This window comes from Lithobates pipiens, unplaced genomic scaffold, assembly GCF_037356315.1.
Source record: "Lithobates pipiens isolate NorthernLeopardFrog02 unplaced genomic scaffold, aLitPip1_a1.2 Scaffold_28, whole genome shotgun sequence".
NCBI classification, from domain to species: Eukaryota; Metazoa; Chordata; class Amphibia; order Anura; family Ranidae; genus Lithobates; species Lithobates pipiens.
In genome coordinates this window covers 138,033,150-138,321,507 of record NW_027507789.1, presented here as the reverse complement: position 1 = coordinate 138,321,507, position 288,358 = coordinate 138,033,150, and the positions used below count along the sequence as shown (strand labels likewise).

Genomic DNA, 288,358 nt, shown 5'->3' with positions numbered 1-288,358 from the left:
TATCACATTGTGTGCCCAATTCCTTTTCCCATTTCTGTAAATAGGGCGGGCTCTCCAGATCTCCTTTCTCAGTCAGTAGCCTATACAGCTTGGATATTATCCCCTTAGGGTTGTCTGCTAAGCATAACCTCTCAAAGGGCGACCACTCTTCTTCCGTTTTTAATGGCTGTGGTAAGCTTCTCACAAAGTGGGCCAACTGAAGATACCGCCACTCGTCTATTCTTCCTAGTTCCCCTTTGTGTTTTAACTCGTGTAATGGCAAGATCCTCCCCCCTTTTGTGAAGTCCCTAACCTGTGCCTTTTCTTTTTTCAGCCAGTTCCCACTATTAATTTTTAACCCCGGAGGGAAGTATTCGTTTTTTTAACTCTGTAAGTGGAGAATTATACTGGCCGTTCAATTGCTTGTAAACCTTATCCCATACCCTAAGTGTATTACGTGTCAAAATATTTGTGTCTACATCAAGTGTCCTGTGTTTTGGCGGATTCCATACTATCTTTTTCAACTGTGTCTTACTAAAAGCATTTTCTATATTTACCCATCTTTTCTCCTTATTATTTTCCCTTACCCACTCTACTACTCTCGACAACACGATTGCGTTGTAGTATTTTTGTATATCAGGTACAGCTAACCCCCCTTGACTTTTGCTTCGTTTCAGAGTGGTAAAGGAAACTCTCGGTTTTTTATTATTCCATATGAACCCCCTTAGCAGTGTCTTAATCTTCGTGAAGTAATACTTCGGTATCACTATGGGGATCATCTGGAATTTATATAAAATTTTTGGTACAATGAACATCTTAAGTGTGCTAATACGTCCCATCCAGGTCAGTGGTCTATTTACCAATCTATTGCTTTCTTTCTTGATTTCATCTAGTAATGGGATGAAATTTAGTTTAAACAATTTCTCCACTGAGGTAGTAAGTTTTATTCCAAAATAATTCAATTCCTTCCGCCAAGGGAACCCGAACTCTTTTAAAAGCCTACACTTTTCCAGTTTACCCGTATTAATGTTGAGTACCTCTGATTTAGCTTGGTTGATTTTAAAATTCGAGAGTTGGCCATACTGTGCTATTGCTTCTATCAGCTTAGGCATAGTATTACTTGCTTTACTAATATAGAACAGAACATCATCAGCAAAAGCGGCCAATTTATGCTCTTCCTTTCCTATTTCGATTCCCTTAATCTGTGGATCATTACGAATCGTGTCAAGCAGTGGCTCTAGGGACAGCACAAACAGTAGGGGTGATAGGGGACACCCCTGTCTCGTCCCATTTTTCATCTCAAAAGGTAGGGATAACATACCATTGATCTTAATCCTAGCAGTTGGGTGATAATAGAGTGTCCTAATCCTCTGGACCATTTTGGGTCCCACTCCCATTGCCTCCAGGGTCCGGAACATAAAGCCCCAGTCTACCCTGTCGAAGGCTTTCTGGGCATCAATCGACAGGAGTAGACTCGGGCTCTCCCTCTTACTCTCCTGGGATAGAAGGAGCAATGTTCTCACTCCGTTGTCCCTTCCCTCCCTTCCAGATATGAAACCCACCTGGTCGGGATGAACTAGTGTGTTCATCAGGCCCTTCATTCTACTTGCCAGGACTTTGGCAAACAGCTTTGTATCAGCATTAAGTAGAGATATGGGCCTATAATTAGAACACATCGTCTCGTCCTTTCCCTCCTTCCGGATAACCGTTATAGATGCAGACATTGCCTCCTTACTCATTTCATACTCTATCCCCAGTCCATTCAAATAATTACATAAATGCGGTATTAATATTTTCCTAAATTTCTTAAAATAATATATAGTAAACCCATCTGGGCCCGGGCTTTTTCCTGAGGCTGAGTCCATGAGTGCCTTTTTTAATTCCTCCTCTGAAATGGGTCTCTCTAGTAGTTCCATTTCCAATTCAGTAATTTTCGTTAGCTGAGCTTTTTCCAGGTACTCCCTCATTTTTAATTCCTTTTCCTCTGCTTTTAATCCTATGGGCTGGTCCACTGCATACACTTTCTCGTAATAGTTTTTGAATATTTCCGCTATCTCTCTTGTTCTATAGGCCACCTCCCCTTTACCTGTCTGGATTCTTTCTATGTAGTTTCTAGATTTTTTCTTTTGTAGTCTTCTTGCTAGATATTTAGTAGGTTTGTTTTCTCCATAGTACCTGTCTCTAGCTATTTGATTAAACGTTTTTTGAGTTTCCTGTTCCATCAGGGTTTTTAATTCGTCCCGTTTGATTATTAATTTTTGAAGGATTGTTTTATCTTGATTCAGGTATTTTTTATGTTGCTGTTCTGTCCTAAATATTTCCTCTAATAGGGTTTTAATTTTTTCCGATCTCTCTTTTTTTTTTTTTTCTAGATCCCAATGATATCAGGATCCCCCTAATATAGGCTTTATGGGCCTCCCATAAATTTTGGCTTGATATATTCTCGGTATCGATCGCAAAATATTGTTCTAATTCTTTGTTAATCCTTTCTTCCCCGTCTGCATCCTGAATTAATCCTTCATTTAGACGCCAAGTAAAAGATTTACATTCCCCTCCCCTTAAAAGCAACTTCATCCTGACCGGGGAATGATCAGAAAGTGTAGCTGCCTCTATCATAGTCTCTTCAACCATTTCCAAGATTCTATGATCTACAAAGATGTAGTCGATCCGGGAGTACATCCCGTGTACAGAGGAATAGAACGTGAAATCTTTCTCGTTTGGGTGCTGGACTCTCCAAGCATCTACTAATTGACATGTATGCAGTTTTTGTTTTATTCTTTTTAGTTTCACCTTACTAGTCCCCTGTACCCCAGACGTACTATCCAGCCCCGGATCGACACAAAAATTCAAGTCCCCCATCAAGATCACTGGTCCTCTCCCAAAATCTGTCAACTTCCCCAAAAGATCCACCAAGTATTTTTTGTAGAGTCGCGATTAGGGGCATATATATTAATCAGGGTACATTCCACTTCTCTCAACTTGCCTCTTAAGGCCAGATACCTTCCCTCTGGATCTACTAGTCTATCTTCTAAATTAAACTGTATCTTCTTTGCGAACCCTATAGCTACTCCCCTTCCTCTGCTTGTTATCGCATCTCCATAGTACCAAACTGGGAACTCCTTCGAATATAACTTAATATTTGCCTCATGGGAAAAATGGGTTTCCTGTAAAAAAATCACCTCGGCTTTGTAGTGTCTAAGTTCCTTCAGGATCTTATGCCTCTTACTAGGTGTGTTTAGCCCTTTGACATTATACGTCATAAAATTTATGGCTTGCATCTTAGATCTCTTGAGTAGCTACATAGGATCTTCTTCTTACTTCTACACTGAGCTATAACTTCTCCCGCATAGATTTTCCCTCCCTCCATCCCCCTGGAAAAACTTGCAGATCTGCCCCTGCGTATTTCAATGCATCTCTCCCCTTTTAATTTTGACCATATCTCATCTTTATCTTCACAGAATCTGAATCTAACAATAATATCTCGTGGCTTATTGGTTCCCTCATTCCTTATTCTGCCTATACGGTGGGCCCGTTCAATCTTTGGGAATCCATCCTCCCCTCTATCCAGGAGTGGATTAAATATATTTTTGATAATTTCCTTTAGGTCTTCTTGTTTTTTTTCAGGTACTGAGCGTATTCTTAGATTTTGTCTGCGATTTCTGTTTTCTTGATCCTCCAGTTGGTACAAAATTTTTCTCTGGTTCTGGTATGCTGTTTTAATTTGGTCCTTCACGAGCCCTAATTCCTGGGCTTGCCTTTCCATATCTGACTCCACTTCTTCCACTCTATTTAACAGGTGTCCCAAATCCAGTCTCAGCAAACCAATTTCTGATTTTATAGCGACTTCGAGATTTGAGAGCATTTCTCTCAATACTTGCTGTGTTATAGGTTGATCTACTCCCCGACACTCTCCATCTCTGCTCAGCTCCATTTCGCTTTCGGTTGTAAGATCATCCCGGGAATGGTCCCTGGTTTTTTCATGTTTTTTATCTTGTCCCTTCTTCTTCTCGGGTTTCGGAAGTATCCCTTCCGCCCCCTCTCCTCTTGGGCTACCCCCTTGGGTCAGATATTGTTGGATTGTGCAGTCTGTTGTATTTTTTAGGGTTTTAGGACCCCCCCCGAGCATTTTGTTTAGCGGGTTTACTCATTTTGTTTTTTCCTCCACCCCACTAGGCTGGTTCGCCCGTCGTTATCTTAGCGTTTTCCCTGGCACGGAGGAGCGAAGTATGTAAGGTCCTGTTAGAATTCCCCTTATTTATCTTTTCTATAGGCAATTGGGAATTGTACCTTTGTTTTTTCACCAGACCGCTTATTATTTCTGTAATAGCCCTGTTCCTTCTTTTATTTGTTCGACTTGTAACTTTCCCTTGGGAGCGTTAAGGAAGGGTAGGTCGCTCACTCTGGGACGTTATGCCGCGTAGGTATTATGATATTAATCACCTACCAATATGTTTATAATCAATTTAGTGTGTTAGTCTTTAGATTATAGGACGTCAGGGATATTCTCAAAACCCTGGAGTTAGTTTGGGTTGTCTCACAGTTAATGGGCCCCTGGGTGTGATCCTATTTATTTTACCTGGACTATATAGTTCACCGACCCAAATTAGGCCTTCTTCCCTGTTTTTGGGCCTTTACACGTAGAGCATATTTCCAGTCTTAAGGAAGTCCAGGAATGGGAGCAAAGGGAGGGAGATGGCCTCTCTGATACAATTTATATATATGTACTTAGTACTTTAGCACCTTGAAAACACCCAGTAAGATAAGAGAAAAAAGGAAGGAAAAAAAAAAAAAAAAAACACGTAGTACCACATAACCCAGCATACTTCTGAGCCACACATCCTAGCCCAAAATTTAACAGCCAGATAGAGTAAGATTTATATAAAGCCCACACTCTTATCTATACGGCATTGCTCTTTCTGGTTCCGGAGAGCTAGTTGCACCACATAGCCCAGTATAACCCAGTACTGCATAACCTGGCCCAAGTTAAAACATCCAATTTGAGAGCCAGGTAGAGTAAATTTTACATAGAGCCCAAGCTCTTATCTGTACGGCGTTGCTCTTCCTGGTTCCGGAAAACTAGTTGCACCACATAGCCCAGCATAACCCAGCACTGCACGTCCTGGCCCAAGTTAAAACAACTAAATTGCAATATTACAGACAGCTCAGTTTCTTATCTGTTCAACGTTGCTTCTTGGATCTGATCCTTAGTCTGTCTTCCTGCATGTGTCCTCGTCTCTTCTCACTCATGTACAGGAGTTTAGGTCATGGCTTAGAATCTGTGAAGCGCTGGACGCTAAGGAGATCTGACCAGAGGGGGGGGGGGGAAGCATACAGCGGTCCCGCTGTTATAATCGTTTCCCGTGTGGCATCCGACAGGCGGGCGGACTCCGGAGCGGTGGCGGGTAGAAGGTCTGCTGCATACTGCCGGAGCCTCTCACTCTCCAGCTATATTCCGCATGGCACGCCGTCCTCCTGCTCCGGCCGGCTTCGCACTGGTCCCTCCCTCAGACTCTGCGTCCTACGCCGCTGTCAGGCTGTTCTAAACACAGGGGCTTTTTTTATTTGTTTAGCAAAAAATAAAAACCGCAGAGGTGATCAAATACCACCAAAAGAAAGCTCTATTTGTGGGAAAAAAATGATAAAAATTTCTTTTGGGTACAGTGTAGCATGACCGCGCAATTGTCATTCAAAGTGCGACAGCGCTGAAAGCTCAAAATTGGTCTGGGCAGGAAGGTGTTTAAGTGCCTGGTATTGAAGTGGTTAATGTCCTGATGCGAATATAGACATTTGGATAATGTCCTTAAATTATATCAAACTATACACTGCATCGGGATTTAATATTTATTTATTAAGGTTTCTGTTTTTTTTTTTTTTTTGTTTTTTGCTTAAAAAATCAAAATTATTTTATCTATAATTGATTTTGATTTAAGTTTGAATAATGTTGATGTGATGCTCTTTGTGTTTTAAATGCTCTATTTCTGTTTATGGGAAGGATGTTTTCTTCCCTCCCCCCCCTCTTTTTTTTTTGTGTTGAATTTTTCATTGATGAGATTGCAATATGCGACCACGTAAGCGCCGCCCACAATGGCCCCGTTGTTCTCTACTCGGGATCTGTGGATTGGCGCTATGTCTTGGGGGACTGTGGTTATTCCCAGTCTCCCGTGATGTTTCCCCTTGAGGTACCCGAGTCAGCCTCCCCGCCGACCGGGGAGTGTTTTGCATGGTGCTCCTCTCTTATCCGGCGTGTGTGTTTGGATACTGGGCGGAACGATCGATCCGCCCACATCCACTACATGCGCTGAATGCGAGGACATCGCACTTCCGGTCCGCAATGTTTTGGTTGACCGGGGTTACCAGAGGAGGCGTGGTCGGGTGGATGAACGTCATTTCCGCCTAGTGCGGAATGACGTCACTACTGGGATGGCTATGCATAAATGGACACACGGGGCCGGCGTCCATGCACAGCGGTCCCATGTCTGCATGAAACGAACTACCATAGGGGCGAATAGGGTTTTCTCCCCCCCTTCTTTACTTTGGACAACTGTGGGAAGCCTGTCTTTATATTTACCTGTACTAGGAAATTGCTGGAAGTGACCACTTCATTTAAAGGTGACAGAATACTACATCTATTTATTTCTTTACTTAATTTGCAATTATATGTTTTCTTTTTCACTACACTGCCATCAATATATTCTGTGCACTCTATATGCACCATCGCCCTCGTTTGCAACCATTACTATATACGCTCTATAACTCTCTCAGAGTTACTCACTATATCTTGCCTGATATTTATTAATAAATATTGTTTTCTAAATAATGGATTGCCTGCTGAATAAACTAGGTTATATCTCTGTGTATATATATATATATATATATCTCCCCTATATATCTATCTATAAATATTCTAAAAATATCCTTATTTAATTTTTTTATACAGTGCACGGGGCACCAGAACTTCTACCGTTATGTGATCTCTTGGCCACAGCACACCATAAAAAATATCTGAAACCCTCATGCGAAATTATAGGTTCCAACATAGATTGAAGTGGTTTCACTAAATGAACCTTTGCTGTTCTAACTCTTTTGGGAAAATACTCCTTTTTTTTTTTTTTTTACTCTTCCTTTTCCTTTTTGGTCCATTTTTCTTTGGGGCATATCCACGAAGAAATGTAAGTAAATTCACTATAACATTAATACTAAATGCACGAAATGCAAATGTCATATCCGTTCCCATATTGCTTTTCTACTCATGAGAATCCTCACAAATTCCTTTCTTCCCTCCCCCCCCCCCTTTTTTTTTTTCTTCCCCCTTTAGAACATTTTAGCATTTTTATAGACTGTATAAATAAACATATATGTAATGTATAAATGAATATATATGCAATGTTTTATGTTTTGGATTCTATTGATATACTGTATACATTTTTTTCTTTTTATATTGTAGAATATTGCTAAAGCTCCTGAAGATGCGTTATTCAAAAAAAATGCGAAACATGTAGAGCACCAGAACATACTTAAGTTTCAGTTATATATTTGATATCCTCTACATCCTGTATTATTGTACAAACTGCTAATCTTTGGATATATATAGAAATTAATATGAATTGTGTAGACTGTACCAATCTTGACAGGATATCAAATGGGACTTGATGTATATTTATAATTCCTTTCTTTTTTAACTTCGATTAATCAATTAATTATTATTAATTACAGTAATATTTTTTTCTAAATAAATAATATTTTTGAATATATTGGTTGTTTTTACAACTTTTTCTCTTGCCTAAAAAGTCCAATTGAACCTACACTTCTCTTTGAGGTCTTTTGTGTGAAGGTTGCTCCATTTTTTTCCCCTTTCCCCAATTCCCTATAAAAAATTTCTCTTTTAAAGTTATAACTAGGACGTGGCAATCGGTTGTTTTGACCTTTTAGTGTATCCACAGACACCACCCTGTGATAGATACACACCCTCATTTAAAGACCTTTTATTTTTTGCGGACTCCAGGGAGCAGGTCCTAGTTAATTTCCAGACATCCCAGTCTCACCTCGAAGATCTGGGGTGGCTTCTTAATCTGGAGAAGTCAAATCTGGTCCCCTCACAGGAGATGAAGTTTTTGGGCTATACGATAGACTCGGTTCTCCAGAAGGTGTTCCTGCCACTAGAGAAGCAGGAGAAGATGCAGCTAGCTGTAAAGCAGATACAGGGCAACCAGGCAGTCTTGGTCAGAGCAGCTATGGCAGTTCTGGGTCTGCTTACGGCAGCAATCCCGGCTATTCAGTGGGCCAGGTTCCATTCCAGACCCCTTCAGAGGGAGATTCTGTCAAACTGGAGAAGCAGTTAAGGATCTCTACAAGGACGAAAAGGGCTCTCTGGTGGTGGAGAGACCAAGCAAATCTTTCAAGGGGTCTGGCATGGACCTTTCCCATGGACAAGCGACTGACAACAGATGCAAGTGCCTGGGGTTGGGGGGCCCACCTGGATGGTCAAATGTCTCAGGGGGTCTGGTCCAAGTGGGAAGCCCAAAGATCGTCCAACTGGAGGGAGCTGAAGGCGATCTTTCTGGGTATCTTTCTGGGTTTGTTGGCCTTTAAGCAGATTTTGAGAGGTCACCATGTCCAGGTGTTATCAGACAACACAACTGCGGTAACCTACATAATGAAGCGGGGGGAACCTGGAGCAGGGGCTTGATGGAGTTAGCCAATTTTTTGTTAGCCTGGGGAGAGCAGAATATGGCCTCACTATCGGCAGTTCATCTGAAGGGTTCTCAGAACTTGTTGGCGGATCTCTTAAGCGGACGGAAATTGATAGAGGCAGAGTGGAGCCTGAATCAGGCGATGTTCCTGATGATTTCCGAGGCTTGGGGGGTTCCCCAGATAGACCTTTTTGCCAGCCAGCAAAACTCAAAGGTGGACAGATTCTTTTCTCTTCACCGAGGGGACGCAGCAGTAGGGCTGGATGCGTTCGCCCACCCTTGGCACTACTTGGAACTACCAGCTGTGCTACGCTTTTCCTACCTTTTCCCTAATTCCACTAGTTCTGAGGAAATTCAGAGAGGAAAGGACAGACTTAATACTAGTCGCTCCTTTTTGGCCAAAAAGACCTTGGTTTGCGGGGCTTTGAAATCTAGCCTCAAAACCTCCATGGAGGTTACCACACAGGAAAGATCTGTTATCCCAGGGGACAGTAAATCATCCAGAGGTGGAACTTCTACAGCTAACCACCTGGTTTCTGAGGAGGATCTCTTAAAAGCAAAAGGGCTCTCGGATAAGGTGGTAAAGACCCTGCTATCCAGCAGGAAAGCAGTCACACAGGCAATTTACATGAAGGTCTGGAAGAAGTTCAACTCCTGGTGTAGGTCCAGAGAGCTCAAGGTAAAGAGCACAGTGTGCATTCTGGAGTTTCTCCATGAAGAAATGGAGAAGGGGCTAGGAGCCAGCACCCTGAAGACTCAGGTGGCGGCCTTATCAGTTTTCTTTGAAAAGACTTTATCAAAAGAGACTTTAATTTCTAGATTTTTTAGGGCTCTTGCTCGAAGTAGACCGGTAGCCCTTAAAGACTTTCCCAGTTTGGATTTGTCGACAGTTTTGCAGCATCTCCCAGGAGCACCATTTGAACCCTTACAAGAAGCTTCATTACAAAAGGTGGTTCTTAAAACGATCTTTTTAGTGGCCATCACCTCGGCTAGGAGGATCAGCGAGCTGCAAGCTTTAGCAATTACGGAACCCTTCCTTAGTCTTTCCGGACAGTAGTAGTTCTTAGGATGGATCCAGCATTCCTACCTAAAGTAGCCTTTCATCGGACTCGGGAGATAGTGTTGCCTACCTTTTCTGCAACCCCAGCTAATGCAGGAGAGGACTTTTTTCACACGTTTGGATGTAAGAAGATGCTTACTGCAATTTCTAAGAATGACTTCAGAAGATCAAATGCCCTTTTTGTGGTATTCTCGGGATCACGAAAGGGGGAGAAAGCTTCAAGAATACGCTGGATAGGTGGCTTAAGCTGGCTATAGCAGAAGCCTATAAAGCGAAAGGAGAAATACCTCCCTCAGGTATTGCCGCTCATTCTACTAGATCCACAGTTTCCTGGGCTGAAAGGCCCTGTGCGATGCCTGAACAGATTTGCAAGGCTGCCACTTGGTCCAGTTATTCGACGTTTCTCCGGCACTACCGGTTAGATCTACTGTCTGCGGTAGATCAGGCCTTCGGCAGGAAGGTACTGCAGGCAGTAGTCCCACCCTAGGGTAAGTTTCTCGGTTATCCTCTCCGGGGTTGTCCTGAAAGGCGATTTGAGAAAAACTGAGTTAGACTTACCGTGACGGTATTTCTAAGAGCCTTTCAGGACAACCGTTACTTCCCTCCCTAGGTTATTCTTAGTAAGTGTATTAACCACTTTCAGACCGGACCAATTTGCTGGTCAAAGACCAGACCACTTTTTGCGATTCGGCACTGCGTCGCTTTAACTGACAATTGCGCAGTCGTGCGACGTGGCTCCCAAACAAAATTAACGTCCTTTTTTTCCCACAAATAGAGCTTTCTTTTGGTGGTATTTGATCACCCCTGCGGTTTTTATTTTTTGCGCTATAAACAAAAATAGAGCGATAATTTTGAAAAAAACGCATTATTTTTTACTTTTTGTAATAATAAATATCCCCCAAAAATATATAAAAAAACATTTTTTTCCCTCAGATTAGGCCGATACGTATTCTTCTACATATTTTTGGTAAAAAAAATCGCAATAAGCGATTATTGATTGGTTTGCGCAAAAGTTATAGCGTTTACAAAATAGGGATAGTTTTATAGCATTTTTATTAATAATTTTTTTTTTTTTTTTTACTAGTAATGGCGGCGATCTGCGATTTTTGATTGTGACTGCGACATTGTTGGGGACCCATCGGACATTTTTGACACATTTTTGGGACCATTGTCATTTATACAGTAATCACTATATAAATGCAGTGATTCCTGTGTAAATGACACTGGCAGTGAAAGGGTTAACCAGTGGGTGGCAGTGTAGGGGTTAAGTGTTCCTAGGGGTGTGTTACTAACTGTGGGGGGGTTGGGCTTTCATTTAGTGTACACTGATCTCTGCTCCAATCACATGGAGCAGAGATCAGCGTCACTAGTTGCTAGGCAGAATGGAAAAATGTTGTTTATACAGCATTTCCTCCATTCGGCCGCTCCGTGAGACGATCGCGGGGATGCCCGCGGCGATAGAGTCCGCGGGTCCCGCGACCGGACTCACGGTGGTCCCGACCAGCGTGGGAGCGCGCCGCCGGCGGCGCGCTCCCGATGGCACGGCGGCAACGAATATTGGACGTACATGTACGCCAATATGCCTGCCCGTGCCATTCTGTCGACGTACATCGTCGTGCGCTGGTCGGGAAGTGGTTAAGTTCTACCATGGTGGTTTGGTTTCTGTGCTTTGTTTTCCAGTGTCGGAAGGCCACAATAACTGAAGCCATGGGGAAGAGGAGGTGTTTTTAAAGTGGGCGTGTGTTTCCTGAAAAGAAGGTGGAGCTACACTCTCTCCGGGGGTTGTCCTGATAGGCTCTTAGAAATACCGTCACCGGTAAGTCTAACTCTGTTTTTCTTTTTGTGATGATGCCACCATGCAGTACACACTGCAGCTACAAGCACACTCCACAGGCACTGGCAGTCTGGCAGAGCATAATAAACCAATGCTTGCGAGTAATGCTTATTTTTACAATAAGAATCAATTTACTGTCAGTTTGTCATATCAACCATTCTAATGCTCCGATACAGTCAAAGAAAAAGTGCACAGTCTACAATATTGCTGTTAGTGTGTAGATTATAACAGTCACCACTTATCGACTCCTCTCTCAGCATTTTCAATAACAATAAAGGTAAATATCACACTAAAAAGACTACTAGGGGAAATACCTTGGCTTAACGCTGGACTTTTTGACAGCTACGGATCTATTTTTTTTTTTTTTTTGTGGTGTGATATTTACCTCTACTGTCAAATTTGTCAATGCTAAGAGAGAGGAGTTGATAAAAGGTGGTAGTTATAGTTCCACATACTAATGGCATTTGTAGTATGCACTTTTGTCCCATTAATTTAATTGATTAAAACTGTTCTTGAATTATTGATTCTTCCTATCGCAATGAGCACAACCCACAAGTATTAGGTATGCTTCATATGTTAGAAATACCTGTGGAATAAACTATTTCTATTTGTTTCAATATATTTTAAGGAAAGTACTTCCTGCCAACATGACCCTTGTTCTATTCCTCCAGCCTCTAGAGAGGTCATCTGTGACGCTGAATATCCTTTGCCAGCATGAAAAACTGGCATAGCCAGCAGGCCTAATGCAAAAGGTTTTAGCTGGTGATAAAGTGTCACTCTTGACAGCCAAAAATCTGTTCCAGTGTCCTCAGTAATGGTGGCAACCTGGTGCAAAGATTGGGGAGAGCCCCAGCCTGGGTCTTCTCTGGCATTTAGAAAGAAAATGAAAGACTGGCTGCTTAGATATGGATTGTGCATCTTCCACGTTCTGCGATTTTTCAATATTCTCCTGTTCCACATAATTTTCAGACAATGCCTTATCTTTTGTGTGGGGCAATGTGGGTTTTCCTACGGCATACAGGTGATACTCGAAAAATTTGAATATTGTGCAAAAGTTCATTTATTTCACTAATGCAACTTAAAAGGTGACACTAATATATGAGATAGACTCATTACATGCAAAGCCAGATAATTCAAGCCTTGATTTGTCATAATTGTGATGATTATGGCTGGCTGCTCATGAAAACCCCAAATTCACACTCTCTGAAAATTAGAACATTACATGCAACCAATAAAACAAGGATTGTACATAGAACAATAATGGATCTCTGAAAAGTATAAGCATGCATACCATGTACTCAGTACTTGGTTTGGGCCCCTTTTTGCAGCAATTACTGCCTCGATGCAGCATGGCATGAAAGCTATCAGGCTGTGGTACTGCTGAGGTGTTATAGAAGACCAGGATGCTTCAATAATGGCCTTCAGCTCTTCTGCGTTGTTCTCTATGGGGTTCAAGTCAGGTGAGTTTGCTGTCCAATCAAACACCGTAATCCTATGGTCATTAAACCCGGTTTTGGTGCTTTTGGCAGTGTGGGCAGGTGCTTGAAAATGAAGTCCCAATCCCCATAGAGCTTGTCTGCGGAAGGAAGCATGAAGTGCTCCAAAATCTCCTGGTAGACTGTTGCATTGACCCTGGACTTAATGAAGCACAGTGGACCAACACCAGCAGATGACATGGCTTCCCAAATCAACACAGACTCTGGAAACTTCACATCGGACTTGAAGCATCTTGCAGTGTGTGCCTCTCCATTCTTCCTCCATACTCTGGGTCCTTAGTTTGCAAATGAGATGCAAAATTTGCTCTCATCAGAAAAGAGGACTTTGGACCAGTGAGCAACAGACCAGGTCTGTTTTTCTTTAACCCAAGTAGGACGCTTCTGAGGCTGTTTGTTCAGGAGTGGCTTGACAAGAGGAATATGACATTTGAAGCCCATGTCCAGGATCCATCTGTGTGTGGTGGCTCTTGATGCACTGACTGCAGCCTCAGTCCACTCCTTGTAAAAGTTCCCAACACTTTTGAATGGCGTTTTCCTGACAATCCTCTCCAGGCCGTGGTCACCCCTGCTGCTTGTGCACCTTTTTCTTCCACGCTTTTCCATTCCACATAACTTTCCATTAATGTGCTTTGATGCAGCACTTTGGGAACATCCGACTTTTGAAATGACCTTTTGAGGCTTTACCTCCTTATGGAGGGTGTCAATGATGGTTTTCTGCACAACTGTCAGGTTAGCAGTCTTTCCCATTATTGTGATTCCTACTGAACCAGAGACTGAGAGACCATTTAAAGGCTCAGGAACCCTTTGCAGGTGTTATGGCTTAATTAGCTGATTAGAGTGTGACACTTTGAGCCTAGAATATTGCACCTTTTCACAATATTCAAATTTTCTGAGATTATGGATTTGGGGTTTTCGTCAGCTGTAAGCCATAATCATCACAATTATGACAAATCACTGCTTGAACTATCTTGCTTTGCATGTAATGTGTCTATCTCGTATATGAGTTTCACCTTTTACAGTAAGTTGCATTAGGGAAATTAACTTTTGCACGATATTCTAATTTTTAGAGTATCACCTTTTCTCCTCTGCCTTCTTAAGCAGTTCCTAAATATTCTCATCTGCCACATCAACAAGGGTTTTGCGGACAGTAGGGTTTACAAAACAAGCAGTTGCTGCAAGTGGCAAGAACTTTTCATCAGTTGGATCTAAGACTGAGGCAAAACACTGGTTCACAATCCCTTTCATTTTCTATGCAAGTGTGGAAAGGTCTTGGTAGCTAATGTTCTGTTTAAAGTTCTCAAGGTGGGTGAGTAGATCAAAGAGGTCAGGGACATGGACATGTCACACTGGAGGGTTTTAGTATGTTCTGTAAAAGGCAGCAGTAGGTCATGTGATCTTTTGCCATTCACTAGGGAGCAAGCTATCCCATCCCATGTTTGCGATTTGGCAGACCGACCCTTTCAGTTTGGGGAGTCTTGCGATTATGTTAAATGTACTTGACCAGCGTGTGGGGCAGTCATTTAAAATAGTTAAATCAGAAGAGGGTTCAGCAGAAGCTGTCATACTAATGAAGAAACGGGTCAAGCCTAGGCGATCGGTGCGAGTCAGCTGATCCAGGAGGACTATTTGTTGGTTCCAAAGCCTTTTATATTTTTTTTTATTGCATTGAAAAACTTTTTGCAACTGTCTTGCAGCCTTTTGGCTAATGTAAACCAATTTTTATTGATGTCAGTTTTTAAATAAAGCATTTTTACACTGAGTTTTCTTTTTTTCCCAATGGTTCATTGTGTCACATGTGTGGCATTACAATTTTGTCTTGAAAATTCAATTCGGTTCTCTGAAGGTGAAGCGGGATCCGGTCACAGTGACCCCACAAGCCAGATCTAGCTTGGTCATCTGCTGTGCTGGAGGGAGGAGAAGCGTTGGTGAAAGCCCATCATTGAACCATCTGGTGTGCAGGAAGGACGAGAGATCCTGGCTGAAGATCTGCAGTTGCTCATGGTGACCATACAAGCCCAATTTGACTACTCCTGTCGAAAAGGCAGAGAGGATCAATAGGATCTGGTGAATAAGGACCCAGATCCCAAGCTTTTGCCTATCTTTTTTTTGGAAGTCATGCACAAAAAAATGTATGAATAGTCAGGGTGTGTGTGGTCAGGACGTCTGTTACACCTGTTGGAATTGTCTACACTGGAACAAAGACAGCTTGATCAACCCCCATCCTACATTGTTTTTCATTGTTACTTTATTAGAGCCCATCAGTGTTGGTTACAATATCTCTATACAGAGTTTGTTTTGATGCATGGACTAGAACACTTATTGTTGTATTATTTATTAGTCACAGGATTACATATATCACATTGATTTATCTAAATGTAGCACTGACCCCCGAAGGAGCTGCTGGTTTGAATTGGGCCTGCACTCTACCAAGAAACCCCACTAACTTGACTCAATCCCCTTGGCACAGCTGTGGTGCAATGTAATACAGTACAATATACAACAATGTAAAGTACCTGTATAATACCCTCAGGATCCTCTAGCTCCACCTGGTGGAGAAAAACAGCACGCCACACAACTGGGCACTTAACCAGAAATATTTTTACTGCATATATATTAAAGCAGGTGGTTACAGAGATAGCACTGCCATCCCAACGTAGGATGTTGGTTAATTATAAATTAACCGACAAATACAATATGAAAGATATATATTTCTATGTATCTAAACCTGGGAGCTCCCGCTACTTTAAAGTTATACGTGAGGCCTCACTTAAAGTACACTCTCCGGTATATTCTTTCTTCGCTAGCTAGAGATGACTCCTCTGATATTTGTAATCCAAAAGGTAGGTAAGAGTTAGCTTAAGGTACTCCAGGTATAACTCCAAGAACTTATACACAACGCTTGGGCACTAAAGTGAAGTAGGCCTCAAGCCTGCTCAATGTCAGTTGCTCTGTTACGCCTCCGTGGAACAACAGGTTCCAGTGAGGCCTGTAAGTGAGTCTAATGCCGCGTACACACGATCAAACAATCCGTTGGAAAACAATCCGCCCGTGTGTAGGCTCCGGCGGACTTTTTTTTACCCAAAAGTCCGGTGGACTAAGAAAGTAGTTTTGCACACCAATCTGTCCGCTGGACTCGCGTTTTGGCGGACAGTATGGCCGTGTGTGTGCCAGTCCCCCGTTCTTTTGAAATGAACGGACTTTTCCTGCCCAGAGAAAAGTCCGCTCATTTTGAGCGCGGTTCCAGGTAGCCGGGACCTGCGAAGTAAGCGTCGCTGGCTCCGTCACCTGGTATGGACTTAAAGGGGAATACCTATGCCGAAAAATCGGCGTGGGGGTCCCCCCTAGGTCCATATCAGACTCTTATCTGAGCACGCTACCCGGCCGGCCAGGAAAGGGGGTGGGGACGAGCGAGCGCCCCCCCTCCTGAGCCGTACCAGGCCACGTGCTCTCAAAATGGGGGTGCCTTGGGGGAAGGGTGGCTGTACGGCCCCCCACCCCAAAGCACATTGTCCCCATGTTGATGACGACAAGGGCCTCTTCCCGACAACCCTGGCAATTGGTTGTCGGGGTCTGCAGGCAGGGGGCTTATTGGAATCCGTGAGCCGTAAGGGTTAAAATAGTTTATTGCACAGCTCCGGGGGTCTTTTTCCGTCTTCAGGGGTCTTCTAGCCGGACTCCTCCGCTATCTTCTGCTCTTTTGCTAGCTCTTTCACTAGCGGAGGAGCCCAGCTTTCTTCGCCGCCGCCCTCTTCTTCTGACTTCGGGGGTCTTGTCCCCCTCTTCCTTTGTTCTTGCTGGGCCACCGCGCCGCCTCTAGCTCTTTTACAAGCGGTGGCCTGGTCTTCTGTCGCTGTTGCCATCTTCTGTTCTTCTCTTCTGGAGATGTTGCCTTGTCGCTGTCTCCGGTCACTATGACAGGACACGTGGCGTGCGCCGACTTATATAGGGACATCACCGGATGATGTCCTCTCCCATTATGATGTCACAGTCCCAGCATCCTCTGGGACTGACATCATAATGGACGGGGACATCAGACCGGGCCACCGCTTGTAAAAGAGCTAGAAGAAGGCGCGTTGCCCGGCAAGAAGAACCGAAGAGGACGACAAGACCCCCGAAGTCGGAAGAAGAGGGCGGCGGCGAAGAAGAAAGCTGGGCTCCTCCTCTAGTGAAAGAGCTAGCAAAAAAGCAGAAGATAGTGGAGGAGTCCGGTGAGAAGACCCCCAAAGATGGAAGAAGACCCCCGGAGCTGTGCAATAAACGATTTGAACCCTTGTGTGTTGTGTTTTTTTTTTTTTTTTTTTACTTTTTTTTTTTTTACTTTTATTTTTTTTTTTTTACAGGAGAATGGGTAGGGATACATTGTACCCCATACTCATTCACATAGGGTGGGGGGGCCGTGATCCGGGGCCCCCTTATTAAAGGGGGCTCATGGATTCTGATAAGCCCCCCCGCAGACCCCGACAACCAATGGCCAGGGTTGTCGGGAAGAGGCCCTTGTCCTCATCAACATGGGGACAATGTGCTTTGGGGTGGGGGGGCCGCATGGCCCCCCTTCCCCAAGGCACCCCCCCATGTTGAGGGCACGCAGCCTGGTACGGCTCAGGGGGGGGGGGCGCTCGCTCGTCCCCACCCCCTTTTCTGGCTGTCCGGGTAGCGTGCTCGGATAAGGGTCTGATATGGACCTGGGGGGGACCCCCACGCCGATTTTTCGGCGAAGGTATTCCCCTTTAAGTCCATACCAGGTGACTGGGCCAGCGACGCTTACTTCGCTGGTCCCGGCTACCTGGAGCCGCGCTCAAAATGAGCATACTTTCCTCCGTGTGTGTGGGCGAGTCCGTTCATTTCAAAAGTACGGCGGACTTAGTGCGTCGTACTTAGTCCGCTGCAAAAGTACCGTGTGTGGGCAGGCAGCTCGTTCGGAAAGTCCGACGGACAGTCCGCCAGACAGTCTGCTACATGTGTACGAGGCATAACTGTGTGCAGCAAATTAACAAATGATGGGCTGTAACCCGCTCACCAACTGGATCGGAGTTCTGGGTGTTGACTTTGATCCTGCAACTGTAGCTTGCTTCTGTATCATCTGGGCAGATGCTCTGTGTCACTCCGCTGACTGGATCTGGTCCTCCACTACTGCGATAAGCATCTCTGGGCCTCGTCAATCTGATCACCAGCTCTCAGGCTCCGTCATATCACCTTGCAAACAAGCAGGTTTGCAATCCGCGGTGACTGTCTGCAGCTGTCTCCCGGGAAAACTCCTCACAGATCCGCACAGGCAGGCAGCGTGGTCCCAAGAGAGCTAAAATGGCCACTGCTGTCCCTTATATCCTCTACCCAGCATGCACTGCGTAAGAGTGTTCATGGGTAGGACACACACGGACTCCTGGGTAACAAGGTCAACCTTCAGAATCCAAAACAGTCACTTCCTGTACAAGTCTTTAGGTTGTTCTGAGGTAAATGATAAACGGGTGCGTTACTCATATTTGGCCACTAGATTGCTCTAGTGCAAAACCGCAGTAATGTCCATATACCTCACATTTAAGCATGTATAATCACATCAATAAACCATGTCAGCACTACATAAATTTCACAAATTGACACCTTTTCAACAATATATGGTTTATAAAATTATAACGGTATATATAGGATTGCATTTGAACTAGCAATTGTTGTTTAGGCATGGAATTTATTCAGTGCGAATGTGTGTATGTGTGTGTGTATGTGTGTGTGTGTATGTGTATATATATATATATATATATATATATATTTGTAAAAAAATAATTCATCAGTGCTGCATATTAGTGCCACTGTCTCATGACATTAAAAAAAAGTATCGTAATCGGTATCGACGAGTACTTAAAAAAACGTCCGGTACTTGTACTTGGGCTTATAAAAGTGGTATATGTGCAACCCTACTGATAGATAAAGAATGGGATATGGTAAAAACACCATTTAGATAAACAGACTTGGCATATTTAACCATTTCCGTCTGGTAGATTCAGACAGGGCTGCTGTTAGAAACCATGGGGATCCAAACAGCCAGTTTACTATGCTCCAGTTATCAATAAACACAGTGAGTGATGGGTACTCATAACTCATTGTGTTTATTCAGGAAATTAAGGGGCTGGTAAATGTAACATATTTACTGGACCCTTCCCCCCCCCCCCCCCTCTATCCTGAAGGATCCTATTGTGTGCTTGCAACTGCCGGTAGTAGGTACAAGAGGAGGAAAGTGGGCACCACTATGGGGGTGGGGGCATATAGGTGGACATGGGCAGCAAAGGGAATGATATGGTGCACAGGGAGGAATTTACTGTAACCGATCCCCAGTATTGCGCTCTCTGCAGCAGCTGAAAGCCAGTGGGGGGGGGGGAGAGGAGAAGAAGCCAGCTTTCAGGTGTTGCAGAGAGAGTCATACAGGGGATTGATTCCAGTAATTGCCCCCTCCCCCACACCAGTCCCGCTCCTTGCACCTATCCGATTCACCCAGCTGTCTGGGGCCCATGCAGGGCTGGTGGTACCCCCTTATTCATGGCCCTGAATTTAGAGGCCCCCTGAAGTGAACATGACTCTGCAGCAGTTGGGCAGGCATGAAATGATCCCACTGGATGATTGTAACATTTAAAAATCCTATTGAAAGGAGGCGTGATTCAGACCTGAAGAGACTTTACACCTTGGCAGGCGCAGTCCTTAAAGTAGCCCTTAAAAGCATCTACCAAGCATTGCAAGACTCCAAACATCGAGATCGCTCTGTCCTCAGATCTGCCTGGAGATTATATTATCCGGGGTATTGGAAAAGACCCAGATAGCTTTGCAGGGGCCATCATTTTTCTTACTCATTAGTCAGCACGAATAATTACATATTCAGTGACAGGTTGCAGAGGTTTTGGATAAATCACTGGGCAGCTGAAGCAGGATCTAAGCAGGGTTTGTGCCGAGTCTCATTTACTGAGAAAGTAGTATTTGGAAAGATCCTCAAAGAAAAAAACAAAATAAAAAATAAAATGTATATATATTTTTATAAAAATAAAAGAACCCAAGAACCATTTCAGGAGGCCAAATCTTATCACCTTGGCAGAGAGTTTTTGCATCATACACCATGAAAGGGAATGCTGAACACCTCCCTTTCAGAAACATTTCCCAGCAGTCCAAACCTACCAATAAGTCCTTCTGAGTTCTAGCCAGTGGGAAGAAGACTGGTTCTCTTTGCCCAGGTTTGGGAGGGCAAGGTACTGAACCAGTGGAAGGTGGACATCATCCGTAGGAGACACAGGCTTGAGTTTTTGTCCCCTAATCCAATTTACAATTGTCCGACACCATGGAGAGCTAGTGGAACATCTAGAACTAAAAACAGACTTTTCAGTTTTTATTTATTTTTTATTAATTTGTTTAATAAATACATGCAATGAAAAAATAATATCCACCCTTTTCATCTGTACAATCCATTGATATAAAATAATGAGCTGCAGTTTGTCTTATTGTTCAAAAGGCTCATCTGCATGAGCCTGATTGGAATTTCTAAGCTGTTTCTAGATTTGTCCTTTTTATACAGTATATCGAATTCCATTCTCTTGTGGTTATTTTCATAAATTCTGACTCACTTTATTATTACTACAGTCACTGTGAAAGCAGGCAAAATCAAGTTCTCACAAATGCGGAGTGAGGGGCTCCAGAATGCCTGTACTGAGCGAAGAAAACTGAATATTCAGTTTTCCCCAGGTTTATTTAATAAAATCAGACTGACAAGCCCTAAACCCACAGCTTAGACTGGTATGACTCGCCGAAAGTGCTGAACGCCTTTTGAGCTGAATTTCCCAATATCAAAAGCGGTGCTTGGATGCCGGCAAGCAGAATCATCCAGATCCTCACGAAGAAAGCACCTCTCAGGGACTATTTGGTGTTTTGTGTGAAAGAGCCAGAAAAGGGAAAATAAAGCCCAGTGTGGTGAATGAATTTACCTGTGATGGCCAAGCTAGAGAGTCCAATATTGTACAAGACCGTGGAGAACTGGTTCAAATAGAACCAAGACAAAGCATGGAGTACAGTGTGAGAAGTTGAGATGGTGGCATCCAACTTCATGCAGCCCATGCTATCTACTGTGAGGAGGCTGAGGACTTCCTGAGGGAACTTTAAAGAGTTTCTACATTTAGGGTGTGATGGACTCCTGACACCCGACTGGGTATCTCCGTCAGGGAGCTGCTTCCTCGCCGCTGAAACACAGGAACAAGGTATTATGGCTGAGAATTGCACCTAAAAACTAGACACTAACTTGGGTACAAACAGGAATTACTTTTATTGTAAATTCAAATTGATTTTATACAACCCTATATCATTATATTCAATTATACCACTCAGACAAGAGCTTGATCACATTATCCTAAACAATGCAAATTTTAAACAGTAATATCATCAGAATATCTAATGAACAGCTAGCAGCTAACTAACCTAATTAAACAGTGATCTAATTAACAGTAAGCTAATCAATAGCCAGGCACCCAGACAAGCTTTGATTAGTCAGGGAGCCCACCCCAGACAGTCTTGAAACAAGTCCACAGCCCTGGATACACAAAGTACATTACACATGCTGTCTTTGTGTTTGACTTTAACTGCTTCAGCCCCGGAAGATTTTACCCCCTTCCTGACCAGAGCACTTTTTGCGATTCGGCACTACGTCACTTTAACTGACAATTGCGCGGTCGCGTGACGTTGCACTCAAATCATTTTTTCCCCCACAAATGGAGCTTTCTTTTGGTGGTATTTGATCACCTGCGGTTTTTATTTTTTGCGCTATAAATAAAAAAATACTTAAATTTATAAAAAAAACTCTATTTTTTACTTTCTGCTATAATAAATATTCCCCAGAAATATATATAAAAAACTTTTTTTTCCTCAGTTTAGGCCAATATGTATTCTTCTACATATTTTTGTTAAAAAAAACCTGCAAAAATCATATATTGATTGGTTTGCGCAAAAGTTATAGCGTCTACAAAATAGGGGATAGTTTTATGGCATTTTTATTCATTCATTTTTTTTTTTTTACTAGTAATGGCCACGATCTGTGATTTTTATTGGGACTGCAACATTATGGCGGACACATCGGACAATTTTGACAAATTTTTGGGACCATTGGCATTTATACAGCAATCAGTGCTATAAAAATGCATTGATTACTGTAAAAATGTCACTGGCAGGGAAGGGGTTAATACTAGGGGACGATCAAGGGGTTAATTGTGTTCCCTGGGAAGTGATTCTAACTGAAGGGGGAGGGGACTGTGTAGGGGAGATGACAGATCGCTGTTCATACTTTCTTTTCTCTCCTCAGAGAACCGGAAACTGTTTACACACACAGATCCTGGTTCTCTGTGTGTCAGCCAGGGGTCCGGAGGTGATCGTGACCACCGGGCATTCGCATCGGCTCAGGGGGCATGCACGCTCTTTCCCTTTCCCTTCCCCATTCCTCCTTCCCATTTCCTTTCCCCTCCCCCTTCCCTTTACCAACATCAGAGAACCATTTTCAGTATACAATGTTTTTGTTAACTCCACCGTGGCCGGTCTCAAGTCTGTGCTGAGAAAGGAGGAGGGTCAGTTCCCTTTCCCCTTCCCTTTCCTTTCCTTTCCCTTACCTCTTCCCTTTCCCCTTCCTTTCCCCTTTCTCTTCCCCTTCCCCTTTCCCTTCCTTATGCCTTCCCTTTCCCTTTCCACTTCCATTTTCCTTTCCCCTTCCCCTTCCCTTCCCCCTTCCAGCCTTGTAGCAAAATCAGCCAGCTGAACGCGTGTCGGCTTAGCCACTACAGTCCAGAGGCTTTAAGCTGCGAACTAGTGGTCCCATCTGATGGTGCATGCTCAAGCATAAAAGAAAATGGACAAAGATGGCAAGGAAGGAGAGGGAACCATTTTCAGTATACGTTTTTCTTCACTCCACCGTGGCCAGTCCCAAGTCTGTGCTGAGAAAGGAGGAGGGTCCCTTTCCCCTTTCCGCTTTCTCTTCCCCCTTCCCTTTCACCCTTCCCTCTTTCTCTTCCTTTCCCCTTTCCCTTCCCTGTTTCCCTTCCCTGTTTCCCTTCCCTGTTTCCCTTCCCTGTTTCCCTTCCCTGTTTCCCTTCCCTGTTTCCCTTCCTTGTTTCCCTTCCCTGTTCCCCTTCCCCAATGTTTTTGTTTACTCCACCGTGGCCGGTCCCAAGTCCATGTTGAGAAAGGAGGCGGGTCCCTTCCTTTTCCCTTTCCCTTCCCTTTCCCACCCCTTTCCCATCCCTTTCCCTTCCCCTTTCCCTTCCCCTTCCCTTTCCCAACATCAGGGAACCATTTTCGGTATACAATGTTTTTGTTAACTCCACCGTGGCTGGTCCCAACTCCGTGCTGAGAAAGAGGGTCCCTTTCCCCTTTTCCCACCCTTTTCCCCTTCCCCTTCCCCTTCCCTCTTTCCCTTCATGTTCCCTTTTCCCTTCTCTTTCCCCCTTCCCCAATGTTTTAGTTTAGTCCACTGTGGCCGGTCCCAAGTCTGTGTTGAGAAAGTAGGAGGGTCTCTTCCTTTTCCCTTCCCCCTTCCCTTCCTTTTCCCATCCCTTTCCCATCCATTTTCCTTTCCCTTCCCCTTCCCAACATCAGGGAACCATTTTCAGTATACAATGTTTTTATTAACTCCACCGTGGCTGGTCCCAACTTCGTGCTGAGAAAGAGGGTCCCTTCCCATTCCCTTACACCTTTCCCTTCCCTCTTTCCCTTCACTTCCCCCTTCCCTTTCCTTTTTCCTTCCTTTCCCCTTCCCCTTCCCTTTCTCTTACCCCTTTCCTTTCCCTTCCCCCTTCCCTTTCCCAAAATCAGGGAACCATTTTCAGTATACAATGTGTTTGTTAACTCCACCATGGCTGGTCGCAAGTCTGAGCTGAGAAAGGGGGAGGGTCATTTCCCTTTTACCTTTCCTCTTTCCCCTTCCCTTTCGCTTGTCCCTTCCCTTTCGCTTGTCCCTTCCCTTTCGCTTGTCCCTTCCCTTTCGCTTGTCCCTTCCCTTTCGCTTTTCCCTTCCCTTTCACTTCCCTTCACTTTCCCAACATCAGGGAACCATTTTCAGTATACAATGTTTTTGTTAACTTCACCATGGCCGGTCCCAAGTCCATGCTAAGAAAGGAGGAGGGTCCCTTCCCTTTCCTTTCCCCTTTCTCTTACCCTTCCTTCCCCTTTCCTTTTCCCCTTCCCGCTCCCTTTCCTCTTCCCTTTAACTTTCCCCTTCTCTTCCCTCTTCCAGCCTTGTAGCAAAATCAGCCAGCTGAGCCACCAAAGTCAGAGGCTTTAAGCTTCGAACTAGTGGTCCTGTCTGATGGTGCATGCTCGAGCATAAATTAAATGGACAAAGATAGCAAGGAAGGAGAGGGAACCATTTCCAGTATACATTGTTTCCGGTCCCAAGTTCGTGTTGAGAAAGGAGGAGGGTCCCTTCCTTTTCCCTTCTCTTTCCCATCCCTTTCCCATCTCTTTCCCATCCCTTTTCCTTTCCCTTCCCTTTCCCAACATCGGGGAACCATTTTCAGTATACAAGGTTTTTGTTAACTCCACCATTGCTGGTCCCAAGTCCGTGCTAAGAAAGAGGGTCCCTTCCCTTTCCCCGTTCCCCCTTTCCCCCATTCCCCCTTTCCCCCATTCCCCCTTTCCCCCTTTTCCCCTTCCCCTTTCCAACAAAAGGGAACCATTTTCATTATACAATGTTTTTGTTTACTCCACCATGGCCGGTTCCAAGGAGGAGGGTCCCTTCCCCTTTTCCCTTTCCCTTCCCCTTTTCCCTTTCCCCTTTCCCTTCCCCTTTTCCCTTTCCCCTTTCCCTTCCCCTTTCCCCTTCCCTTTCCCTTTCCCCTTCCCTTTCCCTTTCCCTTTCCCCTTCCCTTTTCCTTTCCTTTCCTCTCCCCCTTTCCTTTCCTATTCCCCTTTCCTTTCCTCTTCCCCTTCCCTTCCCTTTCCCAACATCAGGGAGCCATTTTCATTATACAATGTTTTTGTTAACTCCACAGTGGCTGGTCTCAAGTCTGTGTTGAGAAAGGAGGAGGGTCCCTTCCCTTTCCCCTTCCTTTCCTCCTCCCTTTCCCTCTCCCTTTTCCTTTGCCTCCTCCCTCCCCCTTTCCCCTCCCTCTTTGCCCTCCCCTCCCCTTCCCAACATCAGGGAACCATTTTCAGTATACAATGTTTTTGTTAACTCTACCGTGGCCAGTCCCAAGTCTGTGCTGAGAAAGGAGGAGGGTCCCTTCCCTTTCCCCTTCCCTTTCCCCTTCCCTTTCCCCTTCCCTTTCCCCTTCCCTTTCCCCTTCCCTTTCCCCTTCCCTTTCCCCTTCCCTTTCCCCTTCCCTTTCCCCTTCCCTTTCCCCTTCCCTTTCCCCTTCCCTTTCCCTCCTCCCTTTCCCCTTCCCTTTCCCTCCTCCCTTTCCCCTTCCCTTTCCCTCCTCCCTTTCCCCTTTCCTTTCCCCTTTCCTTTCCCCTTTCCTTTCCCCTTTCCTTTCCCCTTTCCTTTCCCCTTTCCTTTCCCCTTTCCTTTCCCCTTTCCTTTCCCCTTCCCTTTCCCTCCTCCCCTCTCCCCTTCCCTTTCCCTCCTCCCCTCTCCCTTTCCCTTTCCCTCCTCCCTCTCCCTTTCCCTTTCCCTCCTCCCTCTCCCTCCTCCCGCCTCCCTCTCCCTCCTCCCTTTCCCGCCTCCCTCCTCCCTTTCCCTCCTCCCTTTCCCTCCTCCCTCCTCCCTTTCCCTCCTCCCTCCTCCCTCCTCCCTTTCCCTCCTCCCTCCTCCCTTTCCCTCCTCCCTCCTCCCTTTCCCTCCTCCCTCCTCCCTTTCCCTCCTCCCTCCTCCCTTTCCCTCCTCCCTCTCCCTTTCCTTTCCCCTTCCCTTTCCCTACATCAGGGAACCATTTTCAATATACAATGTTTTTGTTAATTCCACCATGGCTGGTCCCAAGTCTGTGCTGAGAAAGGAGGATGGTCCCCTCCCCTTTCCCTCCCCTTTACGCTTCCCTTTCCCTCCCCTTTCCCTCCTGCCTTCCCTTTCCACTTTCCCTTTTCCGCCTTGTGTCGACCGAGCCACCAAAGTCAGATGCTTTAAGCTGCAAACTAGTGGTCCCGTCTGGTGCATGCTCGAGCATAAAAGAAAATGGACAAAGATGGCAAGGAAGGAGAGGGAACCATTTTCAGTATACAATGTTTTTGTTAACTCCACCGTGGCCCCGGGCCCAAGTCCATGCTGATAAAGGAGGAGGATGGTCCCTCCCTCCTTCCCTTTCCCCTCCCCTTCCCCTTCTCTTTCCTCCCCCTTTCTCTTTCCTCCCCCTTTCTCTTTCCTCCCCCTTTCTCTTTCCTCCCCCTTTCTCTTTCCTCCCCCTTTCTCTTTCCTCCCCCTTTCTCTTTCCTCCCCCTTTCTCTTTCCTCCCCCTTTCTCTTTCCTCCCCCTTTCTCTTTCCTCCCCCTTTCTCTTTCCTCCCCCTTTCTCTTTCCTCCCCCTTTCTCTTTCCTCCCCCTTTCTCTTTCCTCCCCCTTTCTCTTTCCTCCCCCTTTCTCTTTCCTCCCCCTTTCTCTTTCCTCCCCCTTTCTCTTTCCTCCCCCTTTCTCTTTCCTCCCCCTTTCTCTTTCCTTCCCCTTTCTCTTTCCTTCCCCCTTTCAGCCTTGTAGCAAAATCAGCCAGCTGAGCATGCCAGCTGAGCCACCAAAGTCAGAGGCTTTAAGCTGTGAACTAGTGGTCCCGTCTGATGATGCATGCTTGAGCATAAAAGAAAATGGACAAAGATGGCAAGGAAGGAGAGGGAACCATTTTCAGTATACAATGTTTTTTTTAACTCCACCATGGCCAGTCCCAAGTCTGTGCTGAGAAAAGAGGACCCTTCCCTTTACTTCCCCTTCCTCTTCCCCTTCCTCTTCCCCTTCCTCTTCCCCTTCCTCTTCCCCTTCCTCTTCCCCTTCCTCTTCCCCTTCCTCTTCCCCTTCCTCTTCCCCTTCCTCTTCCCCTTCCCTTTCTCTTCCCCTTCCTTTCCCCCGCCCCTGGGCCACAGAGTCCCTGTGGGTGATTGAGCCGATATTAATGATCAAGCTAGAGAAAGAAACACCACTGCTTCAGGCAGGTCAACCGAGTCTTAAACCTCTCCTCCAGTATTAGAAGCTACAGGTGATTGCAATGCATGCAGCAATGAAGATAGGAAGAAAATTCTGGACAGCTGCACTCCAAAATAAATGTTGCCTTTTATTAAAAAAAAGGATCACAAAATACAGAGCTCTTCTGTCTGCCTTAATGTGGCTTGTATTTTGCGATCCAGTTTTTTGTCTAAAAGGCAAAATTTCTTTTGGAGTGTGGCTGTCCAGAATTTTCTCCCTATCTTAATGATCAAGCATAGGCAAATTAGGCAGCTGCAAGGCCCTTGTGGGTGCGAGGCCTTAGTTGACCACCTATTTTGCCTAATTAAAGAGCTGCCTTTTTTTTTATATACATTCCCCTAAATAATCCATCATTACCCATGATTATTATTATCATCATGTCATAAATATAATCCACTTCCATAATCAAACCCCTTCCTATCCGATAATATAGATTATTTTCATAGGCTGCCTGATTAATAATATATTATCATATAATACAAATACGTCTCCTAATTGTTTCATTTTTTAATGTGTAGCACCCTCTAGTGTGTGCTACTAGTGTATGAGTAGGGAAAAGCATATTTTGGCCAGGAATACCTTTCATACCAGTCATTGAATTGGGTCAGGATTAGTAGAGGCCAGGGACGGGTGACTCATCCTGGCAGCTCTGTTTCCTCCCCCTGGTGTCTGGAATGTTGGAGAACCTTCTAGAACTAGAGGGCGGGGGTTAGGAGGAGCTGCTATGAATATTTATAGGACCTTAGCCAATCCCCAGAGGTGGGCTGGCAGGGGGCCGAGATAACCCCAGAAATAGACGTGGGCCATTCCAGCAAAGGGAGTCAGATGGAATATGAAGATGGAGTGCTGAGGAGAGACCGTCAGTGGCCCTTGAGGGAACCCCCTGCAGGGGAGGGGTAATACCTCAGGCTGGAGGCTCAGGATAGCTGGCCTATAAGGATCCCACCATGGGAGGCTGTTGGAGAACAACTTTTAGGAGAGGCAGTGGAACAGAGCAAAGACATATAGTAGAGATCAGCATTGTGCAGGGGCTACACAAGGGGAGAGACTGTCAGCTGCAACAGTGCTCTCCGAATACAGCAGTGGGCTTAGTCTTCATCCTTGCCCTGGGGAATCTCCATGGAAGTGTGCCAGTTGGGGCAGGACTGGGGCAGAAGGTCAGTTAAGAGGACTGGGAGGAAGATCAGCCAGGGGGCTAGCATTTTCTGCAATCAAGAAGGAGTAATGTCATGCTGTAATGTCATGCTGTTTGCTCACTGCACTACGTTGTCAAGGGACTGAGCGTTCCTGCCTGTAATGGGCCTTTGCTGAGCTAACACAAAAACTGTTAGTTCTCCCAAGAGTGAGCAGCAGGTGCTTTGCTAAGAAAACCAAAATTGTGCAGGAGGAAGGAAAAGTGTACTTTTTATAATTGGGTAGGAATCCTTCACATTTGTGCATAGTTCTGGACATTTTTCAAATTGGGCATGCCATGACTCCCTACTCCATCCAAATTATAAACCCCTAATAAAACATCAAAACAGGCCAAGGACTGTTTTCTGTGTTGAAATGCATGAAGAAAAATGTCTGCCCGGCTGTGCAGAAGCTCCTAAGTGGGGTGTGCTACATATGGTTGTATATTATTCATTCTTTATGGCAGTGCATCATTATTTACTTTTATATTTAGAACACTTGATGGATTATCATTGTATTTTAGCCTCCAAATTCATTAATTTATTCCTTATTCATTAATTTGTCTCCGAGCATCTCTGAGTGTTTCCGAGTGTCACCAGCACCCCACACGTCTGGACCATTTTTTTTCTTTTGTTTATATCGCAGTGGTGATCAAATACCTCCAAAAGAAAGCTCTATTTGTGTGAAAAGCATTGCATATCCCGGCAATTACCAGTTAAAGTAGCACAGTGCTAGATAGCAAAAAATGGCCTGGTCATAAAGGGGGTAAAACCTTCCAGAAGAACTGAAGTGGTTAATAGGGGAACTTTGGCCAATAAAATTTATTCCAGTGATGCTGTCATTGTTTCCAGGCAGATCGAGCAGAGACACAGACTGCACATCACATTTCTGAAGGTAGAATGGATTTTTATAGAGATTTCAAAGCTGCCATGCAAGAGATTTTTCTCATGTAGCTGTAAAACCTGTAGGACTGTGAGAAATCAATCCAGAAAGACTACAACATTTAAATCCTTTGTTACCCAAAAGGTATACCAAATAGAAAAGTTGATTACTTGCTAAAGTACACACGTGACATATTTGCTGGCTTGTCCATGTGGCCAATATGTCGGCCGCACAACATGAAAATTGAGTGTTAGACTGGGGGAACACTTAAATAATATCAAATAGGGGTACAAAAAGACTGTCTTCTGACTATATGATATTAGGGACCCCAGCCTATTGGGTTTTTGTGGTATAAATAAGGGCGACATTGGAGGGGTATTGACATGTTTAGGGCCATATCACAGAACGAGACACTTTGGATAGATGAACTGTGTACTCTCAGCTCAGAAGGTTGAATGATTTAGACATTATCTGCTTTATATCAAATTTTTAAAGAGAAACAAATTATTGTAAACACTGGGAGTAGTAATAAGTAGATAGTTGATTTATTCATGATAACTCTTTATGAGGAACAATCAGTAAATCTGTTAGTATTGAGATGGGAAGACATTAAAATATAAAGAAGAGACAATCATGGAGCTATTTTTTTATCAAATATTTTGTTATAACAATATTCTAGTTAATTGTTTATATATTTTTTTAAATATATGAAATTAGCAAAATGTTTTTTTTATAATTAGTACTTTTTAAGTAGTATTTTTAGTTTGTGGGGAGATAAAGATAAAATCCCACACATACAGTATATGTAATAATTAGATTACTTAAAGTGGAAGGCCACCCCCCCAAAAAAAAGCATTAATAAAATAAAAATAAATATATTTTTTTCACTTACCTGAAATTCTGTTGCTAGGCAGTCTTCCTAATCTGCCTCTTCCTATTCAGCGGCACTTCCTCCTCTGCAGTGAGCGGCCCCGTTGCCTTCTAGGACATGTGTGTGTCCCAGAAAACAATATGGCCATTCACAAAGTGCCGCACGACAGGAAACGGGCAGTGAAGCCGAAAGGCTCCACTGCCTGTTTCCCTTCATTAGGATGGAGGCGCCTGCAGCCGATCCGATGGATGGATCGGCCTTGGGGAAGCCGACATCGCGGGATTGTTGGACAGGTAAGTGTCCTTATTAAAAGTCAGCATCTACAGTGTTTGTAGCTGCTGACTTAAAAAAAAAATGTATTGGCCAGAACGCCTCTTTAACCGGTTCCCGACCAGCGCACGGCGATGTACGTCGACAGAATGGCATGGGCAGGTATATTGGCGTACAGGTACGTCCAATCTTCAATGCCGCCCTGCCATCGGGAGCGCTCCGCCGGCGGCGCACTCCCGCGCTGGTTGGGACCCCCGTGAGTCTGGTCGCGGGACCCGCGGACTCGATCACCGCGGGCATCCCCGCGATCGTCTCACGGGACGGCTGAATGGAGGAAATGCCGTGTAAACAGCATTTCTCCATTCTGCCTAGCAACTAGTGACGCTGATCTCTGCTCCATGTGATTGGAGCAGAGATCAGTGTTCACTAAATGAAAGCCCAACCCCCCCACAGTTAGTAACACACCCCTAGGAACACTTAACCCCTACACTGCCACCCACTGGTTAACCCCTTCACTGCCAGTGTCATTTACACAAGAATCACTGCATTTATATAGCAGTGATTACTGTATAAATGACAATGGTCCCAAAAATGTGTCAAAAATGTCCGATGGGTCCCCCACAATGTCACAGTCACAATAAAAATCGCTGATCGCTGCCATTACTAGTAAAAAAAAAAATAATAAAAAATTATTAATAAAAATGCTATAAAACTATCCCTATTTTGTAAACGCTATAACTTTTGCGCAAACCAATCAATAATCGCTTATTGCGATTTTTTTTTTACCAAAAATATGTAGAAGAATATGTATCGGCCTAAACTGAGGGAAAAAAATGTTTTTTTATATATTTTTGGGGGATATTTATTATAACAAAAAGTAAAAAATAATGTGTTTTTTTCAAAATTGTCACTCTATTTTTGTTTATAGCGCAAAAAATAAAAACCGCAGGGGCGATCAATTACCACCAAAAGAAAGCTCTATTTGTGGGAAAAAAAGGACGTCAATTTTGTTTGGGAGCCACGTCGCACGACCGCGCAATTGTCAGTTAAAGCGATGCAGTGCCGAATCGCAAAAAGTGGTCTGGTCTTTGACCAGCAAAATGGTCCGGTCTGTAAGTGGTTAAGTGAGCAATTTTTGTTACCTCATTCATTTGATGAATGGTTTGAATTGGGAATTGCAATAATATAAATGCCCACAAGATGTCCCTATTGGTGAGCATCTCTTGGGATATTTGACTTTCTATAGAGTTAGCTTTGCAGGCATTTTGCATTCCCAGCAATTATTCCTTGATCCCTCTTGTGCTAGAGAGTCAGTTATGTGTGTCTCTTCAAAGGGGACATTGGCTGGTGTCCTGAGAAGCTTAGTCTATCTAGTTCTCTGTAAAGAGACTCTGCTGTTAGTGCTCTAAAGAAAGAAGTCTGCTATTAACTGTTTCTATTGCATGCCAAGTCTACAGTTTGCTATATGCAAGGACTTCTGCTTCAGCTACTCAGAAAGGAGTTTATTATCCTCAATCTGTTTTTGGAGTATCCCACTCAATTCCCACTCAATTCACTCAACCCTCTTTGAAAATAAAAACAACAAAAACAACACCCCTAGACTGGTAATTGAGAAGAAGTGTGGCAGAGATTGTGCGCCTGACTGTGGGGCTATCCACTGGGAAAGAACCTGGGCAAAATTCCAGTGGCTTATATGAGAGTAAGTGCTACACAAGTATGCATCGGGATCTTTCTGGACCCCGATGGTCACAGCATAGAAAAGTGTTTACATAGGACCACATACCGGTACATGTGGCCTCTCAACGTTAAAGTTCACCTGCCAAGTGGCCGCATATATGCATCATATTGGCGGGAAGAGGTTAACCAGCTTAAGGACCAGCTGTCGTCATACTGCGACAGGTTCGCTCTCCTGAACGACAGGGGGCATGTGCACGTGGCGCCAGAGCAGATTGCCGTTGCCACCCAGTCGCGAAGTTCACCGGCCACCCATGATCACTCCACAGAGAGCCAGAACGGGGATCTGTTAATGTAAACAGACACATCCCCATTCTGACAGGGGAGGAGAGACAGATCTGCTGTTCCTGGTGATTAGGAACAGCGATCTCTCTCCTCCTCCAGTCAGTCCCATCCCCTCACAGTTAGAAACACCTCCCAGGGAACACATTTAACCCCTTGATCGCCCCCTGGTGTTAACACCTTCCCTGTCAGTGACATTTACACAGTAAACCGTGCATATTTATAGCACTGATTGCTGTATAAATGTCAGTGGTCCCAAAAATGTATCAAAAGTGTCTGATCTGTCCCCTGCAATGTCGCAGTCCTGCTAAAAATCACAGATCACTGCCATTACTAATAAAAAAGATAAAAATGCCATAAATCTATCCCCTATTTTGTAGACGCTATAACTTTTGTGCAAACCAATTAATATTGCAATTTTTTTTTTTTTTTTTTTACCAAAAATATGTAGAAGAATACATGTTGGCCTAAACTGATGAAGAATTTTTTTGTTTATAGCACAAAAAATAAAAAACACAGAAGTTATCAAATACCACCAAAAGATATCTCTATTTGTGGAAAAACAAATTAACGCGCAATTATCAGTTAAAGCGACACAGTGTGGTATCACAAAAAATGGCCTGGTCATTAAGGGCAAATCCTTCCGGTCCTTAAGTTTTTAATGTATAGTTTTTTTTCCCTGAAAATGTATGTTTTAAAAATGGCTGCGCAAATATCGTGCAACGTAAAAAAATTGCAACAACCATTTATTCTCCGGGGCCTCTGCTTTGAAAAAAGTCAGAATTTGCCTGGTTTTGAAGTAAAGACATACCGTGTTTCCCCGAAAGTAAGACAGTGTCTTACTTTCTTTTTATCCCCAAAAGCCCCACTATGTCTTACTTTCGGGGTATGTCTTATATTGGAAAAAAATTGTCGAATTTTTTGTTTTAACCATAAAATTAACATTTATTAACAACCTGAACAGTATTGTATTCACCACAAAACAGTTTTATAAAAGGAAGTGCCAAGAATGTCTTGTTACAACATTGCATAACATGTAAAACAATGAAAAATGGTAAGAACGAACAGTGGAATACTGGAAGATAAAACAGATTTATTCCATGACAACCATGTCATCATCCTCAGGAATATCATCATAAACATCCACACTCTTAGGTTCCTGTGGATTTTCTTGGGACTCTCGGGACGACATTTCTTGCCGAATCATTGGCCCATATTTCTCATGGGTAGCAACGGCACTGTCCTGAAATGAGCAGGCTTTGTCCAGGTAGCCAGCTCGCAGTGCATTTGCAACGCAGGTGTTAGTGATCTTATTCCAAGAATTCTTCACCCAGTTAACAATCTCTGGCAGTCTGGGCTTCACAAAGTTCCCACGTACATTTCTCTCCATTCGGTTTTCAATGTAGTCATTGATTTCCATACGCAGATAGTCCTTGAACGGCTTGTTAATGGCGATATCGAGAGTCTGAAGATAAGCCGTCATCCCTGCAGGAATCATGATTTGGTCGATTCTCCGCTCATGAAGGAAGTTTTTCATGGTTTTGGCGCGGTGTGTGCTGGCTGCATCCCAGATCAGCATCCCTCTTTTGTTCCCGCGCATTACAAGCGGCAGCATTAAATCAAGCCACTTTCTTATAACATCTTGTGTGGCCCAGGCTTTTTCAGTTTCCAGCACATAAATGCCAGAAACCCGCTCAATCTTCTCCTTCTTGCCCTTTGCAATGAGTAGCGGTGTTGCTTTAGTGCCATCCAGACGAATCGTCAAAATGCAGGTGACACGTGCACTTTCATAAGCGGTGGAGGGAACGTACACTGAGGAGGTACCTCGTTGATCAATGGTGGTTTGAGCTGCTTGGCCCATGAACACGGCAGTTTCATCCATGGCGATCATGTTGCAAAGACTGTATTTAGAGAAGTCAATGTCATCCACAAACTTCTTGTAGGCTAATGCACGTTTAAAAATCTCAGCATCTTCCAATCTAAAGAGGGTTGTGGATCTTCTCAAAGACAGGTCATTGCGTTCAAGAAAGTTATCCACCCAGTGCTGTGATGCCTTGAATTGTTCAGGGGAAATGTCAAACTGTGGCGACACTGCAAGGGCATATTCCTGAATCTGAGCCCTGGTCACCACCAATGTCTTTGCTCTCCTGTCTGCAACCCACTCAGAGACCAGGCTTTCCAGCTCTGTATACATTGGTTGCCGACCACATCCAATCTTGCACTTTTTAGCCATTCCGCTCTCCACTTTTTCACTCAGGTTAGTGTATTCTGCACGCCATTTTTGGACCAGTCGGTGATCCAACATTTTCTCCTTGCAGAACTGCACTACATTTTTGCCCCAAGATTCTTCAACAATCGCTTTTTTATACTCCACGGTGTAACTCTTCCTTTTACCACTGGAACCGGAAGCGCTCATGTCTAGGGGCTAAAATATAGCATACGGTATAAGCACTGCTTGTGGTTCCGTATCACAGTCTCCCATAGGGTTACAGCCCCATACAGTATCCCACACAGCGTGTTTTTGTATGTTGTCCATGGTCCTGATGGACCACGGAAAACATTACTGCTGCTCCCGCGGCCTCCACATCCCTCCGCTCATCCCGCTCTAACCGTCCGCATCCCGCAGTTAAAGGGGCACTGACAGCTAAAAAAACTGTGTAAAATGTGTTTTTTAGTGTATATACATTTTATGCGCTACAGAAGAGGACTACAGGTCCCAGCAAGCAAGGCTGCACTGCATTACAGAGGACTACAAGTCCCAGCATGCAAGGCTGCACTGTACTACAGAGGAGGCCTACAAGTCCCAGCATGCAAGGCTGCACTATGGAGGACTACAAGACCAAGCATACAAAGCTGCTATGCTCAGCAGAGGAGAACTGTAAGCCCACACAGCCCGGTATGTTGGGACTTGTAGTCCTCCTCAGCTGCATCTTGCGGTTACATAATAAGAGCTGCAGAGAATCTCTTCACACCCCCCCCCCCCCTCCCCCTCCCCCTCCCCCTCCTTGGTCTCTCTCTGTATGACCAGCACTGACCTTTTCCCGGGAGGACACAGAGCCAGTGACACCTGTCGGCAGTGATCCGGGACCTGGCACAATAATCCCCTTCTCTGTGGTTGCGTCGCGCCGTTCTGATCAGTCTCGGGCAGCGGCTGTCACTCACAGCCGAGCAGAGTGAAGCCGCCTCCCCCTCCTCTTGTATGGCTACACAGTGCTGTCCATGAAGGAGAAGGAGGGGGAGGCGGCTTCACTGAAGCCGCCTCCCCCTCCTCCTCCTCCATACACAGCACTGTGTAGCCATACAAGAGGAGGGGGAGGCGGCTTCACTCTGCTCGGCCGAGACTAATCAAAACGGCGCTGTCTTCATTCGGAGGGGGAGGGCGCTGGCCTGGCACCCCCCCCCCAGGGTGCGGCCCGCACCCCCCGCCCCACTCTTAGTACCGTACGTCACTGGAGGCGGCAATACCCCCGTGTTTCCCCCGAAAGTAAGACATATGTCTTACTTTCGGGGTACGGCTTATATTAGCCGACCCCTCTGAAACTCCCGATACGTCTTACAATCGGGGGTGTCTTACTATCGGGGAAACACGGTATATATGTAGTGATGGACGAACTTCCGACGGGACGTTTCGCGAACGCGAAACGCGAACGGACACAAACGTTCGCGAAAACGACCGTTCGCCGCGGGCTCCATTGACTTCAATGGGAGGCGAATTTCGCAAACCTTTAGGTCGAATTTGCGGCCACGGGGTAATTATTAGGGGGTAGCACGTAGTCCCACCACCTGGACAATAGCATAATACATGTATGAGGTGAATTTGGGATCGATAACTACAAGCATTTTTTTTTTATTTGGGAAATTGTTCTGACAATTCAGGACTATGGAGCTAATGAAGGCAATGGAGGAGAGGGAAGGTCAGGGACCAGGGTAGGCAAACAAGAGGGTGCAGGAGATACAGAGCACTGACAGCAGCACCGTAATACAGAGCACTGACATCAGCACCGTGACATACAGCGCTGACAGCAGCTCCGTGACATACAGCGCTGACAGCAGCTCCGTGACATACAGCGCTGACAGCAGCTCCGTGACATACAGCGCTGACAGCAGCTCCGTGACATACAGCGCTGACAGCAGCTCCGTGACATACAGCGCTGACAGCAGCACCGTGACATACAGCGCTGACAGCAGCTCCGTGACATACAGCGCTGACAGCAGCTCCGTGACATACAGCGCTGACAGCAGCTCCGTGACATACAGCACTGACAGCAGCTCCGTGACATACAGCGCTGACAGCAGCTCCGTGACATACAGCGCTGACAGCAGCACCGTGACATACAGCGCTGACAGCAGCTCCGTGACATACAGCGCTGACAGCAGCTCCGTGACATACAGCGCTGACAGCAGCTCCGTGACATACAGCGCTGACAGCAGCTCCGTGACATACAGCGCTGACAGCAGCTCCGTGACATACAGCGCTGACAGCAGCACCGTGACATACAGCGCTGACAGCAGCTCCGTGACATACAGCGCTGACAGCAGCTCCGTGACATACAGCGCTGACAGCAGCTCCGTGACATACAGCACTGACAGCAGCTCCGTGACATACAGCGCTGACAGCAGCTCCGTGACATACAGCGCTGACAGCAGCACCGTGACATACAGCGCTGACAGCAGCTCCGTGACATACAGCGCTGACAGCAGCTCCGTGACATACAGCGCTGACAGCAGCTCCGTGACATACAGCGCTGACAGCAGCTCCGTGACATACAGCGCTGACAGCAGCTCCGTGACATACAGCGCTGACAGCAGCTCCGTGACATACAGCGCTGACAGCAGCTCCGTGACATACAGCGCTGACAGCAGCTCCGTGACATACAGCGCTGACAGCAGCTCCGTGACATACAGCGCTGACAGCAGCTCCGTGACATACAGCGCTGACAGCAGCTCCGTGACATACAGCGCTGACAGCAGCTCCGTGACATACAGCGCTGACAGCAGCACCGTAAGCAGCCCCAGGAGGAAGTCAGCACAGCACAGGGATGGTGTGATCCCCTCATAATAAGAACCCCCAGGAGGAAGTCAGCACAGCACAGGGATGGTGGGAGCCCCTCATAATAAGAACACCCAGGAGGAAGTCAGCACAGCACAGGGATGGTGGGAACCCCTCATAATAAGCAGCCCCAGTAGAAATATGACACCGCTCAACCTCTTCAAAGAGGAGGGTAGGGGCATATAGTACGGTGTGCTTTTTTGGGTCAGGGAAGTGAGCCAAATGAATTAAGAAGGTCTGTGTGCTTGATTCCAAAAATTGTTTATAGACATATACATGGTCTACTGATCACATGTGTTGAATTCCTCCGAGATCCATGCCTCATTCATTTTTAGAAATGTGAGGTAGTTAACACTGTGGTGAGCTAGGCGAGTACGCTTATCGGTCACAATCCCCCCTGCTGCGCTGAACGTCCTTTCGGACAGGACACTGGATGAGGGGCAAGCCAACAGTTCGATTGCAAATTGGGCAAGCTCTGGCCAGAGGTCAAGCCTGCCCACCCAGTAGTCTAGGGGTTCATCACTCCTCAGAGCGTCCACATCGGCCGTTAACCCAATGTAGTCGGACACCTGACGGTCTAGGCGTTCCCTGATGCTGGATCCGGATGACACCTGTCGATGGGTCGGCTGAAAGAATGACCTCATATCCGAAGTCACCAACACATCTTCAAACCGGCCTCTTCTTGCAGGCGCTGTTGGATTGGTACCCGCAAATCCTTCTCTGGGAGTGGGAATTGCTCCTCTGCCAGCGCACGCAAAAGCAGAATGCAGCATTTCTCGAAGCAAGGCCTGGAAGTGCTGCATTCTGACAGCCCTCTGCGACGGCGGTAACATTTCCGCCATTTTGTGTTTGTACCGGGGGTCTAAGTACGTTGCCACCCAGTACTGGTCCTTGACCCTCATGCTTTTTATACGGGGGTCCCTATTAAAACACTGGAGCATGAAGGCCCCCATTTGCACTAAAGTGGAAGCGGTGTGGTGGCCTGGCTCCTGCTCATCATCCAGGATAATGTCGTCCTCTTCATTCTCCTCTCCCCATCCTCGCACAACAGGGATCCCAGAAAGGTTTAAAGCATGCTCTTCTTGCTCCTGCTCATCCGCCCCGGCACCATCCTCCTCTGACTCCTCATCAGACTCCTGTTGTTGACTTGTCTCAGATAGAGTAGCCCCCCCTGGGAATTCATCCAGCATTGCGACTTCCTCATCTTCCCGCTCCTGCTCCTCCACAGCCTGATCAATGACACGACGCAATGCACGCTCCAGAAAGAAGGCATAAGGTACCATGTCACTGATGGCGCCATGGCTGCGACTGACCAGTTTGGTGATCTCCTCAAATGGCCGCAGAAGTCTGCATGTGTCGCGCATGAGCAGCCACTGGCGCGGTGAAAAAAAACCCAGCTCCCCAGAACCGTTTCTTTCGCAGAGTTCATACAGGTAGACGTTAACTGCACGTTTCTGCTGGAGCAGCCTATCAAGCATATAGAAGGTTGAGTTCCATCGCGTCGGGCAATCGCAAATAAGACGTCTGACCGGCAGATGGTGTCGCCGCTGAATGTCAGCAAGGCGAGCCATGGCCGTGTAAGATCTTCTGAAATGGGCCGAGATTTTCCTTGCCTGCCGCAAGATGTCCTGGACCCCAGGGTATTTGACAAGGAATCGCTGCACGACCAAGTTTAAGACGTGTGCCATGCACGGCACGTGCGTGATTTTGCCCTGTTTCAATGCGCTAAGCAGATTGGCACCGTTGTCACACACCACTTTACCAACTGTCAAATTGAGCGGTGTTAGCCACTCATCTGCCTGTGAACGCAAAGCTGAAAGGAGTGCCGGGCCAGTGTGGCTCTTTGCTTCCAGGCACAACAGACGCAGCACGGCATGGCAACGTCTCACCTGGCATGTGGAATAGGTTCTGGGGAGCTTGGGCGGTGCAGTGGAAGAGACGCTAGCAGCGGAAAAGGAGGAGGCAGCTGAGGAGGAGAGGGAGGAGGATGGAGTAGGAGGAGGAGAAGAAGAGTCAGGCCTGCATGCAATCCGTGGCGGTAAAACCAAATCTACACGGGTGCCACGGGTTACATGCTTGACGGCCGTCAGAAGGTTCACCCAGTGGGCAGTAAAACTGATATACCTTCCCTGCCCGTGTTTGCTAGACCACGTGTCTGTGGTCAGATGTATCTTGGCACCGACACTGTGTGCCAGAGATACATTCACTTGCCGCTGAACATGGCCATATAGCTCTGGGATGCCCTTCTCTGAGAAATACTTCCTTCCTGGGACCTTCCATTGTGGTGTTCCAATGGCCACAAATTTGCGAAAGGCCTCCGAGTCCACCAGTTTATATGGCAGTAGTTGGCGGGCTATGAGTTCTGACAAGCCAGCCGCCAACCGTTGGGCAAGAGGGTTATCCGGCGTCATCATTTTTTTACGCTCAAACATTAGGCCCACGGAAGCCTGCCTTTTTGCAGAAAAATGTGAGCTTGGCGTGATGGAAGGTGGAGTGGAGGACAATTGTGAGGAGAGAGGAGAAGGAGAAGTAGAAGACGAGGCTGGACGGTGAGAGCCTGCAGTGTGGCTTTGTGTGTTCCGTTGCTCCCACTGGGCTCGGTGATGGCTGCTCATGTGCCTTCTTAAGGCGGTCGTCCCTAGGTGAGTATTGGGCTTACCGCGACTAACGCGTTGACTGCAAAGATTGCAGATGGCAACGCTATTGTCAGCAGCGGACACGTTAAAAAAAGCCCACACTGCGGAGCCATGTGCCGGTGTCCTGGGAGCGCCAGATGTGACCGTACATGGTCGATGACTCGCTCCTGATACATTTGCAGTCTGCTTTGTCCCTGCTGTGCAATGTAAGTCATTGCTGCTTCTCCTCCCTATCTGCTGGTCCATATCTCCCTCTGAACTCCCCTCCTCTTCCTCTCTTGTGGGCACCCACGTGACATCACTAGACACGTCATCATCAACGTCACCTTCCCCACCGCTATAAGTAGAGTAGGCAGCAACACCGGGGACCAACCTCCTCCTTGGGCTGATCTGGGTACTGGCGTCAGACTGCTGAGTAGCGCTTGTTGCTACCTCCTCTTCCTGATCCAATACCAAGAGTGGCTGCGCATCAGAAATGTCCTCTTGATATGGATCGGAAAATAATTCCAGTGACTCAAGCGGAAGGTATGTGGTGGTGGTGGTGGTGGTCGTGTTGTTGGTGGTAGTGTCTTTGGGGGTGCACATAGCAGAGAGTGAAGAAGAGGGTGCAGATCGAGAGGATGAGGAGGGTGCAGAAGAGTAAGGCTGAGCGAGCCACTCAACCAAGTCTGGTGCATCCTTTAAAGTAATTGAACGCACCTTCTGCAACTTCCCACTTTGGCTCAAGCCTGTTGCTCCTGCCCTACCCCTACCACCCCTGCGGAAGGGCCTGCCTCTTCCTCTGCATGTCATTTTTTAAATGACCCTGTGACAAAACTCTTAGTCCCTATACCGCTGAAGGACTGCTGCAGTATAGGTGAGCGGTCAGCAGTGGTGCACGTCAACCCTATCTATTGTGGACCTATAGCGGTCCTTACAGAACAGCAGACTGTACCGCACTCAAGCCTATGTACCGTAGCACCCTATACCAAGTTACCAGTCCTTATAAGAACTTTTGTGGACCAAGCAGGTTGTGTATTAGTGTTTAGCAGACTGTACGTCAGTCCCTATACCGCTGAAGGACTGCTGCAGTATAGGGCAGCGGTCAGCAGTGGTGCACGTCAACCCTATCTATTGTGGACCGATAGCGGTCCTTACAGAACAGCAGACTGTACCGCACTCAAGCCTATGTACCGTAGCACCCTATACCAAGTTACCAGTCCTTATAAGAACTTTTGTGGACCAAGCAGGTTGTGTATTAGTGTTTAGCAGACTGTACGTCAGTCCCTATACCGCTGAAGGACTGCTGCAGTATAGGGCAGCGGTCAGCAGTGGTGCACGTCAACCCTATCTATTGTGGACCGATAGCGGTCCTTACAGAACAGCAGACTGTACCGCACTCAAGCCTATGTACCGTAGCACCCTATACCAAGTTACCAGTCCTTATAAGAACTTTTGTGGAACAAGCAGGTTGTGTGTTAGTGATTAGCAGACTGTACGTCAGTCCCTATACCAATGAAGGACTGCTGCAGTATAGGGCAGCGGTCAGCAGTAGTGCACGGCAACCCTATGTATTGTGGACCGATAGCGGTCCTTACAGAACAGCAGACTGTACCGCACTCAAGCCTATGTACCGTAGCACCCTATACCAAGTTACCAGTCCTTATAAGAACTTTTGTGGACCAAGCAGGTTGTGTATTAGTGTTTAGCAGACTGTACGTCAGTCCCTATACCGCTGAAGGACTGCTGCAGTATAGGGCAGCGGTCAGCAGTGGTGCACGTCAACCCTATCTATTGTGGACCGATAGCGGTCCTTACAGAACAGCAGACTGTACCGCACTCAAGCCTATGTACCGTAGCACCCTATACCAAGTTACCAGTCCTTATAAGAACTTTTGTGGACCAAGCAGGTTGTGTATTAGTGTTTAGCAGACTGTACGTCAGTCCCTATACCGCTGAAGGACTGCTGCAGTATAGGGCAGCGGTCAGCAGTGGTGCACGTCAACCCTATCTATTGTGGACCGATAGCGGTCCTTACAGAACAGCAGACTGTACCGCACTCAAGCCTATGTACCGTAGCACCCTATACCAAGTTACCAGTCCTTATAAGAACTTTTGTGGAACAAGCAGGTTGTGTGTTAGTGATTAGCAGACTGTACGTCAGTCCCTATACCAATGAAGGACTGCTGCAGTATAGGGCAGCGGTCAGCAGTAGTGCACGGCAACCCTATGTATTGTGGACCGATAGCGGTCCTTACAGAACAGCAGACTGTACCGCACTCAAGCCTATGTACCGTAGCACCCTATACCAAGTTACCAGTCCTTATAAGAACTTTTGTGGACCAAGCAGGTTGTGTATTAGTGTTTAGCAGACTGTACGTCAGTCCCTATACCGCTGAAGGACTGCTGCAGTATAGGGCAGCGGTCAGCAGTGGTGCACGTCAACCCTATGTATTGTGGACCGATAGCGGTCCTTACAGAACAGCAGACTGTAACGCACTCAGGCCTATGTACCGTAGCACCCTATACCAAGTTACCAGTCCTTATAAGAACTTTTGTGGACCAAGCAGGTTGTGTGTTAGTGATTAGCAGACTGTACGTCAGTCCCTATACCAATGAAGGACTGCTGCAGTATAGGGCAGCGGTCAGCAGTAGTGCACGGCAACCCTATGTATTGTGGACCGATAGCGGTCCTTACAGAACAGCAGACTGTAACGCACTCAGGCCTATGTACCGTAGCACCCTATACCAAGTTACCAGTCCTTATAAAAACTTTTGTGGACCAAGCAGGTTGTGTGTTAGTGTTTAGCAGACTGTGCGTCAGTCCCTATACCGCTGAAGGACTGCTGCAGTATAGGGCAGCGGTCAGCAGTGGTGCACGTCAACCCTATCTATTGTGGACCGATAGCGGTCCTTACAGAACAGCAGACTGTACCGCACTCAAGCCTATGTACCGTAGCACCCTATACCAAGTTACCAGTCCTTATAAGAACTTTTGTGGACCAAGCAGGTTGTGTATTAGTGTTTAGCAGACTGTACGTCAGTCCCTATACCGCTGAAGGACTGCTGCAGTATAGGGCAGCGGTCAGCAGTGGTGCACGTCAACCCTATGTATTGTGGACCGATAGCGGTCCTTACAGAACAGCAGACTGTAACGCACTCAGGCCTATGTACCGTAGCACCCTATACCAAGTTACCAGTCCTTATAAGAACTTTTGTGGACCAAGCAGGTTGTGTGTTAGTGATTAGCAGACTGTACGTCAGTCCCTATACCAATGAAGGACTGCTGCAGTATAGGGCAGCGGTCAGCAGTAGTGCACGGCAACCCTATGTATTGTGGACCGATAGCGGTCCTTACAGAACAGCAGACTGTACTGCACTCAGGCCTATGTACCGTAGCACCCTATACCAAGTTACCAGTCCTTATAAAAACTTTTGTGGACCAAGCAGGTTGTGTGTTAGTGTTTAGCAGACTGTGCGTCAGTCCCTATACCGCTGAAGGACTGCTGCAGTATAGGGCAGCGGTCAGCAGTAGTGCACGGCAACCCTATGTATTGTGGACCGATAGCGGTCCTTACAGAACAGCAGACTGTAACGCACTCAGGCCTATGTACCGTAGCACCCTATACCAAGTTACCAGTCCTTATAAGAACTTTTGTGGACCAAGCAGGTTGTGTGTTAGTGATTAGCAGACTGTACGTCAGTCCCTATACCAATGAAGGACTGCTGCAGTATAGGGCAGCGGTCAGCAGTAGTGCACGGCAACCCTATGTATTGTGGACCGATAGCGGTCCTTACAGAACAGCAGACTGTACCGCACCCAAGCCTATGTACCGTAGCACCCTAGACAGACCAAGTTACCAGTCCTGATAAAGAGCTTTGTGGAACAAGTGAGTTGTGAATGATTAGCAGACTGCAGCAGAAGGGCAGCAGTCAAGTATAATATTCTTTCTATATTTGGAAGAAAGAATATTATACGTGTACAAGCCTATTACCGTACCACTGATACCAGTCCTGAAAAGAACCTTTGTGGAACTAATAGTAACAGCAAGTCTTTAAAATTATCCTCACTGCCTGACACACTGCTTCCTGCCTGTCCCTATACAAATTGGCAAAAAAGAGTAGGCTGGAACGATTAGCTGGAACAGCTCTTTTGTGGACCTGATAGTAACAGCTAATGATGATGATGATGATGATGATGAAGAAAGACTAATCTGGCTGAGCTGTCCCTAAAATAGCAGCATACAGCGCTCTGTCCCTTTATCTAAACTGACAAAAGAAACTCAGGCTGCTGACCTAACACCTATACCAGTCCTGAAAAGAACTTTTGTGTACCAAATAGCTAGCGTTTTCTCTGTCCCTACTCCACACAGGATCCTTTCCCTACAGTGACAGAAGAAAGAATGTAAAATGGCCACCGGATCGGGTGTATTTATAGGTTAGGGGGAATGTCCAAGTGTCCATGAGCTGTCATGTCTCAATTGGTTGTCCTGTAACACATGATAAACGTGTCACGAAAGGTTAAAGTTCTTGTATACATTAAACACGTAAGTCCGCCGGGGCGAACGACGGAAAAAGGCGTTCGAACCCGCGGACGGCGAAAGTCGGAAATTCGCCGCGAAACGACCGCCGGGCGAACCGTTCGGCCATCACTATATATATGTATATAATTTACACCGCTGAAACTGATATTTGACCATAAACATTGCATTAATAGAAATAGCTAGAGAAAGATAGCTGATCAAGATATATAGAAGCAAGTGCACTTTACTCCAAGCTTGTTGGAGGTTCTGAATAAATTAAATACTGTATTTGCTGATGTGTGGCAGTTCTCTAGTACCCAAAGGAACTCTTATAGAGACCCTGTAAGAGTCACTGTATCTGAAGTGAAGGAATGAGAGCACCAAGTTTTAGGAATCAGGTGATAGGAATATTAAATTTGCATAATGCAATATCCACAATACAAGGAGTAACTTAAATAAAAAGTCTAATATGCACATATTGTCATTGCCATTTTAAAAATGTGTGTGGATTTATTAGGATGAAGAGGAATTATCCATTCAAATCTTGAGAGGGGGGATACGTGTGTAGCACTGACCCCCGAATGAGCGGTTGGTTTTGCTGGACTTACCATTTCCTTCTCCACCTCGTGCTCCTCTAGGGGTTTCCCGAGGTTGATGGCCCAATAAACTGTAGAGACTGACACTTGAATCTCTTTAGGAATTTTTATTTGCAAAACTCTGAACAGAACACAGTCTCTTAGTATGGAATAGAGGAGATGGGTAGTAAAGCTCAGGTACTCTTGGAACTGCTGACACTTGAAATGTCTCTCTCTATACAATCCAGGGAATAGCCATTCACAACTGGATATTTCAAATATTGGATAAATCCCTTTTTGGTGAATTTAGCAACCGACAGGTGATTTAAGTATAGCAAAGTTTCTGTCACAGATTTGACTGTAGAACTTTAAAATAAAACAGAAAGTCTCTCACAGAAACGGTTGTAATTGAAGGATGAAATTAAGAACTCTCTTACGGTACTAGTATCTTGCAGCCGGTCTGGCAATACCGTGAGAATGCGGATTCACTTGGTGTCCTTTCAGCTTATCTTCCAGGCTCTTACCGAGCAGCCAGCCTTGTGTATGGCCCTCTTCTGAAGAGTCCTTCATTGGTTGAATTTTCAGTTGCTGGGCCTCTCAAAAACCCGAGACGGCACCGGACCACCTTGGAACCCTCCTTCCAGTTACTGTGCCTCGTGCTAGCCAGCCCCGAGACTCGGAAATGGATGGATCTGCACCCCATGAGGGCCTCTGGGGGCTGGTCAGGAGGACCAGGACCAGGGAGTCAGAACATACTTGTCAGGTCACCTTGAGGCGAGGTGACAGGTGCACTCCGTAGGGTTAGGGGTGCACCGCAAGGTTGCGGATCCTACGACTGACTGCTGCAGATGGGGACAAATCCCACTGGGGTTAGAGCGTAAGATTCCCTGGGGCGCGGAGTCTAAGAGCCAGCAGGTGTTCACCAGAGCCTCGAGTGGTGAGGATGGACTTGGCTGCAACTGGCTCCAGGTCGCGACCCCCAGGGTCCCCCAGGTCACACCCACAGTAGGCAACAGGAGGATAGGGATGGTGAGGGACAAAGCCAAGGTCGGGGCCACGAGCAGACAAGAATAGTTGGGTACACGCCAAAAGGTCAGGATCACAGGCAAACAAGGATAGTCAAGACACGCCAAAGTCGGTAACGGAAACCAGTAGCAGAGCACACGGCAGGAAACAGGAAGCTAACACACAAAGAATACACAATGGTTGATCAGCACTGAGGCCTGCAGTGCACAGGTTAATATAGGGCTCCCTGATAGGGCCTGGGGTGGAGCCATGCTTAGAGGAGAGGTTATAAAAACCACCAGGTGGAAGTGGCTAGCTTCTTAGTCTGAAGACATGGGGGAAGGTAAGCAAACACAGGAAGATCACTGCATAACCATGACAGTACCCTCCCTCTTACGAGGCCTCCCCCTCCCCCGCCTGGGTCCAGGCTTAAAGGGAAACTCCAGATGGAACCTCCTAAACAGACAGGGAGCAAATACCTCAGATGCAGTGATCCAAGACCTCTCCTCAGGACCCAACCCTTTCCAAAGTACGAGGTATTGAAGAATGCCTTTACGGAGCCGGGAATCCAAAACTTGACTAACCTCGTATTTTAGATAATCCTCAGAGACCAAAGCAGAGGTAGGGAGAGGACGAGAGGACTTGAGGACTAAAGGCTTTTTAGGAATGGGTAAGGGCATGAGAAGATCAGGAGTCTGAGCAGGGAGCCCCACACCCTTAAAGTTGAGTTGGGCATCCATAACAGGACCACCAGACTGGGCAGAGGTCAGTGGATCCCTGAGGTCTGGTTGGTTAGAGGGTGACATGTTGCAAGAGTCAAGCTGGATAGCTGAAACACAAACAGAACCCTGAGAAAAAGATTGAAAACCCCCTCCTGGCCGAATGAGGTATTCTATCCAAAGGATGGATTGAGCCTCTTAAATGGGTTTGAACGGACATAGTAGTAGTAGGTTGAGGCTGGGTCACAGAAGGTCCTGAACAAGAAGCAGGAAGCTCATTGGGCATGAGCTGGACTGGCATAAGTGATGCGGAGGCCGACTGAATAGTATTGTCAGATGTAGCGACCATCTCAATCGCATCACAAGGCATAGCGACTCTGGAACTTGCAGACAAGTTAGCCTGGCTGTGCGTCCAAGGGAGATTAGGGACAGGCAAAGGTAAATGGTTATGCGAACTGGAGTGAATGATCAACTCAGGTTCATAGGTGGGCTCCTCATCCAGAGTACCACATGACCCAGAGAGTGCACCAGTCCGACTATTGCAGGACGTGTCCCAGAGATCGCCATATACAGCAGGAAAAGCAGAAGATACTGGGATGGTGGTAACAGGAAGTCTCTCCTTTGGGGTACCCTTGAGTAGGCAGGAAGAGGAACAGGAGGAACCCCAAGCCAGGATCTGTCCAGCAGACCAGTCAACGTGTGGAGAATGGAGCCGAAACCAAGGAAGACCTAATATGATAGGAGATGAAGCCTTAGGTAAGACAAGGAAGGATATCCACTCCTGGTGGAGTGTCCCTACTGACATCTTAACAGGAATAGTCTGGAAGCGGATAGGGCCCCCTGGGAGAACCGTGCCATCAATCGCCGAGACCACCAATGGTGTTGTAAGGGGCAAAAGGGTAAGTCTCATGGAGGATGCAGTTTCCCAATCCATGAAATTGGCAGCGGCTCCGGAATCCAGATGTGCTGAGACCGAACGAGAGGAAGCACCGACATGAAGCAACACAGAAAGGAGAAGACGAGAAGGTGAAGGTGATATTTCAGGGTCTAATACTCCACCTTCCAGATGTATTAGCCCTGAGCGTTTTTCCGGACGAAGAGAACAAGTGTCACGGAAATGACCTTTGGTCCCACAATAGAGGCATAGGCCCAGAGTTCTGTGCCTAGCGCGTTCTTCGGGAGATAACTTAGTCCAGCCCAACTGCTTAGGTTCCTCGGTAGGCAGGGGGTGCTCCTCGGATCGAGGAGAAGGGACTGGGGACTCAGGCTGCCTAAAGAACGGGGAGTGCTGGCGTCTTTTTTCCAGGGCCCTCTCCTGAAAGCGAATATCGATCTGGTTACACAAGGTGATGACACTGTCCAGATCAGCAGGAAGGGATCTTCCTGCTAATTCATCCTTCACTCTATCAGAGAGGCCATGTAAAAAGGTTGCAACTAGGGCCTCATTATTCCAGCTCAATTCAGCTGAGAGGATACGGAACTGAAGAGCATACTGTCCCACAGAAGCGGACTCTTGACGGAGACGTAAAAGAGCGCTAGCCGCTGAGGAGACACGACCCGGTTCCTCGAAGATATTCCGAAAAAGTTTCAAGAAATCAGACAGGCTAGAAACCACTGGATCATTCAGTTCCCACAGAGGGGCGGCCCAGGCTAATGCCTCGCCGGACAGGAGGGATATGATATATGCGACTTTTGCCCGATCGGACAGGAAGTTTTGGGGCAGAAGTTCAAAGTGAATTGTGCACTGGCTAAGGAACCCCCTGCAAGCCTTGGAGTCCCCAGAGAAACGGACCGGAGCTGGTAGTTGTAATGAATGTGTGGCTGCGACTGATGCGATAGCTGCAGCGGCAGATAGCGGTTGAGGTTGTTGAACCGGGGGTCCTAATGAAGCCTGAACCTGTTCAAAACGGGATGCCAAATCCTGAAGGAATTGCATCACCTGGGTCTGATGCGATTCTTGGGTCTCAAGTCGCCAAACTAAGCTCTGCAATGGATCATCTGCAGGAAGCGGCACATCAGCCGGGTCCATGGCTGATCAAACTGTCAGGTCACCTTGAGGTGAGGTGACAGGTGCACACCGTAGGGTTAGGGGTGCACCGCAAGGTTGTGGACCCTACAACTGACTGCTGCAGATGGGGGACAAATCCCACTGGGGTTAGAGAGTAAGATTCCCTGGGGCGCGGAGTCTAAGAGCCAGCAGGTGTTCACCAGAGCCTCGAGTGGTGAGGATGGACTTGGCTGCAACTGGCTCCAGGTCGCGACCCCCAGGGTCCCCCAGCTCACACCCACAGTAGGCAACAGGAGGATAGGGATGGTGAGGGACAAAGCCAAGGTCGGGGCCACGAGCAGACAAGAATAGTCGGGTACACGCCAAAAGGTCAGGATCACAGGCAAACAAGGATAGTCAAGACACGCCAAAGTCGGTAACGGAAACCAGTAGCAGAGCACACGGCAGGAAACAGGAAGCTAACACACAAAGAATACACAATGGTTGATCAGCACTGAGGCCTGCAGTGCACAGGTTAATATAGGGCTCCCTGATAGGGCCTGGGGTGGAGCCATGCTTAGAGGAGAGGTTATAAAATAAAACACCAGGTGGAAGTGGCTAGCTTCTTAGTCTGAAGACATGGGGGAAGGTAAGCAAACACAGGAAGATCACTGCATAACCATGACAATACTTCTGGCCAGGAATCTCGACTCACGTGATCTCAGCACCTTAAGTACCCTCTCTCGGAATACACAGCAAGACAACGCACCCACTGATTGGCTCTGAGAGAGAGATTGGTACCCAATGTGTCCAACCAGACTGCATTCCAATGCCTGACAAAGGTGACACCCACACCTATGTCCAGGCAGAACATAACACCGTTCAGCCAAACTGATACTGAGACCATAATTTACTGACATTAACCCTAAAACCCAACTATGGTCTTAGGAAAACTAAATTGACAAAAAACATACTTTTCAGGACCCCGGCGCTACACATGAGAGGGAGAAAAACAGGAAGGGTGGGTGGAAAGGGCTAGCTGTTGTCAAAGTTTAAAAATTCCCATGCAATAGGTCAGGCAAGATCAGTCTAAGGGGCTTGAATAGTGAGAAAAGATCATAAACTCAATTAGTGTTCATGAATTGTTCATATTCGGATAATTGGAAGATTAGCCAGGTGTACCTAATAGATCTAAATTTGTCGCCTTGATCATGGAGAGACATAGTAAGGTCCTCCATGCTACAGATTTAATTCAGTTCTTTACAGTAGAAGCGCAGGCATGTTTTCAGGATTTTGGAATGATCATTCTTACAGCATTTGTTAGATGTCTTAGTAGAAATGATCTATATTTGTTGGGATCAATGTTCTTCAGATGCATAAGTAAAAAGATGGACCATCACCTGTAACCAAGTTAGTTTAGGTAGTGTAGTTGGATTAAGAGCATCACCAGCATAATGGAATTGACACTGGGAAAATTTTATGAAACTTCACTGGAGTGTAGGACCAGTGAGAAAAAAGTTTATAACCTGCTTCCTGTAGATGGGTTGAGATTAAGACTTTAAGAGTAAAGACATTGTTCCATTGTAGTAACCACTTCAGCCCCGGAAGATTTTACCCCCTTCCTGACCAGAGCACTTTTTGCGATTTGGCACTGCGTCGCCTTGACTGACAATTGCACGGTTGTGCGACGTGGCTCCCAAACCAAATTGACGTCTTTTTATCCCTCCCCACAAATAGAGCTTTCTTTTGGTGGTATTTGATCACCCCTGTGGTTTTTATTTTTTGCGCTATAAACAAAAAAGAGCGACAATTTTGAAAAAAACACATTATTTTTTACTTTTTGCTATAATAAATATCCCCCAAAAATATATATAAAAAAACAATTTTTTCCCTCAGTTTAGGCCGATGCGTATTCTTCTACATATGTTTGGTAAAAAAATCGCAATAAGTGATTATTGATTGGTTTGCGCAAAAGTTATAGCGTTTACAAAATAGGGGATAATTTTATGGTATTTTTATTTAATATATATTTTTTTAAATGGCAGCAATCAGCAATTTTTATTGTGACTGTGATATTATGGTGGACACATCGGACATTTTTGACACATTTTTGGGACCATTGTCATTTATACAGCAATAAGTGCTATACAAATACACTAATTCCTGTGCAAATTACACTGGCAGTGAAGGGGTTAACCACTAGCTGGCAGTGTAGGGGTTAAGTGTGTCCTAGGGGCATGTTGCTAACTGTGGGGGGTGTGGCTGTGTTTTACAAATCACTGATCTTTGCTCCAATCACAGGGAGCAGAGATCAGTGTCACCGTTGCTAGGCAGAACAGATGCTTGTTTACTTTAGCATCTCCCCGTTCTTCCTCTCCGTGACCCGCGACCCTACTCATGGAGCTTCCCTTGCGCACCCCTGCCGCCTCTTAAAGGGCAACATACAGGTATGTGATTCCTGCCGACGTATATCGGCATGAGGCGGTTGGGAAACGGTTAAAGTAAAGAAGTTGTAACCTTTCTTTCATAGAACTCACAGCGCTGTCCAAAGTAAGCCATTGGTAGATTTATTAGAGCAAGCCTCTAGATGGAGTTTGGCTCTAGCATAATTGCTATAGCATGGCCAGAGGTCTCAGGAATTTTAAAAACCTGAGGAATTGCAAAGTTTTTGGAGAGAAAGGCAACTTTGTGGGAACAAGCACTGAGGAATTTCAGGTACCTTTTTTTGTTTCTTTTTATTTGGCAAAGCTTTTCTGATTAAGTTTTTTTGTGTAAAGGAGTTTTTTTTTTTTTTTTTTTAAAGATTAGCTGTAGAGTGGGCAGTGAGGATGAGATGAATTTTTTCACATATTTTTTTTCTAATGAGATACCAATTAGTTGGTGGAAGAAAGGAAAAAGAACACTGAGAATAAGAGATCCATAGGAGGTTTGGGGGTATCATTCGTGTTACATTGTGATCAAGTGTTTTGAGCCAACATGGCAGATCGAATCAACTATTCTAGTCAACACTGCTGCAAACCAGTAGAGGAGGAAATTTGCTTCTCCTTGCCATGACTTAGTAGTTTGTATTGGATCCTGGGTGGTTTGTGGCTCCAGAAGAATGTGAAGGTCGATGGACTCGGATTCTGACACATAAAAATTATATACAATATGGACTGAACTTTACGACTTGACACACCTATTCTTTCTCTTCACACAAAGGGGCTGTAATATAACATTTAGGATAAAATAAAACATTTTAAAATCTCTTCTCTCTGGTGTATAATGTCCTATTATCATGACTCAAGCCAGAACACGGGGTTCCTCAGAAGTTGTGATCTTAGAGTAAAGTACTTTATACAAAATACAAGCAGTCCAAATCTAAAAGTGCTTTTCAGATTGTTCTTTTAATTCTGTAGTATGTTGGTCCATTTGTTAAATGTCAGTTATTCTAGCATACCATTGTTCTATACTAGGTTTGAGAAGGGAATTCTTATAACGTTAAAATGTTAACGGAGTATTATGGAGTAAGTATACTGGAGGTTTATCTGCAAGATACACATCTGTCAAAGTTTTAGGTGAAGGCTTTAACCACAGACTTTCAGAACTTTTATGAAAAAAAAATCTATATTTATATTTTATAATTTTTTTAAAATTTTGGACTATATGAGAAAGATTCCAAATAATCAGAGACAAAGGTCTACAGTTAGGCTGCTTTCACACTGGGGCGGGAGCGGCGTCGGCGGTAAAGTGCCGCTATTTTTAGCGGCGCTTTACCGTTGTTTTAGCAGCGGTCTGTGGGCGCTAGCGGGGTAGTTTTAACCCCCGCTAGCAGCCGAAAAAGGGTTAAACCCACCCGCAAAGCGCCGCAAAGCGGCGCTTTGCCGGCGGTATTGCCGCGGTGTCCCATTGATTTCAATGGGTAGGAGCGGTTTAGGAGCGGTGAATACACCGCTCCTTCACCGCTCCAAAGATGCAGCTAGCAGGACTTTTTTCACCGTCCTGCCAGCGCATCGCTCCAGTGTGAAAGCCCTCCGGCTTTCACACTGGAGTGAAAGGGGCCGGTTTTTTTCAGGCGCTACACAGGCGCTATTTTTAGCGCTGTAACGCCTGAATACCGCCCCAGTGTGAAAGCAGCCTTAAGTTTAACTTTCCTAAGAGACCATTTGCTTTTCAAAACAAGTTGTGGATGAACTAAGTTAAGGTTCCTTGTAGTATCTGAACAATGGAGTTTCTGGTATGCATACACAACTGGAACTTTAAGAAAGGGTCTTTTATTACTTTGGAGCTGGGCTGTATTGAACCAACAAATGTTATTTGACCAGATAGACGAGAAAGGAATCCTTGTACGTGTATATCATGTCATTTGTGAACAGAACAATTAACAAGCCTGTTTTCCAGTGGCTCACTATTGTCTTAATGCTGGAAAAATAAACAGGAGACAAACATCACTCATTAACTACTTTAGCCCCGGAAGGATTTACCCCCTTCCTGACCAGAGCACTTTTTGCGATTCAGCACTGTGTCACTTTAACTGACAATTGTGCAGTTGTGCGACGTTGCACCCAAACAAAATTGACGTCCTTTTTTCCCCATAAATATTGATTTCTTTTGGAGGTATTTGATCACCTCTGTAGTTTTTATTTTTTGCACTATAAACAAAAATAGAGCGACAATTTTGAAAAAAAAGCTATATTTTTTACTTTTTGCTATAATAAATATCCCCAAAAATATATATAAAAAAATGTTTTCCTCAGTTTAGGATGATATGTATTCTTCTACATATTGTTGGTAAAAAAAAATGCAACTGTGACATTATGGCAGATAGATTGGACACTTTTGACACTATTTTGGAACCATTGTCATTTATACAGCGATCAGTGCTATAAAAAACGCACTGATTACTGTGTAAATGACACTGGCAGGGAAGGGGTTAAACACTAGAGGGTGATCAAGGGGTTAAGTGTGTCCTAGGGAGTTATTCTAACTGCGGGGGGAATGGGCTACTAATCACATGACAGCGATCACTGCTCCCGATGACAGGGAGCAGTGATCTGTCATCTCACTAGGCAGAGCGGGGAAATGCCTTGTTTACAAAGGCATCTCCCCATTTTTCTGCTCCGTGACACGATCGCGGGCACCTGGCGGACATCGAGTCCATGGGACCCATGGTCATGGAGCATGCCCACGCCCGCAATGCCACATCTTAAATTCGAACGTACTTGTACGCCCTTTTGCCCACCTGTGCCATTCTTCCGACATATATCGCTGTGCGGTGGTCGAGAAGGGATTAAAGTGATGGACATGGGCATATTTTAGATGGTAACACAATGTTGCAATGTATCTATGTTGATCGGATACAAAAATATTTTGTCCTTACAAAATAGCCGACTGCCATAAAAAGGTTTCCTAATATCATCATGTTTTTTTTAATTGTAATCAATCTTGTTAATGAATATATGCGTGTGTTATAACGTTACCATATTTAAATAGTAGTTTAAAATATGCAAATAATTTTTCTGTATTTTAATTTCTATGTCTGAAATGACCCCTAAAAAATCAATTTAATTACTGTAACTGTTAATTACTACCATAAAACAGGAAATCACCAGAAACTCCAAGGCATTTTACATATGTAGCATGTACCTCTCCAGGCTGGTTGAATTCATGAGGGGAGAGCTGTCAGCTAGCAGCTGCGTGGGCTTTCTCACATCCCCTTCCTTTTCTCTTATACATAGACATACAGAACTGCTTGCTCTGTAGCTTCCCCATTGGAAGAGGCTGACCAATCCCTAGGAAAATGCAGAAAAGCATTGTGGGTGATGTAGTCTGGAGGAGGGAGTGACTCTGTTAGCTGGATCAGCCCTGAACTACAGGATAGACAATGCAAAACGTGCAGAACTGCCTGCTGGGAGGAGTGATAAAAGGACAGCCACGGCCTGTTTTCAGCCTCTCTGGACGCCATTAAAATCCTGTCGGTACAAGGTCTCTGTATGACCAGGAATGAGAGACTGCGGCCTACACAACAGAGAGCCGGATTGCCTGCCTCTGAAGGATCTATGGAAGATAGCCCTGCTACTCTAGCAAGCAGACCGGCCTGCACTTCAGAGCAACTGGAAGCCACCTGCACTTCAGTCGATTGGGAGTGGCAGCACGGCGTGGTGGCGCTAGACAGAGCTTGACAGCTATTAGAGTCTATTGTGGCGAGAGGGCATCTGCCCATCCAGATAGAGATTACAGTATGGCTAACTGAGTTCTTTCCTACAGACTGCCAGTGAGACTTGTAGTTCCACAGATGTGAATCTACTTCTTCACAGGTATCATACAGCTGGGCATTGGGGCCTTGTCTTTCACTCCTGCGCTGTAAGGTCAGTACTGTATTGCACTCACATTGAAGGAGGAATCTACAAGTGGTGATATTTCTTCAGTCAAGCCGTCACCAGCCTATCTTCTGTTCTACAATTATTTATTTTACTCTATATGCAGGGTTGATTACGGTACTACAGCCTAGGGGGACCCATTTTATTTGGACATTCTAAAAATGTTGCACTGTGTTACTGTGTGCATATGTTATGTTCATTTATGCTGGTCTGTCTACTGAGGCCTCAGGGGACGCATATCCAATACATGCATTGAGGGTGTTGGATAATCACCTCTCTGTGTACCTGTTCACATACACCTTTTTAGGTTACGAAGCTACACATTCTGTATACTGGAAATTAAGTGATATTTTCCTGTCAGTGATAACATGTGTGTTCATGCTAATTTATTATATCTATTCTTTATCTCAAGTAGGGATGAGCCGAACAACCCCCTGTTCGGTTCGCACCAGAACCTGCGAACAGACCTAAACTTCGTGTGAACTTTAGAACCCTATTAAAGTCTATGGGACTCGAACGTTCACAATCTAAAGTGCTCATTTTAAAGGGTAATATGCAGGTTACTGTCCTAAAAAGTGTTTGGGGACCTGGGTCCTGCCCCAGGGGACATGGATCAATGCAAAAAGAAGTTTTAAAAACGGCCGTTTTTTCAGGAGCAGTGATTTTAATAATGATTAAAGTGAAACAATAAAAGTGTAATATTCCTTTAAATTTCGTAGCTGGGGGGTATCTATAGTATGCCTGTAAAGGGGCGCATGTATCTGGGGCTTAGAACTGTCCCTGCACAAAGTGTCATTTGTGCAGGAAAAAAAGTCTTTTAAAATCACTTGCGGCTAAATTGTCGGCTCCCCGTAATACAGAGAACACTCAATGAGTGTTCTCTGTATTAGCCGACAATTCATTCATTCATTGATAAAAAAAAAAAAAGCGTGGGGGTTCCCCTAAATTCAATTACCAGGCCCTTCAGGTCTGACATGGATATTAAGGGGAACCCCGTGTCAAATTAAAAAAAATAAATTGACGTGGGGGTCCCCCTAAATATCCATAACAGACCCTTCAGGTCTGATATGGATATTAAGGGGAACCCCGCATCAAATTAAAAAAAAAATTGACGTGGGGGTCCCCCTAAAAATCCATATCAGACCCTTTATCCGAGCACGCAACCTGGCAGGCCGCAGGAAAAGAGGGGGGGCGAGAAAGCGCCCCCCCTCCCTCCTGAACCGTACCAGGCCACACACCCTCAACATTGGGAGGATGCTTTGGGGGTCTGTGACCCCTCAAAGCACCTTGTCCCCATGTTGATAAGGACAAGGGCCTCATCCTCACAACCCTGGCCGTTGGTTGTGAGGGTCTGCGGACGGGGGGCTTATCAGAATCTGGAAGCCCCCTTTAACAAGGGGACCCCCAGATCCCGGCCCCCCCCCTGTTTGAAATGGTAAGGGGGTACAAAAGTACCCCTACCATTTCACAAAGAAAGTGTCAAAATGGTTAAATAAGACAAACACACTTTTGAAAAATTCCTTTATTAAAAATGAAAAAAAAAAAAAAAAGATTCCAGCGGTGCTAATCCACTCTTGCTATCCAGCGACGAATCTCCGGGGTCCAGCGATGGATGATCATATCCAGCGACGGGGGATCTCTCAGTCCAGCGCTGTCCATACATCCTTCTTCTGTCTCCACTCCGGAGACACTGCAGAGAGCCCAGCGCTGACGTTTCTTATATTAGGAGGGCGGGGCCACCCGTCACCTGACCCCGCCCCCTCTGACGCTGGTGAAGGGAGCCAGGGGTTCCCCAGTGACGTGTGGGTGACCCCGCCCCCTCTGATGTAACGGAAACCTGTGTTACATCAGAGGGGGCGGGGTCACCCACACGTCACTGGGGAACCCCTGGCTTCCCTCTCCAGCGTCAGAGGGGCGGGGTCAGGTGACGGGTGGCCCCGCCCTCCTAATATAAGAAACGTCAGCGCTGGGCTCTCTGCAGTGTCTCCGGAGTGGAGACAGAAGAAGGATGTATGGACAGCGCTGGACTGAGAGATCCCCCGTCGCTGGATATGATCATCCATCGCTGGACCCCGGAGATCCGTCGCTGGATAGCAAGAGTGGATTAGCACTGCTGGAATCTTTTTTTTATTTTTTTCATTTTTAATAAAGGAATTTTTCAAAAGTGTGTTTGTCTTATTTAACCATTTTGACACTTTCTTTGTGAAATGGTAGGGGTACTTTTGTACCCCCTTACCATTTCAAACAGGGGGGGGCCGGGATCTGGGGGTCCCCTTGTTAAAGGGGGCTTCCAGATTCTGATAAGCCCCCCCCCGCAGACCCTCACAACCAACGGCCAGGGTTGTGAGGATGAGGCCCTTGTCCTTATCAACATGGGGACAAGGTGCTTTGAGGGGTCACAGACCCCCAAAGCATCCTCCCAATGTTGAGGGTATGTGGCCTGGTACGGTTCAGGAGGGAGGGGGGCCGCGCTCTCGTCCCCCCCTCTTTTCCTGCGGCCTGCCAGGTTGCGTGCTCGGATAAAGGGTCTGATATGGATTTTTAGGGGGACCCCCACGTCAATTTTTTTTTTTAATTTGACACGGGGTTCCCCTTAATATCCATGTCAGACCTGAAGGGCCTGGTAATTGAATTTAGGGGAACCCCCACGCTTTTTTTTTTTTTTTTTTTTTATCAATGAATGAATGAATTGTCGGCTAATACAGAGAACACTCATTGAGTGTTCTCTGTATTACGGAGACCCGACAATTTAGCCGCAAGTGATTTTAAAAGACTTTTTTTCCTGCACAAATGACACTTTGTGCAGGGACAGTTCTAAGCACCAGAAACATGCGCCCCTTCACAGGCATACTATAGATACCCCCCCCAGCTACGAAATTTAAAGGAATATTACACTTTTATTGTTTCACTTTAATCATTATTAAAATCACTGCTCCTGAAAAAACGGCAGTTTTTAAAACTTTTTTTTGCATTGATCCATGTCCCCTGGGGCAGGACCCAGGTCCCCAAACACTTTTTAGGACAGTAACCTGCATATTACCCTTTAAAATGAGCACTTTAGATTTCTCCCATAGACTTGTATAGGGTGTTCCGGCTTTTCGAATTTGCTGCGAACAGCCCAAATTGTTCACTGTTCGCTGAACAGGCGAACAGGCAATGTTCGAGTCGAACATGAGTTCGACTCGAACATGAGTTCGACTCGAACTCGAAGCTCATCCCTAATCTCAAGTAAACATTTCTGAGTGGTTCATTAATATTGTGTGAGTCTCTATATACTACCACAGCTGGTGATGTGAAGGAACCCAGGGCCTCGGTAAATATACTTCATGGTTTATCATTACTGTGTTTCCTCTCTATTGCTTGGTTCCGCACTAATATTATCAATTACGTGTGCCAGAGAGGTTGTGCCCACTCTTGGGGTTGAGCAGCAGAGTACAGAACCAAACATACATTAACCGGCTCCTCCGGGTGTAGCTCTACACATATTTTAGATAAACTGACACAATTTTAACTGTGTAGGAAAATATATATTTATTATATAATGATTTAACACCAGAAGATCCATTTCCCAAGGGAAAACGGAAATAAACAATTCTGGTCCAAGTGTGCCTACTGGTATCCAAGTGAGCTAATACATCGATAAACACAGGGTTTTTGATTATATCTCCCCCACCAATAAGAGATAAAGTTAGACCTTTTGGGCCAGCTTTATCAAAAGTCTTATGAATGTATTGCTTACAACTAGATAAGTCAGGTAGACAGGGGGAACACACACCCATCATCTAGGGATCACATAATCTGAAGGACACTCATCATCACACCATCAAGACATATACACGCCTATTATCTCGAGATCGCATCGTCTGGGAGATATCACCATGAGATCACTCCCCTCACTGAAGCCAGGGCACACAGCTCCAGCCTATCTAGATGCCATTTTGGAGAAGACCAGCTCCACCTATTAGTTGGCAGCCATCTTAGAGTCTGGCCAATATGCATTTTAAAGGGTAAATATAGTTTCATATACAGTATATTATTGATTTTCTGTGTGCAATTATTTTATGCTAGCTGATTTGCTACCCCTTTAGGTAACCTAACACACCAAAATTTGGTAATTTTAATTGGCTGTATTGGCATAACTTTAGATGGACTTCACCCAGAAACCTGACTGCAGCGGGTTCATGGGTCGAGTTAGTCAAGCACAGATTATCCGCCTAATTTTATAAAAACAAGTTAGGATATCATACAATAGGGGAAATTAAATATTTAGTTTAATCCAATAGATACACTAAGGCTTTAGCAAGCCGTTGCAAATCTTAGTGTCGGTGTCAACCTAAACTGTTCGTGGTGTTTGTAAGTGACTTATTGTAAATAATGATTCATTATTTTGATAGTCTGCAGTCTATACTTACACCAATCTTGTTGTGTTATCTAAAGATTTCTGCTTGGCAAAATAACTCAAAGTAATAGTCAGATACTTTTTTATGAATTATTATTGTATTGGAGGCACTATGATTTGATCAATTTAGCTAATTAAATTAATCATTCAGGCATTTCCTGACAAAACCAAAAGTCCCATAGTGTAGGGCAGTTCCAGAAAATGTGTAGAGGTATTTCCTTTAGTCTCCTGTAGGGATGAGCCGAACACCCCCCGGTTCGGTTCGCACCAGAACTTTCGAACGGACCCCAAATTCGAACGTTTTGGCGGGAGCACTGATTTTAATGATGATTAAAGTGAAAAAAAAAGTGAAATATTCCTTTAAATATGGTGCCTGGGGGGTGTCTGTAGTATGCCTGTGAAGTGCCACGTGTTTCCCGTGTTTAGAACAGTCCCTGCACAAAATGACATTAAACAGAAATAACATCATTGAAAACTGCTTGCAGTTTTAATGTTATATCTGGTTCCTGCAATATGGTTGAAAACCATTGAGAAAAATGGCATGGGTAGCGCTCCCTGCCCATTACCAGCCCCTTTGGGTCTTGTACGCATATCAAGGGGAACCCTGTACCCATATTAAAAAAAGGAAATGCGTGTGGCCCCCAGGCCCTATATACTCAGAACAGCAGTATACAGGCGGTGCAAACAAGACAGGGACTGTGTAGGTTTGTTGTGTTAAGTTGAATCTGTTTGTAATTTTCAACTGGTACATTTTTAAAGTGTAGCTCCAGTCAAAAAAACTATTTTTAAGCTTTTTGGAAAACATAGGGAAGGGTGATCACCCCTGTATAATTTGTTTTGTCGTCCATCTTTTTTCATCTCAGGCCGCGTACACACGCGGGGACTGTTCGCCCAACTTTGTCCGTCAAACAGTTTCGGCAAACAGTCCGCTCAAAATTAGCATGGACGGACATGGCCACACACGACGGACGAACAGTTTGCTGAAACCGTGCGCGATGACGTGAACGGCACGTACGACGGGACGAAAAATACGACGTCCTATACACTGCATTATAACTTTCGGCGTGAAAATCCTTTCTGAGCATGCGCGCAACTTTGTTTGACGAACAAGCCTACACATGAGCGGACTGTTCGCTGAAACAAGGTTTCAGCGGACAGTTTTTCGGAAATTCCGAAAAACCTTGTCCGTCAAACTGTCCGCTGAAAGCCCACACACGAGCGGACTGTCCGCCCAAACACTGTTCAGTGGACAAAGTTGGGCGAACAGTCCGCCCGTGTGTACGCGGCCTCACTTGCTGTTGTCTCCTTCCGTTTGCAAGTAGGAGATGTTTGTAAGTTGGATGTTTGAAAGTAGGGGCCATTGTTGAACAGTGGTAGAAAAATTGACCTTTGGTGGTTGTGGTGCTGGTGCCACAACACTATAAGTCCTCACAGTTACTCTGGGTGGGCACAGGAACGGGCCCTCCTGTGAAATATTATATCAAGAATTGTAATTACATGACCCTGTTAAACAGGGGCAGAAAAATTGGGCCTTAGGCACTGGTGCTGGTGCCACAACACTGCAACCTCTCCCATATACTCTAGTTTTTTTGCCGGAATTAGCCCTGCTGCAAAGCATTGCATCAAAAATTGTACTTTCACGCCCCTGTTAAACAGGGGCAGAAAAATTGGGCTGATGGCTAGTGATGGACGAACGTTTCGCCCGGCGGTCGTTTCGCGGCGAATTTCCGACTTTCGCCGTCCGCGGGTTCGAACGCCTTTTTCCGTCGTTCGCCCCGGCGGACTTACGTGTTTAATGTATACAAGAACTTTAACCTTTCGTGACACGTTTATCATGTGTTACAGGACAACCAATTGAGACATGACAGCTCATGGACACTTGGACATTCCCCCTAACCTATAAATACACCCGATCCGGTGGCCATTTTACATTCTTTCTTCTGTCACTGTAGGGAAAGGATCCTGTGTGGAGTAGGGACAGAGAAAACGCTAGCTATTTGGTACACAAAAGTTCTTTTCAGGACTGGTATAGGTGTTAGGTCAGCAGCCTGAGTTTCTTTTGTCAGTTTAGATAAAGGGACAGAGCGCTGTATGCTGCTATTTTAGGGACAGCTCAGCCAGATTAGTCTTTCTTCATCATCATCATCATCATCATCATTAGCTGTTACTATCAGGTCCACAAAAGAGCTATTCCAGCTAATCGTTCCAGCCTACTCTTTTTTGCCAATTTGTATAGGGACAGGCAGGAAGCAGTGTGTCAGGCAGTGAGGATAATTTTAAAGACTTGCTGTTACTATTAGTTCCACAAAGGTTCTTTTCAGGACTGGTATCAGTGGTACGGTAATAGGCTTGTACACGTATAATATTCTTTCTTCCAAATATAGAAAGAATATTATACTTGACTGCTGCCCTTCTGCTGCAGTCTGCTAATCATTCACAACTCACTTGTTCCACAAAGCTCTTTATCAGGACTGGTAACTTGGTCTGTCTAGGGTGCTACGGTACATAGGCTTGGGTGCGTTACAGTCTGCTGTTCTGTAAGGACCGCTATCGGTCCACAATACATAGGGTTGACGTGCACTACTGCTGACCGCTGCCCTATACTGCAGCAGTCCTTCAGCGGTATAGGGACTGACGCACAGTCTGCTAAACACTAACACACAACCTGCTTGGTCCACAAAAGTTTTTATAAGGACTGGTAACTTGGTATAGGGTGCTACGGTACATAGGCCTGAGTGCAGTACAGTCTGCTGTTCTGTAAGGACTGCTATCGGTCCACAATACATAGGGTTGCCGTGCACTACTGCTGACCGCTGCCCTATACTGCAGCAGTCCTTCAGCGGTATAGGGACTGACGTACAGTCTGCTAATCACTAACACACAACCTGCTTGGTCCACAAAAGTTCTTATAAGGACTGGTAACTTGGTATAGGGTGCTACGGTACATAGGCCTGAGTGCAGTACAGTCTGCTGTTCTGTAAGGACCGCTATCGGTCCACAATACATAGGGTTGCCGTGCACTACTGCTGACCGCTGCCCTATACTGCAGCAGTCCTTCAGCGGTATAGGGACTGACGCACAGTCTGCTAAACACTAACACACAACCTGCTTGGTCCACAAAAGTTTTTATAAGGACTGGTAACTTGGTATAGGGTGCTACGGTACATAGGCCTGAGTGCAGTACAGTCTGCTGTTCTGTAAGGACCGCTATCGGTCCACAATACATAGGGTTGACGTGCACTACTGCTGACCGCTGCCCTATACTGCAGCAGTCCTTCAGCGGTATAGGGACTAAGAGTTTTGTCACAGGGTGATTTAAAAAATGACAGGCAGAGGAAGAGGCAGGCCCTTCCGCAGGGGTGGTAGGGGTAGGGCAGGAGCAACAGCCTTGAGCCAAAGTGGGAAGTTGCAGAAGGTGCGTTCAATTACTTTAAAGGACGCACCAGACTTGGTTGAGTGGCTCACTCAGCCTTATTCTTCTGCACCCTCCTCATCCTCTCGATCTGCACCCTCTTCTTCACTCTCTGCTATGTGCACCCCCAAAGACACTACCACCAACAACACCACCACCACCACATACCTTCCGCTTGAGTGCAAATGGGGGCCTTCATGCTCCAGTGTTTTAATAGGGACCCCCGTATAAAAAGCATGAGGGTCAAGGACCAGTACTGGGTGGCAACGTACTTAGATCCCCGGTACAAACACAAAATGGCGGAAATGTTACCGCCGTCGCAGAGGGCTGTCAGAATGCAGCACTTCCAGGCCTTGCTTCGAGAAATGCTGCATTCTGCTTTTGCGTGCGCTGGCAGAGGAGCAATTCCCACTCCCAGAGAAGGATTTGCGGGTACCAATCCAACAGCGCCTGCAAGAAGAGGCCGGTTTGAAGATGTGTTGGTGACTTCGGATATGAGGTCATTCTTTCAGCCGACCCATCGACAGGTGTCATCCGGATCCAGCATCAGGGAACGCCTAGACCGTCAGGTGTCCGACTACATTGGGTTAACGGCCGATGTGGACGCTCTGAGGAGTGATGAACCCCTAGACTACTGGGTGGGCAGGCTTGACCTCTGGCCAGAGCTTGCCCAATTTGCAATCGAACTGTTGGCTTGCCCCTCATCCAGTGTCCTGTCCGAAAGGACGTTCAGCGCAGCAGGGGGGATTGTGACCGATAAGCGTACTCGCCTAGCTCACGACAGTGTTAACTACCTCACATTTCTAAAAATGAATGAGGCATGGATCTCGGAGGAATTCAACACATGTGATCAGTAGACCATGTATATGTCTATAAACAATTTTTGGAATCAAGCACACAGACCTTCTTAATTCATTTGGCTCACTTCCCTGACCCAAAAAAGCACACCGTACTATATGCCCCTACCCTCCTCTTTGAAGAGGTTGAGCGGTGTCATATTTCTACTGGGGCTGCTTATTATGAGGGGTTCCCACCATCCCTGTGCTGTGCTGACTTCCTCCTGGGTGTTCTTATTATGAGGGGCTCCCACCATCCCTGTGCTGTGCTGACTTCCTCCTGGGGGTTCTTATTATGAGGGGATCACACCATCCCTGTGCTGTGCTGACTTCCTCCTGGGGCTGCTTACGGTGCTGCTGTCAGCGCTGTATGTCACGGAGCTGCTGTCAGCGCTGTATGTCACGGAGCTGCTGTCAGCGCTGTATGTCACGGAGCTGCTGTCAGCGCTGTATGTCACGGAGCTGCTGTCAGCGCTGTATGTCACGGAGCTGCTGTCAGCGCTGTATGTCACGGAGCTGCTGTCAGCGCTGTATGTCACGGAGCTGCTGTCAGCGCTGTATGTCACGGAGCTGCTGTCAGCGCTGTATGTCACGGAGCTGCTGTCAGCGCTGTATGTCACGGTGCTGCTGTCAGCGCTGTATGTCACGGAGCTGCTGTCAGCGCTGTATGTCACGGAGCTGCTGTCAGCGCTGTATGTCACGGAGCTGCTGTCAGCGCTGTATGTCACGGAGCTGCTGTCAGCGCTGTATGTCACGGAGCTGCTGTCAGCGCTGTATGTCACGGTGCTGCTGTCAGCGCTGTATGTCACGGAGCTGCTGTCAGCGCTGTATGTCACGGAGCTGCTGTCAGCGCTGTATGTCACGGAGCTGCTGTCAGCGCTGTATGTCACGGAGCTGCTGTCAGCGCTGTATGTCACGGTGCTGATGTCAGTGCTCTGTATTACGGTGCTGCTGTCAGTGCTCTGTATCTCCTGCACCCTCTTGTTTGCCTACCCTGGTCCCTGACCTTCCCTCTCCTCCATTGCCTTCATTAGCTCCATAGTCCTGAATTGTCAGAACAATTTCCCAAATAAAAAAAAAATGCTTGTAGTTATCGATCCCAAATTCACCTCATACATGTATTATGCTATTGTCCAGGTGGTGGGACTACGTGCTACCCCCTAATAATTACCCCGTGGCCGCAAATTCGACCTAAAGGTTTGCGAAATTCGCCTCCCATTGAAGTCAATGGAGCCCGCGGCGAACGGTCGTTTTCGCGAACGTTTGTGTCCGTTCGCGTTTCGCGTTCGCGAAACGTCCCGTCGGAAGTTCGTCCATCACTACTGATGGCATCACCCAGAACCAGAAATGTTCTTCCAACATATCAGCGGAGGAGGAAGAGGATAGACAATCAACATAACAGGACAGTCACTCAGCATCAGCATAGGCAATCTTGAAGGGATGTGATATTTAAAAAAAAATTATTCGGTTACATCAGCTTCAGGTGCTTGGTAGCTGTGGGTGATCCAAGACTGATTCATCTTGATGAAGGTCAATCGATCAACTGATTCGGTGGACAGGCGCACCCTGTGATCGGTAACAAAGCCACCAGCAGCACTGAAGGTGCGTTCCGAAAGAACGCTGGATGCAGGACAGGCCAGTAGCTCAATTGCATACTGTGCAAGCTCTGGCCAGTGATCCATCCTCAAGACTCAGTAAGCCAGAGGATTTTCGGTGGGAAAGGTGTCCAAGTCTGACCTTGCCCCTAGGTATTCCTGCACCATGTAAATCAGACGCTGGCGATGGTTGCTGGAACCGATCATACCTTGGGGCTGCGGACTAAAAAATTGTCTGAAAGCATCAGTCAGACGGCCACCTTCTCCACCGCTCCTTCTGACCGATGCCTTAGCAACACGTTGTCCAGGACCAGGAGTTTGTAACCTCCCAGTCTCTGGGAACACGTTGCACAGACCTTTCTGCAAGGCCTCCCGGAGATGTCTCATCCTCTGCTCCCTCTGCGATGGCAAGATAAGGTCGGCAACCTTACCCTTGTACCGTGGATCAAGGAGAGTGGCCAGCCAGTAATGGTCCCGCTCCTTGATCCGAAGAATACGAGGATCCTTCCGCAGGCTTTGCAGGATCAGGGAGGTTATGCAGCGTAGGTTAGCTGAGGCATTCGGTCCGGAGTCCTCTGGGTCACTAAGGGCAACATGATCCGCAGCTACCTCCTCCCAGCCACGTACAAGTCCATGTGTTTCTTGGGACTGTAAATCATCCCTACAAGACTGCTGCTGCTGCTGATGCTGAGTGCCAGCCTCCACCTCCATGCTGACACAATCATCCTCCTCCTCCTCTTCCTCCTCCTCATCCTCTTCCTGTGTGATGGGTGGCACAGCAGGAACACTGTCTGGATAAAGGGGGCCTTGAGAGGCAAGGAAGTCCTCCTCTTCCTGCCTCTGTTCTGCCTCAAGTGCCCTGTCCATTATTCCACGCAGCGTATGCTCCAAGAGGTGGACAAGAGGTACAGTGTCACCGATGCATGCACTGTCACTGCTCACAATCTTTGTGGCCTCCTCAAACGGTGACAGGACAGTGCATGCATCCCTGATCATGCCCCACTGGCGTGGTGAGAAAAAACCGAGCTCCCCTGACCCTGTCCTGGTGCCGTAGTCGCACAGGTACTCATTGATGGCCCTCTGCTGCGTGTGCAGCCGCTGCAGCATGGCCAACGTTAAGTTCCACCTGGTGGGCATGTCACATATAAGGCGGTTCTTGGGCAGGTTCAACTCCTTTTGGAGCTCAGCCAGCCGAGCACAGGCATTAAATGATCGGCGGAAATGCACACAGACTTTCCTGGCCTGCTTCAGGACATCCTGTAAGCCGGGGTACCTGCCCAAGAACCGCTGCACCACCAGGTTAAGGACGTGAGCTACACAGGGCACATGGGTCAGTTGTCCCTGTCGGAGGGCGGAGAGGAGGTTGGTGCCATTGTCGCAAACCACCATTCCTGGCTTAAGCTGGCGTGGCGTCAACCACCTCTCGGCCTGCCCCTGCAGAGCTGACAAAACATCCGCCCCAGTGTGGCTCCTGTCCCCCAAACAAACCAGCGCAAGCACAGTATGGCATCGTTTTGCCTGCGTACTTGCGTAGCCCCTGGGACGCCTACGGAGCACCGCTGGTTCTGAGGACAGAGCACTGGAAGAGGCCATGGAGGAAGAAGAAGAGGAGGGGGTGGAGGAGAGAGGTGTGTCACAACCAATATTAGCATTTTGGAGGCGTGGTGGTGGAAAAACCTCCAACACTACTGCACCTTGTCCTGCATCCTTCCCAGCTGCCAGAAGAGTGACCCAATGGGCAGTGAAAGACAGGTAACGTCCCTGTCCATGCCTGCTGGACCATGAGTCAGCGGTAATACAGTGGTGTGAAAAAGTGTTTGCCCCCTTCCTCATTTCCTGTTCCTTTGCATGTTTGTCACACTTAAGTGTTTCGGAACATCAAACCAATTTAAACAATAGTCAAGGACAACACAAGTAAACACAAAATGCAATTTGTAAATGAAGGTGTTTATTATTAAAGGTGAAAAAAAATCCAAACCATCATGGCCCTGTGTGAAAAAGTGATTGCCCCCTTGTTAAAACATACTATAACTGTGGTTGTCCACACCTGAGTTCAATTTCTCTAGCCACACCCAGGCCTGATTATTGCCACACCTGTTCACAATCAAGGCATCACTTAAATAGGAGCTGCTTGATACAGTAAGGTCCACCAGAAGATCCTTAAAAGCTACACATCATGCCGAGACCCAAAGAAATTCAGGAACAATTGAGAAAGAAAGTAATTGAGATCTATCAGTCTGGAAAGGGTTATAAAGCCATTTCCAAAGCTTTGGGAATCCAGCGAACCACAGTGAGAGCCATTATCCACAAATGGCGAAGACATGGAACAGTGGTGAACCTTCCCAGGAGTGGCCGGTCGCCCAAAATTACCCCAAGAGCGCAGCGACGACTCATCCAAGAGGTCACAAAAGACCCCACAACAACATCCAAGGAACTGCAGGCCTCACTTGCCTCAGTTAAGGTCAGCGTTCATGCCTCCACCATCAGGAAAAGACTGGGCAAAAATGGCCTGCATGGCAGAGTTCCAAGGAGAAAACCACTGCTGAGCAAAAAGAACATCAAAGCTCGTCTCAATTTCTCCACAACACATCTTGATGATCCCCAAGACTTTTGGGACAACATTCTGTGGACCGATGAGACAAAAGTGGAACTCTTTGGAAGGTGTGTGTCCAAGTATATCTGGCGTAGAAGGAACACTGCATTTCATAAAAAGAACATTATACCAACAGTAAAATATGGTGGTGGTAGTGTGATGGTCTGGGGCTGTTTTGCTGCTTCAGGACCTGGAAGACTTGCCGTGATAAAAGGAACTATGAATTCTGCTGTCTACCAAGAGATCCTGAAGGGGAATGTCCGACCATCTGTTCGTGTACTCAAGCTGAAACGAACTTGGGTTCTGCAGCAGGACAATGATCCTAAACACACCAGCAAGTCCACCACCGAATGGCTGAAGAAAAACAAAATGAAGACTTTGGAGTGGCCTAGCCAAAGTCCTGACCTGAATCCTATTGAGATGTTGTGGTATGACCTTAAAAAGGCCGTTCATGCTCGAAAACCCTCTAATGTAACTGAATTAGGACAATTCTGCAAAGATGAGTGGGCCAAAATTATTCCAGGACGCTGTAAAAGCCTCATTGCACATTATCGCAAACGCTTGGTTGCAGTTGTTGCTGCTAAGGGTGGCCCAAGCAGTTATTAGGTTTAGGGGGCAATCACTTTTTCACACAGGGCCATGATGGTTTGGATTTTTTTTCACCTTTAATAATAAACACCTTCATTTACAAATTGCATTTTGTGTTTACTTGTGTTGTCCTTGACTATTGTTTAAATTGGTTTGATGTTCCGAAACACTTAAGTGTGACAAACATGCAAAGGAACAGGAAATGAGGAAGGGGGCAAACACTTTTTCACACCACTGTATGCACCTTACCGCTGACCGCCCTGTCCAGCGAGGCAAGGACATTGCCTTCCACATGCCGATAGAGAGCCGGAATCGCCTTCCGTGAGAAAAAGTGGCGTTTGGGGACCTGCCACTGAGGAACCGCACATTGTACAAACTCACGGAAGGGGGCCGAGTCTACCAACTGAAAAGGCAGCAGTTGAATTGCTAGCAATTTAGCCAAGCTAGCATTCAACCGCTGGGCATGTGGATCGCTGGGAGTGAACTTCTTTCGCCGGTCCAGCAGCTGGGGCAGGGACATTTGCCTGCTATAATCGGACGTGGGTGTACCGCTAGCAGAGTTCCCGGAAGCACTTGGCTGTGACACACCTAATTCTACACCTTCATTCCTCTTAGAGCAGGTTTCAGAGAGGACTGAAGGTCTAGTGGGGTTGGAGATGCCAGCTGATGAGGAGCAAGGAGAGGTCCGCTTTGTTCTTTGGTGTGGGTCTTTGAGGTACGCTTGCCAACGAGCTGCATGGCAGGTCAACATATGTCTGGTCAAGCATGTGGTGCCCAAGCGGCTGATGTTTTGGCCACGCGAGATACGCTTGAGACATATGTTGCAAATAGCAGCAGTGCGATCTGATGCACTCGTCTCAAAAAAGGCCCACACCAAAGAACTTTTAGAATAACGCGCAGAGGCAGCGCCCTGCACAGGCGGAGCTCTGTGGTGTGATTCAGTCGGTGTGCTGCCCCTAAGCTGGCCCCCGGAGGGCATCCTGCCTCGTTGGACATGTGCCTCCTCCTCCTCCTCTCTCCTACCAGGCACCCACGTGGAGTCAGTGCCCTCATCATCCCCTCCCTCTTCATCGCTGTAGCAAACCTGGCAGTATGCTGCAGCTTGTGGAACATGACTGCCAGATTGCTGTCCTTCTTGAGCATCCCCTCTCTCTGCGCTCACGCTACTGCCTTCCTCTAGCTGAGTGTCATCATCAGAGCCCACAAAACACTGGGCATCCTCCTGGAGCATGTACCCAACACTGTGCTCAAAGAGTTCAGGAGACTCCTCAGGAGGACGTTGTGGTTCTAGGGAAGGAGTCACTGATGATGACATTGAGAGGAGGGAAGACGATGCGTTGGCAGCTGCTTTGCTAGTACCCTGAGACTGGGTGAGAGAGGATGAGGAGGATGAGGAGGATGAAGAGGGCTTGGTCATCCACTCTACCAAGTCGTTGGCATGTTGCGGTTCAACATGTCCAGCTGCCGAAAAGAAGCTAGGCCGCCGCACTTGCGGCCTTATATAGTGTGGGGCGTGTACTACACAGCCTGAGCTATGATTGGCCACAGGCATCCTGCCTGTGGCCAATCATTGCTCTCCTCGCTTCTGGCGCTGTGATTGGCCAAGCATGCGGGGTCACAGTGCATGCTTGGCCAATCATGAGCCAGCAATGCACTGCGATGACGCAGTGCATTATGGGCCGTGAGCGCCACACGAATTTGGCGCCAACGGCCCATAACGTTCGGAGTTCGCCGAACGGGCGAACAGCCGATGTTCGAGTCGAACGTATGTTCGACTCGAACACGAAGCTCATCCCTAGTCTCCTGACACCGCCAACAGAGAGTGGATACCTGAAGATATATTTTATGTAGTAGTTGTGGGGTTTTGTACTATTGTATTAAGAGATTTTATCTGTTCTTAGGCTGCTTTCACACTGCAGCGGGAGCGGCGTCGGCGGTAAAGTGCCGCTATTTTTAGCGGTGCTTTACCGTCGTTTTAGCGGCGGTGTGCGGGCGCTAGCGGGGTGGTTTTAACCCCCGCTAGCGGCCGAAAAGGGGTCAAACCCGCCCGCAAAGCGCCGCAAAGCGGCGCTTTGCCGGCGGTATTGCCGCGGTGTCCCATTGATTTCAATGGGTAGGAGCGGTTTAGGAGCGGTGAATACACCGCTCCTTCACCGCTGCAAAGATGCGGCTAGCAGGACTTTTTTCACCGTCCTGCCAGCGCATCGCTCCAGTGTGAAAGCCCTCCGGCTTTCACACTGGAGTTAAAGGGGCCGGTTTTTTTCAGGCGTTACACAGGCGCTATTTTTAGCGCTGTAACGCCTGAATACCGCCCCAGTGTGAAAGCAGCCTTATGGTATTTCCCACTAAGGCTTTGTGTGCAAAGAGAAGTATCCAATTTTTTTGAGCCTGGGTATTGTGGCAGGCACCATTTCCATAAAAATGTAGGGTCCTGAGTGTATTCACCACAGATTAGCATGGAATATATTCAGGACAATAAATGTTGCACAGGGGCTTTGTGTAAATATAGTGTTTCAAAAGAGAAACAGGGCGAGTACTCCAAGATGCGATGGGCAAGAATCTGAGAATGAAAATCTTGGTCTGTTTGATTAACCACTTCAATACAGGGCACTTTCACCCCCTTCCTTCCCAGATCAATTTTCAGCTTTCAGCGCTGTCACATTTTTAATGACAATTGCGGGGTCATGTAACACTGTACCCAAATGACATTTTTATCATTTTTTTTCACACAAATAGAACTTTTTTTTTTGGTGGTATTTAATCACTGATGGGGTTTTTATTTTTTACGCTACAAATAAAAAAACAACTGAAAATTTTCCAAAAAATGCATTTCTCTTAGTTTCTGTTATAAAATTTTGCAAATAATAAATTTCTCTTGATAAATTTTGACTAAAAATTATGCTACATTTCTTTGGTAAAAATAACCCAAATCAGTTTCTATTGGTGTTGGCAGTGATGGAGGACATGCAGATTTTTTTACTGGGACACTGAAATGTGTATAAGGACAGGGGTATATCAGTGGTGCTTGGTGTACTTTGTGGGGTGATCTATAACAGCTCTCTGTGTAAAATTATTCTCACACAGAGAGCTGTCACAGATCTGCAGATTCCCCCTCCCCCTGCACTGAGATCTCACTGAGGTCGGCGGGGAAACCTGTCACACAGACACATTGTGACGGACACAGCCGTCAGGTGATCGGGAGGGCAAATCACAGTGCCCATATCCTGATCTCTGTTCAGCTGGATCCTGTGATCGTCAAGCCGCAGCGCGCCTTGTGGCCGCACTACAAGCACTCCTTCTGAGGGATGTTCCTGAACATCCACTCAGAATGAGGAAAGGACCACCCAGCCGTTTATGTGCAGTGGCTAGGTGGGAAGTAATTAAATACCAAAATTGGGAATCTCTAGAACTGTGGGGGAACAGTGGGGATTCCAGAACGGGGTGTGAAGGGCTGGAAGTTACGGGAGATACGGTTGTCAATCTGAATAGGGTTTTGATTGGTTGTAAGGGCTTTTAGTTGATGGGAAGTTGTCTGCCTTGAGATCGGAGCAGGTTGTCTGCCCATGGCAGACCCTCAGTTTAGATTCTGACGACATGGTAACCAGAATTCTGAAATAAAAATAAACAAATAGCATGGACATAAGAAAATGCAATTGTGCTCTTATGCTGTAGGCATATATAAGATCAACCTTTAAATGATATTTATCTGTCGCAAAATCACAAAGATGACCTCCTAGACATGTCTTATTTCACTCTTACTACCTCTCTTCAGCCAGAAGTACTCAGGTTGAATAGCAACATTTAATCCTTAGCTGCAGATTATTGGCTTTTAAACAGAAGTAGAAGGATGAGCAATTACATTTTTGGATTACAAAATAAATACAGTAGGTGTCATTTTTAAAATAACATTTATTATAAAATAGTATTTCCGGACTGGATGATGTAAAATTGACTATGTATACATATAATGATACATGTTTAATCGTGTTTGTACAGCATCGATTTATATACAATATGAAATTACACATCTACATATACACACTATAATTCACATAGGTAAATGCATATACACTGTATCTACACTATATTTTTGTACCATACACACTCGCCCACTGGATCTTTTGGCATTAAACCAGTTAATGGCCATTAAGAATCTGTTGGTACCATCACGATATGCAGTTTGTGCCCTTCTAGATGCATGCAAACATTACAGGGTATAACACAAGGCTTTTAAAGCTAATACCTGGGGAAATTGCAAAACTATCCCAGTGCAGTGGAGCCCCCCCCCCCCCCAACTGTAAGGGTTAAATGCTCGTGTCTGTCTAGGGTACACTAATGCCGCATTCACACAACCGGACTTTTCGAGGGACTAGGTCCGACGGTCTTTCCAATGGACTTTCGGCAGAGTTCCGATGGACTTTCCGAATGAACGGACTTGGTTACACACAATCACACCAAAGTCCGGATTCGAACATGATGACATACGACCGGACTAGAATAAGGAAGTTCATAGGCAGTAGCCAATAGCTGCCCTAGCGTCGGTTTTTGTCTGTTGCACTAGCATACACACAAACGGATTTCTTGGTCCGGCGGAGTTCCGGTGGTAAAATTTAAAACATGTTCTATTTCCAAAGTCCGCGGGATTTTTGGCAAGCAAAGGTCCGATGGAGCCCACGCACGATCGAATTGCCTGACGGACTTGTTCCATCGGACATTTGCTGTCAAAAAGTCCCGTCGTGTGTACGTGGCATTAAAGGTTTTATTTCCCTTATTCCTCACTTCCCTAGCTTGACACATTCTTCTTCCCTCTGATGTTGTGAGTGAGTCCTCAGTATCCTCACATATAATGCAGGCTGATCTTGTAAGTGATGTTGTCATGGTACAAATGACTGATGGAGCCCCAAACAGAAGCAGCTTTGAAGGACCAGTTGCAAGGAAAGAGGGAAGCCTGTAGGAGTGAGGAATAAGTACATAAAACTTCTTTTCATGGTACCTTAGCATTTAACCCTTGCTGTACAGGGGCTGTCCCACTGCAAGGGTAGTTTGTTATTTCCCGTGAGTTTAGTTTTACATGTAAGAGTAAGATCCCAGTGGTATCGCAACAGGGGGCACAGCAAGAGAAATAGTGTGTGAAGAAGCAAGGGCCTGTTCTGGGACATCCGGTTCTAATACAATACTGTTGAGAAAGGCTTTAAATGTGGTTGCTGAAACCAGCTGAGAAAAGGATTTATAGTGCAGAAAAAAATATGAATAAAATTGGGAGTTTTTCCGTCATTCAATAGCTTTGTTATAAAACTAAGTGTAAGTTGGGCATAGGCTCAACATTGAAGTTAGGGTCAGGGTCAAGTTGTAGGGCTAGCATTAAGGGTTAGAGTTGAGGTTAAAAGTTTGAGTTATACCCTGTACACACAACTGGTTTTCCTGTCGGAATTAACTCTAAAGGTTTTTCCGCCAGAATTCTGCTGAAACTGTCTTGTGTACACACGATCACACCAAAGTCCGACAGTCAAGAACGCAGTGATGTACAACACATACGACAGGGCTAGAAAAAGGGATGTTCAATAGCCAGTAGCCAATAGCTTCTGTCTCGTACTTGCTTCAGAGCATGCGTCATTTTTGGTCTGTTGGAACAGCATAAAGACGAGTGGTTTTCCCGTTAGGAATTGGTTCCGTCGGAAATATTTAGAACATGTTCCATTTCTAGGTCCGTCAGAATTTTCAAAGTAAAAAGTCCGATGGGGCATACACACGATCGGAATATAGGATGAAAAGCTCCCTACTGACTTTTTCTGTTGGACATTCTGCTTGTGTGTACACGGTGTTAAAGTTAATTTAGAGTGCTTTATTTTTTATTTGTTATGATTTCTTTCAATAAACTTTCAACTAAGCAGTTCACATGTGAAAATGTGAGGCCGAAATTGGTCAGTTTAACCACTTAAGGACCAGGCCTCTTTTTCAGATTTGGTGTTTACATGTTTAAAACAGTTTTTTTTTTTGCAAAAAAATGACTTAGAACCCCCAAATATTATATATTGTTTTTTTTTCTAACACCCTAGAGAATAAAATTGCGGTCATTGCAATACTTTTTTTCACACCGTATTTGCGCAGCGGTCTTACAAGCGCACTTTTTTGGGAAAAAATTCACTTTTTTTAATAAAAAAAATAAGACAACAGAAAAATTAGCCCATTTTTTTAATATTGTGAAAGATAATGTTAAGCCGAGTAAATTGATACCCAACATGTCATGCTTCAAAATTGCGCCCGCTAGTGGAATGGCGTCAAACTTTTACCCTCAAAAATCTCCATAAGCAACGTTTAAAAAATTCTACAGGTTGCATGTTTTGCGTTACAAAGGAGGTCTAGGGCTAGAATTATTGCTCTCGCTCTACCAATCGTGACGATACCTCACATGTGTGGTTTGACTACCGTTTTCATATGCGGGCGCTACTCAAGTAAGCTTTCGCTTCTGTGCGCAAGCTCGTCGGGATGGGGTGTTAAAAAAAAAGTTTTTTCTTATTTATTTTACTTGATTTTATTTATTTTTACACTTTAAAAAAAAATTTATCACTTTTATTCCTATTCCAAGGAATGTAAAAATCCCTTGTAATAGAAAAAAGCATGGCAGGTCCTCTTAAATATGATATCTGGGGTCAAAAAGTCCTCAGATCTCATATTTGGACTTAAATGCAATAAAAAAAAAATATATATATATATATATCATTTGAAAAAATTACATTGAAAAAATGTACCTTTAAGAGGTATGGGCGGAAGTGACGTTTTGACGTTGCTTCCGCCCTCCTATGGTATAGAGACGAGTGGGGGCCATCTTAGCCTCACTCGTCTCCATACCCAGCAGTGTGCAGGACCCGATCGCCTCCGCCGCTACCGACGGCTCCGGTAAGTGTCAGAGGGCCGCCGATAACGGTGATCTCGCGGTGAAACCGCCGCGGAGACCACCGTTATAACACACGACACCGCCTCCTTTAAAGAGGGATATCTTGGTTGTGGCACCAGCTGCTGCCGTTACCGAGATATCCCTCTTCAAAGTACCGACGTATATATGTACAGGAGGCAGTCCTTAAGTAGTTAATAAACAATCATCCATTTTGGCAAAATCATCTACTTATCTCTAGTGCAGGAATGTATGAAAGGGACTTATGGGTGGCTCAGTATGGTGAATATGAGAGGAACATTCAAATTGCAGAGCCTATAGGGCACCTATTTCACAGAAAAGGGTATGACTTTTTTTTCTACAGATTTTTTTGGGATAATAATTATTAATTATTGAGATTTACTTTCTGTTAATCATGTAGAGTAAATCATGACATGTTTGAATATTTACCAGAATACCAAAAGTCACTATGAATTTTGCTTTTATGGACCTTTTTAAACTCTGGCTTCTAGGTCATTACAGGTCACAGTATTAGCACAGGGGCCAGTGGATGCCCCAAAGATGCTGCTTGCCCCCTTCTGTATTTGAATTCTCATGTTTTCTATATCAATGAATATTATTTATATATTCTTTCTTTTCTTTCACCTCTGGTCTCTCACACTTTTTGTCCCATCATCTGAACAGGTTAACCTTAGTATAATGTGCATTCCTTGTATTTTATTAATTGTTTTTTTTTTATATAATTTTAGACATCCATCTGCTGTGTATGGTGATGTATTGTTATGCCGGCCTCCATGCCTGAGCTGACTGCTTCACAACCACTATCTGACGCACTTCCTCTCCCTTATCCATATTTCATCGTCCCCTGTGTGCATTTTTACATGCCTTCATTGTTTTCCAGTACAGGCGGTCTCGCGCTAGGGCATTCTCACTGACTGCCCGGCGCGTGGGAGATGCCTGATCCCTGCTTTGCGGTAGCTTGGCCTCTCCTAGCCCTTTGGAGTCCGGCGACTATGGCCACTCTCTTTCCTGTTTGCATACCAGTCTGGAGCGCAGAGAGGTGGGTTATACACGTGCTGGTGGCATAGTGATGCGGGAAATGGGCCTGAGCCGCTCTGCAAGGGTACTCTGAGGCAGACAGTTGCAGCCAATCTTTGGTCGCAACACTCTGCCTCATCAGCCACAGCTGAGTGGTGGGCTTAACACAGGCCACAATCAGCTGTTTGTAATAGCTTTATCTGCTATTTATAACCTTGGGCAAGCAGCAGCATCCCCATCGCTGGTGCTTGCTGCTGGGACACATTTACCTGTGCACACTCCCCGATATGATGAGCTTAAGGCCCGGTTCACACTATTGCGATGCGAGAACCCTTCGAACAGGGCTGGTGCAAGGATTTTTGGCACCCTAGGCGAAACCTAATTTTGCCGCCCCTCACTGAGACTTTTGCAGCGCCTCTTCACCCATTTCTTCAGCCGTGGTCCACAGGCCTGTACCTGTGCCTCTGGACCTGGCCCGAAAACAAATAGTGGATGGCACCGGCTTGCTTAATCAAGCCAGCTGTGGTCCACAAGCTAGGGCAGTATACAGACAGGCCAACTGTATAATTGCCTGTCTGTACGAGTATAAAGATACACTTACCATGCTTTACAGGCACCTACTAAAAATAATAATAAATGCACATTTTTGTACCTTTTTGTATGCAAAAAGATCTTCATTTCTTAATTTTTTTACAAAGGTGGACTTGAACCTCCACACCTAAAATCACCCCAATTTCTTTATTTTCAGATTTCAGATCACCACAATTCTTCCATCTTTACACGTCAGATCACTCCATCACTTTATCACCCTGAATGGTTGTTCCCCTCTGCACCCCTCCTCTGCATCTCTGTTCCCCTCAAACCCCCCACACACATATCAGTCCCTCTCACACACACACACACAATCTACCCCTCTGTACCCCCCAGCACGTCTGTCCCCCCCACCACACATACACACACCTGTTACCCCTCTGTACCCCCCTGCACGTCTGCCCCCCACACACACACCTGTTACCCCTCTGTACCCCCTGCAAGTCTGTCCCCCCCACACACACACACACACACACACACATCTGTTACCCCTCTGTACCCCCTGCAAGTCTGCCCCCCCACACACACACACCTGTTGTCTTTCCCCACACACACACACACCTGTTACCCCTCTGTACCCCCTGCTTGTCTTCCCCCCCCCCCCCACACACACACACACACACACACCTGTTACCCCTCTGTACCCCCTGCATGTCTGTCTCCCCCCTCCTCCCCCACACGTGCGCACACACACCTGTTATCCCTCTGTAGCCCCCTGCACGTCTCTCCCCCCAGACACAAACAATTTGTTACCCCTCTGTAACCCCCCCCTGCACGCCTGTTTCCCCCCTCCCCCCCACACACGTTACCCCTCTGTACCCCCCCTGCACATCTGTCCCCTGTCCTCACACATCTGTTCCCCTCTGTACCTCCCTGCACGTCTGTTCCTCTCCCCCCCACACATCTGTTCCTCCTATGTACCCCCCCACACGTCTGTCTGCCCCCCCACACACACCTCTGTTCCCCCTACGTACCCCCCTGCACGTCTGTTCCTAACCACACACACACACACACACACACACACACACACACACACACACAGTGAAATACACTATAAACTTGACAGAGTACATGTTTTATTTCATGTGATTGCAGGCTGCAGCACTAAGCATGCAGCCTGAGCTTCCACTATACCTGAGCCAGCGGCGGTGATGGCTTTACTCCAGGAGAGTGGCGCTGCTGCCTGCCTGTTCTTCCATAATAGATGCCCGAGCGGCCAGGAGGAGGGGGAGCGGATATCGGCAAGTCTCATGCCGAGTTACATGTCGTGTCATATCCGCCCCCGCCAGTTCCACCGATCATGCTGCACTTCCGGACCGGCTGGCTGTCTCCCCTCTTCTTCTCACTGCCGCTGCTAGGGCGGCACTGCAGGCTGGGGACAGAGCAGTCCGGGGTGTCTTCACAGGCGCAATCGCCCTCTAGCCTGGCGGCTAGCGCCAAGAGGCAGCATGTATTTTAAAAAATGACAATCCTGGAGATATTTAAATAATCCAAATCACAGCGAGTGGCTGGGGATCCGTATTTTGCCGCCCCCCTACCCTGGCGCCCTAGGCAGCCGCCTGACCCGCCTATTGCTAGCGCCGGCCCTGCCTTCGAATCAACTGCGCGTTCCCGCATCGCACCCAACATGCGCTGCAGTTCACACTTCCATCTGCGAACTGCTGGGGAGTGTCATTATATGTTAACAACACCCCCATCTCAGCTCACATATCGCACTGCGAACTGACAGATCGGACATGAATCGGATGGCATATGTGTGAACACACATGCGATACGATTCTGGTCCGAACAGAAAAAAGGGTCCTGTGAGTGTTTGCACCGAATGCGGTGCGATATCAGCCATACTATCTGTATGGCTGACATCGCACCAGACAGACATCGCGTGTAATGTGAACAGCAGTGCGCTGCGAATTACATGCGATGTCTGCCATCACAATGGTGTGAACCGGGGCTAAATTTTGGCATCTTTACATTGACAGATACTATCATTTCAAGTACTTACTATCTTTGTCTTTCTATCTTTATTAGACAGGAGGCCACAGGTTCAATCTTTCTATCTGCTGGCTGACCATATACTGATGGGGGTTGATACACCATTCAGTGGGAGTACTTGCAGTTAATTGTTGGTCCACCCGTCTCTCACCTTCCATGTATCTGGCTTTGGCTTTACATATTCAGCCACTTCAGCCACACATCCTTTGTTTGGCACTACAAGGCAGAATCTATGCAGGCTATATTTACACTGCCTTTCCCCTCTGTGTTTAGTAGTGATCGGCTCTGGCATGTGAGTATGTTTTTCCCTTTGCCATGTTCACGGTTTGTACAGTCATTTAACCGCTCTGTAAAAACAATCTTTATTTAATTGTATTACTATGCTAATGTTCAAATACGTTTACATTATAGAACATGTTTGCTATAGATGACACAAAACCTTTGAAGAAGGACAAACCAGTCTGAAACATGTCAGGCGTCATTCTCAACAGCTACATGTACTAGCCCACCAACATCTTGGAGGGCAGTTTTGACATGCTTGCAATTTTGTATCATTATTGATTTTAATGTCCTTAATGTCCTATGTAATTATCATGTGAAACAAATAAAATTTATTTTATAAATACTTTTCTGGTCTATCCTCAAAATCCTGAGGGGTCATGCCATGCTGCTCACAGCACTAGGCTTCTTTCTTGCTTGTTCTTCATATTGGCTAGACAAGTTTATACACTCACTGCCACTCTACAAACTTAATTTATTGCAGTGTTTTTTTTTTTTTTTTGTTATATTCATAAAAGATTTTTTCCCTCAAAAAAACACGTTTAAAAAATTGCTGCGCAAATACCGTGTAACAAAAAGTTGCAACGACCACTATTTTATTGCCCAGGGTGTCTGCTAAAACAATATATATAATATTTGGTGGTTCGAAATATTTTCTTGCAAAAAACAAAAAAATTATGATTTTTACATTTAGGAGAGAAGTGTCAGAATTGGCCTGGGTGGCAAATTGTTAATTATCATAAGCATTACACAAATAATTATTATATATTGTTTTTAAGGTAATTTACTATATTTTCAAAAACTGTACTCAAGCAGGTGGCTTAACAAACAAATTACTGAAGTTTGAAGTTCTAACTTCAAACCAGTAATTTCACAGTAAATAGATAAATAACAAATTATTATGTTATAACATATAGCATAATAATATATGGTTTAGCTTCATTAAAACAGTACCTTTTCAGCAGGTAGCAGATTCTCTCTCTCTCCATCTTAACTGTGTGAGAAAAGCATGGGACCTTATACAAATAAACCCATGCTTTTTCCTTATAGTTAGGAGGGTTGGGATGGAAGGGAGCATTTGTCTTTTAAACACATACCCCCTTCTATGACACTGCAGTGAGAGGAGAGCCTCCACTGCAGCATTTTTATTGGACAGCTTGTTCCAATGGTGCTTTACCATTGGTCCAAGGCTCCAAGCTTTCCATTAAGCTCAGTACGTCTGACAAGTGAGAGGCACTGCAAGCTCATCCTCTCAGTCTGCTGCAGAGTGTCCCAGCTTGTATTTAAACTGGCTGCTCTGTATGTAGCTTCTGACAGGCTGGATAAGAAGCCTCCTATCTCTGGAACTATAGGTGGCAGGACTTCAGCTACCTACCCCCCAAATTTGGGGTCTCTGTGACCCCAGGTCGCCAAGCTACAATCCTTGAAGCTTCATCTTTTTTTTATGTTCATGGCAGGTGAGGTTCTGCCTTACCTGCCTCCCCGACTGCATGTCCCTGCCTTGGCAGTATGTTTTGGGCCACTGTCGTGCTGGAAGACCCATCCTTCTCCCAATCCTTCTCAAATTATTTAGATGTTCATTGGAAATCTTCAGACAGGCCTGTACATGTGTCTTCTTGAGGAGGGGGACCTTGCGGGTGCTGCAGGATTTCAATCCATCAATCGTTTTGTGTTACCAATGGTTTGTTTGGTGACTGTGGTCCCAACTTCCTTGAGATCATTCACCAGCTCTTCCTGTGTAGTTTTGGGCTAACCCCTCACTTTTCTCATAATCATCCTTACCCCATGAAGAGAAATCTTGCATGGAGCGCCAGACCGAGGGCAATTGATGGCTATTTTGTATATCTCCCATTTGTGAATAGTCATTCCAACAGTTGTCTCCTTCTCACCAAGCTTCTTGCTAATGGTCTTGTAGCTCATTCTAGTCTTGTGCAGGTCTACAATTTTGTCCCTGATGTCCTTTGACAGCTCTGTGGTCTTGCCCATGATGGTGGGTTTGAATGGAAGAAAGAGATTCTGTGAACAGATTTCTTTTATACACATAACGAGTTGTCGTTAAGAGCACCATCGTAAATTGACAGGACTAATCTGTGTACCACATGAGTACATACTATAGTCAGTCTGTGGGAGCCAGAATCATTGTTGGTTGGTAGGGGATCAAATACTTATTTTACTCATTGAACTACAACTAAATTTGTAACATTTGTATCATGTGCTTTTTCTGGATTTTTAGGTGATATTCTGTATCTATCATTTAAAATACACTTATGATAACAATTATAGGCTCTTCATTTCTTTGTAAGTGGGCAAACTTACAAAATCTGCAGGGGGTCAAATAATTATTTTCCCTACTGTATTTAAAGGGACCCTGCCTTAAAGCTGAAAAGTAGATATAGAAATTGTGACGTAGTTACATTGGTCCAGCTTTGATCAATGTAAATATGTATGTGCCATACCTGTGTGATCCCTGTGGTAGAAAAGTGCTCTCTGTTTGGATTGTGATGTCACTTCCCGGCCTCTCCACCTCATTCAATGAAAGAACACTTCACATTCATTGAGACAATGCCAAGTGTTCCCCGAATTGCACTTGTACTAAGCGAACGATTTCCTGTGTTCACAATACAGCAGGACAGCTGCTCAGCATGGGACCCGGAAGCTAATGGAGGTCACTGGTAGTAGTGGTGTCTACAACACTGATCTCCACCATCTAGAGGGATCCCACAGGTATGGCATATACATACCTACATTGGTCGAAGTCTGCTTTAAGTTGGAATGTCCCCAATCCAAATTTGGTGGGAAGCTGTACTTGTTATTATTTCTGTGTTCGTTGGGTTTATCCTAAATTCAGATTATTGTTTCCTTCTGCCTAGTTGTTAGGGAGTGTCACTGGCAAAGCGAGCAAGAAGAAACAATATTGCTGAGTTATGAATACTTATTCCTCTCTGGCTCTTAGGGTATATTCACACTGGCATTGTGAACTTTTTTTTTTTTTTACTGAATGAGCTTACAAAATATTCTAAAGTGATTGGTGCCTTTCGCCCCACAGAAAATATGCCCTGAGGTATTGCCATTTAGCTGCCCAGGGGTAAGGGGGGGGGGGCTTCATGTTCTCTAAATTTAGTCTGCTTTTCAAACTCTGATGGTGTGGAAAAATAAAAAGCATTTTCCTCTTAGGTAATATCCAAAAATATGAGTAGCTTTTCTGTGAAAGGGTAAATTACTTTGTAAGGATGACCTTTGCACTGGGAACTATGTGTTTAATGCCATCTCTATGGCTATTATTAGCGAGTGTATACAGTATACTATAGGAAGTCCTGGGGTTCATTTACTAAAGGCAAATAGTGCACTTTGCAAGTGCAGTTGCTACATAGCTTAGTAAATAGGTTAAAGCATCACTTTCCAAAGAATACCCAATCACATACAAGGAAAATTTAAAAAACATAATTTTTTCTTGCACATGATTGGATGCTGGAGTCAGCAGAGCTCCCCCTCATTTACTAAGCTCCGGAGCAACTGCCAGCTGCAGAGTGTGACTGCACTTGCAAAGTGCACAGTTAATTTGCCTTTAGTAATTTAACCCCATTGCATCACATTTGTTTGAAAATGTACAGTGAAAAAGCACATATGACATGCTCTGTATTTTATATGACCGTTTCAAAAAACAAATAAAAATAATTGGAAAATAAATATGCAGAGACTTCATAATACACAAAACAATGGGTACAGGTTAGTTACGACAGGATTTACATTGTGTAGTAAATGCTCAGCAACTAATAATGATACGTCAATGTACAGATCAAGAGATGTACACATCTGGTGTACAAACACAGAATAAATGAACACTGTGGGTGCTTCTCATATAAAAAAAAGAAATTAAATTATCCACTATATTTTCTAAGTTAAAAAGTTTAGGTGCAATAGTTCGCTACCGGCAACCTTCATTTTAATTTTTCTCCATTTTCACAGACGTGAGTGGATACTCTGACTTATCTATAAATACATTAAAAATAAATATTTAATAATTACAGATTGTAGGACACGGTGAGCTGAAATATTGTCTTGTCTTTAGTTTTGAGTTTCTTCCCCTTCGGATATTCTTATATGTTGCCTCAATTGTACAATCTGGGTATATTGCATATCTTTTTTTTTTTTCCTTGCAGTGTATTCTTAGTCTTTCATGAGTTAGGACATTCTAAATACTTCCAAAAGACTGGCAGCTCCATGCATGCGGTAGAAAATGCCAAAGGGAAGGCTGATATTGGTGATTATAGTCCACACTGTAGGTCCATAGAACTTCAACTCTAGATTGTTCTTTAATTGAGGGCGAGCTCCAAAGGCTGGCATGAGCCAAAGCTGTGAATGGATTGATAGAAGACATAGGATTAGAATAATTTATCTGGAAAATTACATTTTAAATAATGTGAAGACCAGTAGCAAATGCAGTAGCTTAGTAGCAAATTATAGCATTAGGTAAAAGTGCATTATTCTTTTATGTCTTGTACAGATCATTCTTGTTTTACTTATCCTAACCTGGTTGAGTATACTTGGAGTGAAAATATGCATACAAGGGAGAACTGGATTTCTGATAAAGTAAAAAAAAAAATGTGGCCAGTTACTTATAGGGAAATGTTGCCCCTGTAGCCTATAGTCAAAGGCCTACAGCGTTTGTTCATAAATCCAGTCCTGCTTGGGAATATGTTGGACTACTGGCAAAATCTACAATCTACAATGTTGGTAACACTTGCAGGACTGGAAAAGTCTACACTAAGAAAATATCAATGGGAAGAAGGTTGACCATGTGGATACCACTGCTGCTTTGCATGCCTATAGACCCAAATTATGTGGGTTATGTCAATGCTAGGTAAAAAAAAAAAAAAAAATACTAAGATTTTTATGAATCCTGATACAAAAATAAAATGTCTTCCAAAAAACATAAAAAACACTCCTTTTGCCTGCAAGTAAGAGTCCAGGCCCTGATGGCTTAATGGCACCTTCTATACACGGGACGAACTATCCATTTGCGGATTCATACAAAAGTTCATATCTCCAGCTATAATTACTCTTCCTCTTTTAAAATCCCATAATTTCTCCAATATTCCTTTCAGAAAAACCGTTGGACTTCTATTTGGGCAGTATATGTTAGCGAGGGTATAGTCTACTCCCCATAGTTTCCCCTTCAGAAAGAGGAATCTACCCTCCGGGTCGACTAATCTTTCTTCTATTTTATAGTATACCTCCCGTCCTATACCGATAGCTACCCCTTTTGAGTTCCTTGAGTAAGAATCTCCATAAAACCACACCGGGAACCTAGGGGAGTATATTCTAATCTTGCTTTCGTATGATAGATGGGTTTCCTGTAAGAACACTATACCCGCTTCATATTGTTCTATTTCTTTCAGAATTTTAAACCGCTTTGCTGATTCATTTAGCCCCCTAACGTTATATGACAAACAATTAACTATAGACATAGCTTTTAGTCAGGCTGGTTTCTCCTCTTTTCTCACTTAACGAGGTTCTCTGCTGTCGGGTCTTCTTTCTCCCCCCACCCCTCCCACCCCCCCTCCCAACCTCCTCCCAACCCTCCCAGACCCCTCTTTGGTCCTTGTACCTATATCCAGAATATATCCCCATCCTGGAATATGTACCTCACCCCTTGGGGTGAAGCTCCAAGCCCGGCATTCCGTGTCCCTCCACTCCCCCCCCGGCCTTGAAGGCCCGGTAGACATAGGGGGGGAGAGGAGGGAGCAGATAGTCCAGGGAGGCTCTTCCCGTTTTCACCCATACCCACATTAACTTTTATTTACTTTACCTCTCCCATCTCGTTTCTTTTGTAATAAATTACACCAGCCCCCCCTCCCCCCCTCTCCCCCTACCCCCCCCCCCCCTTACATTAAGCTCTCTGCCCTATTCCCTCTTCAATTAGTCTTTCTTCTCTTTCCGATCGCTTAGGTATACTAATGGTTGGAATCTGTAACTCTGTACAAAAGTCCTGTACTTCTTCCGGAAATTTCAATCTAACCGTCTTTCCGTCCCTATGTACTATCAATGCTGCAGGAAACCCCCAACTATATTTAATATTAGCTTGTCTTAAATGTTCTAGTAATGGTTTTAATTGTTGGATAGTTCGTCCCGTGTGCAGGGGATTGGGAAGGAGCAGAGGAGAATAATAAAACACAGGCTATATCAGTACCAGCTTATGGATGTGTGGAGAACTATGCACCCAAGGATACGAGACTACTCGTTCTATTCCCCGGTACACGGGACGTACACAAGGATCGACTACTGGTTAGTGGAACATAGGGTTCTGGACGAGGTGATATCCACAGATATAGGAATTAGAACATTGTCTGATCATTCTCCAATATGCCTGAAGATCAAAATCCCAGGATTTCAGAAATCTCCTTTTTCCTGGAAATTGAATAGGGAACTGTTGGACGAGAAGGGAGAGGAAATAATTAGAAAGGAATTGGAGTTTTTTTTTACCACTAATTTAAATGAAGAGAATATGGAAAATATTATTTGGGAGACACATAAAGCTTATATAAGAGGGATATATATTTCACTAGGTACAAATAGGAAGAGAGAAGGTATTAAAAAGAGTAGAGAGTTGAGGGAGGAAATCCATGGATTAGAGCAAGAACATAAAAAGGCAAATGGCAGGGAAAGTGGACAGGTAGTGGACCTATTACATAAACTGGCTATGAAAAGAGAGGAACTCGGGGAATTAATGGAACAGGAAATGAGGACGATATATAATAGGATTAATAAAGAGAGATATTATAGCGGCATTAAAAATAGTAAGATCTTAGCAAAGATATTGAGGAAAAAAAGATCGAAGAATTATATAGAGAAAATATTAAATAAAGAGGGAGAGTCGGTCTATAAAACTAAGGAAATAGCAGAAGTTTTTAGAGAATATTATGGGCAGTTATATTCCGTGAGAAAAAAAGAGACAGAAAAGCAAGAGATGAAGAGAAGGGGAAAAATCAAAGACTATATATTTCAAGCAAATATCCCTAAAATACCGGGGGAATTGGCGCAGGAATTGGAGAATCCAATCTCAGTCCAAGAAGTAATACAGGCAATAAAAGAGACCAAAGGAGGAAAGAGTCCAGGGCCTGATGGCTATACAATAGAATATCTAAAAAAGTTTGGAGACATACTAGCCCCAATTTTATGTGCATATTATAATGGACTAGGTACAAAATATGGACTGAGCGAGGAGGCCTCCACTGCGACAATCTCCACGATATTGAAAGAGGGAAAAGAGAATACAATATGCTCAAACTATAGACCGATCTCACTACTCAATACGGACATTAAATTGTTCGCAAAAATATTGGCCGCTAGAATAAAGAAGTTAATGCCTAGCTTAGTCCATGCAGATCAGGTGGGATTCATTGAGGGGCGAGAAGGAAAAGATAATGGAGTAAGGTCATTATTACTGCTTCAGAGGATGAAGGAGAGTAGAATCCCCAGTCTACTCCTATCAATAGATGCTGAGAAAGCTTTTGACCGAGTAGACTGGGGATTCATGATGGGTACCCTAAGGGGAATGGGGTTTGGTCCCAAAATTTTGAAGTGGATAAAGGCACTATATAACAGCCCCAAGGCAGTGGTAAGAGTTAATGGGGTACTATCAACAGCCTTCAGAATGAACAATGGGACTAGACAGGGGTGTCCGCTGTCCCCCCTATTGTTCGTTCTGGCATTGGAGCCACTCCTGGAGACGATAAGGAGAAACCCAGATATAAAGGGGGTTGAGATAGAGGGGGAAATACATAAGACAGCCGCATTCGCGGATGATATTCTGTTTTATGTATCCAGCCCACGAATCTCCATGCCAAACTTGTTAAAGGCTTTACAGGAATACGGAGAATTATCTAACTTTAAAATCAACCCAAGCAAGTCAGAAATCTTAAACGTAAATATAAATCCGAGAGAAGAACTTGACATTAAGAGAGAATTCCCATTTCTATGGCAAAAGGAAATTAAATATTTAGGGATTAAACTGACTGCATCAATAGAAAAAATGTACCTAATAAACTATATCCCCCTTCTAGAAGAATTGAGAGAAGAAATAAGGAGAATGAGAACAAAGCCCCTGTCATGGTTAGGAAGAATTAATGCCTTAAAAATGATTATTCAACCTAAAATCCTTTATAAATTTCAGCTATTACCAATATATATCCCCCCCCCTATATTTTAAAATGATAAATTCTTTAATTTCTAAATTTATCTGGAACAACAAGAAACCTAGAATCCCACTGAAGACTTTGCAAAAGGGAAAAGACGAGGGGGGTCTGAATGTCCCAGACTTTAGAAAATATTACGAAGCAGCAGTGTTAACACGGGTGGTGGAATGGGCAAAATTAGAAAGTAAAAAAAGATGGGGAAAAATAGAACACAGTTTATCAGGCACAAATTTAGGTAGAGAAATCTGGACTCCTTTAAAATATAGATCACTAGGGAAGACAACACCTTTGGTCACAAAAAATGTGTTTAGAGTATGGGAGGGAATACACAAACATAATAAGTGGAAATATAATTCCCCTTTAATTTATTTAAAAGATAATGATTTTTTTGCACCTGGTAAAAGTACAATAGGAGGGAAATGGATAAAACAAGATAATATGCAATTACGACACATAATTAAAGAGGGGAAATTGAAAACACTAGCAATATTACAGAAAGAAAATGATTGGATGGATTTGAATGAGTGGCGATACCTGCAGCTTAGACATTTCGTCTCAAGACTACCACAACCGCTTAGAGATGGAGAAAATTTGACTGCCTTGGAGCGGATATGTGAGGGGAAATCCCCAAGGGCAGGTATTGCCCAGCTTTATAAGGTCTTGAGACGGGAATGTGAAGCGGAGGTACCAACTTTCATTCAAAAATGGGAAGAAGAGATAGGAGCACGGGGTGAAAACCAAAATATAGAAAAAATATTGAAGATGGTGCACAGATCCACGGAAAATAGTAAGATGATAGAAACAAATTATAAAATTTTAGTAAGATGGTATAGGACCCCAGATATAATGGCAAAGTACCAGGAGGGACAATCTGGGAAATGTTGGAGGAATTGTGGACAAACGGGAAGTTTGGCCCATATATGGTGGGATTGTCCCAAGATTAAAGAATATTGGAGAGAAATAATAAGATATATAGAAGTAATAGCTAAAATACAGTTACCTGAGAACCCATGGTTATGCCTATTCCATGCAGTAGATACCCCAATTAAGGAGTATAGGAATTCCCTCACAAGCTCATTAATAAACGTGGCAAAAAGCCTGATTCCGAAAAAATTGAAAGAAATAGAAGCACCCAAAGTAAAGGAATGGCTAGGAAAAGTTGAGGAAATGTATAGTATTGAAGGGCTGGGAATGGAGGAAGAAAGAGAAAGAAAGAGATTCCATGTGAAATGGAAATACTGGAAAATCTTTAGACAATCTATGATTTTTAACGAGGTAATGGGTCGGTAGGGGTGGGGAGAGGGGTGGGAGGGAGATATTTTAGAAGAACTCGAGAAGTAAAGAAAGAAAACCAGGATAATGTGAAAAATTTAAGGGCATGAATGTATTTTGGTCCTATGGTTTTCTTTTATAATACTTGATTATGTTTTGTACGCAACTTAAATGAAAAATTTAAATAAAGAATAAAAAAAAAAAAATAATAATGGCACCTTCTATAAACCCTTTAAAAACATCCTCACCTCTATATTCAAATTTCTAGTGACATATCCATGTCATCTCCCAATCCAGGCCCAGGAAACCCATATCACCCTGATCCCGAAGGAGGGTAAGGGCACCTTGGAATGTGAGAACTCTTGCTGAATAACCTCAGTCAATTTAGACCTCAAAGTATTTGCCTGTAAAGTTGACCGGTTTATGCCCTGTTCTGCAAAAACAGTAAGGTTTTTGTGCAGTTTCACCAATAGCAGCCACCTTACGCTTACCAGTACTTGGATACTCCAGGCCATAGAGCAAATTGCTATACATGCAGAACTAGGACACGTGTCAGCAACCCTTAGGGATGGAATGTTTATGTACCATGTCAAATAGGTTTAAGATGCAGAAAAGGTTCAAGACAGATACATTATGTGGGTGTGGCCAGGACTAGTGACTGGCTGGATGCCAAGTGTGCGGTGGTCAGAGCTGGCTAGCAGCCAGCAGAGGCAGAATCCACCATCCAATAAAGGGTCAGCAATCAGTAGCATTTCCATTATCCTGGCAAGCAGCAACCAAAAGAGTAATGCCTATCCTGGCAATGGTCAGGCAAGGGGTCAAGCAACTGTAGCAATAAAAAAACAAAACAAGGCACAGGTGTATGAATCAGCCAAGTTGAAAAAACACTGGGCTTGTGTTGCTTAAATAAAGGACTAAAAGCCATTCAGGTTTGCGACACAGTAGTTCCATTCAAAAAGCCAGTTTGACTGTCAAAAAAGAAGAAGAAAAGAATAGGCATTGAGCAGGTGGCAGGAAAACCTCACGAATGCCTGTCAGCTGCACCTGCACTGCTCTGTCAAAAGTGATACACCACGGATTGCTCTTCAAAGAGCAACACTGGTGTAAACAAGCCTTGGAGCTCTAACTGATCCTTAGAGAGGAACTGAACTCTGCAATCTATGCTAAGAAAAGGCAAGCAGAGGGCAAAGGACTACTCACCTTGCCAGTATTGACTGTCTTCTGGTCTCCCTGAACTTTAATTGTGAAAGTGACAAGATTGGTAGAGGCAGAGTATTGTTCTCTCATTTCATAGCCTCCAATAAGGAGAACTCATCCCAAGTCTTCTCAGACTAGCCTCACACATTGTAGATTACAGCCATGAGGCTCTAAGCACAGTATAGTCTAGGCCAGGGGTGTCCAAACTTTTTTCAAAGAGGGCCAGATTTGATGAAGTGAACATGTGTACATACAGACATACATACATACAGACACACACACAGACACATGCACCATACAGACATACAGACACATGCACACACATACAGACACATGCATACACATACATGCACACACATACAGACACATGCATACACGTACATACACGCACACATATACATACAGCCATACATGCACACACATACATACAGACATGCATGCACACACATACAGACAGGCATGCACACACATACAGACAGACATGCATGCACACACATACAGACAGACATGCATGCACACACATACAGACACACACACATACAGACACATGAATAAAGCCCTTTTAAAACGAATCTAGCTTTTAGCACAGTACTGTACCTTTCCAGCTTCCTCATTCAGCCAGGTACTGCACTGCAGGGGGAAGCAGAGAGCACAGCACACTTCCCTGCACTTTACTTTCACTTTTGAAGCCAACGGAGCTTCTCACAGTGCACGGGATTGGGCTCATCTGACAGCCCTGATCCCGCAGCACACCAGGCGGTCCATTCAAAACCAGACTTTGGACATGCCTGGTCTAGGCACACATACCAGGAAGTGATTTTCTATTTTGCCTATCCGATGGTGAAACTACAAGCCTAGCAGTTGTGGGATGGCCTAATTTACTCAACCACCTATTTTACTGCCCCTAAGAGCAAGAAAGTGCCTGGAAGCGAGGGGTAGTTTTTATTTATTTTGCGCACAAGTCTACTTTAATGGGGCTTTATTGTCTATGTAGCTATTATTATCATGTCTAGAAAATAGTCAGTTGACTGCACATTTTCCTCAATTCAATGGAATATGCTTTGTCAAGGAAATTTCCTGCATTAAAAGCTTATTTATAAAATAAAGTTTTTACAAGTGATCCTATACATGTATAGAAAATAGAGACATAAAAGCTCAGTTTATAACTTTATACATAATTAAAATACATTTAGCCAAATTATGTTTTCCCTTTAAAGTTGATTGGGCCAATCACAGTCCACTGGCAGTCCCAAAAGATATAACACGCCATACTTTTTTAACAACATCTTGTTAATAATGTGTATGTTCTGGGTGGTGTAGTGAAGGATTAGGCACTAATTTTTTTATTTTATTTTTATCTCTAGATAGATTTTCACATTTTCCAAATGTCCAGGGGGTGTGGGTACTCCTGTTCTGGTGATAATGGAATAATTCTGCTAAATTTGTGGATATTTCTTGTTATTTCCTATTTGGGTTCGGAAACAAAAGAAACTCTCCCCAATGGGAAGAAAGACAGCAAAAAATACTTCTTCGCTCTATCCAAAACTGAAACTTTTTGGCTATTACATACACTTTAAAGCAAACATGTAGACTAAACATTTTACAGAAGTTTACAAAAGAACATACATGCATCATATCATATACCACTCTACAAAATGGTTGTCAAATAATGGCCAAAATGTTTTAAATTGCAAAAATTGAAAATGTTACAATTTATCTGCACTTACTATAACATTGCACAGCAGCAGAAAAAGCGATATTTCTTGAATAAGTCTTCTTTTTAAATTCCATGGGTGATTTTCTGCATTGTGCATTGTATTTTCAGTATTGTGTGTAACAGATAATGTGGATTCTAGAGATACTCCATCAGGCAGTGTAGGAGCTACAGCTTCATTTGCATATACAAGTTCTTTTGGTAGCTCCTCAGCCTCATCTATGAATGGCTCTCGATGAAGGCCTTCAATAATAAAGGTATTCTGTAGTGTAAGTTGTACAATCATAAGGAGGGAGTAAAAAAGATTCAAAACATTGAGCAGCTCCCCTGGAGAGGTGGCCACCATTGCTACAATGGAATAGTAAGATATACAATACTGGCCCAATGCTGCACCAAGCAGCAAAGCAACATCTAACGTACGTGTTGGGTTTTTATGACCATCTATGTGTCTTTTGTCAAATCTGTATATAATTGACCCAGCAAGTGAGCCCATGGACATAAGGCAGAGGACCACAATGTTAAATGAATAGAACATAATATGAGCCCTGTAGCTTTTATCTGCTAGGTTTACTTTAACCTTGTATGTAACAAGAGCCACAATTCCACCAAGGAGGACTATGCATCCTGTGATAAGGCCCACAAAAATACTATGAAAGCAGAAGCAAGGACTAAGGCGACGGTGGCAAGGCATGGTGTCATCCATTTGGCGTCCTACATTCTTCCACATAACATATGTCATGGCTGAAGCAAACAGGCTGTACTCTATGTTGAATGGATAAAGGTAGTAGTATCCTGTTTGAAAGATGTGGCACAAATGATTACTGCAGCGGCAGGTATGGCCATGTGCTCCACCAGAATCTACAAAAGAATCACAGGGCAGTTAAATAATGGAAATAGCTTCTACAATTAGTTTCTCCATAATAGTTGCTTCGTACCTTTGGTTTCATGGTATCCATCTGTGCTGGTCAACACCTTTAAGTCATCCTCTAAATCTTTAGTCTGGTGAACAGACTCATCTGTTACTGCAGCCATCCAGATACTGAGGTTAGTTATAAGTACCAACATAAGGCCATATCTGTAGTAAAGATTTTTTTAACATACCACATTAGTTCACTAATATCTTGATCAACATCATTATAACTTGTATCACTTCTATTATTATCAAATTGAATCCAGAACATCTAGTAAAGGTGACCCCACCAGTGCAGGCTTTCCTCCTTATAAAGCGTTGTGTGGTGGATTTACTAAAGGCAAATATACTATGCACTTTGCTTGTTTTCCCCAGAGAATTGGAAGCTTCACCTGGATACAACCAACTACTGTACATTAGCTAGTTCTATTAGTTTGTTATATTCACATGAAAAACATATATAATGTATGCTACAGTAAGTTGACCCAAATGCAAAAGATTTGTATGGGTTTCATACTCACAGAACCCAGCATCTATCCTAAAGGCCCATACACACTATCAGATTTTCTGCTGATTTTTTTCCTTCAGATTTACCAAAACCATATAATATGAGGTCAAACCTCAGGAGTTTCAATTTGTATGCAATCAGGTAGGCCCTTGCACTACATGGTTTTGGTAAATCTGAAGATAAAAATCATCAGAAAATCTGATAGTGTGTATGTATCATATATGTAGTGTCTTTAATCTATTTTTTTTTTTTTACACAAATTTTATTGAAAAGTAACAGAGCATTACAATCAAGATTGAATCGCACAGTGACGTTTACATTTCAGCACGTTATCGTAAATGAAAGCAAGGATACATAAGAAATTGCTATATTCACAGGGATTGAACAGCTACAACATGTGATGTTTTAGTCAAAAATGAAAAATTGTATTTATCAGATAAGGCGGAAAGAGAGTCAAAGCGTATATTAGGATAAAATAAGAATGAACTTGTGGAGGAAGGGGGAGGGAGGGGAGAGGAGAGAGAGAGAAAAAAAAAAAAAGGGGAGTTTATATTTAGGCGTAGCAGCAGGAGAGAAGATTAGGCAGAGAGGTTGGGTGGACAGCGGCCTGCGCTGTTTGAACATCTTAAATACGAGAACATAAATCACTGACAGATTATTTAAGTATTATCTGTTGTCGATTCTCTATTTTAAATTAGATTAACAGAAGTAGCACCCTCTAGTGTACAGTCTAGTGAGATAAATTTATGCTAACTCATAGTAGTTTGTGTGAGAAAACTGGAAACTGTTGTGGGTTCAGCTCAAGGTCAGGCTGGCAGGCTCTGCAGAACTGGCCTCTATCGCTTCCTACTGCCTCTGGAGGTCCATGGAAACTTATAGAAACTAATGGGCAGAAGTACAGAGGAAAGGATCTGAATATTTTTTTGGGAGTCTGGCCATTCCCCAGGCAGGAGGCCTGGTAGAGTGGTAAGACAGGCCCATATATAGAGGAGGAGCCTGGCCGGGGGGGGGGGGGGGGTTGTTTTAATTCAATCTTATTTTATTGAGATAGAAAAAATACACAATAGACATACACATCTTACATTAATACATAAACAGAAATATTCAACTTTGCTACAGTGGTGTCATACTCTCTTGAGGTTAAAATGATTTTTGAGCCTCGGTTGATTTAGTATGGTATAACAGCCTGTATACCTAAAGCGTCTAATCCGAGTTATTGTGATTATGTGCGCAACACGATCTACTGAAGGAGTGGTGCCCACTCATTACAGGTAGGCTAGGGCTATTGTTCCTATTCTGGACACAATGTGTGTGCCACCATTTCGGTCTGATGAGACTAGAGATTGCAAATGAAATAATCTGGTAATACTGTAACATTTAAAAGGGAAAGGAGAAAGGGGCGAGAGGGTAGGGATAGAGGGGTCAGGGCAGTAAAGAGCTTTAGGGATCAAGAGGTAGACATTCCACTCTGGTTACACAGGTGCATCGGTGTAGTCCTCTGTGGCCCATGGAATAAATTCTGAGGAATATCAAAACATAGACCACAAGGTCCAGGTCTTGGAAAATTTGTTCCTCTTTACCTGTTTCCTGCGACAACATTCGTTCCAAACTATTAATTCGGTCCACTTCAATTGCCCATTCCCCCAGGGAAGGCATGCTCGTCGACTTCCAATGTCTGGGCAACACCATTCTAGGAGCCGCCAAAAAGTGACACCGAACATCTTTCTTGACTGACTTAAGCGGTCCCAGGAGCAGAGATAGCAGAACTACCTCAGGAGAGGGTGTGATTGAGGTCGCCATGAGTCTACAGTACAAGTCGAGGACCTTTTGCCAGAAATTCCTCATGGGGGGGCATTCCCACCAAATGTGAAGTAAGGTTCCCTTAGATGACAAGCAAAGCCAGCCGGTATCCGGAAGCGCCGGGTTTATCTGGTGCAAAGTCGAGGGGCATCTGTACCAACGGGTCAACAACTTGAACCCCTTTTCTTGAGAATTGGAGACTAAGGATATTTTGTGAGTCGGGATGAAGCACTTTTGCCAGTCTACATGTGAAATGGAGTGATCCAGGTCTTCCTTCCAGGCCTGTGTGTATGGGGGGAGGTCAGGATTATAAGCCATATGTAAGAGAGAATATAGTTGAGATACTACATGTGTGGAGGGGGGGGGGGGGGCGGCCTGGAGCAGCATGCTCTCCACGTCTGTTATGTCAGTGAGTATATCAGGTAGGGATGGGAAGGTGCGAATGAAGGAAATCACCTGTTGCCTCTGCAGCCAATGCGTCGAGGCATGAGAAGATGGATCAGAGGGAACATCATGAGTCAGAGAATAGTAGGGCCGGTGGAAAAGCCTGAGTCCCAAACAATGGAGTCATGGATCCTTTCAGGGGAGATAGTGTCTTGGAGGAATTCATTCCAGTCCAGATTTATATGGTTTGTCGAGTGAGGTGGCTCAGGGGTATTTCTCCTTTCAGGAATTCGGTAGGCATCCACGGTAAGGCGCAGAGATCTATTGGGTTAATATGGTCATCTATTTGTACCCACAATTTGCAGGAGGAATGATGGAACCAATTAAGTATACGCGTAAGCACAGCTGCTCTATAGTATATGGAGGCATCTGGAGCACCGGCTCTTCCACGAATCTTGGGGAGCGATAGAGCCTCATAGCGTATCCGGGGATGAGCCCCTCCCCAAATAAAGGAGGAGACTAGTTGGCGGAGCTTCTTAAAGAACCAGGAAGGTATGGAAATGGCAATTGTTTTGGAACAAATAGAGAAACCGAGGGAGGACGTCCATTTTTAGGGCATTCACCCTGCCTAGCCATGATAGGCGTTCCTTTCTGTAGTTTAAGAGATCCGTCTTGGTTCTAAGCAGAAGGGGTGCATAGTTCAAAGAGAATAATTGGGATCTTTCCATGGGTATTTGGATTCCGAGGTAACAGATGGAGGTGGAGCCTGTTTTAAACGGGTACCTAGTGGAGACTTGGCGGAGGACCTCCTTGGACAGTGAGATGTTCAGGATTTCTGACTTAGTATGTTTTGCTTTGAAATTGCTCAGCTTGCCAAATCTCGTGAATTCCTGCATTATCTGTGGTAAGGATAGATGGGGTTGGGTTACAAACAGTAACAGGTCAACTGCAAAAAGCTCCAGCTTAGAATGAGTGGGGCCTATCGATACACCTGAGATGTTGGAGTTATTGCGTAAGGCGATTGCCAGGTGTTCCATGAAAGGAACATAGAGAAGGGGAGATAGAGGACAGCCTTGTCATGTCCCATTATGGATGGCAAATGTAAGCGATAATGAACCATTTACCCAAATTCTAGTGGAAGGTGAGGAATATAGGGACATAATTCGGGATAGCATTTTGGGACCCAGGCCTATCTGCTGCAGAGACATCTGAAGGAATTGCCAGTCGACCCGGTCAAATGCTTTTTTGCCATCGACCGTCAAAAGGCATAGAGGGATATCATGGATACGGGCATAGTCAGTAAGGCGCAGGGTTTTCAGGGTGTTATCCCTTGCCTCGTGGCCACTTATGAAACCCACCTGGTCAAGATGTATAAGACGGGGGAGCAGCGGCTGCAATCTAGTGGCTAATATTTTGGCATATATTTTCAGGTCCACTCCAATTAACAATATGGGCCTATAATTTGCACACAAAGTAGGGTCCTTATCTGGTTTTGGTATAATTGTAATGTGGGCTTCAAGCGTTTGTGGAGGAAACGCTGAGCCCTCCCATAGTGTGTTGAACACCTTAGCCAAAAATGGGGTCAGTAGGGGCGCAAATGTTTTGTAGAATATAGGGGTAAAACCGTTGGGACCTGGGCTTTTACTGGATGGGGTGGCTGCTATCGCTCCTACTACCTCATCTGCTGTAATTACTTGCTTTAGCTCTTCTATAGTATTGCCATCTAATATAGGGAGCTCAGTTTCCTCAATATAAGACTGTCTGTCGGGCTCAGGAGTGTGAGATGGGCTAGAAGTGTTTGGTAGAAATCTCTGAATGTTTGTGATACCTTGGAGGGCTCGCTAAGCATTTCTCCAGAAGGAGCCTGAATATGAGGTATAAATATGGAAGACGTGTTTGGATGAAGGGTGCGAACCAATGGTCTACCGCATTTATCTCGGAATCGGTACTGATGTAAAGCAAGTCTGTCTGCATAGGTACGAGCTGAGGCATTGTATAGGTCCTTGAGTTCGGAGTGAGCCATTGAGACCTCTGTAAGAGTCACCAGTGTAGGGGTTCTTTTATTTTGGGTCTCAAAGCTTTTGAGTTGCTGAGGTTATTGCAGCTGAATGAGTCTTTTTCAAGCAGGTCCCCATCTGAATAAAGATTCCTCGCAGGACAGCTTTAAGCGCCTCCCATTGTAAGGGTAGCGATGTGGTGTCCGAGGCATGATCTATTAAGAAATTAGAGATGGTTTCTGAAACCTTGTGGGAACATTCAGGGTTCGCGAGAAGGGAATCATTCAGCCTCCATGTCCATTCCCTTACCAGCATGGAAGGGATCAATAGTGTCAGATAAATAGGCGAGTGGTCAGACCAGACCATTGAGTCTATTTCACATTCAGGTGACCAATCTAAGCAGCTATGGTCAAGAAGGAAGTAGTCGATACGACTATAAGAGTGATGGACCTGTGAGAAGTGGGTATAGTTGCGATTTGTTGGAAACAGAACCCGCCAGATGTTGATTAAACGGAGGTCTTATATAGCCCGTTTAAATGCCCTTAGCTTAGTAAAGGAGATGAATGAGCGAGAGGTTGAGGAGTCCAAAAGTGGGTCCAGGGGGACGTTAAAATCCCCGCCTATGATTAGTTTACCTTCTGCAAATTCTGACAAGATCCCCATGTATCGCAGGGCAGTCCAAATTTGGCTAGTGTTTGGTAGGTAGAGGTTGGCTATAGTGAATTTGGTGCCTCATAGGGAGAACTTTACGAACACATACCTTCCCTGGGGGTCCGAGAGCTGGTCTATCACGTCAATTGGAAGCGTTTTGTGGAAGGCAATAGAAACGCCTTTAGTTTTCTGAGAGGGGTTTGTACTGTGGAACCATCTGTTAAAGTACCTGTTGGGGCAGGAAAGGGTGGAGTTTGTGTGGAAGTGGGTTTCCTGTAACAGTAACACATTGACCTGTTGTTTATGCATTTGGTAGAGGATATGTCCTCTCTTGGATGCAATATTGAGGCCATTTACATTGTAAGAGCAATCTTTCAGGCGAGGACAAGATAGTACTGTGTGGGCCATAGTGGAATGAGGATAAGAAAATCAGATTATAGACAGGGGGGGGGGAGAGGAGAAGGGGAGGGGGAACTTATAAGGTAGCAAAAAGTATACCAGGACAAAACTAAGTAAGGAGGACACCTCAGTAATCTAAGGGGTCCACGAAAACGGGACACCACACGAAAAATCACGTAAATAGGCACACTTCATGCCTGACCTATTGAGGGTGGAGGGTCGAGGTGGAGAATCTGAGCTGTGAGCCCAGTAGCATGAAAGGCATGTATAACTTTACTGAGGCACATCAGTGTAACAAGACATTTAAACAGAGCACACATCAGATCCTCCTTGAAGGAAGGCGGTGGTCTGCATGGGCAAATAGCTCCATACCAGCCTGGTCTCTCTCCTCCACAGAGGAGATATCATTCCGTGAGATACCTCACCAGGAGGGAGCAAACATTTTCAACACATATTATCTACAGACCCCAACAGGGGGTCCCTAAAACAAATCTGTGTAACAATACTGAGAGCATTTTAGGGTGAAGCCGTAAATAGACAACTATGGGAGCTCATGTGGATAGTGGCAAGAGACCGTGGACCCAGTCGGCCCATCTGTTGCCCCTCCAGCCGTATCCAGGTGGGACATTACTGCTAAACACCTAGAGAGTAGACCGGTGCAGTAAAGTATATCCCAGCCAGGTGTAGTACACTAGCAAAAGGCAGGGAGAAGGCCCGCCATTTTGTTGCACCAGCTGTCTTGAGGCATTAGGGTATGTAGCCGACCACCCCATCTCCCATCGTGGCATATCTGGCAGAATATATGGGGGAACAAGTAAAATGAGAAGAGGGGAGAAATAAAAAAAAACTTCTCCAAAAAAGAAAGGATGTGGCCTTTCCAGGAGACAAGGGATAGGCATTGTACTAAGATGGTGTTAGTCATATGGTGAGCATTGAGATAAGTCCAAGAAGTTGCTTGGATCTACTTTAATCTTCCGGAGAGGTAGGATGACATGGTCCAGGATCGACAGAGTGTGATCCGTACCTCGGATGTCTGCGGCGTTGTGGGAGAGGGTCACGTGTTTGTACCCTGGCGCGGTCATCTGGTAGATCCAGCCAGTTAGGTACATCAGTTGGGTCTTGCTCCAAAAAGCTGAAAAAAGGCTGGGAGTTGATCTGGGTCAGAGAGGACAAATTTATGCTCAGCTCTGGTCACTTAATGCTGAAGGGGTGCCCCCAAGTGTAGGTTGCTCCGGCTTGGCGTATCAGGTCTAGAAGTGGGCAGACCATTCGGCGCATGTGGAGAGTGTTGTGAGAAAGGTCTGGGTATAGGTGGATAGCAGAAATGTCAAAGTCCACGGGACCCAAACGCCATGCCTTGCACATAATTTCTTCTTTAAGGGTCAAATAGTGAACCCTGCACAGGACGTCGCGTGGGTGGTCACTATGTTCCCTCCTGCCCCCCCCCCCCCACTCTGTGCACCCGGTCTATCTCAATAGGGGACAAAGTCTCTCTTCCCTGTACTAGGTTGAGGATGGCAGTGACGGAAGGTTTCAAGTCTGTACCCGCCGTGGCCTCCGGTATGCCTTGTAGCCGCATATTATTCCTGCGGCTCCTATTTTCCCTGTCTTCTATGCGTAGTTGATGTTGATGAATACGGTGCAGGTGTTCCTTGGAGGTCCGCTCGAGGGATGTAATGCGTGCTGCATAGTTAGATTGAGTGTCAGTTAGGGCAGATATTGCGGTCTGATTAGTGGAGACCTGCTGTTGGTCTGGAGATCTTTGTGGAGTGAGGCCTCCATTTTGACCACCCAGGACTCAATCTCCGCTTGGAAGGCCACCAGAAGGGTCAAGGCTTCAGATCTAGGTAATTCTCCTGAGGCTTGAGGGGCCACATCTCCAGAGCCTGCATCTGCAAGTGGGACAATAGAGGTGCCAGATCTGGATGCTACACTTGGAAGGTCCAAGTGCTGGGACGGGGGGTCATCTGATTCCTTGCCGCTGTCCGTTGCCGGCTGAGCAGGGGGAGGGGGCTTGCCCTTCCCTGGGTTTCGAGCGGGTGCAGAGCAGGTATAGCTGGATTGTGCCCTGTTGTAGATCCGCTGACTCAGTAAATTGAGAGCTGTGCATGGACATGCTTTTCAGGGATGTGCAATGGCTGAAGTATAGCCTATCTGCTACGGGCGGTCACGGGACTCAGCAGGTCATTTCTTTAGCCAGACATGATCGTTCCGTTTCTCTGCAGAGTTGTACAGACGAAGACCACAGGTGGGCACTGATCTTGCTGGACTGCTTTTGTGGCTGTGTAGGTAGAGATCTGGGCTCATAGGGATGCTGTATGTGTGTGCATACAGCAGCTTGGGTGGACCAAGATGGCTGCCTTTTGTGGTTTCTGGCGTCATATCAGCAGCCCATGTACTAATGGGGGTAGATTCTTGAGGGTGTCCCCATCGATGTCCACAGTCCGCCAGGCCAGGATGTCCTGGGGGGTTAGTGAGGCTAGGATGGGGCCCAGAGGAGATGGGGGCTGTTGAGGTGTAGCAAGATGGCCGCCACTCTAGGTCTTTGGAGCCAGGGCCCTGACTGCAAATGGAGCCAGATAGAGGTGTATGCTCCCTTAATAACCCCTTTGGGGGTCTCTGCGGGTCAGGCTAGGGTGCTCCTGGGGGTGGATGGGGTCAGATTGAGCCCAGGAAAGACGGAGAGGCCGCTGGGTGTACAAAGATGGCTGCCGTCACTTATCAAGACCCTTCTGGCTGATTCTAGGGTGACACAGGGAGGACTTCGGGCCCCGGGTGGCAAGCTGGATGTCCCCGGCAATCAATAGGGGGAAAAACCTGTCTCTGGGCTGGGTATTCCGCCGGAGGCAGCGCCAGCCCGGTCTCCGGGTGGATTATGATGGCCACCGCTCTTTGCAGTAGGCCAAAGCTGCGGCCTGTCCCGCCAGGCAGCCAGAGCTCCGCGAACGGCTCCCCCGCACTCAATCTGTGCCCCAGCGTCCTGTGGGATGCCCAGGGCCCCCAGTGGGATCCGTTTAGTTCCAGTGGACGGGTAAGGCTCTGGGTATGCCCGCTATTTGCAGGAGCTCCCCCCGGGCATGTCTACTCAGGTCTCCGCTTGGCCACGCCCTCATGGGTTTGGTTTTGTCAGATAGAAGATGGAGTGGTGAGGATTATGAGTCCCGGGAGGGGTCCACGGGCTGGGAGCACTCTGTCTCCAGGCTGTAGTTGAGGGAGGAAGGAGAGGAGGGCTGGTATTTTCTGAAACTGCTGGAACTTTGTGCATTTTACTAAGGGGACATAGAGCTCCTGTATATGTTGGGACTTTACTATACTTCATCAAGGAGACATAGAGCTCCTGAAAGAGGAACCCTGCTATTGATCCATTAGAGACTGGCATTATTCTGGAGGGAGTGTAGTCCAGACATTTTGTGTACATAGTCAAGGAAATTTGTCCTCATTACACCAAGTTCAAATTGGGCATCCCATAACCTCTCATCCCTATCCAAGTTGTTTCCCCTAAATAAAACAAAAAAAAAAAAACAAGCCCATGGACTAGTTACTGGCTTTGTGTGGAAGGTGAAAAATGCATGTTGCCTGGCTGTGCAGGAATAGAGGGACCCAAAAATCCAGCGACTCTCTAGGGGGCAGCGCTACATGCAGTGGCTCATACGGGATTTCACTATAACCACCTGCATGGCCGTTGCCAATAGCAATCAACAGCAATCCAGTGAAGGACTGTGAATTAGTGGCAAGTGAGCCAGAGAGGAGAAATTGTTTGTGCTACCTGCATTTTGTAACTGTGTATATTCTGTGTATTGCGATACAGCCATAACTTTTTTTTTGTTTTTTGAGTTGCTGTCTGTATCCCATTTGGGGAAAATGTCCTTTTCTTCCTATTAAGTAGGTTGAGAAGAAAGCTCTCCAAAAAGGAAGGAAATACTATTTAACCTTTTGCTGGATCTCAGTCATTTAGATTTTTTTTTTAGCAATTTCCTGTCTACATACTCTCTCTCCAATGTTAACTAAAGCTCTGGATGGACTGTGAGGGACCAAGTTGTGAAAGGTTTGTTGGCTCAGTCACTTGCAGTCCCTAGCTGGAGTGTATGTAAAAGAGTTATAATGCAGAAACACAACTGGGAGACAGTTGTCACCTTGTAGACAGTTGTCACAAAGAAGTGCTTGAACAAGGAATTTATGGTGGGATCCCCAGGCATAATTATAGCTAATGCTGCAAATTTAAGAAGATTGAAAACAACTTTAGCAACTACTTTAACATGTTAAAGCTTATGTGAGACTTTAATGATTGCGTTTATAATTATTATATAGGATTTTTATAGTGCAAACAGTTCGCGCAGTGCTTTTCAAAACAATGGCTGATAGTAAAGTTACAATATGATTCAATACACGAGGAGTCAGAGGGCCCTGCTCATTCTATCTTAACTAATAAATCAGTAGGAGTGTCAAGATTGAATGTATTATGGATATTTCTCATCAAAGGATAGCTTTACCTGGAAATATTAGTGTGAATCTGAACACAGTGTTTGCTGGACACCCAGAGGAAATATGTCTGAAAAATATAATAGAATATGTATTAATACGCATGTCTAAATATGCAAAGGATTTATGTACAAGGTGAAAAATTGTTTGACCAAGAAGACAAAACCAAGATAATGCTCCTTACCTGGAGGATGATGAATGCGCTCTGCACCATAGGGTGAATAAGTTTAATTGGTGACTCACAATCAATGTAGCTTATGTAATATCCAATCTTAAATACATCTAAAACTAGACTGCAGATACCAAAAAACACCAGACCACCTGTGAAAAGAGACGAGAAACAATGACCTCAATGGATTTTGTATAATACTAAAGAAATCTATTATATTTTATTCAAAGGGTAGAATGGATCACTTTTAAGCAGATGCCAGGGGTGCTAGTAGCTTGACAATCATTGGTACATTGGACAAAAATGCTCATTAAATTGTATGTTTAGCATACAGTTCTGCATACATATACAGTATTTCTGTCATGTCACAATATGCAGCAACAGTATAGTTTTTCAGAAATGCTGTACATTTTATTTTATTGACGATCACGTGAACGCTGGTGTGTTCTGGAAAAAAACAGTGCCCATACAATGATCCTGGCACATCACCAGGGTTTTTTTCTCAAAGAATAGGTGCATTGTCTTTGCCCCTACCTACCTCTGAGCACCAGTCCTTGGTTCCACCCCCTACCCACCTCCCAGCACTGCCCCTTTTAGATAATACAGAACCAAGTAACATTTGCTTTACTAAGTAACAAAAAAAGCAGTAAAATAGATCCCCCACAGCAAACAATAGACCCACCAGGAACAATAGCTCCCCCCCACAATGGACCACCTACAACAAAATACCACACAGAAACAATAGACCCTCTAGCAACCAGCTATAATAGACTGCTCCCTCAACAGTAGATCCCTACCAGTGACAACTGACCCCCCCAGCAACATAAGATCCACCCCAGCAACAATAGACCTCCCCAGCAACAATCAACCCTTCTGCAGAAATAGATCCCCTCCAGCAACAATAGATCCATCAGCAGTGAGCATCAATAGACACTGTAGCACAACCCAGCACTCTTTGCCATTACATACATTCAATGGTGGAGGTGCCCGAACTGTGTTCCCGCTGAAAAAAAGCCCTGCGCATCACAATGTTTACTTTGTCAGAACTTTATTGACATTTCAATAAGTTCTTTTCACACAGCAGTGTTGCGATGCAGGAGCTTGCATTAAAATCCACAGCACTAAAAAAAGTACTGCACGCACTCATTATTTATACGCAATGCAGCTTAATACATAATCCTCTGTAGCCTTATTGGCAAGCCATTTTACTATGCTCTGAGCAGGTCTTTTTGCCTCTTGTCACGTGACTCTCTGCTGTGTATCACCTAGGTTTGGCAGGACCTGGCTCTGAAGATAAGGCCTAGCTCCACTGCCTGGTGCTGAAGCGGAGCCGATTACATTTTTTGGATGAGTTTATGAGCTAGCGTTAAGTGCTCAAGGCTGGATTGGAGCTGCAATTAGAATGGAGCTGAGCTCTGGAATCTAAAGCTAAAGCTGACATTCAGCTGCTGCCCTTTTCAGTGCTAGTTCAAATGACTAGAAGACATTTTATATAATATAGGTTGATAAATATCAGTATCAGTAAGGAAAAAAAACAGATAGTGGAATAAAGTAATCCTTATACCATATGTATTGTTGGAACTATTTTGTTTATGTATTCTAGTGTGTTTTATGTGAATGTTATTTTTGAACTCTTTATCATCCTATTTTAATGTATACAATGCCCAAAAATGGGAAAAAGTGAAAAGTGTTTGTCATGGGGCTTTTAGATGTATAAGAATATTCATTCAATGGTAATTCTACTCCTGCAGATAGTACTTTCAAGCAAAAGACAATTGCCTTCATTAAGCCAAAGCCAACTCCCGGCTAGGATTTGTTTTTTCTCAGCATTAACCACTCATTTTCGTAGGTGGGAGCTCGCAAGATTTCAAACAAAAATCCAAATCTAGCTAATCCAAAACCTTACCGGGTCTCTGGCAGTTCCCTTTAGTAAAGATAAGGGCTTGTTGGGGGTAGTGATATCATCATCACAACTCCAATCAGGTAGTGGTCAGAAGGGCAAGCAAGGAGAAGATAGCTGGGAGAGGGTGCAGACTGAGCTCCCTCCTCCAGTTGCTTCTGGCCACTGAGGATGTGTATGTCAGAGGGATTTTAGAGACTACAGCCTGCTGCTGGACTGTAGGTCTGCAAGTAAGGAAAGTGGAAGGGAGCCAGACTGAATTTCAGTTATTGTCACTGTTATTTGCCTACATATTGGAACAAATGCCCATTTGTTGCCCACATATTGTAAGGATTGACCACTTATTAACTACACATTGACATGACTAAATGTTTGCTGCCTATGTAGAACCACAGCTTAACCCAAAAGATGGAGTAAATATATACACTGGAACATTCAATGTACCAGATAAAGTCGTGCTTTATTACACATTTAAAATCCACATAATGGTGTCCGTTTAGTATATTTTGATATTTTACATCTCTGGAGTTCTCTGCTCTTCTCAGAGATATTTGTTCTCACCCATGTGGCAGTTTAATATATCATGTAGATCACTTCTCCCACTGAGAATAGAAGTGATCTACAAACGCTCTGAGAACCCTGAACGGCTTCTGTTTCTGTAATCTCACAATAGCTCAGGAGATTTCAGTATCAGAATCCAAAAGTGAAATACGAAGCACTCCACATACACTGCACATATTAAGTTAATAATAAAGATATAATCCCCCTACCCAATAAACAGACACCCCATAACTGTAAAACATTCTAATTAATACATAACATATGTGCATATTTATGCGAATGGTGTATTCTGAAATGATAGTACCCTATTTGTCATGCAGATATGCACCATTCATATAAAAACAATAAATATATATATTAAATAGTTCAAAGTAATTTTAAAAAAGCATAACAATAAAAATATTAATTAATTAATATTATATAATTAATTTATATTAATATAAATTAATATTAAAAATATTAAATTAACAATTAAAATAATAATAAATAAATACATAATAATAATAAATATAAAAAATAAATAATACCGGCGTATTAACATATACACTTATGCAAACGCAGTGTATACTGGACTCATCTGATGCTCTGAATTTTACAGCCACCTTGCGTTATCAGCGATGCATCATCTGCGCAGCTGTCAAAATTACAGCATCAGTTGTACTTCTGTAGCCACAACACTGCCTTTATATATATGCCTATATATATGTGTATATCTGTGTGAGTGTATGTGTGTGTGTGTATGTATATATATATATTATATATATATATATATTAGGGGTGCAACAGATCGTCACTGATCCGTGATTCGAATGGGTCACCCTGTTCGGATCGGCACACGCAGCGATCCGCGGTCTCGGCCTTAGGAAAGGTCGTGGCTTCGGCCTAGCTCTGGAGCGGCAGCTATCTTGGTGCACCCATCAGCCGTTTACGATTTGATCACTCTGTCAATTGATGGAGCGATCACTTGTAAACAAACGTCGGTTCCTCTCTCCCTTCTGTAAAGTGGAGGGGAGAGATTGGATAGAAGCAGTGCTGTGGGCTGGATCTGTAGTGTATACAGCGCTGCTCTGTAACAATTGCAGTCACAGTCATCCCTCCATACTCTGCCAATACTCTGCAATTCCCTGCCAATACCGTGCCAATAGTCTGCCATACCCTGTCAATACTCTGCCATACCCTGCCAATAGTGCTATACCGTGCCAATACCCTGCCAATACTCTGCAATGCCCTGCCATGCCCTGCCAATAACGTGCCAATACTCTGCCAATACCGTGCCAATACTCTGCCAATACTGTGCCAATACTCTGCCAATACCGTGCCAATACTCTACCAATACCGTGCCAATACTCCGCCAATACCGTGCCATACCCTGCCAATACTGCCATACCCTGCCAATACCCTGCCAATAACATGCCAATACTCTGCCAATACTCTGCCATACCATGCCAATAGTCTGCCATACCCTGTCAATACTCTGCCATACCCTGCCAATACTGCCATACCCTGCCAATACCATGCCAATACTCTGCCAATACTCTGCCATACCGTGCCAATACTCTGCCATACCCTGTCAATACTCTGCAATACCCTTCCAATAACGTGCCAATACTCTGCCAATACCGTGTCAATACTCTGCCAATACCGTGCCAATACCGTGCCAATACTCTGCCAATACTCTGCCAATACCGTGCCAATACTCCGCCAATACCGTGCCAATACTCTGCCAATCCTCTGCCATACCCTGCCAATACTGCCATACCGTGCCAATACCCTGCCATACCCTGCCAATACTCTGCAATACTCTGCCATACCCTGCCAATACTCTGCCATACCCTGCCATACCCAGCCAACACTTGCCAATACCCAGCCATACTCGGTAATATCCAGCCATACTCAGCGATACCCAGTCATGCTCAGCCAATTATTATTTGCTGATCCGAAAAATGATCCAATCCGTGACTCTGATCCCAGGAACGATCCGTTCCGTGAGTTTTTTGAAAATATATATACGCACACAAATATAAATATATACACACACAGATATATATATATATATATATCTGTATGTATGTATATATATATATATATATATATATATATATATATATATACACATATAAATATATGTATATATGTGTGTGTGTGTGTGTGTGTGTGTATGTATATATATATATATGTATATATATATATATATATATATATATATATATACACATATATATACATATATATACATATATATATATAATCTCTGTGTGTAATTGTATAGTTAATGTATTTGTAACCTGCTGTTGGTGTATTTTTCACTGCAGTTAAGAAAGTTTTTACTTTCATTTTTGGCCACGGGAGAAGGAAAAAGCTATTCTCTGGCAGAGATCTCCTGATATCTCCACCTCTGGGCTGGAGAAGCCAGAAAGGAGAACTTGAAAGAGAAGCACAGAGATAAAGTGGCATCTCTGTTTACTAAACATGCCGTTTCTGTTGCAGTCAATGCAGCGGTTCTGTGTTCTGAGATGAGAAGAGAAAAAATAGTTCTCCAGCACTCATCTCGGTATATTAACCACTTTCAGACCGGACCATTTTGCTGGTAAATGACCAGAGGTCTTTTTACACTTTGGCACTGCGCTGCTTTAACTGGTAATTGCGCGGTCATGCAATGTTGTACCCAAACAAAATTTGCGTCCTTTTCTTCCCACAAATAGAGCTTTCTTTTGATGGTATTTGATTGCCTCTGCGATTTTTATTTTTTGCGATATAAACGTAAAAAGACCGCAAATTTTGAAAAAAAATGATATTTTCTACTTTTTGTTATTAGAAAAATCCAATAAACTCAATTTTAGTCATACATTTAGGCCAAAATGTATTCAGCCACATGTCTTTGGTAAAAAAAAAGTCAATAATTGTATATTTATTGGTTTGCGCAAAAGTTGTCACATCTACAAACTAAGGTACGTTTTCTGGAATTTACGCAGCTTTTAGTTTACGACTGCCTATCTCATTTCTTGAGGTGCTAAAATGGCAGGGCAGTACAAAACCCCCCCAAATGACCCCATTTTGGAAAGTAGACCCCCTAAGGAAATTGATAAGAGGCATGTTGAGCCCATTGAATATTTTATTTTTTTGCCTCAAGCGATTGAATAATGACAAAAAAAAAAAATTTTTTTTTTTTTTTACACAAAGTTGTCACTAAATGATATATTGCTCACACATGCTATGGGCGTATGTGAAATGACACCCCAAAATAAATTCTGCTGCTTCTTCTGAGTACGGGGATACCACATATGTGGGACTTTTTGGGAGCCTAGCCGCGTACGGGGCCCCGAAAACCAAGCACCGCCTTCAGGCTTTCTAAGGGCGTAAATTTTTGAGTTCACTTCTCACTACCTATTACAGTTTTGAAGGCCATAAAATGCCAAGATGGCACAAAACCCCCACAAATGACCCCATTTTAGAAAGTAGACACCCCAAGCTATTTGCTGAGAGGCATGTTGAGTCCATGGAATATTTTATATTTTGCCACAAGTTGCGGGAAAATTACAAACTTTTTTTTTTTTTTTTTTTTTTTCACAAAGTTGTCACTAAATGATATATTGCTCACGCATGCCATGGGCATATGTGAAATGACACCCCAAAATAAATTCTGCTGCTTCTCCTGAGTATGGGGATACCACATATGTGGGACTTTTTGGGAGCCTAGCCGCGTACGGGGCCCCGAAAACCAAGCACCGCCTTCAGGCTTTCTAAGGGCGTTACAGTTTTGAAGGCCATAAAATGCCAAGATGGCACAAACCCCCCCAAATGACCCCATTTTGGAAAGTAGACACCCCTAAATTTAGGGGTACACTAGTGAGACTAGGTAATAAATGGCGGGTGCCCTGAAACTATAAAAAAATAACTAACCAACCAGCGTCACCTGTAACAGTTATATGGTGATTACTGGTGAAAGGGTTAACTAGGGGGCAATTAGGGGGCTTTATGCGGTAGTATATGGGGGTCCCTGGCGCTATAAAAAGCTGCAGCGAACCTAAATACCTACCTGCCTAACTAGCGTCACCTGTGACACTAATACAGCGATCAGAAAAACGATCGCTTATTAGGCTGGGTTCACACTGGAGCGATGCGGGAACGCCACGAATGCGCGGCGGGTTCCCGCATCGCATGCCTCCCGGCGGCAGTTCACACTGCCCTATGCGAACTGCTGGGAGTGTCAGTGAAATGTTACTGACACCCCCAGATCAGTTCGCATATCGCAGTGCGATCTGCAAACTCGGATCGCATGGTGTGAACACCCATGCGATCCGATTCTGCTGCGGGCCAAAAAAAGGGTCCCGTGCGAATTTGCGGCGGGTGCGGCGGGTGCGGCGAATGGCTGAACTCGAATCGCACAGAGATCGGATGTGATTTGCACTGCAGTGCGGTGCGAATCACATCCGTTCTCATAAACCGCTGCAATGTGAACCCAGCCTTAGTGACACTGGCGACGGGGGGTGATCACGGGGTTAAACCTTTATTGGGGGGGTTAGGGGGGTACCTTAGAACTAAAGGGGGCTAACCCTAACTGCCCTAACAGTTATTAGTCACAAATGACACCCGCCGGGTGATCAGGGGGTTAAACCTTTATTAGGTAATAAATGGCGGGTGCCCTGAAACTATAAAAAAATAACTAACCAACCAGCGTCACCTGTAACAGTTATATGGTGATCACTGGTGAAAGGGTTAACTAGGGGGCAATCAGGGAGCTTTATGCGGTAGTATATGGGGGTCCCTGGCGCTATAAAAAGCTGCGGCGAACCTAAATACCTACCTGCCTAACTAGCGTCACCTGTGACACTAATACGGCGATCAGAAAAATGATCGCTTATTAGGCTGGGTTCACACTGGAGCGATGCGGAAACGCCGCGAATCCGCGGCGGGTTCCCGCATCGCATGCCTCCCGGCGGCAGTTCACACTGCCCTTATCAAAGTTTACTAAACGGACACCAATATTATTAAAACTACATATATAAAGAAATCCATATTGATATAATCGTCAATTAAATAAATTCTGCTGCTTCTTCTGAGTACGGGGATACCACATATGTGGGACTTTTTGGGAGCCTAGCCGCGTACGGGGCCCCGAAAACCAAGCACCGCCTTCAGGCTTTCTAAGGGCGTAAATTTTTGAGTTCACTTCTCACTACCTATTACAGTTTTGAAGGCCATAAAATGCCAAGATGGCACAAAACCCCCACAAATGACCCCATTTTAGAAAGTAGACACCCCAAGCTATTTGCTGAGAGGCATGTTGAGTTTTTTGATCTGTTGCACCCCTAATGGATAATAACAGAACCTTTTAAAGCAGGATTAAACTCCCATTTTTCTGCAAGAATAGTATGCATACTTCAAAATCGAAAGATTTTGCCATTTGTTATGGTCAATGACATCACTGATGTATTTACACTGCATTCTACACTCATGGCACACTGTCTGTACCATGACCTGCTGAATGCCTTGCCATAGTGCTGTAGAGCTTTGTCCCTGGCATGGGTGCTCAATGTCAGGAGACTCCAGAGAGCTCCTTACTTTCTGAAACCTCACATGACTATTGTTCTTGATGGGGACTAGCTGGGACTTTACTACATGCCATCATGGCAACTCTGCATTCAAAGTGAGGCTTGGCTGATTCCGGTCTGTGCATACACAAGATTGAGCAATGACATGGCCGAAGGGTGGAAGCCCGGTTTAGGGAAGAAAAAATTATTTTTCAAAGATGGTGCAGCCTTCAGGGGAAGTGTGGAAAACAAGGGATATGAAAAAACACAGTAGGCATGATTATTACAACTAAGTAGAATGTTTAAAAATTTCAGGGTGAGGTTAGTGGTAAGAAGAAATTCCTCCACCTGCACTACAGTACACAGAGCCTCTTACCCAAAATTGTGGACCATCTAAGATATAAGTGGTCAACAAACACTCAATTAACCACTGGACACCACCAGATTCTCGGCAAGTTCCACAGGGGTAATGGCTTACATGTAGTCTTCCCTCATGGATAATTGCTCCAAAAGTCAGATTGCCAACCCATACATATCAGAAAGAAAAACAGAATCGCCTCATGTTGTAGTATTAAAAAGCACTTCAAAATGTATTAAAACTCCAGAATGCTCACACTATACACTATTCAAACGAGCATGCCATCAAATCAATCCAGCAAGATGGCTGCAATCCTCATGCATTGTGATGTCACATGACGTAACTCCACCCAATGCGTTTCATAATCAGAATACCACAAGGAGGTTCTGTTCTTCTAGGAAAGGCTAGTAAGCTTTTCCACAATTTACTAATGCTAGCAGTATAAGGATTAAAAATAGCTCATGTTGTTTAAGAGAGTTTAGTTCTGCTTTAACTTAGGCTAGCAGATCATGGAGGAAGACCCATTCTTGATCTTCTAATCACTTCCCATTTACATGATACAGGTGCAGCCAATGCTTACAATTCCTCACTTAGCAATATTTGGAGAGAGAGGGAAATGGGACTTTAAATCGTGTCGCATCACATTGTCCTCACTTAGCAATGTCTGTAATGAATCTTCCAGCTGCACAACAAGGGTGTCTCACAGCAATTTTCAGTCTGATCTCCCGGAACCCATGTGCTTCTCCAAGCTACAGGGGCAATGTAATCGCCATTATGACAATACATAATAGGTGCAATGAGTCATGGGTCTTGAGGTCCTACTACAGGTGTGTGCCTTGATAGCACAAGCAGCTCTGCTCTTTCTCCATATACTGAAAAGCAAAAGTAGAATGATTGGAGCTGTCACTTGATTGCATCTATAAATGCATTAAAAGGTGTTATTTAAAGTTTGTTGAAAACAATGTTTGTTGAAAACAATGATTGTTGTACATTGTCTTAAGGCGGGGGTGGATGGGATGAGGCAGCTTCTGACCACAGCTTAATCTTTATTAATATCTGTGACTAGGGATGAGCTCGGTGTTCGATTCAAATGCATGTTCGACTCGAACATGGGCCGTTCGCTTGTTCGGCAAATTCAGAACTTTGTGGACCGTTCGCACCAAATTCGTGTGGGACGAATGGCCCACAATGCACTACACCATCGCAGTCCATTGCTGGCTCATGATTGGCCAAGCATGCACTGTGATCCCGCATGCTTGGCCAATCACAGCGCCGGCAGCGAGGAGACACATAATTGGCCACAGGCAGGATGCCTGTGGCCAATTATAGCTCAGGGGGTTTAGTACATGCCCCACACTATATAAGGCCTCCAGCATGGTGGCCTTGTGTAGTGTGTTCCGGCATGCAGGGAAAGAGCTAGATAGGCAGAGACAGTGTGTTATTTTCTCAGGCATCTGCAGGAGTTAAAGTGGGTGTTGTGTGCCTCCAGCACAGTATACACCTGTAGCTACCCTTTTTTGCTGGTGTTCTCTAATACAGGCATCTGCCGGAGTTAGTGGGTGTTGTGTGCCTCCAGCACAGTATACACATGAAGATACCCCTTATTGCTGGTGTTCTCTGTTGCAAATCTTGCATATTAGCCTTTAAAGTTAGAACTTTTGATTTCGAACGTTCAAGTCCCATAGACTTTAATAGGGTTCTAAAGATCGTACGAATTTTCAGTCCGTTCGAAGGTTCTGGTGCGAACCGAACCGGGGGGTGTTCGGCTCATCCCTATCTGTGACCCTGGCAAAGAGACTTGCCACATGTGCAAGACCTACTACCATATGACAACCAAAGCTCTGCTTGAACTGAACCCTCTGGTTATATTCTTCCTACACTATACACATATACCGATAACACTGGTAGAGTCTTCATGCAAATATATGGAATGAGTACTCCAGATGCAGGATCCGGGAAATACAGCTCCCAGCAAAGTCCTAGCTGTCATAGCCAAACCTAGTTTTAACTCTGCACAATGGCAAGGCAATATAAAAAATGAAACCATTCTAAGAAGTGAAAAATAATGAGAGACAGACTATCACTGAGTAGTTCTGATCCTCATCCCAAAATCTACTGTATCTTCTGCACTTGGCTGCCCCCTGAAGCCTTTTATCATCCATATCTCCTAAACAGACTTGAATCATGGTCACTAGAAGACCCCCCCTTACACACTGGAGTATGAGAGGGTGGTGAACAGGACAGAATCATGTCTCACATGCCTAAAAAGGGGTCCTGCATGACTCTGAAACGTAGCCTTCTCTTGCTCTTGATGTGATCATGCTTTAATAAAAAAACTTTTGGACTCCATGATGTGCTGGCAAATATATTCATCAAGGCAGAATTATGTGCCGACAGTTCTTATCAATGATATACTCTTCCATTTTATTGCGTGTGTAAACTAATGTATTTGAATGTCAAACACAAGGGTTTATTTTACTAAAGCCAAGTAGACCGTGCATTTTGCAAGTGCTCCAAAGCTTAGTAAATTAGCTAAAGTTTCACTTTACAAAGAATATCCAATCACTTGCAAGGAAAACTTAAAAAAAAAAGCATTTTTGCTTGCACATGATTGGATGATGAAAGTTAGCAGAGCTCCCTCTCAGTTACTAAGCTCTGGAACAACCACACTTGCAAAGTGCACAGTCTATTTGCCTTTAGTAAATCAACCCCACAGCGTGACATCGAAGGTTGCTTGCAATTTAAACAAAGCTCGATGTCCAAAGAAACTTCTAATGCCACGTACACACGACCGGACTTTTCAACGGACTTGGTCCGGCGGACTGGAATCCGTCAGAAAATGTGATCGTGTGTGGGTTCAGGCGGACTTTTTCTTCCCAAAAGTCCGGCAGACCTAGAAATAAAACTTGCTTTAAATCTTTCCAGCGGACTCGAGTCCGGTCGAAAAATATGGTCGTCTATGTGCTAGTCCTACGGATTAAACCACCACTAGGGCAGCTATTGGCTAATGGCTATGAACTTCCTTATCTACGTCATCACGTTCGAATCCGCCAGACTTTTGGAGTGATCGTGTGTGGCCAAGTCCATTCGTTTGCAGCTGAGGTCCGCCGGACTTTCAAAGTCTGTCGGATTGTCTGCCAGACCAAGTCCGTCAAAGTCTGGTCGTGTGTACGCGGCATTACTGTCATCTACACCAGTGGTTCTCAACCCTGTCCTCAAGTCCTCCCAACAGGACATGTTTGCAGGTTTTCCTTTATCTGGCACATGTGCTTTAAATCAGAGTCAATGGCTTGGTATTTTTGACAGCTATTTTATCTAAGAGAAATTCCCAAAAAATGGCCTCTTGGAGGTACTTGAGGACAGGGTTGAGAACCACTGATCTATACTACTAAATTGAAGTCAATGGGAATCTGCTGGTCTGCATTTGACAAGATATTCAAATGCAGGAAAACAATGACTATGTACATGAGCCCATAAATAGTGGATAAATAAGGCCCAAGAGGATCTCAAATTAAACTTGCTCTAAATCACCCTTTAAAACATAAAAAAAATTCCAATGTTCTTAGCAACATAATTAAGATTAATGTAAGCATACTATCTATACATATGTAGTAAAGCATGCATCTGCAATTGAACATCTAGGTTACTCTCTATAAAAGTGATAATAAATAAATGCTTTCTTCCTATTGGTAATGATTGTATTAGTAGTAATAGTAGTGTCAGGAGTTAGAATAGAAGTAGGTGTATGAGAGGGGGTTTAGATATAGAATGGGAGAAAGGAGGAGAAAAAGCAGCAGAAGAGGCAGTAGACATAAAATTATTTCTTCTTATTTTAATAGTTGTAGCCTCTTTACCTCTCAACCACACAGGTCCTGCATGGGAATCTTTATAGAGAACTGCATTTTTTCGGCATGAGAAGTAAAATTGGAATATCATCCAGAAAGTGGAGAGCAGCATTAGTATAACAAGGAAAGCAAGGACTTCGGTGTCCTGCACTACGACCTCTTCCAAGGAACCACTGCTAACAAGAACACAGGCTATCAGACCAACGTTAATGGCCAGCAGTGCAGATAACAAGCGACCCCCTTTCTTCCAGACTTGGTTGTGAACTGATGGGCTACCTGGCACCTGATTTAGAACAGGCATTTCAACTTGGATCCCTGAAGAGGCCAATGCCATGGCATCTGTGTTAGAAACGGGACCTGCATCTTCTTGTACTGCATGGGGGCTATCTTGATTGACATCCTGTGGTACTTCCAATTCTTCCTGAGCTGCTTTTGTGCTGCCCATCTTTTACTTACTGGTCCTGGAAAAGACAAAAGGAAAAAAAATAACCTACATCCTTTAAGCAAGTCATATGTTTAGAGGATTGGCCAATGAGGCTCAGATTCCACATCTAAGTAATTAACTATGGAAATGTAAAGAGATTTATGTTTAGTTAATTCCATCTTAATGGTCGCTTTCTCTTATTGGCCTTGCAGCACCTTATGTACTAAATCTCTACTGGCATCATTCCATTGCAAAAAGGGAAGAACGGAAGGGGTTAACACAGTGGAAACAGCTGTAGCCATTTTAATTAACAGAAGACCAGTCATCTAATTTAAATGCAAATAAGTTTGATAAATCTCCTGCAGAATTCTGAAAGGTCACAGGTCATCACATTCAGTTCTATGCAACTCTAGAATGTCAGTGCAGCATTTTTTGCATAATATCAATGACATTTAAAGACCTCTGGCCTTTGATTGATAATTTTATGGTCACAAGGATGTGAAAAACTATTAGGATAGCCTTGTTGTGTTACATACTCATCAATACCAATCCCCCCTTGTTTCATATATTGTTTTATGTATTTAACTTTATAGCTGTTAGAAGAAACCTTAATCCTGAGATTAATAAAAAGGATTGCAGTTTTTATTTATCCAGAAAGGTCAGTACAGATCATTCTATACATGGTGTTAGAATAATGCAAAACACTATAACATTTCAGATGCACTGGCAGGCTCTGTGTTTCTCCAATGATGAGTTTCTTTTAACCTCTTGCCGACCGGCCACCGCAGCTTTACTGCAGCAGAATGGCATGGCTGGGCAAAACAACGTTACCTTATGTCGCTTCGCCTTTTAGCCAATAGGGGCGCACGCCGGCAGCGTGTGCATGGACCTGATGTGAGTGCCCGGTGGGCACTCTGTCAAAAAATCTATTTTTAAGCTTTTTGGAAAAGAAACGAGTTCCTCTCAGGGGACTAGAGACAGATTGTGTGTTCATACACAGTCCCATCCCCCTTAGAACACACCTAGGGAACACACTTAACCCCTTGATTGCCCCTAGTGTTAACCACTTGCCGACCAGGCTTTTTCATGTTTTTTTTGTTTACAAGCCTAAATCAGCATTTGCTAGAAACCTACTTCTAACCCCTAAACATACTTTTTTTAGCTGAGACCACAAAAATAAAATGGCGATCTTGGCAATTTCTTATTCTGTCACGTGGTATTTGTGCAGCAATTTCGCAAACAAAATGTTTTTGAAAGAAATACACTTTAAGTGGTTAAACACCAGCCGCTGCAGTTGTACTGCATCAGGTTGGCTCGATTATACAAAATCGCCATCATTGTATGTCGTTCATGTGATACAGCAGGCCGCAAGCGTGGCCAGTGGGCACGATGTCAGCAGGCAAACCGTTATTGCTCTGCAGAGAGGCAGAACACGGGGATCAGCCAGTGTAAACACAATGACAAGGGTGCCGAGAGTTATTTGTTCCTAGTGATTAGGAACAGCGATCTCGCTCCTCCAGTTACCCCATCCCCCATAGTTAGAAACCCCTCTTAGGGAACACATGTATGTAACCCTTTGATCGCCTTGGTGTTAACCCCTTCCCTGCCAGTGACATTTATACAGTAATCAGTGCATTTTTATAGCACTGATCACTGTATAATTGTCATTGGTCCCAAAAATTTGTCAAAAGTTTCCGATGTGTCCACCGCAATATCACAGTCCCATTAAAAAGCAGATCAGCAGATTGCCGCCATTACTAGTAAAAAAAATAATAATAATAATAATAATAAAAATGCCATAAATCTATCCCCTATTTTGTTGACACTATAACTTTTGTGCAAACCAATCAATATTTGCTTATTGCGAATCTTTTTACCAAAAATATGTTGAAGAATACATATTGGCCTAAACTGGGGAAAAAAATAGTTTTTTGGGATATTTATTATAGCAAAAAAAGTAAAAAAAATGTGTTTTTTTCAAAATTGTTGCTCTTCTTGTTTATAGATATAGAAATAAAACAACAGAGGCAATCAAATACCACCAAAAGAAAGGTCTATTTGTGAGGAAAAAAGGACGCCAATTTTGTTTGGGTAAAGCGTCCGTGCAATTGTCTGTTAAAGCGGCGCAGTGCCGTATCGCAAAAAATGGCCTGGTCATTGAGCAGTCAAATCTTCCGGGGCTGAAGTGGTTAAAGTGGTGTTCCAGACACCTAAAAAAATGTCACTTCCCCTTGGCGCAGGAAGGGCTTAGCTCTGCCCTCTCCCTCCTGTCAGTCATCTTGGACACGTGACAGATGAAGCCACAGCCGGGTGCCCACAGTTGCAATGCCGGCGCCGCCCAGCGGATCGGGGGACAAGCGCAGCTTCGACCCCCCGCATCGCTGGCCCCTGGAATAGGTAAGTGTCCGATTATTAAAAGTCAGCAGCTGCAGTATTTGTAGCTGCTGACTTTTAATTATTTTTTTTTTTAATGGATACACCTCTTTAAGTAATAATAAAACTAGATTTTTGACTTACTTGTAAAACCCATTTTTTGGAGTACATCATGAGACACAGGGCAGCTTTATTAATCCTTACTAACAGGGTTATGCACCACCTGTAGGTGAGCGGATACTGGCAAACAGACTGGAAGTTCCCTGCCAGATATACTGTAAGCATTCCCATAAGGCAGGTCCTCAGCTTTGTAGCAAGCTATATACCACAACACAGAGGTGAGGGATCTCTATTTCCTGTAATGTACTCCAAGAAAAGGTGTTTGCAGGTAAGTCATAAATCCAGTTTTCTTTATTGCACATCACAGGATACAGACCAGTTTTATTAATCCTTACTAACAGGAATGTCCCAAAGTATTGCTCAACATGGTCAACATGGCAACCACCAATGGACCAAAAATGAACCTCACACAGCAGCCTGCAAAACACTGCAACCAAAGGCAGCGTCCTCAGAGGCTCTAACATCCACCTGGTAAAATCTTGTAAGGCTGGTTTCACACTATTGCCGCATGCGGATCACAGCAAGGGTCCAGTGTGTCCCCTTTCACCATTTCAGGTCCGATTTCAACATGAATTTTTGGGCTGAATTCAGACCTGAAACAGACCAAAAGATGCACAGGACCCCTGTGCAAATTCGCATCAGACTCACAGCGGAGATATGTGAACTGGCTCCATAGAGAGCCAGTCACAATCTCCTACCATGTGATTTCGATGCAGGGGAAATCCGCATCCAATTCGCATACATGTGAACCCAGCCTAAAAGTGTGAACTGAAGACCTGGTTGCAGCCTTACAGACCTGGGCCACTGAGGCTTGATGAAGGATAGCCCAGGAGGCACCTATTCTCTTGGTAGAAGCTTTCCTTTTAAGCCATAAGCTTGAGAGATAGGCTGATAAATTCAATGGTAAATAATATACTTGGTAGCTACGTGGTCCTTTGGCCGTTTAGGAAGTCTGATTGCCTGACTGCACCTGTTAATGTCAGATACATCCTAACTGATTGAACCACATCCAAAGTGTGACTGAGGCCTAAGACAAAAAGAGGTTGAGGTGGGAGGCCGAATATAAGGCAAAAAAAAAACCAGTTCCTTACGCCGTGTACACACGAAATGACTTTTCGACAGCAAAGGTCAGACGGAACTAATCCACTGGACAATTCGATCGCATGTGGGTTTCATCGGACCTTTGCTGTCTAAAAATCAGATGGACTTTAGCCGGAACAAGTTCCTGTTGAGAAATCCGTTCATCTGTATGCTAGTCCGACGGATGAAAACCGACAGACAGTAGGGCAGCTATTGGCTACTGGCTATGAACTTCCCTATTCTATTCCGGTCGTACGACATCACATTTGAATCCGTTGGACTTTGGTGTGATTGTGTGTGGCCAAGTACGTTTGTTCAGAAAGTCCCTCGGAACTCCGCGAAAGTCCGTCGGGAAGACCGTCGGACCTAGTTTGCCAGAAAGTCCAGTTGTGTATATGTGGCATTACAAGAAAGAGCTGATCGTTTTGATACCCTACATGCAAAAGTAATGGCATCCAAGAATAAAACCTTCCATGTCATAAAAAACTAAGGAATAGTCTCAAATATGGGCAGCACAGTGGCTAAGTGGTTAGCACTTCCACCTAGCAGTACTAGGGACGTTGGTTTGAATCTCGACCAGGACACTACTTGCTTGGAGTTTGCATGTTCTCTCTGTGCCTGCGTAGGTTTTGTAGGTACTCCGGTTACCTCCCACACTCCAAAGACATGCTGGTAGATTAACTGAATCCTGTCTAATTTGGCTCTAGTATGTGTATGTATGTGTGTTAGGCACCCTAGATTGTGAGGGCAGGGACTGATGTAAATGTACAATATATTAGTGAAAAGCTGTGTAAATTGACAGCACTATATAAGTATCTGTAATTAATTAATAAGTTGGCTGAAATGGATGTCTCTGTAGAACACAATGTGCCAAACTGAGATCCCACAGGGTTAAAGGCAATATGACCAGAGGAATAATATTCGTGACTCTTTTTTTACAAAGACATGCACTGACGAATGAGAAGCAATCAACCACTTAAAGAGAACTGGAATCTGACCCTTAATTGTACTTAAAGTCAGATGCATATCAACCCTCATTTAGGGCCGTCTTTAAGGCAGGGCAAAAGGGGCAGCTGGCCAAGGCCCACTCATTTTTGTGGGGCCCAAAGCAGCTGCCCCTTGAGCTTGCCATTGGTGTAATATCTTGGACTGCTTCTTGATACAGGGGCCCATGGGGCATCCCTGTCCTCAGTGTAGCTGATCGATCTCCCCTCACACCCCTACACGGGCCACTACGGGTCTCTGATTGGCTGTGCTATGACTGGGGAGAGGCACAGCTGTGGTTGTGTACTAAACCTGCTCGCCCCTCCTCCTCCTGTCAGCAGCCGGCTTGTTCTTCCCCCTCTAAGGCTAAGCAGAACAAGCAGCCAATCAGGTGGAATATCTAGGGTCGCTCCTAGCTACAGAGACCCGCGCAGCTTGCCTGTCAATCATATCATGTCATTCATATCAATATAGCTAAGTGGCGATGTCTCCTCCCACCACTGCACGGGCCAGTTTGGGTTTCTGATTGGCTGTGCCTTGACAGGGGCGAGGTGCAGCTGTGAGTTGCCTGTGTACTTGCAACCCAATAGCCCCCCCCTCCCCCTCTCCTCCTGTCAGCAGCCGGCCCTGTCTAAGCGTTGCTTGTTCTTTCACCCCCCTCTGGCTAAGCAGAACAAGCAGCCAATCAGAAGAGATAGATAATCAAGGGGCATGATGGGACCTTTAGTCCCATGGTACCTGAACTATACCCTGCTTTTAAAGAAGGAGGGAGCAAGATTTGCCTGGACAAAAAGTAACCAGGACAGTGCAGTTTTCTGGGGGGAGTTAGTGAGAGGAATATGTGGAACAGTTCCCCCCAGAGACTGAGCTGCTGAAAAAACATCAAGCAAGTATCATGTGGGGGAGACTACAAGAGAGAGGGTCATGTTGCTGAGGCACTGTCAGGATATGGACCATGATGCACTGTCTACTGGAGTAGTCATGGGCAACCCTGGACACCTGGTTTAAGGGACCACTGCTGCTGTGTCCCTGGACCTAGTAAAAAGGCTTTGCAGCCACTACATGCTACCACCACTAGAGCATGAACTATTAGGAACTACCTTGGGAGGTGATCGCAGCTTGTGGGGCAAGCATGTGTGCTGTTGTGAGAGGCTTAGGTCAGCCATAGACAGAGCAATTTTCTTTCCTGCAACCTGTGGTTGCAGAAAAGAAAGTTGCTTGTTTCCCCCATTAAAAAGGAAGTAAACCCTGGTGGGTTTTACTTCCTCTTTGTTTCCCTGCAAAGGTAAAGCATAATGGGCTACTTAGCATCGCATAGTAGCCCATTATGTGTCACTTACCTGACACAGGAGCCAGCGATGTCACCGCTGTCCCCTCTTCCACGAAGAGTGCATCTTCCTTCCAGGTATCGTGGCTTCAGCGCTGTGATTGGCTGGAGCCACGATGACGTCACTTTCATGCATGCGAACGGGACCTGCCACTAATGGCATAATCATCATTAGCAGCGGCACGCTCAGTGCGCCTGCGCGCCGATGTCTATGGTGCATGCGCCGTAGACAGCGGTGCCTGCCTTTTGCAAATATCTCCTAAACCGTGTAGGCTTAGGAGATATTTCATGGAACCTACAGGTAAGCCTTAATCTAGGCTTACCTGTAGGTAAAAGTGGTCTGTAAGTGTTTACAACCACTTTAACACAGTCAGTGTGGATGGGTCAATCCCTCCTGCTGAGCCATTGTCTTTTTCCAGCAGGGGGTGGGGAAGAGGTCTACACCAGAAGAATGCAGTGATTATTGCTAGTGGCTGTAACAACTGCTAGGAATAATTGCATGTAAAATCCTTCAGGCTGGTTGTACCCAAGTTGATCAATCGATCAACTGAGGTACATTCAGGTATGTGCCATGGCAGCTACAGAGTGGAAATAGTAGATCCAAGGGGAAGCTCATGATGGCCCCTTTCAAATGCTAGAAGATCCTTGCTGGAAATGTCCTGCATTTCTATTAGGGTTCTGCTAGCAAAGAAATGGTTAATCTTAGACTTCCAACACAGATCTGAAAGGGTTAAGCATGCATTTCCAAGTGGGATCTCATCTGCCACCAATGAAAGGGTTAATTGTGTCCAGTTACCCCACACCTCCCCAGTCCATGGTGTGCAGGCAGTAAGGAAATTATGTGCTGTAACTCCAGCAACCAATCAGTGAACCATAATGACGTTCTGTAATCTCTAAAAACCAATCAGTGAGCCGTAATGATGTGCAGTAACCTCTAGCAACTAATCCGTGAACAGTAATAATGTGCAGTCACCTCTAGCAACCAATCAGTGAATGGTAATATTGTGCAGTAACTTCTGGCAACCACTCAGCAAGCAGAAGTGATGTGGTGTAACATCTAGTTCAGTGAGCTGTAATGTGTGCTGTAACCTCTAGCAACCTGTCAATGAGTGGTAATGATATGCTGCATCCTCTGGCAACCAATCTCAATTGCTGCCTGATCTGCTGTAGTAAACTGATTTTGAGTCTAGCCGCTCTCAGAGCAGGTGGAGAGAGAAACTGCATGGCTGGGGGCAATCAATATTAAAGATGGCCCTGCCCTTTATTAGAAAAAAGCCAAGATACATTCTACAACATATTTGCGAGGATGACATTTCCTAGCCTCACACTAGGCCCCATAGGGTTATCAGGTCCTGTGGTAAATCTTGAAATAGCCTTTCTGCCTCTCATAAGCATGGGAATATCTGTTCAAGATACCGTACTTCTGCATCCTTCGGGATTCTGGCTTCAATAGCCATGCTAGCTACCTTAAAGGATAAGTTCACCTTTGAGAACATGTTACATGTTCCACCCGATTTTGGGGTGGAACATGTAACATGTTCCCAGTGCTGCAGCCGCTGCCTGCTGCCCCCCCTCCCTGTGGCAGCAATACGGGGAGAAGATCCCCCTCCCTGTGACTGCAGTACAGGGAGAAGTTCCCCCGTACCAGCTGTTAATGTTTGAAAACAACGCAGCTGCGCAGTGCTCCGCCCACACAACCGCATCATTTATACACACAGCTTTGTGTGTCCAAATGAACTACAAGCCTCGACATCCTTAGCGGCTGTTGGCTTGTAGCTCTCAATGAACTACCACGGTGCTGCAGAGCATTGTGGCAGTTCATTGAATCTTCCTGTCAGCGAGTATCGGCCTGCCCATAGAAGAAGTATGGGCAAGCCGATACACTGACTGTGCAGGAGACCTGCATGGCATCAGTGATCTGCGGATTGCTGGTGCAATGCTTTACAAGCTCCTATTACAAAAATGTATAAATGCACATTTTTACCTGCAAAAAGATGTGCATTTATTATTTATAGTAGAAAGCTGAACTTATCCTTTAAAGAAGGATGAAAGAATCATCTTTGCGAAAGGAGGTCAGGGCGATCTTGGAGAGCCCAAGGAATGTCCACATTCATGTACCAGATGTTGGGAATACCATATTCTCCTGGGTCAGGCTGGTGCAATCAGAATCACTGGTGTTCCCTCTACCCATATCCTGCACCGTAGATGTAGAAGAAGCTGTAATAGAGGGAAGGCATAAATTTGGGAGAACAAACTTCATGAAGTCCTCAGAGCATCCACGGAAAACGCTTGCTCCTGGAAATGAACATGTCCAGTTTCGCAATGAACCTAAATGCCAGAACATCCAGTGTAGCCCACTGCCGACAGAGTCCACTGATCACTTGTGGATAGAAAGCCCACTCATTCAGTGACAAAAAGAGCAAAGTGCGCAGACTAAATGTAGTGGGTATCTACATTTATTCAAGGAAGACAATTAGCAACTCACACAAACTACGAACCTTGCTAGAAGGCATAAATTGGGATAAAATCTTAGGAACAAAGAACACAGAGGAGAGATGGGTTTGTTTTAAGAGCATATTAAATAAGGGCATTAGCCAATGCATTCCATTGGGTAATACATTTAAAAGAGCAAACAAAAGTCCTGGAAGGCTTAACTCCAATGTAAAAATGCATATAAATGCAAAGGAGAAGGCCTTCAAAAAATACAAGGTTGAGGTATCATCATCAGCATTCAGATTTTATAAAGAACGCAACAAGAAATGTAAGGGTGCAATAAGGACGGCTAAGATAGAACATGAAAGACACATAGTGGAGGAGAGCAAAAAAAAAATCCCAAGAAATTCTTTAAGTATGTAAACTGTAAAAAAGGGAAGACAGACCATATTGGCCCCATAAAGAATGAGGAAGGACATCTGGTTACAAAGGATGGGGAGATGGCAAAGGTATTGAATTTATTCTTCTTAGTCTTCATGAGGGAATCAGGGGGCTTCAGTAACCAAAACTGCAGTGTTTATCCTCATGACACATCACAGGAAGCACATCCATGGTAAACAGAGGACAGAATTAAAATTAGACTTGGGAATCTTAACATTATTAAATCACCAGATGGCTTGCACCCAAGAGTACTTAGGGAACTCAGTCAAGTAATGCCAGACCATTGTTCCTAATTTTTACTGACAGTCTATTGACTGGAAGGGTACCAGCTGATTGGAGAAAAGTCAATGTAGCACCAACATTTAAAAAGGGCCCAAAATACATCCCTGGGAATTACAGACCAGTTAGCCTAAGATCAATAGTATGTAAACTCTTGGAGGGGATAATAAGGGACTATATACAAGATTTTAGTAATGAGAACGGTATCATTAGCAGTAATCAGCATGGATTCATGAGAGAATGATTCTTGCCAAACCAATCTATTAACCTTCTATGAGGAAGTGAGTTGCCATCTAGATAAAGGAAGGCCCGTAGACGTAGTGTATCTGGATTTTGCAAAAGCATTTGACACAGTTCCCCAAAATAAGGCCCGTTGGCATGGACCATAGGGTAAGTACATGGATTGAAAACTGGCTACAAGGGCGAGTTCAGAGGGTGGTGATAAATGGGGAGTACTCAGAATGGTCAGGAGTGGGTAGTGGGGTCCCCCAGTGTTCTGTGCTGGGACCAATGCTGTTTAATTTGTTCATAAACAACCTGGTGGATGGGGTAAACAGTTCAATCTCTGTATTTGCGGATGATACTATGCTAAGCAGGGCAATAACTTCTCCACAGGATGTGAAAACTGTAAAATAATGCATTTGGGTGGCAAAAATATGAATGAAATCTATACACTGGGGGGAGAACCTCTGGGGGAATCTAGGATGGAAAAGGACCTGGGGGTCCTAATAGATGATAGGCTCAGCAATGGCATGCAATGCCAAACTGTTGCTTACAAAGCAAACAGAATATTGGCATGCATTAAAAAGGGGATTAATTACAGAGATAAAACGATAATTCTCCAGCTCTACAAGACTCTGGTCCAGCCCCACCTAGAGTATGCTGTTCAGTTCTGGGCACCAGCCCTCAGGAAGGATGTACTGGAAATGGATCAGAAAGAAGGGCAAAAAAGCTAATAAAGGGTCTGGAGGATATCAGTTATGAGGAAAGTTTGCGAGCACTGAACTTATTCTCTCTGGAGAAGAGACACTTGAGAAGGGATATGATTTCAATTTACAAATACCGTACAGGTGACCCCACAACAGGGATAAAACTTTTTTGCGGAAGGGAGTTTAACAAGACACATGGCCACTCATTAAAATTAGAAGAAAAGAGGTTCAACCTTAAACTACGTAGAGGGTTCTCTTTGTAAGAGTGGCAAGGATGTGGAATTGCCAGTCTATTACCAGGCCCTATGGGTCTGGCATGAATATTAAGGAGAACCCCGAACCAAAATTTAAAAATAAAATTGCGTGGGGGTCCCCACAAATTGCATACCAGGTCTGGTATGGATATTAAGGGAAACCCTGTGCCATTTAAAAAAAAAATGGTGTAGGGGTCCCCCAAAAATCCATACCAGACCCTTATCCGAGCACGCAACCTGGCAGGCTGCAGGAAAAGAGGGGGGAAAAGAGAGCACCCCCCTCCTGAACCGTACCAGGCCACATGCCCTCAACATGGGGAGGGTGCTTTGGGGTAGTCCCCCAAAGCACCTTGTACCCAAGTTGATGAGGACAAGGGCCTCATCCCCACATCCCTTGCCTGGTAGTTGTGGGGGTCTGCAGGTGGGGTGCTTAATCGGAATCGTGTTAAAGGGGGCTTCCAGATTCCAATAAGCCCCCCTGCCCGCAGTCCCCCACAACCAGTCCATGCCATTTAAGAAAAAAATAATTGGCGCAGGGTTCCCTTTAATATACATGCCAGACCTGAAAGGCCTGGTATGGAATTAGGGGGGACCCCCATGCAGTTTTATTTTAAAATTTTGGTTTGGGGTTCCCCTTAATATTCATACTAGACCCAAAGAGTCTGGTAATGGACTGGGGGGGGGGGGATCCCATGCCATTTTTTTCAATGACTTTTATCTATTATAGCCGCTAGTAGTTTTTAATGACTTTTTAGAAATGTCATTTTGTGCAGGGACTATTATAAACACTATACTATAGACACCCCCCAGGTACGAAATTTAAAGGAATATTTTACTTTTATTGTTTCACTTTAAGCATTATTAAAATCACTGCTCCCTAAAAAATTGCAGTTTTTAAAACTTTTCTTTGCATTGATACATGCCCCCTGGGGCAGGACCCAGGTCCCCAAACACTTTTTATAAAAATAACTTGCATATTAACCCTTAAAATTAGCATTTTTGATTTTTCACATTCGTGTCCCATAGACTTTAACGGTGTTCACGTGTTCAAACAAAAATTTTGCCTGTTTGCATGTTCTGATGCGAACCGAACCGGGGGGGGGGGGGGGGGTTTGTTCAGCCCATCCCTAATCATGAGGATGTAAAGGAAATGACTAGGAACTTCAAATCAGTGCACACTGCTTCTGTGAGAAAACGTAAAAAGTCCCTGACCCTGAGGTTCTTCAGAGTCCTCGGAAGAGGAGTCTTTTGCCTCCCCCTTCTCGGGCAACAGGAATCTGCTTCTGCATCATCCTCCACCAGATCCTCTCCTATAACCATTGTTCTTCAAGACCAGATAGAGGTATTTGTTATAGGCTTACCTGTAGGTACAAGTGGTGTAACAGGGTTTACAACCCCTTTAATAACTAGTAATTATTTACCATTGTGTGTGCAAATTCAGGTGGATGGAAACTGGTTGAAATTGACTGAAAGCTGGCAGCTGTATGGCCCTCATTTCTGTGGGTACCATGTTGTATGACGCATCTGAGAAACTGAATACTTTGAGGTCAACTTTGCACTCAGAACACCTATAAACACTAGCACTTTCTACTGTAAAAATTCATATGCAATAAAATGCTAGTGCAGAAAAAAATGTGCAATCAATATCATGAATCTAAAAAAAAATATGCATCCAAAAAACACTGTGCTCAAAAAAAGAAAGTCCATATGCTTGACAAAAAGTCCCAAAACCACTAATAGTGTAGTCCTAGGCGTGAATCCATTCTTCAAAAAACGTTGCTTTCCAATGTGCATTCAAGCCCCAGTGCAATCCTCAAGGGTTATCACTATGTCATCTCACCAGAAATTAATGCTGGTCACATTATAAAGCAGCTATTGCACTTTCTGTTATCAATTCTGTGGCTGCAGATTCCGCTTCGAGAAGCTTTATATAATATATTTAATCTAAGTACCCATTACTGACTCTGTCCATTCATAACTGAAGCATTGTAAACTATTGCTATGCTTCAGTTTATGAATGAACAGGAGCTTCTGTCTTTGTTCAACCATCTTCAGTGTAGCTGGGGCTGCAGAGAAAGGGACTGGGGAATCTGTGTCCTCAATCCCTTTCTCTGTCTCAAAGGGGAGAGATATTAGGGTTGAAAAAAAAAGAATTGTAATAAATACTAAAAAAATTAAATTGTAAAAATAATAATAATAATACTCTCCCCCCTCACAGAAAAAACATTGTGAAAAAATGACCTTACAAAAAAAAAAATTGTAAATAAATAAACTAAAATAAAAAAAAACTACTGACACTATCCACTACCCTACTGACATGATCCACTGCCTCAACCCCCCCCCCCCCCCCAAAAAAAAAGCATTGTGAAAAAAAAATGTATTTGTAAAAATAAATAAAATAAAAAAACTGTTTACTGCCCAACTGACATTGTCCACACCCCCCCCCCCCCCCCCAAAAAAAAGCATTGCGAAAAAATAAAATAAAAATGTAAACAATAACTGACACCATCCACTGCCCTACTGGCACAATCTACGGCCCCAAACCCCTTCTCCATAAAAAGCACTGTGAAAAACAAATCTAATAAAAAAGAAAACTACTGACACTGTCCACTGACCCCCCAGAAGCAGTGTGAAAAAATTATTTAAAAAATAAATAAAAAAATAATAAAAAATAAAATTTAAAAAAAATAGAAAATTCAAAAATAAAAACAAAAAAACTACTGACACCATCCACAAAAAAAACTTCTGACACCATCCACTGCCCCTCCCCCAAAACTATATATATAATAAAATTGTAAAGATTATAAAAATAAAATAATAGAAATAAAAAACTAAACCATCCACTGCTCCCCCAAAATCACTGTGGAAAAAAATAAAAAAATCTATTTTAAAAATAATATTTTTTTATTGTAACCTTTCTCCAGACCCCTCAATATAGACTACCCTTCCCCCAGTACAGCAGGAATGTGTGGTGAGTTCAGCGGCTGGTGAGGCACTGGCTAGTATCAGAGCCAGATACACAGAGATTACATGCGCCACGAACGTTAGAGTGAGAGCAATAATTCTAGCACTAGACCTCCTCTGTAACTCTAAACATGTAACCTGTAAAAAAATTTAAAGCGTCGTCTATGGAGATTTTTAAGTACCAAAGTTTGGTGCCATTCCATGACTGTGTACAATTTTAAAGTATGACACGTTAGATATCTATTTACTTAGTGTAACATCATCTTTCACATTATACAAATGTCTGTTTATATATATATATATATATATATATATATATATATATATATATATATATATATATATATATTATAATGTTTGAGGCTTCAGAGTAATTTTCTAGCAAAAAAATTACATGTAGTAGAGAAGTGTCAGAATTGGCATGGGTGGCAAATGGTTAATTACAATAGGTAAGTAATATACAAATAATTATTATATATCGTTTTTAAGTTATAACTTTCCACCAGTAATTTCATAGTAAATAAATAAATAATAAATTATTATGTTATAGCATAATAATATATGATTTAGCGTGATTAAAACAGTACCTTTTCAGCAGGCACCAGATACTAATTCTCCCTCTTAACACTGTGAGAAAAACATGGGGTTGTGGGTAAATCTTGTACACATAAACCCGTTTTTTCCTTGTAGTTAAGAGGGCTGGGCATGTTTCTTTTAGACACATACCCCCTTCTATGACACTGTAGTGAGAGGTAGGGATGGCCGAACGGTTCGCCCGGCGGTCGTTTCGCGGCGAATTTCGGCTGTTCGCCGTCCACCCCATCGGCGGACTATTGCCGCCGTTCGCCCGGCGGACTTCCGTGTTTACTGTGTAAAAGAACTTTGACCTATGATGACACATCCATCATGAGGTACAGGACAGCCATGGACACTTGGACATTCCCCCTAACTTATAAATAGACCCGATCCGGTGGCCATTTTACATTCTTTCTTCTGTCACTATAGGGAGAGGTTGCTGTGTGGAGCAGGGAGAGACTTCGGTGACCCAAATCGCTAGCTATTAGATCCACAAAAGTTCTTTTAAGGACTGGTATAGGTGTTAGGTGTAGTTCAGGATATAGGTTTGAGGCACTGCTGTGCTACTGATTTTTGCAGCAGCCTGTCTTTTGTCAGTGTATAGAGAGGGACAGGACGCTGTGTGCTGCAGGGACAGTCAGTTTAATCATTAGCTGTTACTATTAGGTCCACAAAAGTGTTATTCAAGTTATTGTTCCAGCAGCCTCTGTTTTGTCAGTTTAAATAGGGACAGGCAGGAAGCTGTGTGTGAGGCAGTGAGGGACAGTCAGTTTAATCAGTAGCTGTTACTATTAGGTCCACAAAGGTTCTTTTCAGGACTGGTATGGTAATAGGCTTGTACACGTATAATAGTCTTTCTTCCAAATATAGAAAGAATATTATACTTGACTGCTGCCCTTCTGCTGCAGTAGTCCTTTATGAGTATAGGGACTGAGGTACAGTCTGCTAATCACAACCTACTAGTTGCACAAAGGTCCTTCTAAGGACTGGTAAGGTCTAGGGTACTACAGTACATAGGGTTGAGTGAGGTACAGTCTGCTATTCCTTAAGGACTGGTATAGGTCCACAATACATAGGGTTGAGGTGCACTACTGCTGACTGCTGCCCTACTGCTGCAGTAGTCCTTTATCAGTATAGGGACTGAGGTACAGTCTGCTAATCATTCACAACCTACTTGTTCCACAAAGGTCCTTATAAGGACTGATAAGGTCTAGGGTACTACAGTACATAGGGCTGAGTGAGGTACAGTCTGCTATTCCTTAAGGACTGGTATAGGTCCACAATACATAGGGTTGAGGTGCACTACTGCTGACTGCTGCCCTTCTGCTGCAGTAGTCCTTTATCAGTATAGGGACTGAGAGTTTTGTCACAGGGTCATTTAAAAATGACAGGCAGAGGAAGAGGCAGGCCCTTCCACAGGGGTGGTAGGGGTAGGGCAGGAGCAACAGGCTTGAGCCAAAGTGGGAAGTTGCAGAAGGTGCGTTCAATTACTTTAAAGGACGCACCAGACTTGGTTGAGTGGCTCACTCAGCCTTACGCTTCTGCACCCTCCTCATCCTCTCGATCTGCACCCTCTTCTTCACTCTCTGCTATGTGCACCCCCAAAGACACTACCACCAACAACACCACCACCACCACCACCACATACCTTCCGCTTGAGTCACAGGAATTATTTTCCGATCCATATCAAGACATTTCTGATGCGCAGCCACTCTTGGTATTGGATCAGGAAGAGGAGGTAGCAACAACCGCCACTCAGCAGTCTGACGACAGTACCCAGATCAGCCCAAGGAGGAGGTTGGTCCCCGCTGTTGCTGCCTACTCCGAGATCTCTACTTATAGCGGTGGGGAAGGTGACGTCGATGATGACGTGTCTAGTGATGTCACGTGGGTGCCCACAAGAGAGGAAGAGGAGGGGAGTTCAGAGGGAGATATGGACCAGCAGATAGGGAGGAGAAGCAGGAATAACTTACATTGCACAGGAGGGACAAAGCAGACTGCAAATGTATCAGGAGCGAGTCATCGACCATGTACGGTCACATCTGGCGCTCCCAGGACACCGGCACATGGCTCCGCAGTGTGGGATTTTTTTAACGTGTCCGCTGTTGACAATAGCTTTGCCATCTGCAATCTTTGCAGTCAACGCATTAGTCGCGGTAAGCCCAACACTCACCTAGGGACGACCGCCTTAAGAAGGCACATGAGCAGCCATCACCGAGCCCAGTGGGAGCAACGGAACACACAAAGCCACACTCCAGGCTCTCACCGTCCAGCCTCGTCTTCTACTTCTCCTTCTCCTCTCTCCTCACAATTGTCCTCCACTCCACCTTCCATCACGTCAAGCTCACGTTTTTCTGCAAAAAGGCAGGCTTCCGTGGGCCTAATGTTCGAGCGTAACAAAATGATGACGCCGGATAACTCTCTTGCCCAACGGTTGACGGCTGGCTTGTCAGAACTGATAGCCCGCCAACTACTGCCATATAAACTGGTGGACTCGGAGGCCTTTCACAAATTTGTGGCCATTGGAACACCACAATGGAAGGTCCCAGGATGGAGGTATTTCTCACAGAAGGGCATCCCAGAGCTATACGGCCATGTTCAGCGGCAAGTGAATGTATCTCTGGCACACAGTGTCGGTGCCAAGATACATCTGACCACAGACACGTGGTCTAGCAAACACGGGCAGGGAAGGTATATCACTTTTACTGCCCACTGGGTGAACCTTCTGACGGCCGTCAAGCATGTAACCCGTGGCACCCGTGTAGATTTGGTTTTACCGCCACGGATTGCATGCAGGCCTGGCTCTTCTTCTCCTCCTCCTCCTACTCCATCCTCCTCCCTCTCCTCCTCGGCTGACTCCTCCTTTTCCGCTGCTAGCGTCTCTTCCGCTGCGCCGCCCAAGCTCCCCAGAACCTATTCGACATGCCAGGTGAGACGATGCCATGCCGTGCTGCGTCTGTTGTGCCTGAAAGCCAAGAGCCACACTGGCCCGGCACTCCTTTTAGCTTTGCGTTCACAAGCAGATCAGTGGCTAACACGCTCAAATTGAAAGTTGGTAAAGTGGTGTGTGACAACGGTGCCAATCTGCTTAGCGCATTGAAACAGGGTAAAATTACGCACGTGCCATGCATGGCACACGTCTTAAACTTGGTCGTGCAGCGATTCGTTGTCAAATACCCTGGGGTCCAGGACATCTTGCGGCAGGCAAGGAAAATCTTGGCCCATTTCAGAAGATCTTACACGCCCATGGCTCGCCTTGCTGACATTCAACACAATCTGCCGGTCAGATGTCTTATTTGCGATTGCCCGACGCGATGGAACTCAACCTTCTATATGCTTGATAGGCTGCTCCAGCAGAAACGTGCAGTTAACGTCTACCTGTATGAACTCTGCGGCAGAACAGGTTCTGGGGAGCTGGTTTTTTTTTCACCGCGCCAGTGGCTGCTCATGCGCAACGCATACAGACTTCTGCGGCCATTTGAGGAGATCACCAAACTGGTCAGTCGCAGCCATGGCACCATCAGTGACATGGTACCTTATGCCTTCTTTATGGAGCGTGCATTGCGTTGTGTCATTGATCAAGCTGTGGAGGAGCAGGAGCGGGAAGATGAGGAAGTCGCAATGCTGGGGGCTACTCTATCTGAGACAAGTCAACAACAGGAGTCTGAAGAGGAGTCAGAGGAGGATGGTGCCGGGCGGATTAGGAGGAGCAAGAAGAGCATGCTTTAAACCTTTTTGGGATCCCTGTTGTTGTGCGTGGATGGGGAGAGGAGAATGAAGAGCACGACATTTTCCTGGATGATGAGCAGGAGCCAGGCCACCACACCGCTTCCAGTTCAGTGCAAATGGGGGCCTTCATATTCCAGTGTTTTAATAGTGACCCCCGTATAAAAAACATAAGGGTCAAGGACCAGTACTGGGTGGCAACGTACTTAGACCCCCGGTACAAACACAAAATGGCGGAAATGTTACTGCCGTCACAGAGGGCTTTCAGAATGGAGCACTTCCAGGCCTTGCTTCGAGAAATGCTGCATTCTGCTTTTGCGTGCGCTGGCAGAGGAGCAATTTCCACTCCCAGAGAAGGAGTTGCGGGTACCAATCCAACAGCGCCTGCAAGAAGAGGCCGGTTTGAAGATGTGTTGGTAACTTCGGATATGAGGTCATTCTTTCAGCCGACCCATCGACAGGTGTCATCCGGATCCAGCATCAGGGAACGCCTAGACCGTCAGGTGTCCGACTACATCGGGTTAACGGCCGATGTGGACGCTCTGAGGAGTGATGAACCCCTGAACTACTGGGTAGGCAGGCTTGACCTCTGGCCAGAGCTTTCCCAATTTGCAATCAAACTGTTGTCTTGCCCCTCGTCCAGTGTCCTGTCCGAAAGGACGTTCAGCGCAGCAGGGGGGATCGTGATCGATAAGCGTACTCGCCTAGCTCACGACAGTGTTAACTACCTCACATTTCTAAAAATGAATGAGGCATGGATCTCGGAGGAATTCAACACATGTGACCAGTAGACCATGTATATGTCTATAAACAATTTTTTTAATCGAGCACACAGACCTTCTTTCTTCATTTGGCTCACTTCCTTGTCCAAAAAAAGCACACCGTACTATATGTCCGTACCCTCCTGTTTGAAGAGGTTGAGCGTGTCATATTTCTACTGGGGCTGCTTATTATGAGGGGCTCCCACCATCCCTGTGCTGTGCTGACTTCCTCCTAGGGCTGGTTATTATGAGGGGCTCCCACCATCCCTGTGCTGTGCTGACTTCCTCCTGGGGCTGTACCTCTGCTGTGCATATTATGAGGGGCTCCCACCATCCCTGTGCTATGCTCATTATGAGGGGCTCCCACCATCCCTGTGCTGTGCTGACTTCCTCCTGGGGCTGCTTATTATGAGGGGCTCCCACCATCCCTGTGCTATGCTGACATCCTCCTGGGTCTGCTTATTATGAGGGGCTCCCACCATCCCTGTGCTGTGCTGACTTCCTCCTGGGGCTGTACCTCTGCTGTGCATATTATGAGGGGCTCCCACCATCCCTGTGCTATGCTCATTATGAGGGGCTCCCACCATCCCTGTGCTGTGCTGACTTCCTCCTGGGGCTGCTTATTATGAGGGGCTCCCACCATCCCTGTGCTGTGCTGACTTCCTCCTAGGGCTGCTTATTATGAGGGGCTCCCACCATCCCTGTGCTGTGCTGACTTCCTCCTGGGGCTGTACCTCTGCTGTGCATATTATGAGGGGCTCCCACCATCCCTATGCTATGCTCATTATGAGGGGCTCCCACCATCCCTGTGCTATGCTGACTTCCTCCTGGGGCTGCTTACGGTGCAGGTGTCAGTGCTGTATATCACGGTGCTGGTGTCAGTGCTGTATATCACGGTGCTGGTGTCAGTGCTGTATATCACGGTGCTGATGTCAGTGCTCTCTATGACGGTGCTGGTGTCAGATCACTCTATCACGGTGCAGGTGTCATTGCTGTATGTCACGCTGCTGGTGATCATCTCCTGCACCCTCTTCTTTGCCTACCCTGACCTTCCCTCTCCTCCATTGCCTTCATGCGCTCCACAGTCCTGAATTGTCACAACAATTTCACATATAAAAAAAGAATGCTTGTAATTGTCGATCCCAGATTCACCTCATACATGTGTTATGTCATTGGCCATGTGGTGGGACTATGTTTGCACAGCTAGTAATTATTTTGTGGCTGCAAATTTGACCTGTAGGTTTGCAAAGTTCGCCTCCCATTGAAGTCAATGGGGCCCGCCGCGAACGTTACGGTTCGCAAACTATCGGCCGCGTTCGTGGTCCGCCTTCGCGAAACGTCCCGTCGGAAGTTCGTCCATCACTAGTGAGAGGCATGCCTCCACTGCAGCATTTTTATTGTACAGCTTGTTCTAATGGTGCTTTACCATTGGTCCAAGTCTCCAAGCTGTCCATTACGCTCAGTGCCTCTGACTTCTTGTCAGAGGCACTGTAAGCTTATCCTCTCAGTCTGCTGCAAACAGAGTGTGCCAGCTTGTATTTAAACTGGCCACTCTGTATGTAGCCAAATTTGGGGTTTCTGTGACCCCAGGTTGTCAAACTGCGATCCGCGAATCTCGATTTTTTTGTTTTATTTTTCTTTTATTTGTTTTCTATATTCCTTGGCAGGTGAGGCCCTGCCTCACCTTCCTTTCCTGACTGCATGTCCCTGCAGTACAGATCCCTCAGTACGGACTACCCTTCCCCTAATGCAGACCCCTCTGTACAGACTACCCTTCCCTTAGTGCAGACCCTTCAGTACAGATTACCCTTCCTCTAATGCAGACCCCTCAGTATAGACTACCCTTCCCTTAGTACAGACCTCTCAGTACAGACTACACTTCTCTTAGTACAGACCCCTCTGTACAGGATACCCTTCCCTTAGTACAGACCCCTCAGTACAGACTACCCTTCTCTTAGTACAGACCCCTCAGTACAGTCTACCCTTCCTCTAATGCAGACCCCTCTGTACAGACTACACTTCTCTTAGTAAAGACCCCTCAGTACAGACTACCCTTCTCTTAGTACAGACCCCTCAGTACAGTCTACCCTTCCTCTAATGCAGACCCCTCTGTACAGACTACATTTCTCTTAGTACAGACCCCTCAGTACAGACTACCCTTCTCTTAGTACAGACCCCTCAGTACAGTCTACCCTTCATCTAATGCAGACCCCTCTGTACAGACTACACTTCTCTTAGTAAAGACCCCTCAGTACAGACTACCCTTCTCTTAGTACAGACCTCTCAGTACAGTCTACCCTTCCTCTAATGCAGACCCCTCTGTACAGACTACACTTCTCTTAGTACAGACCCCTCAGTACAGACTACCCTTCCCTTAGTACAGACCCCTCAGTACAGACTACCCTTCCCCTAATGCAGACCCCTCTGTACAGACTACACTTCCCTTAGTACAGACTACCCTTCCCCCTAATGCAGACCCTCTGTACAGACTACCCTTCCCTTAGTACAGACCCCTCAATACATACTACCCGTCCCCTAATGCAGACCCCCCAATAAAGACTACCCTTCCCTTATTACCGACCCCTCAATCTAACAGAGGATCTTCAGGAGTAATGTAAAGTGGTAATGTATGAGTGAAGTGGTCAGGGGTATGAAATGTACAACAACATGTGCAGTGCTTAGGAGTGCATTTTGTAGAAAGTGCAAGGGTGCATAACACACAAGCCACTTTACAGAGTAGCACCAAAAATAAACAAAAATAAGAAATGAAATTCCCCAAACAGGTAGCGCAATTAATTGTGCCAAAATAAATAAACTTAAAATCCATCTCGTGCAAATAAAGGTGTCACACTTTACAAATATTAAAGTGGTTGTAAATCCTTTACAACCATTTTAAACTACAGGTAAGCCTATAATTAGGCTTGCCTGTAGCTGTACTGGATATCTCCTAAATTAGCACGGTTTAGGAGATATCCCTGTATTTGCATGTGCCGACATAGTATGCTATGCATACTAGCTCATTATGCATTTATCTTGCAGGGTGTGTTTTTATTTATTTTTTTCCAGGAGGGTTTACTTCCTCTTTAAAGTTCATCAATTCAATATCTCAAAGTGTCCATTAATCTTCATTAATGGTGCAAAATATACCATAATTATTAATGGTGCAAAATTGTTATTTTGCATCATTAATGAAGATTAATGGAATTTATGAATTTTAATATTTGTAAAGTTGAGTGTGACATCCTTATTTGCAGGGAGGATATTAAGTATATTTATTTTGGCACAATTAATTGTGCTACCTGTTTGGGGAGTTACATTTCTTCTTTTTGGTTATTTTATTTACTAATAAGGGTGGCAGTAGTTGTACAAGTCATTGTCAAAAGAATTTTGCATGATTTACTCCAAGCACTGATTTTTTTTTTAGTTTGATTACGGACAAAAATAGCTCCTTCTTCCAAGTACAAATTTCCCTTATTCAAGTTTATATCCTCCATAATACAGATCTACCCTATAATCCCCAAATCCCTAATCCCTAAATCCATCTACCAGCCCACCTCCTCTGTACAGACTCCACTCTAGGCACAAACCTCTCAGTACAGACCGCTCAGTATAGACCACTCTCCCCCAGTACAGACGACCCTTCCCCTTAATACAGACCCCTTAGTACAGACTAACCTTTTTCTAGAACAGACCCCTCAGTACAGGCTACCCCTCCCCCCAATACAGACCTCTTAGTACAGACTAACCTTTCTCCAGTATAGACCCCTCAGTACAGACTACCCCTCCCTCCAATACAGACCCCTTATATAGCAAGGTCCCAGGCCCCCTTTCATCTAATGAGAACCTCCAGAGCCAGGGATAGCTGACATGCTTCTGTATGTGGTGGGTTGTGTGGCATGGTGGGTGCAGAGCAGTAAAAGTTATTGGGCGCCAGACACTTCTTAAATGCAAAAGAAAGTTTATTTCACTTAATAAGCTTTTTTTTGGGGGGGGGGAGGGGGAGAGGGTTAGGGCCAGGATATCCTTAGGTAGTCACAAGAATAATTGTCAGACTCCGAGACTTCAATAGGACAGCCATGTAGGGAAAGGCATCCAGCAAGGTGCCACATCTGCACGTGCTGGAATGCTGTCTCCTATGGCAACAGTCTTTAACAGTTCCTAACACAAAGTGTAACAGTTCTTTCACGTTCACTACAATTGCTCCTTGTAGTTCTTCAGCCCACTGAGCTCCTGGTCTCTCGATAGACCCACTGATTTTCTGCCACTAAATCCCTTGAGCTCCTCCAATCTTTGTGGTGGTATCTTCCTCAAGTGTCACCCCAACTTCGCTGCTGGGTCCCTAGCTTGGCACTTAAGACTGCTCTGCAAGCATCACCTCTGCTGGCTGGGTAGCTGGCTTGAAGTTTCCACTGAAGTTTCCTGATTCTCCACCATCCCAGGTTTGTGAGAATGCTGCTCCGGTACTTGCTTAAGTTACTCACTGTGGTCCCTGGTAATAAGGCCTTACTGGCAACAGCTTCCCCTCTACCTCTGACCACAACAGGTTCTCCGGGCCGGCAGAACCGCCACTTCTTGTTGGACTGCAAGCCACAGTCCCAACCCTGTGCTGCTCTCTTGCTTCTGGATAGGCCCTCAGACAGAATAGCAGCCAGAAGACAGAACACCTGACTCCATCCGAATATATAAGCTCTCCCAGCAGGCCAAGGGATCCAAGAAAACCCATGCCCATTGGCTGAGATACCCCATATACCCATAACCTAACCTTGTGTTGCCCTTCTCATATCTAGTACCCGGCCACCTAGTGATAGAAGAGAAAAGTGCAGCAAGGCCAAACTTGGGGAGAAATCAATAGACCTCTAGCAATCAACAAGGATAACTACTCCTGGCAATTAAATTTGTGAGGAGCAACCCTGCCTAAACTCCAGGGTGCTATACTAAGTAGTACAGACTAACCTTTCTCCAGTACAGACTGCCCTTCACCTAGTACAGACCCCTCTCATGTACATACTACCCCCCACTATACACTCCCCACATCTCTCATGTACATACTACCCCCCACCAAACACTCCACACCCGCTCATGTACATACTACCCCCCACCATACACTCTGCACCCTTCTCATGTACATACTACCCACCATACACTCTGCACCCCTCTCATGTACATACTACCCACCATACACTCTGCACCCCTCTCATGTACATACTACCCACCATACACACTGCACCCCTCTCATGCACATACTACCCACCATACACACTGCACCCCTCTCATGTACATACTACCCCCCACTATACACTCCCCACATCTCTCATGTACATACTACCCCCCACCAAACACTCCACACCCGCTCATGTACATACTACCCCCCACCATACACTTTGCACCCTTCTCATGTACATACTACCCACCATACACTCTGCACCCCTCTCATGTACATACTACCCACCATACACTCTGCACCCCTCTCATGTACATACTACCCACCATACACACTGCACCCCTCTCATGCACATACTACCCACCATACACACTGCACCCCTCTCATGCACATACTACCCACCATACACACTGCACCCCTCTCATGTACATACTACCCACCATACACTCCACACCCCTCTCATGTACATACTACCCCCCACCATACACTCCACATCCCTCTCATGTACATACTACCCCCACCATACACTCCGTACTCCCAGGTGTTACTGTACTTCCAGGTATTAAGTTACTCCAAGGTATTAAGATACTCCCTGGTATTAAGGTAAGTTACTCCCAGTTACTAAGGTACTCCCCGGTGTTAATGTACTCCTGGGTGTTAAGGTACTCCCAGGTATTAAGTTACTCCAAGGTATTAAGGTAAGTTACTAAGGTACTCCCAGTTACTAAGGTACTGCCAGGTGTTAATATACTTCCAGGTGTTATGGTACTCCCAGGTATTAAGATAAGTTCCTCCCAGGTATTAAGTTCCTTCCAGGTATTCAGTTAAGGTATTCCCATGTGCTAAGATACTCCCATGTGCTAAACTACACCCCGGTATTAAATTACTCCCAGTTATTAAGGTATTCCCAGGTACTAAGTTACTCCCAGGAACTAAGATACTCACAGGTGTCAAGTTACTCCCAGGTACTAAGTTACTCCCAGGTACTAAGTTACTCCCAGGTACTAAGTTACTCCCAGGTACTAAGTTACTCCCAGGTACTAAGGTAATCCCAGGTACTACATTACTCCCAGGTACTACATTACTCCCAGGTACTATGTTACTCCCAGGTACTAAGTTAGTCCCAGGTACTAAGTTACTCCCAGGTACTAAGTTACTCCCAGGTACTAAGGTAATCCCAGGTACTACATTACTCCCAGGTACTATGTTAATCCCAGGTACTAAGTTAGTCCCAGGTACTAAGTTAGTCCCAGGTATTAAATTACTCCCAGGTATTAAATTACTCCCAGGTGTTAGGGTACTCCTAGGCACCCCTAAGTTGCTCAATATTACTCTACAATACTCAGGTCCTGTGAACGGTTTGTCGGTTGTCTACAGCATTGGAGCTATGGTCGGCACATTTATGGGGACAAAGTTGTCATTTGTAGACCGGACAAAGATAGTGCAGTGTACTTTGTGACCACTGTTGATGCACAGGGAAAATACCTAAATTTACCAGATCCACGATTCTACTGGTAGATGGCTACCTGAACTGTGTTTTCTGGATTTTTTTTTCCCCTGGTTTCCTGAAAAGAAAAAAAGCAAGTACTGTGGGGTAGTTAGGGTCAACTCACCAGAAGCGCCGTGTCAAAGCTACCTTATGGGTCGCAGTACCTGCATGTAGGGAAAGACTTGCACTTCAGTGACTCTGACCACTAGGTGGCATGAGTCGGCACAAATATTACTGCTCTTACTTGTTTGAAAAAAAAAAGTTTTAAAGTTTAGAAGAGAGGATTCCATTGAGACTGGGATGGGATACTGCTTTCTAATAAGTTATGTGTGCATTTTGTTTGTGTGTTTTCTTTTCTTTTTAGGATTTACCAAAGATCTTCTATCAAGACTGCCAGAGCAGGGGTGGTGGAGATAGATAGAAATTGGGTGGTGTGTGTATTTCAGTTATGTTAATGGTTTTATATACTGTGATGTTGCAATATGTTTTCCTATTTTTTCCCTTTCCCCGGTCCTACCCTAAAGTTCAGGTACTCAAATTTTTCTAGTTCTAGAAATAATTTTTTTCTAGACGATGGGGACATCGTCTAAATTGCCAGGGGGAGTGTGTAGCGACGACTCCCGAAGAGTATGCGCTATGTGTTTTTGAAATTTAATGTTACACTTAAACTGCAGTTTGGTTTTAATTACTCCAAATTTTGACCTCAGCATCAGTCTGACTAGACTACAGGATGTTCTGCCTAGCCACAGGGGGCGCTGTCACTTCTGGCAGGTATGGAAACACAATCTAGTTGGGTGCTTTAAGGTTACTTTCTCTCAGAGCCAACCCAGTGGGAGTGTCACTCTTGCTGTGCTTTCTTGGAGAGGGTACTTAAGATGCTGAGGTCACATGTTTTGGGGTTTCCGGTCCAGAAGTATGTTCTGACTGCTTGGTCCTGGTCCTCCTGACCAACCCCCAGGACGCCTATGGCTTGGGGTGCTGATCCACCCGATTTTACGTTTCGGGGCTGGCTAGCCCGAGGCGAGTAAACTAAAGAAAGGCTTCAGAGGTGGTCCGGTGCCGTCTCAGGTTGTGGAGAGGCCCAGCAACTTCGTAATTACTCAGGGGAGGACTCTTCAGGAGAAGGCCATGCCAGAATGGGCTTCTCAGCAAGAGCCTGGAAAAGCTGAAGGACCTAAGTGAATCCAATCTCGTGCGGTATCGCCGGACCGGCTGTAAGATACTGGTACTACACGAGCATTCTACAAGTTTTTCAAATTTCCTTACACGTGTTCTATGACAAAGCCTGTGGCATAGACTTATTCCTACATGTTCTATAACAGAGTCTGTGGCAGAGACTTGTTTCTAATTTAAGCACCCTCTTGGCTGCTAGGCCTGGTGAGAGAAGGACTATCCAACCAGGGTGAGGAGCCAGCTGTGAATGGCTATTCTCTGGATTTAACTCAAAGTAAGAAAGTTCTTTATTACTGACTTTGACACTTAGAGTACCTGGACTTTTCACCTAAACCCTCTGATCCTATACTGGGAGACTGTTGTTAACTAAGTTTTTTGCAAATAAAAATCCCTTCAAGCGGATCTGTCGTCAGTCTCTGAAGTTTTTGGGCCATCTACCTTGGGAAACCCCTAGATGCATACGAGGTGAGGAAGGTAACGGTAAGCCCATTAAAACCAGCCGCTCCTTCGGGGGTCAGTGCTACACTTATAATTAGATATAATAAAGTGTTAAATGGTGAAGTGTTAAGAAAACATTAACTGATAATTCAGGAATATCATGAAGAGTTTGATACTTCGTGCCGGTTCACACTACAGCGAACTGAAAGTTCGCTGTAGCGTTAATCGGCACGACTTTGCCAGGCAACTTGGAGGCAACTTTGAGGCAACTTCAGGGAATTCCTGGGTAATCTTCCTGTAATGTCAGATCCAAATCACATCAATTAAGATAAGGATCCCACTTGGAGGCATCTTCCATTCAAATCTATGGGTACAAGTCGCCTTGAAGGAGTACAGGAACCTTTTGTTGGAGCTACTTCAGTAGTGTACATTAAGACAGCTTTCATTCACTTCAATGGAATTTCTTACGTCCAGCGACTTGGGCCGACTTGAGGTCTAACAAGTCAGATCCCAAGTCGCTGTAGTGTGAACTGGTTAACACAACATTAAATATGGTCTTAATATTCTATATAAATATAAACAACTTGTATATAAGCTTTTATAATGCAATGTAAGTATGAGTAGGGACAAAGAGAAGAAGAAAAAGAAAAGAGGGAAGAAGGGACAAGAAAGAAGGAAAAGAGTACAAAGTCTGCGGGATCTAGTCGAGAGCCTTCACTTTTTCTGAAATGAAGTTATTCAAGAATATATTCTCTTAATCAACTACCATGGTAATAGCACTTGTTTATCAAAGGCTGGGGACAAGAAATCATCTACCCAAGGATGCCATGCTTTTTCAAACTTGGGAATCATGTTTGTTTCAAGGGCAATCATTTTAGCATGAGTCATTGTATTGTTCATTCTATTCACTGCTTCGTTAATCACTAAAGCCGGAGATCTCCACGCTTTCGCTAACGTTTGTTTGGCAGCTGTAAAGAGCTGAACCAGCAAGTTAAATTGCGAGTATGTTAAAAATTCTGGTTTCAGATTGAGAAGTGCTGTTGCAGGATCAAGAGGGATTATTATTTTAAATAATTTGGATGCGATATGAAATATTTCCTTCCAAAAGGCTTGTGCTTTAGGGCATACCCATCAAATATGAAAGTATGTGCCCAAATCTGAACAGCCACGGTAACATTGTGCAGAAATTTTTTGTGTACATTTAGCTATCCTGGTTGGTACAAGGTACCATCTAGTTAAAGCGGTTCTCCACCCTAAAGTGGAAGTTCTGCTCATCTGATCCCTCCCCCCTCCGGTGCCACAATCCGCACCTTTCAGGGGAGGGGGGGTGCAGTTACCTGGATAATCCAGGTATCTGCACCCATTTCCGGGACAGACTGCCGCAGATGCCCCGCCCCCCCTTGTTGTGTTCTGGGAAACACACAGTTCCCAGGACACAGTGGGGACCAGCAGAGACACGCAGCGCGACTCGCGCATGCGCAGTAGGGAACCGGGCAGTGAAGCCGCAACGCTTCACTTCCCGATTTCCTGACAGAGGATGGCGGCTGGGGCAGCAGAGAGACGAACGATCGCTCGTCATCTGCCGCTGACATCGCTGGACCCTGGAACAGGTAAGTGTCAATTTATTAAAAGTCAGCAGCTGCAATATTTGTTGCTGCTGGCTTTTAATATTTTTTTTAAGGTGCAGAACCGCTTTAATACTTTGTAATTTGCCTCTATTGCAAAAACATTGGGAGAGGCTGCTTTCGTTACCGACCAGATTCAATTCCAATCAGTATTTTCTATTATTCGTTCTAGGTCTCTCTCCCATTTCAGTATGAAGGTTTTTCTGAGTTGGGTTGGACGAGTATCTGAGAGTATAATAGTGAGATTGTGCCGTTAGTATGCGGATCATTCCTACAGACAGTTTCAAAGCTGGTTAATTGATTAAGGGGGGTGTCAGAATTTAGGAAAGGTGTGAAAAAGTTTTTTATCTGAAGATACCTAAATAACTCTGATTTAGGCAATCCGTATGAGTTGGAAAAGGGAGAAAGGTTGAAGAATTTACAAATTTAGTGAAAACATAGTAAAAAGATCTAGGGATACCCACTCTCTAAAAGATATAGTTGAGACATGCAGGATAGAATGCTTGATTTTTATAAAATGAAAGAAGAGGGTTATGTAATGATTGTAGGTGGTTGCTACTTTTAGCTCTATCCCCAATAGAGAGATAGTGTTTAGTGATAGGATTTCATACTTTTCCACGGTCTCTAGGAGAGGTCCAAAGAATGTTGGATATTGATATAGGGTCACAATCTGCTGCTTCGATAAGCATTGTCCTTTAGTAGACGCACAGCAGTGGCAATTAATAATTAAAGCGGAGTTCCACCCAAAAGTGGAAGTTCCGCTTTAAGGACTCCTGACCAACCCCCCCCCCCCCCCCGACATGCCACATTTGGCATGTCATTTGTTTTTTGGGGGAAGGGGGGTGGGAACCTAGTTTAAAAGGTACCCAGCTCCCACTCAAGCTGCCTCTCCCCCTCCCTCCCTGCAATCTTCTAGGACATGTCACAGGTCCCAGAATATTGCCCGGCCATTCAGGATGCACAGCATGACTCGTGCATGCGCAGTGCGCACCCAGCTATGCAGCTACAAGCTGTCGCCGCCAGGTGCCCACAATTGTGATGTCGGCGCTGGAGAGAGGCAGGGGAAAGAACTGAGGGCTCAGGCAGCCACATCGTTAGATTGTGGGACAGGTGAGTGTGTGCTTTTTGTAGCTGCTAACTTTTAATAAGCACAGAAATGTCTGGAACGCAGCTTAAAGGGGAACCCCATATATCAATATATCCTTAACATAAGTCCTTAGTGTATGCTATCATGATTCCATTAACATGGACTTTCATGGGCGTCCGCAGAACTTTTTCCAAGGGGGGGCATCATTTCAAGGCCACTCATGCTCCGCCCCTTTTCGACAATCTCATGAAAATTTTTACACTGGTAATACATATGTGTTATATAACAGATAATTCATCTTCACTTTGTATTGGAAGTTACTCTGACTGTGTTCCATGCCCATATAGCCTAGAGAATGTACATCTTTTTACATTGCAATACATCTGTTGTGGCCATATTTTGATCTCATACTGTCACTGTATAGACTGTTTTCATCAAGATAAAAATATGGCAACAACAGATGTATTGCAATGTAAAAAGATGTACATTCTCTAGGCTATATGGGCATGGTACGCAGCCACCTGAGTAACCTTGCGGACACCCATGCTTTCAAAAACCAGCCCTGGAAAAAATTTCATACCAGCCTCACAGCATTATTATACCAGCCCAACAGCATAACGTCATTATTTTCTTGTTCATGAAAGGGAAAAACCATACATTTTAAAGCACATTTGATGAAGAGAGTATTAGATATAGATATGAAATCACATAGGGCTTTATATATATATATATATATATATATATTCAAATTCCAGTTAATAGTGGTAAGTGATCAATCATCAAGGGGGACCCCAGAAACTCAGAACGTGGGGGGGAACCACCTTCTTCAGAAAGAATACTCTAAGGTAAGGGGGGGTGGGTTACTAATATAAGGAGGAAACCCTTTATATCAGTGCCCCTTACATTATCTTATTCACTCCCCCCTTACATCAGTGACCCCCGACTGGCCTGGCGGTGCTTTCACTGACCTCCTCTCACGTGCACTGTGCAGGGCTCAGTCAGTCGGCTCCAGCTTGGAGGTTTTATCCTATAGTCTCCTATCCACAGTCCACACAAGTCTGACTTCTCCCATGACCCCATCCCGGTGGTGCTCCCACTTTTGACTCCTCTCCAGACTCCCTAAGAGACTTCAGACATGCTACAGGAGATGGACAGAGACTGCAGACTTGATGCAAGAGCTCAATGCAGCCTCACCAGTGCCCATCAAATTCAGCCTCACTGTGCCCACCAATGCAGCCTCACTGTGCCCACCAAATGCAGCCTCACTGTGCCCACCAAATGCAGCCTCACTGTGCCCATCAAATGCAGCCTCACTGTGCCCACCAAATGCAGCCTCACTGTGCCCACCAAATGCAGCCTCACTGTGCCCTTCAAATGCAGCCTCACTGTGCCCTTCAAATGCAGCCTCACTGTGTCCATCAAATGCAGCCTCACTGTGTCCATCAAATGCAGCTTTACTGTGCCGTGAATGCAGTCTCACTGTGCACATCATTGCAGCCCCTCCTGTGCCCCATGTCCCAGTCTGCAGTCCCTGTCTGTGGGAAGGTGTGTTGTTTATGCTCGGTACAGTACCTTGCATGCCAGCAGGATATCCATGACGGCCAGCAGCAGGCAGGGTCTGTTCTCGTTTTGGATGGGGACGGTGCTCCTTCCAGAGGATTTGTCTGCTGTGAGATGGAGTGGTCCCTGGCCACCTGCACCTTCAGCCGTCCTCATTTTCTGGCCCCAGTCAGCCTGCCCTCTGGTCCTGGGGAAGTGGAGAGCACTGAGTGGGAGTTGGAGAGAAGGGGGAGCAAAGAGTACTGGCGGGGTTGGAGAACACATGGGTGGGGGCAAAGAGTGAGGGGGAGTGGAGATCACAGGGGTGGGGAGCGGAGAGCGCTTGGGGGGAACTTGAGAGCACTGGGGGGGCCAACAAGAACAGGGGTAGAGAGCACGGTAGGCTAAGAGCACTGGGGGGGCTAAGAGTGTGGGGTGGTGAAGAGCACTGGGGGGGGGGCACAAAGAGCAGGGGTGAGTGGAGAGCAATGGGGAGGAGCTTGAGAGCACCAGTGGGGGCCAGAAAGAACAGGGGTGGAAAGCACGGGGGACTGGAGAGCACTATGGGGGGTGGAGAGCACATGGGTGGGCGCAAAATGCAGGGGGAGAGGAGAGTACAGGGGTGGGGAGTGGAGGGTGCTAAGGGGGAGCCAAAAAGAACAGGGGTGGAGAGCACGGAGGGTAGAAAGCACTGGGGGGGGGGGGCTGGAGAGCACCAGGGGGGCAGATAGAACAGGGGTGGGGAGTAAGGAGGGCTGGAGAGCACTGTGGTGGGGGCTAGAGAGTGATGGGGAGAGCTGAAGAGCACTGGGGGGGGGGGAGAACAGGGGGGGAGCATTGGGGGGAGGGGAGAGCACTGAGGGGAGAGCACTGGAGGGGAAAGAACAGGGGGAGAGAGGAGAGCACTGGGGGAGAGCACTGGGGGGAGTGGAGGGCACGGGGGGGGAGAGCACTGGGGGGAACAGGGGCGGAGAGCACTGGGGGGGAAAGCACTGGGATGGTGGCTAGAGAAGGATGGGGAGAGCTGGAGAGCAGCAAGAACAGGGGAGGAGAAAACTGGGGGGGGGGGGGCAGGAGAGTGTGGTGGTGGTGGAGGAGAGCACTGTGGGGGGGGGGGGGCAGGAGAGTGTGGTGGTGGAGGAGAGCACTGGAGGGGGTGGCAGGAGAGTGTGGTGGTGATGGAGACCACTGGGGGGGCAGGAGAGTGTGGCGGTGGAGAAGAGCACTGGGGGGAGGCAGGAGAGTGTGGTGGTGGAGGAGAGCACTGGAGGGGGTGGCAGGAGAGTGTGGTGGTGGAGGAGAGCACTGGAGGGGGTGGCAGGAGAGTGTGGTGGTAGAGGAGACTACTGGGGGGGGCAGGAGAGTGTGGTGGTGGAGGAGAGCACAGTGGTGGAAGAGAGCATGGGGGGCAGGAGAGTGCGGTGGTGGAGGAGAGCACTGGGGGGGGGCAGGAGAGTGCGGTGGTGGATGAGAGCACTGGGGGGCAGGAGAGTGCGGTGGTGGAAGAGAAGAGCATTCGGGGGGGGGCAGGAGAGTGCGGTGGTGGAGGAGAGCATGGGGGGGCAGGAGAGTGCAGTGGTGGAGGAGAGCACTGGGGGGGCAGGAGTGTGCGGTGGTGGAAGAGAAGAGCACTGGGGTGGGGCAGGAGAGTGCGGTGGTGGAGGAGAGCACTGGGGGGCAGGAGAGTGCGGTGGTGGAAGAGAGCACTGGGGGGGGGCAGGCGAGTGCGGTGGTGGAGGAGAGCATGGGGGGCAGGAGAGTGCGGTGGTGGAGGAGAGCACTGGGGGGGGGGCAGGAGAGTGCAGTGGTGGAGGAGAGCACTGGGGGGGTCAGGAGAGTTCGGTGGTGGAGGAGAGCACTTGGGGGGCAGGAGAGTGCGGTGGTGGAAGAGAAGAGCACTGGGGGGGGGCAGGAGAGTGCGTGGTGGAGGAGAGCACTGGGGGGGCAGGAGAGTGCAGTGGTGGAGGAGAGCACTGGGGGGGCAGGAGAGTGCGGTGGTGGAAGAGAAGAGCACTGGGGGGGGGGGGCAGGAGAGTGCGGTGGTGGAAGAGAGCACAGGGGGGGGGCAGGAGAGTGTGGTGGTGGAGGAGAGCACGGGGGGCAGGAGAGTGCGGTGGTGGAGGAGAGGAGCACTGGGGGGGGGGCAGGAGAGTGCGGTGGTGGAGGAGAGCACGGGGGGCAGGAGAGTGCGGTGGTGGAGGAGAGGAGCACTGGGGGGGGGGCAGGAGAGTGCGGTGGTGGAGGAGAGCACTGGGGGGGGCAGGAGAGTGCGGTGGTGGAAGAGAGCACTGGGGGGGGGTCAGGAGAGTGTGGTGGTGGAGGAGAGCACGGGGGTCAGGAGAGTGTGGTGGTGGAAGAGAAGAGCAGGGGGGGGGCAGGAGAGTGCGGTGGTGGAGGAGAGCACTGCAGCCCCCCTCCCCCCTCGATCTTCCTATCCAGACACTGTAGCATGGATGGGCATCTACTCCTGTGTATCACAGCGCTGGATGGCTGTGTTCGGCGGCCGCTCTGTAACACAGTCCCGCCCCCCCAGACCGTCTCATGTGATAGGCGGAGCGTTGATTCTCTCTACTATCACACGAGATGGTCTGGGGGGGCGGGACTGTGTTACAGAGCGGCCGCCGAACACAGCCATCCAGCGCTGTGATACACAGGAGAGAGCGGACTCAGAAAAAAAAATAATGCAGCATGGCGGCGGCGGCAGTGGCAACACCTTGGGGATTCCAGGGGGGGGGCACTTGACCCCCCTTGCCCCCTGCTGCGGACGCCCATGTGGACTTTACTTAAATGGGTCATCTTCAGCAGGCAGTACTGCCCACCAAATAAGACCGGGGGTTCATTTTAATTTGAGATACATAGCATCAAAGCTGCATCATGTGCATACTCCATATGGCTACATTGGAAGCTTAAAGGGGTGGAGACAGTAAAACTGCAGCTCAACCACCTTATTATATGAAAAAACAAAAGATAATATGGTGCACTCTGAATATGACTAGTAAACAAACTCATATAGTGTTGAATGGGAATGAACATAGAGTATAAATAGTATTAATGACCACAATGGGCTGTTACAGTCAGTAATGTCCATGAAATATAAGGTAAAATAATTAAAATAATTAAAAAGAAACTGTCCATATGGGGCTGCCAGTTCCGAGTAGAAATGTAAAAAGTGCTCTGAAAAAGACAAATGGAAGAGGAACGGCGCGTTCTAAGCCCTTGTACACACGGTCGGAATGTGTCCTATCGGACCGGTTTGTCGGATAATCCAACTGTGTGTGGTATGCATCGGACTGATTCCGTCGGAATATCCGTCGGACCCAATTTTCCAACTTGTTGGAAATATTTTCTGACCAACTGGTTCGATCGGACATACTCCGATCATGTGTAGAGAATTTTGATCGGACAAACCACGCATGCTCAGATCAAATTCCTACATCAAAGCTATTGGCTACTAGCCTGAATGTAGTCCCATCATAACAAAATTACATCATCACGTTCTGAAAGATCGGATTTTTCGACAACTTAGTCCAACCATGTGTATGCAACAGTTTTGGACAAGATCTGACGGACAAAATCCGACGGAGAAAATCCGATTTGGTTGTCGAAATCTCCGACCGTGTGTACAGGGGCTAAGTGCAGTAGAACTGTACATTTTAATACCATTTTAAAAATCAATACACTCACAAAAGTGGTTCATAGTTGGGCATTGTAATAATTTCAGCACCCGCTAGTCGCCGTCAGAGAGGAGAGGCCATCAGCTGTAAATCTGGCAGAGGGATAGATGATGTGGCTGGTTCCAGGCCTGGAAACACAGCTGGATACAATGTTTACGGTGGTCGTGGAGCGCAAACACTAAGCACCAGTGCTGGCGGGGATCGGCGTCACTTCTGGGTTAGTGGGGAGGAGCGTGTCCCTTCTTCAGGCTTTATGGTGGCCATTTTAGATAAGGTCCTTTTATACCAACTAGGTCACATGATTGTTACCATAGCAGCATAAGAAACAGGAAGTAGATAAGGTCCTTTTATACCCCCTAGGTCACGTAATTGTTACCAAAGCAGCATAAGAATCAGGAAGTAACAAGAAGGGTTCTATATAAAGAACAACAACACTAATGGTAATGATGAGTATAGAGTGATGGGGAAAAATTATACATACATGAGAATAAACATAGCTAAGATATGGATAGTTGGAATGGTAAAACAGAGAGGAATAGCGTAAAAATGAGAATAAAGGAGAAAACCATTAGAGAAATATGGATGTGATGGACTATAGATATTACTTATGTTTAATGTGAATGATGACTAGGACATGTCTATTTTAATTTTAATTTGATTGAGAGGAAATTATACATTGATTATGGGGAAATATTAGACGTTTTTGAATATTAACCCTTTCATGACTAAACCTATTTTTGGAATTTGGTGTTTACAAGTAAAAATCCATATTTTTTGCTAGAAAATTACTTGGAACCCCCAAACATTATATATATATATATTTTTAGCAGAGACTCTAGAGAATAAAACGTCTATTGTTGCAATATTTTATGTCACACGGTATTTGCGCAGCTGTGTTTTAAACGCAACTCTTTGGGAAAAGGGACACTTTCATGAATTAAAAAAAAATGAAACAGTAAAATTAGCCTAACTTTTTTGCATAATGTGAAAGATAATGTTACGCCGAGTAAATAGATACCAAACATGTCGCACTTTATAATCGCACGCACTCGTGGAATGACGACAAAATACGGTACCTAAAAATCTCAATAGGCGACGCTTTAAAAATTTTTTACAGAGGAGGTCTAGTGCTAGATTTTTACGACTTCCGTATGTATTTTCTTTGCTTCGCGAGCTAGCAGGGACGGTGGGCGCTTTAAAAAAATTTTCTTCGTTTTATTATTTATTTTAAAATGAATAAATTGTTTTAAAAAAATAAAAATAAAAAATGTGATCACTTTTATTGCTGTCACAAGGAATGTAAACATCCCTTGTGACAGTAATAAGTGGTGACAGGTACTCTTTATGGAGGGATCAGGGGTCTAAAAGACCCCCCACCCCTCCTTTACACTTCAAAGTATTCAAATCACCGAAAACGGCGATTCTGAATACTGTATATTTTTTTTAAACCGGCGCCATTGGCAGCTGAGTAAACGGGAAGGGACGTCATGACGTCGCTTCTGTGTTTACTATTAGGAGACTGGAATGACACCGATTACGGCATCATTCCAGTTCCTCCCCAGCACCCGGAGGCATCACATCGTGAATCAGTGCTCCCGATCGAGCGGGAGCACCGGTAACAGTGGCGGGAGGCGGCGGGAGGGGGGGCGTCCCCTCCCGCTCCTCCGGCATAACAGCCGAGTGGCTTTTAGCTGCTTCGGTTGTCATGGCTGGATAGCCAATCGTCCGCTGTAAAAAACGGTACCGGGATGATGCTTGCAGGTGCGGGCATCATCCCGGTATACCCCCGGAAGCCGAGTATGCACATCTGCGTACGCTCGGCGGGAAGGGGTTAATATAATTATGAAGCAGAAATTATAAATGGTAGTATTTCAAAAGAGTTGTATTATAAAATAAAATAAAGAGTGGAAGAAAAATAAATAAATAAAAAGGTGGGGGGGGTTGTTAAAAAAAAAAAAAGGATAAACTATAAATAACTAGGCGCATGAAATATGAGTTATATTAGTATTCTGAATGTGTATAATATATCATTTATAATTTATAACAGATTATTTATTTTGAATGGTTTCATTCAACTCTCCAGGAGATAGAGTGTCCAAAAAATAAATCCAATAATTCTCCCTCTCACAGAGTTTTTTGTAGCATTCAGCTGGAGGGAGTGCGTTTCGGGTATGGATTCCAGCACCCACACTCGTAGACCTGTAGTGGATTGTTCGTTAACTTCGAGGAAATGTCGAGACACACTGTGTTTGTCCCTGCCTAATTCAATCAAGATTCTATGTTCCCCAAACTGCTTGCGTAAAGTCCGGATAGTGCGGCCGACATATAGAAGGCCACAAGGACAGATGAGGCAATAAATCATGGATTTGGAGGAACAGGTAAAAAAATCAAGTATTTGATGTAGTTTGCCATTGTGTAAGAAGTCTTTCTGTCTGTGCGTTATGTAAGGCATAGAGGCTTCTTACACTGGTACATTCCTCTAATATTGAAAAAGGATGTGAGGGCAGTACCAGTGGTAGAACCAGGGGCGGATCCAGAGTCTAGTCTCAGGAGGAGCACTGTAGGAAGGGTAGTGTAGTAGGAAAGGTAGTGTACGGAGGTCAGTAGAATGTAGGGCAGTGTGCAGGGAACAGTAGGGAACATGCTGCGGGGGATCAGGAGGGCATATACTGGGGGGGAATCGGGAGGGCATACACAGCTGGGGGCAGGGAATCAGGAGGGCATACACTGGGGGGATCAGGAGGACATACCCTGGGGGGAATCAGGAGGGCAGACACTGGGGGGGAATCAGGAGGGCATACACTGGGGGGAATCAGGAGGGCATACACTGGGGAGGAATCAGGAGGGCATACACTGGGGAGGGGGATTAGGGGGGCATACACCGGGGGGAGGGATCAGGAGGGCATACACTGGCTGGATCAGGAGGGCATACACTGGTGGGGGATCAAGAGGGCATACACTGGGGGGATAAGGAGGGCATACACTGGGGGGGATCAGGAGGGCATACACTGGGGGGGGGGGGATCAGGAGGGCATACACTGGGGGGGAAATCGGGGGGGCATACACTGATACACTGAGGGATGCGAATTCAGGAAAACATACACTGATACACTGAGGGGGCATTCAGGAGGGCATAGACTGATAAAATGGGGGGCGATCAGGAGGGCATGCACTGATACACTGGGGGGGGGGGGGAGTCAGGAGGGTATACAATGATACACCAAGGGGGAGGAATTCAGGAGGGCATAAGCTGATACGGGGGGGGGATTTAGGAGGGAATACACTGATACACTGGGGGGGGGGGATCAGGAGGGCATACACTGATACACTGGGGGGATCAGGAGGGCATACGCTGATACACTGGGGGGGATTCAGGAGGGCATACACTGATACACTAAGGGGGGGGGGGATTCAGGAGGGCATACACTGATACACTGGGGGGATCAGGAGGGCATACACTGATACACTGGGGGGATTCAGCTAGTTGAGCCTTAGACCCCTTTCACACTGGGGCGTTTTTCAGGCACCTGTAAAGCACTTGAAAGAAGCCGCAACTGCAATCCCAATGCAAAAGGCCAAGTGCTTTCACACTGAGATCCCTTTCATACTGGGGCATTTTTCAGACGCTTTAGCGTTAAAAAAAGCGCCTGATAGAAGCCGCAACTGCAATCCCAATGCAAAAGCTCGAGTGCTTTCACACTGAGGTGCTGTGCTGGCAGGGCGTCAAAAAAATTCCTGCAAGCAGCTTCTTGGCAGCGCTTTTGGAGCCGTGAATACACTGCTCCTAAAGTGCCCCTTCCCATTGAAATCAATGGGAAGCGCCTGGAAAACACCTGAAAAGCGTTTGAAAAACGCTTTTGGCAGCAGCGTTTTGTGGGCACTTTTAACCCTTTATTTGGCCACTAGCAGGGGTTAAAAGCACCCCAATAGTGCTAGAAAAACGCTGGTAAAGCGCTGTTAGTTTAAGCCACGCTTTACGAGCGTTTTTCGGGTGCTGACATTGTGAAAGGGCTCTTAAAGTACTTGGGCTTTCACATTGGGATTGCAGATGAGGCTTCTTTCAAGCGTTTCACAGGCGCTTTTTTTTTAACACTAAAGCGCTTGAAAAACGCCTGAAAAACGCTCCAGTGTGAAAGGGGTCTTAATGTTTTTGGCTCTCCTGTAGGTGATAAGGGGGCGATCAGTAACAACAGTTTTGAGGTAAGGATCTTCTTTCAAAATTGGCCAGTGTCTGTGAAAGATACTTTCCATGTTTTTGAATTTATTGTGGAATTGTGTGATAAACCTAATGGAACGGGGATTGTCGGATGATGTGGCTCCTTATTGACACTATCATCTTTGTGGAGATAGTGCTTAAAGGCTTCATCTATGGTATCTTCTGGGTATCCCTTTTCTTTGAACTTAGTTTTGAGGGCATACTACACAGACTACAGAACTGGCTTTAAGGGATGTTGTTGATCTAACGGGGGTGGTGACAACTTGTGAAATGTAGATAGGAATTTCCAGCAGAAGGTTTGATATAATTCTGTGCACAGATGGTGGTGTCCTGATGGAACAGTTCAAGATCTACAAAGGAGAGCTTGTCACTATCAGTAACTGAGGTGAAGGACAATCCCATGGTATTGTCATTGCAGTATTGCAGGAACTCTGGGATGAGGGTGTCAGGGCCATCCCAGATGATCCCCATGTCGTCAATATAAAGACCAAAAAAGATCACATGGGAAGCGTAGGGGTTATTGGAATGGATGAATTTATCCTCCCACAACCCCATCGTTAGGTTGGCGTGACTAGGGGCAAAATTTTCCCCCATCGCCGTGCCTTTGGTTTGGATATAGAACTGGCCGTTAAACTCTAAATAGTTGTGTGTAAGGCAGAATTTGAGTATCTCCAACAGGAATTCTGCCTGGCTTGGATTTAGCTGGGAATCAGAGTCAAGGTAATGCTTTACCGCCTGTAGACCCACTGTGTGGGGAATGGAGGTATAGAGCGATACCACATCAAGTGATAGCCAATGGTATGCTGGTTCCCAAGTATAATGTTGTAGCGTCTCAAGTAGATGTATGCTGTCTTTGATATATGAGGGGAGGTTCCTAACGAGGAGTTGAAGAAAACGATCCAAGTATATGGCGAAATAACTGGTGATGCTCTCCATGGCAGCCACAGTTGGTCAGCCTGGAGGGTTGAGGGGATCCTTGTGCACCTTGGGTAGGTGCACAAAGTAGGGTCTCTTATAAAAGTCATGTATTAAAAAGGATGCCTCAGATTTGGTGATGATGCCGTCTTTAGAGGCCCTATTAACCAAATCATGTGCTTCTGATAGAAAATTAGACAAGGGATCTGGAGAAAGTTTAGTATATGTAGACATGTCAGACAGTAATCTATTTGCTTCCATAAGGTAATCATCACGATTTAAATCAACTATGCCGCCTCCTTTGTCGGCCAGACTGATGACTACCTGTCGGTTGTCTGAGAGATCTTTCAAAGCTTTACGTTCCGACATGGAAATTATTATATGCCCCTTCAAGCACAAGTGTAAGCAAGGCATCGACACAGGTGGAAGGGAGGTAAGTGTTTTAGTGCCCCAACCACCCACCTGAAAAAGGAGATGATGCCAGACAGAGCTGTACACATGACAAAATTGAAATGGCATGCACTGCACATAGTAGGGCAGCATTTTTAGGGTTAAAACCGGTGGTGACAACATATGGCCCCCTCACCAGCTGTCAAGCACCAGCAATGATAGCCACATGTCTGAACAAGCCCTTGGAGACCTTTCAGTCCCCCCCCCCCCCAGATCCCTTTAGGACCATGCACCCCTCCAGACTGACACCAACAACATAACAACATATTTCCTTCCCAGTGATGCCATCAACATAGGGACATTTTTTTCTTCCAGTGACACTACAGGCACAGGGACAATTTTCCCCAGGGACACCACCACTGCTGGGACAGCTTTCCTTCCAGTGACACCACCTACCACTACCCAATATGTGTGCACCAATTTTAAACTCTCAGTCCTACCAGTGTTACACTCCAGCAACCCATTTCAGTGCATGTCACAAACATTAAATCAGACCTTAAACCACTACTGGCCCAAATCCGGGGGGGGGGATGGCGCAGTTTGCCATTTTCAACCTGGGCACTGGATGGCCTTGTCCCAGCGCTGCTGATAGGTCATTTTTTTTAATGAATTGTATTAATTTTTTTTGCTTTTATGTGGTCATTTTGTATGTTTTATGGTATGTTACCTGTAGTGTAATTGAGGTGTGGAGATTAATGGAAATACTTTACTTTATGACATTTTTTTATCATTATTATTATTTTTGCTCAGTAAGTCATTTTTAATTCAACCACTAGGGGTCAATCCTCAGACCTCTTGATTACAAGTAAGGATGAGCCAAACACCCCCCCGGTTCGGACCACACCAGAACTTGTGAACAGGAAAAAAATTCAGACGAACACATGAACACTGTTAGTCTATGGGACACAAACGTGAAAAATTAAAAGTGCTAATTTTAAAGGCTGATATGCAAGATATTGTCATAAAAGTGTTTGGGGACCTGGGTCCTGCCCCAGGGGACATGTATCAATGCAAAAAAAAGTTTAAAAAATGTCAGTTTTTTTGTGAGCAGTGATTTTAATCATGCTTAAATGAAACAATAAAAATGAAATATTTCTTTAAATATTGTGCCTGGGGGGTGTTTATAGTATGCCTGTAAAATGGCAAAGTGACATTTCTAAAGGAAAAAAAGTAATTTAAAACTGATCACGGCTGTAATGAATTGTCGGGTCAATATAGATAAAACTCATTGAAAAAAATGTTACCAGGCCCTTTGGGTCTGGTATGAATATTAAGGGGAACCCTAAACCAAAATTGAAAAAAAAAATGGCATAGGGGCCCCCCCCCCCAAAATCCATACCAGACCCTTCAGGTCTGGGGACAAGGACCTCATCCCCCCAACCCTTGGGGCTCTGCGGACGGGGGGCTTATCGTAATCTGGAAACCTCCTTTAACAAGGGGACCCCTAGATCCCATCCTTCCCCCCATTTGAATTGGTAACGCGTACATTGTACCCCTACCATTTCACAAAAAAGTGTAAAAAATTGTAAAAAAGACAGGAAATATTTTGGAACAAGTCCTTTATTAAAAAAATAAAAAAAATAAAAATGTCCTGCGATGTAGATCCATCTCACGCCGCCAGACGGACCAAAAAAAATATAAAAAAGCTTCAACAGCTCTGGCCCCATGGGTGGGGTCCCCCGTTTACGTCACCAGGTGGCCCTGCCCTCAGCTATATAACAGCTGTCACCGAGAAGAAGCGTCACTCAGCGGGAGCCTCCCATGGAGGCGGAGCTGTTGCTGCTTTTTTTTTTCTTTTTCTGGCTCGTTGGAAGGCGTGTGATGGATCTACATCACGGGACAGTTTTATTTTTTAATAAAGAACTTGTCCCAAAGTGTCTCCTGTCTTTTTTACTATTTTAACACATTTTTTGTGAAATGGTAGAGGTACAATGTACTAGTTCACATAGGGATGGGGCTGAGATAAGGGGGTCCCCCCTATATATAAGCGTTTTTAAGGGGAAATCATTTCTGTTAATTTTTTCATGTATAACAATGTTGAAAAAATACAAATTTCACCACATGTTGTTGCCTGCATCAATGGATGAGTTCAGTATCGGCAAACTCTGGTCCTCTCACACAATTTTTTATGTCTTCAGAGCCTCAGCAACAGCAACATCAGCAACATTTCCTCACACATGCTCATGATGGGATCGATAGTGAAAACAAAAATAAGACAGCTATCTACAAGGACACTGCTCTCTCTTCTTTCACAGAATGGCTGAAATAGGTAATACTTATATAGCGATACCCTCACTTAAGAGGGCCGCAAGTTTGGTTTGGGTCCTGAGCACAGCTCCGCCAACCCCCCGCAATCTGCACTACCCACTCTGGCACAGTTAGTATCTAGCAATACACATTAAATCACTTATACTCTAAATATGTGTGTGTGCGTGGGTGGATAACTCAAGCTCATAGACAATCTTTGAAAGTATATAACTGACTTTACTTGTTGTTTTTATAAAAGGAATAACATGAATCAAACATTTGGATTGCAACACATAAGCAGGTCCCTGCAGTAACCAGTAATAAAGATAAACAGAGTAATCAGCATAAGAAAGTATTGCTATGCAACTCTAATGCTGCCCTTTTTCAGCTACTTCCCCGCATGGGTAAACTAACACCCAGCACTATCTACCTATGCAGTCAGGCCTGACTGATCTAGATGGAAGTCCAGTGAGACAATATTCGCTAGCAATCTTTCGGTGGTGCACTTGAAGAACAACTTTGTAATCCAAACGAATAATAAAGATAAAGTATCTGTCTTTAAACAGCTCTCACCACCCGGACAAGTCCAAGTCTGTTTCCTCCGCTGTTTCGTCTAGGAACAGGAATCCACCGACCTCCGAGTCTTCAATCCTTCTGGTGTACTGCAGCAAGGATGAGAAGATGTCTCTCAGGTGCAGCTAGGCTGGCAGAGGGCTCTTTGGAAAAGAGCACAAGGCCCAGGCTTCAGGCCTTGTGCCTCCAGCAGTTCAGCACAGATCTCCTCTTGCTAGGAGAGGGGGGGGGGGTGTCCAAAGAGGAAGAACTAGGCCTCTACCCCTCCTTATATATCCTCCCCCATGAGTCTCTGAGGCATAACTCCAAACATCCTGGGAACCAGCGGGGTTCTGGGAACAGTAGTTTTATAGTCCTTAAAGAGACCCCGCTACACTTATTTTCATGCATTGTGGGTATTTGGGAGGATCTACGCATGCTCGGAATCAAGCAGAAAAGCAGCACTGGCTACTGAACTTCATTTTACTCGGCTCATCGTACGTGTTGTACGTCACCACGTTCTTGACATTCGCAATTTCCGACCAACTTTGTGTGACCGTGTGTATGCAAGACAAGTTTGACCAAACATCCGTCTGGAAAAATCCATGTATTTTGTTGTCGGAATATCCGATAAATGTCTGATCGTGTGTACGGGGCATTAGAGCATTTTTACAGCTGAAAAACTCATGCACACTGGATGTTTTTACAGTTGCTGTTTTTGGCTACAGGCTTTATATTTTCTGCAGCCAGTAAACTCCCCAGCATGTTATCCTATGTGTCCATGCACACATAGGCTGTTATCAGCCTTTTTTGGCAAGGGCTTTTTCTGGCTGGAAAAAAATCCAGAACTAGTGGGTTTTAGAAGGATTTTTATAGCTGCAAAATGCTCTAACTCTGATAAAAGCTTAAAAACGCTGAAAAATGAAGAAAAAAAAATGCAGCTATTTGGTGTTTATCAGCGTTTTTGAGCCATAATCTTTTGTGGTAATATAGTTTTGCTAAAAAAAGATAAAAAAAACGCTACTGCAAAAATGCTGCAAAACTCATTCTACAGCTAATGTACCTTGCGGCTAACGCTACTGGCATTTTTATAACATCCAGTGTGCACGCGGCCTTCTGGGTTTTTTCCAGCCAGAAAACATCCCTGCCAAAAAAGGCTTATAACAGCCTATGTGTGCATGGACACATAGAATAACATGCTGGGGAGTTTACTGGCTGCAGAAAAAAAATATCTGAAGCTAAAAACAGCAGCTGGAAAAATGTGTGCATGAGGCCTAATACACACGGTCGGACTTTCCGACAACAAGCTTACATCGAACATTTCCCGTCGGCAAATCCAATTGGGTTTACGCGACATAACAGTTGCAGTTTTTGGCTTCTGGCAATTTTCTTTTTATGCAGCCAGTAAACTCCCCAGCATGTTATCCTGTGCATGTCCATGCACATATAGGCTGATAATAGCATTTTTTGGCTGGAGTGTTTTCTGTCTGGAAAATAACTCAGAACTAGTGTGTTTTGAGACTTTAAAACTGTAAAAAAAAACACCAGTAAATGTGGTAAAATGCGGCTAACCAACATATTTGGGCGTTTTTGATGCCATAGCTTGTGTTTTCTTGCTAAAAACGCTAATAAACGCAAAACTCTAAAAAAAAAAAAAAAATGGCAAAACATGCTAAAACATGGCAAAATGCTAATGCAAAAAAGTGAAATAAATGCAAAAAAACTCAACGCTACTGCCCTTTTTATAACATCCACTGTGGATTAGAGCCTTATTGTATTCATTTTTCAGACTCTGTTAATGGTAATTAAATAGTTATCTTTGATTAATCTTTTGAACTTTTATTGCTAAAGAATAAATATCTGCTGATGTCAATTGATATCAGAGAATAAATTGAGGGAGGAATTCTGCATAGCTTCATGTCTGCCTGTTGACAGACTGATTAATATATACATATGATGAAGTGAAGGGTGAGGAATTGGAAGCTGCTTACTGCTTTGTTTCCAGACGGACAAATTTATCAGATATTAAAGATCTTTTCCAGAATAGTTGTTCTGCACCTGATTTTATTCAATTACTTGGATAGCCAATTTGAAATGGTATGTTTGTTTGAATGTGTCATTATGTGCTTCATGTAGTGTTTTATTAGACTAAAATATAAATAATATTTTTTAATAAGGCTTCAGAAGCATGGGTTGTGGTAATGTAACAATGCAGCGGTGCTAGGGTCACTCTACGGTGTTTGGTAAACCATGGCTTTAGAGGCATGGAGAACTTTTGCATATACCTAAATAATTTATTGATATTACCACCCACACAGCAATGTTTTGGTTCCAGTATTGTGGAGACATTAACATAAAGCCCCACATATTTTGAAAACCACTATCACCTTACCAATGTATGACACAATGGGGTAGATTGTGCACTTTGCAAAGTGCATTTGCCCCAGCTTAGTAAATGAGGTAAGGCTTCATTTTGCAAAGAGTACCCAATCACGTCCAAGGAAAATGAAAAAAAAAAAAACGTAATTTTTGCTTGTACATGATTGGATAATGGAAGTGAGCAGAGCTTCTACTCATTTACTACGCTCTGGAGCAACTGCTCTTGCAGAGTGCAACTGGATTTTACAAAGTGCACAGTCTTTTTGCCTTTAGTAATTCAACCCCAATGCTATCATTTTCTATATGTACTGTATAGTTAATGAACAATGTAAACAGTAATGCCAGCCAACATATTTTCAAGGACTAATGGCTATTAAACAGGGGCTGAATGTTGGGAGACATTGGCTAGTTCAATAATAAAAAAACGGCTGACATGTGGCCCGTGTGTATGTTCGCCGTTATGTTTGGCTTCTGTTCAACGAGCATGCTGGAAAACCAGCAGCCGACTGGCTCCCGATCAACGCTCTCAGTCAATGGCTGTGAGCACTGACTGGAGTGTTCTGATGGTAGGCCTGTCCCCCTGTCAGAACACAACACCTCAGCAGGGGATATTGCTGTACTAACATCAAACTGTTAGTACAGTGGCTCCGACCAGAGCTGTCAGTTTTTTTCGTTCAACCCAGCGAAAAAACTATTAGTGTGTACCAGGCTTATATGTTGTGATGTTATTATGTACTTTTGTTACAGCCCATGCACATGTAAGGAATTAACACTGCAACATTGTCCGATGGTTCACTTTTTTAATCACTTCCTCATCCAGCATACCTATAAAAATGTCCTGGGTGAAAAGTGGTTACACCAGGAGCATGGGTGAAGCCATGATCTTAGTGTCATTTTGTACAGCCAGTGATCAGGTTTAGGTAGAAGCGATCTTAGTGGCTTTACAGCTGCTCAATCACTTTTACAGGGCTCAGAAGGCCCCCCTCCATTCCTAGGCTCATCTGTTTTACCGGGGTGCCCAGGACCTCTGCAAGCACTCAGGCCAGCTGCCCACAGAGAAGGAGGATCATACGTTCATATGATCAGTCTGCCCCTTGTGTCACCCCTCTGGCATGTGTCACCCAGGTGTGGTCTGAACCCCCATAGTGATGCCACTGCTACACTATCCTGGGACCCTGGAGCTGGTACAAAGCTCCTTCTATTGGGCTACCACTTCCCTCAAACCACTGCTCTGCCCATTAGCTATCCCTCTTCTCTCAGATGCTGCTCTGGTACATAAACCTTATTATAATGACTACCCAAGTGCTGGAACTGTGCTAAAATACCCACAGAGTTCTTTAGGCTGGGTTCACATTGCTGCGATGCGGGAACGCCGCAAATCCGCTGCGTTTTCCCGCATCGCATACCTCCCGCCGGCAGTTCACACTGCCCTATGCGGACGGCTGGGGGTGTCAATGTTATGTTAATGACACCCCCAGATCCGTCGGCATATCGCAGTGCGATCTGCCGACTCGCACAGGAATCGGATCGCATGGTGTGAACCCCCATGCGATCCGATTCCGTTGCGGACCCAAAAAAGGGTCCCGTGCGAGTTTGCTGCGGGACCGCTGCGAGTTCAGCCATACTATCTGTATGGCTGAACTCGCAGCACTACGGAGATCGGATGTGATTTGCTGTGTGAATCACATCCGGTTCTCCCCCCGCAGCGGTGTGAACCCAGCCTTAGAGTCGCTATACCTGTGTCAGCTATGTAAACAAGACTCTGTTACCATATTATTTTTGGACTGTTTAGTTAGAACCTTGCCGATGTCCTCCACATTTTATTTATTGTTTCTACTCAACCAACTAATAACAGCGCCACATTCTTTGGTTTCTGTGTGACTCCATTTTGGACACCAACCTACTGGCCCCACCCACAAGCACAGTGGTGACATCCCCAAATCTCACTCCAAATCAGGGAGCTTAATGAGTGATAATCTACAGTGGAATACTGTGAGATGTGAGAAAATATCTATAACGGGTTACTGTGAGTTACGTGTATGGATCTCTATTTACTGTTCAAAGTTCAGTTGACATAGGAGACAGCGGTTCTACAAATACAGGTGCTGCATCAAACTTAAAGGTCCTCTACCTGTATAGCCGCCTGCCTATTATCCTGGCCCTAACCCTGTCTCCAGTTCTGTTTAAAATACAATAAATCTCTTTTATTGCATTCCCAAAAGTGACTGGCGTCCATGTTTCCAACTTGCAATACACCCACCATGCCTAATAACTTACACTACAAGGAATGATGTCAGTTGTCCCTGACTCCGGAGGTTACCACTAGGCCTTTGGAAGTTGAGGATGCCACTACACCAGGAAGAGCACAGGGAAAATTCAAGCCAAAAGCTAGATTTTTTAGGGTGCTAAATAATATTCCATATAACATAGCAAATCTTCACATTTTAAAGTTCAGTTCCAGTTTCAGTAAAAACTATTTAACAGTAATTTAACATGTTAGCAAATAATCTCATGCTCTCTTGCACGTGTACATCACATAAATAACCAAACAACTTCCTCCTGGTAACCTGCCAAACCAGGAGTGTCATTTTCTGTAGTGTCTGTACTTTACGAGCTCTGTGCTGGGTAAGATGTGTACATTTTATGTTGTGTATTCTGTGTCTGGGTTAGGCTGATCTAGAGGCAAGTGAGTGAATGTCACAACACAATCTACAGTTTGACAGCCTGGTCAGCACTGTGTATCAAACAGTGGTTTCAGGCTTTATTCATGAATAAATGGTTATGTGCAAATCAAAGTACTGTTCCTTGATCTGCATGTAATTGTAGTGCTACCCCCAAAGGAGTTGCTGAGAATTTGACAGGTTCTCCCTATGTAGTACAGTGGCTGTCAGTCATACAAACAACAGTCCATTCACTCTGGCTCCTTTAGGCAAGTCTAGGGGATTTTAGTTTTATTGCTGAAGACTTTTTAACAGGAGAGGAGTACGGGGTGTACGGGGTGTGGAATACTCCAAAGCACTTAAGGTCAGTTGATGGAAGGCACTATACTCTTTGCAGAAAGCAGTCTAGATTACACAGCTGGGAACCCTGAGGTAGTTTGCGCAACAGTCTATTGTCTCAGTCTATAGCTCCTGAGCAGTTAAAGTCTCGTAGCTGGGGACCATGAGTTAGCTCCAGAATAGTTAAAGTCTCATATCTAGGGACCATAAGGTATGTCTCTCTAGATATGCTATAGCAGAGGGTCAGTCATGGTTTCTATCACAAGTCCTCAAGCAGCTACATCCTCAGACTTAATCCCTTGATGGCGAAGTCCAGCATTGATTCAAGAGGGGCTTCAGGGGCAAGTAGCCACCTGAAGCTCACAGATCCATCCTTTGCAGTAAAAAAGGCAGTCAGCCCAGGGCTTCGACCTCCTTGACCACGTTCTGCTGGGAGGGATTGGCCAGGGCATAGTAACTATTTAGGCCAGTTATTTGAATTTTCCTGCCCTGTGCTCTGGAAGTTTCTCCCACAGGCAGGGGGAAACAATCAAACTCTTATGCCGTGTACACACGATCGGATATTCCAACAACAAAATCCATGGGATTTTTTCCGACGGATGTTGGCTCAAACTTGTCTTACATACACACGATCACACAATGCTCAAGGAAATTCCGAACATCAAGAATGCGGTGACATACGACGAGCCGAGAAAATTGAAGTTCAATAGCCAATGCGGCTCTTCTGCTTGATTCTGAGCATGTGTAGAACTTTATGCATCGGAATTGTGTACAAACGGTCGAAATTTCCGACAAAAAGCTCCCATCGAACATTTTCCGGCTGAAAATCCGACCGTATGTACGTGGCATTAGCCTACAAAACAATGATCAGACCAAGCCAAATGATCACTGCTCCTCGTATTGAAACAGAAGACCAAAAACTAAATTTACCTAGCATCCTATACTACATAATACTACATAATTCTTAATTTCAGCAGACCCTATTTTACTCATTATTACCACTTGACTCTAATGATTTATAATTCATTCATCCCCTATACTTTTTAGGCTGGTCATAGATAGATTCTTCCCCCCCCCCCCCCCCCAAAAAAAAATGGATTCCCACATCCACACAACTCAGGTGGATGGAGGAATTCTTCCCAATGCACTATTGTATTCTGACAAGGGTGCTCCACTACTGTCAAAAAACACTGATCGGAGCTGCAGCCAATTATTTACAGGTGCCGATCACATGAATACTTTCCAACATCCCTGTCAAGAGAAGCTGATCATTAGTTCTACATCTGTTGAGTGGGAACCTCCATAGATGGATCCAAATATGGCTGGTCCCCACTGAACTGGCCAAATCTCTTTTATGGCCTGCTTTATACTTTTTGAATCTGGAAACACAAATAAGAAAAGGTTACTATACTCTGACCCAAGAAGAGAATTTTCATCAAAATAACAGCAAAGCCAAGCTGAACTGAGAGAGAAATATGGCGGTTGCCGCTGCTGAATACAATTTGCCTGGCTGTTTCCTACTTCAGTGCTTACTGTGAAAACATGTTTCAAATAAAATTAGAACATTGATTAGTTACAGCCGTTTAATAAGCAATTCAGAAGAAGATGTCAGTAATGGTAGCTTACATCCTTCAGTAAGATAAAAATTAAAATAAAAAAGTTCTAACCACTGAGGATGACCTTGTGCACACCTTTCAGGTGTTGTTCATGTATTGCTCCACTATTTCATCTCTGAGACGACACCTCCCAGGTGTGCCTTCTTCAACAGGATATTCCATGTGCTGCAACCCAGTTCTTATTTTAGAAGGAATGAGTCAATGGTTAAAACCATTTAGATTTTGCTGGATCTAAACTGGGTTTGTGTTGCTTCCTTTTTGAGATCAGATGACTGAATATGTTAAGTGGTTAAATGTGTGTGGCAATCTACTACATATATTTCTATAGGAGTCATTAATATTGGGTGCAGTGGCCCGGATCCTAACACAGATTCTCTATTCTCAAAGATCAGCAGACATGTGGTTAGATGTAGTTCCTTCAATATAACTTGCAAAGTTCTGCTGGTACCTCCGGATAAACCCCATCAGGTGCAGGTGCTGGCTCAGTATGCAAGTGGCATACAAAGAAAAATTGAATCCAGATAGCCACACTCCAATGATAATATCTTTATTGTAAAAATCCATACAGCAAACGATGAAGTAGATCACTCACATGTTTCACACCATAACTACTGGTGCTTACTCATAGCTCAGCTCAGTGCGGCCATCCGGATTCAATTTGTCTTTGTTCTGCTGGTACCCGGCTTTGTATTTCCTACATTCCTAGAGGATCATGACTAAAACTGGAGAGTGTAAAATCTGCTGCAGCTCTGCATAGAAACCAATCAGCTTCCAGTTTTAGAAGATCTCCCTAGAGTGCAGAAGAGTCCCCCCACCAGAACGCAATGGTCAGTTCTCTAGTTTTTCAGAATGCTTGTTCAACAGAAGTCGGTTATAAGGCTGGATTCACACCTATGTAGTTTTAGTGCTTTTTGCATTTTGTTGATTTGCACTACAGTCCATTTATCATGGTTTCCTATGGAAGACGTTCTGTAGTGCAAATCTTCAAAATGCAAAAAGCGCTAAAAACGGCATAATCCAGCGTTAGACCAGCTTCTTTTGAACAGGATACTATAAACACATGTCAAATGTCAGTTGGTTTCTACAGTACTGGCTGATTTTGGTCGATATTCGATCTGTACCTGGCAATACCCCAGTACTTCTTGCGTCCCTTGACTTTCTGATAGTATTCTGAGTTACTGCTAGTGACAGAGAAACAGACAAGCGCCAGTTCCTTGCATGAGACACGCAATAGGAACAGACGGTGATTCTTCCACCTATCCTGGTGGGAGTTAAACAGCTTGGAAGCCCAGCGAGCCGAGGATAGATGAGCTTTATTCATAGTCTTTCTGTGAGTTTATTTTAGTTCAGCGCAATAAAATCTTGTTTTTACTAACCACAACACTTAGCCCCTGTACACACGGTTGGAGATTTCCACAACCAAATCCGTCGGATTTTGTCCGTCAGATTTAGTCTGACGGATTGTGTCCGAAACTGTTGCATACGCGCGGTCGGACTAAGTTGTCGAAAAATGCGATCTTTCAGAACGTGATGACATAATTTCGTTACGATGGGACTAGATTCAGGCTAGTAGCCAATAGCTTTGATGTAGGAATTTGATCTGAGCATGCGTGGCACTTGGTCCGATCAAAATTCTCTACACATGATCGGATTACGTCCGACCGGCCCAGTTGGTCGGGAAATATTTCCAACATGTTGGAAAATTGGGTCCGACGGAGATTCGGACGGAATCAGTCAGATGCATACCACACACATCCGGATTATCTGACGACACGATAAGACGCATTCCGACGGATTCTCCGACCGTGTGTACGTGGCATAAGATGGCACTTGTCTGTTTCTCTGTCATTGCTCATACAGCATGGAGTTCGCTTCTACTCTTTAACTGTTTGCCGACCGCCGCCTGTATATTTTCGTTGACAGAATGGCATGGATGCGCAAATGGGCGTACCTGTACGTCGCTTTGAATTTTCTGCCGTGCCATCGTGTCCGCGCCACTGCAAGCTCCGTGATTAGGAACGTGGGTCCTACGGACTCGAAGTCCGCGGGGATACCTGCGATCGTTTCATGGAGAGGAAGAACAGGGAAATGCTAATGTAAACAAGCATTTCCCCGTTCTGCCTAGTGACAGGACACTGATCACTGCTTCCTGTAATCGGGAGCGTTGATCAGTGATGTGTCACACGTAGCCCTTCCCCCCGCAGTTAGAATCACGCCCTAGGACACTGCCACCTAGTGGTTAACCCCTTCGCTGCCAGTCACATTTACACAGTAATCAATGCATTTTTAATCACACTGATCGCTGTATAAATGTGAATGGTCCCAAAAATGTGTCAAAATTGTCCAATGTGACCGCCTTAATGTAACAGTCATGATAAAAATTGCTGATAACTGCCATTACCAATTAAAAAAAAATGATTGATAAAAATGGCATAAAACTATCCCTAACTATTACTATAAAAGTAAAAAAAAATTTCTTTCCAAAATTGACGCTTTTTGTTTATAGCGCAAAAAAAAAAAAAAAACTGTAGAGATGCTCAAATACTACCAAAGAAAGCTCTATTTGTGGGAAAAAAGGACATACATTTTATTTGGGTACAAAGTAGCACGAGTGGGCAATTATCAGTTAAAGTAACGCAGTGCCGTATCACAAAAAAATGTCTGGTCATTAAGGGGGTAAAACCTTCTGTGGCTGAAGTGGTTAAAAAGTCATTTTCACCCATAATCCAGGGAACAGCTTGACCGGGTATGTTTCTGAAGCCTGTGCTGTGTAATTTCCCCCTGCACTCTCTGTTTCCTGTTAGGGCCACAAACATAAAAACTAAGTGGCCCTATAGGATTGTCACCCCTACTACCCATTTATTTTTAAATAAATTTGATTCTTAATAGAGGGTTATGGTGACTGTAGAGTCCATGTCTCTCTGGGGTGGCTTTGCTGGTTCTGGTTTGCCTTTCAGGTCAAGATGTCTGCCATTTCTATGAAGATTTACCTGGGCAGATGTTTAGTCAGCTGAGCACTGGATTGGTGACAGATCTTTTGGTGGGAAAACGAGTGGTCAATGAGTGTAAACCTTTACTTTATTATCCCCTCCTGTCACTGGCTGGGGTCAGCAGTTACCTTAGATCTGGCATCTCCTCTGGATTATGTTCAGCCTTCCTTTTGGATCTTTTAACCTTCTCCCCTGCCCACCCTCCCTATTGCTCCATTTGTCCCTCATCATAGTCAATCTTTATGGGGTAATATCACCCACTTTGTGGGTGAAAAGTAGTTGGTAAACTGTTATTTGGTTGGTGCAAAATATCGTTGATTGAGTCTTGGTGACTGAGCATGTTGGGCTTTCAATGGTTAAAGTGAGTGATTGATCTCCCAGGCTTTATGAACAAATCCCAGACTGCAGGAAGCCAACATAAAATTCAGCTGTTCACTTGACTTATTAGTTGGACCTGTCAGTGTGCAGCATGGCGGCAGCTGCACTCGGATCTGGCTATGTCAGTCTCCCAATCTGCTAGCTGGAGCCTTTGCTGAGGAAACACCAGACATCAGGAGAGGCAGGTCCATTAGGGGTGCATTAGTTTGCATGTGGGGATGCATGCAGGGCACTGGACTCATACGTTTGTATGAGGGACCGTTCCATGGAGGGATGAGTGCGGTGGGACCGTTCCGTGGAGGGTTGAGTGCGGGGGGACCGTTCCATGGGGGGGTGAGTGCGGGTGGGACTGTTCCGCGGAGGGTTGAGTGCGGGGGGACCGTTCCGTGGAGGGGTGAGTGCGGGTGGGACCGTTCCGCGGAGGGATGAGTGTGGGGGGGGGCGTTCCGTGGAGGGTTGAGTGCGGGGGGACCATTCCGTGGAGTGATGAGTGTGGGGTGACCATTCTGTGGAGGGGTGAGTGTGGGGGGACAATTCTTATGGAGGGTTGAGTGCGGGGGGACCGTTCTATAGAGGGATAAGTAAGGGGGGACTGTTCTGTGGAGGGATGAGTGCAGGGGGGGCCGTTCCATGGAGGGTTGAGTGCGGAGGGACCGTTCCATGGAGGGATGAGTGAGGGGGGACCATTCCATGGAGGGATGAGTGAGGGGGGACTATTCCGTGGAGGGGTGAGTGCGGGGGGACCATGCGGGGAGGGATGAATACGGGGGGAACACCATGTGGAGGGGGGAGTGCAGGGGGATCGTTCAGTGGAGGGGTGAGTGCGGACCTGGGGGGGTTTGTTTGCCACCCCCTCAAAAAGTTTAGCACCAGCCGCCACTGCCAGACATACGATGCTGAGGAGGGGTAGAAGAGGATGACACGCCTTATCTTACTCATATTTGTGAATGTATTGATTTTATTCTTTTATGGATGGATCACTTTTTTGCATGGTTTTGAAGTTCTTCATATGGGACACTTTTGGCATGAGTACAACTACTGTATTTTGTGTTTACTTTCAATGGTTAAAGCAGAACCAAACTCATTCTTAGCACCACAAACTAAAAACACCATTTTATCCATGTGCAAAGTATATCATGTGAAAAGTATATAATTGGAAACCAAACTGTCCATGTGTGGATGCTTTGTAGTGATGGACGAACGTTTCGCCCGGCGGTCGTTTCGCGGCGAATTTCCGACTTTCGCCGTCCGCGGGTTCGAACGCCTTTTTCCGTCGTTCGCCCCGGCGGACTTACGTGTTTAATGTATACAAGAACTTTAACCTTTCGTGACACGTTTATCATGTGTTACAGGACAACCAATTGAGACATGACAGCTCATGGACACTTGGACATTCCCCCTAACCTATAAATACACCCGATCCGGTGGCCATTTTACATTCTTTCTTCTGTCACTGTAGGGAAAGGATCCTGTGTGGAGTAGGGACAGAGAAAACGCTAGCTATTTGGTACACAAAAGTTCTTTTCAGGACTGGTATAGGTGTTAGGTCAGCAGCCTGAGTTTCTTTTGTCAGTTTAGATAAAGGGACAGAGCGCTGTATGCTGCTATTTTAGGGACAGCTCAGCCAGATTAGTCTTTCTTCATCATCATCATCATCATCATCATTAGCTGTTACTATCAGGTCCACAAAAGAGCTGTTCCAGCTAATCGTTCCAGCCTACTCTTTTTTGCCAATTTGTATAGGGACAGGCAGGAAGCAGTGTGTCAGGCAGTGAGGATAATTTTAAAGACTTGCTGTTACTATTAGTTCCACAAAGGTTCTTTTCAGGACTGGTATCAGTGGTACGGTAATAGGCTTGTACACGTATAATATTCTTTCTTCCAAATATAGAAAGAATATTATACTTGACTGCTGCCCTTCTGCTGCAGTCTGCTAATCATTCACAACTCACTTGTTCCACAAAGCTCTTTATCAGGACTGGTAACTTGGTCTGTCTAGGGTGCTACGGTACATAGGCTTGGGTGCGGTACAGTCTGCTGTTCTGTAAGGACCGCTATCGGTCCACAATACATAGGGTTGCCGTGCACTACTGCTGACCGCTGCCCTATACTGCAGCAGTCCTTCAGCGGTATAGGGACTGACGCACAGTCTGCTAAACACTAATACACAACCTGCTTGGTCCACAAAAGTTCTTATAAGGACTGGTAACTTGGTATAGGGTGCTACGGTACATAGGCCTGAGTGCGTTACAGTCTGCTGTTCTGTAAGGACCGCTATCGGTCCACAATACATAGGGTTGCCGTGCACTACTGCTGACCGCTGCCCTATACTGCAGCAGTCCTTCATTGGTATAGGGACTGACGTACAGTCTGCTAATCACTAACACACAACCTGCTTGGTCCACAAAAGTTCTTATAAGGACTGGTAACTTGGTATAGGGTGCTACGGTACATAGGCCTGAGTGCGTTACAGTCTGCTGTTCTGTAAGGACCGCTATCGGTCCACAATACATAGGGTTGCCGTGCACTACTGCTGACCGCTGCCCTATACTGCAGCAGTCCTTCAGCGGTATAGGGACTGACGCACAGTCTGCTAAACACTAACACACAACCTGCTTGGTCCACAAAAGTTTTTATAAGGACTGGTAACTTGGTATAGGGTGCTACGGTACATAGGCCTGAGTGCAGTACAGTCTGCTGTTCTGTAAGGACCGCTATCGGTCCACAATACATAGGGTTGCCGTGCACTACTGCTGACCGCTGCCCTATACTGCAGCAGTCCTTCATTGGTATAGGGACTGACGTACAGTCTGCTAATCACTAACACACAACCTGCTTGGTCCACAAAAGTTCTTATAAGGACTGGTAACTTGGTATAGGGTGCTACGGTACATAGGCCTGAGTGCGTTACAGTCTGCTGTTCTGTAAGGACCGCTATCGGTCCACAATACATAGGGTTGCCGTGCACTACTGCTGACCGCTGCCCTATACTGCAGCAGTCCTTCAGCGGTATAGGGACTGACGCACAGTCTGCTAAACACTAACACACAACCTGCTTGGTCCACAAAAGTTTTTATAAGGACTGGTAACTTGGTATAGGGTGCTACGGTACATAGGCCTGAGTGCAGTACAGTCTGCTGTTCTGTAAGGACCGCTATCGGTCCACAATACATAGGGTTGCCGTGCACTACTGCTGACCGCTGCCCTATACTGCAGCAGTCCTTCATTGGTATAGGGACTGACGTACAGTCTGCTAATCACTAACACACAACCTGCTTGGTCCACAAAAGTTCTTATAAGGACTGGTAACTTGGTATAGGGTGCTACGGTACATAGGCCTGAGTGCGTTACAGTCTGCTGTTCTGTAAGGACCGCTATCGGTCCACAATACATAGGGTTGCCGTGCACTACTGCTGACCGCTGCCCTATACTGCAGCAGTCCTTCAGCGGTATAGGGACTGACGCACAGTCTGCTAAACACTAACACACAACCTGCTTGGTCCACAAAAGTTTTTATAAGGACTGGTAACTTGGTATAGGGTGCTACGGTACATAGGCCTGAGTGCAGTACAGTCTGCTGTTCTGTAAGGACCGCTATCGGTCCACAATACATAGGGTTGACGTGCACTACTGCTGACCGCTGCCCTATACTGCAGCAGTCCTTCAGCGGTATAGGGACTAAGAGTTTTGTCACAGGGTGATTTAAAAAATGACAGGCAGAGGAAGAGGCAGGCCCTTCCGCAGGGGTGGTAGGGGTAGGGCAGGAGCAACAGCCTTGAGCCAAAGTGGGAAGTTGCAGAAGGTGCGTTCAATTACTTTAAAGGACGCACCAGACTTGGTTGAGTGGCTCACTCAGCCTTATTCTTCTGCACCCTCCTCATCCTCTCGATCTGCACCCTCTTCTTCACTCTCTGCTATGTGCACCCCCAAAGACACTACCACCAACAACACCACCACCACCACATACCTTCCGCTTGAGTGCAAATGGGGGCCTTCATGCTCCAGTGTTTTAATAGGGACCCCCGTATAAAAAGCATGAGGGTCAAGGACCAGTACTGGGTGGCAACGTACTTAGATCCCCGGTACAAACACAAAATGGCGGAAATGTTACCGCCGTCGCAGAGGGCTGTCAGAATGCAGCACTTCCAGGCCTTGCTTCGAGAAATGCTGCATTCTGCTTTTGCGTGCGCTGGCAGAGGAGCAATTCCCACTCCCAGAGAAGGATTTGCGGGTACCAATCCAACAGCGCCTGCAAGAAGAGGCCGGTTTGAAGATGTGTTGGTGACTTCGGATATGAGGTCATTCTTTCAGCCGACCCATCGACAGGTGTCATCCGGATCCAGCATCAGGGAACGCCTAGACCGTCAGGTGTCCGACTACATTGGGTTAACGGCCGATGTGGACGCTCTGAGGAGTGATGAACCCCTAGACTACTGGGTGGGCAGGCTTGACCTCTGGCCAGAGCTTGCCCAATTTGCAATCGAACTGTTGGCTTGCCCCTCATCCAGTGTCCTGTCCGAAAGGACGTTCAGCGCAGCAGGGGGGATTGTGACCGATAAGCGTACTCGCCTAGCTCACGACAGTGTTAACTACCTCACATTTCTAAAAATGAATGAGGCATGGATCTCGGAGGAATTCAACACATGTGATCAGTAGACCATGTATATGTCTATAAACAATTTTTGGAATCAAGCACACAGACCTTCTTAATTCATTTGGCTCACTTCCCTGACCCAAAAAAGCACACCGTACTATATGCCCCTACCCTCCTCTTTGAAGAGGTTGAGCGGTGTCATATTTCTACTGGGGCTGCTTATTATGAGGGGTTCCCACCATCCCTGTGCTGTGCTGACTTCCTCCTGGGTGTTCTTATTATGAGGGGCTCCCACCATCCCTGTGCTGTGCTGACTTCCTCCTGGGGGTTCTTATTATGAGGGGATCACACCATCCCTGTGCTGTGCTGACTTCCTCCTGGGGCTGCTTACGGTGCTGCTGTCAGCGCTGTATGTCACGGAGCTGCTGTCAGCGCTGTATGTCACGGAGCTGCTGTCAGCGCTGTATGTCACGGAGCTGCTGTCAGCGCTGTATGTCACGGAGCTGCTGTCAGCGCTGTATGTCACGGAGCTGCTGTCAGCGCTGTATGTCACGGAGCTGCTGTCAGCGCTGTATGTCACGGAGCTGCTGTCAGCGCTGTATGTCACGGTGCTGCTGTCAGCGCTGTATGTCACGGAGCTGCTGTCAGCGCTGTATGTCACGGAGCTGCTGTCAGTGCTGTATGTCACGGAGCTGCTGTCAGCGCTGTATGTCACGGAGCTGCTGTCAGCGCTGTATGTCACGGAGCTGCTGTCAGCGCTGTATGTCACGGAGCTGCTGTCAGCGCTGTATGTCACGGAGCTGCTGTCAGCGCTGTATGTCACGGTGCTGATGTCAGTGCTCTGTATTACGGTGCTGCTGTCAGTGCTCTGTATCTCCTGCACCCTCTTGTTTGCCTACCCTGGTCCCTGACCTTCCCTCTCCTCCATTGCCTTCATTAGCTCCATAGTCCTGAATTGTCAGAACAATTTCCCAAATAAAAAAAAAATGCTTGTAGTTATCGATCCCAAATTCACCTCATACATGTATTATGCTATTGTCCAGGTGGTGGGACTACGTGCTACCCCCTAATAATTACCCCGTGGCCGCAAATTCGACCTAAAGGTTTGCGAAATTCGCCTCCCATTGAAGTCAATGGAGCCCGCGGCGAACGGTCGTTTTCGCGAACGTTTGTGTCCGTTCGCGTTTCGCGTTCGCGAAACGTCCCGTCGGAAGTTCGTCCATCACTAATGCTTTGTATTTCAAAGAAATCTAATTAATAAAGACCCTTCCAGTGTTCCTCCCAGCTCTCAGGGCAGATGATTTAGCTAGCATTCACTTCCTTGAATCCATTTGCCATTACAGTGATGACGCCAGTGGCGGCCCAACTATACAGGGCGCAGGGGTGTTGCCCCCTAATCCATGCGCCCGGCCCCTAATCTACATGCAGGACGCTGTACTCATGGACTCCAATGTTTTTTTTTGTTTTTTTTTTTAGAAGCATGTGATTAGAGTCAGAGGCTCTAATTGGCTTCAAAAAAGGGTGGACTCAGGGCACAGAACACTGTGCCCTGAGTCCACCCAGTTGTTGACAATGGCTAATTAATATTCACTATTGTCTTCTTGATTCTCCTCTCGGGCAATCAGGAAGCCGATATTGAGTCCCGATTGGCCAGGGAGTCTTCAAACTCCCTAGCCAATCATGTCTCAGTCAGGCACAATTCATGTTGAGCTGGGAGAAGTAACGGCCTGACTCTTCTTTCCCCCTGTCTCGTAAGGTCAATCCGTCTATTTAGGGGGATAGGTGGGTGCTTGCGGCGACCGCCGCGTTCCTGTCTACCATCCATCTCCCGCAGGGAGGGGTGGGGTGCTTGTGTGCTTGTGGTGATCGCCACCTTCCCGCCTGCCGTCCGTCTCCTGTGGATGAGGGGGGTGCTTGCAGCGACCGCTGTCTACCTGTCCATCTCTGCCGGGGGGGTACCTGGCGTTAGTTTGCCACCCCTCACAAAATATTTACCACCAACCGCCACTGGATGACGCAAAGTAACTTCTCGCGCATGCACAGTTTAATAAAATCAGACTTCCTTTTTGTTTGCATGTGGTCATATTAATGGCAACATAGGCAGAAGTTACAGTAGCTTATGTTGACATTATGGCAACATATAAACAAAAAGCTGAGTAAGAGGGCATTTTTGGTGACTTAGCACAAGCTCTATTCCCTTTCTGCTACTGCACATGTGCCAATGTCCCATGCTATGCTGTTTGATGCTCATCAGGTTTTCGGCATGCTAAGCTTAAAAAGCCCCTCCCCTGCTCTGCAAGAAAGTGCTGCCCAGGCAGACTTCTGGGGTGTATGACGATAATATCTTTGGAGTCGGTGGGCAAGTGGAAGTACAGAAAATGGAAAAAAGTAAAAATAGAATTATGTGCAGTCAGCTTAGTAATATGGAGCTGATTACATCTGCAGACTCTGTGCCACTGAATTATAGTCTCTGGCCAATCTCTGCACTAGTCACACAGGTGGGCTCAGTGGACAGCAACACTGCACTTAGCGATGTCGAGCCTGTGCGGCTAACAGTCACTGCTTCTGCCTATGTGGCAGGCACGGTGGCCAGCCCAGGAACACAGTATAGCTGAGCATTCGATTTTCTGAACGTTTAAGCCTCAAGGCCACCCCCCATCATGCCTCCGTGATTGCTGCCTCATAGAGGTACCAAGTGTCCCCACTGGTGGCATAGCCAAGTCTGGAGAATATGTTTAAGGACCTACAGTGCAACTGAAATGTCCATGAAAGAGCAGGTCACATTGAACCATTCCAGGAAACATCCAGAACATCCATTTTTTTCTCATTAGGAAAGCGTAAAATTGGGCAGGGAGATCTGTAGATTCCATTAGACATACAAGGAAATTACCAACTAAGATTGCACATTGTACTTCTGAAGCTCAGAAGATGTACAATGTGTTCAGGAGGAGTTGTTACATAGTTACATAGTTACATAGTTAGTCAGGTTGAAAAAAGATACAAGTCCATCTAGTTCAACCTTAAAAACAAATAAATAAAATAAAAAAATAATCGTACAATCCAGATACCCAATTTTATGCCCACAATTGATCCAGAGGAAGGCGAAAAAAAAACCCAGCAGAGCATGCTCCAATTTGCTACAGCAGGGGAAAAAAAATCCTTCCTGATCCCCCAAGAGGCGATCGGATTTTCCCTGGATCAACTTTACCTATGTTAGTACCTAGTTATATTATGTACCATCAGGAAAGTATCCAGGCCTTTCTTAAAGCAATCTACTGAACTGGTCAGAACCACCTCTGGCGGGAGTCTATTCCACATTTTCACAGCTCTAACTGTGAAGAAACCTTTCCGTACTTGAAGATGAAATCTCTTTTCCTCTAGACGTAAAGAGTGCCCCCGTGTCCTCTGGATTGACCGTACAGAGAACAACTCAACACAAAGTTCACTATATGGACCCCTAATGTATTTGAACATGTTGATCATATCCCCCCTTAATCTCCTCTTCTCAAGAGTGAATAAATTTAGTTCCTCTAATCTCTCCTCATAGCTGAGTTCTTCCATGCCTCTTATCAGTTTGGTTGCCCTTCTCTGCACTTTTTCCAGTTCCTTGATATCCTTTTTGAGAACTGGTGCCCAAAACTGAACGGCATATTCCAGGTGAGGTCTTACTAATGATTTGAACAGGGGCAAAATTATATCTCTCTCTCTGGAGTCCATACCTCTCTTAATACAAGAAAGGACTTTGCTCGCTTTGGAAACAGCAGCTTGGCATTGCATGTTGTTATTGAGCTTATGGTCTACCAAAACCCCCAGATCCTTCTCCACTATGGATTCCCCCAGTTGTACTCCCCCTAGCATGTATGATGCATGCATATTCTTAGGCCCCAAGTGCATAACTTTACATTTATCAACATTAAACCTCATCTGCCACATAGTCGCCCAATTAGACAGTGTATTGAGGTCGGCTTGTAAATTGGAGACATCCTGTAAGGACGATATTCCACTGCATATCTTGGTGTCATCTGCAAAGACAGAAATGTTACTTTTGATCCCAGACCCAATATCATTTATAAAGATGTTAAAAAGTAAGGGTCCCAGCACTGAACCTTGGGGTACACCACTGATAACCTTAGACCATTCAGAGTAAGAGTCATTAACCACTACTCTCTGAATTCTGTCTTTTAGCCAATTTTCTATCCATTTACAAACTGATATTTCCAAACCTGTAGACTTTACCTTACACATGAGCCATGTGTGGGAACTGTATCGAATGCTTTTGCAAAATCCAAGTATACCACGTCCACTGCCACCCCTCTGTCCAAAGTTTTACTTACCTCCTCATAAAAAGAAATCAGATTTGTCTGACAACTTCTGTCTTTCATGAATCCATGTTGTCTGTTGCTTAAAGTGTTCTTGTTCAGCAAGAACTCGTCGATGTGGTCTTTTATTAAACGCTCCAGTATCTTCCCAGCTATAGAAGTTAAGCTAACAGGTCTATAGTTACTTGGTAAAGACTTTGATCCCTTTTTAAATATAGGCACCACGTTCGCCCTGCGCCAATCCAGTGGGACTATTCCCGTCCCTAAAAATTAGATACAATGGCTCTGAAATTACAGAGCTCAATTCTTTTAGGATCCGTGGGTGGATGCCATCAGGGCCAGGTGCTTTATCCACCTTTATTCCGTCTAAGTATTTCTGGACCATATCACTTTTGAGCCATTGTGGATCATTTGGGGCTGTGTCACTATCACCCCCATTATGGACATGCGCTCCCCCATGCTCTTTTGTGTACACAGAGCTGAAGAATGTGTTTAATAAATTAGCCTTCTCTTTGTCCCCAGTCACCAACTCTAGATTGTTTTGTAAAGGGCCTACATGCTCAGACTTAACCTTTTTACTATTAATATATTTGAAGAATTTTTTGGGGTTTGTCCTACTATCTTTTGCAATCTGTCGTTCGTTTTGAATTTTTGCATCCTTGATTTCCTTTTTACATATTCTGTTAATTTCTTTGTAATATTTAAATGACACTAGTGATCCTTCATTTTTATATTTTTTAAAAGCTCTTCTCTTACAGTTTATAGCTTTTTTAACTTTGGCCGTGAGCCACATAGGTTTTGTTTTTAGCCTTTTAAACGTATTGCCCATGGGAATATACTTTGCAGTGAGGTCCCAAACAGTCTTTTTGAAGAATTCCCATTTCTGTTCTGTGCCCATTGAAGCGAATATTCTCTCCCAGTCTAAGTCCTGGAGAGTAGCCCTCATCCTTGGAAAATTTGCTCTCTTGAAGTTAAGTGTTTTTATCTTTCCCGTATGTATTTCTTGTTTAGCGCTAACATCAAAGGAAATGATGTTATGATCACTGCTACCCAGGAGTTGTGATTACTGTAATTAAATGATAATCATATGTTTGGAGGCTCAGGTATTCAGCACCATTCTCCATCATCATATCTAGAGTCTCCTTCCTGTTTATGCATGGTGATAATGTTTTCCTTATAGAATGCCTGCAGCAGTGGCAAATATTGTTATAGCGGCATATGATGGCATGCTGTCTGATGCACAGAATCATTTTAACAAATTGTATAGGGAGTTTGAATAAAGTTTATTTACTTTGGCCAACTTAAAGCGGAGTTCCAACTGTGAAATATTTGTTTTCTTTTGGATGAATATCTTCATTTTAAAACACTTATTACTAGTACTCACATTTCTCTTTTTAATTGCAGCTCGATTGCCGATTTGATTGAGCAGGATATGTTTTATTCCTTGCTTTTGGATGTTTTCATCTTGCTTGTGGGCATGTGAAACCCACAAGCACTGTCTTCAGGGCTCTGGTGCAGCCGAGCGACCAGCACGCACCGCCCATTCTTGCGCAGCGCCGTACACTTCTGACATTGCCAATCACAACGGGCGATTGACTGCTGGGAAATGATGACACATATCTCCCAGGAGCAGTAGCGAGTGGAGGGACAGAGGGAAGTGATGTAAGGACCCGAGGTGAGGAAGGGGAAGATTTGAAGGGGCCGCATAGCAACAGGAATGAAAAGGTAAGTAAAAAAAAAAAAAATTCTCCAAATGTTATTTATTGTATTATTTGCTGCACAGTAATGACATTTTTTTTAGGGGTGGAACTCCGCTTTAAAGTGATTGTAAATGATCAACAAACAAAAATATCACGCTTGGGGCAAACCTAAGAGCTGCAACTAAAAACCATCAAATATCAAACTATGGATCAAATCAGAAAAAGTTATACATAAAGTTGCACTGAATATACGTGAAAGCCAAAGTGAAAAGAGTAATAAAACTCAGTACAAATGATATAAAAAGAGCAAATAAATCAAAAAAGCACCATGTAAGAAATTCAATCAAGAAAAAGGAAATCCTTATAATTAAGAAATCCTAGTTCCAACTAAAAAATAACGAACAGGGAAATCAGTCCTTTTCACAAATTCGATGAGACCTTCCTGACTTTGCCACTATCGCTTCCAGATCGGAAAAAGGTTTGACTCTTACCGCAATGGGTGGACTCCAAACCAACGGAGTCGTTAGCGCTGGCAGACAGCCCTCTGCAGGGTTCGTTTGTGTGTATTCCGTTCCGACACACTACTGGGGGCGTGAGTACATGCGGATCATTCGAAGGTTACCAGCCTGGATCGAAAAGTTCCGGAACCCGTTGAACATCCTGCTTTTCCTCTTGGTCACCGCAGAGAAAGGCAAGGTGGCCATCCGATCACGCTGAATTCCTGGAGTTATCTAGAACTCTCCAATGAATCATCAGATACCAAAGTTTTTCGATACGCAAACCTACAGTGAAACACAAAACGCTCGGGCCTCCCGGCCACCAGCGAGGGAAAGGGGAAAAAAAACAAAAGAGGACTCCGATCGTGAACGTACCGTTAAGCAGTCGACAGATTTATTCGATAAAATTAGATACACAGCAGACCAAAGGTATGACCGAAAAGGTCAGATTCTAACAAATAAAAAATATGCATAAAAAAAACGGTTAAAATTAAGAGCAAATATACACCCGTGCTAGGGAATATTCTAAGCGTGGTGGTATCAGCACAAACAGCCCGACATGTTTCGTAAAAACGTACATCCTCTTGGTTGTATGATTCCTATTTCTGCCCTCTGTGTGCTAATTATTCTTTGTTTACATTCTCATAGGGGAGAGAAGACTCGGCAAGTATGAGGACACCAGGGACCACACCCCTCCCAAATAAGGGCAACTTCCAAAAGCTGAAACAGAGGAGCAGGAGCAGGAGGAGGAGGAGGAAGGAGAGATTGTGGAGGTTGGACAAATTGTCACCACAACAGGTGAGTGCCGGAGAACACAGCTTCCGGTAAGCTCATCAATGTATATCACCATATTTTGATTACATGGTGTGTTTGTTTGCTTTGTTTTGTAGGTGATGTGGAAGAAGATTCCCGTTTTACCAGTGAAAGTGCCCAGATCTTGATCGGGGAGTTAATAGGGTGCAATCGTGATTTGGAAATTATCCAACAAAACATCAATGATGTAAAAAATAAAATGAAGAACATCATTGATGTTTTGGGGAGAGTGTGAAACAACAAAAACTAGATAGGGTTTTATTTTTGCTATTTTAAAAACAAAATGTTGTATTTATCGAAATTCCAAATTTGGAAGATGCACAGACTGTGTAAACATGCACTATCTCCCATCATGGGGGATCAATGTACATGTTTTGTGGAAAGTGTCTGAGATGAAGGGGTTGCAGCCCCAAAGCATGTACATTGATCCCCCATGATGGGAGATAGCACATGTTGACACACTGTGTGCATCTTCCAAATTTGTTTTTTTCAGGGGTGACACCCCATGTGATGAAGGCACTATCAGCCCAGTTTGTACATACTCAGGTCTGATATTGTCTTCACTTTTCAAAGTTGAAGTTTGTAAGTTCCTGTGTTCTGTATTTTACGGTTTGATACATGCCTGTTTACACAAAAACAACAAGGAAACAAAATTCTGATTAACCTCTGTTTTGGATACACAAAATCTCTTGGTTTGTTGTAAAAACCTTTTCAAAACGCACATGCGAATGTGCTTGTATTAAAAAGTTGAATTCTCAACAATGTGTGGCTTCCTTTTTCATTGCGCATAAAATGTATTTGTAGTCAAATTTTAGTTTGTGCTGAGGAGTGTGATTTACTAAAGGCAACTCCACTTTGCACTCCAAGTGCAGTTTCAGGTGTACTTTTGCAGTGCACTTGTAGTGCCTAGTGGATGTGCCTTTAGTAAAAAACACCCAGAGTGAGATGTAAATTTGGACAATCATGCCATTTTCCTGCCATGGTGCTGAAAATGAGCACGATTTTGGTCAGTAATTCACTACATACATTAGTTACAAAAAGAAGGTGTGTGTGTGTAGCAGACCCACAACATAATAACATTATCTGAAGAAGAGACTGTCCCCTCATCTCGCTCTGAACTTGGGTTTGCGCTGTTGGTGAAAAAGGCACAACTTAAAAAAAACTGGCAAAGTGGGAGGCCACAGTCTGCCATTCCTGTGGCGTTGAAGGACACTGTGTAGTGAAACAAGTACAAAAATGAGTAATCTGACAAATCAACATTGCAAGCAGATTAGACACCCACATTTTTGGTCAAAATTAGTATAACATTTTGGCAACTGAGTATTTAAAGCCTAAAGTATAAGGTCCCCTTATGAGAGTCACCACCCCCCATCCCCCCCCCCCCCCTTATGATGGGCTCTTGCTAAAAAATGAGGGGGGATGTTTAGGACAGGTAACCCTCTCCACTTGATTGAGAGCTGAATGCCTAAATAATGTGGGATACTTTGGGAAGCCCCTCCTTAGTTACACTATTGGCAGCCCACGGGACAGGTAAGAAGTGTCATAATAACAAAATGGAAGCACATTTTGACATTCTGCTATTACATAGCAAGAAAATTAATGTGTTAAAAAAATAAAAATAGCATTTGAAAGTATTGAGGCAGGCCCTTACACTACATGCTTTGGTGAGTTCGTCCATAAATGTGATCATGAAAAAGGTAGGTATAGTGTGTATTGGGTTTGGTCAAGTCATCAGATAGAAGATTGCTATCAGCTGACCTAGCAGTTGGGGAGAGGGGGGTTACTAATGAGTTTGGAACAACTCCAAAAATAAAAAAATGGTCACTTTGCATGAATTGAAGCACACACACATCACATTTGTAGACATTTTAGGGGGTGTTTAGGGGAAAGCAATACTATGGAGCTGCCAAAAGACATTGTTAAGTGACTAGACTATAGTTTGACGGGCCAAGAAGAGCATGGTGGGGAAGTTAGTGAGGCAAATATGCATGAGGACAAAGGGGCAGAGCATATGAATTAGAGCATATTGCAATGATGGTAATTAGGGAACGAGGAAAGAAATGCAAGACATTAGCAATCATGAAATACATAGAATGTGATGTTTAAGGATAAAACTTAGCTTCATATAGTCCTTCTGCAGGACCTGAATGATGGCATAATAATGATCCCCAGAGCCTGGGGGGAGATGCCTGTAGAGAACTTGAGGTCCTGAAGACTGCTCCCTGTCGCCAAGTAGCGCAACGTGGCGATGAGCCTCTGCTCTGGAGTGATGGCTTGCCACATGCAGGTATCCTGCCTGGTGATATAAGGGGTCAGCAAAGCCAGCAGACGGTGAAAAACGGGGTCCGTCATCCAGAGAAAATTCCTGAAATGATCAGGATTATTCTCGCGGATCTCACGGAGCAAAGGCATGTGCGAGAACTGGTGACGCTGGCGCAACCAATTCTTGGTCCACAAACGCCTACCCTCCCTGTTCATGGACCGGGCTTGTGTCAAAGTAACAACCCCAACACGAAGCCCTTGCACAGCACAAATTCTACGATGAGTACGTAGATGAAACATGGTTTGAAAACGGTCGGCTGGTCAGAACGGACAACAGAAAGCACCGATAAACAGCAAGGCCTGAAAAAACGACCTGAATAGCAGAAGCAAGCAGACAAGAAAAAATGCCTTTCAAAGAGTACTATACCAAGCTATAGTCCACAATGAGAAACAAATACTTAATGACTGCACGCACTGATTATCAGATACGCAAAGACAAGCAGAAACCGAAGAGCAGTAGCGATCTGAATCACTAATGTGAAAAGCACAAATCGTCTCTCCCCAAACTTCTACTAACACGAGATCAGCAGAAGGAGCCCAAAGGGTGCCGGACGTGGTGCTGAACTTCCCTTTTCTAGTCCCGCCGTACACGGCTTACGTCACCGCGTTCTTGGCAACCGCTAAATCCGACAACTGGGTCCGACCGTGTGTATGCAACAGTTTCGGACACAATATGTCAGCAGAATGTCCGACCGTGTGTACAAGGGCTTAGAAGTACTGAGTTTATGAACCCCCCTGTAATATTGTGTACCTGTGAGATCTTTTGAATTAATACTGTAATTTACAGATGTGACATTGTGACATTTGAAGAATGAAGAAGCTGTCAAAACATGATTGATATTCTAAGTTTATATTTCCATAAAGGTATTCCTATGTTACTGATATTCTGTTTGGGAAACTATGGGTATATTCATTCGTTGGCAGGCCGATTATCATCCCCCATTTCCTGTGTCGGGTGTTAATTAGACATGCTGGTTACTCCTAGCCCCCACCCTTGTGAGGAATGAATGGGAGGTGATAATGGGAGTAATATGGGAGTGGTTAGTTCGGTGTGAAATTTAACAAAGGGATCAAGTTATTTAAGTGTAGAGCAGCATGAAGGAAGGGTTCTTCTTACATTTCTTTTAGACCCCTTTCACACCGAGCCACCACTGGCGTCAGCGGTAAAGCAGTTCTATTTTTAGCGTCACTTTTCCCGTCATTTTAGCGCTGTTATTTGACGAAAAGGGGTTAAATCCGCCTGCAAAACTCCACCGCATCAGCGTTTTGCCAATGGTATATCAGCGCTGCCCCATTGATTTCAATGGGGAGGAGCGGTGAGTTCACCACACCTTCACCGCTCCAAAGAAGCTGCTGGCAGGACTTTTTCTGACGCCCTGCCAGCGCACCGCTCCAGTGTGAAAGCCCTAGGGCTTTTACACTGGAGTGCATGGAGCAACTGTTTTAGGGCATTTTTCAGGTGCTATTTTTAACGCTATAGCACCTGCAAAACGCCTCAGTGTGAAAGAGGTCTTACACTTCCAATTACTACAGAAACCCAGCATACAGACTCTTTTTACAATTGCTTTCAGAACAAAGGGAACAGCAGCCATTTTAATCACACATCTTGAACTTATTTTTTGAATCAAACAACTTTATCTCATATCTTTGATCTTATTTAAGGCAACATTTATTTTTGTATTTGAATGTACAACTTTTGTAAGTATTTTTGTAACTTTTGTGTGAAAATAAATTACACAGTTTGATTCAAGCTGAATTCAGAAATTTGTTGCACAATTATCATTGAAAGCTATAAAGCTATAATTTAACATCATAGGAATTCTATAAAAAATTAACAAAAGCACCTTCTCTTTATTCTACTGGTCCTATGCTTTGAGAAAATGTATGGTATGTAGCTGAATGCTGTAAACGAGGGATAAAAACCAAGCGAAATATTGCAATGTGATCTGGCCACTCAAGGCGTAAAATGGGAGTGCATGACCTGACAATAAAAGGGTTAAACCCCCCTGGGAGGGCACAAACTACTGACATTTTTGGCTGACTGAAGTTCAACTTTAACAATATTTTGTTGTTAAACATAAAATGTTGCATATGATTGAATATAATGTAATCTAGCCAGCAGCTAGGGCTCCTTTCACATGTTTTCCTCCCTCCCTTTTGCTCCTGTTTGACCACTTCAATACCAGGCACTTTCACCCCCTTGCTGCTCACACCAATTTTCAGCTTTCAGTGCTGTCACACTTTGAATGAAAATTGCGCTGTCATGCTACACTGTACCCATATTACATTTTTATATATTTTTTTTACACAAATAGAGCATTCTTTTGGTGGTACTTGATCACCAGTGGGGTTTTTATTTTTTGCTAAAGGCCCCTTTCACACATGCTGTCCAATCAGGTCCACCTGTCCGTTTTTCAGGCTGACCTGATTGGACGCTCCGTGTACCTCTATGGAGCAACAGATGTTAGTGGTGACATCAGCGCTATCTGATCCACCAAACCCAGACAGATGGAAACCCCATTTTCAGTTTCGGTTATAAAATTTGTAAATAAGTACATTTTCTCCTTCACTGATAAGCACTGATGAGGCGGCACTGATGAGGTGGCAATGATAAGGTGACACTGATGGGCACTTATGAGGAGGCATTAATATGCAGCACTGATAGGCAGCACTCATAGACGACACTAATAGGTGGTACTGATAGGTGGCAATGATGGGCACTGATAGGCAACACTGATGGGGACTGATAGATGGCACTGATAGGCAATACCAATGAGGAGGCACTGAAAGGCATTACTGATGGGTATTGATTGGCATCTGTGATTGGCACTGACAGGCATTACTGATGGGCTCTGATAGAACTCAAATCAAGTGGAAAGGTACACACACTAGTGAACAAGTCAGAAGGATAATCCCTTATCAAATGGCCCTGTCTGAGGATACATTCAGACAAGAGACAGGCGGCTTATGCAGATATGTCTCCTTGATAACCCATGGTGCTCTGGGAATCCCCTTTGTCATGTAAAATATATATATATATATATATATATATATATATATATAAACACAGTATATGCACACACATATTTTACTCATTCTTGAATACTATATATATTGTTTTTGGTAGTCCACCTGCCAGGCTAACCTTTTTGTGGTTTGTAATTCTATTCTGTCTGTTTCTGCAGTGGCTTACTCTAGTCTACATAAAGACCAGTTGTAACCATCTCATTATGATAATGCAAGACACAATGTGCACATTACTGCACTAACACAAAATGCGGTGTGATGCATTGTGGTGGCATTAATTTTCAATGACAACTCAAAGTCATTTACAGAACACTGCAGCACATGATATACATTGATGTGTGGTGAAACCACCCCCCCCCCCCCCAAATAAAAATAAAACAGAACTAGTTTCTCCTGTGCTGGGACTTTATCACAATGAATGGGCTGCAGTAATGCAGCATGCTGCTATGTGCCAAAAAATGTATTCAGCACATGCACTGCGGTGTAAATGATCCCTAAAACTTTCAAAAATATGTCACCTTGCTAGATCTTCTTAATGGTTGGTTATAAAGGAGCTCATTCCACTACCTGATGATCAGATATGACTTTCATGAATGGATTGGGAATCTCCATGTGTCAATAACAAGCACCTCCAACATCGGAAGAACTCATTACAGCTCATGGAGGGTATCCTTGCATCTTAGCTAATCCTTCCATCTTCACAGAGAGATTTGCAGATTTTATCAGTTAAGCTGGCCATATACTAGTAGAGGTACACACCCATTTAATTTGCAATTAATTCATGGGGTTCTGAGGGAACCTCTGCTCTCTTCAACACAGCTCATCTGTATTAGTCAACGGAGGTTTAAGTGGAGCGCCATAGCTACCTACATTACTTTTAACCCATGCAGCCTAGCAGGCCAGGAAAGGGGGGACGAGCGAGTGCCCCCCTTCCTGAACCATACCAGGCCACATGCCCTCAACATGGGGGGTGCTTCGGGGCAGGGGCACCTTGTCCCTATGATGATGGGGAAGACAAGGGCCTCTCCCTCCCAACCCTGGCTGGTGGTTGTGGGGCTCTTCAGGCAGAGGGCTTATCTGAATCTGGAATGACTAATACCCAGTCTTGAGGTTCTGGGATTGACTAAAGTAGGGTACACACTTTTTCTGTAGAAAAATTCTGTATGAGGCAGGATCGTTCAATTTTCATATAGTGTGTACACAACTCTTGACATCCATTTCAGACTTTACAAATTAAAATTTTCAGAAGAGACAAACTCCAAAATGTTTGTTGTACATGAACAGAACTAAAGATTTTTGTTTATTGTGTACGATTTTTGTAAGTAAAAAATTAGATACGAAAGAATGCACATGACCAGCAACAATATTCAACAAAATAAAAAAATCCTTTGTTGTATGAAAATTTTCATACATTATCTTCATCCTCGGTTTCAATTTGCTGCGAAACATTAAGAAAAACCAGATGATCGTTCGCCGTTTTTGTTATAGCGTGTACCCACCTTATGCGGTGTAACACTACATGTGAATTGGCTAACTTTTTCTGTATGTGGTAGCATGATCTTTCTGGGAACAAATCTTTCGTTATCATTTTGGATAGAGTAGGGAATTGTTTTAATTGTTTTATTCTCTCTGGAGAAGAGACGCTTGAGAGGAGATATGATTACAAATACTTGGTGACCCCATAATAGGGATGAAACTTTTTCGCAGAAGGGAGTTTAACAAGAGACATGGCCACTCATTAAAGCGGGAGTCCACCGGGACTCCGCGTTTTTTTTTTTTTTTTTAAAAGCCAGCAGCTACAAATACTGCAGCTGCTGACTTTTAAATAGTGACACTTACCTGTCCAGCGCGCCCGCGATGTCGGCACCCGAAGCCGATCGCTCGCTCGGCTGCCGGGTCCCGCCGCCATCTTGGGTATGGGAATCAGGAAATGGAGCCTTTCGGCTTCATTTCCCGGTTCCCTACTGCGCATGCGCGAGCCGCGCGGCGCAATCCGGACGGTCCCCGCTGCCTCTGGGAGCTGTGTGTTTCCCAGCAGGCAGCGGGGCACTTGCTGAAGGGGGCGGGCGCTTGCGGAACGGGGCGTAACGTATGCCCCGTTCCACAGAGAGCTAGCCCGGAAGTGGGTGCAGTTACCTGGATTATCCAGATAACTGCACCCCCCTCCCCCCTGAAAGGTGCCGATTGTGGCGCCGGAGGGGGGGGGATTCCGATGAGCGGAGGTCCATTTTAGGGTGGACCTCCGCTTTAAAATTAGAAGAAAAGAGGTTTAACCTTAAACTATGTAGAGGCGAAATAGGAGAAGCAGGGTTTGAAGAGAGATGGAAAGATTGGGTAAAGTATAAGCAATCGCTGAGATACGCTGAAAAGGATGGTAGAAAGAAGGTAGCGTGAGATAAGGTTGAGGGGATAGGACTGTAGACAGACATATGGAGAGATTCGGGGGTGGGTTGGGGGGGGGGGGGATCATGGGGAAGTGGGTGGTTGTATTTTGGAGACTATTTGTATCTTGTGAAATTGTTTTGTAGAAAGGTTAAATGTTAAAAGAAAAATTCTAATAAAGAAATGGAAAAAAAAAGTGGATGTGGAATTCCCTTCCACAGGCGGTGGTCTCAGCGGGGGGGGGGGGGGGCATCAATAGTTTCGAAAAAACTATTAGATAAACATCTGAATGACCACAACATACAGAGATCTACAATGTAACACTGACATATAATCAAACACATAGGTTGGACTTGTGTCTTTTTTCAACCTCACCTACTATGTAACTATTATTGAATATGTCAAATGTAATGATTAGAATTTCCATAAACAGCTGCTGCAACCATTGACACATGCCTACCAACTTTCTGAGGACACACACCTGCCATGCCCTCAGTTTAAATGGTCCATGGAAAATTCAAATGCAATAAATTAGTCATTTTTACCCACAATATTTTTATGGGCCTTGTTTGTGAACTGGTGCGCAGCCATGTTGCAACAAAAAGGGGATATCTCCAAACTGTTCCCACAAAGTTGGGAGCATAAAATTGTCCAAAATGTCTTGGTATGCTGACGCCTTAAGAGTTTCCTTCACTGGAACTAAGGGGCCAAGCCCAACCCCAAACTGTCCTAACACATCAACTTTGGTACTTCCGTCAGTATACCGCAGTATAACCCAGGTTTAGAAGTGTGTTTATGGGAATGTTTGACCATTCTTCCAGAAGCGCATTTGGGAAGTCAGGCACTGATGTGGATGAGAAGGCCTGGCTCACGGTCTCCACTAATTCATCCCAAAGGCTTTCTAACAGGTTGAGGTCACGACTCTGTGCAGGCCAGTCAAATTCCTCCACCCCAAACTCGCTCATCCAAGTCCAAAAATAACTCAACACACAGCCATTATTGTCTAAACCGCTGGCAACAAACGTGAGTACACCCCTAAGTAAAAATTTCCAAATTGGGCCCAAAGTGTCAATATTTTGTGTGGCCATAATTATTATCCAGCACTGCCTTAACCCTCTTGGGCATGGAATTCCCCAGAGCCTCACAGGTTGCCATTGCAGTCCTCATCACTCCTTCATGATGACATCACGGAGCTGGTGTATGTTAGAGACCTTCCACTCTTCCACCTTCCATTTGAGGATGCCGCACAGATGCTCAATAGGGTTTAGGTCTGGAGACATGCTTGGCCAGTCCATCATCTTTACCCTCAGCTTCTTTAGCAAGGTAGTGGTTGTCTTGGAGGTTTGTTTGGGGTTATCATGTTGGCATATTGCCCAGTGTCCCAGTCTCTAAAGGGAGGGGATCATTCTCTACTTCAGTATGTCACAGTACATGTTGGCATTCGTGGTTCCCTCAATGAACTGTAGCTCCCCAGTGCCGGCAGCACTCGAGCAGCCCCAAACCATGACACTCTCACCACCATGCTTGACTGTAGGCAAGACACACTTGTCTTTGTACTCCTAAACTGGTTGCCGCCCCACACGCTTGACACCATCTGAACCATCTTATCTTGGTGTCATCAGACCACAGGACATGGTTCTAGTAATCCATGTCCTTAGTCTGCTTGTGTTCAGCAAACTGTATGCTGCTTTCTTGTGCATCAGTTTTAGAAGAGGCTTCCTTTTGGGATGACAACCATGCAGACCAATTTGATGCAGTGTGCGGCGTATGGTCTGAGCACTGACAGGCTGTCCCCCCACCCCTTTAACCTCTACAGCAATGCTGGCAGCACTCATACGTCTATTGTCCCAAGACAATCTCTGTATATGACGTTGAACACATGCACTCAATGTCTTTGGTCAACCATGGTGAGGCCTGTTCTGAGTGGAAACCACTGTATGGTCTTGGCCACCTTGTTGCAGCTCAGTTTCAGGGTCTTGGCAATCTTCTTATAGCCTAGGCCATCTTCATGTAGAGCAACAATTCTTTTTTCAGATCCTCAGAGAGTTCTTTGCCATGAGGTGCCATGTTAAACTTACAATGACCAGTATAAGAGAAAGAGAGCAATAACACCAAATTTAACACACTCGCTCCCCATTCACACCAGAGGACTTGTAACACTAATAAGTCACATGACACAGGGGAGAGAAAATGGCTAATTGGGCTCAATTTGGACATTTTGACTTAGGGGCGTGTAGTCACTTTTGTTGCTAGCAGTATAGACATTAAAGCGGGAGTCCACCGGGACTCCGCGTTTTTTTTTTTTTAAAGCCAGCAGCTACAAATACTGCAGCTGCTGACTTTTAAAATAGTGACACTTACCTGTCCAGCGCGCCCGCGATGTCGGCACCCGAAGCCGATCTCTAGGTCGCCCGTCGGGTCCTGCCGCCGCCATCTTGGGTATGGGAATCAGGAAATGGAGCCTTTCGGCTTCATTTCCCGGTTCCCTACTGCGCATGCGCGAATCGCGCTGCGCAATAAGGACGCTCCCCGCTGCCTCTGGGATCTGTGTGTTTCCCAGCGGGCAGCGGGGCACTTGCGGGAAGGGGCGGGCACTTGCGGAAAGGGGCGTACGTTACGCCCCTTTCCGCAGAGAGCTATCCCGGAAGTGGGTGCAGTTACCTGGATCATCCAGGTAACTGCACCCCCCTCCCCCCTGAAAGGTGCCGATTGTGGCACCGGAGGGGGGGAGGGTTCCGATGAGCGGAAGGTCCACTTTAGGGTGGACCTCCGCTTTAATGGCTGTGTGTTGAGTTATTTTGAGGTGACAGCAAATTTACACTGTTATACAAGCTGTACACTCTACTTTTAGCAACGTATAATTTCTTCAGTGCTGTCACGTTAAAAGATATAATAAAATATTTACAAAAATGTGAGGGGTATACTCACTTTTGTGAGATACTGTATATATATATATATATATATATATATATATATATATATATATATATATATATTCTATACACAGTGAGGGGAAAAAAGTATTTGACCTCATGCTGATTTTGTACGTTTGCCCACTGACAAAGAAATGATCAGTCTATAATTTTAATGGTGTTTTTTTTTTTTATCAGTGAGAGACAGAATAACAACAAAAGTATGCAGAAAAAAAAGCATTTAAAAAAAAAAGTTATAAACTGATTTGCATTTTAATGAGTGAAACAAGTATTTGATTCCCAATCAATCAGCAAGATTTCTGGCTCCCAGGTGTCTTCTATACAGGTAACAAGCTTAGATTAGGAGCACTCCCTTTAAGAGAGTGCTCCTAATCTCTGCTTGTTACCTGTATAAAAGACACCTGTCTGCAGAAGCCATCGGTCAATCAGATTCCAATATCTCCACCATGGTCAAGCCCAAAGAGCTGTCAAAAGATGTCAGGGACAAGATTGTAGACCTACACAAGGCTGGAATGAGCTACAAGACCATTGCCAAGCAGTTTGGTGAGAGCATGACAACAGTTTGTGTGATTATTCGCAAATAGAAGAAACATAAATCCTGTCAATCTCCCTCGGTCTGGGGCTCCATGCAAGATCTCACCTCGTGGAGTCTCAATGATCATGTGAACAGTGAGGAATCAACCCAGAAGTACAAGAGAGAATCTTGTCAGTGATCACAAGGCATAGTCACCAAGAAAACTATTAATAATACACTACGCCGTGAAGGACTGTTCTCCTGCAGCACCGACAAGGTCCCTCTGCTCAAGAAAGCACATGTACAGGCCTGTCTGAAGTTTTCTAATGAACGCACCGTGGTTGGAGGAGGAGGAATGCTGCCTATGACCCCAAGAAAACCATCCCCACCATTAAACATGGAGGTGGAAACATTATGCTTTGGGAGTGTTTTTCTGCTAAGGGGACAGGACAACTTAACCACATCAAAGGAATGATGGGCAGGGCCATGTACTGTCAAATCTTGGGTGAGAACCTTCCAGGGCCAGGGCATTGAAAATGGGTCGGGATGGGTATTCCAGTATGACAATGACCCAAAACACACGGCCAAGCCAACAAAGGAGTGGCTCAAGAAGATGCAGATTAAGGTGTTGGAATGGCCTAGCCAGTCTCCAGACCTTAATCCCATAGAAAATATGTGGTGGGAGCTGAAGGTTCGAGTTACCAAACGTCAGTCTCGAAACCTTAATAACTTGGAGAGGATCTGCAAAGAGGAGTGGGACAAAATCCCTCCTGTTCTATCAGATATCATCCATGGGATGGTTAAGCTCTCCACGCCCTGCTCCCCCCGCTCCATAGTGACATGGCTAATTAGGGAGAGTTGCCCATCCCCAACTGTGCAGTGTGCAAATTCTTCAATAACTCACTAATCTTCTAGCCCTTCAAAACAATCGCCATTCCGTGTTACCATATCTACAAAGGGCCTTGGGTTATGTCCCAGTGTGGTTAATCTGATACCGTGTCCATGAAAGCCATCCACCCCCCCAAACCTTCTCAAATTTGTTCAGAGCCCCTCTGCTCAAATATGTAGCCTTTTAAAAGGGTACTGCCTTGTTGACCAATGTTTTCCAAGACTCCAAGGTTGGTGACACAGAGCTCTATCCATGAAAGGATAAAGCGCTTTTTAGCGTAGAACAGTAACAGGGTAAGAAGGGTCCGTATGGCCCTGGTAGTGGCCAAGGGCTCCACTAAGTGTAGAATACATACTTCCCAAATGCACTTATTTACCACTGATTGTGCTTTCTTTAATATTCCTTGTAGTCAGAGTCTTCAAGCGGGAAATGCGATACTCCTAAGAACCAAGGCCTGAGGTGTGCCTTGGCCTAGCTGGTCAGTATGCCTGAGAAGAGGGCATACCCCGAATGTAAGAATAAGAACAAAATACTATGAGAATGTATGAAACTGGGGAACGGGTGGGTGGGAACTCAGAAACCCTAACGACACTGGCCCTGACAGAGGAGGAGGCTTAAATAGCCCTCTCAGGCTCCTCCTACAAATACAGGCTGGCCTGCGGCCAGCCTTCAACTTGTAGTCAGAGTCTTCAAGCGGGAAATGCGATACTCCTAAGAACCAAGGCCTGAGGTGTGCCTTGGCCTAGCTGGTCAGTATGCCTGAGAAGAGGGCAAAAAGACACAAAATTTAGGTGAAGAAGGGAAGGTAATGAACCATCAAGGATAAAGGTGTGCTCCCGGACGGCAGCAGTACGTATCCAGCAAGTAACCGGTAAGGGTTCGCAATGGCAAAACACACCGACTCCTGACTTGACGATGAGAAGGAAACCCCCTATCGAACCTGTGACACTACCCTAAACCCAACTGAACATCCCCTGAAAGATTGAATTGAGCCGGATGCCCGTGACACCCAGACCCGAGCATTAACTGCTTGTGAAATGAGAGGATATGCGAGGGGAAAGGAACAAGGCCTGGCCCAAGGAAACCCCTGCAAGAGATGACGAACTACCCCAATGAACACCAATGAAATAGCCCAGAGACATACCCCCCCCCCCCCAAGAGGGTGAGTGGCAAAAAGACCACTAGCAGGAGTGCGAAAAGCTGGAAACCTGATGGATGTGATGGAGTAAGCGGATAAGGCCCATGCACCATGGCAATAATACTGTCAACCTGGAGAAATCAAACCGGACGCAGGACCCAGGTCCCAACGGATACGATCGGGTCATGCTACAGCCTGAACCCAACAGCTGGGACAGAAACCTGAACCAAGGAGGGCCAAACTCCCTCCTGGGGAAATGGTCCCCATGGCATAATAGACATACCCAAGCCCCCCCTACTTGGAACAAGCTGGGGATTGGAAAAGACGACTGGACTGATGTCCCTAAGTGGAACTCCAGGCAATAAGTTCAAACAAGATCAGAGCCAAGAGCGGAATCCAAAACCATTGCGACATCTGCCCAACCTAGCCCCCAAGGACTGTCACGGGGACGTGGCTTAACAAACGCCCTGAGAGAGACTATACATCCCTGGGCAGTAACCAGGGCCTCAACACAACAGGACATCAACTGAAGGAAAAAATTATTGACTGCTTCTGACCCAAGGGTGAGCCCAGTGGTGAAAAGACATCAGCACCAATCAACTAGCCCCCAACAACGGCCGGGCTGAAGGAAGTGATAGCAAGCATGGATGATATCGGTAAGGATGCCAAGACGGCCCAACCTGACACACAAACTAGAGAAATGACAGACAACCAGACATGAGAACAACAATACCCGCTGCCTAACTAAGAATGAAACATGAGCAGAAAAGTCAAGACCACTGCCCTTAAAAGAACCTGACGGACGGACCCCCCCCCCACCCAACATGTAAGTGGTAAGTGAGCCCGAGTAACCTGCAGTGCAGAGACAGGCAATTACCTGAAAACTCAGGCCTAGTGTACCCACAGGCCGTGGTGGGTAGTCGTATAGATGTGGTGAATGAACATGCAACGTATGACGTATGGTATACGGGCGAGAAGATTGAGGACAACAATCAATTGATAAACGAAAACCTCAGCCCGTATGGATCCATAGACGTGACAGATGCTGATGTGTGAGCCCTAGCTACCTGACCCAGGTACAAACATGACACAGACACGATGGAACATGATAATCAACAAGGACGAACGACTACCAGAGTATGCCATGAGTGAACAATGCCCCTCTGAGAAACTCTGAGACTGAATACCAAGTCTGAAATACCATGACAGGCATGCTGGCAGCAACACAAAGACAGAAACGCTGAGACAGAAAACGCTGAGACAGAAAACGCTGAGACAGAAAATGCTGAGACAGAAAACGCTGAGACAGAAAACGCTGAGACAGAAAACGCTGAGACAGAGAACGCTGAGACAGAAACACAACATGCCATGATGAAAAAACACCATGACAGAAAACGCTGAAACTAAACGCTGAAGCAGAAACGTAGTGACAGAAACAGAGGCAAAACGCAATGACAGCAACAACCAAAACTGAAACGCTGAGGCATAAATGAAATGCCAGAAATCCTGGGCCAGAAATGCTATAACAGAAAAACTGCGACAGTGACGCAACAGCAGAATCCTGGCCAGAAATGCAAAGCCCGAAAACACGCTGAGACTGAATGCAAAGACAGAAATCCTGGTTCAGAACGCCATGACGGAAACCCTGGTTCAGAACGCCATGACGGAAATCCTGGTTCAGAACGCCATGACGGAAATCCTGGATTAGAAATGCCATGACAGAAATCCTGGTTCAGAACGCCATGAAAGAAATCCTGGTTCAGAACGCCATGAAAGAAATCCTGGTCCAGAACGCCACCGCAGTCCAGGGGCAGCATGCTATGACAGCAGTCCAGGGTCAGAACGCTATGACAGCAGTCCAGGGGCAGAATGCTTTGACAGCAGTCCTGGGGCAGAACGCTCTGACAGCAGTCCTGGGGCAGAAAGCTATGACAAACAAACCGGGGCAGAACGCTACGCCAGGCATCCAGGGGCAGAAACGCTATGCCAAACATGCTGGACAGAAACGCTATGACTGAAAAACTGGACAGACCGCTATGACAGTAATGCTGCACAGCACGCCGTGACAATAATGCTGCACCGCACTCCGTGATGGAAATGAAGCACAGAACGTAGTGACGGAAATGCAGCACAGAACGTAGTGACGGAAATGCTGCACAGAACGCTGTGACGGAAAAGCCGCACAGAACGCTGTGACGGAAAAGCCGCACAGAACGCTGTGACAGAAAAGCCGCACAGAAATGTTGTGACGGAAATGCAGGACAGAACACTTGAGACAGCAACGCTGAGACAGAACGCTGCGACAGAAATGCTGGACAGAAACGCAGAGACAGAAATTCTAGACTGAGCGCTGTGACAGAAATGTCACGTGGAGCTCAGGCGGGGGACCCGCCACGTGGAGCTCAGGCGGGTGGGGAGACCCGCCGCGTGGAGCTCAGGCGGGTGGGGAGGCCCGCCGCGTGGAGCTCAGGCGGGTGGGGAGGCCCGCCGCGTGGAGCTCAGGCGGGTGGGGAGGCCCGCCGCGTGGAGCTCAGGCGGGTGGGGAGGCCCGCCGCGTGGAGCTCAGGCGGATGGGAAGGCCCGCCGCGTGGAGCTCAGGCGGGTGGGGAGACCCGCCGCGTGGAGCTCAGGAGGGGGGAAGAGACCCACCATGTGGAGCTCAGGAGGGGACCCAATGAAATGTATTGAAAATGCAGCAAGAACACATTAATAACGCACCTGTGTAACCGTTTAGATGCTTTGCGTCGCATGACCTATCAAAACACCCACCATAAACTGAAGAGGGAGCAGAGGCAGGGTTGTGCCCCATTCTGTGTGTCTTATGGACACACAGGACGGGGCTTGGGAGCACACACACACACACACACACGTGGACACGAGTCCAGAGATACAAGTATTTCATTCATTCATATACCTTACGCCAATGCAAATGCCAGCAACATGTGTACTGCAGTGTGTACACATTTTGAATAACACACCAACGTCAGCACACAGATGTGCATCCTTGGTGCATTACAGTCCACTGAAAATGAATGGGCTTCTTATTGCAATAACACATATTGTAAAAATTGGATCAGTGCGTTGTCAGCTTTAGTCCTCCTCACTATAGAAGTGTGCAGCTTCTTACAACCTTTGTACCTCACCCATATGGCGCTCTCAGTGTCACCTCACTTATCTACACTCTTGACCCTGCATATGTGAGGGGGGGGAGGGGGAGCCGGCACGGCCGAATACCTCCCCCTCCCCCCCACCAGGTGAATCGGTGGTTACCCTGTATATGTGAGGGGGAAGGGGAAGCCGGCGCGGCCGATCACCTCCCCCCCACGAGCAGAAACGGCGGGCGCTCCATACCCGCGAGGGGAGAGGGGGAGCCAGCGGCAGCCGACTACCTCCACTACCCCTCACCAGGAGAATCGGCGGCCGCCCCGCGGATCACCCCCTCCCCCGCCACCCCATGAACAAGGGGAGAGAGGATCTAGCGGCTCAACACAAGGGATGGTATCAAAGAGAAAAAATGACATGATTGAAATAACCTACATACATATCTGCAGCCGGATGAAAACACCTAAAGCGCGGGGAATCGGCGGGTACCCTGCGCAAGTGGGGGGGGGGGAGGGGGAGCCGGCGTGGCCGATTACCTCCCCCTCCCCCCCGCTAGGAGAATCGGCGGGCACCCTGCGTCCGATTACCTCCCCCTCTATGAGGAGAAACGGCAGGTGCTCCGTTCCTGCGAGAGGGGGAGCCGGCGGCGGCCGAATATCTCCACCTCCCCTCACCAGGAGAATTGGCGGGCGGAGCCAGCCAACCCCCCTCTCCCCCCATCGAGACCCACCAGGCGTGCGGCTCCCTGTGGGAACGATGCATGGAGAGCGGAGCTGGCGGGCGATCCCCAGGCGGGTGGCTCCCTCGTGGAGCTAAATGCAAGGGGAGTAGGCGAACAAACCCCCCCCGAATGTGAGGCGGACCATCAAAGGAAGGACACCCCCCCCTCTCCCCCCAGCATGAGCACCAGGAGAAGGGGGCGGGTGGCACGCCAGCCAGCTAGAGCCGTGATGGTGAAGGGGGGAAGTAGATGGATGGACTGTCGGGAGAAGCAACTGCCGACGGCCGCCACCCCCCTCCCTGCTGGAACACGTGGAGGAAAAGGGGGGTGACGGCAGGGTGGCCTCCACCAGCCAGTGGACACAGGGATGATGATGATGAGGAGGGAGGGAGGGCCGACCGCCGCTCTGAAAAAACGTGCTTCCACTCAGAAACCCTAACGACACTGGCCCTGACAGAGGAGGAGGCTTAAATAGCCCTCTCAGGCTCCTCCTACAAATACAGGCTGGCCTGCGGCCAGCCTTCAACTTGTAAAAAATTCTTTTGTACCTGTCTGGGCAAAGTTAGGGGGGGATGTATCACAAGTTTCTGTGATAACGTTTCTGTTCTATTGTTTTTCTGTAGTATACCGGCAGGTTTGTGGCCAGTTGCAGCCCATGTTGTGTGGCTTGTTATAATATGTATTGTATAAAACAAAAAAAAATAATAAAAAAAAATGCATTTGGCCTATCAAGAATGCTGTTTATATTCATTATCAGTTGATTTAAGATCACTGAATAAATGCATTACAAATAACAAACCTATTATTCCTGATTTACATTTTATGTCACACCTGGATGCCAAGGTCAAAGTATTTTCTGTACTGGCAATCACAAATAGTTATTGTCAGTACCATTAACTAAAAGCTGTCAATATAAACTTGCCTTCAGCTTTAATAAAGAAATCTATGCATTCACTAGAATAATTCCAGCATTGGACATTAGTGATGGCATAGTGCACAAGTGTTTAAAGAGCATATTATCAAAATTCTCTAGACCAGAATGTATTTTTTAGCATGTGGACAATATTTGTTGTCTACTCAGTGTATAGAGGAACATGTCACTCTTTTGTCTGAGTTATTTACTCTGTTACAAATGGCAGAGCTGAAATTGAACACAGAAACAGTTCAGTTGATGAAAAGTCAGGTAGCATTCTTTCATATGCAAATTAGTCATGGACAGAGACAGTTATCACAGGAAAAAGTTAGAAACATTTCTGCTAAGTAAATTGTTGCAAAGAGTTTTTGCAGAAATGTGATGATAAAGTTAACCATTATTTGATTTTTTGAGATAAAAAGATGTCATGTTTGATCAGTGGGGTCAAACCCAGACAGATGCCATTGGAATGTTGAAAAGGGATTTTCAGAATGCTCCTTAATTGACTACAATAGAAATTGGTATGTTTATTCCCATTGTATTGCATACTGATATATCTGAGAATTTCGATTTCAGTAACTTTGTCTTAATAAAAAAATGGTGATAAGAAAATAGACTTTTTCTCCAAAGGGATGACAAATATGGAAAATACCTTTGACACACAAATTAAGCAATTGTTAAGTGTTTATTTTGCAGTCAAAGTAACAGAAAAAATTGTGAGATCTAGTAAGATCATATAACAGACACCTGATCTATCACTAAAACTTCTAGAGAGAATTAATTCAGGAGAATTATATGACAAATATTGCCCAATTTTTTTTAAAACTTTACAATTTAAATTTACATAGGTAGATTTGGTAACAGAACATTCTCAGCAATGTGCACAAAATGATGTTTGTACAAATGTTTTCAGAAAACCTGTAAATGGTGTTTTTAGAACAAATGCTGAGAGAGGCTTTAAGCCAGTATTTGTTAATACTAGTAAGAGTCGTTCAGCAGGTCTTCCTATGTGTTACCCAAAGAATGGTTATGTTATTCAGCAAACATTCTACAGAAAATGCTGTATTGGAAGTAGGGATGAGCTTCGTGTTCGAGTCGAACGTACGTTCGACTCGAACATTGGCTGTTCGTCCGTTCGGCGAAGTCCGAACATTTTGGTTCGTTCGCGTCAAATTCGTGTGGCGCTCACGGCCCACAATGCACTGCGATGGCGCAGTGCATTGCTGGCTCATGATTGGCCAAGCATGCACTGTGACCCCGCATGCTTGGCCAATCGCAGCGCCAGCAGCGAGGAGAGCCATGATTGGCCACAGGCAGGATGCCTGTGGCCAATCATAGCTCAGGCTGTGTAGTGCACGCCCCACACTATATAAGGCCGCCATCGCGGCGGCCTCGTGTAGTGTGTTGGCGTCTGAAGCAGTGGGTGTTCTGTGTACCTTCAACACAGTACACACCGATCGTTTTCGGCCGCTTTTCTATCTTGCTGTTGTGTAGTGGTTATTGTCTGCGTGCCCTGACCGCAGTATACACCGCTATATTCACCTCACCTATATAGCTAGTGATCTATCTTTAATAATAGAGCTTGCAGTCAGTAGTGTTAGGAGATAGTGCGTGCTTTCTGCGTGCTCTGTACCCAGTACATACCGCTATATCCACCTACATAGCTGTTCTCTATTTGAGCCCACTTGCCATCTGCAGGAGTTATTGGAAGTTGTGTGTGCCTCCAGCACAGCACAGTATACATCTGTATATACCCCTTTATCTCTGGTGTTCTCTGGTTATTGTCTGCGTGCCCTGACCGCAGTATACACCGCTATATTCACCTCACCTATATAGCTAGTGATCTATCTTTAATAATAGAGCTTGCAGTCAGTAGTGTTAGGAGATAGTGCGTGCTGTCTGCGTGCTCTGTACCCAGTACATACCGCTATATCCACCTACATAGCTGTTCTCTATTGGAGCCCACTTGCCATCTGCAGGAGTTATTGGAAGTTGTGTGTGCCTCCAGCACAGCACAGTATACATCTGTATATACCCCTTTATCTCTGGTGTTCTATAATAAAGGCATCTGCAGGAGTTAGTGGGTGTTGTGTGCCTCCAGCACAATATACACTACCCAACTGCTGTTTTACCCAACTCCCTTCAGGCCATTACCATGTCTGGAAGGCCAGCAAGGAGAGGCAGACAGGCGCGAGACGATAAAAGAGGGCAAGCAGGCTCTGTGTCTAGAGACAACAGTGCTGGTCGTGGACGCGGTGCATTGTCATCAGCACGTGGCCATGGGACATGCTTGTCCTTCTTTTCGGCAGCTGGACATGTTGAACCGCAACATGCCAACGACTTGGTAGAGTGGATGACCAAGCCCTCTTCATCCTCCTCATCCTCTCTCACCCAGTCTCAGGGTAGTAGCAAAGCAGCTGCCAACGCATCGTCTTCCCTCCTCTCAATGTCATCATCAGTGACTCCTTCCCTAGACCCACCACGTCCTCCTGAGGAGTCTCCTGAACTCTTTGAGCACAGTGTTGGGTACATGCTCCAGGAGGATGCCCAGTGTTTGGTGGGCTCTGATGATGACACTCAGCTAGAGGAAGGCAGTAGCGTGAGCACAGAGAGAGGGGATGCTCAAGAAGGACAGCAATCTGGCAGTCATGTTCCACAAGCTGCAGCATACTGCCAGGTTTGCTACAGCGATGAAGAGGGAGGGGATGATGAGGGTACTGACTCCACGTGGGTGCCTGGAAGGAGGGAGGAGGAGGGGGAGGAGGAGGAGGCACATGTCCAACGAGGCAGGATGCCCTCCGGGGGCCAGCTTAGGGGCAGCACACCGACTGAATCACACCGCAGAGCTCCGCCTGTGCAGAGCGCTGCCTCTGCGCGTTATTCTAAAAGTTCTTTGGTGTGGGCCTTTTTTGAGACGAGTGCATCAGATCGCACCGCTGCTATTTGCAACATATGTCTCAAGCGTATCTCACGTGGCCAAAATATCAGCCGCTTGGGCACCACATGCTTGACCAGACATATGTTGACCTGCCATGCAGCTCGTTGGCAAGCGTACCTCAAAGACCCACACCAAAGAACAAAGCGGACCTCTCCTTGCTCCTCATCAGCTGGCATCTCCAACCCCACTAGACCTTCAGTCCTCTCTGAAACCTGCTCTGAGAGGAATGAAGGTGTAGAATTAGGTGTGTCACAGCCAAGTGCTTCCGGGAACTCTGCTAGCGGTACATCCACGTCCGATTATAGCAGGCAAATGTCCCTGCCCCAGCTGCTGGACCGGCGGAAGAAGTTCACTCCCAGCCATCCACATGCCCAGCGGTTAAATGCTAGCTTGGCTAAATTGCTAGCACTTCAACTGCTGCCTTTTCAGTTGGTAGACTCGGCCCCCTTCCGTGAGTTTGTACAATGTGCGGTTCCTCAGTGGCAGGTCCCCAAACGCCACTTTTTCTCACGGAAGGCGATTCCGGCTCTCTACCAGCATGTGGAAGGCAATGTCCTTGCCTCGCTGGACAGGGCGGTCAGCGGTAAGGTGCATATTACCACTGACTCATGGTCCAGCAGGCATGGACAGGGACGTTACCTGTCTTTCACGGCCCATTGGGCCACTCTTCTGGCAGCTTGGAAGGATGCAGGACAAGGTGCAGTAGTGTTGGAGGTTGTTCCGCCACCACGCCTCCAAAATGCTACTATTGGTTGTGACACACCTCTCTCCTCCACCCCCTCCTCTTCTTCTTCCTCCAAGGCCTCTTCCAGTGCTCTGTCCTCAGAACAAGCGGTGCTCCGTAGGCGTTCAAGGGGCTACGCAAGTACGCATGCAAAACGATGCCATGCCGTGCGTGCGCTGGTTTGTTTGGGGGACAGGAGCCACACTGGGGCGGATGTTTTGTCAGCTCTGAAGGGGCAGGCCGAGAGGTGGTTGACGCCACGCCAGCTTAAGCCAGGAATGGTGGTTTGCGACAATGGCACCAACCTCCTCTCGGCCCTCCGACAGGGACAACTGACCCATGTGCCCTGTGTAGCTCACGTCCTTAACCTGGTGGTGCAGCGGTTCTTGGGCAGGTACCCCGGCTTACAGGAAGTCCTGAAGCAGGCCAGGAAAGTCTGTGTGCATTTCCGCCGATCATTTAATGCCTGTGCTCGGCTGGCTGAGCTCCAAAAGGAGTTGAACCTGCCCAAGAACCGCCTTATATGTGACATGCCCACCATGTCACATTGGCCATGCTGCAGCGGCTGCACACGCAGCAGAGGGCCATCAATGAGTACCTGTGCGACTACGGCACCAGGACAGGGTCAGGGGAGCTCGGTTTTTTCTCACCACGCCAGTGGGGCATGATCAGGGATGCATGCACTGTCCTGTCACCGTTTGAGGAGGCCACAAGGATGGTGAGCAGTGACAGTGCATGCATCAGTGACACTGTACCTCTTGTCCACCTCTTGGAGCATACGCTGCATGGAATAATGGACAGGGCACTTGAGGCAGAACAGAGGCAGGAAGAGGAGGACTTCCTTGCCTCTCAAGGCCCCCTTTATCCAGACAGTGTTCCTGCTGTGCCACCCATCACACAGGAAGAGGATGAGGAGGAGGAAGAGGAGGAGGAGGATGATTGTGTCAGCATGGAGGTGGAGGCTGGCACTCAGCATCAGCATCAGCAGCAGCAGCAGCAGTCTTGTAGGGATGATTTACAGTCCCAAGAAACACGTGGACTTGTACGTGGCTGGGAGGAGGTAGCTGCGGATCATGTTGTCCTTAGTGACCCAGAGGACTCCGGACCGAATGCCTCAGCTAACCTACGCTGCATGGCCTCCCTGATCCTGCAAAGCCTGCGGAAGGATCCTCGTATTCTTCGGATCAAGGAGAGGGACCATTACTGGCTGGCCACTCTCCTTGATCCACGGTACAAGGGTAAGGTTGCCGACCTTATCTTGCCATCGCCGAGGGAGCAGAGGATGAGACATCTCCGGGAGGCCTTGCAGAAAGGTCTGTGCAACGCGTTCCCAGAGACTGGGAGGTTACAAACTCCTGGTCCTGGACAACGTGTTGCTGAGGCATCAGTCAGAAGGAGCGGTGGAGAAGGTGACTGACTGATGCTTTCAGACAATTTTTTAGTCCGCAGCCCCAAGGTATGATCGGTTCCAGCACCCATCGCCAGCGTCTGATTTACATGGTGCAGGAATACCTAGGGGCTAGGTCAGACTTGGACACCTTTCCCACCGAAAATCCTCTGGCTTACTGGGTCTTGAGGATGGATCACTGGCCAGAGCTTGCACAGTATGCAATTGAGCTACTGGCCTGTCCTGCATCCAGCGTTCTTTCGGAACGCACCTTCAGTGCTGCTGGTGGCTTTGTTACCGATCACAGGGTGCGCCTGTCCACCGAATCAGTTGATCGACTGACCTTCATCAAGATGAATCAGTCTTGGATCACCCACAGCTACCAAGCACCTGAAGCTGATGTAACCGAATAATTTTTTTTTGAAATACCACATCCCTTCAAGACTGCCTATGCTGATGCTGAGTGACTGTCCTGTTATGTTGATTGTCTATCCTCTTCCTCCTCTGCTGATATGTTGGAAGAACATTTCTGGTTCTGGTTGATGCCATCAGCCCAAGTTTAACAGGGGCGTTTAAGTACAATTTTTGATGCAATGCTTTGCAGCAGAGCTAATTCCTGCATTAAAACTAGAGTATATGGCAGAGGTTGCAGTGTGGTGGCACCAGCACCAGTGCCTAAGGCCCAATTTTTCTGCCCCTGTTTAACAGGGGCGTTTAAGTACAATTTTTGATGCAATGCTTTGCAGCAGGGCTAATTCCTGCAATAAAACTAGAGTATATGGGAGAGGTTGCAGTGTGGTGGCACCAGCACCAGTGCCTAAGGCCCAATTTTTCTGCCCCTGTTTAACAGGGGCGTTTAATTACAATTTTTGATGCAATGCTTTGCAGCAGGGCTAATTCCTGCAATAAAACTAGAGTATATGGCAGAGGTTGCAGTGTGGTGGCACCAGCACCAGTACCTAAGGCCAAATTTCTCTGCCCCTGTTTAACAGGGACATGTAATTACAATTCTTGATATAATATTTCACAGGAGGGCCCCTTCCTGTGCCCACCCAGAGTAACGGTGAGGACTTATAGTGTTGTGGCACCAGCACCACAACCACGAAAGGTCAATTTTTCTACCACTGTTCAACAATGGCATGTAATTACAATTCTTGATATAATCGTTCACAGCAGGGCGCTCCAGCGCCCACCAAGAGTCACTTTCAGGGCTTACAATGTTGTGGCAAAACCAACACCTTGTTCCACCATTTCTGCAGAGCATATAGGGCAGGCCCCTACTTTCAAACATCCAACTTACAAACATCTCCTACTTGCAAACGGAAGGAGACAACAGCAAGTGAGATGAAAAAAGATGGACGAGAAAACAAATTATACAGGGGTGATAACCCTTCCCTATGTTTTCCAAAAAGCTTAAAAATAGTTTTTTTGACTGGAGCTACACTTTAAAAATGTACCAGTTGAAAATTACAAACAGATTCAACTTAACACAACAAACCTACACAGTCCCTGTCTTGTTTGCACCGCCTGTATACTGCTGTTCTGAGTATATAGGGCCTGGGGGCCACACGCATTTCCTTTTTTAAATATGGGTACAGGGTTCCCCTTAATATGCGTACAAGACCCAAATAGGCTGGTAATGGGCAGGGAGGGCTACCCATGCCATTTTTCTCAATGATTTTCAACCATATTGCAGGAACCAGATATAACACTAAAACCGCAAGCAGTTTTAAATGGTGTTATTTCCGTTTAATGTCATTTTGTGCAGGGACTGTTTTAAACACGGGAAACACGTGGCACTTCACAGGCATACTACAGACACCCCCCAGGCACCATATTTAAAGGAATATTTCACTTTTTTTTTTCACTTTAATCGTCATTAAAATCAGTGCTCCCGCCAAAACGTCCGTTTTTAAAAACATTTTAGGCATTGACCCATGTCCCCTGGGGCAGGAGCCAGGTCCCCAAACCCTTTTTAGGACAGTATCTTGCATATTAGCCGTTAAAATTAGCACTTTTCATTTCGAACGTTCGAGTCCCATAGACTTCAATGGGGTTCTAACGTTCGTTCGAATTTGGGGTCCGTTCGAAAGTTCTGGTGCGAACCGAACCGGGGGGTGTTCGGCTCATCCCTAATTGGAAGATATCAGAAATTAAAGTACAGAATGCATGACTCTAAATCTTAAAGAGGAGCAGTGAATGGACATAGTTCACTTCAAGCTTCTGGGTTGATTTGAAACCTTTCTTTGTTTGTGAAAACGATGTTTCAAATCATAACAAAAAGGAGAAATTGCATCCTGTTATATTTAAAATACACAGAATAAAAGCATAAGGCCTATACTAGGCCAGTTTAAGACAAATAGAGCAAAGTAAGGTAATTAGAAATGTTAGTACCAAAATATGTCTTTCATGTCATGTTAAAATATTAGGATTGTGATATATAAAATGAATATGTAAATGAAGATATATTTTGCATTAGTAAATTCAAAATAATGATACTGTATTCTGTTTCAGCATCTGACTTATAAGTAACCAAAAGAAGAAAAATATAATATTTCTAGACCTTCCAGATGAAAACAAACCCTTGAAGCTTAAAGTGGGGTACCCCCTAAAAAAAAAAAATTAAAAGTCAGCAGCTACAAATACTGCAGCTGCTGGCTTTTAATAATCGGACACTTACCTGCCCCAGGGTCCAGCGATGCGGGGGAACGAAGCACCCCCCTCGCTCCCCGCTCCGCTCGCGGCGCCGTCATGCATACTGTGGGCACACGGCTGTGGCTTCACAGCCGGGCACCCACTGCGCATGCGCGAGCGGCACAGGGCGCCGTGATACGCCGTACAGTCACCTGGGACACATGACAGGTCCCAGGTGAATGTGCGGCGCGAGGGGAAGTGATGTCACCAGCCCGGGCAATGAAGAAGGCAGACTACGAGGGACCCCCTAGCAACCGGTATTTAGAGGTGAGTAAAAATTTTTTTTTTTGCCAATTATTTTTTTTTGATTTTTTTAAAGAATTTTAAGTAGTTTTATTTTTTGGGGGGCAACACCACTTTAAGAATATCAGTTCCGGGAGAAGATTTGCCACAAGAGATTTGTTTTTGTTATAATTGTTGTCTTTTTATGTTCAATAACGTTTTTACAACTTTACAGAGTGCAGGAAGAAGAAAAAACCCCAAGACCTCTAATAAGAGAGAAACTTCTAAAAACAATTGCGTTTTGATTTTTGACTACTGATAAAATAATTTATCCATCAGATATATTGCAGTTTTTATATATCAACATTTTTATGTGATGTGGTATGTTTATCATATCAAGATGAGATATTTTTTATACATCAACTTTTACAATCACATGTAGTGTACTTCCAGCATTGAGAGGGTTAAACCTCTTTACAATGGAGTCATCTTAGTAAGGAGGAACATCTGGTGTTAAATTAAGATAAGAGTACATTTTTCTTAAACACTTCAATACAGGGCATATTCACTCCCTTCTTGCCCAGACCAATTTTTAGTTTTCAGCATTATCACAATTTGAATAACAATTGCGTGTTCATGCAACACTATACCCAAATGAAATTTTTATGTTTTTTTTTTCCCCACAAATAAAGCTTTCTTTTGGTGGTATTTGATCACTTCTATGGTTTTTATTTTTTGCACTATAAACAAAAGAAGAGCGTCAATTTTGAAAAAAACACAATATTTTTTACTTTTTGCTATAATAAATATCCCAATTTTTTTTAAAAAACATTTTTTTTCCCTCAGTTTATGGAATTTTTTTTTTATTTTTTTTTACTAGCAATCGTGAGCCTCAATTTTTTTTTTCATGACTGTGATGTTGCGATGGACATATTGGACACTTTTGATACACTTTTGGGACCATTCACATTTATACAGCGATTAGTGCTATAAAATTGCACCGATTACTGTGTAAATGTGACTGGCTAGCAAGGGGTTAACACTAGGGGGTGATCGAGGGGTTAATTATGTTTCCTAGGGAGTGATTCTAACTGTAGGGGGCAGGGACTGATCGGTGTTCCTCTGTACTGAGAACACACCATCGGTCTCCTCTCACCTGACAGGTTGTGAATCTGTGTGTTTACACACACAGATCCATGATCCTGCTGTGTTCACGGGCAATTGCGGGTGCCCCCTAGACGGCTGGGAAGCCGAGGACGTCATATGATGCCCGCCCAGGATGGGAGATCCCTCCTGCGGACGTCATATGACTGTGGGCGGGTAATGAAGTGAAGTACATATAGACAAGTTGTCATGGTTATGCAGTGATCTTCCTCTGGTTGCTTACCTTCCCTTATGTCTTCTGACTAAGAGGCCAGCCACTTCCACCACTTCCAGCCACTTCCACCTGGTGGTTTTTATAACCTCTCCTCTAAGCATGGCTCCACCCCAGGCCCTATCAGGGAACCCTATATCAACCTGTGCACTGCAAGCCAACAGGGCTGATCAACCATTGTGTATTCATTGTGTGTTTGGCTTCCTGGTTCCTGCTTGCCGTGTGCTCTATGTTTGACTCTGTTAGTGACCTTGGCGTGTTCTCAATGATTCCTGTCCGCTTGTGACCTTGACCTTTTTGCATGTCCCTGACCATCCCTGTCTGCTTGTGACCCTGAACCTTTGGTGTGTACTCTGTTGTTCCTGTCTGCTAGTTGCCCTGACCTCTACCGTATCTCTTTACTATCCTTGTCGTTCCAGCCTGCTGCTTCCTTCTCCTGTAGTCTACTGTGAGCGTGAGCTGTGAGGCCCTAGGGGCCGCGACCTGGAGCCAGACTGCAGAGAAGTCCATCCTCACCACTGGAGGCTCTGGCGAACACCCGCTGGCTTTTAGAATCCGCGCCCTGGGGAATCTATGCTCCAGCTCCCATTGGGATCTGTGTTAGTGATCCTGTAGACCTGTGTCCTGAATCTCCCTGGGTACAATCTGCAGCAGTCAGTCCTAAGGTCCTCTACCTAGCGGTGCACTTCCGACTCCTACGGAGTGCATCTGCCACCTGGTCTCAGGTGACCTGACACAAGTTAGGACTAACTTTACATTGTAATATGTATTTATTTTTAAAATCATCTCACAAATATGAATGAATTGAAGCTAAAGCGGGGTTCCACCCTAAAGTGGAACTTCTGCTGATCGGAACCCTCCCCCCTCCGGTGTCACATTTGGCACCTTTCAGGGGGGAGGGGGGGTGCAGATACCTGTCAAAGACAGGTATTTACACCCACTTCCGGGCATAGACTCCCACGGGAGTCTATGCCTCTTCCTGTCCCTGTGCGCTGTCTGCTGGGACACACACGGGTCCCAGAGACAGCGCGGACAATTCCTATTGCGCTGCGCGACTCGCGCATGCGCAGTAGGGAACCGGGAAGTGAAGCCGCTTCGCTTCACTTCCTGATTCCCTCACCTAGAATGGTGGCGGCAGCAGCCGAGAGCCGAGCGATCAATCGGCCTCAGCATCGCTGGACCCCGGGACAGGTGAGTGTCCATTTATTAAAAGTCAGCAGCTGCAGTATTTGTAGCTGCTGGCTTTTAATATTTTTTTCCACAGTGCAGTCCTGCTTTAAGAAACATATTTTATGTGTACATTTTGACAAGGTTATTTGAAAGGTTGTATGGATTATAGATTTATGCTAAACACAATTTGAAGGTAAAATATGGAACATATATTTCTGAAGTGTCATCCATACTTCAAAGTATTATACAACAATGTTCATGAATTTATGAATAATAAGGGGATTGATTATTTGGTAAAAGAAAAAGAAAATAATAAAAGGTGAAAATATTTTTATGGTATTTGAAGCAAAGGGTTTACTAAGTTCACTTTTCCTTATAAAGTATCAAAATAAGGCTTGTACCCTGTCAGGTGTCAGCTGGGCCCATTCTTCTGGAGAGTCTCCGGAGCAATGGGGCCTTCTTGACAGAGCATCTGCATCTTTGTTCCCGACTAGGGATGAGCTTCGTGTTCGAGTCGAACATACGTTCGTCTCGAACATCGGCTGTTCGCCTGTTTGCCGAATTCCACCTATATAGCTAACTATCTTGCTCGTTTTAAATAGAGCTTTCAGTCAGTGTTAGGAGATTGTGCATGCTGTCTACGTGCTCTGAACGCAGTATACACCGCTATATCCCCCTATATAGCTAACTATCTTGCTCGTTTTAAATAGAGCTTTCAATCAGTGTTAGGAGATTGTGTGTGCTGTCTGCGTTCTCTGAACGCAGTATACACCGCTATATCCACCTATATAGCTAACTATCTTGCTCGTTTTAAATAGAGCTTGCAGTCAGCGGTAGGAGCTTGTGTGTGCACTGTCTGCGTGCTCTGAACCCAGTATACACCGCTATATCCACCTATATAGCTAACTATCTTGCTCATTTTAAATAGAGCTTTTAGTCAGTGTTAGGAGATTGTGCGTGCTGTCTGCATGCTCTGAACGCAGTATACAACGCTATATCCACCTATATAGCTAACTATCTTGCTCATTTTAAATAGAGCTTGCAGTCAGCGGTAGGAGCTTGTGTGTGCTGTCTGCGTGCTCTGAACCCAGTATACACCGCTATATCCACCTATATAGCTAACTAACTATCTTGCTCGTTTTAAATAGAACTTGCAGTCAGGGGTAGGAGCTTGTGCGTGCTGTCTGCGTGCTCTACACCCAGTATACACCGCTATATCCACCTATATAGCTAAGTATCTTGCTTGTTTTAAATAGAGCTTGCAGTCAGCGGTAGGAGATTGTGCGTGCTGTCTGCGTGCTCTGAAAAAGACGGACGGCAAAACAAATTATACAGGGGTGATAACCCTTCCCTATGTTTTCCAAAAAGCTTAAAAATAGTTTTTTTGACTGGAGCTACACTTTAAAAATGTACCAGTTGAAAATTACAAACAGATTCAACTTAACACAACAAACCCTGTCTTGTTTGCACCGCCTGTATACTGCTGTTCTGAGTATATAGGGCCTGGGGGCCACACGTATTTCTTTTTTTTAATATGGGTACGGGGTTCCCCTTAATATGCGTACAAGACCCAAAGGGGCTGGTAATGGGCAGGGAGGGCTACCCATGCCATTTTTCTCAATGATTTTCAACCATATTGCAGGAACCAGATATAACAATAAAACCGCAAGCAGTTTTAAATGACGTTATTTACGTTAAATGTCATTTTGTGCAGGGACTGTTCTAAACACGGGAAACACGTGGCACTTCACAGGCATACTACAGACACCCCCCAGTCACGATATTTAAAGGAATGTTTCACTTTTTTTTTTCACTTTAATCGTCATTAAAATCAGTGCTTCCGCCAAAACGGCAGTTTTTAAAACTTTTTTTTGCATTGACCCATGTCCCCTGGGGCAGGAGCCAGGTCCCCAAACCCTTTTTAGGACAGTACCTTGCATATTAGCCGTTAAAATCAGCACTTTTAATTTCGAACGTTCGAGTCCCATAGACTTCAATGGGGTTCTAACGTTCATACAAATTTGGGGTCCGTTCGAAAGTTCTGGTGCGAACCGAACCGGGGGGTGTTCGGCTCATCCCTATTCCCGACCCTGGTCGATACTTCAGGCTGCAAGTAAACCCTGATAGCGCAGCACCTCATATGTGACCCGTGGCATTTAACTTGGTGGTAGTGAGGATTTTTATGTTTTCCAGCATTTTTTTTCGTTTTCCAGCATGGCCTCCTCTTCCTGTACAATCCGGATCAGATCTGGATACTTCAAGATACTGCCAGCTTGCCAGGTTCTCAACAGGAGGGTGATGGGGTCCAAGGGTTGGGCACCCCTCAAGACTTGCTGGGCATGGACCTTTCAACAAGATCTGGTGCAGAATTTTTTCCAAAAGTCTCTACAGTACTCCGGCAGCTTCTCTTCCTCATTTTGGTAAGTGTGCTTCAACTGTTACATGAGATCAGAAACAATCACTGAGCGCCCAAATGCATCCTATCTGTGATTCTTTGTTTCTTATGGGTCTCCGGAATGTCCCATTCATCCAAGGCTTGTGTGGCCTGGTCCAGCCACTCTTCAAAGTTATCCTCCCCTGTAGGCATGGTTTGTCTTCCAGAGAAGGTCCTTCCAGAGTTCCAGAGTATGTTGGAGTGTTTTTCTGGCATTTTGACACAACGTCTACTAAGGCAGCAAAGAACTCCGGCCCAATCATGGCCAGAGGAGCCATGGAAGAGACTTCCTACTCTGTGGCTCCAGCTTGACATGTATCTGATGCTTTCAGCTGAATTAGACAAAGCTCAGTCTTGTTAGCCAATTGTACATGGGTCCCTCTGAAATATTCAGGGACCCCTTGCTTCCACTCTAGCAGCGCGTAGGTGCGAGAGGTTCCACGGTCTGGTTTAACATCGATCACCCACACCTTCCTGTCTGGGGACAACATCTTCACTGCCTGGCTGACTTGTTCTTCAGTCCAGGTCTCCCCAGGGAGCTCGATCACCACACTCGACTCTAAGTGGGCACCTTCTTCTTCCCACCACTGGATTGCAACGGCAGGGTCCATTCTGGTGCTTGCAGGGATGCTGACTGAGTAAGTTGACTGCAGAATAGTGGAGTAGCAATACCCCTGTAAAGCCTCATACACACGATAGGACTTTGTACAAACTTTCCCTTGGATTTTTGTACAAAGGGCGTCGGCCCTGAACTTGTATTGCATACACACAGCAGGACTTTTTCAGCCAACTTTCACAAAATCACGTGGTTTTTCTGCTCTTTACCGCCACCTTTGGTCAACTTCTGTAATGTTGTCTGATCTTTTTCATTGGTTCTGAGCATTCCTGTTTGTACTTTGTACAAAAGTCCTATGGTTTTCTGTACACACGATCAGACTTTGCTCCATTGGACTTTTGTTGCCAGAAAGTTTGTCCGTTCGCACAGCCAACAAAAGTCAGATGAAAACCAAAAAAGTTTGTCCGATGGAGCGTACACACAGTCAGACGTTGCTCCAAAACAGCTAATTTGCATGTTTGTTGTCAAAAAGTCTGATCGTGTGTATGGGCCTTAAGAGCGACTTAAGTTTGTTTAGTCTGTTACTCTGCCTCTCAACCCCAAAGAACTGTCTCAGCCCCTCTAGCAAACAGTGTACTTGCAAACATAGTAAAACAGACACAAATGTAGTGAACATGAAGTTTGCTTACCGGGGAACTTTCCACAATCAAACAAACAGTCATCTCGGCTATGGAATGCTCTACCAATAAACATCCGCCTGGAAGAAAATCACCTGGCTTTTAGGAAAAAACTCAAGACCTTCCTCTTTTAGCAGATGATCAAAGCTCGCCACAGCGCCTAGAGGCGATTCAGTTCGCATTGTGCGCTATATAAGTATTTCATTCATTCATTCATTCATTCATCTGGTAACCCAATAGTCAAGAATGGTAAACTGTGGTCTTTAATAGTGTTAATCAAACCCAAAATGCAGACTTCAAAATAACACAGTCAAACAACTTAAATAGGTCTACAGTGGCCTCTGCACTCAGGCATAAAGGGGAACTGATCTGACATAACAACAGTCAGCCTGTTTCTCTCAAATCCTGAAATCACAGACCCAAGCAGGTAAATGCAAGGCAATAGGTCACCAATGCAATTTATCACTTTAATAATTAACATGACAGTTCCCCTTTAAAGGTAGTCACCAGAATCACTAAATTACTGATACTGAAGGAATAACAGAAAAGGTCCTCACAATGGAGATTTCCAGGATCTTTGGCTAGCCTGGCATTGGTGCACTTGGTGTCCTGCTGAGCAGGATAAACAAAGGGGTACTTGAAAGTATCCTGGTAGGCAAAGTAGAATGTGGTGACTGTTCAGCAGGGTGCAAGTATTCTTAGAAATGTGGGTACTGGAGAGGCAATGTTGCTTTACTAACGTGTCTTTAAAGATGGGCAAATGCCCGCTCACCCATCTTGTGACCAAAGGATCAAGCGACCAGTTCCCCCGAAAGGCCCGACTGGCCATCTTGTAATCGGATCAGTTTGCACCCTCAGGAACACCTGGAGACTCCTGGAACTGTGGCAGGATCAACACACCAACCTCTGGAACTGTGGCTGGATGGATACCCTCCGTGGGTAACAGCAGCCCCTCAGATCACGTCTGTGTCTCTCTCACTCCTTCATCGACTGACTTTTACCTCAGGACACAAAATGAACTATTTTTCTTTCCTCTCAGCAAAGCCTGCTGGGATTTGTTTTTTAGCATACTGGCACTGATAGGACTACATTCATGTTAAACTTTCTAGGCATCATTGTCTGATAACCATGAATCCCTCAAGTTTTTACTCCAGCTTTATGTGTGCAGAGGGGGTCTCCTCACATCTGTACATGGAACTCTGGTGCCTGCCAGGATGTGTCCATGTTTGTTCAGAATCTTCTTGATACATTCAGGTAAGAAGAATGTCTGAATGAAAAGAATCCCAGTATTGGATAGGTTATTGTGTAGAAGCACCAATACTCTCACAAAAATGCCTTATACAGAATGCATGGATATCTTGAATTGTTACTTATTCTTTCAAGGAACGTATGCCCCATTGACTCAATCTGTACATTTATCTACTCTTGGGATTAGGACACATTCTCAGAATATGAACTCAAAAAATACCAGACAAGTGTAAGATGGTGTTCCTACCTGTAGGTTTATAGTGAAGGTTGATGGAGATGTTACACTCATGAACCGACATGGGAACACCAAAGAGGTGACAGAGTATACAAAATGGGCAGAATTAAATTCAATATTTGGATGCTTAAAACTTCTACACTACCAAAATATCATTAACAAACATGAACGTGGTCTCATTACATAGACAGGAAAAAATAACTCCTTCTTCATCCATCCAACCAATAGATTAGCAAGCAAGGGAGCTAATGAACTCCCTGTTCTTATCCCATGGATCTGTTTACAGATATAGCCCCAGGTAAAAATAGTTGTAAAGGACAGGTTTAAAGCCTAGTGCATATTATCGGATTATGAGAGGAATGATTGTCTGTTTTGCTTGCATGCTAGTCTCCATATCGAAAATGAATAGGCTACTAAAGTACAAAAATTCTCATACGACAGAATAAAGATTCCAAAGTGATGTAATATATTTGTATTGTATTTTCAGATGAAAACTGTACTGATTAAATGAAAATCATACGATCTGGTATCGTACAAGGAAAAATTTCATGTTTGTCCCTTAGGAAAGCTGTCTACTAACGATCAGACTATCGTACTTTAGATTCAAAATTTGTATTTTTTGTTTCAAATCCTCTCTTTATTATTTTTATAATAAACATTAACCATACATATCCATTTACAACAACATCATACAACATTATACTCAAAACACAAACACTTTACTCATCATTTAACACAAAAAGAAAAAAAAAACAAAAAAAAAAACAAGAAAACGATAATCCTCCCTTTCTCCCTCCCCTCCCCCCTCCTCTCCCTCCCTCCCCTTTTCTTTAAATTATAAATATTCTACCATTCCTTTTGAGGACCGAAATTCTTCCCATTTCTTCCACACCATTGGTATCTGGCTTTTTACATAGCCTTCTTCTCTTGTTTGTTTTTCCATGAAACATATCTCGTTCATTTCGCATATCCATTCTGATATTGTTGGACTAGTTGTTTCTTTCCATTTACGTGCTATTATTGTTCTAGCTGCTGTTGTCATATGTTGAATTATCCAATTTTTCATACTATCCAATGTATCTGTCGTAAGAGAAAATAATGCTACCTTTACGTCTGGGATTAATTCTTTTCCCGTCACTTTTTGGTATATCTCAAAAATTTTTAACCAAAAATTTCTCACTTTTATACATCTATACCAAATATGTTCAAGTGTTCCTTTTTCTATCCCACACCTCCAACACTTATCTGTATTTCCTTTATTTACTATTTTTAGTGCAACTGGGCTCCAATACCATCTCAGTGCCACTTTATAATTTCTTTCTTGATGTTTTAATGCCGTTGAGGTTTTATGTATTGTCCCTAAAACTTTTTTCCATTCTTTTTATGTAATTGTCTCTCCTAATTCTTCCTCCCATTTTCTAATTTCTATTAGGTCTTTAATGTCCCCCGTGGGTAGCAATAATTCATATATTTTAGATAGCTTATTCTTATGGTTTTGATCCTTTAATATTGTTTGTTCAAATTTAGTTAATGGTCTAATTATTAAATTTTTATTTAACTCAATACATTTTTCTAATTGATAATGTTGCAACCAGTCATTTTTAACTTCCAATCCAAGATCAATTAAACTTGGCATTTTTCCATCCACCAGAATCTGTACTAGTCTTACATTCTCCATCTTGTTCCAATTTAAATATCTTGCCCCTTTCAAAGCTGGCTTAAATTCTGGGTTGGACATCAATGGAGTCAATGGTCCAGTTCTGGAGGATAGCTTTCCCTTTTTCAGCATTGCGTCCCAAATTTTTAGAGTAGCTCTCACGAAAATTGGCATTTCCTCTTTATTTGTTCTTAATTCAGGTTTTATCCAAGGTAAAAATCTAAGTTGTATTCCCGTAATTATCTCTTCCAGCGTTACCCATTGTTTTTTTTCTTTATCATGTTGCCAATTTATAATTCTAATCAATGATGCAGCTTGCATATATTTTACAAAAATCGGGCAGTGCCAGCCCTCCATCTTCTTTTGTTCTGGTTAATGTTTCTCTTTTTATTCGGCAGTTTTTTTTTGCCCATACAAAGCTACTTATAGCTTTCCTTAAATCTATCATTATTTTCCTAGATGGAACAATAGGTAATGTTTGGAATACATATAATATCTTTGGCAGTATCTCCATTTTTACTATATTTATTCTACCCAGCCATGGATATGTTATTTTTTCGTATTTTTGCATTTGTTTTATTATTTTACGTATAATCATATTATGATTTAATTCTTGTATTTGTTTCAAATCCTTCGGAATCATAACTCCCAAGTACTTGATTGCCTCTTTTTGCCATCTAAACGGAAAATCCTCCTGCAAGAGTATCTGTATTTCTTCTTTTATTGTGATGTTCATCATTTCTGATTTCTCATAATTTACCTTAAAATTGCTTAATTCCCCGAATCGATCTAATTCTTTTATTATATTAGGAATTGTTATGATTGGGTTTGTTATATACAATAATAGATCGTCCGTATATACGGCCAATTTATAGTCTTTATCCTTAATTTTGATCCCTTGTATATCTTTATTTTTCCGAATTGCATTGATTAGATGTTCCATCACTATTATATATAATAAAGGGGATAGGGGGCAGCCTTGACGGGTGCCATTCGATATCTTTATGTATTCTGATAGTATTCCGTTTATTCTTACCTTGGCTCTTGAATTGGCATATAATGCCATAATCCAACCTAACATTTTTGGGCCTAATCCTAACTGTATTAGTGCCTCCTCTAAGAACCGCCATCCCACCCTATCAAAAGCTTTCTCAGCGTCTATAGTTAATAAGCAGGCCGGGATGGCGGCCCTCTGGGCATATTCCAACAGAGTACAGGTCTTCATTATATTATCCCTGGTTTCCCGCCCCTTTGTAAAACCCGTTTGGTCCAGCTTTATATATTCTGGCAAAATAGGGGTTAATCTGTTAGAAATAATTTTTGAATATAATCTAATATCTATGTTTGTTAGTGAAATAGGGCGGAAATTTTTACTTAATGTATGATCTTTTTCTGGTTTGGGGATTAATATAATGTGAGCTTCTGTACTCTGTGGTACAAAGGTCTGTGTTTTCGTTATAGAGTTATATGTTTTTTAAGTATAGGTATGATTAGATCTTGAAACCGTTTATAGAACCTTGTTGTATAACCGTCTGGTCCTGGGCTCTTTCCCAGGGCCAGTTCGCAATTGCCTGTTGGATCTCTTCTGTTGTAATTTCTTCTTCCATTTTCTCAATTATTTCTCTAGGAAATCTTGGTAACGCTGTTTCGTTAATATATTTTCTAATTTTTTCTGCCCTTTCCTCTTTTTTATTTTCCTGTTGTAGTTCTATATTATATAATTTATCATAATATTCTTGAAATGTTTTTACAATTTCGGTTGGATCATATGTTATTTCCCCGTTTATTTTTAAGATCTTTACTATAGATGTCGTGGATTGTTGTCCTCTTAATGTTCTTGCAAGTAGTTTTCCCGTTTTATTACCATAATAGTACCATTGTGTTCTATTCTTATCTCTTGAACGAAGGGACTCCTCATCAAGCACGGCCTGCAGTTCAATTCTTTTATCTTTTAAAAGTATGTTATCTTCTGACTTTAAACTCTGTTTATGTTTTCCTTCCAATATCCCGATTTCCACCAATAATTGGTCTTTTTTTTGTTCTTTTTTTTGTTCTTTTTCCCTTTTTATCCTACATCCGTGCTTGATGAACAGTCCCCTCAGTACACATTTTAGAGTTTCCCATTGTATAGGAGATGAGGTGTTATCTCTATCATGAATTAACTGGAATTCCTTTATTGCTCGCTGTATGTCTTCCTCACATTTTCTATCTTTAAGTAAATTATCGTTAAGGCTCCATCTCCCCCTTGTTTTTTTATTTTCCATTATTTTTAATTCCAGATATATTGGTGCATGATCTGACCATAAAAATCCTCCTATATCTGTTGTTGGAGACATCAATAATCCAGATTGACTCAGGAAAAAATAATCTATTCTATGATAGGAATCATGAATATTAGAATGATATGTGAAGTTCTTTTCTTTTAGGTGTTGTACTCTCCATATATCAATCAATTGATATTCATCTAGTAATTCTTTAAATTCTTTTAGGTGTTTATTTCTCCTCTGGGGATGGGTATTAGTAGTATCTATTTTCATATCCATTATGAAGTTTAAGTCTCCGCCAATTATTGTTATTCCTTCTACACTATCCATTACGTTCCTTAAAATTTTTATCCCTGACTCAATTTGTTCATAATTTGGTAAATAGAGATTAACGATTGTAAACATCTTGCCAAATAATTTTAACTTTACAACCAGAGATCTTCCGTCTTTCCCTTTATGCTCCTGAATTATTTGATATAACGTATCTCTATGGAACGCTATTGATACCCCTCTTGACTTGGAATATGGAAATGTATCATGGATCCAATTAACATAATACTTATTAGTTAATTTCGGAATATGCTCTGAACGAAAATGCGTTTCCTGGAAAAGGATTATATTTACTTTTTGTTTATGGAAGAAATTTAGAATTTGACTTCTTTTTGAGGGAGAGTTAAGGCCTCTTGCGTTAAAAGAACAGATTTTTAGCCCCTCCATATTAAAATTTCTGGAGGGGATGAGTTATCCCTTAATATACAAGGGATCTCACAAGGTAGTGGAAGAAGAGGGAAGAAAAAGCCAAAAAAGAGGAAAAAAAAAAAAAAAAAAAAAAAGAATTTAAGTTACACGTTACTTTCAGTCCTAACACTTCTACTAATCAACTCACCACTTACTCCACTCTTTCCTACACTTGCACTACCCTATAATGACTTAAAAAAAAGTCTAACTTACTTAACCAGTAAGGTCCCTATTAAGAGGGGGGCAGTCGGAACCGCTGGTTTAGATTGGCTATTCGTCAGTTTTTCCATTGCTGCCTATCTTTTCTTATCTTCATCTACTATTATTACTTCTAGTGTTGAAAGCTCATATCATACTACATGTCATTAGGCTTCTTCGTTTTTTCCCTTCTTATCCATGACCCCAGAAAGGGAAGAAATAAAAAACAATAAAAAATTCCCTTTCCTTTTTCCTTCCCCTTCTCCATCCCTCCCCAGAGCCTCCGTCATAGTCGGGAAAAATAGGATACAAGGAGGACATACGGATGGGTCATGGGGAGGGAGGGAGAGGAAGAGGAGAAAGAAAGAAAATTTGTATTTTTTGTATAATATTCTGATTGTATGTAATGGGCTTAAGTCCCACTAACAGTAAATTCAGTGGAAACAGTTGCTGGGCAGCAAGAGAAAATGTTTAACTTAACTTAATTCATCTTTATTAGGTAAGCTGCAAATAACTGACATCCATGCTTGCCACCATAAAGTCCAAAGTCACTATAACTTACTATAACCTAGACTGAAAATTATTTGTGTCTAGGAGATAAGAGGGTAATGCCAAGATTAAGGCTGGAGATGAAAGTCTAGAAACTTGGCCAATGATTGTGTGGCCATCCAGAAGTAGACACTATTGGTTTAGGGGGCTTCAGTGGATAGAGTCCTTTGGTAAACCATAACCAACTGTAAAGTCTGGATGTTCAAGCAAGATGTATTTAGCTGCATCTTCAGTTAGGCAATCATTTTGACATCAATTTTAAAAACTTAGTGTGGCATCTATTAGATCCTGTTGCCAAGCATTGATGTAATGAAAGAAGATCAAGCATGCTTTGTCTATAATTAGCATATTTGGGAAAGACTATGGCTCCCCCTTTAACAGCAGGCTTCCAAATTATTGTTTTATCCTCCTTGAGGGATATTTTCTGCTCTCTCCTTTATCAAGACTGGAGAAATACTTTCTATTGCAGGGAAACTGCAGTGTGTTTCTTCCAATGGTTTTAATGAATGTCAAAAAGTTTAGAATGACTCATGTGATTGGGCATGTAATTACCATCATCCCATGTAGCATATGAAAAAATGTGAAAAACCTCTATTTTGGAATTTTTAAGACAATCAAAAAAAGTTTTACATTTTTAAATAAAATTAATTTATTTTAAACATTGGTAGAAAAATTCAATCATAAATTGCAACATATTGTATACATTGTACAAATATTAAAAGACATTGCGTATTGAGAAAAGATGGAAAAATCCAAAATCCACATAATATGCCCCTCATCCTCTACAGGATGACTGGATACAATGGAATCCCAAAAGTTGGCACTCAAAAATGTAACCCAGCAGCTGTATAAAAACACATTATTTATTAAGCCCCATACACACTATCAGATTTTCTGCTGAGTTTTTCCTTCAAATTTACCAAAACCATATAATATGAGGACAAACCTTAGGAGTTTCAATGTGTATGCAATCAGGCAGGCCCTTCTACTACATGGTTTTGGTAAATCTGAAGGAAAAACTCAGCAGATAATCCGATAGTGTGTATGGGGCTTAAGAGTGAAAAACCCCTCTACCATTTGAGTCCCTAGCAAAAGAAAACTCTATCCAAGTAAGAGGGGGACAAAAAAACGTACTGTATAGTATATGAGGCAATTGCAGTCCTCCAGGGCCAAAATGACCGCCCAAAATCCGTGTAAAAAATATTGTTGCTCCTCCGCTATCAAGCTGAGGAGGGGAATGGCGCCATATGCCATCCCCAGCATGCCTGTATGCGGTCTGCGGCGCAGGGCCGTTCCACGTCAGATTGCGGCCAACACGTGATCCAAGATGGATGTTTACATCCGGGGAACAGGAAGTGGCCCTGCGTCACTTCCTAGCCATAGTTTGATGGCTGGATGTGTCGTGTCTTGCATCACGTGGTGGCTGTGATCTGATGGGCGGACGTGCCTCATCATCACGGCAGCGTGGCGTGTCACGGCCCTGCGCCACAGACTGCATAACATTTTTGTCCCCCTCTTACTTGGATAGAGTTTTCTTCTGGTAGGGACACAAAGGAAATCCCATCTTTTGGGATTCCATTGTATCCAGCCGTCCTGTAGGGGATGAGGGGCATATTATGTGGATTTTGGATTTTTCCTTGCCTTGATATGGGGAATGCATCTGTTACTTTTTGAATATGTATGAAAAATGTAAGTTATTATCTATATACAATAACAGATGTATTATATCTATTTGTATGAAATATGACACTTCTATGTACTTCCTAACATTGCACATTGATTTTCTGTAGATAGTGATACAATATCCCTGATAAAGATTATATTGAAACGCGTTGGATTACCGATACTCGGCACCGCCTGTCTGCACTGGTGGTTACTGAACTATGTAGTGGGCAGTATAACTTCCATCTTTTCTCAAAACGCAATGTCTTTTAATATCTGTACAATGTATACAATATGTTGAAATTTATTAAATAATTTTACTACCAATGTTTAAAATAAATTAATTTTATTTAAAAATGTAAAACTTTTTTTCATTGCCTTAAAAATCCCCAAACAGTGGTTTTAATGAACGTTTCAATAGAAAACAATATGCCTGGAGGAATGAAGGAGCTCTTCAATTTAAATTGTGGAGATACAAGTCTGGTTAGTTTACAGCATGAATAGAAATGTTGAGTAATTTCCAACTCTCTTATATTAGAATATCTCAACACTCAGATTAAATAGAATATACAGTAGTAGTATTAAACCATCAGTATGTAAAAAATGGACCCTCGCGCCACTAAGTGCTAAATGTGAAAATATATCTAAATACGTGTAAAAAATGGAAAATGTACCAATACAAAAATATATGTAAAATAACCAGTGAAGTGATACAAAAGTGCAAGTGCTACTAAATAATGCAAAATGCAGCGGGACAAAATAGTCAACACAAACTATTGCATCAAATAAATAAAATAAAGAGTCCTGCGCAAATCGTGCCACTGAAAAAATAGATGATGAATATAAATATAAAAATATAAAAAATTGTAGAAACAGTCAATAAAAAAATCAAAATTAACACACCGATGAGTGAGGGTATAAAGTGAAAAACAAGAGAAAGAACGGGACCAAATGTTCCAAAATGTATAAATTCAGGCTCTCAAAACTCTCACCTCAAGATGAAATAATCAGACAAATGAAAATAACCCCAAAAACTTCTCCTTTGCTTCTCTGTATACAGTAACCAAGGAATTGCAGATAAAGCATGTAGTATACACTTCTGCCACTAGAGGGCCATTTCCAGCTCTTGGATGTAATACTGCAGATATAGGCTTGTATTTCCGTGGTGTGGAACTTAAAAAGAACACAGAGGAGAGGGGGAAAGGGAGAGAGAGAGGGGACTCCAATCGTGTAGTGGTTTAAATAAAGTGAATAAATTTATTAAGCAATGAACTAGACTCTCACATTTCAAAGTAAAAATTCAGACAGATAGAATAAGATGGAGATCTGGCGTCTTCCGCCAGTCTTACGCTACTTCCGGTTTGTCCTACGGCCGTAGGACAAACCGGAAGTAGCGTAAGACTGGCGGAAGACGCCAGATCTCCATCTTATTCTATCTGTCTGAATTTTTACTTTGAAATGTGAGAGTCTAGTTCATTGCTTAATAAATTTATTCACTTTATTTAAACCACTACACGATTGGAGTCCCCTCTCTCTCTCCCTTTCCCCCTCTCCTCTGTGTTCTTTTTAAGTTCCACACCACGGAAATACAAGCCTATATCTGCAGTATTACATCCAAGAGCTGGAAATGGCCCTCTAGTGGCAGAAGTGTATACTACATGCTTTATCTGCAATTCCTTGGTTACTGTATACAGAGAAGCAAAGGAGAAGTTTTTGGGGTTATTTTCATTTGTCTGATTATTTCATCTTGAGGTGAGAGTTTTGAGAGCCTGAATTTATACATTTTGGAACATTTGGTCCCGTTCTTTCTCTTGTTTTTCACTTTATACCCTCACTCATCGGTGTGTTAATTTTGATTTTTTTATTGACTGTTTCTACAATTTTTTATATTTTTATATTTATATTCATCATCTATTTTTTCAGTGGCACGATTTGCGCAGGACTCTTTATTTTATTTATTAAACCATCAGTGTTTTTTTGGTTAAACAAATGGAGGACAATAATGTAAACATTCCCCAGTAAGACAGCTTTCACACCGAGCCGCCCCGTCCTTTTAGCGGGGGTTAAATCCGCCCGCAAAACGCCGCCGGACAGATGGTTTGCCAGCGCTATTGCAGCGCTGCCCCATTGATTTCAATGGGGAGCAGTGGTGGAGGAGCGGTGAGTTCACCGCTCCTTCACCGTTCCAAAAAAGCTGCTGGCAGGACTTTTTGTGACGCCATGCCAGCACACCGCTCCAGTGTGAAAGCCCTCCGGCTTTCACCCTGGAGTGAAAGGAGCTGCTTTTTTTAGGCGCTATGCAGGCGCAATTTTTAGTACTGTAGCACTTGAAAAATGCTGGCAGTGGGAAAGGGGTCTTTGTTAAAAATCTTACCCCAGCGCTTGCAGTTTACAACTTTTAATGCTGCTAGCTCCTGTTCTCACTGCTGCTTCCCTGAACTTCCAGTCTTCATCTGAAAGAGTTAGGTTCCTTTCACACTGATGGAGTCTGCCAGCAGATACTTCCATTCTGCAGGTGATCTCTCTGATGATCCCCACTGAGCAGGTGGATGATAGGATCGGTATCTTTGTCGCTGATGCAGAGCGGACACGGACACATCCTACTGTTTACTATGGGGCTGTGGGATGGAAACAGACTGAATGTCCGTTTCCATCTGACTGTCATCTGATTCGATCTGATCAGCCAGATGGATGGGGAATAAATCAATATCGGTCTGCTTTTAGCGGACAGGATCAGATTGGATGTTGCTCCATAGAGATCAATGCATGGTCAGATCAGGTGCGCCTGTGTGAAAGGGGCCTTACCACTGGACAGGGCAGTCTCCAGTCAGTCTGTTAGCTTGGAGAGAGGAGGTGGGAGCAGGGGAGTGCCTTTCCATCCTAGGCTATAGGGCTGTGTGTTTCTACTGATGCACACAGTGTTGGGAGACACAACTCTAGTCCCTGCATGATGGCTCCATAAGATGCTTCAAGAAAAAAGTCTCCCTGAAACAGGAAACCTGGAGCAGCGATAATGACACACGCTAACTCTGGAATACAGGCAAGGATTAAAACATACAGAAGCTTCATACTCACTAAATCAACTGCTGAAAGTGATTTAAGTGTTTGAAGAAAACTTAGGGTTTAATATCACTTTAACCACTTGCTTACTGGGCACTTAAACCCCCCTCAGTCCCAGACCAATTTTCAGCTTTCAGCGCTGATGCACTTTGAATGACAATTGCGCGGGCATACAACACTGTACCCAAATGAATTTTTTTTATCATTTTTTTCCCACAAATAGAGCTTTCTTTTGGTGGTATTTAATTACAGCTCGGAGTTTTATTTTTTGCTAAACAAACAAAAAAAGATGCCAAAAAAAAAAATCATGTTTAATAGTTTGTTATAAAATTTTGCAAACGGGTCATTTTTCTCCTTCATTGAAGTGCGCTGATGAGGCGGCACTGATAGGCTGCTCTGGTGGGCACTGATGGGCTGCATTGGTGGGCACTGATAGGCTGCATTGGTGGGCACTGATAGGCATAGTTAAGGCGGCACTAATAGGCACAGATAAGGCGACACCGATGGGCACAGATAAGGCGGCACTGATGGGCACAGATAAGGTGGCATGGATGGGTGGCACAGATGGGTGGCACGGATGGGCACTGATAGGTACCACTGATAGATGGGACTGATGGGCACTGATAGGTGGCACTGATAGGTGGCTCTGATAGGTGGCACTGCTGGGCACTGATTGGCGGCACTGCTGGGCACTGGTAGATGACACTGATGGGCACGGATATGTGGCACTGGGGTGCAGCACCTTTGTTGAGGCAGATTGTGGGCACTGCTGGGTGGCACTGTGGGCACTGCTGGGTGGCACTGCTGGGTGGCACTGTGGGCACTGCTGGGTGGCACTATGGGCACTGCTGGGTGGCACTGACGGGGGGCACTTACTTTTTTTAATGTGGCACTGGCAGGGGGCAGGTGGGCACTGGCAGGGGGCAGGTGGGCACTAGCAGGGCTGGCCATGATCGGGACTGATGTCCCGATCACGGCCGCCGGTGATCGGCTTTTTTTTTTCTGTCAGCGCGAGGAGGAATAATAACCGATTACTGGCTCCGTTATATCACATGATCAGCTGTCATTGGCTGACAGCTGATCATGTGATAAGGGGGTCGGGATCGACCCCTTGCACGGATCGGTGATCAGGCGAGTCTCGTAGACTCGCCGATCACAGAGCGCGCCGCGCACGCCCCTCAGGGGGCGCGCAGGGCGCTCGTGCACAGGACTACGTCTATTGACGTCGTCCCGGAAAAGGAGATCCGCGATGTAGCCGTCATTTGGCTATAGCGCGGATCTCAAGTGGTTATGGTGAATAAGAGGACAAAAAGATAGTCGTCGATTCAGCAGCTTATGTTTACCCATTGAAATCTGGCAGCTGGTTTTACTTACCAGATTCTCCGCACCCTCTATGCTGCTAGACCGGTCCTTGCAGCCTCTTCTCTTCTGTGCTTCAATGGTCGCAGGTGCTCTGATGTCATAAAATCCAATGCATAGACTTACATTGAATAGCAGGACCCTGAGGGACATTCCACTTTATAGGAAAAGATGATCAGGTAAGTAAAACTGCTGTTCTTGGCCACTGGTCCTAAAAGAGCATTTAACCCTTGCAATGCAAGGAAGTCCCACTACAAGGAAGCAGTTTTGCTTTCCCCATGGATTAAACCCCAGTCCAAAAATTTTATATATTGAAGCTTACCAAGTAACACATCTCCTGTATTAAAGTACCCTCACATTGGATGAAGGAGCACAGGGACACCTTTGGACAGCAGCACTGTCAGTCTGAGCATATTTAGATACACTAACACATTGCAGCCAGCACGAGCTAATACTTTATATAAACAGTTACAGTAAATAGTTTTGTTTTGGAGCTTCTTCTGAAAAACAACAGACTTACTGGCAGTATCACAAGGTGAAAATAAAGGAAAGAAAGCCTAACAAAGAAAACGAATACAGCCATCACATCTAGGGAATTAAAAAGCTGCAATAAATGTTTGTTTTTGGGTTTAATACTGCTTTAATTGTGAGTTCCAGAGCAGTGATGTCTCTATTAGGTCAATGGAGTGTGTTCAAAGTGTTACTAAACCCACAACCGTAAAATCAGTCTGTATATGCAGTAAAGCATGTTTGTTATACTCACTGTGGAACCTAAGGGGTCAATCCTAAGCATTGTGTAAAAAGGCTCATCCTCTCTCCTCTGATCCTCCCCTTTTTTCCAATGTCCCAAATCCATTGCCTGATAGTACAAAGCCGTGGGGACACTCTTCACATGCTCAGTTTGGCGTGTATTGCTAAAGAGTTTTTTTTCCTGGGAGGGTGCATGTTTAGATATGCTTAAAGAGAATTTTAATTTGCAACTTCAATAAATTTTTTTCATTTTTGTCTGCCTATTGTAGGATGATTGTGAACCCTGAAATTGGGAGAATTGTTTTGTATAATATTCAGAGTACAACTAAGCTGAAGGTCTATACGGCACTTCCTTAATCATTTATATTCAGGTAATTATTTTTTGGTAGTATCACTGCCTGGAGCAGCAGACCACACCTGTTGTTATTTGAACAGTGTATATGTATGGATGACATTGTCATTTCACTTTATGTCGATCACCCTAATAAAGGGGACCTTCATGTCTCTAAACTGTGTTTTTTATATGAGGTCAAGTCAACATGGAATCTAACCTGGTGTGCTGGCTCCAACTGTTCATAGGATTTTATTGCTTTCTGAGTCCCTGGTGGGGGGGGGGGAGGGGGTACACTTTCTATATTTGTCCTGATGACCGTTTTTTGAGACGCTGCTGAACATGACTCCCAGTCAGATAGTGTTGGATATATGACTGAACCCCTTTTGTGAAAAGACACAGAGACAGGAAATCACATCATAGCACTATACAGCCGTGGCCAAAATTTTTGAGAACTACTCAAATATTAATATTCACAAAGTTTGCTGCCTCAGTGTTTATGATGGCAATTTGCATATACTCCAGAATGTTAAGAAGAGCTATCAGATGAATTGCAATTAATTGCAAGGTCCCTCTTTGACATGAAAATGTACTTAATCATCAAAAAAACATTTCCACTGCATTTGTGAAGAAGGCTTCAGGGTGCCCAAGAAAATCCAGCAAGTGCCAGGATCGTCTCATACAGTGGATTCTGCTGTGGGATCATGGCAGCACAAGTGCAGAGTTTGCTCAGGAATGGCAGCAAGCAGATGTGAGTGCATCTGCACACACAGTGAGGAGAAGACTTTTGGAGGATGGCCTGGTGTCAAGAAGGGGCGCAAAGAAAGCCACTTCTCTCCAGGAAAAACATCAGGGACAGACTGATATTCTGCAAATGGTACAGGGATTGGACTGCTGAGGACTGGGGTAAAGTCATTTTCTCTGATGTATCCCCTTTCTGATAGTTTGGGGCATTTATAAAAAAACTTGTCTGCATAAGAAAAGGGGAGCGCTACCACCAGTCCCGTGTCATGCCAACAGCAAAGCATCCTGGGACCATTCATGTATGTGGTTGCTTCTCAGCCAAGGGAGTGGGCTTACTCACAATTTTGCCTAAGAACACAACCCTGATTAAAGAATGGTACGAAAACATCCTCCGGGAGGAACTTCTCCCAACCATCCAAGAACAGTTTGTTGAGGAACAATGTATTTTCCAGCATGATGGAGCATCTTGACTTAAGGCAAAGGTGCTAACTAAGTGTCTTGGTGAACAAAACATCGTCATTTTGGGTCCATGGCCATGAAACTCCCCAGACCTTAAGCCCATTTAGAACTTGTGGTCAATCCTCAAGTGACAGGTGAACAAAAATAACCCCCACAAATTCTGACAAACCCCAAGCATTGAATATTCAAGAATGGGCTGCCATCAGACAGGATGTGGCCCAGAAGTTGATTGACAGCATGCCAGGGGGAATTGCAGAGGTCTTAAAATAAGAAGGGTTAACATTGCACATACTGACTCTTTGCATCAGCTTAATGTAATTATTAAAGAGGAGGTAAGCCCTAATGGGTTTACTTCCTCTTTGATTCCCTGCAAAGGTAAAGCATAGTGGACTACTATGCATCTGTCACCATTCCATGAGTGTGTGCAATTTTAAAGCGTGACATTTTAGGGATCTCTTTACTCAATGTAACATCGACTTTTGTATTTTACCAAAAAAAGGTTTTATAAACTAATAATAGTTAAAAAATCTAGATCAAGGTTTGATCTAGGTCAGCACCAGGGTTAGTTTTAGGTCAAGGTCAGGGTCAAAGGTCAGGATTTTTTTGGGACAGGATTTTTTTGGGACAGGATTTTTTTTCAATTGGTATCAGTGTCAGTGTGTTTTAGGTAGGATAAAAAAAAGCAAAATGCACACTATTGTTTCTGGGCTGTACTGTGGGTACAAACAACAACTAACATACACATATGTGGTATTGCTGCGATCATAAAGAGAAAGGGAATGTATTTTTTTTTTACTATTACTATTTACTAGTTTTCATTCGATAATAAAAAAAAAAAATCTGGAGATATTCCCATTACCATTTACCACCAAAGGACAGCCCAATTTGTCCTAAGAAAAACAAGTATAATCCACCTGGTTGCATAAAGTAGTCTTGATGACATGTAAGGTTTTACTAACACCTGTCAACATTGCAAAATTGTGCTTAGGCATTAAGATTTGTTTTACCCTTAGGTGGAAAGGGGTTAGAATTCATTAAAGTGTATTTTTCCCATTTTATACCTCATATTGTGTTTTCTTTGCTGTTTTACCATATAAGTGGTTTCAGAGATAGCATGCCATCATAATTATCTCTCTTCATTATGTTGTTGCCATAACCATATCAAAAAGCGTGCTTCTGCCACTTACACACAAAGTGTGGTTCATTCCCTTATCTGTTCTGGAGTGTATGGTCCAGTAGTCTGGAACAATATACCGTGTTTCCTCATAGCTTGTGTTTTACCACTTGTGTACTCAGTGTCATTATCTGTTTGGAGTATTTTAGGCATTTTGCCAATGTTTTTGCTTACTTAGGACCAATATTGTTTAAGCTTATTTTTGCTGTATAACATTTAGGGCACAGTATACCTTGAGTGGTTGTTATTGAATGTGGAGTGGAAAAAAAGATTTTCTTTCTTGAAGTCTGTGCTTTTCTAGGATCACATTGTCAGGACCCAGGGCTGAACCTGAAATCTCTCCTGTGTCTGGCGATGGCTCTTCTCACTGAGCCACCTGAGATGCTGGAGAGAACCCTGTCTGATCCATTGGACAAACCTGCATTGTTTTGCTGAATCTTGAATACTTTGCTCCTTCCATGAACTTCATATTTTACCCTCTACACTCCTCTCCTGCACATGTTGCCCACTGTAATACCCTCCACACTCCTCTCCTGCTCATACTGCCCACTGTTTTGCCCTCCACACTTATCTCCTGCACATACTACGTTGTACCTACTCCTGCATATACTGTTCACTGTCATACCCTCCACACTTCTCTCCTACTTATACTATGTTGTACCTACTCGTGTACATACTGCTCAGCGCAATACCCTCCACATTCCTCTTCTGCACATACTGCATATGGTCGTACCCTCCACACTCCTCTCCTGTACATACTGCCCACTGTCATACCATGATATTACTCCAATGCTGGGTATACTGTGTAACGACGGAGGTCTTAAGCAGATGCCTTTACTATATGGTAACCTGTTACAGCTATCCCTTTACCACAGCCAGTAAGGATTGTCTAAACCTCAGACTCATTAAGGCTCTAGTTATCCCTTAGGAATTAACCTATATCCATTGGTTAATTTTTACCTTTTGCTTGCTACATTGTGAGGTCCTATAACTGTTGATGGGCTGTGTTTAAATAATTCCTTATTTTTATAGAGTTCTGTTGCTGAGGTGGGAACATCAGAGGATATCCTTGAGGTGGACTGCAGGTGAAGTGAACCCTCAATTGACATCCATTGCCTACTGATCTCTGGTTATGAAGTTTTGTTATGGTGGAGGCGCCAGATGACACCTCTAAAATGGGTTTCTGCTGAGATTGTTATTGAATAACATCCAGTGCCTTATTATGCTTTGCCTAAGGGTAAGAGTCAGTGTGTTTTTAGGTGTTGGAGGTGGTCTCCTTGCACTATTGACTCATGTCATTGCTAAGAACACCTTCTTGAATACTCATGGACCCTATAATATTATGGACTCTATTTAGTTTAAGACCTGCACCATTACCTTATTATCCTGCTTACACTAAATTGTACCTACTCCTGTACATAACTGCTCAGTGTAATACCCTGAACATTCCTCTCCTGCACATACTGCACACTGTCATGCCCTCCACATTCCTCTCCTGTACATACTGCCTACTGTAATTCCCTCCACATTCCTCTCCTGTGTCACAGATCAGCTGCGGAGATGATCTGTGTCTCACCTTTACTGCAGTGGGCCGGCTGGCATCTGTTGTTCCACTGTCGGGTGTTCAGCTCTGTGCACTCTGCAGCTATGGGTGTTGCCGCCCTTCACCTGTTGCCTAATATATGTTTCCTTCCTGCCACTTCTTGTCCAGCCCCTCATGTGCTTCTTTATTTAAATCCCTTTCTAACCTGCTACCATTGCTTGAGCAACATTTGTTTCTGAAGCTCCCCTGTGTATCTTGTTTTACCTGACCTCTCGTGAACTGATCTCTTGTGTACCGACCCAGCTTGTTCTGATTACTTTGTCTGCAGCCCGCCCTGACCTTGGCTCACTATCCGGCTCTCCTTTGCTTCATCCATCCATCCTTGTCTAACAGTGTCTTCTGGTACTTCCCTAGCAAGCAGGGTGAACCCAGGGGTCGTGACCTGGTGTCAGCACGCAGCTAAGCCCAAACCTTCATGAGAGGGTCCCTGGCGGAACACCGGCTGGCTCTTAGATTCCACGCCCTGGGGATCCCGTGTCACCTGCTCACCTGTGGGCTCACTGCACGTAGTACCGTGACATCCTGTACATACTGCCCACTGTTTTACCCTCCACATTCCTCTCCTGCTCATAATATGTTATACCTACTCCTGCACATACTGCTCACTGTCATACCCTTCGCACTCCTCTCTTGTACATACTGCTTACTGTCATACCCTCCACACTTCTATCCTGCTTATACTATGCTGTATCTAGTGCTCAGTGTAATAACCTCCACGTTCCTCTCCTGCACATACTGCCCACTGCCATACCCTCCATACTCCTCTCCTGCACATACAGCTCACTTTCATACCCTCCACATTCCTCTCCTGCTTATACTACGTTGTACCTACTCATGTACATAACTGCTCAGTGTAATACTCTCCACATTCTTCTCTGGCACATACTGCTCACTGTCATGCCCTCCACATTCCTCTCCTGTACATACTGCCCACTGTCATACCCTCCACACTCCTCTCCTGTACATACTGCCCACTGTCATTTCCTCCACATTCCTTTCCTGTATCTACTTCCCACTGTCTTACCCTCTACACTCCTCTCCTGCTCATAATATGTTGTACCTACTCCTGTGCATAACTGCTTAGTGTAATACACTCCACATTCCTCTCCTGCATATACTGCTCACTAACATACCCTCCACACTCCTCTCCTGTACATACTGCCCGCTGTCTTACCCTCTACACTCCTCTCCTGCTCATAATATATTGTACTTACTCCTGTACATAACTGCTCAATGTAATACCCTCCACATTTCTCTCCTGCACATACTGCTCACTGTCATGCCCTCCACATTCCTCTCCTGTACATACTGCCTTCCCACTGTCATACCCGCCACACTCCTCTCCTGTAAATACTGCACACTAACACCCTCCACATTCCTCTCCTGTAAATACTGACCACTGTCATACCCTCTACACTCCTCTCCAGTACATACTGCCCACTGTTACACCCTCCACTCTCCTCTCCTGTACATACTGCCCACTGTCATACCATCCACACTCCCCTCCTGTACATACTGCCAGCTGTCATTCCCTCCACTCTCCTCTCCTGTACATACTGCCCACTTTCACACCCTCCAGACTTCTTTTCTGCACATACTGCCCACTCTCATACCCTCCACACTCCTATCTTGCTCATACTGCCCACTGTAATACCCTCTGTACTTGTTTCCTGCTAATACTGCCCACTGTAATACCCCCTGTAGTCCTATCCTCACTGGCCAGGCTACGATGATGCCATGATGGTGTGTGTGGTATTTAAATCCTCTCAGCAAAACTGCGCAATGGTAAATGTTGTGGACACGCAGGTAAAAACAATTTGAAATAGAAGAGCTGTAATATATCTTTTCTGTATTAAAAAGCCTGCCTGGTAACACATTTTTGTTTGTATGTTGAATACGTTAAGTGGCTCCTGCCAAAATTGGCCCTAGTATGTTATGTAGGGACCTTAGATTGTAAGCACCTTGAGGGCAGGGATGGATATAAATGTATAGTGCTGTGTAAATTCCTGGAACTATATAGGTACCTATAATATATAAATAATAATAAATAATGACAGTCTGGGCTTTGTGTAGACATCATGTTGCACTAGGTACGCCTAAATGATGACACTCTGCAAGCTCTGCCCATTGTTTCATATTATTATTTTAATAATCAGTGTTAGAATGTGCTCTTTTAGGCAACAGACATAAGATACAAATTAATATAGTTCTATGCTCATTATTAAATCATTGAATACATTTTTTAATGTAACTAAAGTGTGTACATGAATTTAACTTGGCATGAGCCTCTTGCAATTTCTGGTTATGGTTCCCCATAATCAGCCCTAATAAACTCCATCCTCCCTTCTCTACTTAGCTATTATTTTTCTACAAATTGTATTTATTTCTATTTTCTTTACCATTTACAAACCATTTTTATTTTGTACCAGAATTTAATTTTAGCATCATTAGATGTGGGACAATTAAAAAAAGAAATGTAAATCATTTATCTATAGTAACGCTACTTGTTTAAAGTTTTTTCCCCCTTTTTTTCATATTTTTGTCTATAGTAAGTGCTATTTTGTAATGCATGGTAACCAATCAGCTTCTAGGTGTTATTCTTAGCCCTTGTACACACGGTCGGACATTCTGATGGAAAATGTCAGATCGGACTGTGTTGTCGGATAATCCGACCATGTGTGGGCTCTATTGGACTGTTTCCGTCGGAATATCCGACTGACAAAGTTTTAGAGCTAGGCTATAAAATTTTCCCACAACATGATCCGACAACATGTTTGTAGAGAATTCCGATCGGATAAAGTGCTACGCATGCACAGATCTAATTCCTAGACCAAAGCTATTGGCTACTAGCCTGAACATAGTCCCGTTGCAACGTACAAACGTTATCACGTTCCGAACGATCGGATTTTCCAACAACTTTGTCCGACCGTGTGTATGCAACACCATTTTCGGACAAAATCTGATGGATTTTGTTGTCGGAATGTCCGACTGTGTGTACAAGGGCTAAAAGCTTTATTGAACAAGCTGACATTAGAAGTTGATTGGTTACTATATACAGCTACACCAGATTCTGTGTGCATCAGTTTTAGTAAATGTACCCCCCCAATGTGTCCTATAGTTCCCTTACTTAATTTAGCCACAGAACAGGCCAAAAATGAAAAAAAGATTTGTGCAAAAAATACTTAGAGTTTGTAAATTTTGAGGTTTGTTGCTCCCATTTACGCCCCTGCCCTAAGCATGGACCCACAGAGCTCCTATGGCAAACAGCCCTAACAACTGAAGCCATGTGATAAGTATAGGTAGAAATCATAGCCATGTCCTCCCAATGCACAAGACTAACTAATGTTTGTGTTTGTACCAGTTATATAACAATGACTAATATCTTCCTTAAAAAAACTGATTCTGCTACTGTGATGCAGTACCTGCAATTAAGGGTCCTTTCACATTGACGTCCCGTTCAGGCCCGCCTGTCAGTTTTTCAGGCGGACCTGAACGGGTGCTCCATAGAGGTCTATGGAGCGTCGGATGTCAGCGGTGACATGTCCGCTGACATCCGACCCGCTCCGATCCGAAAAAGTGTAACGGAGGAAAAAGCTATTTTTCCATCCGTTTGCGGATCGGATCGGATGACGACGGGCACTGCGGTCCGTCGTCATCCGATCTCCCATAGGGGAGAGCGGCGCTGTGACAGGTCCGTCCCTGCACAGTGTGCAGAGACGGAGCTGTCATCTCCCTGCTCAGCGGGGATCGGCGGAGTGATCCCCGCTGAGCAAACGGATATCCACGGGGCGGATCAGAACTGATCCGCCCCATGTGAAAGGACCCTAATTGTTGTAAAATGTGTAAGAGGCACAAAGTTCAAGCACAAAGCAATAGTTACTGTGTGTTCTGCAGAGTTACATCTAAAGGTGCTTTTTAGCACCCCTTTTCCTTTATGCTAGATTATAAGATTAGGTGGAAGGTTTGGTGCAATAAATTATTTTGCCAGTTATATTATAGTACATTTATTTTTACAGATCTGTACATCAGAACCTAAAAAAGGACTTCTGAGGAAGCATAATAGGGTAGAAGATTGGATTCCAAAGAGGGATAGTCCTTCGAAATAGGAAGGCTGTGAGCTGTACTAGACATACACAACACTTTTTTGGAAACATATACACTTATTTATTAGTGCAATTTCACATCAGTCAAGTTTTGGGGCCACAAGGGATTCATGCCTCAAGGCAACTCAGTGGTTGGTCACCATGTCACCTTGAGAAAGGGACCCTATGTAGTCCTGAAACTTTGGCTTAATTGACTGATGTGATGTTGCACTAATAAGAGTGTATATGTTTGCAACAGAGTGCTGGTGACATCTCATAATTTTTCTGTGGTTTGCACCGCACCATCCTCTACACTCCCTCTGCGCAGCCATCTGTTACCAAGCTCAAACACTGGAATGAGTGCAGTCACTGCCCTCTGATTTATAAGATATACACAAATAACAGTTCATCTGATTTGCTTACAGTGGGAGAGCGGCTAATATACAAATTACCTGTAGCACCCCTCTGAAACCCCAAAGGTAGGATAGGTAGAAAGGTAGTTTTTTTTTTCAAGTTTTATTACCGTACTGTTAGCCCTTGTACACACGGTTGGACATTCCGACAACCAAATCCGTCGGATTTTGTCTGACGGATTTTGTCCGAAACTGTTGCATACACACGGTCGGACAAAGTTGTCGGAATGTTCAGATCGTTCAGAACGTGATGACGTTATTTTGTTACAACGGGACTACGTTCAAGCTAGTAGCCAATAGCTTTGGTGTAGGAATTTGATCTGAGCATGCGTGGCCCTTTGTCCGACCAGAATTCTCTACACACAATTGGACAAAGTCCGATCGGATCATGTTGTCGGAAAATTTTATAGCCCAGCTGGAAAACTTGGTCCGTCGGATACTCCGACAGAAACAGTCCAATGGAGCCCACACACGGTCGGATTATCCGACAACACGGTCCGATCGGACATTTTCTGTCGGAATGTCCGTGTGTACAAGGGCTTAAGGAGGTGAGGGTTAGAGGTCTTAGATATTATAGAACAGTGGTTCTCAACCCCTGTCCTCAGGACCCACTAACAGGCCAGATTTTAAGTATTACCTTGGGGAGATGCAGACTAGAATACTTCAATTACTGAGCAGCCAATTATATCACCTTTGATATATTTCAGTTATCTTGCAAACCTGGCCTGGTAGTGGGTCCTGAGGACAGGAGTTGAGAACCACTGTCTTAGAAGATCACTTATGGGCTCTCCAGCTCCAGATCAATGTCCGGCTTCACAGTGTTAAAACCTTTAAGCTGACCTGGCAACACTTTTCAGTGCATCCTTCAAGTGAGTTACCAGGCCCTTTTGAGAGACCAGCTTACTTCCTGGTTCTCTACAGCAAGATGCCTCCCCTGGGTCACCTCCTTGGCACAGCTTCCTCCACAGGAGGCAGGACAGCTTCAGGACCACTTCAGCACATGTTAGCCCCCAACCAGGTGAAAAACAATAAAATAAGTCTGAGCAAACTCTCAGGCTTACAATAAGGTGCAATGAGTCATAATAACCAATCAAAATTCAACTAGCACTGGTCAGAATTCCGTAAAGTAAGTTCTGATTAATTGGTGTGGACTACTGCACCTTGTGTTTGCTCCTGGTACTTTTCATTGAATAAACCTACCAGGGTTCATGTCCATTACTACAAGCACAGCTCGTGGATTTTCATCTTTTATACTCTGAGAAGATATTTGACAATCAATGACATTGTTTTACAAATGTAGAAATGAATTACGATCAAAAGAGTTCCATCCTTCAAAAGTGCCTAGGTCAACATGACCTCCAAATATAGCTCTATGCAAAAATGGTTTTCTAAAAATATATAAAAATTTTATAATTGTGCGATTTGAATCATTTTATTTTGTGGCCTTATTCACCAATTTACTGTTTTATGCAAATTAATTGGAGAAGAGAGAAAGGCTTTTATGTCACCTACACCTATGTCACAAATTGCTCCAATTTTTAAGGCCAAAAAGTATGTAATCTATGATAGTCTCTGCATAGATGAAGATGTTGTCTATGGTGCCCAGTCAAACTGTTTTACTTTCTTGCAGAATGAGGAATAAATGGTTGGTACTGGTGACCAATGAAACTCACGGTTAGACTTATTATGGTTATGACATGGTTAGACTTTGGTTGGTGGGAACCAGGTTCCAGCTCATGTTCCACACAGAGTCCTGAATGGTTATGGTTTTAAAGACCCACAGCAGTCTACAACATGTGACCTGCAACTTGCTTGTTCAGTAACAAAAAGCCTGTACCCAGAGTTATACTAGAAACCATATCTTAATGCTGCTATGTCATAAAATAGAGCTGCTATATGACAAGGGACAGTGTGGTTACACAAAGGCTTCCAGAAGCTTTCCAAGTTTAGCAGAAATTTGCAAGAAACTGCTCATGTCACAGACTGCTAGAAATTCAGAAAGTCTGCTTGAAACTGCTGATCATATGAAAAAACGACTGCCTACAGAACCAGAACATTGCCAAAGTTACAGGAACATTATATCATATCCTCTTCTATTCCTTTATATCATTTGCATAGTTACATATACAGTTAATAAAGTTGAAAAATTTCCATAATATTCAACTGTTATTAGAAATATATATTTCAAAACAAGTCAAATTTAAGATCAAACCAAACCAAAAACAGTTGATCATTGCAATAGACTTCCAGCAAAGAACGTGAATCAGTCAACAGTAAGTGGGTTCAAACATGCTTTGGACAAACATCTATACTCAGACATGATAAATAAAAAAAGCAACCCCCCCAAAAAAAAAAAAACAAAAAAAAAACATACAGTATATAAATAAAAAAAATGGGGCAGATTCAATTGACCGTTTGGTCTTTTTACTGCTATTGCTCTTCTACATTTCTATAATTGTCAAGGACAAACCACATTTGTAGAGGTGAATTTAGAATTAAGCTGAAAAACATTCCAGAGATTTCATTAATGTAACTTGGTACACCAAATCAGATATAACAAGTCATTTAGAGCGTACTTTACCAGGTGGCGAAAACAACGTCAGGTCAGGAGCTCTCCATAATAAGTGGTCCAAGGAGATGAACTATATTGTCCTTGAAAAGGTAATCTACAGAACGCACATCGTGCAAAAGGAAAAATACAACAAACTAAACATATAATTGTCTCTCTAGGAAAGAAAACACCCAGGTAAAACAACTTTGAACGTGAACAGGTTGCAGCATGTGTTATCTTTCCAATTGCTGTTGCTGTGAGGTTCTTACCTGCTGCAGGTGAGCGATGCAGTGACAGCGATTAGTGCTGATCTCAGGAGATTTGTGTAACCATTTAGTGCTGAGTGCTGTTCCTTCTTGGGAAGCCTTTTCAAAGCAAAGCAGCAAAATGTCTAAAAGTAACTTGGGTTGTAAACCAACAGGTTCTATACAACTGACACTCCCAGGAAAATTATTACAGGAGGTGCTGTGCATAAGGTAAGAATACTGTTCACTGAAATGTTTCACTATTAGGACCAACACCCACAGGCTGTACGATTACTGTAATCTGTAATACCAGCCTGGCAGGGGTTTTGGCTTTGCCTGGTTACTGAAAGTAGAAGGAGGGGTTTCACAAAGATAGTCATGTACTTCACTGGATGTTGTCAAACATTAGTCTAATGCCTTTCATTGCACAATAAATTGTCTAAACCTGTGAAAGTCCTTGCATTTGCTTTATTGTTACTTGAGAAGTGTATTGAAGGTAGACACCAGCATCAGTTATTCACATAATGCTTGGGCACCTTTCATTTTTTCTTTGACCTTCAAAAATCAGTTGCTGCCACATGTTGACTCTGGGCAGCTTCAGTTTTCAGTTAAATCATCCAATTAAAGTTACACAAACAAGATTACATGTGCGTTAACTTGCATTATGGTAAGGTGGCCAATTACTTTTGAATTAGCTGCCAACCCACTGCTAAGGGCAGTTTAAAATAAAAAACAAAAAAAACACATCACAAACATGCTGCCTCTGCTTAGCTTGCTCTTTAAAGCCCATTTCCTGCCAAAACTTGTTTTTGGTTTGGATTGGTCTGAAAAGTGTTAGAACCTTTGCCTGGTTTTGAATACCATTTGTGACTGGAGAAGTTGCAGTGCTTGGGGATCAAAAGAGACAAAACTGATGGCAAATCGTCCCAACAAAGGACAGATATATCAGCAAAATGAATTATGTAAGACAAAGGCTAAGCTTCTGAGTGTTTTTAAATGCGGCTTTTGCGTTTCTTACTCAGTAACCTATTTTTGTCTGCTCTAAAACCAAATTTTTGGCTTTCATTGGCAGTTGACGGGATACAAACTGTGCTACTAAAATACATTAACTAAAAGTTATACTACTCATAGCTGCTAAATGTTATTAACATTTTGTTCTTAGTTAATCAAATCAACAATAAATATTTGATTGCTAGCCATGGGCGGTATAACGTTTATTTACTTGCTGTAATTCAACAGTAGAGTTTGTACAGTGTTAGCCATGAATGAATGAATATTGGCACTCATAAAAACTTCATTTTCAAATACAGCAATGTGTTATGTACTGTAATTATGTGTAAAAACACGTTTTAACATTCAGTATGATGACTGTGAGGCTGCATTCACATCTGCGTGTTCCAGGAAAGCACTCAGACGCATGTGTAGCACCCCCCTGACCCCTGGAAGTATGTCAGTAACCCCCAGAGACAGGTGGGCTGACATTTCACCATAGGGTGTGTATTTCACCAATAGTGGGATGTGAATGGATGAGTTTATTGCTCACACCAAAAACTCCAGGGAGAGAGGGATAGGGCACAAGACACTCATTGTCAGAGAGTTGCCCGTAGCGGACTTGTCACTGGGCACGCTGCGGGGCGTCTGTGTGCTGGTGCGCGCGCATGCGTGTGCGCGCGCGGTTGCGCGCGGGTGTGCGTTCGCGTGCGCGGGTGCGCGCGCGTCGGTGCGCGTTCGCGCCAATCGGCCTACTTAAGTGTTCCCCCGTGGTGTGCTCGGTGCTGTCCGATCTGCAGCTTCCTGTGCCCTGTGACCTGTGACTTCGCTTGTGTTCCTGAACTCCTGTTTACCCGGCTCGTCCCTTGGATTTTCCTGTCTGCTGCCTGCCTTTGACCTCGGCCTGTCTCTGACCTTGCATCTGCCTCCTCCTTTGTACCACGCTGCCCGCCTGTTGCCAACCCTGCTTGTGACCCGGACTCGAACTTGTTTATCCCTTTTCTGCACTACCTGCCTGCTGTCATCTGTGCCTGTGGCTGGACCTGCTCCCACCTTCTGCTTGCATCTGCTCCTGCATCTAGCCGTGAGAGACTGTCTACCTGTCTGAACCCTGCCGTCGGATCCCTCCTTCAGCAACTAACCCGCCAGGCTCTCATACCCGTCTGCGCTCCCGTGCCTCCTGTCCATCCTATCAGGGGTCGTGAACCAGACCCGTAAGGGAGACCTTCCCCTGCTATTTCGGGCTCACCTGTCAGGTACGTGGGTCTGACAGTATCGGACAGCCATGTCTGAGCCTGAGCAGGGAGCCTCCCCCATGGAGGAATTGTGCAGACACCTGGCGGGTCTCACTCAAGCCGTGAAGAGTCTGCAAGAAGGCTACACCAGACTGGAAGGCCAAATCCAGGTACTGTCATCTCCTGCACACCAACCAGGAGCTTCCACTGCCGGACCAGCACCCTCCGTAGTAATGCTGCCTCCCAAACCCAGGGTACCTACTCCAGAGAGATTCTCTGGTGACCGCGGTAGGTTCCGGTCCTTCCGCAATGCTTGCAAGCTTTACTTCGCTTTACAACCTTGCACCTTCTCCCTGGAAGCGACTAAGGTGGGCTTCGTGATTTCTCTTCTGTCTGGTGAACCCCAGTCCTGGGCCCATCGCCTGCTTGAGCAGAAGTCGCCCTCTCTTGACAGTCTGGATACCTTTTTCACCACAATGTCCCAGCTCTATGAGGATCCCCAGCTGAGAGCAACTGCGGAGGCTGCCTTGCATGTCCTACAGCAGGGGCGCAGAGCGGTTGAGGACTATGTGGTGGACTTTAGACGTTGGAGTTCTGATACAGAATGGAATGACACCGCCCTGCGCTACCAGTTCCGCATGGGTTTGTCTGACTCTCTCAAGGACGAACTGGCACGGGTCGGTGTCCCTCAGTCTCTGGAAGAGCTCATCAACCTCTCCATCCAAATCGATCGACGCCTTAGGGAACGTCGTTCTGAGAGGTCCTCCAGCCAGTTTCGGCCTACATGGGTCCTCCCCAAGGTTCCTAGTGCTTCCAGCTTTTTTCGGCCGTCCACCCTAGCTCCTCCGGCTCCGGGACCTGAACCTCCTGAACCCATGCAGCTGGGTCTCATCCGTCCTTCCCTCACTCTGGAGGAACGGCAACGTCGTAGAGCCAGTAACCTGTGTATGTACTGTGGGGAACCAGGTCACTACGTGAGATCTTGTCCTAACAAGACACGTAAGTCTCTTCCGATTCCTTTCAAGCATGCTCCTAATCTGCCTAAGTCTACTTCTCACCTTGCTCTCTCTGTTGTTCTACAGCTTCCCGACAAGGATATCCCAGTTCCAGTCATAATTGATTCCGGAGCCTGTTGACCAGACATTTGCTGCCAATCACCGCATTCCCCTCCGACCGAAGTCCCAGAGCCTGGCGGTGCACCTTGCCGATGGCTCCATCCTAAGTTCTGGTCCTGTCACCCAGGAAACCATCCCCTTGCTGGCCACCATGGGTCCTAACCATCGTGAACTCCTTTGCTTGGACGCCATTTCTTCCCCTCTTTTTCCCATTATCTTGGGAATGCCCTGGCTACAAGCCCACAACCCCAACATCGACTGGGCCTCAGGGAGGGTCGAGTTTCTTTCCGGCTACTGCCAACAGCACTACCTTCTTGAAGTCCCTTCCACGTCCACTCAGCTTCTCAGTCTGGACTCTGATCCTGAGTCCCCTCAAGCAATTCCTGAGCCCTATCGGGATTTTGCGGATGTGTTTAGCAAGAAAGGAGCAGAAACATTACCCCCGCACAGATCTTACGACTGCCCGATAGAGCTTTCACCCGGAACTGAGGTCCCATTTGGAAGGATTTTTCCGCTAACTGAGCAAGAGCTGGAAACTCTGAAGGGCTATTTGGATGAAAACCTCAAGAAAGGCTTCATTCGCCCATCTACTTCCCCAGCTGGGGCCGGCATCTTTTTCGTTGAAAAAAAAGACCACTCTCTTCGACCTTGTATTGATTATCGGGAGCTAAATAAAATTACCATCAAAAATCGCTACCCGCTACCCTTAGTGCCTGAACTCTTCCAGAGACTGGGATCCGCTGTTGTGTTCACCAAGTTAGACCTCCGTGGTGCCTACAATTTGATGCTCATTCGTGAGGGGGACGAGTGGAAGACTGCCTTCCGTACGCGGTTCGGGCACTTTGAATACCTCGTTATGCCCTTTGGTCTGTGTAATGCACCCGCCACTTTCCAACACTTTATAAACGACGTCTTCCGTGACCTGTTAGATTTATATGTTATCGTTACTTGGATGACATCCTAATCTTCTCTTCCTCAGTCTCTGACCATCGCAGACACGTCCGAAATGTGTTGACCCGCCTTAGGCATCATAGACTTTACGCCAAGTTGGAAAAGTGCGAATTTGAGCTCCAAAGCATACAGTTCCTTGGCCTGGTTATCTCTGTTGATGGCATCAAGATGGACCCTCGGAAAGTGTCCGCTATTCTGGATTGGCCCGCTCCTACCGATTAAAAAGGGTGTCCAGCGTTTTATTGGCTTTGCCAACTTTTATCGGAAGTTCATTAGGGGCTTCTCAGCTATAATCGCCCCCATCACTGAATTAACCAAGCAAGGAAACCATTTCTGTTGGTCCCCTAAGGCCCAAGTTGCTTTTCAGAAACTGAAGGAACTTTTTACTTCTGCTTCCATCCTAAAGCACCCGGATCCTGCCCTGCCTTTTGTCCTTGAGGTGGACGCTTCGGAAGTCGTGGTAGGGGCTGTACTCTCCCAGCGACAAGGTTCCAAGGCCCTTCTCTTCCCTGTGGCCTTTTACTCTCGCAAGCTTTCCGCAGCGGAGAGAAATTACGATGTGGGGGACCGGGAACTACTGGCTATAAAGGCAGCTTTGGAGGAGTGGCGTTACTTACTGGAGGGTGCTGCACATCCAATCCTGGTCTATACCGACCATAAGAATCTGGAGTATCTGAGAACGGCTAAAAGATTGAAACCACGGCAGGCAAGGTTGGCATTGTTCTTCTCCAGATTCCACTTCCACATCACGTACAGACCCGGCTCCAAGAACATCAAGCCAGATGCCCTCTCCCGCATGTTTCATAACTCCCAGGATACCTTGCTTCCAGATACCATCCTCCCCGCTGGAAATTTTCTGCTTCTTCAGGGGAATCTCCTGTCCCGGATTAGACAAGCTTCTGTGGGGTGGTCCCCGCCAGTTGAGAATGTTGTGAGGTCACAAGATGGCATGTTCCGGTACAGGGACAAAATCCTAGTCCCGGATGATGTGAGGATGGCTGTTCTGGAGCTTTGCCATGACCACAAACTTGCCGGCCACTTTGGCACGTTGAAGACGGCGGACTTGGTACAGCGTGCATTCTGGTGGCCGCAGCTAACTAGTGATTGCAGGAAGTACGTAGAGTCCTGCACCACCTGTGCCCGGAACAAGACTAGCCGGACAAGATCCTGGGGTCTACTAAGACCCTTGCCAGTTCCAGAAAGACCTTGGAAGATGATTTCAATGGATTTCATCGTGGAGTTGCCCCTGGCGGAAGGTTTCTCTACCATCTTTGCGGTGGTCGACAGACTGTCTAAGATGGCCCATTTTCTGCCCATGAAAGGCACACCTTCGGCCTTGGAAACTGCAAAGGTGTTCATTAAAGAAGTGGTGAGGTTGCATGGAATTCCCTCAAGCATTGTATCTGACCGGGTGTCCAATTTACCTCCAAGTTTTGGAAGGCTCTGTGCAGTTCCCTTGAGATTGAGTTAGCGTTTTCTTCTGCCTATCATCCCCAGACGAATGGGCAGACGGAGAGGACTAATCAGACCTTGGAACAATACCTCCGCTGTTTTTCTGCCTTCTCACAAGACGACTGGGTCTCTCTTCTGCCTCTAGCCGAATTTGCCTATAATAACTCATTGCATTCTGCTATCAAACAGACGCCTTTCTTTGCAAATTATGGTTACCATCCCTCCTTCTTGCCCGGTTCGGTTCCTGAGTGTGCCATTCCTGCAGTTTCAGAGACAATTGACTTTTTTTTGTCCAACAACAAATTGCTACAGGAGGCTATGGCCAAGACCCAGGATTATAACAAAAGGATGTTTGACAGAAAGAAGCGAGGAGAACTCATCCTTGTACCGGGCAATCAGGTCTGGCTTTCTACAGCTAATCTGAAGATGGCTTGTCCCTCAAGGAAGCTGGGTCCTAAGTTTTTGGGTCCCTTTGCAGTCAGAAGGAAAATTAACGATGTTACATATGAGTTGGACTTGCCCAGTTCCCTAAAGATTCATCCAGTCTTCCATGTATCTTTGTTAAAACCTGTTACTCCTAATCCTTTCACTGGCCGGAACTTGGGCCCACCTAAACCCGTAATCGTTAATAATGAAGAGGAATTCGAAGTGGAAGCGATTTTGGACTGTAGAAGGAGGGGTAACCAAATCCAGTATTTAATCAAATGGAAGGGGTACGGTCCGGAAGATAACTCCTGGGAACCTGAAAGCAATTTACATGCGGAGGAACTGCTCAGTGCTTTTAAAAGTGCCCACTTGGATAGATTGGCCCGGATGGGCATCCGGAGGCTGCCCTTGAGGGGGGGGCACTGTCAGAGAGTTGCCCGTAGCAGACTTGTCACTGGGCGCGCTGCGGGGCGTCGATGTGTGCTGGTGCGCGCTGGCGCTGCTGGGTGCGCGCCTGTGCGTGCGCGCGCGGTTGCGCGTTCGCGTGGGTGTGCGTTCGCGTTAGCGCGCGTCGGTGCGCGTTGGCGCCAATCGGCCTACTTAAGTGTTCCCCCGTGGTGTGCTCGGTGCTGTCCGATCTGCAGCTTTCTGTGCCCTGTGACCTGTGACTTCGCTTGTGTTCCTGAACTCCTGTTTACCCGGCTCGTCCCTTGGATTTTCCTGTCTGCTGCCTGCCTTTGACCTTGGCCTTTCTCTGACCTTGCATCTGCCTCCTCCTTTGTACCACGCTGCCCGCCTGTTGCCAACCCTGCTTGTGACCCGGACTCGAACTTGTTTGTCCCTTTTCTGCACTACCTGCCTGCTGTCATCTGTGCCTGTGGCTGGACCTGCTCCCACCTTCTGCTTGCATCTGCTACTGCATCTAGCCGTGAGAGACTGTCTACCTGTCTGAACCCTGCCGTCGGATCCCTCCTTCAGCAACTAACCCGCCAGGCTCTCATACCCGTCTACGCTCCCGTGCCTCCTGTCCATCCTATCAGGGGTCGTGAACCAGACCCGTAAGGGAGACCTTCCCCTGCTATTTCGGGCTCACCTGTCAGGTACGTGGGTCTGACACTCATGGACCAGCAGACTCCACAAAAATAGAACAAAAAGGGGCAAAGTACTCACAGTCCTCACAGATAAAGAACCTTGAAGCCGACCCGGCATTCTGTGATTGTTCATCCTGATACTTGAAGATTCGGTTGCCAGCATCCTAGATGCAATACACCATACTCCAGTGAGGAGAAAGCTCCACATCAAAGCTTTTTCTAGTCCCTTTCTCAGAAACCATGAAATCAGACCGAGACAGAAGTATAGTTAAATCACACTTGTATAATAATAAAAGTAAATAGAACAAATGTAGTCAAAACATAGCCAGAGTTCCGGAGTCAGACAAGCCAAACGTCAGGGAGCTGGAGATGACCGTAGTAAAACAGCAAACAGGATCTAGAGCCAGAAGGGATGTCAGCTAAGGAAGTCTTTTAACAGGAATGCAGGAGTGATGTTGACTAAGGCGATGGCAGAGGTCCCCTGGGCTGGACAGCCTAAGTAGGCAGGATTGATGAGCAGGATATCATCAATAGCCGAGTAACTGTGGAAAGATAGGAGCTGGCAATTAGCCGACAGCTGAGTGGCCAGCTCAGAGAAGGAAGGGCTGAGCCCAGCCCTGACACCCTCAAAGCATCTGGAGGCCCTTCATGGGTCCTTCGTTTCCAAGCGCTATAGGCTAGGCTCCAAATCCGCTGGTGTTTTTCATGTGCCTGCATGTGTGGCCACATTCGGGTGACGTCACTGTGTCAGATAGGTTACCACGGAGCCGGCGGCCTTGGCTGGGATTCTCCCAGAAAGCCATAGGAGGCCATGCAGCAGGCCTTTGATTATATCATGACCGGGGGGCGTGCAGCAAGAGGTAGGGAGATGACACATTGGTGCGCTTGCTAACAACCAGACCACACACAGGTGATACGGGTCAGGGTAATTAGGAGGCTTCTATTTAAACATCACATTCAGTCCATACTTCATTCTCATGCGTACACAACACACTGGACAGCTGCAGGATAGGGTTGAGTGGTGACAGACGGTTCCCAGTAAGTAGCTATTCATCAACTATCATTTTTCACACATATTGTAGTATGGCTTGTTGGCCTTTGAGACTTGAGGCAGATGTCCCTGCCTTATTGATTGATTTATTCACATACATATATATTCCTCTTATAGTTATTGTAAATACAAATGTTTCTCCTAATGCAGCATTTGGGTGCTACAACAGTGAGGAATCTTTGATACTATTAACCTTGTGACGAACATATAATCTGCTGGATATTCCATGACACGATCTCCACAAGCAAAGGCAAATACTGTATAGTGCCATACACTAATACATCTCCTCTGGGACCTATATATAGCGAAGTAAGGTAATTATGTTTGATTTTACAACACATATCCTAGTCCATATATATGCTGTGAACATTTATCAGAAAGATATATATGCACACATGTGGAGGGAGCAATGCATCCTTCAATTGGTGTATGGAACCTGGAAGATGCATTCATTTGGTAAACATCTATAAGATTTGTGTCAGTACAATGTACACATTAAAGCCCCATACACACTATCAGATTTTCTGCTTATTTTTATCTTCAGATTTACCAAAACCATGTCGTGAAAGGGCCTGCCTGATTGCATACAAATTGAAACTCCTAAGGTTTGACCTCATATTATATGGTTTTGGTAAATCTGAAGGAAAAAATCAGCAGAAAATCTGATAGTGTGTATGGGGCTTCAGACTTTTGGATATTGCAAATTTGGCTGTACGAAATATAATCTTTAGGCATTATACATGTCTAAACCGCTGGCAACAAAAGTGTGTACACCCCTAAGTGAAAATGTCCAAATTGGGCCCAAAGTGTCAATATTTTATGTGGCCACTATTATTTTCCAGCACTGCCTTAACCCTCTTGGGCATGGAGTTCACCAGAGCTTCACAGGTTGCCACTGGAGTTCTTTTCTGCTCCTCCAGGACGACATCATGGAGCTGGTGGATGTTAGAGAACTTGCGCTCCTCCACCTTCTATTTGAGGATGACCCACAGATGCTCAATAGGTTTTAGGTCTGGAGACATGCTTGACCAGTCCATCACCTTTACCCTCAGCTTTTTTAGCAGGCAATGGTCTTCTTGGAGGTATGTTTGGGGTCATTATCATGTTGAAATACTACCCTGCAGCCCAGTCTCTAAAGGGAGGGGATCATGCTCTGCTTCAGTATGTCACAGTACATGTTGGCATTCATGGTTCCCTCAAACTGTAGCTACCCAGTTCCGGCAGTATTCTTGCAGCCCCAAACTATGACACTCTCACCATCATGCTTGACTGTAGGCAAGACACACTTGTCTTTGTACTTCTCACCTGGTTGCCACCACACACGCTTGACACCATCTGAACCAAATAAGTTTATTTTGGTCTCATCAGACCCCAGGACATGGTTCCAGTAAGCCATGTCCTTAGTCTGCTTGTCTTCAGTAAACTGTTTGCAGGCTTTCTTGTGCATCATCTTTAGAAGAGGCTTCCTTCTTTGACAACAGCCATGCAGACCAATTTGATGCAGTGTACGGCGCATGGTCTGAGCACTGACAAGCTGACCCTCCACCCCTTCAACCTCTGCAGCAATGCTGGCAGCACTCATACATCTATTTTCCAAAGACAACCTTTATTCACTTTAAAGTCAACAAAGAGGACAAGGGGGCACTCTTTACGTCTAGAGGAGAAGAGATTTCATCTCCAAATACGGAAAGGTTTCTTCACAGTAAGAGCTGTGAAAATGTGGAATAGACTCCCTGCAGAGGTGGTTATGGCCAGCTCAGTGGATTGCTTTAAGAAAGGCCTGGATTATTTCCTAAGTGTACGTAATATAACTGGGTACTAAAATTTATAGGTAAAGTTGATCCGGGGAAAATCCGATTGCCTCTCGGGGGATCAGGAAGGAATTTTTTCCCCTGCTTTAGCAAATTGGATCATGCTCTGCTGGGGTTTTTTGCCTTCCTCTGGATCAACTGTGGGTATAGAATTGGGTATATGGGCTGGTATATGTATGTATGTGTGTATGTATGTGTATGTAAATGTGTATATATATATATATATATGTGTGTATATATGTGTATGTGTATGTATGTATAGTATATTTTATTTATTTATTTATTTATTTATTTATTTATTTTTATTTTTATTTTTTGGTTGAACTGGATGGACTTGTGTCTTTTTTCAACCTGACTAACTATGTAACTATGTAACTATGTAACTATGTAACCTCTGGATATGATGCTGAGCACATGTACTCAACTTCTTTGGTCGACCATGGCGAGGCCTGTTCTAAATGGAACATGTCCTGTTAAACTGCTGTATGGTCTTGGCCACTCTGCTGAATCTCAGTTTCAGGGTTTTGGCAATCTTCTTATAGCCTAGGCCATCTTTATGTAGTGCAATGATTCTTTTTTTTTTTCAAAGACTCAGAGAGTTCTTTGCCATAAGGTGTCATATTGAGCTTCCAGTGACCAGTATGAGAGAGTGAGAGCGATAACACCAAATTTAACACCTGCTCCCCATTCTCACCTAAGACCTTGTAACACTAACAAGTCACATGACACCGGGGAGGGAAAATGGCTAATTGGGCCCAATTTGGACATTTTCACTGAGGGGTGTACTCACTTTTGTTTGACAGTGCTTTAGACATTAATGGTTGTGTGTTGAGTTATTTTAAGGGGACAGCAAATTTACACTGCTATACAAGCTGTACACTCACTACTTTACATTGTAGCAAAGTGTCATTTTTTCAGTGTTGTCACATGAAAAGACATAATAAAATATTTACAAAAATGTGAGGGGTGTACTCACTTTTGTGAGATACTGTGTATATATATATATATATATATATATATATATATATATATACATATACATATATATATGTGTGTGTATTGTTTAATGTTCATGTCTTTGTGGACATCCATTATGTAAATTCCCATGTACACCAGAACTCATGTTGTTTTTGTTTTGTTTTTTGTTGCTGTTTTTATTGACTTTTTTTTTCATCAATTGAAATAATAAGGCATATTTTTATATTTAACAAGTATATCCATTTCTTGTAAGCTGGGCATAAGCCCTTGGGAGTTTTTCCTCTTTCTTTTTCAGGCTCCAAATCCAGGCCTCTGTCCAGCCCTCTCAGATAGCAGGCCTAAGAAGTTTCAGCAGTAAGCACGCCCCTCCCCCAGGCAGGAGGCCCAGACTCACTCAAGGTCACACCCTGAATATTGACAGAAATAAATATTAATAACTCTAATTAATGCAGCTCTCATGCTATTACCAGAGATGGCAGTGCCACTTACTGACAAGGGAAGGGCACATACAGTAACCAGAGTCCAGGAGAGATTTAAGCTTAAAGAGGAAATAAACCCTGATGGGTTTACTTCCTCTTTGTCTCCTTGCAAAGGTAAAGCATAATGGGCTATTATGTATCGCATAGTAGCCCATTATGTGTCACTTACCTGACACAGGAGCCAGTGATGTCACCGCTGTCCCCTGTAGCAAGAAGCGTCCATCTTCTTCCGGGTATCGCTGCTCTGCCGCTGTGAGTGGCTGGAGCAGCGATACCCGGAAGTAGATGGACGCTTCACGTGCACGGGAGCTGCCACTAACGGCATATCTCATGCGCCGTAGACAGCAGTGCCTGTCTTTTTGCAAATATCTCCTAAACCGTGTAGGTTTAGGAGATATTTCATGGACCTACAGGTAAGCCTGAATCTAGGCTTACAGTGCCTTGTGAAAGTATTCTGCCCCCTTGAACTTTTCAACCTTTTGCCACATTTCAGGCTTCAAACATAAAGATATAACATTTTTATTTTTTGTGAAGAATCACCAACAAGTGGGACACAATTGTGAAGTGGAACCTCTAGCAACCAATCAGTGAGCAGTATTGATGTACAGTAGTCTCTAGCAACTCTCTTTCCTCACTGTCTGCACATCATGGACTGGGGAGGTGAGGGGACCAATTAATAGACAGAAAACTCCTAGGGATCCTAGGACTCCTGGGATCAGTGGCAGTGCTGGGGGGAGGGGAGGGTGTGATCAATGGCAATGCTGATTTTTTTTTTTTACCGACTACCAATATAAAGAGGAGTTTAAACACTGGCTACCAATGTAATAGGGGTTTATATTGACCACTAATGTAATAGAGATTTACACTGACCACTAATGTAATAGAAGCATTCACAGTAATCACCAATGTAAAGGGGACCATCACACTAGCCACTATTGTGAATGAAAAGATTCTACACCAAGCACCAATGTAAGGAGAAGATTTACACTGACCACCAATGTAACTGAGACATTTAGCCTGCGTGTGTGTCAGGAACACAAGCAAAAACGCTTTCCTGACACCACAGAAACATGCTATCCTTTAGCAGATACATAGTAGTGCCATTAATTGTTAATGACACTCTCATGCATCTGCTGACATGTGCCATGGCACCGTGCGATTTTGAAAAAGGGTTTAGGACTTTCTTGCGCATAGAGCAGCCCATTGAAATAAATAGGCTGCCCTACACATGACCTACATCTTTATCCACCCTGTCAGTACACCTTTGCATCCTAAAACCCCTGCTAACCTCTGCTCCCCAAACCTCCCCCATCCTCTCCAATCCCCCTCCCCTTTAACTCTACCTGCCTCCTCTGCTCATCTTTGCACCCACCTTCCTTACCTCCATACATCACCTCCTTGCTCACCTGTGCACCTCAAACTGTAATTCCTTCTCTGCCTACCTCTGCACACCCCACACTACCCTTCCCCAACTAATTTGCTTACCTTTGCAGAACAGGCTGATGTTAGGATTAATGACCACAGTTGTAGGCAGGGCTTTCAAGCATGCCCCTTTATCTCCCCAGTGGGCAGTATTCAGTATAGGTGATGGTGGATATGACCTCAGAGGGGCATGATATACATATGAGTGCTGCCGGCTGCCTCTATTTACATATGAATGCTGTCTATATTTACATATCAATGTAGGTTATTTACATGTAAACACAGGGTCTGCAGGTGAGTCATCTCTACACGGCAATAGGGCAGAGCTGGTCAGTAGGGATGAGCCCGATGTTCGACTCGGGTGTTCAAATCGGGGGTTTGTCTGTTCGCCGAATAGTGAACAATTTAGGGTGTTCACGACTTGATGTGATTGTAGCCATATTAGTACAATTGTGACAGAGAAAATTGAGTACTGTCCGTGATACTTTTTTTATTTGCACTAACATACAATTTTTCAGGACAAGCTTTTGGGGTATGTCCCATTCTTCAAGGCCCAAGCAGTACTGATTCACACATTTTTAAGCAGAATGTTAAAAAATAAATAAATAAATAAATAAAAAACACATCTCTCAGGGAAAGGATAGAGAAAAAAAAGAGAGAAAAACAAACACATTCGTGGCAAATTCGAAAGCCATGGAACACCCTTTAAAAGTCTATGGGAGAAATTAAAAGTGCTAATTTTTAAGGCTTATATGCATGGTATTGTCATAAAAAGTGTTTCGGGACCCGGGTCCTGCCCCAGGGGACATGTATCAATGCAAAAAAAACGTTTTAAAAACTGAAGTTTTTTCAGGAGCAGTGATTCTAATAATGCTTAAAGTGAAACAATAAAAGTGAAATAGGGGTGTCCATAGTATGCCTGTAAAGTGGCACGTGTTTCCCGTGTCTAGAACAGTCCGAGAGCAAAATTAAATTTCTAAAGGAAAAAAAGTACGTTAAAAGTACTCACGGCTATAATGAATTGTTGGTCCCAGCAATACAAATAAAAGTCATTGAAAAAAACAGCATGGGATTCCCCCAAAGTGTGGGGGTCCCCCCAAATTCCATACCAGGCCCATCAGGTCTGGTATAGATTTTAAAGGGAACCCTGCGCCAAAATAAAAAAAAAATGGAGTGGGGGTCCCCCAAAAATCCATACCAGACCCATATCCGAGCATGCAACCTGGCAGGCTGCAGGAAAAGAGGGGGGGATGAGAGAGCGCCCCCCCCCCTCCTGAACCATACCAGGCCACATGCCCTCAACATGGGGAGAGTGCTTTGGGGTAGTGCTTTTTTTTGCATTGATACATGTTCCCTGGGGCAGGACCCAGATCCCCAAACACTTTTTATGACAATAACTTGCATATAAGCCTATTAAATTAGCACTTTTGATTATTCATGTTCATGTCCCATAGACTTTAACAGTGTTTGCGTGTTCGAACAAATTTTTTGCCTGTTCGCATGTTCTGTTGCAAAAGGAACGGCTCATCCATACTGGTCAGCCTTAGTAACACACTGAGATATCGGTACACAGCACGGGACTAAAACCTCAAGGAACGAGGGAATTTAAACTGGGATATTTGTCAAGTATGAGACAGCTGCTTTGGGCCTCACAACAATGACAGGGCCAAGGGAAGCTGCCCCTTTTGCCCTGCCTTAAAGATGGCCCTGTCCCTAGCCATCGGCACAGGGTTGGATAAGCCACAGGATCCTGGTCAAGCCAAGCTGGCTTGTCTTTAGGGGCTACCAGAGGTAAAGGAGACAGTGGAGGTCCATCCCAGGAGAGTAACTTCAAAGGCCCCATGTTAAAGGATTTCTATGGGCCATTGGGCACCACTCACTTCTAAGCTCCAAAGACTTAAAAAGGTATACCTGCTGATCCCCCTACTCTACAGGTTTTCAAAGGAAAGGCTCCCAGGAAGACCAAGGATGGATTCTATCAAAAACAAAAGAGCGGTATGTTCACTCTTGGAAATAACGGACTTCATTAACAGATTTTTTTCACGTAAAAAGTATTAAATTGATTTTTAAGACAGTGATTGTCAACGCACTTCAATCACCATGTGTCAACCTTCACACAATTAAATAGTCATTTTTATATATCCAATTAAAAAGTCATCAGCCTCTACTTGTATAATTCGTAGTGCATTTATTATAGTACACTGTGTAAATCAAAGACTTGTTACAATGATCTCTGTTTTATAGTTCAACATTTTTAGAGGCACCTTAAATGTAAAATAAACAAAATAAACAAAAGGGTAAATGTGATATAAGATGCATATGTAGTGCAACCTCCAAAAGAGCCACTTGTCTATTTGGGTTCTCAGTTTTTTTACCTTGACTCAGTGAATAACCTAATTTCTCTGACACACCTGGTTGAATAAAAACTACTGCAAGCACTTTGCACTGAAAGTGCACTTGGAAGTAAAGTTGCTGTAGATCCGAGGGGGACATGCAAGGAAAATAAAAAACAGCATTTTAGCTTGCACATGATTGGATGATAAAATCAGCAGTGTCCACTCATTTCAGATCTACCCCTTATGCCGTGTACACACGATCGGACTATCAAGTCAAGACAATTTGATCGCGTGTGGGCTCCAGTGGACTTTTTCTTCCCAAAAGTCCGGCGGACTTAGAAAGAAGACTTGCTTCAAAATTGTCCGCAGGATTCGGCTTTTAGTGGACAATCCAGTCGTCTGTGTGCCTTGTCCGGCGGACTAAACTCGACGCTAGGGCAGCTATTGGCTACTGGCTATGAACTTCCTTATTCTACGTCATCACGTTCAAATCCGCCAGACTTTTGGAGTGATTGTTTGTGGCCAAGTCCATTCGCTTGAAAGTCCAGCGCACCTCAGCTGCAAAGTCCGGCGGACAATCCACCGGACTAAGTCCGCCGGATAGTCCGATCGTGTGTACGCGGCATTAGATTTAGTGTGACTGCACTTCCAAGTGCACTTGCAGTGCAAAATGGATTTGCCTTTCATAAATAACCCCCAATGTATTGGTACAGGTTAGAATAAATGGTACTTTGAGTGTCAATGAACACACAGAAGGTAGGTTCAGACACACTCTGCTAAACAGTATTATCACTATTCCAAGGTAATTTAGAATGGAGATCGGCACAACAAGACTGGGATTAACTCATGAGTCAACAAAGTCAACAATAAACAGTGCATATAAGCGTTAACTGCAATATGAATAGTAATACAATAACTAGTCTAGAGTGCATTCCAAGTGAATGACTAGGATGTGGTGCAATGTCCCCTTAGAGGTATTTCTTATCATAGACTGTCAGAAGGGACTCATGCAGATAGAAGTATGAATAGACAGAAGCTACACACAGTGCTTTGGATTGATGCAAGTACACACTATAGAAGGATATGCTTTGTTTCAGAGGTTTACAACCACTTTAAATTCTGAAAAAAACTAAAATACTCAAGCGCGAAAATGGATATTGAGTGCAAAATTATAACAGAAGAAAGAAAACTGCTGCAAACACTCCAAACAGGCCAGCCAACCAAAAAATAGGAATAATACAATAAATAGTGTTGCACTATCTTCAGTAATCAAACCACTAAAACAAGTGCCAAGTGGCTAATTATCAAAAATTATTATATTATCCAGAAAAGACTATAACATATGTTGTGCTTTCTTCAATATTCCCACAACAACAGAAAGTGCTAAGTGCTAAATTATAAAGGTGCCAAGTGCTAAAATATCACAAAAAACTGAAGATCAATATTATTAAGAAATATGAGAACAAGAAGGGGATACGCCTCCTTAAAATATTTCACTCCTCTTATAAATGTGATTGCAAACACTTAAAGTGGTTGTATACCCACATTTTTAACTTTTACCTACAGGAAAGCCTATAATAAGGCTTACCTGTAGGTAAAAAAAATATCTCCTAAACCTGTACGGTTTAGGAGATATTCCCCTCGGTATGCGCTGCTGACTGCAGCGGCGCATGCGGACAAGGGGTTTCTCGCCGTCAAAATCCGGCAGCAGCCGAGCGGCCGGACTGAAATCTCCCGCGCGCATGCGCGGGAGTGACGATATCGCGGCTCCAGCCACTCACAGCGCCGGAGCCGCGATACCAGGAAGAAACGCCGAGGGAGCATGTCAGCTCCCTCGGCGTGGATCGGGCCAGATGTCGGGGCCTCGTTCTAAGGTAAGTATTTCATAATGAGCTAGTATGCGGTCCATACTAGCTCATTATGCCTTTTGCTTTGCAGGTTTAAAAAAAAAAAAAAAAAAAATGTGCGGGTTTACTACCGCTTTAAAATGATATTCAGTGCAATGTGCAAAAAAAAAAAAAAAAATTATATAAATATATATGAAGTGAATAAATAATCAGCACCCTAAAACCAACATAAATTTATATGAAATAGTATCCAAAATATTAAAGGCAGTTCATGAATGCCAAATAAAGTATTCAATTAAAACCATAAAAAGACACCAAATATGCAATTAATTTGTCAAATAAATAAAATAAATTAATAGGATTAAATAATACGATATGGCACTGCGTCACTTTAACTGACAATTACGTGGTTGTGTGACGCTGTATCCAAACAAAATTGATGTCATTTTTTTCCCCACAATTAGAGCTTTCTTTTGGTGGTTGTCTATCAACCCCTGCGATTTTAATTTTTTGCGTTATAAACAAAAAAAGAGTGACAATTTTGAAAAAAAACACAATATTTTTTTAAAAGAAACTATTTTTTCCCTCGGTTTAGGCCGATATGTATTCTTTTACATATTTTTGGTAAAAAATTTGCAATAAGCGTATATTGATTGGTTTGCGGAAAAGTTAAAGTGCACTAGCTTAGGGGGTGTATTTTTTCCATTATCTGTGTCCCTTTCTGATGATGATGTGCTGGTCAGAGCGGACTATTTAGTCAGTTTCCGGCACATGCCCATTCAGCTCCACTCACATGTTCTTCTGCCTGGGCTCAAATCCCAGCCAGCCGCCTGCCTGCTTATCTCCTTGCCTTCCCCGGCAGAGTCATTTTCCTCCGATCCCCACCCAGTAGTAGCCGGGGCCCGGAGAGTGAGACCTGAGAGGCTGTGAGGTAGGTGGTGGCAGCGGCGATGGGCAGAGAGAGGCAGCTGAGCTCAGCTGACGATGTCCAGCAGCAGGAATAGAGGGGAAGAAGATCCTATCATGGGGCTGTCAGTGCCTTCAAGGCTTCAACACAGGTGTGCTTTGGGGGTGTCTGTGAATAGACTACATTGCACTGTGTCTGTCTCTCTGGCATAATGGATGGTATCGGAACTCACAGGCAGCAGGCACTTATTGGTTAGAAGTTCACAAAATCAGCACCCAGCATCCATGTTATGTGACACGCTGTGACAGAGCCAGCCAGAGCCATGATAGAGTGCCTGCTGCCTGTGAGTTATCATAATGCTGATGATCTTAACCAGTTGCCGATCGCCTGATAGCAGATTTACTGCTACAGGGCGGTCACACTGCGCAGGATCACTTATATACGTGATCCTGCATTTCTGGATATCAGAACCAATCAGCTGATCCGGCGGACTCGCCTAGTGTTCTGCCTATGTAAACAAGGCAGTTCGCCATTCTGTCAGTGTGGAAGACATTGATCCTGTGTTCCTGCAAAGCAGGTACAGGGATCTATGACTTCCCTTAGTAAAAAGCACCTGCCTCACAGAAAACACTTGTTAGGTATACATTTAACCCATTGATTGCCCTAGATGTAATCCCCTTCCCAGCCAGTGTCATTAGTACAGTGCATATTTTTAGTACTGATCACTGTATTAGTGTCACTGGTCCCCACAAAGTGTCAAAAGTGTCACTAATACTGTCTGTGTACACACGAGCGCAATTTCCGACAGAAAAAGTATTTTCATCGGATATTCCGATGGTGTGTGGGCCTCATCTGACTTTTTTTTTCGAAAAATTCTGATGGACCTAGAAATAGAACATGTTTTAAATATTTCCAAAGGAACCAATTCCTATCAGGAAATCCGCTCGTCTGTATGCTGTTCCGATGGACCAAAAATGCAGCATGCTCTGAAGAAAGTACGAGACGGCAGCTATTGGCTACTGGCTATTGAACTTCCTTTTTCTAGTCCCGTCATACGTATTGTACATCACCGTGTTCCAGACGGATCGGACTTTGGTGTGATCGTGTGTAGTCAAGACAGTTTCAGCGGAACGCCGTCGGAAAAACCTTTGGTTTATTCCGACGGGGAAAACGGTCGTGTGTACGCGGCATTAGTGCCCGATTTGTCCACCGCAATATCACAGTCCCGCTATGAGTCACTGATTGCTGCCATTACTAGTAAAAAAATATATATATATGTCCCCGGATTTCATTTTAAAAATCTGGTCACCTTACACTAGGAGTGAGGTGACAAGACTAATGTGTAGGGATGAGCCGCACCAGAACTTTCGAACGGACCCCAAATTCGTACGAACTTTAGAACCCCATTGAAGTCTATGGGACTCGAACGTTCGAAATTAAAAGTGCTAATTTTAACGGCTAATATGCAAGATACTGTCCTAAAAAGGGTTTGGGGACCTGGCTCCTGCCCCAGGGGACATGGGTCAATGCCTAAAATGTTTTTAAAATTGGCCGTTTTGGCGGGAGCACTGATTTTAATGACGATTAAAGTGAAAAAAAGTGAAATATTCCTTTAAATATCGTGCCTGGGGGGTGTCTGTAGTATGCCTGTGAAGTGCCACGTGTTTCCCGTGTTTAGAACAGTCCCTTCACAAAATGACATTAAACGGAAATAACATCATTTAAAACTGCTTGCGGTTTTAATGTTATATCTGGTTCCTGCAATATGGTTGAAAAACATTGAGAAAAATGGCATGGGTAGCCCTCCCTGCCCATTACCAGCCCCTTTGGGTCTTATACGCATATTAAGGGGAACCCCGTACCTATATTAAAAAAGGAAATGCGTGTGGCCCCCAGGCCCTATATACTCAGAACAGCAGTATACAGGCGGTGCAAACAAGACAGGGACTGCATAGGTTTGTTGTGTTAAGTTGAATCTGTTTGTAATTTTCAACTGGTACATTTTTAAAGTGTAGCTCCAGTCAAAAAAACTATTTTTAAGCTTTTTGGAAAACATAGGGAAGCGTTATCACCCCTGTATAATTTGTTTTGTCGCACATCTTTTTTCATCTCACTTGCTGTTGTCTCCGTCCGTTTGCAAGTAGGAGATGTTTGTAAGTTGGATGTTTGAAAGTAGGGGCCTGCCCTATATGCTCTGCAGAAATGGTGTTGGTTTTGCCACAACAACGTAAGCCCTGAAAGTGACTCTTGGTGGGCGCTGGAGCGCCCTGCTGTGAACGATTATATCAAGAATTGTAATTACATGCCATTGTTGAACAGTGGTAGAAAAATTTACCTTTGGTGGTTGTGGTGCTGGTGCCACAACACTATAAGTCCTCACAGTTACTCTGGGTGGGCACAGGAACGGGCCCTCCTGTGAAATATTATATCAAGAATTGTAATTACATGTCCCTGTTAAACAGGGGCAGAAAAATTGGGCCTTAGGCACTGGTGCTGGTGCCACCACACTGCAACCTCTCCCATATACTCTAGTTTTATTGCAGGAATTAGCCCTGATGCAAAGCATTGCATCAAAAATTGTAATTAAACGCCCCTGTTAAACAGGGGCAGAAAAATTGGGCTGATGGCATCACCCAGAACCAGAAATGTTCTTCCAACATATCAGCGGAGGAGGAAGAGGATAGACAATCAACATAACAGGACAGTCACTCAGCATCAGCATAGGCAGTCTTGAAGGGATGTGATATTTCAAAAAAAATTATTTGGTTACATCAGCTTCAGGTGCTTGGTAGCTGTGGGTGATCCAAGACTGATTCATCTTGATGAAGGTCAGTCGGTCAACTTATTCGGTGGACAGGCGCACCCTGTGATCAGTAACAAAGCCACCAGCAGCACTGAAGGTGCGTTCCGAAATAATGCTGGATGCAGGACAGGCCAGTAGCTCAATTGCATACTGTGCAAGCTCTGGCCAGTGACCCATCCTCAAGACCCAGTAAGCCAGAGGATTTTCGGTGGGAAAGGTGTCCAAGTCTGACCTTGCCCCTAGGTATTCCTGCACCATGAAAATCAGACGCTGGCGATGGTTGCTGGAACCGATCATACCTTGGGGCTGCGGACTAAAAAATTGTCTGAAAGCATCAGTCAGACGGCCACCTTCTCCACCGCTCCTTCTGACCGATGCCTCAGCAAAACGTTGTCCAGGACCAGGAGTTTGAAACCTCCCAGTCTTTGGGAACGCATTGCAAAGACCTTTCTGCAAGGCCTCCCGGAGATGTCTCATCCTCTGCTCCCTCTGCGATGGCAAGATAAGGTCGGCAACCTTACCCTTGTACCGTGGATCAAGGAGAGTGGCCAGCCAGTAATGGTCCCTCTCCTTGATCCGAAGAATACGAGGATCCTTCCGCAGGCTTTGCAGGATCAGGGAGGCCATGCAGCGTAGGTTAGCTGAGGCATTCGGTCCAGAGTCCTCTGGGTCACTAAGGACAACATGATCCGCAGCTACCTCCTCCCAGCCACGTACAAGTCCACGTGTTTCTTGGGACTGTAAATCATCCCTACAAGACTGCTGCTGCTGATGCTGAGTGCCAGGCTCCACCTCCATGGTGACACAATCATCCTCCTCCTCCTCTTCCTCCTCCTCATCCTCTTCCTGTGTGATGGGTGGCACAGCAGGAACACTGTCTGGATAATGGGGGCCTTGAGAGGCAAGGAAGTCCTCCTCTTCCTGCCTCTGTTCTGCCTCAAGTGCCCTGTCCATTATTCCACGCAGCGTATGCTCCAAGAGGTGGACAAGAGGTACAGTGTCACTGATGCATGCACTGTCACTGCTCACCATCCTTGTTGCCTCCTCAAACGGTGACAGGACAGTGCATGCATCCCTGATCATGCCCCACTGGCGTGGTGAGAAAAAACCGAGCTCCCCTGACCCTGTCCTGGTGCCGTAGTCGCACAGGCACTCATTGATGGCCCTCTGCTGCGTGTGCAGCCGCTGCAGCATGGCCAACGTTGAGTTCCACCTGGTGGGCATGTCACATATAAGGCGGTTCTTGGGCAGGTTCAACTCCTTTTGGAGCTCAGCCAGCCGAGCACAGGCATTAAATGATCGGCGGAAATGCACACAGACTTTCCTGGCCTGCTTCAGGACATCCTGTAAGCCTGGGTACCTGCCCAAGAACCGCTGCACCACCAGGTTAAGGACATGAGCTACACAGGGCACATGGGTCAGTTGTCCCTGTCGGAGGGTGGAGAGGAGGTTGGTGCCATTGTCACAAACCACCATTCCTGGCTTAAGCTGGTGTGGCGTCAACCACCTCTCGGCCTGCCCCTGCAGAGCTGACAAAACATCCGCCCCAGTGTGGCTCCTGTCCCCCAAACAAACCAGCGCAAGCCCGGCATGGCATCGTTTTGCCTGCGTACTTGCGTAGCCCCTGGAACGCCTACGGAGCACCGCTGGTTCTGAGGACAGAGCACTGGAAGAGCCCATGGAGGAAGAAGAAGAGGAGGGGGTGGAGGAGAGAGGTGTGTCACAACCAATAGTAGCATTTTGGAGACGTGGTGGCGGAACAACCTCCAACACTACTGCACCTTGTCCTGCATCCTTCCCATCTGCCAGAAGAGTGACCCAATGGGCCGTGAAAGACAGGTAACGTCCCTGTCCATGCCTGCTGGACCATGAGTCAGCGGTAATATGCACCTTACCGCTGACCGCCCTGTCCAGCGAGGCAAGGACATTGCCTTCCACATGCCGGTAGAGAGCCAGAATCGCCTTCCGTGAGAAAAAGTGGCGTTTGGGGACCTGCCACTGAGGAACCGCACATTGTACAAACTCACGGAAGGGGGCCGAGTCTACCAACTGAAAAGGCAGCAGTTGAAGTGCTAGCAATTTAGCCAAGCTAGCATTCAACCGCTGGGCATGTGGATGGCTGGGAGTGAACTTCTTTCCCCGCTCCAGCAGCTGGGGCAGGGACATTTGCCTGCTATAATCGGACGTGGGTGTACTGCTAGCAGAGTGCCCGGAAGCACTTGGCTGTGACACACCTAATTCTACACCTTCATTCCTCTCAGAGCAGGTTTCAGAGAGGACTGAAGGTCTAGTGGGGTTGGAGATGCCAGCTGATGAGGAGCAAGGAGAGGTCCGCTTTGTTCTTTGGTGTGGGTCTTTGAGGTACGCTTGCCAACGAGCTGCATGGCAGGTCAACATATGTCTGGTCAAGCATGTGGTGCCCAAGCGGCTGATGTTTTGGCCACGCGAGATACGCTTGAGACATATGTTGCAAATAGCAGCGGTGCGATCTGATGCACTCGTCTCAAAAAAGGCCCACACCAAAAAACTTTTAGAATAACGTGCAGAGGCAGCGCCCTGCACAGGCGGAGCTCTGCGGTGTTATTCAGTCGGTGTGCTGCCCCTAAACTGGCCCCCGGAGGGCATCCTGCCTCGTTGGACATGTGCCTCCTCCTCCTCCTCGTCCTCTCTCATACCAGGCACCCATGTGGAGTCAGTGCCCTCATCATCCCCTCCCTCTTCATCGCTGTAGCAAACCTGGCAGTATGCTGCAGCTTGTGGAACATGACTGCCAGATTGCTGTCCTTCTTGAGCATCCCCTCTCTCTGCATTCACGCTACTGACTTCCTCTAGCTGAGTGTCATCATCAGAGCCTACAAAACACTGGGCATCCTCCTGGAGCATGTACCCAACACTGTGCTCAAAGAGTTCAGGAGACTCCTCAGGAGGACGTGGTGGGTCTAGGGAATGAGTCACTGATGATGACATTGAGACGAGGGAAGACGATGCGTTGGCAGCTGCTTTGCTAGTACCCTGAGACTGGGTGAGAGAGGATGAGGAGGATGAAGAGGGCTTGGTCATCCACTCTACCAAGTCGTTGGCATGTTGCGGTTCAACATGTCCAGCTGCCGAAAAGAAGGACAAGCGTGTCCCATGGCCACGTGCTGATGACAATGCACCGCGTCCACGACCAGCACTGTTGTCTCTAGACACAGAGCCTGCTTGCCCTCTTTTATCGGCTCGCGCCTGTCTGCCTCTCCTTGCTGGCCTTCCAGACATGGTAATAGCCTGAAGGGAGTTGGGTAAAACAGCAGTGTAATGGAGTCACACAACACCCACTAAGCCCTGCAGATGGCTCTATTAGAGAACAGCAATAAACGGTCGATACAGGTGTATATTGTGCTGGAGTCACACAACACCCACTAACTCCTGCAGATGCCTTTATTATAGAACACCAGAGATAAAGGGGTATACTGTAATTGAGTCACACAACACCCAATAAGCCCTGCAGATGGCTCTATTAGAGAACAGCAATAAAGGGTAGATACAGGTGTATAGTGTGCTGGAGGCACAAAAAACCCACTAACTCCTGCAGATGCCTTTTTTATAGAACACCAGAGATAAAGGGGTATATACAGATGTATACTGTGCTGTGCTGGAGGCACACACAACTTCCAATAACTCCTGCAGATGGCAAGTGGGCTCAAATAGAGAAGAGCTATGTAGGTGGATATAGCGGTGTGTGTACTGGGTACAGAGCACGCAGACAGCACACACAAGCTCCTAACACTACTGACTGCAAGCTCTATTATAAAAGATAGATCACTAGCTATATAGGTGAGGTGAATATAGTGGTGTATACTGCGGTCAGGGCAAGCAGACAACAACCACTACAGAAGAGCAAGATCAAAAATCGTCCGATAACGATCGGTGTGTACTGTGTTGAAGGTACACAGAACACCCACTAACTGCTTCAGACGCCAACACACTACACTAGGCCGCCGCGCTGGCGGCCTTATATAGTGTGGGGCGTGTACTACACAGCCTGAGCTATGATTGGCCACAGGCATCCTGCCTGTGGCCAATTATGACTCTCCTTGCTGCTGGCGCTGTGATTGGCCAAGCATGCAGGGTCACAGTGCATGCTTGGCCAATCATGAGCCAGCAATGCACTGCGATGACGCAGTGCATTGTGGGCCGTGAGCGCCACACGAATTTGTCGCGAACGGCCCATAACGTTCGGAATTCGTCGAACGGGCGAACAACCGATGTTCGAGTCGAACGTATGTTCGACTCGAACACGAAGCTCATCCCTAATGGCTACAGATTACAAAATGTTAAAGGATAAGTTCACCTTTGTAAAAAAATAAAAAATAAAAAAATAAATGCACATCTTTTTGCAGGTAAAAAAAACGTGTTTTTTTTTTTTTTTTTAACTAGGAGCCCTGTCAGAATCGGCGACCCGTTAGATTAGGTAACAGAAGTGACATTCCGTCAGCTGCGCACACGTTCCACTGCTACCAGGCTTGCTCATCTGGCAGAACACCTGAAGTCAGAAGAAGGCAGCAGGCATCTTTCTACACTCAGCTACCTCAGCTAGCAATAAAGTGAGCGTATATAAATAAATATAGTATGTTGACATCTGTGATAGCACTTTCCCCCCTCCCTGACCAGGCCAATTTTCAGCTTTCAGCTTTAAATGCTTTCAGCTTTAAATGACAATTGCACGGTCTTGCAACACTGCACCCAAACAAAATGTTGTTCCTGCAAATAGGGGTTTCCTTTGGTGGTATTTGATCACCTCTGGGGTTTTTATTTTTTGCTAAACGTTTTTCTTCGTTTCTGTCATGAAATTTTGTAAATAAGTAAGTTTTCTCCTTTACTGATGGGCACTGATGAGGCTGCACTGATGGGCACTGATAAGGTGGCGCTTATGAGCATTGATGAGGTGGCACCAATGAGGTGGCACTGATGATGGGCACTGATATGCTACACTGATGGGCACTCATAGGCAGCAAAGATGGACACTCATAGGTGGCACTGATGGGTACTGAAAGGCTGCACTGATGGATACCTATGGGTGGCACTGATAGGCAGCACTGATGGGCATGGATGGGCACTGATCAGTGGCACTGATGGACACTGATAGATGACACTGATGGGCATCACTGATATGGAAGCACTGGCAGGCATTGTTGGTGGGCACTGATTGGCATCCCTAGTGGCAATGAGTGGCATACCCGGTGGTCATCAGTGATGGGCATCCCTGGTGGATCCGGTGGCATCCCTGGTGGTTCTTAGTGGGCATCTTTGGGGTGGCTGCGCTGATAATCAATCGGGGCTCAGGAGAGCTGCTGATCGTCTCTCCCCTACTCACTTCTTTCAGATGTGAGTGAGGAAAAGCCGATACACGGCTTTTCCTGTTTACATCGTGATCAGTTGTGATTGGACACAGCTGATCATGTGGTAAAGACCCTCCATCGTATGCTCTTTACCAAGATCAGTGTTGGGGCATGTCAGACTGACACACAGCACCACCGATCGCCCACATGCGCACGCCGGCTTGTTATCCTGATCACGTCATATAGTCAGGATAACACAACCACTTTGCGTACGCCATATTGCTATATGGCAGGCGGGAAGTGGTTAATTTTAAAAGCCCAAAGGTTTAGTGCTGGACGGGGGGGGGGGGGGTTGCAACATGGTCTGCACCACCTTCCTACTGCTGGCGTCCAGCTTCTTTCAAAATGTAACATGAAAACAGCATTGCAGATGTCAACATACTATATTTATTTATATACACTCACTTTATTGCTAAAATTACTGTGAAATTCAAGATGTAGCTGGATGTAGTAAGATGTCTGCTGCTGCCTTCTTCTGACTGTAGGTGTTCATATTAGCAAACCTGGTAGTGGTGGAACGCATGAGAAGCTGACGGAACGTTACTTCCGCTACCTAATCTGACGGGTCGCCGATTGTGATGGAACAAGCCTGCACAATTTTGCTTTCCACCCCAACATCCCAAAAAACAAACACGCACATAGACTTACAGTATCTAAAAAGAACTTTAATAAGGTATACATAAATATCTGGTTCACAGTCACTGATTGCTCCAGGCTCACTGATTGGTTGTTAAAGGTTAGTGCACATCATTAACACCCACTGATTGGTTGCTAGAGGTTACTGCACATTATTACCGGTCACTGATTTGTTGCTTTAGGCTACTGCTTATCATTATCACTCACTGATTGGTTGCTAGAGGTTACTGCACATTATTATTGCCCAATGATTGGTTGCTATGGGCTACTGCTTATAATTATCACTCACTGATTGTTTGCCAGAGGTTACCTCTCACTGTGTGGCTGGGCAGTATTGTGGTGTGTTATTCAACTGTCAGGGTACAGTTGATTGGATGACAGGATGCAGTTTTGGGTGATGGTGGCAGCATTGGGGCGAGAGGCTTAGATCATATCTCCCCTATAATGATAAGGGGGTAGAGTGATAGGATGCCAGAGGTGGTGTACAGGAGGGATGAGGATGATAATGACGGGAGGCAGGGTGGTAGGATGCGAGAGGTGGGGTACAGGGGGATGATGATAACAGGCAGTGGGGTGGCAGGGTACCATAGGTGGGGTATAGTAGGATGATGGGAATGTTGATGACAGTGGGTACAATCTCAAGAAGATAATCCTGGCTTGCTGTCACTAGAGGAGGCTGGTTGGGGAAAGGCTGCAGCAGAGGGAACATGTTACATGTTTCACCCTAAAAATGGGTGGAACATGTACCATTTGTTCAAAGGTGAACTTATCCTTTAACTGTGCAAGTCACCTGCTCTTTTCTAAGTCTGAAATATCACTTTAATGTTGATTTCACATGACCAAGGCTAGGTATTAGGAAGTGTAGTTCCACAGCGCCCCTGCTAGGGTGCCTTAATACCCACGCACAAGCAGGCTGACTAATTATTTGGTAGGTGTCCTCAGGTTTCAGCAGTCTGTTCCTGGGAGGCAAGACAATAGGTGATGCCACTTCTCCCAAGCTTGTGTACGTAACACTCATTTAGATCTTCTGCTCCCAGCAAAGCACAACAAGGTACACCACAGTTCAGCAGCTTTGTGGTTCTCCTCAGCACAGCACAGCAGTACTCTCGACTTTCTCTTGTAAGCCTTCCTCAGGATGGCAACTTGCAAGTCTTTCTTGTTTCCCACATAGTACCCTAGATTTTCTGGCAGCTCAGCCCACTATATGAAGCACAAAGCAGCCCTCGTGGCTGTCTTCTCCATCTCTCTAGTCATTTTCCCCCCGAACGGGTTCTCCTCCTGTTACCAGGTCTGGTGGCCAGGGTAAAAACCTGGCCAGTAAAAGTGGCCAATATAGACCCTTCTCTGGTGTACCTGCTTCCTTTTCCCTCACTGTCCAGTCATGGCAGGGGAGAGAAGCAGGCTGTTCTGTGGCCTCGGGAATGGCCTGTGGCCTGAGCCAGGTGCCTCCAGCCCCTTAAAGGGCTGCTAGTCAAGGCTACACAGTACTTAAGCCCAGCTGTGTATACAAAGAAGAAAGCAGAATCAACTATCGATTGTGTAGTGGTTGAACATGGCTAGCAGAACAGGAGTCTCAATCTTCTCAAGGCACTAAATCTACAAATGGAACTGTACATGCCTGGAAATAAGCCCATAAATTAAATACTGAAAAAAATAAAAAAAAAATAACTGACAGACCAAACAGAAATGTGGTAATTAATGGGCAAAAATAGTATGAATAAAGCAAAAGCCCTACAGGTAATCCTGGGGTAATATGTACACCCACTGGATCAGTAACTTGCTCTGCATCTAGGGATTATTCTCTCTCAACTGTATATGCCCACATTCCACCCTATACCTTCTCTACTCACCACCAAACACATTCATTCTACCCTCAACAAGCAAACACACTACCCCATAATTCATACTATACAATCATACTAGGCATAAAAGCTACTTCTTCTACCACATCCCATTACTACTGATGAGAACAGAACCCTAGAAGGCAAACAGAGGAAACACAACTGGTCACCATTATTGCCTGTAGGCTCATGCCAGCTGATCTTTTCCCCATAATTGATTTATCATACCCTGTTCATTGTGGGGTTGATTTACTAAAGGCAAATAGGCTTTGCACTTTGCAAGTACAGTTGCACTCTGCAAGGGCATTTGCATACCTCCCAACTTTTTGAGATGGGAACGAGGTAGCTATTAGCAAAAGTATGTAGTAATAGGACACGCCCTTTGCCATGCCCCCTTAACCACTTCATTCCCTGGAAGATTTTACACCCCTTCATGACCAGGCCATTTTTTTGAATATGGCACTGCATCGCTTTAACCAGTGGCGGAACTACCGCCATAGCAGCACATGCGGGCGCTATGGGGCCCGCAGTCAAATGGGGCCCGGTGAGGACAGGCGCTATGGCTCCGCGGGAGATAGCGGGCGGCTCCGCGGGTGGCCCGCGGGCAGTCCGCGGCTCCGCGGGCGGCTCCGCGGGTGAGAGCTGGCGGTCCGCGGCTCCGCGGGTGGACCGCGGCTCCGCGGGTGGACCGCGGGCGGCTCCGCGGGTCCGCGGGGGGCTCCGCGGGTGATAGTGGGAGGCAGATGAGAGTGGCCGGTCCGCTGGTGAGAGAGTGGGCGTGAGCGGGCTGGCCAATCAGGGAGCTGACGGGTGAGGGAGCATAGAGATGACATCATCTCTCGCCGCCCTCTCATCCCTGCAGTGCAGTTCCCCCCTCACTGTGCAGGCAGCCAGGAAGCAGAGAGATGACATTATCTCTCTGCTGCCTGACTGATAATCTGCTGCCTGACTCTGTGACACAGCAGGAAAGTGGCAGAGCAAGTGACAATCCATAATGTGTGGCAGGCGACGTGGCAAGTGACAACCCAGGACGTGGCAAGTGACAATCCGTAACGTGTGGCAGGTGACGTGGCAAGTGACAATCCGTAACGTGTGGCAGGTGACGTGGCAAGTGACAATCCGTAACGTGTGGCAGGTGACGTGGCAAGTGAAAATCCATGACGTGGCAAATGACAATCCATAATGTGTGGCAGGCAACGTGGCAAGTGACAACCAGGGACGTGGCAAGTGACAATCCGTAACGTGTGGCAGGTGACATGGCAAATGACAACCTGGATGTGGCAAGTGACAATCCGTAACATGTGGCAGGTGACGTGGCAAGTGAAAATCCGTGACGTGACAAGTGACAATCCGTAATGTGTGGCAGGTGACGTGGCAAGTGACAACCCGGGACGTGCAAGTGACAATCCATAATGTGTGGCAAGTGACAATCTAGGATGTGGTAAGTGACAATCTGTAATGTGTGGCAATCTAGGACGTGGCAAGTGACACTCCGTAATGTGTGGCAGGTGACGTGGCAAGTGACAACCTGGATGTGGCAAGTGACAATCTGTAACATGTGGCAGGTGACGTGGCAAGTGACAACCTGGATGTGGCAAGTGACAATCTGTAACATGTGGCAGGTGACGTGGCAAGTGAAAATCCATGACGTGACAATCCGTAATGTGTGGCAGGTGACGTGGCAAGTGACAACCCGGGACGTGCAAGTGACAATCCATAATGTGTGGCAAGTGACAATCTAGGATGTGGTAAGTGACAATCTGTAATGTGTGGCAATCTAGGACGTGGCAAGTGACAATCCGTAATGTGTGGCAGGTGACGTGGCAAGTGACAACCTGGATGTGGCAAGTGAAAATCCGTAACATGTGGCAGGTGACGTGGCAAGTGAAAATCCGTGATGTGACAAGTGACAATCCGTAATGTGTGGCAGGTGACGTGGCAAGTGACAATCCGTAATGTGTGGCAGGTGACGTGGCAAGTGACAACCCGAGACGTGGCAAGTGACAATCTAGGACATGGCAAGTGACAATCCGTAATGTGTGGCAGGTAATGTGGCAAGTGACAATCCGGGACTTGGCAAGTGGACAATCCGCAACATGTGGCAGGTGACATTCTGCAACGAGTGACAAGTGACAATCTGCATCTGGTGGCAGGCGACGTGGCAAGTGGACAATCTGCAATGTGTAGCAGGTGATGTGACAAGTGACAATCCTTAATGTGTGGCAAGTGACAATCCAGGACGTGGCAAGTTACAATCCATAATGTGTGGCAAGTGACGTGGCAAGTGACAATCCAGGACGTGGCATGTGACAATCCATAATGTGTGGCAAGTGACAATCCAGGACATGGCAAGTGACAATCCATAATGTGTGGCAGGTGACTTGGCAAGTGACAACCCGGGACATGGCAAGTGGACAATCTGCAACATGTGGTAGGTGACATTCCGCAATGTTTCACAAGTTACAATCTGCATCTGGTGGCAGGCGATGATGGCAAGTGACACGCTCAGGGATCCCACTGATTTTGCATTATGGTGAGTTGAACTATTTCATTTTATATAACAGAACAGAAATTGGTTAAAAGGCCTGGAGGTCAGCAATGTGTTCCCTTCAGGGGCTGCATAGAGTATACTGCATACTTTGTTGTTCAAAATTAATATAAGCCGTTGCCTGGGTACTGTGCCACATGGGTGTGGTAGTCTGTTGTTTAATGGCATTAGTTCATTTTTTTTTGGTGGGGGGGGGCCCATACAACATTTTGCTATGGGGCCCTGTGATTTCTAGTTACGCCCCTGGCTTTAACTGACAATTGCACAGACGTGCGACACTGTACCCAAATAAAACTGATGTCCTTTTTTTCCCACAAATAGAGCTTTCTTTTGGTTGCATTTGATAACTTCTGCGGTTTTTATTTTTGCACTATAAACAAAATAAAAGCAAAAAAAGACTGACAATTTTGGAAAAAAAACATGATTTTTTACATTCTGCTATATATTCAAAACAAAAAAAAACAAAAAAAAAAAATCCTTCATCAGTGTAGACCAATATGTATTCTGCTACATATTTTTGGTAAAAAAATCCCAATAAGCATATATTGATTGGTTTGCGCAAAGGTTATAGCATTTACAAACTACGGGGTAGATTTAGGGACTTTTATTTTTTCAATTTTTTTTACCGGTAATGGTGGCGATCTGCGACATTGCGGCTGACAAATCTGACCCTAAGTGACACTTTTTGGGGACACCAATAAAGTGATCAGTGCTAAAAAAATGCACTGATGCCTGTATAAATGTCAGGGAAGGGGTTAAAACTAGGGGGCGATCAAGGGGTTAAATGTGTTCCCTGGGAGGTGCTTTCTAACTGTGGGGGAGTGGATTCACTGGAGGAAATGAGAGCTGAAACGCGCTCTCTTACTTTTCCTCCCTGACAAAGCAGCGGTGTGCTTTGTTTACATATGCATACCGCTGCTCCTTGTCTCCTGTGAACAATCAGAAGATCGCTGCAGCCATTGTGGCCGCCGGTCCTGCTGATTGGCTCCTGATGTGTCCAATCACAGCGGGAGCGGCATGCGCCCCCTAAACAGCATGCACAAAATCACGTACAGGTACATAATTTTGCACAAACGGGCCGCCCTGCTGTAGTACATGGGGCCGTCTGGAAGCGCTTAATAGTGAATTATACAAAAAAAAGTAATTACCGTATATACTCGAGTATAGGCCGACCCGAATATAAGCCGAGGCCCCCAATTTACCCCCAAAAAAACTGGCAAACTTATTGACTCGTGTATAAGCCGAGGGTGAGACATGCCTGTCCATCCCTGTGTGTGTGTCCGTCCATCCCTGTGTGTCCGTCCATCCCTGTGTGTCCGTCCATCCCTGTGTGTCCGTCCATCCATCCCTGTGTGTGTGTGTGTCCATCCATCCATCCATCCCTGTGTGTGTGTGTCTCCATCCATCCATCCATCCATCCCTGTGTGTGTGTGTCTCCATCCATCCATCCCTGTGTGTGTCTCCATCCATCCACCCATCCCTGTGTGTGTCTCCATCCATCCATCCATCCCTGTGTGTGTCTCCATCCATCCACCCATCCCTGTGTGTGTCTCCATCCATCCACCCATCCCTGTGTGTGTGTGTGTGTGTGTGTGTGTGTGTGTGTGTGTGTGTGTGTGTGTGTGTGTGTGTGTGTGTGTGTGTCCAGCCTACCTTTGTCCCGAGCCTCCGTCCCGTGCCTTGCCTCCTTGCCTCCGTTCCGTTCCGTCCCGTGCCGTGCCGTGCCTTGCCGTCGTGTCGTGCCTTGCCTTGCCTCCGTCCCGTCCCGTGCCGTGCCTTGCCTTGCCTTGCCTTGCCTCCGTCCCGTGCCCTCTTCGGCGGCCATTGTAAAATTCAAAAGCCGCGCCTCCTCCTTCGCCTGTGATAGGCGGAACACTGAATTTCCCAGCAGCCTGTGTTCCGCCTATCACTGACATCGTACCATCCTCGTCCGTAGTACGAGGATGATACGATGTCCGTGATAGGCGGAACACAGGCTGCTGGGAAATTCAGTGTTCCGCCTATCACAGGCGAAGGCGGAGCCGGAGGCGCGGCTTTTGAATTGTAGAATGGCCGCTGTCTGTCTGCTCGACACGCTGATCGAGCGGGCAGACAGCGATGACTCGAGTATAAGCCGAGGGGGGCACTTTCAGCCTCAAAAAAGAGGCTGAAAATCTCGGCTTATACTCGAGTATATACGGTAGCTGAATCAACAAAAGCTTTTTTTTACCACTATTATTCCTTTATACTGGCTTTTGAAATGTATGTCGCACTATCCCCATAGGGCTTGCTGAGTGTTGACTTCATAGACCTCTCTCTGGTTACATACAGTTGGTTGCTAATAGTTCCCACTTAGTTTCTGAGTTTTTTTTTCTATTTCTAGGTCTGTCAGAATTTTCGAAAAAAAAATAAAAATCAGATGAGGCCCACACACACGATTGGAATATCCAATGAAAAGATTCCGTCTGACTTTTTCTGTTGGACATTCCGCTCGTCTGTATGCGGCATTAGTGACACTTTTGACTCTTTGTGGGAACCAGTGACACTAATGCAGTGATCAGTGCTAAAAATATGTACTGTCACTGTACTGACACTAGCTGGGAAGTGGATAACATCTAGGGCAATCAATGGGTTAAATGTGTGCCTAACAAGTGTTTTCTCACTGTGGGGGGAGGTGCTTTTACTAAGGGAAGACATAGATCCCTGTACCTACTTTGCAGGAACACAGGATCAATGTCTTCCACACTGACAGAATGGCGAACTGCCTTGTTTACATAGGCAGACCACTAGGCGAGTCCGCTGATTGGCTCTGACACCCATAAATGCAGGATCACGTATATAAGTGATCCTGCGCAGCGCGACTGCCCTGTGGCAGTAAATCTGCTTTCAGGCAATCGGAAACTAGTTAAGATCATCAGCATTATGATAACTCACAGGAAGCAGGCACTCTATCATGGCTCTGGCTGGCTCTGTCACAGTGTGTCACATAACATGGCTGCTGGGTGCTGATTTTGTTAACTTCTGACCAATAAGTGCCTGCTGCCATCCATTATGCCAGAGAGACAGACACAGTGCAATGTAGTCTATTCACAGACACCCCCAGAGCAAACCTGTGTCGAAGCCTTGAAGGCACTGGCAGCCCCACGATTGGATCTGCTTCCCCTTTATTCCTGCTGCTGTACATCATCAGCTGAGCTCAGCTGCCTCTCTCTGCCCATCGCCTATGCCGGGCTCATAGCCTCTCAGGCTCACTCTCTGGGCCCCAACTACTACTGGGTGGGGAGCGGAGGAAAATGACTCTGCCGGGAAAGGCAAGGAGATAAGCAGGCAAGCGGCTGGCCAGGATTTGAGCCAAGGCAGAAGAACATGAGCTGAGCTAAATGGGCATGTGCCAGAAACTGAAGAAATAGTCCATCCGCTCCGACCAGCACATCATCATCAGAAAGGGGCACCGATAATGGAAAAAATACACCCCCCTAAGCTAGTAGGAGCTGGGGTGTGCAATTCAGAATAATTTTTTTTTTATTCTGCACTGTCTTTGAAAATTGCACCAGCTCCTGTTGAAGTCAAATCTGGGGACAAAACCGGGGACAGACTTGGTCCGGGGACCCAATCCGGGGACTGTCCCCTGAAACCGGGGACATCTGGTCACCATACTTTACTGACACCTGTCCACTGACTCTTCTAGCTGAAGGGGGTGACCCTCACTCGAAAGGCCCCAAAGACACAGATCTGTACTCACAGTAGGCAGAATCAGATCCCTCCTGGTGTCTCCCTTCCAGTCAGCTCTGCAGGACCTCTGGGTTCCGCATCCCCCATCTCTCTAGGCCCCTGGGTCGATCACCCAAGGCCACGCAGCCTCCTCCTCCGAGGAGAGGGCAGCCGCCCCCTCTCTCCTGAACTCTGTTCCCCGGCTCAACTAACTCTGAGCACATATACTCTGGCTTTATATACAGTACCCCAACATGCAATGCAGCACTTTTCCTCTGCCAATTGGGAGGGCTGTAACAAAGTCTGTGCACTCACTTGTTCAGGTCCCCTCCCACTGTCCAATATGCCTCCCTATTGGACCAGCGAGGGAAAGTCAGAAAAAGCTGAGCCACACCTGAGTACAATGAGCAGACCTAACCAATAGATCCTGCTCCCTGGTAGGCAGAGAGCACTCTAAGTTTTATCTCATCATCTTCTTGGTAAGCAGAAAGACCAACACTATACTCTCTTCTAGCACCTAGCTAGGAGAGGGCTGCATTTATAAATGCAGCAATTTAGAATGTGGATGAAAGGTTTATCATTGTAAAATTCTATTTGAAAGATAAGCAGTGCAATTTATATAAAACTTTATAGATCAGACCAAAATGAGGGACAAATGAGGGGGAAAGAGGGACAGAGGGACATTATTAGATATCAGCGATGGTCTCTTGGAATCAGGGACAGTTGGGAGCTGTGCATTTTCTCCAGAACTTAGTAAATGAGGGGAAGCTCAGCTGACTTCCATAATCCAATCATGCGCAAGAAAAAAATGCTCTTTTTTTGGTGAAAAATAAGTTTAACAAAAATGTAAAAGAAAAAAAAAAAACTTTATTCAATTTCTTTTCAAATTGTGACAAAAAGTTACAACTTCAAAAAGCTTGCCATGCCTCTTACTAAATGCCTCACGCTGTCTACTACTCCAAAAATTGTTTATTTAGGGGCAATGGGGCTGATTTATCAAGATGAATGCGCTGCGCTGGTTCATACCTCCATTTGTGATAAATTATCAAGTGAGCGTATGAAACGGCACACGCATAAGCGCAACACATAATATGCCGGCGCAATTGATAATAGCGCACGTCGTATCATTAACAGTTCATTCACACAGGGGCAACATGACTTCCAGCGTGACTTTGGGAGGCAACTTGGACACGACTTGAGTGTGAATCACAGCGTGACTTGGGGCGACTTACAACACGACTTTAAGTTACCCCCAGGCCAGGCAACTTTAATATATAAAAAAAAGTGCCAAAAAAAATGGTGTGGGGGTCCCCCTAAAAATCTATACCAGACCCTTCAGGTCTGGCTTGGATTTTAAGGGGAACCCTGCACAAAAAAAAAACAAATTGTGTGGGGTCCCCCTCAAAATCCATACCAGACCCTTATCCGAGCATGCAACCTGGCAGGCCGCAGGAAAAGAGGGGGGATGAGAGAGTGCCCCCCCCTCCTTAATCGTACCAGGCCACATGCCCTCAATATTGGGAGGATGGTTTGGGGTCCCCCCCAAAGCACCTTGTACCCATGTTGATGAAGAGAAGGGCCTCATCCCCACAAACCTGTCCGGTGGTTGTGGCGGTATGCGGGCGGGGGGCTTATCGGAATCTGGAAGCCCCCTTTAACAAGGGCACCCCCAGATTCCAGCCTCTCCCCCTGTGTGAAATGGTAAGGGGGTACAAAAGTACCCCTACCATTTCACCAAAAAAGTGACCAAAGTGTTAAAAATGACAAGAGACAGTTTTTGACAAGTCCTTTATTAAAGTCTTCTTTCATCTGGTCTTCTTCCTTTCTTCGTCCTTCGGTTTCTTCCTCCATCTTCTTCTTCCTCCGATCCTCTTGTTCTCGTCCGGCATCTTCCTCCACAGCGTCTCTTCTTCGTTCTCGGGCTGCTCCAAGCAATGGAAGGCTCCCGCTGTGTGACACTTCTCTTCTTCTGACAGGTCTTATATAACGGAGGGCGGGGCCACCCGGTGACCCCGCCCCCTCTGACGCACTGTTCCATTATATAAGACCTGTCAGAAGAAGAGAAGCGGCACACTGCGGGAACCTCCCATTGCGCGGAGCAGCCCGAGAACAAAGAAGAGACGCCGTGGAGGAAGATGCCGGACGAGGCGGAAGCGGAAAGATGAAGAAAGGAAGAAGGAAAAAGACCAGAAGAAAGAAGATGAAAGACTTTAATAAAGGAATTGACAAAAACTGTCTCTTGTCATTTTTAACACTTTTGTCACTTTATTTGTGAAATGGTAGGGGTACTTTTGTACCCCCTTACCATTTCACACAGCGGGGGGAGGCTGGGATCTGGGGGTCCCCTTCCAGATTCTGATAAGCCCCCCGCCCGCAGACCCCCACAACCACCGGCCAGGGTTGTGGGGATGAGGATGATGAAAGGTAGAATATATATATATTTTTTTTTTTTTTTTTTTTGGCCTTTTTTCATTTATATCACAAAAAAACAACAACCTAGTGGTGATCAAATACCACCAAAAGAAAGTTCTATTTGTGTAAAAAAAAGAATTTCAATAAAAAATTTAATTTGTGTACAGTATTGCAGTACATATGGTACAGAGTCCCTTGGTCCATTGGAACTTTTATCTGTATCTGTAGACCATCAACAGGGTAGAGGAATGGATGAGGCAACGGGATGGATGGCTGAACAGGAGAAGGGACCAAGACTGGAACCTCTGCAGCTACCGCAGAAGATCTGGATAGGATCACCTCAATCTGGAAGAAAACTAACAGCAGGACGCTGAGTTCAGTATCAAATAAAAAACACTTTATTTAAGTAAGCAGCACACTTACACTGAAGTTATCATGAATCAGCATGAATAGGGAACACTTGAGACCAAGCAGCTGTGATCAGTGTGAGGCTGTAGACATCATCAAGCAAACAGAGGCTGAGGATGACAAGGAGCCAGCCAGCTCAAAATGCTGATATTCGCGGCAGCGTTCTAAGCTGCACACGAGGATGACAGCTGTCAAAATGCTTGGTGGATGTCGGGATAAGGGGTGTGCATGATGTGTTTCTCAGTGATCTCAATGATCACTATTTGCTCAGTGATACCTACAGCCTCAAACTGATCACAGCTGTTTGGTCTCAGGTGTTTTCTATCCATGCTGATTCATGCTAACTTCAATGTAAGTATTCTGCTTATTTTAATAAAGTGATTTTTATTTGATATTGACCTCAGTGCCCTGCTGTACAGTATTGGATGACTGTAATTGCAATTGCCAATTAAAGTAGCACAGTGTTCAATAGCAAAGAATGCCCTGGTCATGAAGGAGGTAAAACCTTCCAGAGCTGAACATTTTTTAAATGTTCCATATTATAAATTGTCACTTTTTAAGTTTGGTTTCATTTTAAAAAGCCAGTTACCTTGCTTCTAGCCCATCATCATTGACCACTGCTTGCTGCTCTTATGCCGCGCACAACCGATCAAACAATCCGGACAATTCCCCCGTGTGTAGGCTCTGGTGGACTTTTTTTTACCGGACTCGCATTTCGACTGACAATTTGGCCGTGTGTGTGCCAGTCTGCCGTACTTTTGAAATGAATGGACGCGCGGAGAAAAGTCTGCTCATTTTGAGCGCGTCTCCAGGTAGCCGGGGCCAGCGAAGGAGGCGTCGCTGGCCCCATCACCTGGTATGGACTTAAAGGGGAACCCCTACGCCGAAAAATCGGTGTGGCCCCCCCCCCCAGGTCCACATCAGACCCTTATCCGAGCACGCTACCCGGCCAGCCAGGAAAGGGGTGGGGACGAGCGAGCGTCCCCCCTCCTGAGCCGTACCAGGCCGTGTGCCTCAACATCGGGGGGTGCCTTGGGGAAGGGGGGGGCCGCATGGCCCCCCACCCCAAAGCACCTTGTCCCCATGTTGATGAGGACAAGGGCCTCTTCCCGACAACCCTGGCCGTTGGTTGTCGGGGTCTGCGGGCGGGGGGCTTATCGGAATCCGGGAGCCCCCTTTAATAAGGGAGCCCTGGATACCGGCCCCCCATCCTATGTGAATGAGTATGGGGTACAATGTACCCCTACCCATTCACCTGTGAAAAAAAGTAAAAAAAAACACAACACACAAGGGTTAAAATAGTTTATTGCACAGCCCCGGGGGTCTTCTGTCCGTCTTTGGGGGTCTTCTCGCTGGACTCCTCCGCTATCTTCTGCTAGCTCTTTTGCTAGCGGAGGAGCCCGGCTTTCTTCTTCGCCGCCGCCACCCTCTTCTTCTGACTTCGGGGGTCTTGTCCCCCTCTTCAGGGGGTTTTGTCCCCCTCTTCGGGGGACTCTGGGACTGTGACATCATAATAGGCGGGGACATCATCCGGTGATGTCCCTATATAAGTCGCCGAGCGCCGCGTCTCTGCCATTGGGAGCGGAGGATGCGACGAGGCAACATCTGAAGAGAAGAAGAGAAGAACAGAAGACGGCGACAGCGGCAACAGCGGCAACTGTAAAAGAGCTAGAAGAAGGCGCAGTGGCCCGGCAAGAAGAACCGAAGAGGGGGACAAGACCCCCGAAGTCAGAAGAAGAGGGCGGCGGCGAAGAAGAAAGCTGGGCTCCTCCGCTAGCAAAAGAACTAGCAGAAGATAGCGGAGGAGTCCGGCGAGAAGACCCCCGTAGACGGACAGAAGACCCCCGGAGCTGTGCAATAAACTATTTTAACCCTTGTGTGTTGTGTTTTCTTTTACTTTTTTTCACAGGTGAATGGGTAGGGGTACCCCATACTCATTCACATAGGGTGGGGGGCCGGTGTCCGGGGGCCCCCTTAAAGGGAGCTCCCGGATTCCGATAAGCCCCTCGCCCGCAGACCCCGACAACCAACGGCCAGGGTTGTCGGGAAGAGGCCCTTGTCCTCATCAATATGGGGACAAGGTGCTTTGGGGTGGGGGGGCCGCGCGGCCCCCCCTTCCCCAAGGCACCCCTCATGTTGAGGGCACGTGGCCTGGCACGGCTCAGGAGGGGGGGGGCGCTTGCTCATCCCTTCCCCCTTTCCTGGCCAGCCGGGTAGCGTGCTCGGACAAGGGTCTGATGTGGACCCAGGGGGGACCCCCGCGCCGATTTTTCGGTGTAGGGGTTCCCTTTTAAGTCCATACCAGGTGATGGGGCCAGCGACGCCTCCTTTGCTGGCCCCGGCTACCTGGAGACACACTCAAAATGAGCGGACTTTCCTCCGCGTGTGTGGGCGAGTCTGTTCATTTCAAAAGTACGGCGGATAGTCCGGTGGACTTAGTACGCCGTATTAGTCCACTGAAAAAGTGCTGTGTGTGGGTGATAGGGATAATCCGAACACCCCCCGGTTCGGTTCGCACCAGAACTTTCGAACGGACCCCAAATTCGTACGAACTTTAGAACCCCATTGAAGTCTATGGAACTCGAACGTTCGAAATTAAAAGTGCTAATTTTAACGGCTAATATGCAAGATGCTGTCCTAAAAAGGGTTTGGGGACCTGGCTCCTGCCCCAGGAGACATGGGTCAATGCCTAAAATGTTTTTAAAAATGGCCGTTTTGGCGGGAGCACTGATTTTAATGACGATTAAAGTGAAAAAAAGTGAAAGAAATATTCCTTTAAATATCGTGCCTGTAGTATGCCTGTGAAGTGCCATGTGTTTCCCGTGTTTAGAACAGTCCCTGCACAAAATGACATTTAACGGAAATAACGTCATTTAAAACTGCTTGCGGTTTTAATGTTATATCTGGTTCCTGCAATATGGTTGAAAATCATTGAGAAAAATGGTATGGGTAGCCCTCCCTGCCAATTACCAGCCCCTTTGGGTCTTGTACGCATATTAAGGGGAACCCTGTAACCATATTAAAAAAAGGAAATGCGTGTGGCCCCCAGGCCCTATATACTCAGAACTGCAGTATACAGGCGGTGCAAACAAGACAGGGACTGTGTAGGTTTGTTGTGTTAAGTTGAATCTGTTTGTAATTTTCAACTGGTACATTTTTAAAGTGTAGCTCCAGTCAAAAAAACTATTTTTAAGCTTTTTGGAAAACATAGGGAAGGGTTATCACCCCTGTATAATTTGTTTTGTCGTCCATCTTTTTTCATCTCAGTTGCTGTTGTCTCCTTCCGTTTTCAAGTAGGAGATGTTTGTAAGTTGGATGTTTGAAAGTAGGGGCCTGCCCTATATGCTCTGCAGAAATGGCGGAACAAGGTGTTGGTTTTGCCACAACATTGTAAGCCCTCAAAGTGACTCTTGGTGGGCGCTGGAGCGCCCTGCTGTGAACGATTATATCAAGAATTGTAATTACATGCCATTGTTGAACAGTGGTAGAAAAATTGACCTTTGGTGGTTGTGGTGCTGGTGCCACAACACTATAAGTCCTCACAGTTACTCTGGGTGGGCACAGGAACGGGCCCTCCTGTGAAATATTATATCAAGAATTGTAATTACATGTCCCTGTTAAACAGGGGCAGAAAAATTGGGCCTTAGGCACTGGTGCTGGTGCCACGACACTGCAACCTCTCCTATATACTCTAGGTTTATTGCAGGAATTAGCCCTGCTGCAAAGCATTGCATTAAAAATTGTAATTAAACGCCCCTGTTAAACAGGGGCAGAAAAATTGGGCCTTAGGCACTGGTGCTGGTGCCACCACACTGCAACCTCTCCCATATACTCTAGTTTTATTGCAGGAATTAGCCCTGCTGCAAAGCATTGCATCAAAAATTGTAATTAAATGCCCCTGTTAAACAGGGGCAGAAAAATTGGGCCTTAGGCACTGGTGCTGGTGCCACCACACTGCAACCTCTCCCATATACTCTAGTTTTATTGCAGGAATTAGCCCTGCTGCAAAGCATTGCATCAAAAATTGTAATTAAACGCCCCTGTTAAACAGGGGCAGAAAAATTGGGCTGATGGCATCACCCAGAACCAGAAATGTTCTTCCAACATATCAGCGGAGGAGGAAGAGTATAGACAATCAACATAACAGGACAGTCACTCAGCATCAGCATAGGCAGTCTTGAAGGGATGTGATATTTCAAAAAAAATTATTCGGTTACATCAGCTTCAGGTGCTTGGTAGCTGTGGGTTATCCAAGACTGATTCATCTTGATGAAGGTCAGTCGATCAACTGATTCGGTGGACAGGCGCACCCTGTGATCGGTAACAAAGCCACCAGCAGCACGGAAGGTGCGTTCCGAAAGAACACTGGATGCAGGACAGGCCAGTAACTCAACTGCATACTGTGCAAGCTCTGGCCAGTGATCCATCCTCAAGACCCAGTAAGCCAGAGGATTTTCGGTGGGAAAGGTGTCCAAGTCTGACCTTGCCCCTAGGTATTCCTGCACCATGTAAATCAGACGCTGGCGATGGTTGCTGGAACCGATCATACCTTGGGGCTGCGGACTAAAAAAAATTGTCTGAAAGCATCAGTCAGACAGCCACCTTCTCCACCGCTCCTTCTGACCGATGCCTCAGCAACACGTTGTCCAGGACCAGGAGTTTGTAACCTCCCAGTCTCTGGGAACGCGTTGCACAGACCTTTCTGCAAGGCCTCTCGGAAATGTCTCATCCTCTGCTCCCTCTGCGATGGCAAGATAAGGTCGGCAACCTTACCCTTATACCGTGGATCAAGGAGAGTGGCCAGCCAGTAATGGTCCCTCTCCTTGATCCGAAGAATACGAGGATCCTTCCGCAGGCTTTGCAGGATCAGGGAGGCCATGCAGCGTAGGTTAGCTGAGGCATTCGGTCCGGAGTCCTCTGGGTCACTAAGGACAACATGATCCGCAGCTACCTCCTCCCAGCCACGTACAAGTCCACGTGTTTCTTGGGACTGTAAATCATCCCTATAAGACTGCTGCTGCTGCTGCTGATGCTGAGTGTCAGCCTCCACCTCCATGCTGACACAATCATCCTCCTCCTCCTCTTCCTCCTCCTCATCCTCTTCCTGTGTGATGGGTGGCACAGCAGGAACACTGTCTGGATAAAGGGGGCCTTGAGAGGCAAGGAAGTCCTCCTCTTCCTGCCTCTGTTCTGCCTCAAGTGCCCTGTCCATTATTCCATGCAGCGTATGCTCCAAGAAGTGGACAAGAGGTACAGTGTCACTAATGCATGCACTGTCACTGCTCACCATCCTTGTGGCCTCTTCAAACGGTGACAGGACAGTGCATGCATCCCTGATCATGCCCCACTGGCGTGGTGAGAAAAAAACCAAGCTCCCCTGACCCTGTCCTGGTACCGTAGTTGCACAGGTACTCATTGATGGCCCTCTGCTGCGTGTGCAGCCGCTGCAGCATGACCAACGTTGAGTTCCACCTGGTGGGCATGTCACATATAAGGCGGTTCTTGGGCAGGTTCAACTCCTTTTGGAGCTCAGCCAGCCGAGCACAGGCATTAAATGATCGGCGGAAATGCACACAGACTTTCCTGGCCTGCTTCAGGACATCCTGTAAGCCGGGGTACCTGCCCAAGAACCGCTGCACCACCAGGTTAAGGACGTGAGCTACACAGGGCACATGGGTCAGTTGTCCCTGTTGGAGGGCGGAGAGGAGGTTGGTGCCATTGTCGCAAACCACCATTCCTGGCTTAAGCTGGCGTGGCGTCAACCACCTCTCGGCCTGCCCCTGCAGAGCTGACAAAACATCAGCCCCAGTGTGGCTCCTGTCCCCCAAACAAACCAGCGCAAGCACTGCATGGCATCGTTTTGCCTGCGTACTTGCGTAGCCCCTGGGACGCCTACGGAGCACCGCTGGTTCTGAGGACAGAGCACTGGAAGAGGCCATGGAGGAAGAAGAAGAGGAGGGGGTGGAGGAGAGAGGTGTGTCGCAACCAATAGTAGCATTTTGGAGTCGTGGTGGCGGAACAACCTCCAACACTACTGCACCTTGTCCTGCATCCTTCCCAGCTGCCAGAAGAGTGACCCAATGGGCCGTGAAAGACAGGTAACGTCCCTGTCCATGCCTGCTGAGTGCCATGAGTCAGCGGTAATATGCACCTTACCACTGACCGCCCTGTCCAGCGAGGCAAGGACATTGCCTTCCACATGCCGGTAGAGAGCCAGAATCGCCTTCCGTGAGAAAAAGTGGCATTTGGGGACCTGCCACTGAGGAAGGGGGCCGAGTCTACCAACTCAAAAGGCAGCAGTTGAAGTGCTAGCAATTTAGCCAAGCTAGCATTCAACCGCTGGGCATGTGGATGGCTGGGAGTGAACTTCTTTCGCCGGTCCAGCAGCTGGGGCAGGGACATTTGCCTGCTATAATCGGACGTGGGTGTACTGCTAGCAGAGTGCCCGGAAGCACTTTACTGTGACACACCTAATTCTACACCTTCATTCCTCTCAGAGCAGGTTTCAGAGAGGACTGAAGGTCTAGTGGGGTTGGAGATGCCAGCTGATGAGGAGCAAGGAGAGGTCCACTTTGTTCTTTGGTGTGGGTCTTTGAGGTACGCTTGCCAACGAGCTGCATGACAGGTCAACATATGTCTGGTCAAGCATGTGGTGTCCAAGCGGCTGATGTTTTGGCCACGCGAGATACGCTTGAGACATATGTTGCAAATAGCAGCGGTGCGATCTGATGCACTCGTCTCAAAAAAGGCCCACACCAAAGAACTTTTAGAATAAAGCGCAGAGGCAGCGTCCTGCACAGGCGGAGCTCTGCGGTGTGATTCAGTCAGTGTGCTGCCCCTAAGCTGGCCCCCGGAGGGCATCCTGCCTCGTTGGACATGTGCCTCCTCCTCCTCCTCTCTCCTACCAGGCACCCACGTGGAGTCAGTGCCCTCATCATCCCCTCCCTCTTCATCGCTGTAGCAAACCTGGCAGTATGCTGCAGCTTGTGGAACATGACTGCCAGATTGCTGTCCTTCTTGAGCATCCCCTCTCTCTGCATTCACGCTACTGCCTTCCTCTAGCTGAGTATCATCATCAGAGCCTACAAAACACTGGGCATCCTCCTGGAGCATGTACCCAACACTGTGCTCAAAGAGTTCAGGAGACTCCTCAGGAGGACATGGTGGGTCTAGGGAAGGAGTCACTGATGATGACATTGAGACGAGGGAAGACGATGCGTTGGCAGCTGCTTTGCTAGTACCCTGAGACTGGGTGAGAGAGGATGAGGAGGATGAAGAGGGCTTGGTCATCCACTCTACCAAGTCGTTGGCATGTTGCGGCTCAACATGTCCAGCTGCCAAAAAGAAGGACAAGCGTGTCCCATGGCCACGTGCTGATGATGACAATGCACCGTGTCCAAGACCAGCACTGTTGTCTCTAGACACAGAGCCAGCTTGCCCTCTTTTATCGGCTTGCGCCTGTCTGCCTCTCCTTGCTGGCCTTCCAGACATGGTAATGGCCTGAAGGGACTTGGGTAAAACAGCAATTGGGTAGTGTATATTGTGCTGGAGGCACACAACACTAACTAACTCCTGCAGATGCTTTTATTATAGAACACCAGCAATAAAGGGTAGATAAAGGGGTATACTGTACTGGAGGCACACAACACCCACTAAGCCCTGCAGATGGCTCTATTAGAGAACAACAATAAAGGGAAGATACAGGTGTATATTGTGCTGGAGGCACACAACACCCACTAACTCCTGCAGATGCCTTTATTATAGAACACCAGCAATAAAGGGTAAATACAGATGTATACTGTGCTGTGCTGGAGGCACACACAACTTCCAATAACTCCTGCAGATGGCAGATGGCTCAAATAGAGAAGAGCTATGTAGGTGGATATAGTAGTGTGTACTGGGTACAGAGCACGCAGACAGCACGCACAAGCTCCTAACACTGACTGCAAGCTCTATTATAAAAGATAGATATATCGCTAGTTATATAGGTGAGGTGAATATAGCGGTGTATTCTGCGGTCAGGGCATGCAGACAACAACCACTACAGAACAGCAAGATCGAAAAATTGGCCGATAACGATCGGTGTATACTGTGTTGAAGGTACACAGAACACCCACTAACTGCTTCAGAAGCCAACACACTACGCAAGGCCGCCGCGCTGGCGGCCTTATATAGTGTAGGGCGTGTACTACACAGCCTGAGCTATGATTGGCCACAGGCATCCTGCCTGTGGCCAATCATGGCTCTCCTCGCTGCCGGCGCTGTGATTGCGCCATCGCAGTGCATTGTGGGCCGTGATCGCCACACGAATTTGGCGCGAACGACCCATAACGTTCGGAATTTGCCGAACGGGCGAACAGCCGATGTTCGAGTTGAACGTATGTTCGACTCGAACACGAAGCTCATCCCTAGTGGGTAAGTAGCTCGTTCGGAAAGTCCGGCGGACAGTCCGGCAGGAAGTCCGTCAGACTAAGTCCGCCGGATTGTTGGCTACGTGTGTTCGCGGCATTAGTAAGTGGGATTTATGGCAGAGGCCTGGTAGCTTAACATCTCCCAGGGCAGGTTATTAGGCATTCAGCAGAGAAAAGAGGTGATTCCAGCAATAATACCTCTTACTGCAGTAAAGTCAAACCTCAGGATGAACTGCACCCAGGTCATAAATGTTGTTATAAATAATTTAAAAGTAATTAAGTGGTGACATCACCTGCTAAGTACCTTTTGGTAAAGGAGTGGAGGCTATCCTAAATCATGTTCCTCCATTGTCTGCCTTGGTGACAAGTGGGGAATAGAAGAGAGAAAATGATGACATAAAAATCTCACGTGGTTAGAGTCACCCTGCACTGACATGGAACACATAAATGTACTGTATTTACTTTCCTATGAATCATCATTTGAAATATTCATCTGGCAGGTCCACTATTGCTGCTAAGTGCTTTTATACACTACTAAATAGTTTTGGTCAGAAAAATGTTATTTCCAAAAAAGGTTTAACTGGAAGTGCATGTATTTCATCAAAGTAGCTGCAATGTATGTAAAGTGGACCTTCACTCCTCTCTGCTGCCTCCTTCCTCCTCCCTTGTATTTGGACCCTGGCCATGTACAGACATGTCATGGGTCACCCTAGGTGTCTGTATGTGCAGAAACATTGCAAGATCTCTGCCTGATTACTGGCACTGGCAGAGCCCACACATCTGATGTATGCACAGATACCGTAGGGGTCTGGCAGTTCCCATCGATTTTAGACATGGGCGCCGTCAAAAAATGTGTTTTGTTTCGTTCCATATTTAAAAAAAAATCTTATTTTCGTTAGATTCTTAAACTTTTTGTTAAAATAGCGAAAGTTCGTTATGATGAATTTATCATTATGAAGGGCTCCCACCATCCCTGTGCTGTGCTGGCTTCTGGGTTTTTAACCTTTACTTACGTTAACTTTTCATTAAAATAACAAATGTTCGTTATGATAAATTTATCATTATGAGGGGTTCCCACCATCCCTGTGCTGTGCTGACATCCTGGGGTTTGAACTTTTAGGTTTGTTAACTTTTTGTAACAATTACGAATGTTCGGTATGATGAATTTATCATTATGAGGGGTTCCCACCATCCCTATGCTGGCTTCTGAGGTCTGTACACCTGCTGTGTCCATTATGAGGGGTTCCCACCATCCCTGTGCTGGGTTCCGAGGTCTGTACACCTGCTGTGTCCATTATGTGGGGTTCCCACTATCCCTGTACTGAGTTCCCTGGTCTGAGTGTACACCCGTGGTGCCCATTATGGGGGGTTCCCACCGTCCCTGTGCTGAGTTCCCTGGTCTGAGTGTACACCCACTGTGCCCATTGTGAGGGGTCCCCCCCCCTCCCTGTGCTGAGTTACCGGGTCTGAGTGTACACCCGCTTTGCCCATTATGAGGGGTTCCCACCATCCCTATGCTGAGTTCCCAGGTCTGTACACCCACTGTGCCCATTATGAGAGGTTCCCACTACCCCTGTGCTGAGTACCCTGGTCTGAGTGTACACCCGCTGTGCCCATTATGAGGGGTTCCCACCATCCCTGTGCTGATTTCCCGGGTCTGAGTGTACACCCGCTGTGCTCATTATGAGGGGTTCCCACCATCCCTATGCTGAGTTCCCAGGTCTGTACACCCACTGTGCCCATTATGAGGGGTTCCCACCATCCCTGTGCTGTGCTGACATCCTGGGGTTTTAACTTTTAGGTTCGTAAATTTTTCGTAACAATGAGAAATTTTCGTTATGCATTTCGACCTGAAAACGAAATTTCATATTTCGTACAGAATTCGTATGCATAAAAATTTGTATTTTGGATTCGTACGAATGTACGAATTTACGGAAATTCATACTAATAACTAATCGTACATGTCTAATCGACTTGGCGAAGACCCCCATGGTCTGTCTGCAAAAGGGAGTGAATGTCAAGTGCCCATGTCACATAGGAAGAGTGGTGAATAACCAAAGAAGGACCTCATCTCCTGTACACAAAAGAAAGGAAGAAGACACTGACTGACGCTGCATGTGACCATGGATTTAGGCATTTAGTAAGGGTTTCTGCAACTTCTATAAGGCTGGGCTTACACTTGCAGGTTATGGCAGTAAAAACATGCAACTGAGCTGTGTTTTTGATGCTCTCACTTAAAGTCCAATTCCGGGCAAAAAAAGGCTGTGCCTGGATTGCGTGGGTCAGCTTCTCAAGAAAACTCAGATGCACCCGATCCTTCATTAGATCAGAAAAGAGCACCCCCCACAGTTCAGTGGTCAACTCTTCCAGGTCTATGGAGCCTGCTCTGGACTTGATGACATCAGGAACAGTCCACAACTCAAAACCACTGGAGCGTGGGTGTGCCGGACTGGTCTTGTGCTGGGAGGATATGGAGAATTAGGTAAGTACACTGACCGGCCACTTTATTAGGTACACCTTGCTAGTACAGGTTTGGACCCCCTTTTGCCTTCAGAACTCCATTAATTCTTCATGGCATAGATTCAACAAGGTGTTGGAAACATTCCTCAGAGATTTTGGTCCATATTGACATGATAACATCAGGCAGTTGCTGCAGATTTGTTGGCTGCACATCCATGATGTGAATCTCTCATTCCACCACATCCCAAAGGTGCTCTATTGGATTGAGATCCGGTGACTGTGGAGACCATTGGAGTACAGTGACCTCATTGTCATGTTCAAGAAACCAGTGGTGAGATGGTTTGAGCTTTGTGACATGGTGCATTATCCTGCTGGATGTATCCATCAGAAGATGGGGACACTGTAGTCATAAAGGGATGGACATGGTCAGCAACAATCCTCAGGTAGGTCATGGGGTTTAACCACTTCATGACGCCATTATAGCCAAATGATGGCTACAGAGTGGTTGCACATTGCCAGGAGGGTGTTATGTGAGCTCCTCCTGTGCTCGCAATTCCCACGCGCCCCCTGAAGTACACATTTGCTGTGATCACTGCATCCTTCAGACACAGCTGATTACAGATCGGGGTAAAGAGACAATCATAGCGGCTCTTTACTATGTGATCAGCTATGTCCAATAACAGCTGATAATAGTGTAAACAGGATTTGCCAATTATTAATATTCAAATTTTCGGAGATACTGAATTTTGGGTTTTCACTAGCTGTAAGCCATAATCATCAAAATTAAAAGAAAGAAATACTTGAAATATATCACTATGTGTGTAATGAATCTATAATAATGTAGCGCCCAGCACCTTTAGCTGGGTGCTAACAGGTTAAAGTGGGGTTCCATCCTAAAGTGGAACCTCCGCTGATCGGAACCCTCCCTCCCTCCGGTGTCACAATTGGCACCTTTCAGGGGGGAGGGGGGTGGAGATACCTGTCAAAGACAGGTATTTACACCCACTTCCGGGCATAGACTCCCGTGGGAGTCTACGCCATTTCCTGTCCTGCCGCGCTGTCTGCTGGGACACACACGGGTCTCAGAGACAGCGCGGACAATTCCTATTGCGCTGCACGACTCGCTCATGCGCAGTAGGGAACCGGGAAGTGAAGCCGATTCGCTTCACTTCCTGATTCCCTCACCTGGAATGGTGGCGGCAGCAGCCGAGGGCCGATCGATCGATCGGCCTCGGCTGCCGGCATCGCTGGAACCCGGGACAGGTGAGTGTCCGTTTATTAAAAGTCAGCAGCTGTAGTATTTATAGCTGCTGGCTTTTAATATTTGTTTTTTAAGTGGAATCCCTCTTTAATGTCAGGAGAAATTGCCAGTGCCTTACTGTTTCTTGTTTAGGCCTGGTGGGTTTGATCTGGGTTTGGG

General features: G+C 45.3%; 1 protein-coding gene and 1 long non-coding RNA gene across 2 annotated transcripts; one reads left to right on the top strand and one right to left on the bottom strand.

Annotated features, from left to right (window-relative positions):
- Positions 1–6,408: 6,408 nt before the first annotated feature.
- LOC143934901 (uncharacterized) lies at positions 6,409–7,686 on the top strand. The gene is made up of 3 exons (XR_013263425.1): positions 6,409–6,588; positions 6,917–7,148; positions 7,424–7,686. It is a non-coding gene; the product is annotated as an uncharacterized LOC143934901 (long non-coding RNA).
- A 75,629-nt stretch (positions 7,687–83,315) lies between these two features.
- On the bottom strand, positions 83,316–238,502 carry OTOP2 (otopetrin 2). The gene is made up of 7 exons (XM_077459601.1): positions 238,282–238,502; positions 115,305–115,756; positions 103,116–103,252; positions 102,943–103,001; positions 92,739–92,878; positions 91,817–92,661; positions 83,316–83,778 (listed from the first exon to the last, which is right to left on the bottom strand). Exons 2-7 carry the CDS (start codon positions 115,738–115,740, stop codon positions 83,608–83,610), a joined length of 1,788 nt encoding a protein of 595 aa, XP_077315727.1. The 5' UTR covers positions 115,741–115,756; positions 238,282–238,502; the 3' UTR covers positions 83,316–83,607.
- Positions 238,503–288,358: the final 49,856 nt, after the last annotated feature.

Bases quoted from the DNA above. Each gene is read 5' to 3' on its own strand.
- OTOP2 (XM_077459601.1), bottom strand. From the start codon at position 115,740: ATGGGCAGCACAAAAGCAGCTCAGGAAGAATTGGAAGTACCACAGGAT. The intron at 103,002-103,115 runs GTAAGGAGCATT...TATATTTTTCAG, and splicing joins GCGCATTCATCATCCTCCAG to ACATATTTCCTCTGGGTGTC. The intron at 92,662-92,738 runs GTACGAAGCAAC...ATTCTTTTGTAG, and splicing joins TGGATACCATGAAACCAAAG to ATTCTGGTGGAGCACATGGC.